The sequence below is a fragment of the Ursus arctos genome, unplaced genomic scaffold (genome assembly GCF_023065955.2).
Source record: "Ursus arctos isolate Adak ecotype North America unplaced genomic scaffold, UrsArc2.0 scaffold_9, whole genome shotgun sequence".
Classification (NCBI taxonomy): Eukaryota; Metazoa; Chordata; class Mammalia; order Carnivora; family Ursidae; genus Ursus; species Ursus arctos.
In genome coordinates, this window is record NW_026623111.1 from 30,750,494 (window position 1) to 30,970,098 (window position 219,605).

A 219,605-nucleotide genomic window follows, 5' to 3' on the forward strand; every position below is an offset into this window, starting at 1 on the left:
TCAGTGGGGTTTTGATTTGCATCGCCCTGATGATGAGCGATGCTGAGCAGGTTGGCTTGGTGAGGTTCTGGATTCCAGCATGGCAGCTTTGGAATGCTGGGATATTGACACCCTGTTTTGGGAAGCCTGGCTTCTCTCCTCACCCCAAGGATAAATGAATTTGGGGTTATTGGGAGAAAACACCTCAGCATGGATATTAGCATCATCAAGGAGGCACCTTCATTCAGCAATGTCAATGGTGCAAGGCTCTTTCAAGGGCTTTGAGAGGCCGCAGGTCTAGCCGCCTGAGTTAGCCAGAGTGGCAGAAGACTACGGTGGCGCCAAATGGTGAGTGTAGCTGAGAGTGTGATGTGCCCGCAGAACTGAGGCTCCTTGGGGTCTCCTAGCACTACTCATGGGGACCTTTGCAGGAGGAGCAGAAGCCCTGCTTCAGTAGGTGGGGGCAAGAACAAGAACTTGGGGGTCCTTGATGTTGATGTGCCCTATTTTAGCCACAGTGAGCCCTGGCAGAATTTGGGTTATACCCTAAATGATGAGAGTCACTCTTAAGCAACAAGACACCTCCATCCAAAAATATGGTCTAGTAGGAACAAGTATTGTCATGGTGAATATAAATATGAATGAAACCAATAGTTAGCAAACTCTTGGGAGGCTGCATAGCATGGGAGATACGAAAGCAGGCTCTGTAATCAGACTGCCTTGGATTTTTTTGATTTATTGGCCTTGAAACCTTAACTTTGGGGCACCTTGGGTACTTTGTTCCATGAGAAGAATGATAAATTTAATTCATAGGTCTATGAGAATTAACAAGGATAACTCACAGCATCCTTAGTATAGTGGCTGGCCCACATAAGCCTCAAGAAGGGTTAGCTATTTGTATTATTACACACAGGACAATCATACTAAAAACAGTATCATGGAGACTGACCCAACTCTTCTCTAGAAATCAAAGAATCAGGAGGAGTTTGAGGGCTGATGGGTCTCTGGATCTCCCCAGGACTAATGAGTCCAGGAATCAAAAGAAGACTTTGGTCCTGATGGACAATTAGAGCTAACCTGATATATATATAGCTTCTTTCTCTGCCCTATTTTTTCCCCTTGGGCCAAAGGTACTGCTGCCAGGAAGTTAAATACTTCAGGTCATTAGGTTTAGAAAGATCCCAGGCACAACTAAAAATCTAACGTCTTCCATAAAGAGAACAGAATTTAATCATGTGGAGCTTTCACCCATCGTGACATAAAAGAAGAAATGCCTCGCTTCCCTTCAATTTTTTATAAAAACCGTAGGAGGAACTTCCAATAACCTTAATACTGTGGTACTAGAATTTGCCTTTACCACTCTGTCAGATCCTTCAGTCTTACCCCTGAATTTCACCACATGACCCATTAGCACTTGAGACAAAAGTCTCCTGCTGTCAATGACTTATGCAAAAACCAGAATAAGTTGAGCAGCTAAGAAATAAGAAGCAAGGTAAGTTCTGGCTGCATAAGTCAGGATATTCTTCTCAGAGCTGCCTCCAGGGTGTGCAGGGCCCTGGGAAAAGATATTTTGCGATGTAGGGCTCCTGTCTATATCAATAATTTGATTCAAAAATGTTTCAAAATATATGGACCCATGAGAGGTATAGTGTCGTATTCATGAAGATAGATAGAGAGGAATTACTTACGTATTGTTTGTTGCCCAGTTGGCACATTGAAAGATTCTTTGTAGGGTCCAAGAAGCATCAATTCCTGTTCAAATCCAGGAACCATCCTTCAGGCATTTTATTGTCCAATGCACTCTCCCCGGTTAATTTTATATGTCCCACCAGGAGAAAACGGTAGCAGTGCTGTAATTAATCACAAGGACATGGGTCCTTCAGAGCCTGTTTACATTAAACCAGGATAGCTCTTCTTGCCTCTGAAGTTCCCCAGTAGTATGTCTGTAATGCTGGTCACATTATTAGCGATGATACTGTATCATCCAGCCACACTGCCTTCCAATGACTTTTTCTCAAAGGTTGCTACTGTGCTTCGTTGGTGCGAGCCTTCCCCAAATATGTAGGTAAATATAAATCAATATTCCTTTTCTGGTCCTGTTTACCATTCGGAATTGTATGGTATAAACACAGAACAAGGTATTTTCCAGTCTTGTCTTCTCTTGGACTCTTGAGGTAGTAATCATTGCATTCCCAGAATGGGAGCTCTTTTGATGTTGACTGAACCCTTGCCTTCCACACAACGACACCAGTTGGGGGTTTGGTGAGAAGCACCATCCTACTCTTATAAGATATGTACTTCCCTCTTTAGCATGGCTTAAGACAGGGAGAACACAATGTCACTACATCAGTAGCAGATAAGAGAGGACATTGATTGGAAGGCCCGCTGGTGTTCGGTCTTGAAAACCATCCTTGCAGGACTACCTAGCACATGACACAGAGCCTGTAGCTATGGTGGTTATCACCCTGGATGCCAGAGGTTAGGGGAAGAGGAGGAGTACAGGGTAAAATACACCTGTCACCATGCTTGCTATCCTAAGGTGACACAGACAAGGGGTGGCACCACAGTCAAAACGCAGATGGACACAAGCCCACACTGGTGGCCTAAGCCCAAGTGTTGGTGGTAGACCATTGATAGCTCTGACCCCTGAAGTCATCTTGTGTTCACTGTGAGAGTCACCCCGCCTCAGTGTGTTAGCACTATTCTGGTGGCCCAATCTAGGGTTGTACCACACTGCTTCAGCCAGCAGGAGTGATCTGCTTGCCAGATTGTCGAACTCAAATCAGGGCCCAACCACCAGACTCTGAGAGGACCCCATAGGCATGAGTTCTGGAGCTCCTCAGAATACTTGGTTGACCTCATGTGCAAGACAGAGGGTCAGAAAGCATCTTGAAGGGGACAAATGAAGACCAGGATCCATGTGGATCTGGGCGTGGGCCGAGGATATCTCACTCAAAGAACACTGCCAGTCTTGGCAGTACCAGACCCTAAGAAGCACTTAGAAATTCAAGGAAGGCTCTCCTAAGAGTTGGGGGCTGGGATGGGGGAAGGGGTGTGAGGCAGTAGGGAGAGACTGCAGAATCCAGGCACAAATAATTATGGACAGTATAAGCAGGATATGCAAGGGGCCCAACCCAGGGCCCTGTTGTCCAGAATAGAAATGAAAGGATCAAGATGATAAAATAAATACAAAAAGTAAGAGACACCTTGTCCTAGATTGGAAAGAAAAGCCTCTTCAGCCAAGAAATTAAAAGACTAATGTTTGACCTCAGGCTTAGGTGAGTCATGTAGAATTCCCAAGCCTCAACTTCCCACTTAAAAGTGAGAGTTATACTTGATAAGCTCTAAACCCTCACTCAGTTTAAATATTCCTAGTCCATGCTTTTCTTGAATGGTTCATTATAATTTATAAAGGAGTTGAACCTCAGGGCACATTTGCCATAACTTACATTTAAAACTCTTCTCCCTCCAAACCACTTGGAATTAGAGGATTATAAACCCATGTTAGTATAGACCTCTTTGCCATATTTGTAGACTATAGAACATCGTCTAGACTATAGAACATCGTCAACACCGGACTGTTGGCATCCTGAAAAGATTGTCATTTACCTGCAGAGATGCACAGTAGTTGTGAAAGCACCCTGAAAGATCCAAGACAGACATGAACAATATTGATAGAGCTCAGTCTCCTTGGGGGAAAAAAAAAACACCAGAAGAAGGTCCAGGTGGACAAATGGCAAGGAAATGCAAAGGAACTTGCAACTTCACAAGACCTGAAATCACTGTGGAAACATGATCAGAGTCCTTACACTGGGTTCCACTACAGCATGAGTCTGTGTAATGCTTACTTCCTCATCAGTGTCATGCTTGAGCAGAGTGGGTCCCTTGTGTGAAATCCAAAATGTCTGGGTAAAAGTATAAGATCGGGTTTGCATGAGCCTAGGTGCTACCTCTATCTCAAGCCCCAACATTAAACTTATGTAAAATTCGTTTTCCAGTATGAGACATAAGAGTCAAAACCAAGCAAAGCAGGCCATTTTTGGTGGCATCTGAGTTTCTGAGAAAGGAATAGTACAATGGTCTGATACGTAAGATTTAAGGGTAGTCCAGCTGCTGAAATAAGAAGTTGCTGACAGCTATGCCTGATGTGTTATTTTTTTATTTGTGATAAAGTACATTTAATCTTTAAGACTGTATTACTAAATTGAGGATTCTACCATGGAATAACTTAATCCTGGTGACTGAGGGCCAATGTCACCTACTTTACATGTTCCCAATTAACTCATCTTTAAAGGTAAGAGTCTCACACTGAGTCATTTATTCAAATTTTACAAAATCCTCCTACAGAGTCTGTCTGACTCCCCCAGAAGCCATGAATCACACTAACAACAGTGGCCCAGATGCTGAAAGCCTGGTTGGAAATGCATTCTCCCCATTCTCTGCTCTCCCTGCACTGTGGTTTCCTTGGATTTCCCCTTCTACCAAACAGACTATGGGCTCACCAAGGGGGGAAGAAGAAAGACACTCAGCCTCAAGGCTACTGAGCTCTAGCTCATCATAATAAACTGATCATGAGCCAAAAGCTAGCACAACCTGGCTTGGAGATTGACCCAACTCTGTCCCTATACTCAGGCTGACCAGCTTGATTACAATTTCTCAGATGACTACTAGCATGAGGAATTCATAAGATGACAACTATGAGGAAATAAAATAGATGCAGAGCTCAGTTTTACCCTGCTTAGGAGATTAGGGTTATTAGATTGAATGAGATAAAATAGATGTTCTTATAGGCCAAGAGCAACCACATACTGACAATTTCACATGATTCAAGCTATACTCAGAAATCCTTCAATTCTGGATTCTCGGTCTTCTCAGCTGACCTTCTATCCTGAAGCCAGTTGGGTCCCTTCTATTTTCCTCTAGCTTACCTAACATAAGTATTCACTGACACCTTCTCTGAACCAGGGACTGAGCAAATGGCTGCTGAAAATAAGGGCATAGAGAAGTCTGTCCTAGCTTTTCAGGAGCTTATAGTATAATAAGAAAGGGAAACTTTAAAAACATATATGGTCAGTTTGGTGATAGAAATATGTCTGAAGTGTTATGGAGCATCAAGGAGCATCATACTTGGAAGTGAGGAAGTTTTCAAAAAAGAGTTGACATTTGGATTGTACCTTGAAGGATATGTAAGATTCCTTCAACAATCAGTCGTGATACCAAAGAGACAGAATGTTCTGGGAAAGGGCAATAACTGGATATGGCTCAATGATAGGATGCATGGAGGTAAGAGGAGATGGGTGTCAGATTTTAAATATGGCCGTTTTCTTCCTTTATATGTGCCATAAATCACAGAAATTTTTCTTAACCAACTGAGCCACCCAGACATCCTGACCCACAGAAATTTTTCTAATCAGGGAAGTAACATATAATTTTGCAAAATTTAGAAAAGCTTGTTTTCGTTCTATGACTGGTGAGACTAGAAAGGAAGAATGAAACGAAATGAATAGGATGTGTAGGCTTTAAAAATTATCTTTATTGTTTTTTTCTACCTACAAAAGAAATACAGATTCACTTAAGCAATTCCAACGTTATAGAAATATACAACACAGAAACCAGAGGTTTTCTGTAATACAGCCTCCCAGACCCAAACCACTGTTACTATACCAGTGCACTGGTATAGTTCATTTAGATTTCTTTTTCAATATATAAACCACCATATTAGAATAATTTTCCCCATACCAGTAAAAATAGAACTACCTCATTCTTTTTAATGGTTGTGTAATATTTTGTTGCATTAGTGAACTATAATTTATTGAATCAATCTTTATTCTATGGAAATGTGAGCTGTTTTCAGTTTTTCATGATTATAAATAATACGGGGATGCACACCTTTTTACATAAGCCTTTGCAAACTTGTGTTTCTATAGTATACATTCTTAGAAATCCTTCCAGGAACTGACATGAAAAAAATAATCATTTTTCATTTTAATGATATTGCCAAATTACCATCATAAAGGGTGTATCAACTTCTATCCCAACAGTGTATGCAGGTCCCAACTTCCCTAGGGCAAGAGGATTTTATAGGCACTCTGTTCTTATTAGAGAGATTGTAGAACCTCGAGACTCTTCATTCAGCTCCACGAATGTCTGTAGTTCACACATCTCTCTGGTTTCTAATAAATTAACATTAATAGCAGCCCGAAGATTTGCCCAAAAGAGCCCACATTTACGCCTATCCTTGGGCCATTCCAAGTATGCTTTCTTTTCCAGAAGAGCTTTCAGCTTAGGATACCTGGTAGGAATGCAGTAGAGTGGAATAGGTTCCAGTAAGATAAAAATTATGTAATCAGAATTTTCATGGAAGAGACTGTGGTGAGCAAAGTAGAATTCATAATGGCCCCACTCACTCTGGACAAAGTTGGGAGACAAAACAAAAATGGACTTATAGCTTTTCTCAGTGCAGTTCATGATATTTTCAGCAATGCTCTTGCCAGGGTCAAAGTTTCCCCCATGAAGGCAAATCAATTTCTCTTCTTTCTGTAGGTTGGGAATTAATTCATGCTTCACCCAGGTAGAATCATGTTCACTGTATGAAATAAACACATGGAACTGAACATTTCTTTTGAGTTGTTCTTGGGTTGTCTTTCTAATCCTCTGCAATGTCTGTGTCCACTGACCCAGCATCCTGAGATACCAGGGCAGATCAAAGTAGAAGCAGCAGAACGCCATAGCCATCCCCAGAACTAGCATGATAGCCACAATGGTGACAATCAACAGAGCTGTGTTGCAAGATAACTCAGGAAGATGAACATCCTTTAACTGAGTGCCCTTTAGGTTCAAAGGGTATTCACAGATGTATGAATCTGACCATCCAGTCATCATGCCCTCAGAATATTTTTCAAGCTGAATGAAATCTCTTAATTCACAAGTACACCGGAATGGATTTCTTCCTGCATTCAGAGTCTTAACTTCCTGACAGCTTTGAAAAAAATCCAGAGATGGGCTGAGAATTAAGTTCATTTCAATGTTCAGAATTGAGAGCTTTCTGAAATGACTGCACCCAGGAAGATCAGTTAGAAAATTAAATGCAAGATTTAGCTCTTGCAAAGACTTCAGATGAATAATCTCTTTAGGGACAGTTTGAATTTTGTTATTATTCAGGTCAAGTATTTGAATACTTCTGGGCAAGCACCTGAAAACAGAATCAGCGAATTTGTTGGATGACAGGTTCATAGTGATCAAGGTTTCTGGCCAAAAGCAATTTTCATCATTTTCATGTTGTAACAGATTCTGGCTCAGATCTAAGTACTTCAAGGATGTGTTGTTGGCAAAGAAACTCACTAAAGAAAGTGTCTCCAATTTATTGCCCTTCAAAATGAGAGTTTTCAAATGAGGCAATTGGATAGGTTGCCTAAACAGGTCATCCGTTAAGATATTATTAGCAAAATTTAAATACTGGAATCTTGTAGGATAAACAGGAAACAGCATGTGTGGCATTTGTGCATCTGATATAGTCAGGTTTTCTATATCCATTTTGGTAAAAAGCAAGTAGACCTTCTCCTGTGGAATATAAAAAATTCTGAACTGTATGTGCTCCAATTTCATAGTTCTCATTACAGTATTTGAGTAATCAAATGAATTGTGGTCAAGATAAACCTTGCCTCCAAAAGTCAGATGTTGGATTTGGAAGGATTCTACTGATGAATGCCAAACAAATTGGAAGATTAAGAGAAGGTCATCCCAGAGTAAATCAACTTTATTAAGTAATAGAATAGAAGTCTTAGAATTCTCTAAAGTAAGATTTTGTTGAGTTTCATAACTTGCAAATTGGCTTTTGCCATCTATATTTGTCATTTCTAGTATTTTTGAGGTCTTGATTCCATCACGCAAAAGAACCCAGAAATTTGTGTTTGTTGGTAAAACAATGTGAAGTTTTGTTGTGTTTAAGATGGGCAGGCTACCTTCTTCATAATGAGAAAGACTTCTCAATCCTAAGAAGACAGTATTTAGATGCAAGTGAGCAATTTTTTGGAAATCTGATTTTTGTATTTTTGCCCCACTTAAACCTAGGATTTCCAAATGTGACATGTTGCCAATTTCCTCACAGATAGGCATGGTGTCAAAGTCATTAAAAGAAAGATCTAGATGTCTGAGACCTGCCAGTGAATACCAAGTTACAATCTTCAATCTGTTGTAAGACAAATCTAAATATCTTAACTCTCTATTGAATTCAAAGGTCTTGATATCCAGCTCTTGGATTCTGTTATGGCATAGAGTCAAAACTTTCAGTCTAGAGACAGAACGAAAATCTGAAGTCTGGAGTTGAGAAAGGAGGTTGTAGGATAAATCCAGTGTGGTTGTGGTTGGGGTCAAGTCTGCAGGAACCTTTCTTAGGGACATGTTGGAGAAATTGGTCGTTAACTCCCTTTCTTCTGGCAGCTTTGAAGCCCAGCCCTGCACTGACAGAGCAATACTACAAAACACATAAATGCTTCTGATATGTTTCATTGTAATTCCAAGGATTCTATCACGGGTTCCCTCATATGAACGATGAAGAGGAGTTCAAAATCCTAGAAAGACATATAATATTAAGCATATGATATTAAGTGGTTATATCATTTGTTAAATCCTGTAGGATAGTTAGTTAGTTAGTTAGTTAGTTAGTTAGTTAGTTAGTTAAAGTAGGCTCCATGCCCAGCACAGAGCCCAATGTGGGACTTGAACTCATAACTCTGAGATCAAGACCTGAGCTGAGATCAAGAGTTGGACACTTAACTGACTAAGCCACCCAGGCGCCTCCGTATAGACTATTTTTAATGCCAAAAATTGGAATAGGGTTCCAACGTGTATATTGAGTCTTGGACCTGATCCGAGAGCTTGGGTTATAGATTTCCAAGTCAGTTACTGTGCCGTACCCCCACCACCGAGGCAAGTCAGGATTCCCAGAAGGGATATATATAACAGTTGGCAGAAGTGCCTTTCTCCCAGTTCAACTTAGGAATTTCATTGCTGGGTCATACTCAACACTCTCCCTTATATGCCATTTTGATAGCCTGAAGGCTTTAAGAAAATTGAAAGTAAACCTTTTTAAGACTTTATTCTTTTAGAGAAGTTTAAGGCTCACAGCAAAATTGAGGGGAAGGTGCAGAGATTTTCCATATTCCCCCGCCTCCACACAATGCACAGCCTCCCCATTAGCGTGGCACATGTGTGACAATTGATGGCCACACTGACACATTGTCATCACTCAACATCCATAATCGACATTACATTTCATACTCTTGGTGTTGGACATTCTCTGAGTTTGGACGAATATATAATGACATGCATTGATCATTATGCATTCATTCACTGCGCTGAAATTCCTCTGTGCTCTTCCTATTCATTTTCCCCTTGCTCCACAACCCCTGGCAACCACTGATCTTTTTATTGTTCCCATAGTTTTGTCTTTTTCAGAGTAGCATATAGCTGGAAACATAAAGTATGTAGCTTTTCCAGATCAGCTTCCTTCACTTACTAACATGCATTTAAAGTTCCTCCATGTCTTCGCATAGTTTGATAGCTCATTTCTTTTTAGTACAGAATATATTCCATTATCTGGGTGTACCGTAGGTTATTTATCCACTCGCCTATTGAAGGACATCTTGGTTGCTTCCAAGTTTGGGCAGTTATGACTGCAACAGCTATAAACATCTATGTGTGTGTTTTAAGTTCTCAATGAAGTAATTTTTTATTACTGAGTATTTTGGGCTCCTGAGTTAATGTCAAGGAATTGTTCTTCAACTTTTATATTTGTAGACATAGAGAGTCCTTTGAGCTAATATCTGATTTTCAACAACACTTACGCATATACATGGAAGGTCCAAAACATAGAAATAAACAGAATGGTTCCTGTCCTTATGGCTCCATATGTCTTCAGGTTGGTGGCAGAAGCAATCTGGATCGCTGTCAAATAATAGCAATAATGATGAAAGCAGTTTCCATTTCTTGGGGGCTTTCTACAGTGCCAACATATATACGCCATGCCTGCACAGGTCCATGGGCACACACGCAGCTTCTCAGAACAAGGGGGCAGTGTGAATAGCCCAGAGAGGTCTCACTACACCGTATCTTCCCATGGAGTATATCTTTTGTTCATCCTGCTTGTCTGTAGGATGACCAGTCTGAGGGAAGTGAAGGTTGGTGTATATTGGACACATGCATGGATAAACAGGAAAACTCACCAAGCTATTTACGTTGCCTTGGTATTTTCCCAGTGCCTGGTGTGGGAGAACATAAAGTTTAAGAGTTTATGAATTAAATATTAGAGTCTAATCACTTCTCCCCACCTCCCCTACTGCCTCCTTTCTTGATAGAGTCCCAGAGGGGCTTTCCTACCAACCTTGTGCCTCCTCAGTCATTTCCTCCCAACAGACAGAGGAATCTTTAAAATGCACACAGGAATCTGCCACTCCTCTACTCCAAATCCTCCACTGGGTTCTTATTTCAACCAGAGGAAAATCCCGAGTCCTTGCAAGATCTGACATCTTTGACCCATCCCTCCCAGCTCTTGTTTGGTCATTCCTTACACTTTCTAAGCATGATCCCACCTCAGATCTTTGAACTTGTACTTGCTGATCTCTTTCCAGAACATGCTTTCCCCAGATGCCAAGTGGCAAGCTCCCCCACTCCTTCACATCTCTGCATGACAGTCACCATATCAGAGAGACTTTTTTTTTTTTACCACCCTCTACAAAATGCCACTTCCGAATCTCTCTCTATTCTTCTTAAAGTTATTTTTCTTTCTAGCCTTCACCACCTAACATACACATTCATTATTTTGTTTATAGTCTTTCTTTTCTTATCCCCTTACTAGAATGTAAGCTATGTAGGAACAGAAGTTTTAGCTGTTCTGTTCACTGTTACAGTCCCAGTGCCCAGAAAGTTCCTGGCAGCATAGGTACTCAATGCATATCATGAATAATGAATATTGTGAAAATCTTAGTTCTTCAATTGTCTCTGTTCTGTGTCCAAACAACTTGAAGTCTGACTCTTCTCTCAAAGTCCTCAGCATCCGGAAGTTTCCTCATCTATAAAATGCAGGTAATAGTACTGCAATAGTACTCTCCTCACAGAGTTTTGGGATAAATAAATGAGATAACAAATACATAAACAAAACGGGACAAAGCAGGGAGGACTCAGACAAAAGGACACCTGGAATATTACCTCACACTCATCTGGATTTTTCTTTCTCTAGAACCTGTCCAAATTTACTATTGTTGTGAAGAAATTCTAGAAAATGTGGATATTTCCCAAAATACTTTAAAAATGAAAATACTTTATAAAACTGTTTTGGAGAATATGGGAAAATGTACGCAGAAATTCTCGACCATCTTACGCCATGACTATAAAGAGAAAACTTTGATTTTGATATTCCTTGTCCATTGTGTGCTCAGTGGAAGGGGGCACAAAAGGCACTGGGTTGGGGGGTGGGATTGAGAAGATGGTAGCCTGGAACTGGCCTGGGTTTTCACCTTTCCACTGAGAATATTCCTCCAATCTATCCCAGGTAGTCTTTTCTTAGTTACCTCCCTTTTATGTAACACTTAATATAGCATCCAATAATGATTTGATTCCTAGGAATCAAATATGAACATAACGAGAGAGCCTCTATGATGCAACTTTATGTTCATGATAATTTTCCAGATTTTAAAAATACAGTAAAATAAATTTGTTACCAGTACCATAATAGTAATCCATTACCCACATTTAAGATGACCTGAGTAACTTGTTCTGGGTGATGAATCTATACATTTACATCTATTCAACAAATTTGATGGCATCTCCATGTTGGTTCTATCATGCAAATGAGGCCATGGCCCCTTGATGTCTTCTTAGGTATTCACTGAGCTCAGTAACACTAACTTCATATAGCTTGATCCTTGCAACAGCTTGCCTTACAGGGTCAGTGCTATCACTGTTCACCTTCTACAGATATGGAAGATGGTACTTAGAGAGGTCAGAGTCTCTAAGTGTCCCAGAGTCACAAAGTTAATACACCAGTTTTAGTGACTCTGCTACCTTGTCTCTCTCCAGTGAGTCAAGGTAGATTTGTTTTCAAATATGTTATAAAACCTTAACACAATGAAATTGTATCTCACTAAGTCATACTGATTCTTTAAAGTTTCCCATTATACAGTCAAAGGAACCTACCAAGTAAGTCTGCAAATGGCCCCCCAGTTTAGGTTTTAAATCAGTTACTTACAGGGACTGACATGGATTGAGCCATTATGTTGAGCCCGATCTTGTTTAAGCCATTGTATTTTGTTACAGCAGCGAGCCTGTCCTATGTACTGTCATGCTTAGAGTAAAACCCAAGCTCCCAATACTGGTTCATAACACCCTCCATGAGCTGCTCTTGCTTCTTTCTGGGATCTCACTTCATACCACACTTGCTCTGTCACCTTAGCACCCTACACTAGCTTGTCCCCGTGCTTGGGATGCTCTTTCCCCCATCCTTTCTTGGCTGGATCTGTCTTGTCATTTAGGTCTTGGCTTAAAGATTATTTCCTCTAAGAGACCTGACTCGACCATCTAATCTAAAGCAGCCAACTTGCAGGGCTCCTAGGTAGCTCAGTCAGTTAAGCATCTGCATTCGGCTCAGGTCATGATCTCAGGGTCCTGGGATCAAGCCCCATGCAGGTTCCCTGTTCAGCGGGGAGTCTGCTTCTCCCTCTCCCTCTGCCCCTTCCTCCCCCCATCATGTTCTCTCTCTCAAATAAATAAATAGAATCTTCCAGAAAATAAATAAAGTGAGAAACTTGCTATTAGTTCACATTACCTTATTTTATGTCTCTTCAAAACATAGTGCTATCTGAAACCTTTGTTCATTGGTTTATTGACTGTCTCTCCCACCTCTTCCACCCGTAAGAAAGGAGCTGATGAGCTTGTTCACTTCTGCATCCCTACCACATAGAATAGTGCACACAGCACATGCTCAGTAAATACTTGTTAAATGCATATATGATCTCAATTTTGTATCTCTTAGTACAAGGTGGCACATAATACGCTCTCAAAACTCTGTGTCAAATGAATGAATTTGTGTTGCGAATTCCTGATACGGTGCAGTGTGTGGTGGTCAGAGAACAAGTTTAGTGTTAGGGATGGATAGATTTGTGTTCCAGTCCAACTTAGCTACTCACTGCCTGTGTTAAATCAGACCATTTATTTAACTGCTGAAGGGTTCCAGTTTTTCATCTGTAAATGTATTTTGGCGGAGGCCTAGAAGAGGTCATGTATACAAATCACTGTTGTCATGTGTAGCTTGTCACAAATGGTAGCGATCATCTAGGCCAAGAGTAGGGTGATTTCAGGCACCAATTTTAAGGAGTGTCAAGAAACTCAATAATCAAGATAAATACCTTTTTAATGAAACATTCTTAAAAATTAATTTTAACATAAAAATCTACAATGAACAAAGTATCAAAGATTTTCATAAAGACAGGATCATTATTCCTCATTTTTCCTTTTGTCTAGGGGTCCAGTGTGGCTTGGCAGGACCCTGGCAGTTAGAGTCATTAAGCTGACAAAAGTGTTTTTGACATTATGATTTCACAGAGTACTTCAATTTGTAGCTCCTAGATTTGGGGACTATGGCCCTTGAAAAATGCAGCAGAATCTAACACAGTTGCTACCTCTGGAATCCTCTGAAATGAGGTGTCATAGCTTTCATATTTTACTGACCTCTTCTCCTTGCCCAATACCACAACCTCATCTGTAACTTATTCTAAAGAAGGGAGAGGAACTCTTTTTAAAATTTCTCTAAATAGAATAAAATAAAAAGGTCCTATCTCTAAATGCACGTGAATCATGGCATTCCATTTCAACATTTTAAAAAGTAGGACGTAATTTTTTTTTACGAAAGATGCATTCAATATGTATTGTATATTGTCATAGTCCTACTGCTATTACTACTATGCTGACAGCAGGTGAAAAACAGAATGACTTTCTTTAATAGCTTATGATTTAAAAGTCCAAATCAGAAGATACTATGAAATGACTGTTGGTGGTTTACCAAAGAATACTTAATCATCTCTTTTTCCCAGTGATGCAAAAAAGTGGAGAAGGGGTTAAAACCTCAGAGCATGTTGAATGATCTTTGCAACATAAGAAAGAGCAAGACTGACATTTTTTGAGTGCTTCCTATGTGGCTGGCATAGAACTAAATGCTTTTATACACTATCTTGTTCAATCCCTCCAACAACTCAACAAAATGGCGACTCTTTTATCCCCTATTTAAAAATGGAGGAGCTAAAACTCAGAGGTTAAGTAACTCACCCAGAGTAACCCAGTGAATAAGGGATAGAGTTTGAATTTGAACCCAGACCCATCTAGTCCCTTCCAGAACCCAAACTGAAGGCATTTCAAAACCCGAAATGAAGTCGTTTGGGACGTGATTACCAACACTGATTCCACCGTCAGGGCTAGCAGTCATGGTGGCTTCTTCCACCCTTCCCACCCCACGTGCCTCTCGGTGGCAAGCAGCTGCTATCGGACACTCCGCTAGCTGTCATAAAGCTCAAGAGACTTTGCCTCCGTGCATTCCAAAGTTATGAATTCATAAGAATGGACATGAAACTTAGAAAGTACACAGAACTCTTAATTCATAACTCAGCATAGGTGTTCTGTGAGAAAGCTCTCCTAGGAATCAAATGTCCAGGTGCTATTAACCACTCTGTTCTCTACAGCAGCCACCTGGCCATCTTTGACCACTTTGGACTTCTGCAGCCATCTGAACAAGATCTGCATTGTACAAAATCCATCAGATGTGCCCCTACTTTTCGACCTACAACACACATGCCCAACTCTTAAACTAGTAAAGGAGCCACAACTATGCTTTAAATAGCCAAGCAGCAGATGTTACTAACATGCACGACAAGAAAAGTAAAAGCTGGAGAAACCTCACCACCATGATGGGAGCATCCATTCTGGGTAGAAGGACTGACCAGGTTTAGTCAGCAACCAGTGAAAGGAAACCCAAACCTCAAGCGCTTGTAAGGTAGTTTCTTAGATCAATAGCCCCAAGGTCACTCATTAATCATTCATCTTGAGATTAATACAGGCAGAATAAGAAATACTAAAAATCTGAGTAAGGCTACTTTCCTCCCAGGTATAGGAGTTCAAATGATCCCTTCTTTAGAAAAGACCCATTCGACCCTTCTTCCTTTCTCGAGAGTGCTAGAGCAGACAAGGCTAGTAGCTCTTACCCCTGTGGCTTGCAGAGGCTCCAGCAGAGCTGCAGGTGTGGATGGTTCGTTGACAGGGCTGGACTGGCAGTAGGGGCACTGCAGTCAAGCTTTTCAGTGAAGTTTGAGTGCCTTTGCCCTCTACCGCAGGCTAGTGGCATTGCATGTTACATAAATTCATTACAATCTTCAAGCACTTTTTTAAAAATGGCAGTAAAATACAACATACATAATATCTACCATCTTTAAGTGTGGTGCCATGAAGCCCATTCACGTGGCTGTGCAACCATCACACTATCCATCTGCAGATCTTTTCATCTTCCTGAATGGAAGCTCTCGACCAATTAAACAACAACTCCCCACCCACCCACCCCTTAGCCCCTGGCGTCTACTCTCTGTCCACTCTCCGTCTCTATAAGTTTGACCACCATAGGCACCTTATAGGAGTTTGGAATCATGTAATGTTTGTCCTTTTGGGACAGGCTTCACTCATTTAGCACACAATGTTTTCAATTCTTCCATGTTGTAGTATGTATCAGAATTTCCTTCCTTTTTTCCCTCTCTCGTAATAATTGAGCCACCTCAAAACTCACTGGCAATGCTAGAAGCTAGAAGATGCTATGCTCATCTTCTCAGACGGCCCGCCTCAAGTGTGACCACAGTTGTGTGACTGCCTGGTGTAACTGTCACAGTCTTTAAAACGTTCCACAGTTGTGTGACTACCTGGTGTAACTGTCACAGTCTTTAAAACGTTCCCCAGTTAAACTTGTTGACTCCTTATCTAACCTTTTAAGAGGGCACTTCTTGGGGCTCAGTCGGTTAAGCATCTGACTGTTGGTGTCGGCTCAGGTCATGATCTCAGGGATGAGAGATTGAATCCCGCCTCTAGCTCCACACTCAGCAGGGAGTCTGCGTAAGATTCTCTCTCTCCTTCTCCCTGTGCCCTCCGCCTGCTCATGCCCTCTCTCTCTCAAATAAATGAATGAATCTTAAAAAAAAAAAAAAAAAAGGACACTTCTCTAAAGCTTCTTGGGACTGCATTCCCTCATTGGGGTGGCAGGGTAAAGACTATTTGGGTCTGTTTTCTGAAATCTCATCTCCTTAGTAAGAGTTCTTTGGGGCCCAGTCACATTTTCTGGTCTAGTAATAACCAAAACAAACAAAAAGGGTTTCTAATACCTTCCTTGAGAGCAGTTAGGTGCACGCATATCTCATTTCACCTTTCATATTGGAATAGTCTGGCCTCCCCGACCAAAACCTGTTTCTCAGGGCACCTGGGTGGCTCAGTCGGTTAAAAGTCCAACTCTTGATTTTGACTCAGGCCACGGAGGCTGCTTAAACAAAAAACAAAACAAAACAAAACAAAAACCTGATTCTCAGGGAAATCCTTCTCTCCGTATGGCAGTGGTGATAAGGCCCAGGGCCATACCCTCCGTTATCGTCCTGTTTCCTTTATTTATCTTTCTTTCTCTAACTGCTCTCATTCAGTCTTCAAGATCAAACTTTGTTAAAGAAAACATTATTGATAATTCTTGTCAGAGAATGGTAAGGGAGGGGGCACCTGGTAGCTCAGTTATGATCTCAGGGTTGTGAGATCGAGCCCCGCATTGGTGTTGGGCTCCACACTCAGCACAGTCTTTGTCCTTACCCCTCCCCTCACTCATGCATGTGCTTGCACACACACAGACACACACACACACTCTCTCTCTCTCAAATAAATAAATAAAAATAAATCTTAAAAAAAAAAAGAATGGCAAGGCAGGACTTTATTCTTCCGTGTCATAGTATATATTAGAATGTCCTTCGTTTTCCAGACTGAATAATAATTTATTGCGTATATGCCATATTTTGTTTATCCATTCATCCATCCATGGATATTTGGGTTGTTTTCACCTTTTGGCTCTTATGAATAATGTTGCTGTGAACATGGGTGTACAAATACCTGTTCAGGTCCCTGCTTTTAATTCTTTTGGGTTTATATCTAGAAGTAGAATTGCTGGATCACATGGCAATTTTATGTTTAGTTTTCTGCAGAACTGCCATATTGTTTCCCAAGGCATTTTAGAGCACTATGATGGTGGCTTGCTTCAAGGTTCAGGTCAGTTATCCCACCCATCAAACTGGGTGGGAGGGCTAAGTAGTGATCAGAAGAATAGGAACAATGACTCCATAATTTCACTAATCTAACTAGAAAGGAGTGGGAAGGGGTTGCTTTTCAAAGCAACAGTTTTTGAGATTTTATTTATATTTAAGGTTCAGGTGACACTGTTCGACATCACTAGTGAAGATTAAAACTTCCAAATGGACTGTCCACAGGAGGAATGGCCAATTCAAAAATGAATGATTATAATAGGCTTATGTAAACGTGAAAGTGGGGAGGGGGTACTTTCTTAAAACAAGAATTTTTTAACAGTAATATTGGGGTTTTTAGTAAAAATGTAATGCATGTATTCCTACACATAATTTAGAGGGGGGAATCACACAATAAGTAACAGTATAAAGTAAAACAACTACAGAAAATGAACAGTCTACTGCACACCTAAACAAACATGTTCATATACACATACACATAAAAACAGGTGCCGGACACACACCCATCATGAGCGTGGAGGAGAATCCTCCTAGCTTGTTGGATGAACTAAGCTCTAAAATCTCTTGCATCTCGGAAGTTCTCAGACCACTATGATCAGCACACTCACATCTGTATTGTCCTCTCAAAGAAAAAAAAAATCACTTGGGTTTTTTTGGTGTCCAAAGACGTATTCTTCCTTTTCCCAGAGCCCAAAATGTCTAAACACTTCACTCCATCTGTGAATGGAGAAGTTTTCTTTACTTTTTTAAAATTTACTTATCAAAAACCAGTTGAGCCCAGTTAAAGAGAAGTATTCTGTGTCACCAGCAGCAGCATCAGAACACCTTGCATTTACTTCCTAAAGTTAAAATACAGGAAGTATTATAGGAAGTATTACATACAAGATGTTGGCTAATCCTCACCAGAAACGCCATCAAATTTATATATAATTCCCATTTGACAGATGACGAAACTAGTTCAGAGAGAAGAAGAAACTTGCCCAAGGTCATCACCCAGTAAGAGATGGAGTCAGGATTCAAAACTGAGCCTGTCTGGCTCCAAAGCCCACAGTGTTTTCACGATTCCAGGTGCCCAAAAGTTCATGTACTACTCTCTCTGCCTTCACCTGGAATTTCTAAATATTTAAATCCTTATTTGCAGTTAGCAATAAGAATAGTAAGCTCAGAACCATACACTGATAATTTGGGGATGTAATTTTCTTTATTTCTTTCAAAAATCTTTCCCCTTTTTCTGTCCCTTTTCCCCGTCTTCCCTTACTCTGTTTCAGAGATATCTGCATTGGTAACTACCCCACACGTACACAAATGCACACACATTCTCTCTCACATACCTTTCCCCTCTTAGAACTTCCCCTAATTTCAGAATTCTGCCTGCCCTATTTCTTCCTTCATATATAAATTGCAATGAACAGAGAACCTGTGTTACCTCAGGAGGACGGAAGTTTATTTTAAAGGCACTCCAAGAAGTAAGGAACCATAGCAGCACACTGCCAGACCTCACAGAGAACTAACAAAATGGCTACCGCAGTAGCCCTGGTGGTTGGACCATCTTACTGTACTCTCCAAAGTGGGAAAGGCTGTTCTCTACTCTAGTAATGAGTCAGCTTCCCTTTGACCCTTCCTCTTTCTTAATCTTCTTCTCTTTCTACTGCCAGCTTCTCTTTATAGCTGCCTTTGCTTCTATTTCTTCCTACAGCCTTTTCTAGGTGTCATAGCTTATGGACAGGACAGAGACATCCTGAGGGTACTTTCTGAAGATAAGAAGTCTAATTGGATCCATACAAGGAGCTCCAAATGGAGCATCTCTGTTGGGCAGAGGACCCAGGGACCGTCTGATAGCCTACTGGCCTATTTTATGTCTTGCCTTTGATACGGCCAAGGTCCGGGGAGGAAAGTCACGTAACTCAAGGCTCCCCACTGGTGGAACGAAGGGACTGTGGCTGTTTTCCCTTAAAGCCACTACACGCTAGCTCATAGTCTAGTATGAAGCAGGCGTTAATTGAGTAAAGTTCCTCTAGTTTAATTATAAATATCAATAAGAGATAAGAGTGGCGGTTTTTTTTTCTAAATTATATTTCTTTTTTTTATAATAACATTTTTTTATTATATTATGTTAGTCACCATACAGTACATCCCTGGTTTTTGATGTAAGGTTTTGATGTAAGGTAGTTGCGTATAACACCCAGTGCACCATGCAATACGTGCCCTCCTTACTAGTAACATCACCAGCCTATCCCATTCCCCCACCCCGCCTCCCCTCCGAAGCCCTCAGTTTGTTTCTCAGAGTCCATAGTCTCTCATGCTTCATTCCCCCTTCTGATTACCCTCTTTTCTTTATCTGAAAAAGGTAACAAAATTCTCACATGGTTAGGAGATTCCAATAATTTATCATTCACTTACTAAACTTGAGTGCTCACTTCGGCAGCACATACACTAAAATTTACTATACTTGACAAGTATATGGAGGGGAGAAAATTTTTGTCTGAACAAATAAATTGAATGGTCCTAAATATGTAATGGAAACCTAAAGGAAGATTTTACAGAGATTTGGTAGATACTCCATTATCAAGGACTAGAGCAGCACTGTCCAATAGAATATAGAAATAATGCAAGTCACACAAGTAATTTTAAGTTACCTAGTAACTATATTTAAAGAAACAAAAGGAAACAGGTTAAGTTAGTTTTAATAATATATTGAATCACTATATCAAAATATTAACATATTCAATATAAAAACTATTAAGATATTTCGTATTTTTTTCATAAAATGTCTTAGAAATCTGGTTTGTGTTTTATACTTAGAGCACATTTCAACACAGACTTGCTGCATTTCAAACACTTGGTAGCCACATATGGCTAGTGGCTGCCATATTGAACAAATAGGGCTAGAGCCTTAACTTAATTAATGACCATCCTACAATTAGCCAAAAAACTGGAACTCCTATTCACCGACAGAATTTTCCCCAGTAATGCCAAATATTGATATTTCTCATTTCCTCACCTTTCCTGACTTCAGCTCTTACACCCCTTCTCAAGTGACCCTGTTCACTCTGCAAATGACCCTCTTGTAGAAACGTCTATCAGGACCTGTGTCCTCAGAAATTACCCACAAAGCCTTTAGGGATAAGAAAGAATATATATAATACATTATATATATAATCAGATTTCTTATCTTCAGAATGTACCCTCAGGATGAGTCTCTGTCCTGCCCATAAGCTATGACACTGAGAAAAGGCTGTCAGAAGAAATAGAAGCAAAGGCAGCTTAAAGAGAAGTTGGCAGTAGAAAGAGAAGGAGATTAAGAAAGAAGAAGATAACGTATATTAGAGGTGGAATGGAGGAGAGAAGAGTGAAGATAAGCAAATACTAAGTAAAGATTAAAGAAGAAAAGAGAGAGAAAATGGATGGTTTTTAGAAAGGACAGCAGATTAAAAGAGAAAGCAAAAACATAGTGGAAAGAAGAGGGGACAAAAAAACAGAGAAAATCAGGATGGAAGGCAAGGGACAGGATAGGAATGGAGACCCCCAAAAAAGGGAGAAAATAAAATTTATAGGCTAAACAAGGGATGACAAAGGGAAAACAGTAGAGAAGGAAAGGAGTGGATTTCTCATCCAGGTACCAGTTATTATTATAGCTTTATTAATAAGTTGCTTCATGTTTGTTTTAGACCGAGTAATAGAGAAATGCCATCACGTAACAAACATCCCATAAGACATGTCAGCGTGAGGAATCTCTCTAGATTTCCTTGTTGGCAACCAAATATGTGCAATGTTTTGACTGAATATGAAAAAAGTACTCACTGAATCACGCTTACTAAGATATCTTCCAATATATCCAGTGGCGTGCTAGAGCTGGGTTATACCAGCTCATAAGGGCCAATTTTTAATTTTTAAGAATTTTGTGAACCAGTTATTAAAAGGAACTACTATTAAAAATTAAATTGCATATGCTTGCAATTAAATAAACTATATTAAAATCAAAAGTAATAGGTAAGCAAAACTCATCGTTTCCTAATTAGTTTACTAGATATTTATGGTTTGTTATGCTCCTGAAGTTACTCACGTCTTTTGCATCGGTATGACAGAAACACTCTAGAGAATGCATAGCATTGTCTTTCCTGGTTTTTATGTCTCTAGTGGAACACATCCTCCAGTTATTTCCTAAGAGTCTTTGAGGGTTAATTTAGAGTGGAATTTTGCATGTCCTGCTTCATATTTGATTGATTGTTTAGCTGTATCTAAATTCCTAAGTTCCAAATAATTTACCCCACACAATTTTATTTTCTAGCTTCTGGTATTGAGAAGTACAATGCCATCTTGGTTTCTGATTGTTACTATGTGCTTTTCTCTTTCTCTCTGGAAACTTTTAGCATCATTGTCTAACATTATTCTAAAATTGCTCTAAAATTTCAAGAGGAGGTGACTTCTACATTTATTTTGCTGGGCATAGTTAAGAGATTCAGGTCTTACAGTGGAATTTTTTTGCTGTATTACTTTGACGATGTCTTCTCCTCCTTTTTCTCTGTCTGGAAACACTAGATGCAGGTGGACCTCCCAGATTTAGGCTCTTATTTCTTATTTTTTCCCTTACATTGGCAACTAATCCCTTTGTTCTAAGTCCTTAAAACTTCCCTTAGCATAATTTCCAATGCTTCCATTTCTTTGGGGGATAGGGCTATCATAGTTAAGTTCCAAGAAGTATCTTCAAGGTGTCTTGGAAGAGAGGTTAACATCCTCGTAGGCCACATCATCAACATGCAACACTCCTTCCCCTGACTCTCAAAAACATGAGTTCCTGGGACCTAGTAGATTAACTTTGATAATGGATGGTCATCCACTTGTGTGGTTGTTAATTTGTGGAATTCAAGAACTGACTGTGTCATAGTAAGGGGATGAGGTCCATTAGAGAGCTCTGAAGCAGTGAAGGAAGGCAGGGATGAGCTGGTCCAAAGTGTTGGGTAGCCACTGGAAGAAATAGTCCAGAAAGAGAGAACATGAGAGGTAGCCAGAAATTCAACACGCCTCTGAAATCCTCAGGAGGGACTGCTGTCCTGTAACTATGCAGATGGGGGACTTGAATGGTTTTACTTGACAATTAAAGGAAAAACTAGAAACTTTGGTGATGTTTGGGTTGCATTAGTGAGGTTGAAGTTTTCTGTGTGTTTGTTCTCTAACTGAATCCTGTTTTGAGCTGTCCATCTCATTGCCAATATACCAACTGGGATTTAGTGCTTTTCTATTTTATTCTACTAGTTCTTTATATAAAAGAAAAAAGTCAATTTTATCTGTAATATTTACTGCCAGTTTACTTCTCAATTTACTCTCTCTCCATTGGCCATGTTTAGCTGTTTGTATTTGTTTGCTTACTCATTTGCTTGTTTTAACAGGGAGCTGTTTCTAGTTTTTATGCAGTCTAATTCCATCTCTTTTCTGATTTTATTTAATCCTAGATGAAGCCTAGGACTATCTAAACTGCACATGATTACCAGCTCAGCTCCAGTGCCACATGGGCTGGCATAAGATAATGAAGATCCCAATAATAACAATAATAATGGCGTTGTCATAAGAGCTAACATTTACAGAGCTTCTGTTCTGCACCAGGCACTATTCTATGCACATTACATGTTTTAACTCATTTGATACTCCTAACAATAGTATGAGGCAAATACGAGTATTCTCATTTATATTCAAGGTAATAAAGCAGAGAGGGAATGCATAACCACTCAGGGTCACTAGAAGGTGGAAAAGGCAGAATTCAGGCTGCGGTGGTCTGTCTCTGGAGTGCTCATCCTACTCACTGTGTCCTGCCAGCTGTAGAGGGAAGAGCCAGACCCTGGCTTTCCACACTTCATACCCCTCGTTTCTTATAACAAACATAGGGAAGCATCATTATTCTCATTTTACAGATGTGAAAAAGGAGGCTGGAAGAGGTTAAGGAATTCATCCCAGGGCACAAAGCTACAGAGAAATGGAGCCAGGACTTAATTCCAGAATGTTTGTGTACAGAAATCAGCTTTATAACCTCTATTCTTTACTACTTCTATCTTTGATGATGTTTTGTGGGGGATTTTTTAGTTTATATTTATATTTTTTGGGTATTTTTTTAAGTTTTAATTTAAATTCCAGTTAGTTAACATACAGTTTAATATTAGTTTCAGGTGTACGATAGAGTGATTCAACACTTCCATACAACACCTGGTGCTCATCACATCACGTGCCCTCCTTAATCCCCATCACCTATTTAATCCATTCCCACCCCCTGCCTCTGGTAACCATGTTTGTTCTCTATAGTTAAGAGTCTGTTTCTTGGCTTGCCTCCTCTTTTTCCCTCCTTTGTTCATTTGTTTTCTTTCTTAAATTCACATATGAGTGAAATCATATTGTATTTGTATTTCTCTGACTCATTTCGCTTAGCATAATGCTCTCCAGCTCCATCCATATCATTGCAAATGGCAAGATATCATTCATTCTTATGACTGAGTCATAGTCCATTGTGTATATACATACCGCTTCTTCTTTATCCATTCATCAGTGGATGGACACTACAGCTCTTTCCATTACTTGGCTATTGTAGATAAGTTCCTGTAAACATCGGGGTGCATTTATTCCTTTGAATTAGTATTTTTCTATTCTTTGGGTAAATACCCAGTAGTGCAATTACTGGATCATAGAGTAGTACTACTTTTTGAGGAACCTCCATATTGTTTTCTGGAGTGGCTGCACCAGTTTGCATTCCCACCAACAGTGCAAGAAGGTTCCCCTTTCTCCACATTGTTTGCATTTCTGTGGTATTGATTGTTATTTCTCCCCTCTAATTTGTGATTTTACTTATTTGGATCCTTTTTCTTCTCTTTTTGATAAGTCTGGCTAAACGTTTATCAATTTTTTAAAAAGATATTATTTATTTATTTGACAGAGAGAGAGACAGCCAGCGAGAGAGGGAACACAAGCAGGGCGAGTGGGACAGGAAGAAGCAGGCTCCCAGCGGAGGAGCCCGATGCGGAGCTTGATCCCAGAACGCCAGGATCACGCCCTGAGCCTAAGGCAGACACTTAACGACTGAGCCACCCAGGCACCCCATAAAGGTTTATCAACTTTATTGATTTTTTTTTTCAAAGAACCAGCTCCTGATTTCATTGATCTGTTCTACTGTTTTTTTAGTTTCCATATCATTTATTTCTGCTCTAATCCTTATTACTCCCTTCCTTCCACTAGCTTTAGGATTTGTTTCTTGTTCTTTTTCTAGCTCCTTAAGTGTAAAGTTAGGTTGTTTATCTCAGATTTTTCTTGCTTCTTGAGGTAGGCCTGTATTATATACTTCCCTTATAGGACCGCTTTTGCTGCATCGTGAAGGTTTTAGACCATTGTGTTTTGATTTTAATTTGTTTCCATGTATTTTTTAATTTCTTCTTTGGTTTCCTGGTTGACCCATTCATTGTTTAGTAGCATGTTGTTTAACCTCCATGTATTTGTAGTCTTTCCAGATTTTTTTCTTTTGGTTGATTTCTAGTTTCATAGTGCTATGGTCAGAAAAGATGCATAGTATGACTTCAATCCTCTTGTATTTGATGAGACCCGTTTTGGGGCCTAATATGTGATCTATTCTGGAGAATGTTCCATGTGCACTTGAAAGAATGTGTATTCTGCTGTTTTAGGATGGAATGTTCTGCATATATCTGTTAGGTCCATGTGGTCCAGTGTGTCGTTCAAAGCCATTGTTTCCTTGTCGATTTTCTGTTTAGATGATCTGTCCATTGATGTAAGTGGGGTGTTAAAATTTCCTACAATTATTGTGTTATTATCAATTAGTTCCTTTATGTTTGTTATTGTTTTATATATTTGAGTGCTCCCATGTTGGGTGCGTAAATATCTACAATTGCTATATTTTCTTATTGGATTGTGATTTTTTTTAAATGATTGTATAATGCCCCTCTTTGTCTCTTATTGCAGTCTTTGTTTTAAAGGCTACTTTGTCCAATATAAGTATTGTTACTCGGGCTTTCTTTTGACACCACTCAAGTGATACATGTTTCTCCCACACCCTCACTTTCAATCTGTAGGTCCTTAGGTCTAAAATGGGTCTCTTGTAGACAGCATATAGATAGGTCTTGTTTGTTTGTTTGTTTGTTTGTTTTATCCATTCTGACACTGTATGTCTTTTCATTGGACCATTTAGTCCATTAGCATTCAAAGTAATTATTGATAGATATGTATTTATTGCCATTTTATTGCTTGTTTTGTGGTTGTTTCTGGAGATTTTCTCTGATCCTTTCTTGTCTTTGTCACTTTTGGTCTCTCCTTTGTACTCAAAGTCCTCTTTAATATTTCTTACAGGGCTGGTTTAATGGTCACAAACTCCTTTAGTTTTTGTTTGGGAAACTGTTTATCTCTCCTTCTACCCCTAGTGATAGCTTTGCTGTATAGAGTATTCTTGGCTGCAGGTTTTTCCCATTCAGCACATTGAATATTTCATGGTCCTCCCTCCTGGCTTGCCAAGTTGCTGTTGAGAAATCTCCAGCTAGCCTTATAGGTTTTCCCTCATAAGTTATGGACTTCTTTTGTCTTATGACTTTTGAAATTGTTTGTCACTATACTTTGCAAATTTTGCAAATTTAATTACAATATGTCTTGGTGTTGGCCTGCTTTTATTGATTTTGATGGGGGTTCTCTGTGCTGCCTGGATCTGAATGTCTGCCTCCTTCCCCAGATTAGGGTTTTCAGCTATTATTTCTTCAAATAAATTTTCTTCCCTCTTTTCTATTTTTCTTCTGCGACTCCTGTAATATGAATATTATTACATTTGATGGAGTCACTGAGTTCTCTAATGTATTCTCATGTTGCACAATTCTTTCTTTTGTTCAGCTTCATTATTTACCATTATGTATTCATTTATTTGTTCTCAAGCCCGGTGAGTATCCTTATGATTATTGCTTTAAATTCTCCATCAGTCATGTTACTTATATCTGTTTCACTTAGATCTCTGGCCATGGCCTTATCGTATTTTTATTTGGGAAAAATTCCTCTGTCTTGGCATTTTATCTAAGTCTCTGCCTTCTTCTCTGTGTTTTAAAAAGCCAGTTATGTCTCCTGCTACTGAACATAATGGCCTTATGAAGAAGAGGTCTCAGTGCTCAGGGCCTGTGCCTCAGGGGGTGTCTCTGGTGTGTGCTGCGTGTGCTCTGCTGTTGTGTTTTGGCTGCTCTGTCCTTCAGGCTATAGTTGTCTGCCGAGGCTCTCCTTGCCTGCTGTGGGCAGTGTTTGGTTCTTGGCCTGAATGTGGCAACTTTTAACTAGATGTGCTCTGGTCTCCTTGTGAAATGAGACCTGTACAGAACTGTCTGGTCAGGAGATGTGGTGTGGGCAGGGGTATGTACTGGTTTTCTGGGGAGGGGCCCACTCTACTGGGACTGAGAAGGGCAGTCCCACCAGAGCACAGAGGGGCGGGGCTTGTCATAAGCAAGTTAGGTAGCCAGTGTCCTCTCTGAGCTGCTTCCTTCAGTGGCTCTGTGTTTATGCTGGGGGGGTGGCAGGGGAGAATGATGCCAGTAAGTTCCTTTGTTCCCAGAGAGGTGCACTGTGAATGAAGACTTAGTTTTGATATCCTTTCCTTTTGTTGGTTGTAAATTTTTCAAGTACAGAAAAGTATAAAAGTAAAAGCAAGCACCAACCACAGGCAAGCAGTGATAATGTTTTTGTATATTTTCATCTAGACCTTTTATTCTGCATATTTTTAACATATGAAACCATCCTGTACATATACTTTTGTATCCTGTGATTTTCATTTATATTGTAATATAAGCATTCTCTTCTGTTAATAAGAAAGACTTCTTATATTATTTTTTTAGATTGTGGTAAAAAAACACATAACTAACACCTTACTATTGGACTTCAAGCCTCCAGAACTGTGAGCCAATACACTTCTGTTGGTTAGGCCACTCAGGTTGTAGTACTTCTGTACATTAGCCCTAGCAAACTAATACACAACTAGTGCTGAGCATTGAAGCTTGATTACAGAATCTTGAAGTTCAGTACAGGAAGTGCAGTCATCCTAGAGAAAACAGGAAAATCCAGTCCTAACAACTATTGCAACTTCCATTACAGAACAAGGCCTGGGGAAAAAAAAAAAAAAAAGATTTTATTTGTTTATTTGGAGTGTGAGCAGGAGCAGGGGTAGAGGGAGAGGGAAAAAGAATCTCAAGCAGATTCCACCCTAAGCCTGATGCAGGGCTCAACCTCAGGACCCTGAGATCATGACCTGAGCTGAAATCAAGAGTCAGATGCTCAACTCACTGAGCTACTTAGGTGCCCCAGAGCAAGAACTTTTACATATTTTTTAGCGTTTATTTCATTGTTTTTTTTTCCTTTCCACTATAACGTGTCATAAAAGTTTAAATGATGATTTTTCTATATCCCTAAATTCTAACTCCATAGCTTAACTTTTCAAGGTCCATGGGGCGCCTGGGTGGCTCAGTCGTTAAGCATCTGCCTTCAGCTCAGGGCGTGATCCCGGAGTTCTGGGATTGAGCCCCACATCAGGCTCCTCCTCTGGGAGCCTGCTTCTTCCTGTCCCAATCCCCCTGCTTGTGTTCCCCCTCTCACTGGCTGTCTCTCTCTCTCAAATGAATAAATAAAAATCTTAAAAAAAAAAAACTTTTCAAGATCCTTGACAATATGATCTTAATCTAACTTTTCACTGTCATTTTTCATAAACTACATGGCTCAAATTGGGACACCATCCCCAAAATATTCTTGTCTTTGTTCCCTTCATCTCTCTATTTAGAATGGTCTTTCTATTCCTCATCATCACACATTGAAAAATCCGAAGTTAAAATCTTCCTTCAGTGCCCAGTAGAAAAACCATCACGTCTAAGACTTTTTTTCATTCGATCTAAATGGTTCTGAATTTCCATTGCGTATTTTTGTTTCAGTGATTTTTATTTTTATTTTTTTAAGATTTTATTTATTTATTTGACAGAGAGAGACAGCCAGCAAGAGAGGGAACAGAAGCAGGGGGAGTGGGAGAGGAAGAAGCAGGCTTCTAGCAGAGAAGCCTGATGTGGGGCTCGATCCCAGAACGCTGGGATCACTCCCTGAGCTGAAGGCAGACGCTTAACGACTGAGCCACCCAGGCGCCCGTTTCAGTGATTTTTATTTTAGTTATCTAGATTCATGTAATATCCTCTGATTGACTTTCAGTTTCTTAGGGCAAGAAACAACAAGTACAGGTCATTATTTGGGTTTCTTCTTCAAAAGTGGAGACTGAGACAAGAGCTTTGTGTACAGGTCATTTGTTTGGAGAAGTAATGTCAGGGATCAAGAGTAAGGAGACTGGGAAGAACGAAACAAGGACGAAGTGAAAAGCCAATCTCAGAGTGAGTAAAACTCAGTCCTACTGGGGACGCACTGAGGAATGGTGTAGAACATAACTCATTTGTTAACCCAAGAATAAAAGAAAACAATATTTATCTAATGGCTCCCTTCCCTTAAGTGGTCAAAGATCTCCTTAGGGGATATCTCTGGCACTTCCAGGTTTGTGCATACACCAGAATGGTTGAACAAGCTTCTATGAACATCATGTGCAGGGGTATTAATGAAGCCACAGGGCATAAAGTGAGAGATACATGGTGCAGTTATGACAAGATGCTATCTGATTACACCTTCCCAGAGCTGGCAGCTAGACTGAAAGGATAGACAGGGAGAAGGATTGATGAGTACAAAATCTGATAAAATGATGTTAGGAAAAAATACCTAATATAGCCCATTCCTTGTACTGTTCCAATCTGCTCATGCCCTGCTCATGTTTAATAGTTCCCAAAGGCAAGAATGCTATGTATAGAAACAGTACACATGGACTATATTCCTCCTTCTGATCAAAAGAGCAAAGTCTCTTGTGCATGCCAGGTCATGCAACTAGAATCTCAGCAAGATCTCCAGCCACAGAAAACCAGACTCAGAATTTCCATTTGGCCTGAGATGTAATTTAAGAACTCTTGGTTTGGGTACCCCCAGGTGCAGACCCTGAGACAACTATTCAACTACAGGTAGTTTATTTCAAAGGTGATCCCAGGAAACACCCTTAGAGGAATGAGGATAGGAGATAGGGATAGAAAGGAAGCCAATAAAAAAATACATTTATCAAGCTGTTTCCACCATGGAGAATTAAAATTCCATTCTACTCGAAATTCAGGGATAATGTAAAGCACAGCCCAGATTTATCTCCAAAATGAGTGAGAAATTTGGGTCATTTATCCACCAGTTCTCTTCCTGATATTCATTGAAAGCTCCTTCCAAGAAAAATCTCTGGCACTTCTTGGGGCGTCTGATGGTGCAGATGGTTAAGAGTCTAACTGTTGGTTTCAGCTCAGGTCGTGATCTCAGGGTCGTGATCCCAGGGTTGTGAGATCGAGCCCCATGTTGGGCTCCATGCTCAGCATAGAGTCTGCTTTAATTTCTCTCTCCCTCTCCCTCTGCCCCTCCTGCTTGTGCTTTCTCTCTCAAATAAATAAATCTTAAAAAAAAAAAAAAATCCCCAGCACTTCTAAATTGCCCATTGTGTGAGCCAAGTAGGTTCTCATGGTCAAGAGAAAACCCCCCTGGTAAAGAGTCTGTAGCATTAGCAATAAGTGACCTTCAATATGCAGGGACAAACGCTGAGTAGAAACAAGAAGGACACCAATATATAGATATCTGCTATAGAAACTAAAGTTATTTAAACAGGTAGTTGTCTTGATTACATGATAAATTCAATGAATTCAGTCCTAGAAAAAAAAAAGATTAATTCCTCATGTGTTCGAAATTAACTACTTAAATCAAAATTATGTCATTGCATTAATTTTTGTTACCATTTATAAATGGTGAACTGGAGAGCCTGAAATTACACATTTTTATCTACATCATATATTCAAAATTGCATTTAGATTTGTATTGATGCAAAATAAGTCACTGCTGGAACTTCCAAAAGCAGCAACATTTTTCCAAAAGCAGCAAAGGAATAGTTTTAGATCTATGTGTGATCTATTTTTTTTGCTTGCTCCATCAGTTTAATATTAATAGAAGCTCTTAGGTTAGCCCAAAAAAGTCCATGTTTGCTCTTCTCCTTGGGCCATTCCAAGTAAGTCCTTTGTGCCATGAGATTTTTGAGCTTGTGATAGCTGCTAGGAATGGAATACTGTGGAATAGGTTCCAGCAAGATTAAGATTAAGTTATCAAAAGCTTCATGAAAGAGATTGTGGTGGGCAAAGTAGAGTTCATAATGGCACCACTCACTCTGGACGAAGTTGGGAGACAAAACAAAGATCGACTTGTAACTTTTCTCAATGCAGTTTATGATATTTTCCACAATGCTCTTGCCAGGAACAAAGTTTCTCTCATGGAGACAAATCCTTATATCTTCTTTTTCTAGGTTTGGTAGTAATTCACTCTTCACCCAGGCAGAATCATGCCCACTATATGAAATAAAAGCATGGAACTGGAGGGTTCTTTGGAGTTCTTCTAAGGGTGTGTTCCTTGCCCTGCGCTGGGTCTGGGTCCACTGATACATCATCCTGAGATACCAGGGCAGATCAAAGTAGATACAGAGGGCAGTCACAATAACTGTCAACCCCAGCACAGTGACCCCAACGGTAACAAGCAGCAGAGTCGTGTTGCAGGATAACTGAGACACGTGGAAGTCCTTCAATGGGGTTCCCTTATAGTTTTCTGGATAGTCACATTTATAAGAATCAGGCCAACCCTCTACCACTTCACTTGATACTTGGCCTAGACTTTGGACAAATTCTCTGAGCTCACATGTACATTGGAATGGATTGTTCCCTGCTCTTATGGACTTAATCTTCTGGCAGCCCTGGAAGAAATCACCTGATGGGTTGGAAATTGAGTTAGAGTCAATGATCAGTACAGAAAGGCTGCTAAAAGTACCACAGTCAGGAAGGTGGGCTAAAGAATTGGAAGCAACATTGAGTTCTTGCAAAGCTTCTAGTTCCATGATTGGTTTAGGAATGTTCCTTATTCTGTTATTGTGAAGATCAAGTACCTTGACCTTGGGAGGTAAACATCTGAAAACAGAGTCAGTAAGTATATTTGAAGACATATTTAAACTTAATAAACTTCTAGTCCAAGCACAATTTCCTTCATTTTCATCATACTTTAGAGAATTCTGGCTAATATCCAGTTGTTGTAGAGACTTCATCTCCTTGGTCATATTAACTATACTTGCAAGATTTTTTAATTGATTCATTCGTAAATTAAGTGTCTCCAGTTTAGCCAAGGTTCCACAATTTTTAAAAACCAGGTCTGTTAAGAGATTATTAGAAAAATCCAAATACAGAAATGGACTAATTTGGGATGGGCAAACCATGTGGACCATGTGTGTACCAGACACTGTGACATTTTGGATATTCATGTTTGAAATGACTTCATAGATATAACTTTGTGACAAACTGAACACATCACTGACAACGTGGTGTATAGATAAGGCCTTCAGTGACGTGTCATAATAATCAAAATATCTTAAGGTAAGGTAACCTTGTAGTTTTACATTTGAAATTGAGAAATACTCTATGCTTGTATGCCAAACCAGTTGGAGGATTGTAATGAAGAAACTCCACGTTGTTTCAATGTTGTTTAAAGTAAGATTTGATAACCTTGAATTCTTTTGAAGTTTTGACAGAACATTTTGGAAATAAGAACATCCATTATCATCTAGGATACATTTGATATTAGATAGTTCCAGACTTACTGCAGTGCTGACTGATACATCCAAAGTAAAACTGAATTCCTTTGTTCTGGGGAAAACAATGTGTAGACTTTCTGTGTTGAGGTTTTGAAGGCTCTTGGGGTCTTCTTTTTCCCCATAAGTGTCTCCTAAGACCAGTAAAACCCTCCTTATATGCAAAGGAGCAATTGGTAGCACACTAGATTTTTGTAAATGTGTGGCACTTAATCCCAGAAATTCTAGTTGAGACATGTTGCCAAACTCCTTGCATATGGGCAGATCATCAAATGCATTAAACGAGAGGTCTAAGTGCTTGAGGTTCACAGTGGGATGGCAAGAAATCTTCCCCAACTCATTGTGGGACAAATCCAAGTATTCCAATTCCTGGTTGAATTTGAAAACACTGGTATCAAGAAATTGAATCCTATTATGAGAAACTATCAAAATCCTCAGCTTTGATAGTGATAGGATGTCAGAAGTCTGAAGCTCAGATATATAGTTTTGTGATATATCTAAGATTGTTGTTTTCAAGGATAGGTCTTTGGGAACATGAAAGAGACCTGCTTTTGATCTGTTAACTAGAAATTCACTTTCATTGGACAACTGGATTCTGATCTCAAATATTAACATGAAGATTATGGCAAAATGGAAGATGCTAGAATTAGTTTTCATCATTTTGTAACACTAGACATTCCTAGGCGTAGTTGCTATTCTTCATAGCATCTCGATACAGGTACAGATCCTTAAAAAACAAAACAAAATAAAACACTTTAAATGACTGTATTAAACCAGGCATGGCTGACATTAAACATTTTTTCCGAGAAACTCATAAAATGGAGCTGCGTTCTTTGGAGTTACATAACTGAAACCAGGGAAATATACGTATCGATAAACAATTATACTACCTCTAACCAAATCACTTTTAATATGGAAGGTGTAATGGGTTGAATGGTGTCTCCACCCAAAAGATATACCCACCTTCTAACCCTGTCCTAATCACCAGAAACTGTGAATATTACCTAATTTGGAAAAAGGGTCTTTGTAGAGATGATTAGGTTAAGGGTCTTTAGATGAGGGGATCATCCTGGATTATCCAGGTGGTCTTTAAATCCAGTGACAAGTGTTCTTATAAGAAAAAGGCTCTTACACCATTCACAAAGATAAACTCTAAATGGATGAAAGACCTCGATGTGAGACAGGAATCCATCAAAATCATAGAGGAGAACATAGGCTGTAACCTCTTTTACATTGGCCACAGCAACCGCTTTCAAGACACGTCTCCAAAGGCGAGGGAAACAAAAGCAAAAATGAACTTTTGGGACTTCATGAAGATAAAAAGCTTCTGCACAGCAAAGGAAACAGTCAACAAAACAGACAACCCACGGAATGGGAGAAGATATTTGGGAATGACACTACAGATAAAGGGCTGGTATCCACGACCTATGAAGAACTTTTCAACTCAACAGCCAAAAAACAAATAATCAAGTAAAAAAATGGGCAGAAGATGTGAACAGACACTTTTCCAAAGAAGACATACGAATGGCTAACAGCCACATGAAAAAATGTTCAACATCATTAGCCATCAGGAAAATTCGTTGAGATACCACCTTATGCCAGTTAGAATGGCAAAAATTGACAAGGCAAGAAACAACAAATGTTGGAGAGGATGTGGAGAAAGGGGCACCCTCTTACACTGTTGGTGGGAACGCAAGTTGGTACAGCCACTTGGGAAAACAGTGTGGATGTTCCTCAAAAAGTTAAAAATAGAGCTACCCTATGACCCAGCAATTGCACTACTGGGTATTTACCCCAAAGATACAGATGTAGTGAAATGAAGGGCCATATGCACCCTGATGTTCATAGCAGCAATGTCCACAATAGCCAAACTGTGGAAGGAGCTGAGATGACCTTCACCAGACAAATGGATAAAGAAGATGTAGTTCATATATACAATGGAATATTACTCAGCCATCAGAAAGGATGAATACCCACCATTTGCATTGACATGGATAGAACTGGAGGAGATTATGCTAAATGAAATGAGTCAAGCAGAGAAAGACAATTATCATATGGTTTCACTTATTTGTGGAACATAAGGAATAGCATGGAGGATATTAGGAGAAGGAAGGGAAAACTGAAGGGGGAGAAATCAGAGGAGGATATGAACCTTGAGAGACTATGGACTCCGGGAAAGAAACTGATGGTTTTAGAGGGGAGGGGGGGAGGGGGATGGGTTAGCCGGTGATGGGTATTAAGAAGGGCACATATTGCATGGAGCACTGGGTGTTATGTGCAAACAATGAATAATGGAACACTACATCAAAAACTAATGATGTACAGTATGGTGACTAACATAACATAATAAAAAAATTTTAAGAAAAAGAAAAAGGCAGAGGGTATTTGATGGAGACAACAGAGACAAAGAGAAGGCCATCTGAAGAAGGAGGCAGAGATTGGAGGGGATACAGCCACAAACCAAGGAATACTAATAGCTACTGGAAACTGGAAGAGGTTTTAGGGAGAATCAACACTGTGATTTTAGACTTCTGGTCTCCAGAACCACAAGAAAATAAATTTCTCTTGTTTTTAGCCACCAAGTTTATGGTAACTTGTTACAGCAGCCACAGGAAACTAATACAGATGGTTTTACATATTTATGGGAAGTCCACTGACCCCAACCCTCCCAAGGTCATATAGAACTCGAGCTATGATTCACAGCTGGTGCATTTTCTACCTTTGACATGTACCACCTCATGGCTTTCTTAAGAGTTCCTTTCCCATGGGGTTGAATTCAGACTCTACTTGCATTACTTTCTATTACCTGCACATGGTTTCATGCCTAACTTTGGTCTTATTCAAAAGGTAATTAGACCATGGCAAAAGGTCTCTCAGAAAATCCATTTATTCATCCATTTATTTATTCAACCACTATTTATTGTTAATCTACTGGCCATGTTTTAGGAACTAGAGATAAAGCAGTGAACAAGATAAAGCCCTAATTCTCAAGGAGCTTATTATCCAGTGGAGAGATGGAAAATAAATAACTAAATGAAATTTCGTTTAGTATTAAATATTATAGAGAAAATTTAAGCAAAGGGGCACCTGGCCACTCCCATCAGTTGAGCATCCAACTCTTGGTTTTAGCTTAGGTTGTGGGATTGAGCCCCACATTGGGCTCTGCACTGAGCATGGAACCTGCTTAAGAGTCTCTCCGTCTCCTCTCCATCTGCCCTCCCCTCACCACAACATGCACATGCTCTCTCAAAAAAAAAAAAAAAAAAAAGAAAAAAAAAAGAAAAGAAAAATTAAGCAGAGTAAATGAATCAAGAATAATGGTAGGTATGTAACAGTGGTTGGTGGATTTTTTAGATTGATTGGTCAGAGAGGACCTTTCTGAGAAGATGCCACTATGGTGTAAACCAGAATGGAGTGAATGAGTAATCTATGGGAAGATCTGGGGGGAAAGCATTTCTGAGAAAGAAAAAGGCAAGTGCAAAGGTCCTGAGGTGGCTTACCTGAGGCATAGTAAGATGGTCAGTGTTAGTATGGAGTGAGTGAGGAGAAAGGAAGTAGAACTAAGATTGTACAAGATGCAGATCATTGCAAGGAGTTGGGATTCTGGTTTGAGAGTCAGGAGGGAATGGTGAGCACTAAAGGGTGTCAAGGATAGGAGTAGTTTCCTCCTCTTTAGAAAAATTTTGTTCATCCATTCATCAAATATGTATTTATTCCCTATGAAGTGCTAGGCATTATTCTAGGTTATGCTTATTGCACTAGCTATCAACCCACTATAGTCCAGAAACTATTTTGTTATCAAGATTCTAATGACACAGGAGACCAGAGGGTGTTGTGTTGGGATGAACCCTAGAGTGTGATCCACATCCCCCTATTCTGCCCCACCCAGACCCTTTCAGCTGGGACTACATAGCTACAAGGATCTTTCAGGGAACTTATCCAATCTCTTGGAGCTGCATCAGACAGGCAAGCCATCAATATTAGCAAAGAGTCAATTTCCTTTTCACATACCCCTCACATCTCTCAGTGGGCACAAAAGGACCTAAATAATTAAAGTCCCAGAAACAACCCTAAGTTGTAAAAATTCCTCAAGGTACACATGCAAACCTATCTAGTATTTGGAGCACTGTTTAGACTTACCCTTTGGAGAGGTATCCAATGATGCCTTGGTTATCCTGATTTCTTCGAATATATGAGAGGGTCCTTTCATCACCATTCATGTAAACTCTGTGCAAGGAAAGGAACCCAGCCATGAAAATGCATGTTCAAAGGAAAGGTAGCATCCAAAAGATGCATGAAAAGATGCTTAACATCACTAATCATCAATGAAATGCAAATCAAAACCACAATGAGATATAACTTTGCACATGTATCAGAATGAGATATCATTTTGCACAAGTGTCTGACATTAGTCAGAATGGCTAACATCTGGCTAACATAAAAGACAAGAAATAAGAAGTGTTGGCGAGGATGTGGAGAAAGAGAACCTTTGTGCACTGTTGGTGGAAATGTACACTGGTGCAGGTACTGTGGAAAACAGTGTGGAGGTTCCCCCCAAAGGATTAAAGATAGAAATACCATATGATCCAGGGGCACCCGGGTGGTTCATTTGGTTAAGTGTCTGCCTTTGGCTCAGGTCACAATCTCAGGGTCTTGGGATCAAGCCCCACAATGGGCTCCATGCTCAGTGGGGAGTCTGCTTGTTCCTCTGCCCCTTCCCCTGCTCATGCTTACTCTCCCCCCCCCCCAGATAAATAAATAAAATCTTTTAAAAAAGAAGAAATACCATATGATCCAGTAATCCCCTACTGGGCATTTACCCAAAGAAAATGAAAACACTATTCTGAAAAGATAAATGCAGCCCTATGTTTATTGCAGCATTATTTACAAGAGCCAAGATATGGAAGCAACTCAAGTGTCTGCTGATAGATGAATGGATAAAGAAGACACACACACACACACACACACACACACACACACACACAGTGGAAAAGTACTCAGCCATTAAAAAGAATGAGATCTTGCCATTTACAACAACATGGATGGACCTAAAGGATATTATGCTAAGTAAAATAAATCAAACAGAAAAAAACAAATACCATATGTTTTCACTTATATGTAAATCTAAAAAACAAAACAAAGAAAAAAACAGAATCATAAATACAGAGAACAAGCTGGTGGTTGCCAAAGGGAACAGGGTTGGGAGGATGGGCAAAATAGCTGAAGAGGTATAAGAGATACCAACTTCCAGTTATAAAATAAATAAGTCACTGGGATGAAAAGTATGGCATTAGAACTATAGTCAATAATATTGCAATAACATTTTATGGTGAGAGATGGTAATTGTACTTATAGTGAGTACAGCTTATTGTATAGAATTGCTGAATCACTAGGTTGTACACCTGAAATTAATATAACATTGTATGTCAACTACACTTAGAGAATGTCTAAATTAAAAAAAAAAAAAGTAAAGGTGGCATTTTTATGACATTGATTATATTTGGCTGAAAGACCCAGAAATTTCCCAATTTTTTCTCTCCAGCTTCCTGAAAGAGCTACTCATACAAGTAAAAATACTTAAGTGAGAATCAAAATTATACTCAATTACTGTCTGGGCCAAGGCCTAATCTATCAAAACAGAACCAGCTAGTAAAAGCTAGGTCGAAGTAAAAGTGGCGTGGGTTTAAGGTTCAAGTGGGATTTCTTGACTTATTCCTTAGCCTGAATCCAAATCTGGGCATCTTTCTAACTTCTGGCCAACTCTAGGATCGAAGGTAGCAGTGATCAGCGTAATCAGGTGTGGTTCAAGAGAGTGACAAGAGAGACAAGAAGCCGAGACAGGGCCCCATGCGTGGATGTGAGTGCTTAGCACACAGTGAACCCACCACAAACGAGATGAAAAAGTGGTCCTTGTGTTCTTAGAAACTGCCTGTCTCAAGCACTTAATGAAAACATGGCTTCAGTTTTCTATCTAGTTAAACGAATTGACTTAAATATCCTCTATTTTCCCAGCCTCTGTTTTGTCCTCCCCTTTATAATCATCAATTTAAAGTACTCGGTTTATGAAACCACTTTTATTTCTGTGATTAAGAAGTCAAAGTATCGGGGCGCCTGGGTGGCACAGCGGTTAAGCATCTGCCTTCGGCTCAGGGCGTGATCTCGGCGTTATGGGATCGAGCCCCACATCAGGCTCCTCCGCTATGAGCCTGCTTCTTCCTCTCCTGCTCCCCCTGCTTGTGTTCCCTCTCTTGCTGGCTGTCTCTATCTCTGTCGAATAAATAAATAAAATCTTAAAAAAAAAAAAAAGTCAAAGTATCGTACACATGAGGAACTGACTTTTAGGTACTTAGAGGATCTTGAAATTTCATATACCAAACTTGCTAAATCAGCAAAAAAAAATTTTTTTAATCAAAGTCCTGATGGCCAGCACTGAATCTCCAAACTATTTTACTACCAAATAAAATGATTATTTGCTAACTTGATTAGTAAAAGCAAGCTTTAATTTAAAAGTATGAAAGTATCTCTAGGTGTGTTTATGTCAATATTAATGATTATGATAGATTTGGCCTCACTTTCTGTGATACAATACATCAGTACATTTGAGTTGTCTTTAGAGAGTTTGGCATAATCAAATCAGGACTTTGCCTTGACTTCATGGATAAAATCCAGACAGTAAACCTGGTCTATTAAGTTCAGTACCACGAATAGTAATTGCAAGTCTTCTCTACACGAGGCCAACTAGCTATTAGGTTGAAAGGATCAGAACCAGTTCAAGAGCATTTTGGCTTTATTTCCTATGTGGTTTTGTAAACTTTCGCTTTTTATTGTAAAGATGTACTTACTTTCAATTCTTTTGATCAAATTGGGTGTAGCCTGGGAAACACTTTCAAAATCTACAGTTGCACCTGACTAGTAGCACCCAGAATATTGAGGAAACGGAAAAGAATATCTAGTGGGAACAGCCCAGAGAAAAAATTAAAATCAACCTGCCCATGAAAACAGAGGGGTTGTTCGACAGCACTGCCTCCAGGAGTAATTTACCTGCACCCCCATCTTCCTACACCCCCATCTTCTTCAGCATTCTTGCTGCAAAGGGAGAAATGGGAGCGATGGGTTGAGGACCAGTGCCACCTGAGACCCACAGCTAGCAGCTCTGTAAGAAAACTATGAGATGTTTGCAATCCAAAAATTCATCTCCCGACTCAAATTCAGCTCCTGAAAGCAAGCCATGCATGAGATGAGGTGGCATCCAAAGAAAAACAAATACACCCAAAGAAAAACAAACAAATACACACCAAAAAACCAAACCAAACAAAGAAAACCCTTCCTCTGAGTTAGGATGAGAAGCTGATAAACAAATGCTAGTTCAAACCACAGTAAGCCCATGTCAGAAATAATATATTTAGAAAAACACCCCAAACCCACAGTATCTCTTAATCATAGAGACTTTTGAGATTTTTGTGTGCAATAACTAGTTAAACCATTATTTTCTTTTATAGAATAAAAAAAAAATGCCACTTACCAACACAACCTGCCCGTCTGTCGCGTTGGCAGTCTGTAGGAAATTTAAGTACTTCCTCAAACATTTATTTCACTAGTAACTACATTTAAATGTCGGGGGGTGGAGAGAAAAGCTCTTTTATGCCATCTGCTGAATCCCACTGAAATTACATAGTAAGTATAAACCTATTTTCTTCTATTCAGAAGAAAATTCTGGAAACCTATTTCTTCTATGTAGAATAGGGTCTGGTAGATTGACTGATGGACCTGTATTTAAATAGAATTTTTGTGGCTCTCTATTTCACTATAGTCAGCTCACTCTTGCCTACTAATGAAGTGAAGGAGGTGGTATTAATAAACCACAGATGATTACTGACTGAATTAAAAATTCATATGGTTGCAGCTGTGCTGATCAAGGTAGTACAAGTCTGGGTGTATCTCACATGCTTTGCTTTTCATCTTGCCTCGTGATCAGTCCATTAAAAGTGACTGAGAGAGGAAAGAGGAAGTGTTCAAGATCAAAGTTCTGCTAAAACTCATAAAGAGGGAAGATCATTCATGTGCTGATATAGAATGGATGCTAATCGTGTCTTTGTCTTTGACAAATTGGTTTTCAAAGAAAATCTGGTGCTCAAATTTTTTCCATTGATGTTTTCAAACTTTCTCCAAAAAGTGATTTTTCAAAACTCTACGTGAGAAACGTTCTATCTAACAATCTCTTTTGTCCGATAAAGTCTAAAACATCTCCTTTGGGTTAGTTATCTGCACACCCCAGGAATCCATTCTGACAGCTCCACTCTTTTAAAATAACAAAGGAAACAATAACAACAGATGTGCAAACAAAGCTAAGAAATGCCCACTGTCTGCAGCAGAACTTGTCCCCAGCCTAGGACTCCATGATGTGCTGTCATAGACTGGATACAATTTTTTGCTGTAATCTGCTTTAGCTTCCACAATGAGCAAGGCCAACTTCCCTCTCTCTGTTACTCTCTCTGTGTTTCCCCCTAACCCCTCACAATATAATAGGGGAAATGTGTCTATAAATATATTTCTGAAACTGAAAGAATGAACCTCCTTCTCCTCCATGTTAACCATTTCTTCCCTCAGACCCCTAACAGGAGATGAGGGTAGTCTTTGACTAAGAATTCAGCTTCTGGCTCCCAAAGGTATTTGACTTTGTGAACCAAGTCTAGGAAGGAGGCACTTGAGTATTCTAGAGTCCTGTGCTTCCCTTCAAACTCCTCCCCACCACTCTGAGTTGCCCACCTGCCTTTCTTTCCTCCCTATCGTCATTGGATGAACACACACTTATAATCATGTCTACTTGTAATCATGCATGGATCCACATGTCCTTAAAAAAAACTTTAATTCTCAGAAAATATGGTTTCTTTGTAAAATTTAAATATTTTATTTGACCTAATGGGTCCAAAATATTACTTCAACATGCAATCAACCTAAAACATTACTAATGAGATATTTTATATGTGCTTTATTTTAAGTCTTCAAAATCCAGTGTGTGTCTTATACCTACAGCACATCTCATTTGGGCTACCTACAGTTCAGGTGCTCAATGGACACATTGGGCTGGTGGCTACCACATGGGAGAGCCCAGGTCTGGATGGAGTCATCACAGCCATGCAAATGAGGACAAGCCTAAGTCTAGTCGATAGGAGCCCAGAGAATGAACTCCAAGTAGAGCTTCCATATCTTAGACTCTGGGCACTCCTCACCTACTGTCAACAGCAGTTTCTGCCCACCCATACCCAGGCGTTTCTTTTTGGATCTAGGGCATTGTAAATATCTTGCCAATAAGATATGACCTGTAGTTGTTTTCTTCTTTTTTTAACAAAAGCTTTATTGAGATATAATTCACATACCATACAAAAAGTTCACCCATTTAAAGTATATAATTCAATGGCTTTAAGTAATTCATAGAATTGTGCAACCATCACCACAATCAATTTAGAACACTTCAACACCCTAAAGAGATACACCATACCCCTTCTCTGTCACTCTCCACTCCTGCATAGGCCCCAGCCTTAGAAAACCATGATACATTGTACCCTGTAGATTTCCCTGTTCTGGACATTTCATGTAAATGGAATCTATATATGTTTCTTTGTAATTGGTTTCTTTCACTTAGCTTGATGTTTTCAAGATTTATCCATGTTAGGCTGGTATCAGTGTTTCATTTTTTTATTGCTAAATAATTTGTATGGATAGCCCACATTTTATTACCTATTTGTCAGTTGATGGACAATTGGGTTGCTTGCACTTAATGGCTTTTATGAATAATGCTGTGAACATTTGTGTACAGGTTTTTCTATAGACATATTTTCTCTTGGGTATATACCTAGGCGGGGAATTGCTGCATCATATAGTAACTATGTTTATCCTTTTGGAAAGTTTTAGGCTGTATCCAAAGCAGCTGCACCATTTTACGTTCCTAGCAGCAGTGTGTAAGTCTTCTAATTTCCCCACATCCTTGCTAACACTTGTTATTACCTGACTTTTATTATAGCCTTCTTAGTGGGAATGAGGTGGTATATCATTATGGTTTTATTTTGCATATCCCTGATGCCTAAGGATATGCAGCATCTTTTCATGTGCAGACTGGCCTCTTGTATATCTCCTCTGCAACCTTCCTGAACTTGTTTATTAGTTCTCATTAGTTTTTTAGTAGATTCCTAAATATTTTCTACAAACAAGATCATGTCATCTGCAAAATATCATCTTTCTTTCCAATATGGATGCCTTTTATAACATTGTCTTGCCTAATTGTCATGGCTAGCATTTCCAGGACAGTGTTGAATAGAAGTGGTGAGACCAGATATCCTCATCTCATTCCTGATGTTAAGGGGAAAGCTTTGAGTATTTCACCATTAAGGATGATGTTAGCTGTGAATGTTTCATTGATGCTTTTTACCAGGCTGAAAAAGTTTCCATCTAGTCCTTGTTTGTTGAGTGCTTTAATCAGAAAGGGGTAGAGAGTATGGTTTCTTAATCAGTAAGGAAGAGGACGATGCTATGACCACAGTGCCTTACTTTGGGGGGGTGCCTCTGTTTCCTTCCTGCCCTCCCTACTTTTCTTACACCACCATTCTTCCTGACCCTAGTGCTCAAATTGTGCCTCATCAGGCTTGCTGGGATTGAAAAATGGTATCACTTGGACATTTGCCTTAAAATTAATTCTGCCTTAATTACTTAAAGTTTTCCAGCCAAAGTTTTGAAACTGCCACCTGAGTAAATTGTAGGCCAAGGCCAGCTTTGTCTCCAGCTATTTACCTGATGGGAAGTTCCCTCTTTCAGTTTCATAAAATGTCAGCAAGCACCTTTGTACACAATTTTGGTTGGAGCTTTTTACTGTTGTCTTAGGATAAACTTTTGAAAGGAATGAATAGGTTAAAGGTTATGGACAACGTTATGTGCTTGATACATAACTGCCAAAGTGCTCTCCATTAAGTTTGAGCCGATTTTCCTGCCCCCAAGGGTGTCAGAATACTCACTCTACATTCTCCACAAAAGTAACATTTTGGAGACAATTTCATACATGAAGAGTGGTATCTTGCTATTGTTTCATTTTTATTTTCTTTTATTATAAATGTCTCAGATGGTGTTTCATGTTTATTGCCAATTTTTTATCTTTTAGTGAATTACCTATTCACATCATTTGCCCATTTCTCTATCAGGGTTATGTTTTTTACTATTTAATTATCCCTTCTCTTTTATGTTACTGACACTAACTCTCTGTCAAACTTTTTGCAAACATCTTCCCCCATTGTTTCCTTTTCACTTCATGATCTTTCGAATCGATAAATACATACATTTTTATATAAACAAGTAAGTTGACTTTTTCTTTGCTATCACTATCATTCAGTTGCGTCCTGGTAAACCAAATTACCGTCACCACCACCCCCCAAAAAAGCCCAATCTGTAGCACTTGCCAATATCTGCCCTGCAAATATTTCCACAGTAGTTGATTTCTAGCTGCCAACTGACTTGCTTGCAAAATTCCTGAATATTTAACAGTTGGCTCTCACAGTCTATACAAACTCCAGCAGACCACTTCTACATTGCTTTTAGGTTTAGAAAATTCTTCTCTATAACAAGGTCAAACAAATATATGTGAATGTGTTCTTCTCAAGCATAATTTTTTAGTTATTTTAATTTTTTATTATCTAAGTAATAAATGTTTACTGAAAAGAAACCAGAATATATAGATCAATAAAAAGAAAAAAATGTAAATCAGCAATAATCTCATCATATAGAGATACACCAGCATCATTTTTGTAGCAACCATGCAGACTTTATGTAAATGAACATGATTTAGTCTCTTGATGCCTGCTCCCAAACTGTTGTCCAGAAAGTTTGTACCACTGTATACACACACACACACACACACACACACACACACACTCAAATGGCATTAGACTGTGTGTGCTGTTTTGTTATCTGCTTTTCTTAATTTATAACACATCATAAATATCTTTTCATGTCAGTAAATATCTATCTACTGATGTGATGTGGGTCAGGAGTAAATGGTCAAGAAAGAATTCTTGAGATGTTTTTGGTGCAAAAGGTGTTTTTATTACAGCACAGGGACAGGATCCTGTGGGCAGGAAGAGCTGCATTGGGATTGTGAGGAAGGATTGATTAGATGCTTTTAAGTTTGGGGGAGTAAAGAAAGAGGAAGTTTCCAAAAGGATTTTCATATGTTAAAGAAGACTTACTAGGATCCTGGAGATCTGGCTATTGTCATGCTTAGGTTGCATTTTGCCTCTAGCAAAGCATTAACATTGAGGCAGCCATGAGTTCCTTGAGGAATGTCATACTCTGCCTGTCTCAGGTATTTATCAATGGGCTGCAAGTTGTAAGGAAATGTAATTTTATCTGTATTTCTTTTGCCTTTGTTCCCCTTAACATCAGACATGCCTGCAATACCTGTATACTTGGGTGAATTCCTCTTCTTGAGGTCCCCCAAATATACTGAAGTTCCTGTACCTGCCAGGAAGTGACACTCTCTTCTCACTTGATAAGGCTGCTGAGACCTCTGTAGGCTGTGTCCAAGGGGCTCTATTGTCTTCATGCTTCATAAAGTCAGTCTTACTTCCTTAAGGCTGTATGGTTATATCTGATCTATGCATGTTTCTCTCAAATATGACATTCCAGTCAAAGCCTTAGTAAATAACCAATGTTTCCAATGTTGTCCTGTTATAAAGAGAACAGATTTTTATTGAACTTAGGCAAATAATTGTAATTGCCATGAAAGAAAAAACACTCACTGAGAAAGAACCCAGGGTTCAGGTAGAGAGAAGAGTTAAATGCTTCAATGTGTTCACAAAGGAATATTTTGTCATATTTCTGTATATCATGGATATCTTAGAGAAAGTGTCCTTAGTCTAGAAGAGCAAACATTAATGAACCAATAATGTTTGAAACAAGAGTCACAAAAACTATAATCCTCTTCCTCAATTTATTTAGTCCCATGTTACTAATTCGTGTTCAGTTTGAATGCAGCTTTTTTTAGTTAGTTTTGGAAATTCTTACCCATCTTAGTTTTATGATTTTAAAGATGTCAAAAACCTAAATTTGTCAAGTCCTTTTTCTGAATCTCCTTGAAGATGAAACACATTTTGAAAGAGAATAAGGACAGTAACTATAAATGACAAGAGCTCAAAAATGGACGTGGTGAAAGATCTGGTAGGATAGTTCATTATAATATAGCTGATAAGGAAATCCAGTTATTTTTGTGACACATAACACTTCAATAATCAGAATAGCAATAATGGCCTTATACCAAAACCTATTAAAACTTCAGGAATTTCATATAGTCTCTAGAATAACTATAGCATTTACCCAAACAACATAACCTAATGTTTATCATTATTTAACCGTGCTTCTGAAATAACTTAATATACCAAATAAAAAGGCCTTATTAGTCAAAAAGATTTCATTTACAATTCAAATCTTGGGGAAGTTTGTTTAAAATCTCAGAAAGTTATAAAGCACATGCCTAAATAGGATTACAGATCTTTACAAAACTTGAAACTTATTTATTTAACTCAGGTGGCAATAAAAGATTCCAAAGGCAAATATATAGAGTTATATAGTTGTTAGCAAAACTTAGCTCTATTAATATTGAGAAGTTTTAGCCATCTTAAGTAATCAAAGACCTGATAAAGACAAAGCATAAAAGTTTTGGTTTTCCAGGCAGACAAAAGAGAAAAAAAAACTTTATTTACATTTTCTTTTTTTTAGGTTTGTTTTTTTTTTTAAGATTTTATCTATTTAAGAGAGAGGGAGAGCACAGAGGGAGAGTGAGAAGGAGAAGCAGGCTCCCTGCCTCCCCACAAGCAGAAAGCCTGATGTGGGACTTGATCCCAGGACCTTGAGATCATGACCTGAGCTGCAGGTAGACATTTAACTGACTGAGCCACCCAGGTGTCCTTATCATGACCTGAGCTGAAGGTAGACATTTAACTGACTGAGCCACCCAGGTGTCCTTATCATGAGCAGACCAACAATCCAAGAAAACTTTGTCTTTTTAACAGAGAGTCAATCTTATACCAGCGTACGTTTTTAAAAAGTTTTTATTTATTTATTTATTTACTTATTTACTTATTTACTTACTTACTTACTTACTTACAGGGAGAGCACGCCTGCAAGCAGGGGTAGGGGCAGAGGGGGAGAGAGAATCTCTAGCAGATTCTGTGCTGAGCGCAGAGCCTGACACAGGGCTCGACCTATTCATTTCAACCTCAGTCCTGACCACACATAAAATTCCTTTCCAAATATTTCCCTTCATAAACCTTCTACAACTTCCTTTTTCATTCAGATTTTGTCCTAAGCCTTTTCTGTGCAAACAACCAGTCTCGTTTTAGGACAAAATTACTTTCATCTGAATAAAATGTATTCCTATTCCTTATATCTTTCTCATATATCTCCTATTTTCCTACATACAGAGTTGCTTTCCTTATTTCCATCAGTCTTAATTATGTTTAGCAGAATTTCAACTCTTAGAAACCTAAGTTTCCAGGGAAAATTAAGTAGTAACCAATTGTGAACTGTCTGTTACACCAGAAGACTTTAGATTTGAAATTCATGAGTAGATTTCATAATTTTTTAAAAACATGTATTTCCATAGTGCAATCTTTTAATAAAGCACAAAGCATGTTGACCAACAGATCCAAGTATCCACAGCTTTTCTGCAATAAGAAGCCAAAAATACAAACGTACATTCTGTAATCAATGCTCTTTAGTGTTTTATCTTATTTGGAAAAGACTTAAATGTCCAACAAATTCAATCCAATTCATCATCCAGGCAAAACTTTAAAGTTTCAGTTACCAATGACTTTGAAAGCTATCTTAACAATTACCCATGAAAACTCTGAGACAAAAATTAAGCGTCGTTTTAAATCATCTTTTTGCTGACAAATTGTAACAGATAATAGGAGCTTACTTGACTTTAGTAAACCTTGGTAGAATAAATTTTTATATTTAATGCTGATAATTCTAAAGATAGATCTATCTTAATTAAACTTAACAAACTTAAATTAATTTAAATACCGAATAAGTCCCACCTTAAAAGTCAATCCACTTAAAAGCCAATCAATTTGTTCCCCATTGTCAATTTTTAGCTGGGGCACGAGTGGGGTTATCTGAAGTGGGTGATATAAGTCCAAGGGGGTGCTCTTCGCTCCTTGATAGCAAGGGGAGGAAGAAGAGCTAATGGTGTTGGAGGCACCCAGGATGGTATAGGAAGCAGTTATGCAAGTCCCACCCAAGCTGGTGCAGAAACAGGAGGGCAGGGGAAGGCAGAAGAGTGAGGTGCCGCCAGCAACGCTGGAGGCAGATAAAAGCTCAGAGGGCAGAGAAAGTGGACTCCTGGTCCTAAAGCTCATCAGCTTGGACAGATGAAAAGACATGTTTTCTTTCCACCAACAAATGAAAATAGGCAGTCCACATCAGGTCAGAGAAGACAGGGGACTTCCCTGAAACAAAAGGAGTTCGGCAGCTGCTTGAGAATATTCCTTAAAGTCCCTGTCCGGAGGTAGACTAGCCAGAGACAGTTGGCTCCAATTATCACAGCATTTTACCCAAGAAATGAATGAGGGAGAAGCCCCCACATACAAGAGTAACCTGGGTCTATTAGGAGGTAGAACAGTGAGACAGTCAGTGTCCCCTTTGTTAGGGATCACCTGTGATTCCTCCAACAACCTGGGTTTATTAGGAAGAGGGAGGCCTATTTAGATGATCATCATCCGATATATTGGGAGGGGACTTATTATCCTGGTTAGTGGCCAAACACATTCTGCAAGAGGCCCTTAGTTCAGGGTCCTGATTTAGGGTCATGCAGGCCTAGACATAGGGTACCTCATTTCATTTGCCCTCTTTCGTGCAGAAGAGATCTAAGGGATAGATCATATTGAAGTTTAATGTCCCATTGATGGACCGTTTTTCCCTATCTCCTAAGAAGTACTAGGGCCATGCAGTGTTAGGGAAGGACCATTACCAAGAAAATCCCCCAAGACTCCCAGGTGGTGTCCTGCACAAGATATGTCAGAGGTTCCCAGTGTAAAAACTACTGGAACACTGCCTTGTCTTGTAGGAAAGATGCTGGCCTTCCCCCCCACTTATCCATTGTATCCTAGGCTACACGTGGGTGCCAGTGAATGGACTGAAGAAAAACCCACCATTTTAACCCATGGAAATCACTAGAAAAACTTTACAAGGAGAAATTACCCAACATTGTGATGTAAATAGTTAGTACGGGACATTGAGGGAAAAAAGATAGAAATCGTCTAAGCAACATTTCAACATACGTAGTTTTTCCAGCTGACTTCCCAAGGAAATGGTCCCTGGCTGGGTTTTAATTCAGTCTGGTACAGATTTTGGCCAGTTCCTAGCAGAGGTCTTGTAGCAGAGTGGCTAGGCCAGAGATGTGGAGGGAATCACATAAGACCAGTGAGGAGGAAACCATACACGGGAGTCTTAAGGTTGGCAGCCATCCTTGTGACTTAGGTGGCTGTCCATGCCCAAGAAAGACAACTTTGTGTAACAGTAAGAATAAAGAGAGGGCATCAAGTTTCTGGGTCTTATTACCATTCTGGCCAGAGTACTAGCTACCAGGTGAAAGGCAGGCTTTTGTTCCTTCCCATGGAATAGCCACAGGCTAGAGGGTTGCAGCCTAAGCAATCAACATGAAAGTGTTCCAATAAGACCATACCCCTTAAAAAGCTGCCCAAATGAAAGTAAAGAAAAAGAAGAGGAACTACTCACCAAGTTTGCACCAAGGCTTGGAGTCCAGATGAGAAGACTCAGGCCCCACGTTGGGCGCCAAAATGATGTGATGTGGGCCAGCAGCAAACAGTCAAGAAAGCATTCTTGAGATGTTCTGGTGCAAAATGTGTTTTTATTAAAGCACAGGGACAGGACCGTGGGCAGGAAGAACTGCACTGGGATTGTGATGAAGGACTGATTATATATTTTTAATGTGGGGGGTTAAACAAAAGAATTCTCTTCCCTTCCTTCTGTCCCTCCCCTCACTTTTGTGTGCATTCACTTGCTCTCTCTCAAATAAATAAGTAAATCTTAAAAAAAAAAAAAAAAAAAAGGATATACTCCATGAAGTGGACTTTCTTCACCAATGGACATAAATCTGTGCCATTATTCTCTGCTTTTTCTTCTGCCACTATGAATGATATATCTTTTTAATGATTATTTAATACAAATTTAGGATGGAATTTTAAGTTGCTCATCTGCTATGTAATTCAGTAGCCCACCAACAATTTCAAGTTCCCTTACAATCTGTTGGTCCTACTGATTACATAAGAGGGTGTTAACTGGAATTTTCCCTATGACTTGGATCCAAAACTGAAGACAAGAAAGTGTTACATACCACATGTTCTTAAGAGAGCTGCCAACAGCTGGGGCCAAGCACCTTCCTCAGGGCATTCTAAAAAGCAGTTGAACCAGACACTAGCCATAACCACCGATTACCTCACCCTCATGGAAAACAGAGCCAACTGGCAAGTTTGAGCTCTTGAATGACTTTCTGGGGTAGACACTGCTACCTGTCCTAGACCTCCTGACTATACTTGACTTACAGTTAAGAAAGAAAGAAATTTCTGTTTTATTTTAGCCCCTGTGTTTGAGGTCTCCTCATTCCGTACCTTAACCAACACAATTACAGAAAAGGACATCTGCCTTCCTACCCCTTACCCCTGGTGCCTACGTCAGGTCTGGAAGAGGGAGTGGCAAGAAGTATGTATCTCAGGTAGACCATGTCTGCCTCTCATTTATATGCCAAGATTGAGCTAGGAGCTCTGTCTATGATATGGAGAAAGGAGAGGAGCTTTAGATGGAGACAGAGATTAAAATTTTAAAACTAGACTGCAATATTAATACCACAAAAGGACTAGAGAGCTATGAAGTCTGCTCATCACTAAGGAATGAGAAGGGGAGAATTTCAGAATCCAGTTGACTGAATGGGGAAAAATAAAAACTACATATTTACATATGGCTCTCTTGAGATTTCTCATAAACTAACTATAATTAAAAACCTGTAGAAAGGTTTCTGGGGATGAGCAGAAAACAAGGGGCGGTTGGTTCTTTTTCTCCCGGAGCTTATATTTTAGTGGACAGAAATAGAAAACAAGTAAACAAGATAATTTAGAGGGTGATGTGTGCTGTAAAGGAAACCAAAGGGAGTAATGCACCAGAGTGACTGGGACGAATGCTTCCTTAGGGTGGGAATTACAGGAGGTCTCGCTGAGGAGGTGACATTTAAGCTGAGATGCGAATGGCCAGAACGAGGTAGGCATATTCTGAGGAAAGAATAATCTCAACAGAGAGAGTAGCAAGTGCCAGGGGCAGAGGGGACAGAGGGGACAAAGGTGGGAATCAATGTGGCGCATGGGGGAAGAGCCAGAGGAAGCTGTAGCTGGACTGTGGTGGGCAAGGGGAGAGAGGAAAAAGATGCACAGGTAAGTTCGGAGTGGGAGGAAGGCAGACCATAATGACAGGTCATGAGGTTTTGTTCTAACTGTAAGGGGAGGTCGTTAGAAGGTTTTAAGCAGGGCAGTAGCTTGATATAACTTACACTTTAAAAACACTCCCTCCGAGGAAAGAGTAAAAGCAAGGAGGCCAGTTAAGAGGCCAGAGGTTGTACAAGTGACAGGTATTGGTGGCTGTCAGGATGGCAGGGGTTGCAGAATGGACTATACACACTCTCCTCTCATAATAGGCGTACACAGGGAGGAAAATGTCAAAGGCTACACCCCTACCTGTGGGGCATTAATGTCTGTATTCACGAGGGTGCAGATGAGGGTGCTGGGTCAAAAGATCCCAAACATATTTGGTTTAAACAAGGTGCAGATTTACTTCTGTCTCACATAACAGAGGTGAGCACTCCAGGACTGGGTGAGAGGCTGGCCTGAAAAGCACAAAAGTGGTACACTGAGGAGCCTGCTCTCCACATGTGGCTTTCATCTTTAGCTTCCGGATGGATCCTCCAGTTTGTATCTCCTATCCAGGAGAAGGGTAAAAGGGTCAAAGGAATCCATACTCATTTTCTTAGAGATATGACCCAGTTTCCAGATACATCCCACAACCAGATTTCAGTCACATGTCCACATCAAGCTGCAAGGGAGGCTGGGAATTGTACTCTCTATCTGGATTGTCAGTGCCCTGAAAAAACTCACACATTAATTAAATAAAGGGTGAGGGGATATTGGTGACAACTAACAATCTCTCTCACAACATTTTTTAATTTATCTGCATAGTCATCTGTTAGGGGCTGAATTGTGTCCCCTCCAAAATTCACATGTTGAAGCCCTCACCCCCAGTACCTTAGAATGTGACTCTGTTCAGAGATAGGGAAGATATTTGAAGAGGTAATTAAGGTTAAATGAGGTCATAAGGGTAGGACCCTAATCCAATATGACTGGTGTCCTTATTATAAGAGGAAGAGACATCAGGGATGTGTGCATACAGTGGAAAGGCCATCTAAAGACACAGCAAGAAGGCAGCCATTTGCTAAAATTCTAAGACAACCAGAAAAGTCCTATTCAGTAACCAGTTATAAATAAATGTGGCTCTGAGTTTCCTTTGCAAGCAAATAAATCCACGCCTTTGCCCTCAACAGCCTGTGACTGTAGGCTATATAGTTGACCCTTGAACAATGTCGGGGTTAGTAGTGCTGACCCCTTGTACAGTCAAAAATCTGTGTATAACTTATAATACCTCCAAAACTTAATTAGTAAAAAATCTGTGTATAACTTTTAACACCCCCAAAACTTAATTACTAATGGCCTCCTGTTGACCAGAAGCCTCATCAATAACTTAAACAATTAACACATTTTATATATGTTATGGGTATCATATATTGTGTTCTCACAATAAAACTGGGGGGAAAAAAGAAAACATTAAGAAAATCACAAGGAAGAGAAAATATATTTACATAGTACCGCACTGTATAAAGTCCACGTACAAGTGGATCCATGCAGTTCAAACCCATGTTGCCCAGGGGTCAACTGTATTTCCCTTTATATATATAAATTATTGTCATGAGTCCCCACTGGTTAACTACATATTTGTGTGGCAGGGTAAAAAATAATATACTCCGATGTGAACAAAAAATCTTTATTTTTCACAACTGGTCTAATTTTTTTCCCAAGCTCCAAAGTTGAACAGGATGACAAAGCTCACCCAGAGGCCAGTGAGGCTCCGTAAGACACTCCAAGGGCCACTGTGTACACTTCTGAGGTTGACCCTTTTCTTGCTGCCATGAAATCCCAAAAATTCCTGTTCACACAGAATCCATTTGGAAAAGGAGAAGGGAGAGTACAGGTCCTTGAATGAGCTTTACTCAAGAGTGTTTCCATTTGAAACAGAATGGTTGAACCAGAAGGGACTGAGGTACCTGTAATAGGCAAGTTTGAGCACCACTTCAGCCTCCAGCCTTGCTCCCTAGCTTAGTTGAAACATAGTTTTCATTAATTCTTCCCCGAATGTGTAGAACTAATAGAGGCACCACCTAGACAGCAACTTAAAACCATCACGTTCACCAGAATCCAAATGAATGACGGTTTCGTAAATAGAATTTCCTGACTTTAAGTTTCTGCAACATTGTTTTCACCAGTTAGTGTTAACTTCATATTAAAAGCAGCTCTAATATTAGCCCAAAAAAGTCCATGTTTGTTCTTCTCCTTGGGCCATTCCAAGTAAGTCCGCTGTGTCATGAGAGCCCTCAGCTTGTGATACTTGCTGGGAATGCAGTTCTGTGGAATGGGTTCCAGCAAGATCAGGATTAAGTTATTAGATCCTTCATGAAATAGACTGTGGTGGGCAAAGTAGAGTTCATAATGGCACCACTCACTTTGGACGAAGTTGGGAGACAAAACAAAGATCGACTTATAACTTTTCTCAATGCAGTTTATGATATTTTCCACAATGCTTTTGCCAGGAACGAAGTTTCTCTCATGGAGACAAATCCTTATATCTTCTTTTTCTAGCCAAGGTACCAGTTCATTCTTCACCCAAGCAGAATCATGTTCACTGTATGAAATAAAAGCATGGAACTGGAGGGTTCTTTGGAGTTCTTCTAAGGGTGTGTTCCTTGCCCTGCGCCGGGTCTGGGTCCACTGATACATCATCCTGAGATACCACGGCAGATCAAAGTAGATACAGAGGGCAGTCACAATAACTGTCAACCCCAGCACAGTGACCCCAACGGTAACAAGCAGCAGAGTCGTGTTGCAGGATAACTGAGACACGTGGAAGTCCTTCAATGGGGTTCCCTTATAGTTTTCTGGATAGTCACATTTATAAGAATCAGGCCAACCTTCTACCACTTCACTTGATACTTGGCCTAGACTTTGGACAAATTCTCTGAGCTCACATGTACATTGGAATGGATTGTTCCCTGCTCTTATGGACTTAATCTTCTGGCAGCTCTGGAAGAAATCAGCTGATGGGTTGGAAATTGAGTTAGAGTCAATGATCAGTACAGAAAGGCTGCTAAAGGTACCACAGTCAGGAAGGTGGGCTAAAGAATTGGAAGCAACATTGAGTTCTTGCAAAGCTTCTAGTTTCATGATTGGTTTAGGAATTTTCCTTATTCTGTTATCGTGAAGATCAAGTACCTTGACCTTGGGAGGTAAACATCTGAAAACAGAGTCAGCAAGGATATTTGAAGACAAATTTAACACCACTATACTCCCAACCCAAGTGCAATCTCCATCATCTCTATCATATTCCAGAGAATTCCCACTAACATCCAGTATTTCCAAAGATGTCATATGCTTAGTCATGAGACCTACTTTGTGAAGGGATTTTAATTTATTCTTTCGTAAGATAAGTGTTTCCAATCTAACTAGTTGGGAACAATTTTGAAAAACACTATCTGTGAAACCATTCTGGGTAAAGTTCAAAAACTTAAATGCATTTGATGGCGGAGGACAAAGCATGTGTATAAAAGGTGTATCTGATATGGTTAACATCATAATGTTCATCTCAGAAAAAACTGTATACAACACTGTCTGTGAAAAAATAAAAACTTCATTTTTAACGTGTTCTATTTTCAATGCTTTCAGTGCTGTTTCAGAATAATGAAAATCTTCTTCATCAATACTTCCAACTATTGTTAAATTATAAATACTGAGATATTCTATAGGTTTGGGCCAAAGAAATTGAAAAATTCTAACCAGGCATTTCCAAGTTGTTTTCATATGTTTGAGAGTAAAATTCAATAAAGTTGGACCTCTAGTGAGTCCTGATAAAAATTTAGTTAAAACTTCACAGTTGTCATTATTCAGTATAATATTAGTCAGTTGTAAGCACCCTAAACTATTAACTGATATGTTCGCTTGGACAGAGAATAACTGATCTGGATGAAAAACAAGGTGAAGTGTTTTCGTATTCAGAATTTGAAGACTTTCTGTTTCTTTTGCGTAATAACCTTCTAAATCCAGAAGGATATAATTTAGATGCAGATGAGCAATTGGGAGCAGATCTAATTGTCGTAACTTTGTAGCACTTAATCCTAGGAAATGTAGTTGTGTCAAGTTGCCAAATTCCTTGCAGATGGGCAGGACATCAAAGTCATTGAAGGAGAGGTCTAAATGCTTGAGACTTGTGATAAGATGGCAGGATATATTCTGTAACTGATTGTAAGATAAATCCAAATATTCCAAATCCTGGTTGAACTTGAAAATGCTAAAATCAAGGTACCAGATTTTATTATGAGAAAGTCTCAAAACTTTTAGCCCTGAGAGGTAGCTCAAGTCAGAGATGTGAAGCTCGGATATGCTGTTCTGAGAAATATCTAAGATTTTGGTTTTTGGTGGCAGGTCTTTTGGGACATGAGTAAGCTTCATATTTGACATGTCTACTGCAAATTCACTTTCATCAGAGAACTGGATTATGGTTCCAACTATTAAGGTGACCGTGTACACAAAGTAAAAGCTCCCAGTGATAGATTCTTTGTCTTTGGTCATGATGTTGAGATGGCTATTCCCCAAAGCGTTGTTGCTGTTCCTCAGAGCATCTTGATATGTGTCCAAATTCTAGAAATATAATAAACATTAAGTTGTATAACTATTGGAGAATTGCTTTCAAACCTTCACTTTCGAAACACAAAATCTTAATGATCTTTTTCATTCACTATCAGAGTCATTTCTGCCCACGTAATTAAGTGTGATATTTTCCCAGTTACGCAGCTTGCTGGTGCCAGGGGAGGCAATACAGACCTTATTACCAAAGAATTATGGTTCTGTGTTTTATCCTGTCTGGGTACTCTCTGAGGGATCCACTCAGGGGCTCAGCTTTGTTTCACCCTCTTCAGAACTTTCTCAGGGCTGGAGCAGCCTCCTGGATACTGTTTACTGAAAATCTTTAAAAGCAAACATATTAGCCACAGGCACCTAGAACAAGGAATACCAAATGTGACAAACACCACACACACCAAAAAGCCAGGGAAGGAAGAGGCTGGGAAAATAGATACAGGGGAGAAAAAAGTCTTTGGAAAACTCCATGTATATCATGAAATCTAGAAAACTACGCATATGTCCAGGGCTGTGTGGAAGCTCAAAAGATCTAAGAAAATCCTAAATTTTCACCTCTGGCTGACCTTTGGCTCTGTGAAAGCAGAAAGTGAAAGCTAGGGCAGAGCTGTAAAGAGCCTGGATAAGCACTGAGAAAATGCCAGAAATCAAGAGCCAATCTACAAAGATCAGAAGTTTTGTTTTATTTTTTCTCTAGATGTTTAAGTAAAATCTCCACCAAGCACAAGCTAGCCACTAAGCTAATGGAGCAGAGAATTCAATGGCCACACATAACAAAAAATACAGTCCTTACACAATAGAGCAGTCACTAAGCAAACAACCAACCACACCCCACGACAAGCAGCAGCAACAAAACATGGGAGAGAGGAGAATCTGAGTTACCACATTGTAATATTTCCAGAGTTACCACATTACAACATTCAAAATGCCTACTTTAAACAATAGAAGGCATGCAAATAAATTAGAAAGTATTATCCATTTATAGGAGAAAAAAAGAAAAGAACAAAGTTAGAGAAGTGACACTACCCAACTTCAAGCTTTCCTATAAAGCTACAGTAAACAAGACAGTATGGTATTGGTGAAAGAATGGACAGAGAGATCAATGGACCAGAATGAAGAAGTCAGAAATAGGCCTACACAAATATAGCCAACTGGTCTTTGACAAAGAAGCAAAGGCAATTCAGTAAAGAAAAGATAGTCTTTCCAACAAATGGTGCTAGAACTATAAGACAGCCACATGCAACAACAACAACAACAACAACAAAACAAAAACAAACAATCAAAAAAAAAGGAGGGGAGGGTCTAATACAGACCTTACACCTTTTACAAAAATAACCCCCAAATGGATCATAAACCTAAATGTAAACTGTAAAACTAGAAAACTTCTAGGGGATAATATAGGAAAAAAATCTAGGTGATCTTCAGTTTGGAGGTGACTTTTTAGATACAACATCAAAAGCACAATCCATGAAAGAAAACATTGTTAAGTTGGACTTCACTAAAATTAAAATCTTCTACTTTGCAAAAGACACCATTAAGACAATGAAAAGACAAGCCCCTGTCTGGAAGAAAATATTTACACAACATATACCTGATAACAAACTTGTGTTTTACACACACACACACACACACACACACACAATGAACTCTTAAATTCAGCAATAAGAAAATAACAATTTAAAAATGGACAAAAGATCTGAGCAGTGACCTCACCAAATAACAAATTAGTATATGAAAAGATACTCAATATCATATGTCATCAGAGAATTGTAAATTAAAATAATGAAATACCATTACATTCCCATTTGGGTGGCCAAAATCCTGAAACAACACCAAATATTGGTGAGGCTATGGAGCAACAGGGACATTCATTCATTGTTGGTGGAAATTCAAAATGGTACGGACACTTTGGAAGATAGTCTGCCAGTTTCTTACAAAGATAAATATACTCTGACCATATGATCCATCAATCACACTCCTGGGTATTTACCCAAATGAACTGAAAATCTAGTTCACTGAAAAAGTTTGCATGTAGATGTTTTAGCAGCTTTATTCACAGCTACCAAAAACTGAAAGCAACAAGATGTCCTTCAGTAGGTAGAAAGATAAACAAACTGTGGTACAGCCATACAATGGAACATTATTCAGTGCTGAAAATAAATGAGTGATCAAACCACAAAAAGTCATGGAGGAACCAAATGCATGTTTCTAAGTAAAAGAAACAAATCTGAAAAGGCTACATGCTGTATAATTCCAACTTTATGGTATTCATAAAAAGGCAGAACCAAAGAGAAAATAAAAAGATCAATGGTTGCTAGTGTTTGGGAGAAGAGAGGGATGAATAACCAGGGCACAGAGGATTTTTAGGACAGTGACACTGTTCCATATGATATTGTAATGGTGGATACAGGACCTTCTGCATTTGTCAAAGCCCAAAGAACTATACAACACAAAGACTGAATCCAAATGTAAATTATGGACCTTAGTTAACAATAATATATCAATTATATAATGTACCACACTAATGCAAAATGTTGTAATAGGAAAAGCTGTACACAGTGAAGAAGGGGTATATGGGAACTCCTGGACTATTTGCTCAATGTTTCTATAAAACTGAAACTTCTTTAAAAAAATAGAGTCCATTAATTTAAAAAGAGGAGAAGTATATAGAAATGCAACAAATTTCTACATATTAATTTTGTATCCTGCAATTTCACTGAGTTCACTTAACAATTCTAGTAGTTTTTTGATGGATTCTTTAGGGTTTTCTACATACAGTATCATGTCATCTGCAAATAATAAAAATGTACTTCTTTGCCAATTTGGACGCCTTTTATTTCTTTTTCTTGTCTGATTGCTGTGACTAGGACTTCTGGTACCATGTTGAATAAGGGTGGTGAGAATGGACATCCTTATCTTGTTCCTGATCTTGGAGGAAAAGCTCTCAGTTTTTCACCATTGAGTATGATGTTAGCTATGGGTTTTTCATATAAGGACATGTTCTCTATAAACCTGTTTTGATTTGAGAGTTTTTATCATGAATGGATGTTATACTTTGTCAAATGCTTTTTCTGCATCTATGGAGAAGATCATATGGTTTTATCCTTTCTTTTGTTGTATGTATCACACTGATTGCTTTGCAAATACTGAACCACGCTTACATTCCCGGAATAAATCGTACTTGATAGTGGTGAGTGCTTTTTTTTTTTTTTTTTTTTACTGTATTATTGGATTCATTTTGCTTGTATTTTGATGAGCATTTTTGCATCTATGTTCATCAGAGATATTGGCTTGTATTTCTTTTTTTGTAGTGTCTTTATCTGGTTTTCGTTTCAGAGTAATGCTGGCCTCTTAGAATGAATTTGGAAGCTTTTCATCCCTTTCTGTGGCGTGTGGTGTTGTTTTTTTGGGTTTTTTGTTGTTGTTGTTGTTGTTGTTGTTGTTTTTTTTTAAGAATAGTTTGAGAAGACCAGCTATTAACTCTTCTTTAAAGTTTGGTAGAATTTGTGAACCCAGCTGCTCCTGGACTTTTTGTTCTTTGGGAGTTTTTTGAATAGTGATCTAATTTTATTAATAGTAATCAGTCTGTTCAAATTTTCTATTTCTTCCTGATTCAGTTTTGGAAGGTTACAAATGGATTTTATCCATTTCTTCTGTTGTCCAATTTGAAATTAAGAGAAACAATCCCATTTACAATTGCATCAAAAATAATAAAATACCTAGGAATAAACTTAACCAAGGAGGTGAAAGGTCTGTACTCCCAAAACTGTAAAACACTGATGAATGAAATTGAAGATGACACAAACAAATTAAAAAATATTCCATGCTCATGGATTGGAAGAATCAATATTATCAAAATGTCCATGCTACCCAAGGCAATCTACAGATTTTAATGCAATCTCTGTCAATATACCAACCTCATTTTTTACAGATACTAAAATTTGTATGGAACAACAAAAGGCCCTGACTAGCCAAAGCAATCTTGAGAAAGAAGAACAAAGCAAAGGTATCACAGCCTCAGATTTCAAGATATACTACAAAGCTGTAGTAATTAAAAAAACTATACTTGCACAAAAATAGACACATAGATCAACAGAACAGAACAGAGAGCCCAGAAGTAAACCCACTTTTATATGGTCCATTCATCTACAATAAAGGAGGTAAGACTATACAATGGGGAAAAGACAGTCTCTTCAAAAAATGGTGTTGGGAAAACTGGACCATACACAAAAATAAAATCAAAATGGATTTTTAAAAATAGGGAAAAAAGGAGAAGAAGAAATTAATAGAAATGGTTTCTGAAGAATCACAGGCATTGATTTTCTAGACAAAGGTTTTAAATCAACTGTCTTAAAAGTTAATGACATAACTATGGCCTCTTTTCATTGGACTTAGAAGATACTATATTTTCTTTTACAAGGCAGTCCTTTATCCCTCCAAAATGTTGTAGCACTCAGTTTGGTAATCTAAAATTGTACACAAGGGCAATCAAGGAGCTATTTCCAGAAATTACAAGACGTTCTCAAGAGTCTACACCAGTATTTAATTTGGCACTAAACTCAGCCATCTGCTGTAACCAGTGACTTCTCATGGGTGAAGGGTTAATAAAACCCATTTATCTCTTTCTCTAGTGACTAATCTTACCTAGGATTAACTTTCTAGCTCTTTTCTGAAAACCTAACACATGTAGAATGTCCCTTGTTACCAGAAAACATTACTTTTTGGTAACAATGACTCTTGAATGGTAAATAGCATCCATATTAAAAGGACTGTGTGTGAACTCTATGTGCAAAGTAAGAAGCCTGTGCTGTATTTCCTCTCCTATATCTTTCCAAGAAAAGTGGACCAGGTGTGGCCTATGAGGGCTTGTGAGTCTGAATGATTAGATGAGCATGAGATAAGCTCCTGGTGGTCATTGTGAAGCCATAGCATGCAGTTGGCCAGACTTTGAGATCCTCAACTCAGTTTGGGCAAGGCAACATGAGATAAAAGGAATGGGGGACACCTGGGTGGCTCAGTGGGCTGAGCATCCAGCTCTTGATTTTGGCTCAGGTCATGATCTCAGTGTCGTGAGATCGAGTCCCACATTGGGCTCCATGCTCAGGGAGTCTACTTGAGGATTCTCTCTCCCTCTCCCACTGTCCCTCCCCCTGCTCATGCTCACATGCTCTGTCTCTCAAGTAAAATCAAATAAGTCTTTTAAAAAAAAGGAATGGGGAGGGAAGTGGGTGACAGGGTGGAAGGTCCATCCACCTGTGGCTTGATGCCTAAATCTCTGTGGTACATGACAGGATAGATCGTTCTGTGAGGTTGAAGATTGGAACAGAGCCAAGTTTGTGTCATAAGGAAGAACCACCTACTCCCTCCACCTCCATGAATTGGACCTCACCAAAACCAGTTGTAGCTGGGCTGGCAGAGATGATACCACTGTTCATGGAGCTATTTGAGAAGATATGATTAATACACACCAAACTAGACATTTTTGACTGGCTGAGGGGTAGAAGCAGGCACAGCAGCCCATGGACCCCATGTTTGTGACTGAGACAAAGCAGTGGGACTATAACTGTGCAAAAGATCAAGCAAGAAGCTAGTCCCAGAAACTAAGACATACATTCATGAGTCTATACCATTCCAGCTTTGATCTGTATGCAAAAGCATTTATGAGCCCCTGCAGGGAACAAAAGCTAGCAGGACAGACAGGGCTCCACAGCTGCCCCCTTCCCATGCAGCATCCTAAAAGCAGCAGTGGCAGCTGTGCTGGCCACAGGGCAGCATCCTCCACCTACAAAGAGTGCCCACAACCACACCTGCCTGGAAGCACCTACAGGTAGACGTTAGAGGTGCTCTCACAGACCGGGAAGAGGCAGATGAGATAACATAGACTCCATCCTTTGTGGGCACAGGAAATTTTTTTTTTTTGTCATAGGATCTCATTCTTTGACATAATTCCCATAAAAATGGATATGTGTTTTTCCAATTCACACTAGATCAAAAGCCACAAATTGAGAGAGACAGAAATGGGCATTTGATAATCTGAAAACATCGAGTTCCTACAGTTGACATGCTGATAAAACAGGAAAAGACAGTGAAATATTAAAAAGTACACTGAAGAAGTCAGAAGGCATGTCTATTAGAAGCTGCTGTATGTGTGGGATAACAGTTTTCCCCAGAGCCCAGAAAGTCTCACCGTACTACAACAGATTACAGGTGTTGATGTTCATGACACTGATGCTGAGTGAATGAGAAAAGATTACCTGTCTGAAGGGTGGAGGCAGGTGCACGAATCCACAGATGCCATACTTGAGACTGGTACAAACGGTTGGAATGTGAGGTCCGCTCTACCCTATTCAAGAGCTGATCTGCACACGTAAACATCTAGAAGCTCCCAGGAGACAAGAACAGACAACATTTCTTAAGTAGGGCCTTGCATAGCAGGAACAATTGAAAGCAGATGTTGACTACTTATTGTTCATCACCTGAAGGTATATTGGAAATAGTAAAACAGTTAAGAGATAAGTAGGGTTTCTATTAACCATTCTTCAGAAGAGTAAAACTCTTCTGGGCTGGAGAATTTCATTACAAAATGGCATATGGTTAAAAGTCTCTAGGGGTGCCTGGGTGGTCCAGTCGGTTAAGTGTCCAACTCTTGGTTTCGACTCAGGTCATGATCTCAGGGTCATAAGATCAACCCCATCTCAGCTCTGCACTCTGCATGGAGTCTGCTTGAGATTCTTTCCCCCTACTTCTCTGCTCCCCACCCCCTACCCCCCCACTCTCTCTCTCTCTCTCTCTCTCTCATAAATAAATAAATAAATAACAAAATTTTTAAAAGTCCCTCACTGCTTCTCTTCTAGAGCCTCTTCCAGTTGCCACCAAAATACCCATGAAAACATAGAAACTTTTAAAAACCCATCCTGCCACCAAAAACAAAGAAGGATAGAAAATTAGTGGTGGGATTGAAAAGCATCTACATCCATGAAAAGGGATCAGGAGCCATATTAAGGGAAATCCATCCTACTCAAGTTTTGTCTCAGGAAAAGACTCCTTCACAAAGGGTGGGAAGGAATTTTCTCTCCCTCTGTTTGCATATCTCTGTTTGCAGATGTATGATCTTATATGTGGAGAGTCTGAATGACTTCATGAAAAAACTGTTAGAACTATTAAGTTCAGTAAGGTTGCAGGATACAAAACCAACATACAAACAGTTACATGTCTATGTATTAACAACAAACTATCTGAAAAAGAAATGAAAAAAAAAAAATCCCACTACAAATGCATCAAAAAGACTAAAATACCTGGGAATAATTTTAACCAAGGAGGTGAAAGACCTGTATACTGAAAACTATAAGACATTGATGAAAGAAGTTGAAGAACACACAAATAAATAGAAAGATATCCTGTATTCATGAATCAGAAGAATTATACTGTTAGAATGTTCACATTACCCAAAGCCATCTATAGATTCAGTGCAATCTCTGTTAAAATTCCAAGGGCTTTTTTCACAGAAGTGGAAAAGAGAATTATAAAATTCATATGAAATTACGAAAGACTCCAACTGTCAAAGCAATCCTAAGGCAGAACTGTGTTAGAGGCATCACACTTCCTGATTTCAAACTATACTACAAAGCTGTAATAATCAAAACAGTATGGTATTGGCATAAAAACAGACATGTAGACCAGTGGAACAGAATCAAGAGCCCAGAAATAAATCCATGCATATACAGTCAACTAACATTTGACAAGGGAGTCAAAAATACTTGATAAGGAAAATGTATTATCTTCAGTGAATGGTGTTGGGAAAACTGGATATGCACATGTAAAAGAACTGGACCCCTATCTTACCCCACTTACAAAAAAACTTACTCCAAATGATTAAAAATTTAACTATAAGACCTGAAATCATAAAGTTCCTGAAGAATATATAGGGGGAAAGCTCCCTGACATCGGTCTTGGCAATAATTTTTTGGATCTGACACGAAAAACATAGGCAACAAAAATAAAAATAAACAAATGAAGCTACATCAAACTAAAAAGCATCTGTACAACAAAAGAAAAAAGCAGCAAAATGCAAACTCAACCTACAAAATTGAAGAAAATATTTATAAATCATATTATCTGATAAGGGATTAAGATCCAAAATATATAAGGAACTCAGACAATTCAATAGGGAATAATAATAACAATATATTTTTAAAAATAATTTGATTTAAAAATGGACAGAAGACCTGAATAGACATTTTTCCAAGGAAGACATACAAATATCCAACTAGTACATCAGAAGATGCTCAACATCACTGATCATCAGGGAAATGCAAATCAAAACCACAATGAGCTATCAGCTCACACTTGTTAGAATGGATATCAAAAAGACAAAAGATAACCTGTGTTGACAAGGATGTAGAGAAAAGGAAACCCTTGTGCACCATTGGTGGGAAGGTAAATTGGTACAGCCATCGTGGAAAACAGTAGTTTCCTCAAAATATTAAAAATAGAATTAGCACATGATCCAGCAATCCCACTTCTGGGCATATATCCAAAGGCAATGAAATCACGGTCTTAAAAAATCATGCATCACCATATTCGTTGCAGCATTATTCACAATAGCCAAGACATGGAAACAACATAGGTGTCCAATGACAGATGAATAGGTAAAGAAAATGTGAGATAGATAGATAGATAAATAGATAGATATAATGGGATATTATTTAGGCATAAAAAGAAGGAAAGCCTGCCATTTGTGACAACATGGATGGAAGTTGAGGGCATTATGCTAAGTGAAATAAAGTCAGACTAAGAAAAAAAAACCCTGTATGATCTCACTTATATGAGAATCTAAAAAAGCCAAACTGATAGAAACAGAGAGTAGAAAGGGGGTTGCCAAGGGCTTAGAGACAGAGAAAATGAGATGTCGGTCAAAGGGTACAAACTTCCAGATAAAAGATGAATGGGTTCTGGGGATCTAATGTGCAGCCTGATGCCTATAATTAACAGTAGTGTATTATATACTTAAGAGTTGCTAAGAGAGCAGATTCTCACAATCAAAAATAAAAGGTCACTATGTGAGGTGACAGATGTGTTAACTAACCTTTTTGTGGTAACCATTTTGCCATATATATATAAAATTATCACGTTGTAGATCTTAAATTTACACAGTGTTATATGTTTATTATATCTCAATAAATCTAGGGGGATAAAAGAACTTAACAAGAGGTAGGGAGGGACTTGAAGGTGAGTGCATATTGTATTCTGAGATGTGTAAGCCATACAACAATACTTGTAAAAGGGCAAAGCTAAGAACACTAGGGGGCTGTATTCATCAGGAATTGCAGTTTGTATATGTAATACTCCATTAGGTCAAAGTATCAGAGAATTGGGCAGTGAGGATAAGAGAGGCTACTACTTCATACTGGTACAGTATGGTATATACTGGTACAAACAGCTCACAATGAAAATATAGAGATAAAGACACACTGAATAACTGCATCAAAATTTACAAAGTAAAAATGCTCAAAACGTAAGGAGATATTGATAGTGAAGACATGTAGTGCATTTCTCTGGGTCACATTAGATCGAGCAGCATAAGATAAGCATATGAGGATCTAAATAAAATAATAAAGGATTTAATAGTCTTTGAACCTATAAAAAAAAAGAATATTGTGTATCTAAGTCCCCAGGTTTCATGGAGCATTTGGTAATATTGATTATTCAGTCAAATACATTTTTAAATAAATATCCCAAAGCAGAAATTTGTAAAGTCATTTTTCAGACTACAAAATGAACTTTTTAAACCACTTTTTAAAATGTTCTAAACATTTTCTGGATCAAGAAAATCACGTTTTCAGTGACAAACATTAAAAACTATGAGAGTCAATAATGTGGTGTGCACATACTCTAGATGCCTCCTCTTGCCCTAAATCCCCTAAATGATAGGGAAAAAAATACACACACACATACACACACACACACACACACACACACACACACACACACACACTTAAAGTCAGGAAGAGAAGTCTTTAGGGGAACTGAAACCAAGAGAAGTCTCTGTAAATCACAAGCAGATTGGACTGCAATAGAGTACTAGCTTCTGAAAGATGTCTACCTCCTAATCTCAGAACTTGTGAATATGCTATTACATGGAAAAAGGGAATTCAAGTTGAAGATGGAATTAAATTTGCTAATTCACAGACCTTAAAATAAGAGGGTTATCCTGGATTATTCAAGTAGAACCAATGTCATTACAAGGGTCCTTAAAAACAGAAGAGGGAGGCAGAAGGGGGGAGGTCAGAGTGATGTGATGTGATGTGATGTGATGTGATGTAAAAAGGACTTGAGTTGCCATGAGGTAGGGGCCATGAGCCAAGAAATGCAGGTAGCCTTCAGAAACTCAAAAAGACAAGTAAATGGATTCTCCCCTAGAGCCTCCAGAAGGAATGCAGCCTTGCCAACACCTTTATATAAGCCCAACAAGACCTATGGTGGAGTACTAACTAACTTACATAACTGTGAGATAATAGATATGTTTTTTGGGGTTTTTTTTTTGTTTTTTAAAGATTTTATTTATTTATTCGACAGAGATAGAGACAGCCAGCGAGAGAGGGAACACAAGCAGAGGGAGTGGGAGAGGAAGAAGCAGGCTCATAGCGGAAGAGCCTGATGTGGGGCTCGATCCCATAACGCCAGGATCACGCCCTGAGCCGAAGGCAGACGCTTAACCGCTGTGCCAGCCAGGCGCCCCAATAGATATGTTTTTTAAGCCACTGAGTTCATGGTAATTTGTCATAGCAGCAATATAAAATTCATATAGACAGTTTCATAGCAGCAATATAAAATTCATACAGACAGTTTCATCCACCCTTCTGACAAATAGGCTGTGAAAACAGATCAATAAGCAGTTTGACATGGAGTTTCAACCATAATTTGGGTTGCACAATCAAAAAGTATGACACTTACAAAACAAACACCACGATAGAAGGGAACCAAACTGAAGATATAAGAGAAGTTAACGCCCAAGGAAACAGAGATAAAAGAGCAGAATAGCCATTGATAATAGATAGATATCCTCAGAGAGAGATAAGAATTCTAAAAAAGAATGGAATAGGATCATGGAAATTAAAAACGTAATAACTGAAATGGAAAACTCATTGTATGAGTTGAATTGCAGAGTGGCAAATGCTGATGTGAGAATTTGTGAGATGGAAGACCAAGAAGAGGAATTTTCCCAAAACACAGCACAAGAGGCCAAAATGATGATATATATGAAAGAAATACTAAAAGACTTGGAAGATAGATCCACCATCTGAATTACCAGAGGACAGACTGTCCTCTGAAAAATAAACTGACTCCCCCACAAAAAAAGGAATGAAGTGGATGCAAGAAGGAATACTTTGCAAAGAAGGTAGGAAAATTTAGTGCTAAATTCCAATAAGTACTGATGACAAAAATTTTAAAAACAATATGAAACTAAAATTGCCAACAATTACAAGGGAGTTAGTAGACAGAGGGGGCGAGGGAGAGAGTGAACTAAAAGCATGCTATGATCCTTGCCTGATTAAGGAGAATCTATAGATAGATACAGTTAATTCAAGATGTTGCTAGAAAACTACAAGTCTAGGTATGTATATTATAAAATTAAGAGTAATTACTAGAAAATACAAATAAAAGAGATAAATTCCAATCATTTGGTGGTGGGCAGAAGCTCTTACTGAAGGAATAGCATGTAACGATTAATTAGGATTAGAATCTAATATTGTAAGAATTGTTTATTATTATTAGCAAACCTATGATGATAATACACCAATAGATAAAAGGAGAGAAACAGATGAGCATCTCTACAGATGTTAACAATTGACTTGTTAAATTCAGCATTCACCTTTGACTAAAAATACAACTTTAATTAAAGTAGATATTGAAAAGATACTTTGACTTGATGAAAAATATATTAAGTATCTAACTTAAAAATATCCCACTCCCAAGGCATTTCTGTTAAATTCAAAGTCAAGAATGCCCACTGTTATTTAACAGTGTTCTAGAAGTTCCAACCATTATAATTAAGGTGAGGGGAGAGGAGGAATGAGAGAGAAATATTGGAATGTAGAAAATAAAATGATCACTATTTTTAGATATATGATTGTTAGTGTGAAAAACCCCAGAGAAGTAATGGAAAAACTGTTAGAACAAGTAAAAGAATATGCTGAAGTGGCCGGTACAAAATAAATTATTTTCTGAAAAGGAAATCTAATCATCTAAAAATAGTGAGTTGTCAAGTAAATTATGGTTATCTCCATATAATTAAATATTACTATGTGGCCTTCAAAAATAATAAAAACCTAATTTCATGGGAAATTGCACACCATCTATAAGTGACAAAAAGTCTATTTTTAAAATGTACAGCAATAAATATGTATAGATACATGTGGGAAAATTAAGATACATATCAAGATACTGAGTAATTATCTCTACATGGTAAGATTATGAGGGAGTTTTATTTTCCTCTTAGCTGTTACCTGTATTCTTCAATTTTTCAACATTCAAATTAAGAAGAGCACATTACTGGAGTGTCTGGGTGGCTCAGTTGGTTAAGTGTCTGACTTGATTTCGGCCAGGTCCTGATCTCAGGGTCATGAGATAGAGCTCCCCAGGAGGCTCTACACTGGGTGTGAAGCCTGCATAAGATTCTCTCTCTCTCTCCCTCTGCCCCCTGCCCCCCCCACACTCACTCTCTCTCTAAATTAATTAATTAATTAAAAATAAGAAAAAATAAAAAAGAAGAGCACATTATTTGCTCAGAAAATATACCAAAAAATTAAAAATCAATAGTTAACAATACAAATTATGTCCAACCTCACAAAAAATAAAAATGCTCCCTAGGTTCACTGCAGCATTATTTACAAAAGCCAGGATATAGAAGCAACTCAAGTGTCCATCCATAGATGAATGGACAAAGAAGATAGTTATACAATATTTATACAATAGAATATTCCTCAACCATAATTATTACTTGTCATTTGCAACAATGTGAATGGACTTATAATGTTAAGTAAAGTAAGTCAGACAGAGAAAGACAAATACCGTATGATTTCACTTACATACGGAACCTAAAAAACAAAACAAACGAATAAACAAAGAGTAGAAAACAGACCCATAAATACAGAGAACAAATTGGTGGTTGCCAGAGGGGAGTGGGGTGGGAAGATGGGCAAAATGGGTGAAGGGGAGTGAGAGGTATGGGCTTCCAGCTATGGAATGAAAACTTCAAGGTGAAAAAGAGTACATCATAGGAAATATAGTAGATGTCATTGTCATAGTATCATATGGTGACAGATGGTAACCACACTTGTGGTAACCATAGCATAACATTTAGACTTGTTGAATCACTATGTTGTGAACTGATACTAATGTATTAAAACCAATGTAACATTGCCTGTCAACCATTTTGAATTTTTTAAAAATGCATATTAAAACAAAACAGGACATAACATCTAGATGAATCATGTTCTAGATCTCAGTTTAGACGGACCCAGGCAAAGAAGTTACTTGAATAACAAAAGGAGGAGGGATTTTAAGATGGACCCAGCATTAGATTCTATTAAAAAATAATAAATGTTAATTTTTGATAATGTGCTTTGGCCATGTAGGAAAATGTACTTCTTTTAGAGATATAGAATGAAGCATTTACAGAGGGAATGTTAGGATGTCTATAATTTAAGATTTTTTAAGCATAAAAAGATAAAGGGAATCAAATGGGAATTTTTGTTTCTTAAAGATAAAAAAAAAAAAGTATGATTATTTTACCTACCAAACTGGAAGAATTAAAAAATATAATAGCCAGGGGCACCTGGGTGGGTCAGTCGGTTGGGCTTCTGCCTTAGACTTGGGTCACAATCCCAGGGTCCTGGGATTGAGTCCCGCAACAGGCTCCCCGCTGAGCAGGAAGCCTGCTTCTCCCACTCCCCCTGCTTGTGCTCTCTCACTTTCTCTCGCACGCACGTGCACTCTCAAATAAATAAAATCTTTAAAAATATATATATATGTATATGTATATACATATGTATATATATTATGTATACATATATATATTAACCAATATTGGCAGGTGTGACTAAAATAAGAACTCTTGTTTACTGCCGGCAGAAATGAAAAATTAGTACATACTTTCTGAAGGGCAATTTGGTCACATACATAAATTCCTTAGAAACATGCTTACCCTTATTTTAGCAATTCCACTTCTCAGATTTTTCTCTTAAAGGAATTATCAGAAATACACATAAAACATTACTATGAAAATGCTTGTGACATGAGGAAAAATTGAAAAAAAAAATGATAATGTCTAGTGTAGAAAACAGTTTAATCAGTTGTTGTATACCTAACACGGAATAGCATGCAGCCTCAAATATTGTACTTTTGAAGTAATATGTTATGTAAATATAATTTAAATGTATATTAAATATAGGCTACAAATAATATAATGAATAAAAGAATACAAAATTGTGTATGTAGTAGGACTCGATTTTTGTAAAATATTAAAACCTGACAAAATACACAAAGCCTCAGGCAAAAGAGAATAGGAAGAAATATACCAAATGCTAATAGTGGTGATCTCTGAATCACAGGTACATTTCATTTTCTTTCTTATGAACTTTTGCATATAGTTGAAAATTTCTAATTTTGAACATTTTTTTAAAACAAAAGATTTGTCTCAAAATAAAGATAACATAAAAATATTTTATATTTAAAGAAACATGCTTATCTTATTTGGAATATTGATGTATCAGAGAACTTCTACACGATAGTAGATCACTGACATTCGTGGATAAGGACCCACGGAGAGGTCCCTCCATGGTGTCTATATTCAGGGGACTGAAATTCAGCCACCATGTAGGAAAGCTGACCAGCTGCCCTGAGAACATCCTTCCCCCTACGCACACAAATATTCCTCCAAGGGCATTTATATCTTCAAGCAGCTTCTAGTGTATACCCTTAACAAGCCAGCCAGGAGCTTTTCTATTTAAGCAAAATAAAGGAGAGGGAAAAGAGGGAGCAGAGGGTCAGAGTGTTTGTAATTTGTTTTAAAAGCAAGTAAAAAGAGACCAAATGTAAAAGTCTTTTTCTTTTTTCTTTAATGCATCCAATAAAAAGAGGGCAAAAAAAAAGATGGAAAAAGCTCTGTTTCGGGGGGGGTGGAAACTCTGGTGGATAAGAATCTATGAAAATTAAAACTATGAAAAAGACAACGATGAGCAAAACATTGAGATACATGTGAGTCCATCGTGAAGTCAAGAAAGAAAGAGAAAGAAAGAAAGAAAGAAAGAGAAAAAGAAAGAAAGAAAAAAGAAAGAAAGGCATTGCTCTATTTGCCAAAGCGTAAGTAAGAGACCTGGAGGAAGGCAGTGCTAGACCCATCCCTGGCACTTCCTCCATTTAATAAATGTTTCTTCAGGGCGCACTATGCCGGAGGGCAGGAGCTGGGGGTAGAAATACCAAGAGCGCTGACAAAATAATCCCTGCTTTCAAAGGGCTCCTACAGGAGTGACAGATACAAAGGAACAAGGACAGCACCAGGTGATGGGGGAGATCAAACGCTCTGTCCACTATAGAAACACAGAACTTGGGCTGTGTGCCGCCCCAGTGGCAGAAACTCCTGTGAACGTTCCTGGAAGCGAGCAGCTAGAGAGAGGTGACAAGTGTAGACGGAAACAGAAGAAATAACATCAGCGTTTTCCCTGCATTATGGCTGCAAGTGCTAGTTACGTCTTTTCAAGACGGCCCGGAAGACACCCTTCTTTCGATCATTCTTGGAAATTGAAAGGACATCCACAACATTTTTCAAAGGACACTTGAAATCATCTGGCAAATTTGTCAAAGCGTTACCTGTCTCCTGTGTCATCGTTGGCATTTTCTCGCACACTTGAGGTATATTTATGCCATAATTTGAACAAGCCACAAAAGCCTGCTTACTTACCAAGGTGTTTCTTTCCCCCAGAAGAGAAAGTAACTTCAAAACGCAGGGGAAAGCAAGCGCTTGACAAAATGCAGGTCCTTGGTATGAGGAAAGCGGTGCCTCAGAAACGATTTTGTGCCATCTGTTGAGTCTTCCTGGAATTACACCGAGGCAGGGATTTCTTTTTCAAAGATCACGTGAAAAGCATGTGGGGCAGCAAGATTTTTCTGGGCTCTGGACTCAAACAGTAATCCAATTTTTAAATTCGTATGAGCACACACTGTAGGACAATTTCAGTGTGAAGGAAAATGGTTTTTTCTAAGGTAAGATTTATGTGTAAGAGTTTGCAGCCAGAATGTTGAATTGTCACCAGAGTAGAGTTATTGAACATGGCCTGTTTTCTATGATCAGTGTACTTAACGTTTCCAAAATGATCGCAGCCACCATTTCCAAGCAATTTTGGAGCATTGCTTTAGTTGGATGAGGTCCTTTAAAGGGGTGCCTGGGTGGCTCAGTCGTTAAGCATCTACCTTCAGCTCAGGGCGTGATCCTGGCGTTGTGGGATCGAGCCCCACATGGGCTCCTCCACTTCGGAGCCTGCTTCTTCCTCTCCCACTCCCTCTGCTTGTGTTCCCTCTCTCGCTGGCTGTCTCTCTCTCTGTCAAATAAATAAATAAAATCTTTTTTTTTTAATTAAATACATAAAGTAAAATAAGCTTAGGTCCAAGATTCGTTTTTTGAAAAATCAGCTTTCAAAGAAAGTTTAGTAGTTGATACATAAGTATATAGCCACACCTGGGGGATATTGCATCCTGTTTCCCCACATTCTGACCAATATTTGGTATTATTAGATGCATTAATTCTTTTTTTTCACTACTAAACACATTTATTGGGCTTTCATGGTGTGCTACATACTGTGTTATTGGCTTTCTATTCCATTATCACATGTGATGTAGTAACGATCCCTCGAGGTAGATATTATGATTGTGCCCATTTTGTAGATGAGGACACTAAGCCTTAAAGGCTGGAGAATTTGCCCAAAGTCACGCAGCTAATAAGGGCCAATAGATGCACTAATTCTTTTTTTTTTTTTTTAAGATTTTATTTATTTATTTGACAGACACAGCCAGAGAGAGAGGGAACACAAGCAGGGGGAGTAGGAGAGGAAGAAGCAGGCTCCCAGTGGAGGAGCCTGATGCGGGGCTCGATCCCATAACGCCGGGATCACGCCCTGAGCCGAAGGCAGACGCCCAATGACTGAGCCACGCAGGTGCCCCGATGCACTAATTCTTAATTCTAGAATAACAAATAACACTGAGATGCTGCAGGACTAAATAAAAATCCATTTTCTAGAGGCCATTTAGAATAATTTTAGAACAATCAACAAAGGCTCATACAAAAAGAAGGTGTCTGGTTAACCAGACGCTTCAGGCAGCCAGGATATCTAATTTCCAAGACTTTCTACTTAATAAAGATCCTGTAAAGAACTGAACATATGAGTTAAATAATTATTCTATAATCGATCCCATTGTCCAGCATTACCTCATCTTTACGAAAAACAAGTTGAGACCCTACAATTCGGCCCATAACAAAGTGAGACGTTTGGGTAAGAGTCACTTCTGCTTTCGGGAGGAAGGGAAAGGCTGGTTTCTTACTATTCATTCTTACTCATCAGCCTTAACAGGAAGTCTTCTCAGGCCCGGGGAGGGCCAGCAAGGAGCGATGGGTCTCTGAGGGGCCAGCAAAAGGAAACAGCTAGGGAGCAGCAGGTATTGCTGACACTGGGAGACCCGCTTTGTGAAACAGGCAGAGGAGAAAGGGGCCATCTGGGGTTTTAAGGGAATTTTAAGCAACACTGGGCTGAAGTCTTTAAGAAAACACACACACGTTTACATACACGACATTCATGCGCACACATAGACCCATCGCTGCAGATTTGGTCACATCGCTCAATGATTGAACAGATGCTCATGAGGACGTTTCACAATGTCGGTTTTCGGGAACAAGGAGACTATTCCTGTTGAGGCTGTTAGAATTCGGAGAAGTGTCTCTAAGGCGACTATAAAGCCACAGAAGTCAGCTTGTATAGAAGACCGGATGGCGGTGGAACAGACAGTATTGGGCTGAACTCCCAATACCAAGTACGTCTTGGGCAAGTTGCTTAACCTCAGAGGGTCTCCATGTATTTACTCCAAATGGGAGTAGTTGCGATTTTTAGGGAAGAAAATGAATATAAAGTGGCTGGAATCGTGCTTGACACAGAAGAGAAGTTCTTCTAGTAAGAAGCTTTGCAATTCTATACAAGCCTTACATTTGTACACGTTGAGATGGAAAGACCAGGATATACTATTAAGTGAAGAAAATCAAGGAGAGCGTTGATATGTGTGTACAATCTGGGCTGTACAGGGCTTGAAACCTATCCCTCCTGTGTGCAGTCATCCACAGAGGTCCATCACTCCCTCACTCACTGAGCATTTCAGATATTCACTTAGATAATCTTCTGGCACTTCACAAATATTAACTCACTTAACCCTCATCAAGGGGCTACGAGATAAGTCCTATCTCTAGCCCCACTTAAACTGGGGGAGAAGCCATCAAGTAACTGTCCCTGGTTGCGCATACTGGGACCGGGGGTCCAAACCCAGATGAAATCCAGCCCCAGTATCTGTATGCTTCAGCACCAAGCCAGGTGCCTTGGAAGATACCACGTGTCCTTACAAGACCCACAGAGGAGAGACAGAGAGGGGAGAAGGTGGGCAGAGACTGGAGCTTTGCAGCCACAAGCCAAGGAATGCCTAGGACCGTCACAAGCCAACAGCCCTGCCCACACCTTGATTTTGGACTTCTGGCCTCCAGAACTGGGAGAGAATGAATCTCTCTGTTGTTTTAAGCCGCGCAGTTTATGGGAATTTGTTATGACAGCCACAGGACACTGACACCGTCTACATACATATGCTGGTACGTGCATAAAAATCTTTTTTTCTGGTATATGCATAAAAATCTTAAGAAACTGTTACCTTTGAGCAGAAGAACCAAAGGAAAGAGAGATTTTTATTCACCATTTTATGCTTTTTTGTCCTTTTTAAATTTTTTTACTAGGTACATGCATTAGCTTTATTTTAAAAAATAGAACAATGTCAGGGTGCCTGGATGGCTCAGTCGGTTAAGCGTCCAACTCTTGATTTCAGCTCAGGTCATGATCTCGGAGTTGTGGGATCAAACCCTGAGTCAGGCTCTATGCTCAGCACAGAGTCTGCTTGTCCCTCTCCCTCTGCTCCTCCCCCTGCTCTCTCTCTCTCTCAAATAGATAAATAAATCTTTTTAAAAAAAAAAAAAACAGTGTCATAGTAAAATGGGTAAAATAACAGTCTAAGAATGGCAAATACACTACCCCAATACAGACAGAGCAAAACATTTTGATGATATTTACTTTTTAAAAAACTGCCTTTCTCTTTTCCTGGAAAATCAATCAATGAAGACTTGCGTCTACCAACAGCTTTAAAACAGCCTATATGAAAATTATATCATAAAATGTACAAACCACTAGAAATAAAATTGGTAACTTAAATATTGATATTAAAATCCAAATCTGCTTAATAAAAAGAAAAAAGGCAAGCCACATGCAGGGAAATGATATTTGCAACACATATAACCACAAAAGGATTAATATCCAAAATATATAACAAGTTCCTACAAACCAATAGGAAAATGACTAACAAACCCAATGGGGGCGAAACTAGCAAAGGATATAAACAGATGGACAACAGGAAAGTAAGTAGATCAAACATGTAAGGAATGCATCCTCATTAGAATATGGGAAAATACAAATTAAGACAACCAGGAGGCACCATTGTATACACCTGGGATGGACAAATATTAAAACATCTGGTAATACTTAATGTTGGTCAGAATGTGAGGAAACAGGAGCTCTCACACGTGTTCAGAGACTTAAATGGTCTCGGATGGCAACAGGCATCTGTATTATTGTAAAAGCTCGATAAAATAAAATAAAATATAATATAAAATAAAATAAAATAAAAATAAAAGCTCTTAGGCGATCTAGTTGCAAAGGACCAGGGCACTCTGAGATCTAAAGGCCATGCTGAACACACCCCCTCTAGTGGTCCATATTGTCCTCAACTGCACCCCTCACACCTCAGGGCCTGGAGGCGATGTAGCCACCCTCTTACCGCCACTTCCAGATCATCTTTCTCCCTCCAACCCTTGAAACCTACCCCTCCTGTGTGCAGTCATCCACAGAGGTCCATCACTCCCTCATTCACTGAGCATTTCAGCACCGCTCAGAGTCCCAGTGCAACACCGCCCCTGCCATAATTCTAGTGATTTCAGTAGCTATGTGGAGATTCTTTCATTCCCCCAGCTTCTTAGTTCTTGGATATTCTCTCCTCTAGTGATCGTATACTGTGACGTACCCCAGCCAGGCATTTCCTCATGATACCCTAGATATTATTATTACCAATGGCCGTTCCCTCTCCGTAATCTCAACCGCCAGCATCCCACTCTCCAGCTACCACCCCCAACTCTTTCCCTCTACTGCCAATAATTCCTTGGCCCCACTGCACTGGACTGAAAGGTCATGATCCAGCCTTTTAATCATCCCTCTGCATTCACCCTCAACTCCCTTCCTCCTCTCTCCTCTACCCAGGTTAAATTCAACTCATCACCGGACTGACCACACGGAGCTTGAACAGCTGGTTGCAATTGGAGAAAATACACATCCATGCTGACTTGTTTTACTCAAAATTCATGACTGGGTCCCAACCTCAAGAGGGAGTAGCAATCCTACTATCCTTTCTACTCCCCTTCCCTAGCCTGTTTGCTCTATTTTATACTTCCTTCCCTCTCTTATGTTTCCAACACCTCCTTTCTTCCTCTCTCAGCTGATGATGCTTCATTTTTCATGCAGAAAATAAATGCAACCAGAAGAGCATTTCCTCATCCTCCCCCCAAAACTCTACTAGCCTCCTTGTACCTGTCTACCTGTACTTTCCTCTGATCTCCTGAATGAACTCTGTCAAGAGCCAACTCCTGCCCGTTGAGCACTGAATTCCATTCCTGCTTGTCTACTCAAGAAAATCACTCTTTCACTCTAGCCATGATCTTTCTTCTACTATATTATCATTTTTTTTTGCTTTACTGTATGATTCTAATTAGCATATAATGCTACAACTTCTCTCATATTTGAACTCCCAATCTCTTCATCTTTGTTCCTCTTTACACCAGAACTCCTTGAAAAAGTCACTTTACTCACTGTCTCTAAATATTCTTCTTCCATTCTCTCAAACCCACTCCAATCAGGTTTCTTTCTCTACCACTCCAGAGAAATGGTTCTTGTTAATAATTCACATTGCCAAATCCAAGGGTCAATTCTCAGTGTTGATCAGAACCCTCAGCAGTATTTAACACAGTTAAAGGATCTTGAAAGGTTTTCTTACTTGGCTTCTGGGACCCCATACTCCCTTCCTCCATTCTCATTTCCACATACCTTCCTCCCAACTTCGTGCTAAATCACTACATTCCTTACCAGTCTCCTTCTGGGTCCTCCTTATCTGACTTGGCACAGCCAAGACTCAGTCTTGACCCTCCTCTCTTCTGTAACTCCATGCATTCTCATCCTGGTTCATGGCTTCAAAACTATCGATTTGCTGCTGATTCCCCAGTTATTATCTCCAGCCCAGACTTCTCCCCTGAACTCCAGACTCTTACATCCAACTGCTTGCTAAACATTTGCTAAACTTTTCTTGTTGAAAATCAAATACATGAATCCTCACGACCTCAGACCCCAAACCTGCCTCTTTTGCATTCTTCCTGATCTCAATAAGTGAGACTTAAAAAAAAAAAAAAAAGATCTATTTATTTATTTATTTTGAGAGAGAGAAAGAGTACAAGTGGGAGGGGCAGAGGGAGAAGGAGAGAGAATCTCCAGTAGACTCCACACTCAGTGCAGAGCCTGCTGTGGGGCTCAATCTCGTGACCCTGAGATCACGACCTGAGCAGAAAGCAAGAGTCAGACGCTTTACTGACTGAGCCACCCAGGTGCCCCGTGATACTTCTATTCTTGCAGTCATTCAGGTCAAAATTCTTGGACTACTGTGTGACTTCTTTCTTTTCCTCAAACCATATCCAATCCTTGACCAAATTCTATTGGGTGTTTCTTTGAAATATCTCCATAAGAAAAACACCTCTCGTGCCCTCCACCACTCCCATGGTGGCCAAATCCACAGTCATCTCTCACGTGGATAACCGCAGTGGCCTCCTAACTGGTCTGTCTGCCTCTGCCCCGCCCTCCACCCACCCACCTTCATCCTCTCCCACCCCAGTTAGAATCAGACACTAGAATCACGGCACACGCCTACTCAAAATCTGTAGGGATTCTCTTCTCGTTCAGAGTCCAAGCCAAAATCCCTACTGTGGTTTGCAAGGCACAGCCTAGTCTGCCTCATCTCTTAGAGTCCGCTACCTTTATGGCCTCATTCCTTCCACTCTGGCCCACCCTCCCTCTACTCCAGCCACACTGGCCACTTTACCGTTCCACGAGTGCACCAGGCATGTTCCCACCCTGGTCTTGCAGTTCTCTCTGCCTGAAATGTCCCCACGTATCACCACTGTTCACTCCCTTCTTTAAAGTCTACACTGAGATGTCACTTCATTGTCATGGCCTTCCCAGATCACAGCGGCTCCCACCCATCATTCTCCAGACCTAAGGACACTGTATCCTGCTTTACGCCACCACCTTATACGTTATCTAGTTAGGGTCTCTCCCTTTCAACAAATGTAAGTTCTTTGAGAGCAGGACTTTGCTTTACTCCTTACTGTATTCCCAGCATCTGAAGCAGATCTAGGTACATAGTAGATACTCAAAAAAGTTTTGTTTAATTGGGCACCTGCCTGGCTCAGTCAGAAGAGCATGTGACTCTTGATCTCAGGGTCGTGAGTTTGAGGCCCATGTTGGGTGTAGAGATTACTTAAATAAACAAATAAAAACTTTAGAAAAAAAAGTTTTGTTTAATGAATGGTTGTGATGCAGGCAGGCTGAGACCAAGAATCCAGAAGGGGTCCCACAGGACCAGCCAAGAGGGTCCTTGGCTATGTGCAGGATAGAAATCACATGTGGGTCGGGAAGGAGTGAGAGCAGAGTTTATTAAGGATAGGGAGAGAGTGCAGATACAGATAGAGCATCTGGGAGACTCAGAAAGGAAAAGGAAAGAGAGACTTTTTTTGGTTCGGGGTCTGGAGTTTTTATTGAGGATTGTGGTCTAGTGTACGTGTCTGCTCAGGCACCCGAGAACTGGTCAGAACAAGGACAAGGGTCCAGGTGTCCTCTATAAGTCCCATGTTGCTTGGAGCCCGGGGGTCTTGCCATTGAGATATATAGAGCTAGTGGTCTACAATACAGTTTGTCTGGTCGTTCTCACCCAGTCCTTTCTGAGATGTTATCTATCGTGCTGAAGACTGAAGAAATCATTAACTCCTTGCCCCCAGCGAGAGGACATGTATTATTTGTACATGAGGCACATGTAAGGTGGGGGTGCAGGTCCTAGCAAGAATAGAAGTGGGAAAAGAAGAAAAAGCAGATTTTTATGGAGTCCCTTCAGCTCCCCCATCTCAGCTGAACCACACAGGAGGACAGACAATTTCAAATATCTAGTAAGATGAGTGGGCTATTCCATTTCTCACCTGAGATACCAGAAAGCATACACAAAGATGGCCATTGCAGCACTTGTGCGACAGTGAAACATGAAATACATCAAATGTCCATCAATTGGGGAATAGATAAGTCATGGATATTCATACAGTGGAATCCTATGAGACCTTGAAATCAAAGTACTAGATCTACATGTATGAACATAAATGATTCTCAAAAATATAAGGTTGGGTAAACAAAGGTATAGGATGTTATTTATACAATTTTAAAACATTGAAAAAAGACTTCTATTTAGTATCTATGTGATGTGGGAAACAAAAGTAGAAGAAAAATTATTAAATTTCCTTACTATCTACAGCCCATTGACAAGTCCTTGAAACAGGCAGAGTGACATTTCTCTAGGGACTCAACTGCCTCAATGTTAATACTTTGCTAAGAGCAAAAGGCAGTTTTACCCAACCCCTGAGGATCCTGTGAGTCCACTTTAACATATAAAAATTCCTTTGGAAATTTCCTTTATCTCTACCCCACAAGATGCATGTTGGCAATCATCCCCCAAGCATATGACCCGCCGATATACATCTGAAGGGTCTCGTGATTCAGGTTTTTATTAGACAGTAATAAATGACCCTTTCCCAACAACAGGTAACCCCTGCAAAGTCCTGGAAACCGTGCTTCCAAAATTCCTTAGAACCGGAACCCCCTCCCAACGTTAAAGTATATAATGGGCCGCTTCTCATGACCCCAGTGCAACTCTTTCTGCCCACGGGCCCTGTGCCTGTTCTTTAATAAAACTACCTTTTTGCACCAAAGACGTCTCCAGAATTCTTTCTTGGACGTCGGCTTCAAACCCTAACATCTTTCCTACATCATATGGATAAAGGTATGTGCAGTAAAGTATGGAAAGATGGGTGGGCAGGATACACAGCAACCTCAGGACAGGGGTCACCTTCAGGGAAGGCGGAGCTGCGAGGGAAAGGATTTCCGACGTATCTTTAACATTTTTTTTTCTTTTAAAAGAAAGTTCTAAAATAAATGTGACACAAAGTTGTTCAATCTACCTATTGTCATAATTTTCTCTACTTTTTTCCTTACACAAATAAGTACTTGAAATATTATTCTCTGATTTTCTATATGATTTAAAGACTCTGGAATTTTTTAAATGAATAAAGAATTTTTAAGTTGCAAAAAGTAACAGTTTTTGAAGTAAAACCTGATGGGCTTGGAAGCAGCCGCAGTTAAGTAAAAGGGCATAATTTGCAGTCAGCCCCGAAACTTGTTGCTAGAGTTGCTTGCTTGATAGTCTTCTATTGGAAAGGTGTGGTTTGGGTCAAAGGAGAAAAGGAAACCAGCCCTTAAAAGGGAACGTCTGATTGAGCTCTGGCCATTCGGCGCAGCAGGGAGGGCAGGTGCGGCAGGCGCAGAAGTTCCATTCAGGGTGCCTGTGTCCATGCTACGCCCAAACACACCTGTCGTACCTTCTTTAACAAAATTTGCTAACGCTCAGAATTGCAGAACTCGGAAAGAATCACTGTTTTTAAAATTGTATTTTCCCTAATATATATAAACACACACACACACACACACACAGATGTATTTACAAGAAAATATTTGCACTCTACATACGCTTTTTGTAAACTTCCTCCGGTATCGACTTAGAATTTGGCGATGGCCTGCCTTCTTTGCCTGTCAACAGATCAAATGGATAGTTAATAATTTTTAATGGCTACAGCATACGCGACTGTTTGAGGCTGCTATAATTTACTTAACCAATCCTTTATTGTGGGTCGGATTATGTCCGGGTTTTTGCGGGCATAAACAACAATAAATACCCTTGTACATACATATTCGCACATTTGACTGTTTACTTAAGACAAATTTGCGGATGAGGAATTCCTGGGCCAAAGCTAATGCTTTTGGATTTTGATTCACATTTCCAAACTGACCTTCTAGAAAGCGTTTTTGTTTAGCTGATCGGTTTTAAATCAGATTGCACTCCCTCGGGCAAGGTAAGGAAAAGCTCTTGAACGCACAATCCGGGCATCGTAAACTCTTGCTGAACTTGAGCGACGCCTTTCAGGGGAACTGCCCGCGGGGTTTTCCGGGCACCCTTAAAGGCAGGAAACGGGTGCGGGGAGCCCCGAGGCCTGCCCCAGGTCGGGGTGGCGCCCTCCGGCTCTCCCCGCGGGCACAGAGCGGGAAAAGCCAAGTTTCCCAGGGAGGATCCCCGCCCCGCCGCTCGGGCTCCAGCGCCGGCCGCACGCGGGGCGGGGCTCCCCCCGGGCCGGCGGCGGGGCGGGGCAGCTCGGCCGGCCTCCCGCGTGTCCCCCTCCCGGCCCGCCCTCCGGCCGCGTCCCCGCCGGCCTTGCCGACGTGGCGGGGCGGGACCCGCCGGGCGCTCCCGCGCGCACTCGGCCGCCGGAGCGGTAAGAGCCCCGGGCACCCTCTCCCCATCCCCTTCCCCTGGGCGGGCGGCGGAGTGCGGGGACAGCCGCAGCGGGGTGGTGGGGAGACCCTGCTGTCGCTCCTTGTCCTGGCCTCCGAATTCTGCCCGCTGCGTTAGTGGGAAGCCATCCGCAGGGACTTGGCACCGGGCGCGGGACCCGGGAGGACCGGACCTTGGGGCGAAGGTCCGGGGAGGCGCCGGCGGCGCGGCCGAGGGCCCTGCGTGGGTGCGGGCGTGTGAGTGTGTGTGTGTGAGTGTGTGTCGCTCCGGGTCCACGCTCATGCACACACCCACACGCCCGCACTCGGGGTCTGCCCCCTCGGCCGGCGTGAACCTCCGCGGAGCCTGCCTTGTGCTCTCCAAGTATCCGGTCCCGGCACCAAGCAAGGCTGAGAAAGTTCTCCCCGTGTCCCAGGTCCGAGTCAGAGGCAGGCTACAGGGCCCCCGCCGCCGGGGGCACAGAGGGAGTGGGTCCCCATAAGGCGAAGGCCTCTATCCCGGGGTTTGCCTGCCGTTGGCCTCAGAAAACCGGAGCTCTGGCCTTGACCTCCCACCCAACTTCATCATCTCTCCTCTTGCAGCCCAGCTTGCTCTTCCACCTCAGCCAACACCCTAAGCTAGTACCACCTGGCTTCACAGCCCCGGCCGAGCCTACCCCCAGCTCCCCAGGCCCCACCCCTCACCCACTGTCTCCTTTTCTGCCCTGGAATCTGGTGAGTGTTTCCAGCCATGTCAGATCAGGCGCCTGAACTTCTCTGCCCTTTCCTGGAGCAGAAAGACATCTCTGTCCGTGCTGAGGGCTGTATATCTGTACCCTCTTAATCCCATCAGTTCCCATCCTGAACGTTAGGGGTAGGAGCAGGTGGCTTCTAAAATCGATGTCTCTTGAACCCCAACCCGAGGTAACCGAGGAGACAGCCTCTCTCCTCAGAGGCCTCTTTCTGTCCTCTTTTCCTCCTAATGCCCTTTCCAACCTCACCCATATTCACCCCCTGCTCCCTCCTTCCTTTCCTCTGTCAGAGCCTGAGCTCGGGAAAGACTTTGATAACTCCTTACATTGTAAGCTTTAAGCAAAGGAATGAAACTTCCAGGGTGGTATTTGAAACACAAGGGAGCCAGTGCAGAAGGAATTTGAGGGTGACAGGGAGCCTTCTAGAATACCAAGGATTCAGCCCATATAAGTAGCCATTTATTTGTAAGTCTGGCTTATGTCAAATATTCTTTCTTTTGGACCAATATCAAACAATATGTTTCAGTTCTGTAAACATCTGAGGGTCAGAACCCAAGCTAAGTGCTTGTTGGTAACAGTCCTGGAGGAGGAGGAAATGACACAGACAGGTACTCCTTATAAATGCTGTAGAAGTCCGTGCAAAGTATCACGCAGACACACACCAGCATCTTCCACAGACAGAGCAATTAATTCTTGGGAAAGGAGTGGGGGAAATTAAGGAAAATTGTAGAGTAAAAAGCGACACTAGACATGGAGAAAGGAATAGGAGTGTGCCAGGCAGTTGAAGGCAGGGCGGCCCAGGCAGAGGAAGCCGATAGGCAAACGCGAGGTGGGAGTGGTTGCAAGCTGTGGGCACTAATGCAAAGTCTGCAGAGGCGAGAGCGTAAGGTGTCAAGAGTTCCAAGAGGCGGATAAAGAGATCGGAGCTGGACCATGAGGGACCACAGATGTCATGCAAAGGTGTTTAAGCTAATGGTTTTTATTTATTTTTTAAGATTTTATTTATTTGCCAGAGAGCACAAGCTGGGGGAGTGGCAGGCAGAGGGAGCAGCAGGCTCCCAGTTGAGCAAGGAGCCCGATGCGGGACTCGATCCTAGGACTCCAGGATCATGACCAGAGCTGAAGGCAGACACTTAACCGACTAAGCCACCCAGGTGTCCCAAACCTAGTTGTTTTTAAACAGGGAAGCAAATAGGTCCCATCTGTGTTTCAGAAAAATACATAGGAGACCGGTGGAGGCTAGATGGGAGGAAGCAGGTTGGGGCTTCATAGGCAGGAGCTCTTAGGAGCTGATTAGCCTCTCATCCAGAGTGTTTGTTCCTGTGCCTCACTGTCCAGCCCTTTTTAAAATTGGGAGCAGTGATTTTACCTAGGGTGTCGTGTTACCAAATTCATATTTTGCCAAATGAGGCCATTTAAAAAATATCCGTCCGCTGCACTATTTCATAAAATGAAAGATTTTAATACCAAGAAAAGCATGGAGGCTAAACCTGCAAGATGAAGTCAGTCCTTTAATAAATTTAGGTTAATGAAAAACTTGAGATCTTGTCCTGATTTTCCTATATCATCATGGACTGGTCCCAGCCCTGCAGTCTTTGGGGTTTGGGAACCAAGTATCCAGATCATTTTGTCCAGTCTTACTCTGCAGAGGCGGAAGTGAGGAAGCCCAACAGGAGTGAGTTGTGCACCCACAAGGAGATGGTGGGACCAGAGCATGCCCTCTCCACCTCACAGTACCGCCCCCCCCCCCCGCCCCCAGCCATCTGCCCTGCCAGTCCTCTGTACTGCCTCCTGGCCGGGCCACGTTCATCCCGGTTTTCTAGAGTTCACCCCTGATGCGGGCCGTTGGCACAGACTCTTATCCCATCATGCCAGAGTATTCCTATCAAAGCCACTGTCAAGGTTCTCCTTCGCACGAGGTCAGTCTAATTCCGGCACGTCTTTCCCTTATTTGGTGTGCCGTTTTATATCCTCACTTAACCATTGCATGTTAGCTTGAAGTGGTTTCCTGGACCTTCATTGACCAGGGATAACATGAAAACAGATCAGTCATTTTCTGAAGGATAGTAGCCATGTCTTCCGTTTGAAACTTATTTTTGGAGCCCATGACGTTGCTGCTCCCAGCATAATTCTGGGAGCATTTTAGGTGATGAATGAATTTACTCATGAAAAACTAACTTATTCCCAGCCCACAAAGGCTCCTTTATATGCTACTCTTCCTCTCCTTGGAGTTTTCTAAAGAAGCCTCCTTGTTTCTGTGGGTTGAGTTTCGCTAGCATCAAAGCCACAAGACAGGCTGCGGTGATGCGTGTTTCCAACCCTACCTCGGGAGAGATTTATGTCTGACTGCTTCTGGGACACCCAGGCCGAGATGGGGACTGTCCCAGGAAACAGCATGTGTCACAGCTGTCGTCCGGGTGGACTCCAAAAGTCACTGTGCCCAAACAGCCGTGTGTCTAGGACAACAGTTTCTAACGGTCTCAGATACAGGGGCACAGTCTTGAAACTGATTTCATCCCTCCTGTCACAACCCCCAGAGGAAAGGAAGGCCTACCAGAACAAACAAAGAAGATTTGGGGGTTTGGTTTTGGTTTAGAGAAAATGGAGACCTGTAACAGGTAAAAGTAAATAGAGATTAAAGATACAGTTAAAGTAGGACTGAATATTCTGGTGAGCACTTTTATTATCAAACTGATGTACAAATACGGTCTCTGAAATGTATAAGTAGTCTGTAAATATTTTTAACAGTATGGGCTCAACACCTTACAGCCGATTTGGGGTATTTCTGAAGGGATGGCTCCCTCTTGCCGGCTGAATGCAGAGCAGTTGCAGGGAAAAGAGGTTTGTGTCACAGCCAAATTTTCTACAGTTAAGGCAAACGGATCTGAGGCAATTTGACCCTCAGCTGGTTCTTAGAAGCTTGATGAAGTCCGTGCTCTCCACCCTTCAGGGCCTCTGGCAAGGACTGCTCTAGAGGCAGGACTCAGCTAGCCCAGTCAGGCTTTGGGGTGCTCCCGCAATCAGAGCATAACTAGAAAATCTCTATCTCAAGGAGCGCTAAGCTGCTGTACTCAGTATCATCTTACGCCCTGGGAGTAGAAGGTCAGATCGCACCTGTACACGACTGCTCGCCAATCCACATATCGTAAGCATTTCCCATTTCACCGGTGAGAAATGGTTTCTAATATCCCTTGTGCTAATTAGCACTGACTAAAGAGGGTGTTAGTGAAACCCTCTCTAGAGGGGGACACCCAGTTACAGATTTTGAATGCTAACTGAATAGGGCACCTCAGATGTGAACCATCCACCCCTCGGCTGCAAATTTCACCTACGCTGCGCGTGTGTCACACAATAGATGCTGGAGTATTTCCGAGCACATTATGAAGGGCATGGCGACACATCTGGGGCAAAGCATAATCAGAAAGTGTCCAAAATGCTTTTTATTTGCCTGTGAATGTTTATTATAACCAGGTTTATTCTCACGTCCCTGCTTGTGGAAAAGTGAAATAGTTTGGAGTGCCTTAGAGTCTTGACAAAGAAATGAAACTAGCAGACAGTGCCTATGACCAGCTACTGATGAATACGATGAATACGAAGTGGGAACGGAGTGATGCCGGAGCATCATTTATTCACGGACCCATTCTCCTTACGCCCCTAGGACCCAGGCGAGGCTAGGATGAAAAAGAAAAATGTTCAGGTCATGGCAACCAAGCAATGTTCTAGACCGTGGGTCAGCAAACATTTTTGTCAAGGGCCAAACTACCTTTTCTGTACAGTGGCCTTGTTTCCTTCTTTACGGTTTCAACTAGGCATTGGCCGTACTCATTGACAGTCCATTTCCCACCTTAAATGTCCTCAACTTTTATGCCAGCTAAAGGGAAGTATGCATTTTTTTGCCTTTCCCACCTGTAGACTTGATTACAGGAGTGATATTACTGAATTCGAGGATTTTTGTATAGAAGGACATATTCTAACTTAGTTCATTGGGAGGTGAAGGAAGAAGGAAAGACAATGTGGATCATTTGGAACCATTTGCTGTAAGGTAGGTCTTGGGTAGTAAACGGGCTAAAGGCATTTTCTGCTTGCTTTCATTTCAAATTACATTTTTAAAAAATTTAACTCCAATATAGTTAACATACAGTGTTATATTAGTTTCAGGTGTACAATATAGTGATTCAGCAATTGTAGACATCACTTTGTGATGATCACAGGTGTCCTCGGTAATCCCCATCTCCTGTTTCCCCCATCCCCCACCTCCTCCCCTCTGGTGACCATCCGTTTGTTCTCTATAGTCAAGAATCTGTTTCTTGGTTTCTCTCTCTCTCTCTCTCTCTCTTTTTTTTGTTTTGTTTTCTAAATTCTACAAATGAGTGAAATCATATGGTATTGTCTTTATCTGACTGACTTATTTTGCTTAGCATGATACTCTAACCCCATCCATGTTGTTGCAAATGACAAGATTTCAGGATTTCCTTCTTTTTTCTGGCTAAGATAGGTAGATCGATCAAATCGATCTTACATCTTCGTTTTCCATTCATCTACTGAGGGACACTTGGGCTGCCTCCATAGTTTAGCTGTTGTAAATAATGCTGCTAGAAACATAGCGGTACAACTACAATCCAGTCATCATACTACTGGGTATTGACAAGAAATACAAAAACACTAATCCAAATTACATTTTAATTTTAAGTCTCCAAAAATATCAATAGAACAACACACATGCTCACTGAGCTTCCCACTATGATCAAGAAGCCGTGTTGAGTGCTATATCAAATACGAAAATAAGATAAGGAAGACCCTTGTCTTCACAGTATTTATAGTGCACTATAATAGGAAAACCCTCAACACCTCTAACCAAGGTGAGACAGACACAAAGCACTCTGGCAGGTCAGAGGAAGAAAAATAATACCCAGTTGGGGAGAACAAACAATGGAGGCAGTGGTTATTTTAACTGGGTCTTAAATGTGTGAAAAACAGCATATTGAACCAACAGCCGTGTGAATGTCAGGCATTGTGTAGATACGACATTGTCTCGTTTTGGAAGGGATCAGTGGGAGTAAGGCTGGTGGGGTCAGAGTGCAGACGTGCTTGGATGCCAGCTAAAGCTGGTGGCCTCATCTCAGTAGGTGGGAAGGCCCTGAGGATGTAGGAACAGGATGGGGAGGGCTGAACCCAGTGTTGAAATCATCAACGTGAACCATGTGAGAACCTGAGCTAGAGGGGTGGCCGTGAGGAGAGAGGTAAAAGATAAGACATGAATTCTGAATCAAGAGCTTCTCGGATTTGGGCAATCGGCGAATGTGAGAGGAGAGGCTGGTGGCACTGCAGATACAGTTCTGATATGGTTCATTTTCAAAGTTAGATGTGGGTTCAAATCTCAAATCTGCTTACTGAAAGTGTGACTTCTCAGCCTCAGTTGTCTCATCTGTAAAATGGAGATTGTAATATCTAACTCACAGGACAGAATACATGTAAGGAGACTGCACTTAATAGGCACTCAGTAAGTGATAACTATTGATGTTATATATTCCTGAGAGAGTGAAGGTTTAGTTAATGACAGCCCTGAGGTTTTAAGCCTGGGTTATTGGGGAAATCTAGGTACCATTAAAAGAAACACAAAAGTCAAGAGGAAGAACGAGTATTCACAGTAAGACAACAGGTTTCCATTTGGATGGGAACAGATGTCCAGTTGGCCATTGGAACTACTTACCCAGAAGTAGAATATTTTTTAATATCAGTGTTATTAACATGTAACCCTATAGATTATATGTATTATGTATACTCTTAATATATTGAGATACAATTCACATACGACAGAATTCACTCTTTGAAAGTGCACAGTTTAGTGGTCTTCGGAATATTCACACAGTTGTACAGCCATTACCACTAATTTTAGAACACTTTCATCACATACCAAAGAAATCCGTACCCATTAGCAGTCCCTACTCATTCCCCTTCCTTTCAGTTTCTGGAAACCACTAATTCATGTTCCATCTCAATGGAACGAGGTAGATATATTTGAAACTCACAACATGAGAGTGGTGTGTGAAACCCTGAGAAAGGAATGTGATCACCAAGGGAGACAGGGTAGCACAAGCAAAGGCAATAGTCAGATAACCTTGGGGACGGCTCTGTGAGGGACCAGAGTACATGTGTGTGTGATTCTAAGCCTGTACTCCATGTAGCCAGTATGTTAAGTGGCTTCTTACATACCGTGGCTTTAGCGGCAACTTGAGGTTTGACCAATTGGTAAATCTCAGGTCAACAAAAATACCCGCTGATTTGACTGAGACTTGCCTTCTGGTATGGTGCGAACACTGTGTTTTCATGCTAGCCTAAGAAAAGTATCGTCTCGAACTAGCCTTGTAGATCTGTGCCATCCAGTAAGGTAGGAGCTGGCTACGCGTGCCTATGTAAAATGCAAACATAAATCATTTAAAATTTAATAAAATTTAAAATGTAGTTGCTGGAGCGCCTGGGTGGCTCAGTTGGTGAAGCACCTGACCCCTTGATCTCAGCTCAGGTCTTGATCTCAGGGTCGTAGTTCAAGCCCCACACTGGTCTCCATACTGGGTGTAGAGCCTACTTTTAAAAAGTTGGGGGGGGGGAGGAGCACCTGGGTGGCTCAGTCAGTTAAGCATCTGACTCTTGATTTTGGCTCAGGTCATGGTATCGAGCCCCACATCAGGCTCCACGCTCAGCAGGGAGTCTGTTTGAGGTTCTCTCCCTCTCCCTTTCCCCTTATCCCCACTCTCTGTCTCAAATAAATAAATCTTAAAAAAAAAAAAAAAGTAGTTGCTCAGCTGCACCAGCCACACCTCGCACGCTCAGTAGGCACACGTGGCTGTTAACTACGGCACTGGACGGTACGGACTTAGAGCATTTTCATCATCACAAAAACTCCTGTTGAGTGGTGCTGTCCTACATGAAACAAAACTTGCAAGCTTCGTAAAGAGTTTCGGCTTTGTAGATAATTTCACAGTGGTGACATTCCGCATTTGACTTAATACCGCACTTCTTTCCCTTCCAGCTCCTCCTGTGTATCCCTGTGTAAACTGTTGTCCAAACAGAGCCCAGGCCTTCACCAGCCGGTGTCCAACAAAGCACACTTACATGTACATGTGTCTCTTTCTCAATGTGAATCTCTGATGACATTGCAAAGCTAAATGTCAAGTCGTTTTTGATAAGCTCTCAGGTATTTTCTATGCTTATTCTTATTATTGCTACAATTATAATTAATAAAGTGATGTTAAATAATTTCACAGATACAAATACTCCTAGTTCCCATATACATATCCCCACATACCAAGTAAGAGATCCATGGAAGTTTAGAGCTAGTGCTGTAGGGCTGTATTAGTTTCCTATGGCTGCTGTCACAAATTACAAGAAACTTAGTGGCTTTACAACACAGATTTACTCTTCTTACAGTTCTGGAGGTCAGACGTGCAAAACCAGTTTCACTGAGCTAAAGTCAAGGTGTTGGTAGGTCTGGTTCCTTCTGGCATCTCTGAGGGGAGCATGGTGTCCTTGACTTTTGCAACTTCTAGTAGCCACCCATATTCCCTGGCTCGTGGCCCCTCCTTCATCTTCATCACCCCAAGATCTGCTCTCATCACCTTCTCTCTGTCATCAAATCTCCTGCCTTTCCCTAAGGGCACTTATGATTTCATTTAGGACCCACCCAGATAACCCAGGATAATCTCCCCATCCCAAGACCCTTAAATCAACCGTATATGCAAAATCCCTTTTTGCCATGCAAGGTAACATTCACAGATTCCAAGGATTAGGCTATGGATATCTTTGGGGGCCATATTTCAGCCTACCTCAAGGGTACATAAAGTTCCTTACTGGTAGATGAAGGTTTTCCCCTACCAGATGTAATTATTGGGGCTTTGGAATTAAAGTTTAACAATGCAGATTAAAGCAGAAAGTGTTTGTAATCGTGTTGACAGATAGTAAAATGTCTGACGATGCCGGTGACACCTCAGCCACTGGAGACAAAGCAGAAATTGCCAAGATGCCCGAGACTGAGTTTTCACCCAAAGACACAGACACACACTGTGAATCAGCTATGATTTCACATGAGCCGACAGCAGCTGACGCCAGGGGAGACGGGCACGAAAATGCCACCGTCCAGGGTGCAGAGACCACTGACACTGGGCACCATGAGCAGCCCCAACGCACCAGTGCCACGGAGCCCCCCCTCAATGGAGAAGTGACTGAGGACGCCCTTGTGGAATGCATTGACTCCGTCAGCCTCGAGGCAGAGCTTGGATCTGAAATATCCCTGAAAGAACAGCCTAACCCGGTAGGTGTGGCTCCTTCGATTCAGTTCAACCTACGTTCTTATTGATTCGTGCCGTGGGCACAGATCGGGGTATTTGCTATGCTTACGGGGATCGGGGGGCATTCAGAATATACTGTGACATCACCTCTGTCTTCAAAAGGCTGTTGTGCAGTGAGAAAAGGTATATATGAGAATAATTGGTCATTCTAATATTTGCGTTTGGATAATTGTGGTAATAATAGTAATAGCCACCGATGACCGGCTATGTCCTATATGCCAGGCACCCCACTAGCCACTTTATAGGTTGTGTAATTCACCCCATCCCACAGTTCGTTGAGGTTCTCAGCTGGATATTAGGAACCATAATCTGTAGACGAGGCAATCCGGCTCAGAGATAGCAAGCAACCTAGTGAGATATTAAGCTACTTGGTAATAAATGGAAGATATTGAGATATTGAACATAATGAGTCCAAGTTATTAATGAGCCTGATTCCACTGTAAACAAATCAGTGTTTCTTTAATATCACTTAAATTTTAACACAGAGTTATAAATCCATGTGGGAATCTTAAACCTTCAGATCACTATTTTATCATCACACCACCTTCCAGAGGACCAGAGGCAGAGCATGTTTCTGGCCCCTTCCCTTGGGTGCCTGCACCTGTCTTTCTGGGGGATAAGATAGACCAGTGTCTCCCAATGGGTACCTTGTACAACAGTATGACCGCCGAGCTGGGTTTTCTTGACATCTTCACCTTCAGTCACGTGGGGGCTGGTGGGAGTGGAGAGGCGTTCGGCGTGAAAGGAAGCGGGCCGCTCCCTTCCAGTCCTGCCTTCCAGAGTGATGGTACGAGATGGGGAATTGGGGTTTCCCCTCAGTCAGGCCCCAGCCCTGCTCCTCGGAAGTGGCCCACCGTGGGTTACCTCCCTGAAGGACTCTACTGCATGCGATGGAGGGAGGAAACAAAACAGGGAACCAGGGGGCCTGGCTTTCCCCCTCATACCTAATATTAACACTGTTAATTTGGGCAAGACACCTAATTTCTCCATGCCTCAGTTTTTCCCTCTATAAGATGAAGAATTTTGCCCATGAATAGCACTAGGTATTCTTCTGACTAATGTTTTGTGATTCTTTTATTCAAAATTAGGCTCCTTGTGCCTCAGTTTCCTCAAGGGGTTTGAGTTTTAGAACCGTTCTGAGGGGAGGTGGACTTCCTCAGAGAGGAGAGTGTTTCCCATGACCAGAGATATTTAAACAAAAGCAAACAGTGGTTTTGCAGGGATGTCAGGGAGGGGATCTGAGAACCAGCTGAGAGTTTGAATGAGATATGGTAAACATACAGGCCCAGTTTCGAAGTCTGTGAGTTCTAAAAGCTCACAGACTCTTCAAAGCCATCCATGGACCCCCTAAGGGATGAAGCACTCCTAGACCGGAGATTCTCAACTGTAGCCAAACATTTCAACCACCGGGAAAGCTTTAGACAACGCTGATGCTGTAGTAGTCGGTTCTCCAGAGAAACAGAGCCAACAGGATATATATTGAAAAATCCTATAGCTATATATACCTGTATACCTGACTCTGGAACCTGTTTTTCCCGCACGCTTTCTATTGTGGGAAGCATTGATTCTCAATTCTTATCATAAGTGCTACGGTTAATAAATATCTGTACATTAAGAAACCCATATCTTGGCCACGGCATTGTGACCTGAGATGACCTAAAGAACTACACAAGTTCCACTAATTCAAAATATATACGCTCCTGATGGATAGATTATCACTCCAATTGCAGACTTCTAATAAGGAACACGAGATTGCTAATAAAGGTAGCACCACAAAAAGTCCATATGGTCCTACATATCTGCCTTCTTAATTTTTTGAGCAAACTGAAATAGTCCTGCTTTTGAAAAGGTCTTTATAAACCTCCTTCATGCTACAGGGTTAGAGCCAATTAGCGGACAGATACTGCCCTCCTCTCCCTGCATGACCTTGATAGTTTCCAAGGACTTGGAAAAGAGTATTTCTTCATCATGAAGCATCCCAAAACTATCTGGATGGAAGTGCAAATATTGGCCATGGTGTTGGTACGGTGGCTGTGGGTGTATGTGTGTGGCATTGCGCCGGGAGCTCCCATGAAACCAAGTTGTGGGGGGAATGCCCGTCAGTATGTTTGTTCTAAGGAGGCAGAAAGCCAATACGGCTGGTGGAAGGGCCTCTCAGGAAGAAGAGAGCTCTTCCAGGTCGTATTTAAACCCTTCTAAGTAGGTGCAAATTTAGTCTCTTTTTAAAGATTACCCAGAGAAGGGGGTTCTACTATTTCTCTTGGTAATTTATCCTTTTACGTCTATACAAGAAGCCGACACCGCACCTTGTCTTCAATCATTGTTCATTTGCTCTAGTTTTTTGCCTTGTTGGATATTTATGAGAAATCCTTTTGCAATGATGAAAACAACTATTTTTCTCTTGATCTAGAAGAGAATTAATTCTAAAGAAAACTTTGAATCAAAAGTCCATTTACAAGTTGACTTTATGGATCTTGAGCACAGGGCCCCTGAGGAATGGCAGGTCCAACAGGAAAACAGCCAAGCTCAAAAGCCTACTTGATCCCAGGCATATCTGAGCCTAAAAGAATCTCAGTATCCCTTTAAACAAGCTTCTGTGGGGAAATGCCTGCTTTGTCAAAACAAAAACAAAACAAAACAAAACAAAACCAAAAAAACAAAAGCAGCAACAACAAAAACAAAAGGAGCTGGCAGAACAGCCTTTGAGAAGGGATAACCCATCATCTTCTAGGACACACTAGATTCTGTGATAATGCGCTTAAATGTGCATATAGTTTTTCTTTAAGTGGCTTGTATCTGCATAGTCACTTTGGGTCTGTGTCCCCTCAAAATCCACCCAGTGGCTGTAACCTGGCGGGTAGGGTGGTATGACTAGGAAGGGGAAGAGGCCAGTGGTTCTGCCAGCTGCTCGGCGGGCACTTCTGCTTTGAAGGATCACACCACTCACAGTTTATGCACTCAGAAGCTATCTCTGTCCCTGGTGCTCCTTCAGCTTCTTGTCCATTATGATGTACAGACTAGAAGCCATTGAGTTGAGACGTCCTGCAGGATCTACTCTACAACATCCATGGAGAAGGCCCCCAAACTCATTTGAACATTGGAGCTTAGACTCTTGAAGGCCTCTGCCAGCCCCATGATACCACACGTTATGCCCAGGAATCTGAGTGGTGCAACTGGCTTCAGGATGCCTACGGTCTAGTTGGAGAAGGGAGTGTTGTATACAAGTAATGATAGCATATCGTATAGTACTAGACAGGGCAGACGCACTTAAATCAATCTTCAGGAGTCAGGGACATCTTCAGCCTCAATTTAGAGATGTTTGTCTGGAGTGCTAGTCAGGAGTGACATTTATTTCCAGAGATTTTCTGGGAACTTAATTATAGACTGGCCTATCAGCCCCTACAAGATCCAGTCTAAATCAAATTTCCCTAAGTTCTTAACACCAAGAAATGTTACCCAGAGTGGAAAAAAAATCATCTCTACTGTTCAACACCAATATATAAGGTCAATTATAAAAGTAAAGAATTCCAATGTTATCACTAAAGGTACTCACAGAGGAAAATAGAGACTACCACTGGTTAGTTCTCTCCCTAGAAAAGGAAAAACAGAATGTATAAGAGCCATAAAATTGCTGCCAAGGGAGACAAAGAAGAGTGAACATAGACCAAGACACACAGATGGCAGGTTCTTGCCTCTTAAATGAGTAAGTCGAGTTCGCTTCTGTTCTTTTTGAGTATTTCCCCCTTTAAGCCTCTTCCCCATGATGGCACTCAGTGTTTGACTTTGGTGGATGCTGGTGCAGTTTGGCCATCTAGGGCACTACTTCCTAAATCTGGTGGTGTATTGGAATAACCTCGGGTTATTGTTAAAAATTCAGATTCCTAGGATCTACACTGAGATTCTTATTCAAAAGATCACGGTGGGAGCTAAGACTGTATTTTTAATAAATTCCCCTAGGTGATACTTTTGTAGTCAGTCTTATGGACCAGTGTTTGGGAACTACTAATACCAGGACACAGAAAGAGCTAGTTGGGGCATCGGGTGAGATTGAGAAGATGGCGAGTTCAGTATTGAACATGCCATGGGACATCCAAAGGAGGGCATTTTGTGGGCAGTTGGTTATAATAGCATGGAGCCCAGGAGAGAGATTTGGAAGCCATTAATACTTGGATGTTATTTAAGGAATGGGACTGGGTGAGATTGCCCCCAGTGTTATATGTAAATAAAGAAGCACAGAGGCCAAGGCCTTGGCCCTGGAAGGTTCCTGTCCCTAAGCCAGTTTGGCTCTTGGATTCTTTTTGATAGGCTGTGGTAGCCAGAAGTTGAGATGGTGAGGGTTACCTCTTTTCTTCACAATCTTTTCATCACATTCTATAAGGGAAATCAAATCACAAATCACATTGTACCACACTGACATTTTAAAATTGAACATTAATTAACCGGAAAACTAAAAACAGTTCACGAGAACTGTTTCTCATGTAGGCTTGAGAATGTCCCGTTGTTCTGTCCTTTTGGGTGCTTCGACCACCACCGTGAATGAGTTTCACTCAAGACAAATGCCTAGAATTCTAGAGGCAGATTTTCTTCCTTTAGAGCTGTAATCAAAAAACTAGAATTCCCCAGAGTTCAGAGCTGGATAGAACCCCATTTAGCACAAGGCAAAAAACCTTTTTATGCCCTGTTCATAAAAAGATAGAAAGAGGCTCTAAAATAAATTTACCCATCTGTAACTCTTGAATACCTTTAATCTCACTGTGTAGACCCCCTTTCAGGTATTCAGAATGCTAGTTAATAGTTCACTATGTCTACTAGTTAAAACCCACTTTTGCAATTCAGTATGCTAGCTAGCAAAGCATCAGGTGTTAATAAAGTGACAGATAATAGAAATGCTCATGATACATGCCTCTGGAGGATGGCTTTCCTGATTAGGATGCCAGCTGACCACCCTGAACTATGCATATTTTATTGGAATGCTGGAAACTCTTGAATTGTAGCTTAATTAAGCACCCCTCATAATATCACAATATGCATTTAGAAACTTCCTAAAGTAAACTGAAATCATCAAAATAAAAGATGGGCCAAGAAAGTAAGAGTCAGAAGATAGGGCATGGAAGCCATGAGAAGAGAGTAGTTTAAGAATGGAGAAGTGGTTAAGCTGCAGATGCTAGTGAAAGGTCACGAAATAAAGTGACTAAAGGAAGCCACTGTGACATTGACGAGAATGGTTCCATGCAGTCGTGGTAGCCTTGGGAGAGTCCTGTGGCAGGTAGAGGAATGAAGGGGGCAGGTGCGGATGGTGGGCACGTCTTGTAAGAGGTGAAGAAGCGGGAAGTAGAGCAGACACCAGATAGATTTGAAAGAAACATTTTGTCATTTTGATTTTCATTTGTTCGTTTTAAGGTGGAGGAATCGTGTCCATGATTGAATGTGGGAAATAGCAGGTGGAGAAAGGTTGAAAAGCCAGGAGAGGAAGGAAGACCAACCTACCCACGTCCAGTGGGGTTCAGGTGGAAGTGATCATTGTAACTAAGAAGATGACATCATTTCCGTAATGCTAGAAGGGAAGGAGGTAATCGTGAGTGGGGGTGCAGTTAAGTTAGATTTGTGTTTCGATGGGTTTTTGGTGTAGGCCAGTGTGTGCTTGTGCATAAAAAGGACTACTCATGGGGTGCCTGCGTGGCTCAGTTGAGTGTCCGACTCTTGATTTCAGCTCAAGTTATGATCTTAGGGTCCTGGGATCGAGCCCTACGTTGGCCTCCGCACTCAGTGGGGAGTCTGCTGGAGATTCTCTCCCTCTCTCCCTTTCCCTCTGCCCCTCCCCCACCTCTCTCTCTCTCTCAAATAAATTTTTTTTAAAAAATAAAAAGGACTACTCAGACTTTTAATTTTGTTTAAACAATTAGTGTTCAATATATTAAGGTTATAAATTCAAAAATGCGACTCTTCTAGGCTTTATAGTCATCTCACAAATCTTACTCTATTTGGAAGTCTAGCAAAATTGAACAGGCACTTTCAAGGGACTTTTGATGAATGGTTGGTCCTTTTTACCAACTTGAGAATGTTCAAATACTTTAAAACTGTGTCTATATGAATGTAATATATTCAGTTTTCTTTTTTAAGCACCTCATTTATCTACTCAAAACCTTGCTGAGTGCATAGGAAGTATTATAAACCTATTAAATTAAATTATAGATATGGACCTAAAGATTTATTAGATATTATAATACCATGCATAAACTTAGGAAGATTTCAACTTAAAATCAGAAGTCTGATCATTTGGGGCACCTTGGTGGCTCAGTCGGTTAAGCGTCTGCCTTTGGCTCAGACCATGAGGCTGGGGTCCAGGATCCTGGGATCAAGTCCTGCATCGGGCTCCCTGCTGTGTTTGGGGGCTGCTTCTCCCTTTCCCTCTGCCTGCCGCTCCCCTGGCTTATGTTCTCTCTCTCTCTCTCTGTCAAATAAATAAATAAAATCTTAAAAAAAAAAAAAGTCTAATCATTCAATTATTCACTTTAAATTGTTTCTTTTTAAGTTTCACTCTAATTTATTAAACAATAGTGCAGAAAAGAACAAATATGCATAAAAATATTAATAGCATGGGGTACCTGGGTGGCACAGCGGTTGAGCGTCTGCCTTCGGCTCAGGGCGTGATCCCGGCGTTATGGGATCGAGCCCTACATCAGGCTCCTCCGCTATGAGCCTGCTTCTTCCTCTCCCACCGCCCCCCCTGCTTGTGTTCCCTCTCTCGCTGGCTGTCTCTATCTCTGTCGAAAAAATAAATAAAATCTTAAAAAAAATAATAGCATGATGTTGATGCTTTAAACCTTTCTATATTTAATTTTAAATATTCACCAAGGAAGAAAATTACTTGGAAATAACCAAGGCCATTTTCAAGCAAATATTTTGACAGCAGTGCAGGCATCCAGAGCAATTTCCATCTCCCCGAACGTCACACTGAGTCCCTTTTTAGAGCAGCTATGTCAAGAGTAGCAAAACTTAAAAAGGATTTGGTCTCGCAGATGCGAGCTGTGGACAGTACCTGATTCTTGATCTACTCAAGGACATAGGACAACCAGGTTGATCTTTGATCTTCTACGACAGGTACCTATGTTTCCATCTAAATGTTAAAGGCCTTCATGGGGCGCCTGGGTGCATCAGTCAATTAAGCATCTGCCTTCGGCTCAGGTCATGATCCTGGGGTCTTGGGATCGAGCCCCTCATTGGACTCCCTGCTCAGCGGGGAGCCTGCTTCTCCCTCTGCCTAGGCTCCCCCTGCTTGTGTTCTCTCTGCCAAACAAATAAATAAAATCTTTAAAAAATAATAATAAAAATAAATGTTAAAGGCCTTAAAATTTAATGGAATTCTAACATTTGTATATTTTTTCTATCTAATGATACATGTAAATTTTATAGCCTAAAATAATGTATTTTCCATTTAATGATAAAGATCTTTGAATGGGACACCAGATGTGTACATATCTTTTCTATTTAAAGAACTTTGAACTTGATGGAATCCTGCATTCTTCATGTTCTTAGGACCACACAGATGTTCAGATGATCTTCAGTTGAGTTTTGGATAGCCCTCTTGATCCAGTCAAGTCTGATTTGCTCTTATGAGATGAGGACATTCTTCTGAGAGTTTATGAGGAGGGGCAGGAAGTTAAGAGAGTTCCCATCTGGTGGCCTCTGTTTTCTCTGCAAATTCGTATGTGAAGCTGTCTATTCAAGAAGGCAGGGGTTCCATGGGATGAGGATGAGAAAAAACATTTTAAAATAGCCATATTTGATAATGAAAGATCTGAGTAGATCCATGCGGCCTACTTTATAGACTCATAAGTGTGTAACATTAAAGCCATTTAAAGCGGAGGCAATACTCAAGAGGAGAATTCATGTTGAACAGTTAGTTTATATGGTTTTTATATTAAATGTGCACATTTAGTCATTTGAGTATTTGCCATTGATAACAAATATTCTTTGTAGCTGATCACGAGGTCACAGCTCAATGTCAAAGGAGCTTTATTAATAAAGCAATTGAAGTAGTCATTTATATTGCAAAAAGTTCTAGACTCATTTAACATTTATTTTCATTTGCTAGTCAATTACCAGCTGTCAGAGCATATTAAGTATTATAAATTTGAGTCGGAAGCTGTCACCCCTAAGTGTATTAACTCTGCCTAATCACATAGGTAGTGATTTGTCCTGTGAAAGAATGATATTAATCACCAACTTACCTGTGTCTTCATGATGGTATAAAATTGCCACTGGCTTCCATTGCAGAGGTGAAGTAAATCAGTGTAGACACCAAAAGTGAAAGCAGACAGTCATGAATCATGAGTATTTCCATTCATGTTAACAAGCTCTTCATTGTTCCCAGACAGAAATAAATGTCAGCCAACTTTCAAAGCTTTTTGCTTCTTAGTGTGAAAAATATAGTTGTTTATTATTATTATTGTTATTCTTATTAATTATTACTAGTTAACATGGGTGGAGTATTATGTGCCCGGCACTATGCTCAAAGCTTTATATGAATTATTTCTTTTAACATTCACAATAACCCTGTGAGGTTATTGGTTCTTATACTGACCGTTCTTATACTACCATACCTCATTTTGTAGTGAGTAAATGATGGCTCCAAAGACTTGAATAACTTGCCCAAAATGGCAGAGCCTGGAGTCCATCCCAAGCACTTTAATTCCATAACCTTTTCTCTTGACCAATATTCTACACTGTTGGATGGCGTTCGATATTTACTAGGTGAATCAGTTAAGAATGCATTTGGGTACAAATAACTAAAATCCAACAGAGAGTATCTGACCAAATAGCAACTTATTTTTTCCCCACTTAACAGAAAGAATGAAGGCAGTCAACTACTCACATTGGTGTAGTAGCTCAACAGTACCAGGACCAGCGACTCTGATTCCCCGGCCTTTCCACCGTGGCCGCAAAAATGGCTGCTTCAGTTTCAAGCATCGTATTCACACTCAGGGCAGACAAAGAGGATGGTGGGAAGCATTGGCACCTGCCCTAAGTGTGTAGTTTATCATGAAAGCAAAAGCCTTCCCATTTGTGTCTCATTGATCCAAACCGTTTGACATGACCACCCCCATCTGCGAAGGTAGACGGCAGCAGGGAGAAGGGAAGGGGGCTGACCGATGCACCAGCCTTGGGTCAAAAGTCATAGAAGCTACAAACTCTGTAGGAATATTTCACTGAACTACTACTTCTTCTTCTTCTTCTTCTTCTTCTTCTTCTTCTTCTTCTTTCTTCTTTCTTCTTTCTTCTTTCTTCTTCTTTTTGGAAGAAAGAGCTGTGATTCTCCAGCACTTAATGTATTACTCCTAATGTATTCTTGCCTCATTTTCTAGAATGTATTCCTAGATAATAAGGAAAAGCTGTAGTTCCACTAACTAAGTCAGGGCTCCTTGGTTGCAAGTAATGGAAACTATTACATTACTTAAGAAAAGAGGTGAATTTCAGTCATTTATTCAACAAATAAATGTGTTAATCTCTTCTTACATGCCATGTACTCTTCTAGGCTCTGGGGATACATCAGTGAACAAAACATTTAAAAAAGGAACAGACTCATTGACTATGCAGGAATCTCATGAAACCCAAGGATGTAATCGGGTCTTGAGGAGGGACAGGAACGAGGGGCTGAGAAGCTTTCAGGATTCGACAGCTTTTCTGAACATATCTCCTTCATTATGCTCACTCTGATTTCTCTTAATCCTTGGTTGGCATGCGGGATGGAACATGGTCACCCTACATTGCCTGAGTTTTCATCTTCTATTCAAGTGGCCAGCTCAAGCTGAACCAGAGTCTCTCAATCTCAATCCAAATACTTAGGCAGAAGAATTTGAATCCATAGAGCCCAGGGACAGTGAAAGATACCTTGAAAGGCTCTGCCTTGGGGCGCTTGGGTGGCTCAGTAGGTTCAGCATCCAACTCCTGATTTCGGCTCGGGTCATGATCTCAGGGTTGTGAGATCGAGCCCAGTGTCGGGCTCCGCACTCAGCATGGAGTCTGTTTAAGATTTTCTATCCCTCTGCTCTTCCCCCACCCCCGCCCCCGTCTTTCTCCCCCTCTCTCAAAATAAATAAATAAGTCGGAAGGAAGGAAGGAAGGAAGGAAGGAAGGAAGGAAGGAAGGAAAGAAGGAAAGAAAGAAAGAAAGAGAAAGAGAGAGAGAGAGAAAGAAAGAAAGAGAAAGAAAGAAAGAGAAAGAAAGAAAAGAAAGAAAGAAAGAAAGAAAGAAAGAAAGAAAGAAAGAAAGAAAGAAAGAAAGAAAGAAAGAAAGAAAGATGTCTACCTCAAAAGGCTACCTGTTGCTGCTACCCATCCCTAGGCTTACTGGTGCTTTTCTAGTCACTTCGCCTGTCATCCATCAGAGCTCCCTATCACCCCAGACATTTGAAAGTTACCTCTACCTAGAAGAGAACATTTGTTTAGCTATGTTAAAGTTGCCGGAGTTTTGAACTTTTTCAAATCACTTTGTGCCCTAATGTATTAAATGTTTTCCCCCCTATAGCCCTTGTCCCTGTCTTCCAGACAAGAGGACATTTGGGTCTTTGTCAACATCAAACTCCCTTCCTCTCACTTCAAGGCTAGCCCGCAGAAGCCAGCATCACTACTAATCAATTTTGTTCCAAAGTACACATTGAAATGTGGGTAGGTGTGTTCTTTTACGGCCCTTATGAGCTTTAAGCCAGGGAGATATGGTTACTGGTGATTGTTTTTTAAAAGCTTTTTGTTTTGTTCAAACCAATGGGTATTTTTTCATTCCTGCATATACTGAATTGCTAACCTTCTGCTAACCTGTTTTTCTACAGGCTGTGGATTCACCTTCACGCGGAGGGAGATGGGCGGGCTGGGGCTCCTGGGGCAAATCTCTGCTCTCATCGGCATCTGCTACAGTAGGTAAGAATTATATGTTGCATTTGAATGGATAAAGTTCAGAAGCCTAATAATAGCATTTGACATTTTGATCATACCAGTACCGATAGAGGTTTCCAGTAGCCTGCAAGATAATAAGAGCAAATCATTTTTCATGCTTGCTGTTCTAAGTGCTTCATGTATATTGATACATTTATTCCTCAAAATAACCCTAGAAAGAGGTGTTTTTGTTTTCTCCATTTTAGAGATAAAGAAGGTGAATCACAGAGAGGCTAAGACCTTGTCCAAAGTAAGAAGTAGCTGGGTTGAGATTTGAACTAAGTAGTATAGGTTTAACCACTATATTATATTGCATCTTAAAATATAAGATTTGGGGTCTTATATTCTTGAAGTTTTGTACTTTTCCTCCCACCTGAACATTTTAAAATATACGACTAACCTACTCCCCGAAAAGATTTGAGGTATTTCAATACAATGTGCAGGTATGAAGGATATAGAATATATATCCCAAGGCTGGTAGAGTTACTGTAATTGAGCATTGACCTTGACTCTGAGCTTCTTGGCTGCCAGTAGATTATCAAATTTTCATGGAATATAAACCAAAACTTAGTTTATCTAGATAAATTTCTTTTCCTGGTGTTAAATTTCTGAAGACATTTCTTGTATTGGCTCTGTATATACAAAGAGAAAATCTAATGGACAATGTCTTCATCGGTACAGGTTTGTCACAATACTCTTTGTGTGACCATTTCTCTTGGGCATTCTTTGTGACAGCTGAAGGTATAACGTCAAGGTGTCTAAGCTGATTTAGCAAAGGCATTTCATCCTGAAGGTGGAGAGCGAAGGGCAGGACAGGGGAAGTAGGTAACATAGCTTTCAGGTCATCTAAGTCAGGAGTCCTCAAGGCGTAGTCCAAGGCTGTTACTCCTAAAAGCAGGAGGGATATGGAGGCTGCAGGTCCTTTGTCCCACTCCAACGGACCATGGTCACAGTTTAAGGGCCAGACATCTAATTAGGTGGAATTTTAACTGCCTGCAAGAATGGGTAGACCGCATTCCTCTGTTTCGTATCTGGAATGTTGGGGCGCTCTGGCAAGAGGGAGATGGTGGTCAGTTAAATTTTGACCTTTGGGGAGATGCTGGACGGCAGATATTTCCTGTTGCTAATTGAAGGGGCCAGGTGTGCTGTGGATACTACCTATGCCGATGGCAAAATCAGCCAAGGTACAGGAGAGGGGCCTGTTTTGTGTTCTGAACAGGACAGAGTGTCTTCAAGAAAGTGAAGACAGGTGCCTTGGGGGCGTCCTGCTTCCTGAGGGAAACACCTGAGCTCTTCGGGGCTCTCCCATGGATCTGAACGCCAACAGCACGTAGGAGTGATATGCTCTCTGACCCTAAAACTGTCGAATCCAAAAGTGTTTGACATTTGATTGAGTCATGGAACGGTAAATAACATGGTTACCAAATTATACAGCTCTCCTCGTGGTTTATGTCATAAAACATGAAGCATTCTGGATGCTTCCAGGAGTAATAAGGGTGTCCAGAAATGCCCTGGCTTATAATGAATTTGGTGCTTTGAAAGGCTCTATTATAGACAAAGGATTTACTTTCTCATTAAAAATTTAAGTGTAAGTTCCTTCCACAGTAAACACTGAACTCACCGGTCCTGGGGGTCGCAGGTCAGGTGTTTTGGGTACACTTACAGGAGCCCCTAGCTGGGCCTGGTCTGCCACCAGCTCATGGTTTGCTGCTCTTTCTCATCAGTCAGCGGCTACACCTAACCATTTGACTTTGAGCTTCACTGGATCCTTACAGAGTTTTCCATCCACCAACTGACAGCTTGCCTGTTAGATTACCCTCCGTTATCTTCTCAGGTGTCCTGTTGTAATCTGACCTTTGCACAGAGAGAGCCTGGTGTGGCCGTGGTCCGTGGACTGCCTTCCACAGCCTCTGGGTTTTGTTACCTGGTTCAAGTGTAACCAGGAGATGATGTTGGCTTTACTGCTTAGAAGCAGGATGTGATTCCAGTGGCAGGTCCTACCGCATACCGGGGGGGGGGGGGGGGCACTCATCTAACTTGATCTGAAGTCGGTGTGTTAATCTATGGCCAGTGCTTGTGTTTGCCGTTACCCCTGAAGTTTCCCTGGGTCTATGGCACCATGAAGATGAGAAATGCTGGATCTTGCTAATGTTGCAAACACTTAAAATGTCTGGTGGTGCTCCCCTGGCTTTGTGCAGTAATTGATCCAGAAAAGCCTAGAAAGAGAACTGTCGTGGACCAGCAGGATCACTGTGCCTGTCACTGGGCCACTTTCCCTATGGTTGGCACACATAGAGTGTTTCTGAGATTGTATGACATTTGCACATCACCCCATAAAATATCAGCAGGAAGTCCGGTACAACCTCCGGGATTCGTTGCTCTCGCTGTGTAACAAATTACCACAAATTTAGAGGCTTACAATGATAGACATTGACTATCTCCGTTTCCATGGGTCAGGAGTTCAGGTAGGGGATAGCTGGGTTCTCTGCTAAGTGACTTACCAGGCTGAAATGAGGGTGTCAGCCGGCTGTGTTCTTGTATGATATCCGGGGTCACCTTCTAAGTTTATTCAAGTTGGCAAAATCCAATTCCTTGAGGTTGTAGGGTTGACACCCCCATTTTCTTGCTGGTTATTGGCCGGGGGTCACTGGCAGCTCCTCCAGGCAGCTTCTTCACAGCTGACAAGATGATCTCAGCCATGCTTCAGCTCTCTCCCTTCAGGAAAGGCCTCATCCCTTTTAAAGGTTGACCTGATAAATCAGCCCCCCCCCCCCCAGGGTGATCTTCTTTGACGAACTCAAATTCAACAGACTAAGGACCTTAATTATAACTGAAAAATCCCTTCACCTTTGCCATATAATGTTCCCTAATCATGGGAGTGAAACCCCATCATTTTCACAGTCCTGCCCATGCTCAGAGGGGAAGGGATTACCCTGGGTGTGTATTCTGGGGGGCATTCTCTCAAAACTACCTGCCACACTTCGTTCTTCTGTTTGAGGTCCTCCTCAGTGACCCCCCCAAGTCCAGAAACATATTCCTTTTTACGGCTCTAGCTACATGCTGGAATTTTTAGAAGCATTTAAATCTTGGCATTTTTCTCTTATTTGCACCCACAGTGTCCAAAGGGCACATGAGGGAGCTCAAAGAAATTTTGAAATGTGGATGCTGATTCTAAGAACCCTATTAGACAGATTGGAGCTATCTTTAGAAAAGTAGAGCCGAAACTTGTTCCTCACCACTGGTCATCACAACCCCAACGAATGCAAAAGCAATAACCCCGAATACCAGCCCTAAGTTGTTCCTGAGGCATTATTTTGGAGATTTCTGGTCAAGACGTGTGACGTTCTGTAGCAATAGTAGCTAAAATAACAGCAATACATGCTTTAAAACTGGGTGAGGGTCTCTCTGTGGACAAGAGAGAGAACTAAAGCTAGAAGCGTAAGGGGAGGCTGCAGTGATGGGTTCCAAGGCTGGAAACCTTGGTGGTGGTTGGGAGTTTGACTCCCAAAAGATAATAGGGATCCCAGGCGTCCCACAAATGGAGAGGTGCCATAGCCAGGCTCAGAACCTGAAACAGAGGGTTGGAATGGGGTTTACAAAGTTCTGGGTGCCATCCTGGGTTGTCGTCCATATCGAGCTGCTACCTAGGGATGGAGAGAAGCAAGCCGGGCACAGCTTCTGATGTACAGCTAGAACATCCGCCCAAGACTTTGCAGCGCTAAGAGGTTATCATCACAGGGCAAAGAAACATAGTGAGAAACAGAGCACTCTACAGCAGTAGATAAGCTCTTGAAGGTTTATCAATTGCCTGTGGAAAGTAAAGAAACAAAGTAACCATGTATTCCATTGCAATTGATTCCTGCTCAGAAACCCCATGTTACCCCCAGGGTAATTCCAGTTGCAGACAGAAGTGCAAAACACCTAGCCGGTAACAAAACACAGAGCTGTCAATTGAGCACTAGAAATAGAAACCAATACTTCTTACACTTGTTGAAAAACTGCAGTCTGAACTGTGCGGAGTTAGCAGGAGAGCGCTTGGAGAACTTAACCATTTGGAAGGTAGTTCTCTCTTGGAAAGAGCACTGGAACAGGAGTCATACAGACCTGAGCCCTGGTCCTCACTGCTACTAACATGCAGTCACAGAGGAGGGTCACTAACTAGCAACACCATGCACCTAACCTCTTGCAGACACAGATTCCTTATTTGGAAAAGTGTGGGTGGGGGAACTTGAGAAATTCCAAGATTCCTTCCAATTTCCATAACATGATGATTCCATAGTCTGTGGCTATATACAGAAGGAGAAAGATATTTATAAGCCCTGTGCTAAAAGGGAAAATACAAAAAACTGATCGATCTTTCGCCACTCTGTATTTTTATATTTTGTCTTTTTGCCTCACTACGTTGACCCCACGGTTAAGGGAAAACGGGAAAAAGTGACCTCCCCACTGCATATATGACATCAAGTCCCCAGCCAACAGCTATTTTTGGAGAGACTGTAACTCTTGCATTAGCTTCCTCCACACCTACACTGTCATCACGTTCTAAGAAAACTTGATCACCTGCTGCCCCTGCCTTTGGGGAAGTTCATAAAATGAAATTGAAATGGTTATTATTTAAGATCAGGCAGAAACCAGAATGGGAAAGGAAAAGTATAAAAAAAATAATTATTTTGATAATCATTTCAAGGTGATGCTGTGAGAACCAGATATGATTTCCCACCAGCATCTTAGAGACCTGACCTTTTCCTAGACTATATTGCTAAGCAAAATGATAAATTGACAATCACGATGAAAGTCGACAGCAAAAGCCGGCATATACAAATATACCAACATACAGATTCTGTAGCAGAATAGAGCAGTTTATTTCTAGATATTACAAAAGCCCTAAATGTTTAGTCTTTTTTTAAAATTCTAGTTTTGACAGTTTTCTAAGTCTAAACACCCTGTACTGGACTACCTGTGTAGGGGAGAGGTGTATCTGATGTGTATATTTACCTTTTCAAAATTACCATTGCTCCCCTTTCCCACCCTCTCCCAAGTCACACAGTTTTTCCCTTCTGCACATGTTAATGAAACCCTTCTACCAGCACTGTCAGAAATAATGACAGCGTTTATTCCAGAGACTGGCAGACTTGTCAAAATCATACTAGAGTGAGAACTCTTAAGTGGGTAAATCACTATCGATATCACATGGGTTCATTTTTGAAGGTGACATCGCTGATGATGTGAAAATTCTCCAGGATCATCCATACACAAGATATAGGGTTATAGGTCGGTGCATGGAGTTCGTTCTCGATCATTTACAATCCAGGAATAAGGCCCAGGAGTTAATGAATCTCTCTGTCTGATGGCCAGGCATACGCTGTCAGTTCAGAGACATTTGTCAGTTTTGAACCTAAAAGGAAGTGAGTATCTGATTACAGAGTGGACACCAACCTTCATGATGGAGAAGGAAGACTTTTCCAGAAGGAAGATTGAATGGCTCCTCTTCTCGCTGCACTAACGAGAAGCAACATCATCTGTGGGTTTTTGTAAACAACTACTCACAACTTTTTATACTCTCTTGAATTCCTTGATAGAAGTCTGAGATGCAGCAAATATGTCTAAACTATTGTATTTCTCAAAACTCACCCAGAGCACAAACCGATGCAGCTTTCAGAAGAGCAGTAGCACTATCTATCAAATGTGAAATGCACGTGCCTTCTAGCCCAGCAGTTCTGTTGATCCTTTGCAAAAAGTCAGTAATATATATAAAGATGTTCAATGTCGAGTTCACTCAGCAAATACTTACTGTGCCAGACGCTATTCTAGGCACTTGAGATAAGGCAGCGAGCAAATGACACAAAGACCCTTGTCCTAGTAGGGCTTACATACAGTAGAAGGAGACAGATAATAAACAATACATACAGTGAAAAAGAAAATGATAAAGAGGGCTAGACAGTGGTAAGTGTCTGAAAATCAAAAGTGGAGTCAGGAGTCCAGGTTAAGATTTTAGAATGGTGGCAAGGGATAGGCCTTGGGGAAGTGACGTTTGAGCGAAGACCTGAAGGAGGGTGAGGGAGTTCACCTTGAAACACCGCAAGTGTCCACGCACAGAGAATGTTAAGATGGGATGGAGCCGTTTGGAAGAATAATTTATGCAACCATTAAAAAGAATGGAGCGGATCAGTGTTCTAGATCGGATGCCCGGGAGAGGCACAGCAGAGATTAGGGTGTGGGAGTCTCTCTCTGTGAAGTGCTCTCAGGAGGAAGCCTTGCAGAGGAGTAAATGACTGGGGAGCAGAACTGGGCCATGGGAGAAGCTGAATACAGTTGTGTCTGAGACTCCGGCAGCCCCCAGGGAGCTGGCGGGGGGTGGGGGAGGGTCAGGATGACTCTTTAGAGTCATTAATGCACAGCCCCCACCACCACCTGCACGTGCTGAGACCTTCACTGTATATTTTGAAGTGGAAGAGGCCAGGTCCAAAACTCTTATACGTATGTATATGCTTTTTAAAAATTCTTTATGAAAGGAAGCACAAGAAACAAATAAGAGCTGTTATCTTTTGAGGGAAGTGGGGGGTGGGGGTGGGGAGGAAGGCAGAGTCACTTAGAGTCTTTTAAGAGCGCCAAGCACTTTTCCCTTTGAAGTCCTTCTTATATCACAGCAAACGTAATGAAACGTAGCCACGTGCCTCATTAAATATGTAATTTACGTATAACTGTGTAAGAGTTGAATTCATTTGGCCAGTTGACCTGATATCACATTTTGAATATATTTAAATATTAATTTCTATTTCCAATTTGCAAATTTTCCTTTTTCTCTTTTAGAAGCAGTATTTTTTTTCAGCCTTAAATATTTCCATAGGGGGTGCCTGGGTGGCTCAGCATGTTGAGTGTTTGACTCTTGATATCAGCTCAGGTCTTGATCTTAGGGTTGTGAGTGCAAGCCCTGCGTTGGGCTCCACAGTGGGTGTGGAGCCTACTAAAAAAAAAAGAAAATTCCATAGATCCTTATAAGTTCATAGACTCTATTGCCTATCGTTAGTAAGTCAGTACGAGCTGACTAGGGAGAAAGAGGCTGGTCCACACTGTTGGCTGTGTTCCTAAACTCTTTGAATTTGGTAATATTATAAATGTTTTTGTTTTAAAAATCAACCAGAGGGGCGCTTGGGTGGCTCAGTCCGTTAAGTGTTGGACTCTTGATTTCGGCTCAGGTCCTGATCTCAGGGTTGTGGGATTGAGCCCCGCTCAGTCTCCATGCTCAGCCTGCAGTCTATTTGGGATTCTCTCTCCCTCTCCCTCTGCCCCTACCACCCCCCGCACTTGCACTGTGTGTGTGTGTGTGTGTGTCTCTCTCTCTCTCTGTCTCTCTGTCAATAAATGGATAAAATCTTTTTTAAAAATAAAATAAAATAAATAAAAATAAAAATGAACCAGATAGGAAAGTGAGATTATGAGATTTTTTTAGTTTCTTTTTTATATATTAATTTTTAAAAGAAAAATAAAGAAACAGAAAAGAAGGAAACATTATATTAAAAATTAAAGCATTTGCCACGATGTGGATGGAACTAGAGGGTATTATGCTAAGTGAAATAAGTCAATCAGAGGAAGACAATTATATGATCTCAGTCATATGTGGAATTTAAGAAACAAAACAGAGGATCACAGGGAAAGAGGAAAAAATAAAACAAGACAAAATTAGAGAGGGAGACAAACCATAAGACTCTTAATCATAGGAAACAAACTGAGGGTTGCTGGAGGGACGTGTGGGGGATGGGATAACTGGGTGATGGACATTAAGGAGGACATGTGATGTAATGAGCACTGGGTATTACATAAGACTGATGAATCGTTGACCTCTACCTCTGAAACCAATAATACATGATATGTTAATTAATTGAATTTAAATTTAAAAATAAAAATTTTTTAAAAATTAAAAAATAAAAATTAAAGTGGCGAGGGAGCCCTGTGAGTGAGTTAGCTGGTGCCCTACTTACCGGTGATTTACTGTATGCGCCCAGTAGAAAGAACTCCTAGCGCTCGCCAGTCATCCGGGGTGATGCAGAGAACTGCTCTTGCTTCCTGAAGTGACCGCTTGGCCAGAGAGACCCTCCCACCACCAATAAATTATTTTTTAATTTGTTTCGATCTTGGGTTTTGATCTTGGTGGAACTCACAAGATAATGGCTTGGTGATATCACAGTGCTTTTTGAGAAAAGAAAAATTAAACTGGGTGTATAAGATAACACCACACAGTGCCTTAGGATCTGTGCACAGCATGGAGATGACCCTAAAAACATCACATTATGCCAACCCAAGACCTGGCTGAAAGGGGCAGGATTAGAGGAAGGTTCCATTCCAGGGGTGACCTTCACCTTGCTGTCTGGTCAAGGTAAGGTAAGTCATTTTAGCCTAAGCCAGTGTTTTAAAAATAAGAAAGCCCTGATAAACGATATGATTTCTAGGCAGTTATAGAAATGGGACTAACGTGACATTTAATCAACTGTAAATGGCATATAAAACTTTCTAAATATAACATTGTGACTAAGTGTGTAAGTTCTAGAGTTAGGACTGGGTTCGAATCCTGCCTCTGCCCCTTATTGGCTTTGGGACGTTGGGCAAATGCTTTCATGTCACCAGGTCTCCGTTTTCTCCATTGTGAAATGGGAATGATAATATCCCTTACCTCATAATGAGAAGACTAAATGAGATAATTTACTAGACTAAAAATATTTAGTCCAGTGCCTGGGACACAGTAAGTGTTCAAAAAACGTTGGCCAGGACCAAGGGTTTCACATATTTCTCCTTAGTGACCTTGTAGAACCCTGGGACATAGATGTTACAATCCTCCTTTCAGAGAAGACACAACAGTAGACACTCGGGTTGAGTAACTCGCGCAGATCACAGCTAATAAGTGATGGAACCCAGATTCCTCCACAAGCCTCCTGACTCCACAGTCTAGGATGTTTCCCACTAGAGTATAGGGGAGAAATTAAACACCAGCCAGTCATTTAGCATTTGCTTTAAAATGATACACTAACACAGCGTTTGTACAACATTCTTATCTTCTTTGCAATGTTCACCTGTTTCCTCTGCAACAAGTCAAGCCATGGAGGAGAGTCCACATTTCGAGCCAAGGAATTTGGAGGAGTTTCATTTCTTTGAGGATACTTAGGGTTCATGATGATGTATAAAGAATCCATGAATTATACACTATAGTATTACTCGTATTTGTTGGGTTGTTTTGTGTTTTTTTTTTTTTTCTGTTATTGGTAAAACCTAATCAGTATCTCGGAGAATGAATCACTCACAGTCAAAAGGCAACAGTGACTCCATATTATTACTTCCTTGGTCTGGCACTAGATGTCACACTAAGTAAAGTTTTAGAAGTTAGTCTTCAAAGGAGGGTGTGGCATTGTCTAAACCATATCTGTGAAGAGCCATAGCTGTCTCTTCTAGTAGGATGCGGAAAAGATGTACTTGCACTAACAGAAGAATTCAGAAGAGAGAATTGTTCGGCAAGAAATAAGTTGGAGCAAACTTAAATGTGTACAATTTTTTTTGTATATCAGTTACACCTCAGTAAAGCTGTGTGTGTGTGTGAGAGAGAGAGAGAGAGAGAGAGAGAGAGGCTGGAGTAGCAGCATAGTATCATATGTACTAAACAGGTACAACCCATTTATATGAACACAAACATGGTTATTTCCTTCCAGAAACAAAGTAACTTTTCTAGAGGCAGTTACTGCAGACATACCCCTAATCATTTGTGTTCTGAGATGGCATGAAGCCATTTTTCCCCAGGAAATGAATCAGGCGTGGCCCTCACATGGAAGGGGTAAAGAAGGTAAAGGAGATGACAGTGAGCTTCACTGAACCCTGCATGAGGGACGTGGAATCATCTTTCTTGTATGGCTCTCACAGAGAAGTTGTAGCAGATGCCTCCCAGCCTTCTCCAGCTCATTTATGTCTTTATGTTAAGCCCTCAGAAATCTCAATGAGAATCATGACTGTGGTTTGGGTGTACATTATTTCCTTTTGGAGAATATATGTTTTTAAAATATGGCAAGGAATATGGACTTGGTATGTAAATAAGTTCAATGATATCCTATAACTTCAGTGTGCTCCTGAAACTCCAATTTTCCACTAAAATGCTTGGAATTTACTGGAGGATAGAGAGAATGAATTTCAGCCTTAATTTTAACAGTTACGGGCATGTTTTCTTCCAAGTAACTCAATAATAAGTTTGAACGATATCTAATGAGCTGCACGTGGATGTAGACATATTTCTGTATGAAATTAATGTTATAAACATTGTAAATGTTTCTTAAGTTTCCCTGTTTTCTAGATCGTGTATAATGACAGGTGATTTCCACTGGATTTAATTAGTCCTCTGGTAAATATCAGTGCCCTGATTGTGTGAAGATCACTCTGATAAATAAAGTTACAACTGATAAAATACTGTTATTTGGGTTTGGGATTCATCTCTGTCTTTCTCTTATTCAGGAGAGGAATAATGGGTCATTCTGACAGTGCTTTCTAAGGGTAGGTGCTTCTCTTTGGTTCTCAAATCCTGCCATGATTTGGGACTTTTTCCGCACATATTAATATTGCTGCTGTCTTGGGTTTTAAAAACCTGACGTTGCTCAGGTTCCTAGTGAAATCTTTCCCTTTCTCCCTGCGGGCTCAGGGGGAGGTGAGTGCTGGAGCAAAGGCATGCCGGGCTATTTCTCCTTCAAGAACTCAAGCAGCCACTTAGGACTCTCAGCAGACTATTCATTTCTGTGTTCAGTTTGGGAACTTGAGAAAAACTATAGCACATCATGGGGGCCTCTGAGGAGAAAATAAATTGCTCCAGAATAAAATGTAGACAAGACTATTTTGCTGCCAGGCCAGGGGGTTGGTTTGTGTGCATGGCAGGGGTGCTGGGATGAGGAGGTCAGCTCTACGCTTACCAGTACTTACCGAATGCGCCCTGTGCTGGGCTGCGGAGAATGTGAAGATGTGGGCCCTGCTCACGTGGGGTAGAGCCAGGGTCCTTCATCCTGGCTGGCTGCCGGTAGAGCTTCTGTCCTGTTACTGCTTAGGACAACTGTCAGAGCCACTGGGTGCCCCTCCTGGTTTCCTCACCGATTTGCCTTTCAGTTTTGACCTGTCAGCTGCAGACCTTGCACTCTCCACACCGAGAGCGTGGCGGACCCTTTGAGAAAGCGTCATGAGCCTCACCGGATTTCAATTCAACAAGTATGAATTGAGTGTCTATGACGGGCTAGGCCTGCAAGGAATCCAAAAGTGGATGATGCATGCCTGTTTTGAGGAGTTTAGAAAAGAGTAAAGAGGATACGTCCACGCTGCGAACCACCGCAGTCTCCTATACCCAGGGTATCCACCTACAGCTTACGAAAGCTCTGGAACGTGCACTGTTGAATTGGCAGACCAGGGGTTTCTGTTGTATTCGTGAACCATGTTTTTATTTCCTGACAGGTCATGGATTGACAGCAGTCAAGGAAAAAGCAGGGGCCACCCTGCGGATTCATAGTGTAAATTCCAGCTCTCCTGAAGGGGCCCAACCTGATGCTGAAAATGGAGCCTCTCACAGTGAGTGATGTATTTACTTGGGAGCTTTTTGGACTTGGGCCGTAGTGCATTATGTGCACAAATGGAAGATTTCCAAGTTTGGATCAGCAGAATGAACTCTAAGAGGATGTTCTTCTCCTTACTAGCAGATGTGGCCACAGATCAGAGCCCCGCAGAAAGCCCATCCACTTCTCCTGCATCTGGGTCTCGGGGCATGCTGTCAACCATCAGCAACGTGGTTCAAAACACAGTGAGTCGTTAGCTGCTTCTCTGTTTCCCCTGCGTCTCCCAGCGCCGCCTTGATATCTGTATTTACTAGTGACCTAGATACATCAGAGAAAAGATGGCCTTGCTCTTAACTTTGGATTATGATTTTGTTATGCTTTCTCCTACAGAGTAGGTGTAACCTTGGCACCAGAATAATAAAGGCAAAAAAGATATATTTTATGTTTAAAAGAAAAGAGCTGCTTAGAAGGAATATTTTCAGTCTAATGTAACAGTGTCCTTTCCAACAGCTGCAAGGACAGCCTCTGGCTGGGGGAGGAGAAAGGGCTCTTTCTTAGAGCTGAGACAGCTGTTTTTCCTAGATGGTCTGTGTTTCTTAAACTTCAGTTTGAAAATGATAAAGCCATTCAAATTAAAAAAAAAAAAAAGGCAAAAAAACCCTGGTAGGGAATTGGGAACAACATCCCGAGATGTTTCTGAAGTGTTTCCAGATAGCTAAGACCAACATTCTTCCCCCATCCCTACCTTCCAATTCCTACTCTCCCCCTTCCTTAAATAACCTTAAGTTTACTCCCCCCGCCCAGACCCCTGCCTGCCTCCTAAACGAGTATGGAATTGGCAACAAAACATCGATGAATAATGAGAAAAGAGGGAGGCCCTCCACTGAGATGACACAAGTAGCTGGTCTTCAGTGACATGAAGAAAAGGTTTATTTTCTACCGTGTGAAACTAGCCAACTAGTTTTCTAGAAATATAGTTGCTATCCAACTTATTCATTCATTCATTAAAAAAAAAAAAAGGTCATCAGCCCTCACTATGTGCCAAGAGTTATGCTAAATGCTGGGCAGATGCTGACAAACAAGAGGGCACAACATTCTGGAAAACAGAGACAGACAACTCCACAGGCAAGTACAATGCAATGTGGGAAGAAGAGAAGGTGACCTAGACCTTGGGGTCCGGGCATGGCAGAATTAGAAAATGCCGGCTCTTCTCTTGGTGACTTGAGGCCCTGTAGACTAAGTAGGGTGAACGGGAAGCAACAAATGTGTTTTTGGAGTCAGATAGCAGTACCAGTATGTCTACAGTGAGGGGTGGCTAGGTCGGGGATGGGGAGGAGGTCCTTCGGTAGCCCTGGTTATGAGACTCGGGTTCCTTGTCTCCCTGAGCGACTATGCAGGGCACTCCGAGTTTGTCTTCAGCACCCTCATTCCCGGTCTGTGTTCGCTTCTACCTTCTGGTACTTTCTTTTCCAGAGCTCCAGGTGCTCCCATCAGATCTGCCCTTAATCGAAGTCCCTATGTCCTTCTTTCTCCCATTTGATGCTTTACCAGAGTAATCCCTCATAGGATGTTAAAAGAAAATAAACCACATTAGGTAAAAATATAAATTGCTGATATCCCGTAGTCCTTCCACAATATGTGTGTGTTAAATTCTGTTTTATAGCGTGACTGTTGATGGGCTCCCAAATCTGAAAACAAGTCTAAATGTCCAAGATGGAAATGACGACTGAAGTATAGTCAGTGAAGTCTAATACTGCTAATGAAGCAATAATTAAGAAGATTAGGAAATGTATATAGGCAATAATATAATACAAAAATATAATGTATATAAATTCATGTGAGGTGGAAAAAACACAGGTGTATGCGTAGTATAACTGAAGTTGTGGCGTGGGAGTGTACAGAACTGGCAAAGACATGTGAGCAGTTCTATTTATATGAACAGTTTATGTGAGTAAAGCTTGGTTGTTTTAATCTTTTTAAAGAAAAGCAATGGTTGACAAGAGGATTTGCAGAAGGGTAACTGTATGATAGAACAGTTTCTAGAGCCAGTGGTCTATGGAAATCAACCTGTCTTATTTCATGAATATACTAATTATAGGCGGTTATTAGTAGTTTGTGAAAGTATGCCAGAGCCATCTGACACAGCCGGAGGGTCCTACACTCCAAGGCCCTAGATTAAAGAATTCACTAAATTGGCCAGAGTATTTGACATTTTAATAGACTGTTCCACGTAATTCTGTTACTTGGGTTAACATTCTTTCAAACAAAAACAGTAATGGGATCACCTATTAATTTTATGTCTTAGATTACATGTCTGTTCATACACACAAAGCCAGCAAAATTCATCCCAAATATGCTTCGGTTTTTGCTAAGCACCCTTTTTAAATAATATCGTTTGTCCTACAAATTATATGACATATGCCCTTCCAAGGAAAAGAAAATAGGATGAAATGGATATTAAATCCCCGATGAGAAAAACTTGTGACTTTATATTGATTTTAATATTTGCAAATGGTGCCATCTAGGAGTTGCTGACCGCTGTGGAGAAGCGAAAGGCAAAAACCAATCTCATGCAATTATCTCATCGGCAGGGTAAAAGCGTCTTAACCGGCGGTCTTGATGCTCTGGAATTCATCGGTAAGAAAACCATGAATGTCCTTGCGGAGAGTGACCCAGGCTTTAAGCGGACCAAGACACTCATGGAGAGAACCGTTTCCTTATCACAGGTGGGATTATGCATATATGCAATGTTTTCTTTCAGTTGGTAAAGTAAATACATTTGTATGTATCTTTTTCAATAGGTATTTTCAAGCATGTGGCTTACATTCAAATGACATAAGATAGTAGAGAAGGAAATTTGAGTCTCTGATACAGCCCTTTCCCCAGCCACTTGGTTTCTCATGGGAGACGAACACAGTTGACAGGTTCTTAGGGATTCTGTCAGAATTATCGCGTAGCTACACACGGGCGCACATACGTACATACATAGAGAGATATGGATATACACATACATATACACATATATACATACACAGTTTTTCAGACAAATGGTAGCATACTAACCACACTCTTTTGTACCTTGCTTTATTCACTTCATAATTTCTCGAAGATGATTATATTCTTGCCATTTGTCTTAGTCCACACAGGATGCTATAACAGAATGGTATAAACTGGGTGTTTTACAAGCAACGAACACTGATTTCTCATACTTCTGGAGGCTGGGAAGCCCAAAATCAAGGTGCTGGCAGATTCGGTGTCTGGTGGTGGCCCTTTCCTTGTTCATAGACAGCTGTCTTCTTGCTGCGTCCTCACATAGTGGAAGAGGGAAGGAACCTGCGGGCTTTCTTTTATAAGAACACTGATCCCACTCGTGAGGGCTCCACCCTCGACCTAATCCCCTCCCAAAGGCCGCACCTCCAAATACCATCACACCGGGGACTAGGTCTCAACATATGAATTTGGGGGGGGACACAAGCATTCAGTTTATAACACTATCATACATATTCTAGATCTGCCACGTTCTAGCTGTATGACCGTGAACAGGTCACTGAACCCCTCTGTGCCCTGGTTTACTCTTCTGTACTGGGGATAACATCAGTACCTACTGAGAGCTTTGATTAAGCATGAAATGAGTTAGCATAGTACCCAGCTCTTAGCAAACACTCAGGAATGTTGGTTATTATTGTCATTATTCTCTGTCCATGTAATAGGTGGAAATACTATTTCATTGGAATTTTAATTTATAGTCCTCTTACTACGCGCAAGGATGGGCTTCTCACACTTCCAGTTTTAAAGCTTCCCAACCCTCCTTGAGAAATATGATATGAAGAACTGAATCTGTGGGCTGCCTGGCTGGCTCAGTAGAGCATGCAACCCATGATCATGGGGCCGTGAGTTTGATCCCCACATTGGGGGTAGAGATTACCTAAAAAAAAAAAAAAGAAAGAAAGAAAAGAAAAAAAGAATTTAATCTGTGTTTTGCTTACTTATAGTAGTCAAGTAAATTAAAAATACTATTTATCTTATTTTCCAAGTATAAAACGCTAATTCTGAACTTGCTCTTTTAGATGGCACATGCCCAGTGCAAGCAGGCCCCTTGTCCCCTTTCCCCCTAACAGTCAGACACACCGGGTCTGTCTTTGCCTTCCTGAAACCAGGAGCAGCTGATACGGCCCCGGGTTTTGTAAATTTCACAGGCAGGACAAACATAGCTTCTCACAGCTCAGTACTAGGAAGCCACTAAGGAGCTATCGCTGACATCATGTTAGTGGCAGTTCCTGAAAAGCTTTTGTTTTAAGCTATTTCCCCTTGTCTCTTCCAGAGTAACCCTCGTATAACCACTCTGGTATTATAGCTCAGGTCAGGACTTGGCAGGATCACCTAAACCACCACCCTACTGATATTTAAAAAGAAAACAGAGGGGCGCCCGAGTGGCTCAGTCAGTGAAGCGTCTGCCACCAGCTCAGGTCATGATCTCAGGGTCCCGAGGTGGAGCCCCGTGTCCTTGTCTCCTTGTCGGGCTCCCTGCTCAGTGGGGAGCCTGCTTCCCCTCTGCTCCTCCCCCCACTAGTGCTCCCTCTCTCTCTCAAATAAATAAATAAAATCTTTTTTGAAAAAGCATTAAAAAAAGAAAATAGATTTATATTACTCAGATAATTAATACTAGATGTTGTAAAACAGAAGCAACACACACACACAAAAAAACCAACCCCCAAGGATCAGTGTGGCTAAGAACAGAAAGAAGTCTATCTTTGCCTCCTACCGTGTGAGTGTTCCTGTTCAGGGACTTTCTAGGTAGCTCTTTTCTGACCCCTATCCCATGGCTCTGCCGTCCTAAAATTCTTTACTTCTAACCTCATAGAGAGGGGAGGGTGAGATGGAGAGGACTAGGTGGGACAATTCAGGACTTTACCCTCATTCCTTTGGCCAACACTTATCACGTAGTTTACCTAATTCAACGCAGGGGGCTGAGAAATATAGTCTAGCCATGTGTCTGGGAGGAAAAGGATATTTGGTGAGCATGTAGGAATATTTTTGCCACAAGATTTCATATGTCTATAAAATTTCTATATACATATATATACAACTATATATTACATATATGTACATGTAAGTATTCATACATATACATATATAAGTATATATGTCAATAAATAAATTTGATTCTAGTTAAAAAACTGATAATGTGGGGAAAATGTAACCAAGTGCAGAAACTGGCTAATTCTACTCTTGTCTGAAATTTACACACCTCTAGAATGGAGAATTGGATCTGCTCAGGTTCCCAGATTACTGTAGGTTTGGGGTCACCGTCACAATTTTTATCAGTCTACTGCTGAAAAGTAAGGAGCAATGCTCACAGAAATATGTCATGTGAAAATCCACACTGGCCATCCACAGTGTTTTATTCTTTTTTTTTTTTTTAAAGATTTTATTTATTTATTCGACAGAGATAGAGACAGCCAGCGAGGGAGGGAACACAAGCAGGGGGAGTGGGAGAGGAAGAAGCAGGCTCATAGTGGAGGAGCCTGATGTGGGGCTCGATCCCATAACGCCGGGATCACGCCCTGAGCCGAAGGCAGACGCTTAACCGCTGTGCCACCCGGGCGCCCCCCACAGTGTTTTATTCTAATTACACGTCGGAAAAGTGCAACGAGTATGGTACCCAACATTCGGGGGCACACTTGAGCATGGCGCCTCTAATTCACATGGATCACCACAACACTACCGACTCTAACCTCCTGCCAAACAGTAATTTTTCCTTCATTCGTTCACTCATTCATTCATTCATTCATGCATTCCACAGATGCATTTTGAATGACCACTATGTGCCAGGCACTCTTCCAAGCACTTGGGATGCATCAGCAGCCAAAATGGATAAAAATCCCTGTCCTTAAGGAGTTTTTGTTACAGTGAGGAGAAACAAACAAGCCATCAACATTGTCTAGTATTTTCAAAGATGATTGAGTGCTGTGGGAAAAAAGAAAAGAAAAAGTAGAGCAGGAAGAAGGCAGTCAGGAATGTGGGAGTGAGGGGCAGGTTAGGTATTAAATTGGATTGTTAGGGGGGCGGCCTCATGGAGATGACAACATTTGAGCAAATAATTGAAGGAGATGAGGGGCTTGACCATGCTGAAATCTGAGTGAAGCACATTCCATGCAGAAAGAGAGCTTGTGCAAAGGCCCTGGGGCAGGAGTGTCTAGTGTGGATGAGGAACAAGGATGCTACATGGTGGGAAAGGAGTGAGCCAGGAGGAGAACTGTTACAGACGAGGCTAGAGTACTAGTGGGGAGCAGGTCATGGCAGATCCGGAGGGCATTTGTAAGGACCTAGGTTGTACTGTTAGTGAAATGGGGGAAACGTTAAAGCACTTTGAAAAGAGGAGTGATAAGATCTGCCTGTAGCAGGAGCGCTGTAGTTACTGTGTTGAAAACAGACTGGGTATGGGGAGGGCTGAGGGCAGGGAGACCAGCTAGAGTGTGTACCAGTGCAGGCTTTCCCAGCAGCAGAGGCCAAGATGGCCTTAATGTGCGGGGATTTTATTAGGGGAAATGCTGAGCGACAAAGTGGAGGTGGGGGGCAAGACGGCTGGGAGGGCCGTCAGACTAAGATACCAGTCTGACCCCAGGGATGGGGAGAGGGAGAGAAGATGGGGTAGAAGTGTCCTAGGCTACTGTGTCCCCTGAGGAAAGCCGAGCAGAGCCCTGGGACAGTCCTTCAGCTGATCTCCTGGAACAGGTCTCCCCAGTGTCCCTGCTGCACCGGTGATCGATCACGGGAGGCATGACGTCGGTGCCAGTGAGTCATGGATTGCAAAGTACAGCAACTGGGGCCCTAGGTCACTGATGCTGCAACTCTCCCAGCCCCCTCAGGGGGCAAGTGCCATTGCCTAAGCAGGAGGACGTGGTGGCTCAGTGTGGAGCCCTGGAAGAGGGGCTGAGTGCTGATTCCAGGGATATTCTGAGGGTCGACCCAGACTTCCCGATGGAGGGAACGTGGGGTGTGACATAGGGAGGCAGCAAGAGCCACGGTTGTTGGCATGCACAGCTCAAAGGGTGAAGCTGCCGTCCCTTGACGTAGAGAAGTCTCTTGGGTTTTTCCTAATCCACACTAAGTAACTGCAGAAGCCCAGTGTTCCTACACTCCCCGAACTTCTCCCGTGTTCTATCCCGGTGGCACAGGGTGGATCCCAGACTCACAGACGCAAGTGTCCAGGGCTGCCCTTCTGTCAGGAAGACTCCCACGCCACAACCACTCGTTGCTGTTTCAAACCATCTCCTTTTCTTTGCCGGACGGAAAAAGGACCAACACCCTATAGAAAGCCAGTTCTTCTTTAAGCAACTTTAATTTCACTCCATCTTTTGACTGAATCCAAGTCATTCCAGAGCGACCTTCCCCACTCCCCCTTCATTTCATCCCTTCCCCTCTGTTCCAAAACATAAATTTAGAAACGGATGTTGCTCGAGGGAAAGGAAGCAATTTCTGTGTCACTGTGTTGTTTTGTTGTACCACTGAGCGAGGAAGATCAGTGGGAAAAGTTGGGTTTTATTTTAAGTGTTAAAAATCCCCAGTGATAATTTCATTTGATGGAGTTGTTTTGAAAACTTTAAAATTCAGAGCTTGTACATACATACTCTTAAAGACGGACAGAGGGGAGAATTCTGTTGGAAGCCCGGTGAGGTTTTGGCTGATGGCCTCAAGAACCCAAAAGGAGAAGGAGCTTGACCGTTTTATTGACACCCAGTAAAAACCACAGTCTGTTCTTCCATGATCTTTCCCTTGTGAATTCGTGGTGGCCACTGTGTTTATGGTGCTCTCCAGAGATACTAAAGAACCCTATAAACATAGTGCCCAGTAAACTTAATGAGGAATCAGATAAAAGATGCTTAGAATCACAGAAAGCAAGTGCAGGAAACTGGGAGTGACTGAGGGACTCGTGTTCATTTTCTTCTCTTTACGTAATCAATGAAAAATAACGGGAGAAAAATGATCAACATGGAGAGGAAATCCACTCTCAGTCATACTTCTCAAGAATCAATAAGCTAATATTCTTATTTATACTCAGTATCTGATGAGGAATACATTATGAGTTTATATTTTATTAATTTTTCATCAAAGACGGTTAGTAACCACACACATACATTTTTAAAACAATGTAACTCCAGTCAAAGCAGACCAGCTTGCGGCTGCTCTGAGGTCTGCCTGGGTGCAGAAGTTGCAGTGAACCCTGTCACAATAGATTACACTTTCCCGGTGTACATCAATTTGCTCATTATAGAAAATTTGGATATTTCAGAAAATAAGAAAATTAATCACACACATGGAAAGCTCTTCTGCAGAAACCACTGTTCGTTCAGCTTCTGTTTTGCTTCTTTCCAATCCCATTGCCAGGCATAGAATTTTTGCTTTTTGTTTTGTTGTGTACATAACAAACATGTAAGATTTGAAGTGGAATATTATGTAAAAACTGTCTGTGGAATCAAGGAAAGAATCATTTTGTTAGAAATTCCCAAGGGACACAAAGAAAGCCAGCCCTCATCTCCCCCTACATCGTACACAGGAAACGAGGCTTTCGAGCCCACATCCAGGGTACAAACACTGTCTATTTCTGCAGATGTTAAGGGAAGCCAAGGAGAAAGAGAAGGAGAGACTGGCCCAGCAGCTGACGGCCGAGAGGACTGCCCACTATGGGATGCTGTTTGATGAGTATCAAGGTTTGTCACACCTGGAAGCTCTGGAAATTCTATCCAACGAAAGCGAAAGCAAGGTATGTCTACTCTGGTCGCTTAAAATACCAAGTCACTAATGTGTTTTCTTACACATGAAAGAAACTGGAAAATCTGCCTTTAAAATATCTCATTTCTAGGGCCTCATTAGTATTGTGCTAAGGTCATAGTTGTTCTACAGCCTGCTGACCCCCTCATGCACCATCTTACTTCCTCTCTGTCCTGTGCTGCTACCGTACCCCAGCCCCAAGAGGGCAGCAAAGTAAGGGTCCTCACTGCCCCCACTTCATGGTACAGAAGGCTGCTCAGAAACTTGGCTGTGAGGCTCCTGGCCCTGTGCATCTCTTTGGTGACGTAGCACCCAGACCAGGGATGCCCTACCAGGCCGGGTCGCCGCTCCCACCCCGTGAAAACAAAGCAGCTGAGGTTTCTACCAGAGAGCAGGTTTTAATATGGTTTTAGGGGCTCTATAGTGGTTTATTCACCCACTTGTTGAAATGCCTGGGCCACCATACTGGGAGTTAAAGTTCTATTTGAGAATGTTCCTGAAGACGAACATTACCTAACAGCCCCGCACATTCGCATTCCCCCACTGGGATCTCAAGAGGCAAAACAGAAATAGCAAACATCAGCAGGATTTGGAGATTTTTTTTTTTAAGGATCTATGTGGGAAGGAGGGTTATTTAGCAAATACTCATATGGGCCTTATATAGTCACTCTTCTAAGCAGTTTAAAACTATTAATTCATTTAATTGTACATACAGCTCTTGTGTGTGAAGGTCAGGCTGACTGTATCCGGGATGTCTTTCCGGGGGAACCCACAGGGCAGCACCCACAGAACCTCCTGGGAGAGGCTCTGGGTCATCTCAGTGACATTCCCTGTGGAGAAGCAGGCCCCCCGACGAGAAGAGGAAGTTGGAAGTGAGCTTTAGAATGGGGAGGTGTCCTCTAAGTACAGGACTCCAAAGGGGTTGAGACATTCTTGATGCCCACCTAGGCAGGGGTAATGGCAGGTAACAGGCAACCAAGAACCAAGCAGGATGAAATCCTCCTCCCTCCAGGGAGGGAGTTACATGTTACTATCTGTGTTTATTTCCTCTTGTTATCCATGAGCCATCAGTGAGAGTCTTCTGGTGAAACTGTTAAAGGGTGATTTTTTAAAAGCAAAATCATGCCTCATATACAGATATAAAATGAACATGAATTAAGGAATTTATTTAGCCTCTTCATTACATGAAGGAACCAAGCAGATGTTCTAACTGGTTCAAGGGGAAAAGCCAACGCACACATTTGTATGGAGTAAAGCAGTTTTGAAATAAATGTGCAAATGGGCATAACCCTCCCACAGGAGGGGAGGTTGCCTGTCTGCTAGACACAATCTATTCACCTGTCTATAGACAAGAATTATTTTGCACTGCTATCAGCGAGCCACAATCTAAAGAGTTGTGAAATTGCTCCCATAGACTCAGAATCAGATAATCTGGTAATGTATGCTCTAGAAAGTGCAGTTTTCCACGGAAGCACAAATTGTTCTTATAAAAGCTGGGTTTCGAGTCAGCCATCATGTGATCAAATACCACTCAGTAGCTGTATGATTTTGGACCCATCTAACTTCAATCCCCTTCTCTGTGAAATGGGAATAATTATATAAACCTACCTCGTAGGAATATTTAAAGAATTAAATGAGAGAATCCATGGAAGCCAGTTGCGGCTTGCTTAATACATAAGTACTCGATAAATGTTAGCTGCCTTGGTATACCATATATGTATACGCATATATGTTGATGGCCTTTTATTTTTACATGCATTCTTATGTTATATATATGTGTGTGTGTGTGTGTTATTATTAAAAACATGACAGGGACACATGGCCCCCTGAGGTTATCATGGTGGTGGAGAGATTCCACTCTGGCGGGTTTCATTCCAGGTCTCAGCTGTGAAAGAGTCCCAGGTCCCTAGAAAAGAGCCCCAAAGGACTGATGTTGCTAGGAAGGGAGTTTGGTCCCTGGTGGGATGCATTTCCCTGTTTGCTCACTGCTCCTACAAGCTCTGCTTTCTCTCCCCTGGCCTAGATGTTTTTATAGTATTCACGGTAAGGAATGCAGTCTGTTTTCTTGGATTAGTAACGACAGTTTCTGGGTGCCGTAATAAAGAAGCCCTAAAAACATATGGGTCAAAATCAGTAGGCTAATATTTTCCTCCTTCCTGTAACAGCCCAAGATGGGAGTGCCTTCCTGGGCATCAGGCAGCTTGCCTGCATTAGGGGTTCAGCGGCCAGACTCTGTTCATCTTATGGCTCCACTAGACCCATCCTGATGTTCACGGGCCTCGGGCAAGAATACACACGGAGACCCCTAATGGTGTTGTCAGCTTTAGCAAATGAAAACACAGGATGATGAGTGAAACTTCAACTTTTGATAAACAATGGATACTTTTTTAGTATAAATATGTCCTGTACAATATTTGGGACATACCCTCCTACTAAGAAAATATTGTTTCTCTAGAATCCATATTTAACTAGACCTCTTATACATAGGGTGTACTTAAAGTTTAAAGGACTTTTGGGGCGCCTGGGTGGCTCAGTTGGTTAAGCATCTGCCTTCAGCTCAGGTCATGATCTCAGGGTCCTGGGATTGAGTCCCATGTGGGGCTCCCTCCTCAGAGGGGATCCTGCTTCTCCCTCTCCCTCTGCCGCTCCCCCTGGTGCTCGCTCTATCTCTCTCTATTTCTCTGTTAAAAATAAATAAATCTTAAAAAAAAATTAAAGGACTTTTGAAACAAGCTGTTAAAGAAAATATACTGTCATCCTACCTTAGCAAACACACTTTCATAATGACTTTAAAAACCAGGTTCCCATTCAGAATTCTCAAACCCCTCACATTTCCATGCCACCCTCCTGCCTGCTCTTGCCCCCTTTATTTCCAGCTGTCTCTCCCTTCAAGGAGCTTTCTGTGCACCTGTGAGGATGCCCTGGTTCAAGCTGCACCTGCAGCCCTCCTAACAGCTACCTCTTAGCCATCCTTCAGACGTAGGTGTGTACCCTACAGTGGGTGGTCCCACCACAAGGAGAGCAGCCTGGGAAGAGATCTATACAGGCTGTGGAAGGGAAACTTTGGTCACTTTAGTACCTGGAGAGTGGTCAGGAAGGAGAAGTGTGGGGGCTCTGCGTGGGCACATCCCTTTGGCCCTGTGGGCTCTCCTGTGTCTGAGTCTAAAGTATTGGCTGTCACCATCCTCTAGGGCCTCCTTGTCATCTTAAACCTACCAGCATAAGGACAGAGAGTGTAGTGGGTACATTCCCATTTTTTTAAAAATATGTATTTATTTTTAGAGAGAAAGAGCATGAGCGGGAGGGGCAGAGGGAGAGGAAGAGAGAATTCCAAGCAGGCTCCCCACCCACGGAGCCCATCATGGGGCTCAATGTCACAACCCTGAGATCATGACCTAAGCCTAGACCAAGAATCAGACGCTCAACCCATGTACCACCCTGGTACCCTGCTCCCATTTTTTAAGAGCTTTGACCCAGAAATGATACACATCACCTCTGTTGACATTTCAATGACTAAAATTTTGACACATTATATGGAAATATTAAGGAATTACTATCATTACTATTCTATTAGATTGATTCTAGGATGGCAACAGACATGGCAATGTGGTATACTATAAATCTTAAGAAAAAACCTGATCATTCTTATTGCTACTATACTCAATAGCTAACAAAAACAGTAAACAAGAATCTTCAAAGCGGCACCCCATATTCCCTTTCAGGGAAAAGATTGACAAGGCAGGCTGTCTACCCTTGTGTTCCCGACACTTAGCACGGTGCCAAACATATAGTCAGCATTCTATGAATATTTATTGAGGAGTGCATGATTATTTATTACTAGATTGAAGTAAAGATTCATTGCTCATCACCTTGGCATAATGGAATGAACTAGGAGGAAGCAGAAGAGATACTGTGGTAGAAAGATGCTGACAAGAGTCCTTTGCCAAAAAGAACCCTTCCCAAAGGATATCCAAAGCATAAAACCCCAGTGCATTCCCTCCCAGGGAATGGCTACCCTGCAGAAGACACGGGGAAACCATAATGTCCCCCATGTGTGTATACATTTTCACTAGTGTTGCACTCAAGCACATGTATTCAATAACTACCTTTTAATTTTACTCTTCGCCAACTGCTATTTAGAAAATATATCTAAAGTGTAGGAATCTGCCGTGGGCCATTCTAGGACCCTGAGGCCTATTCATGAGTGTATGAGCAGAAAGAAGGCTCTGAAAAGGTCAGAGCAGAGAGGCGTGGTGGCAGCCATCATGCAGGGTGCGTTTGCTTCCACAGGCCGAACTCTCTAGCTAATGGGTTTGGTGTTGATGAATTCCTGCCGAGCTTCTCCCCGAGCCTCCTCGCCGATTGCATTATGCCCTGGTGATACGCATTACAGTTTTTAGGACAATGGTGTCCTAGCATCCGTGATGCCCTCCCTGACTCTCTCACTTATCCTGCTGTGTGAATCTACGACGACAATGAATATTAAAACACATTCCAAAGGGAATTGCGGCTCCTCTGCTGGCTGTCCCTCCAGAGCAAGGGTTTGACCTGCAGAATGAAAACCTTTCTACTTTATAGTCCTACTTCATTTTTTTTTTCCAGGAAAGAAACCATTCACTCATTTATTTAACAATATTGATTGAGTAGCTTCCATTATGTTGCACTCTACTTTCGGCCTATATTTTATTATTTTATCTTTTTTAATTCAATTATCCAACATATAGTACATTAGTTTCAGATGTAGTGTTCAATAATCCATCAGTTGTGTATAACACACAGTGCTCCTCACATCACGTGCCCTCCTTAATGCCCATCACCCACTTACCCCATCCCGCCCACCCACTTCCCCCCCCACTTCATTTTTTATATGGTTCTCCGTGCACTTTGGCCACTTTGGAAATTCAAATCAGTCTTCAGATTCACAGAGGATGACTAGCCATGTGTGCAAATAATTTTTAAGTGTTTACAGACAACAATTTCAAAAGAAGGGCTCTGAAGGCCGTGAGCAAGGAGGGTATCAGTTCAAGTATCATCCTCTGTGAACTCTCCCTGCCCACCGTCTTGCCTCCCCAAGGGGGACTGAAGTTCCCTCCCTGGTGCCCAGCTGGCACTCCACTCACATCTGTCATGGCGGTTGGCAGTTAACCTGGGCCTCCCTCCTCTAGAATACAAGATCTCTGAGGAAAAAATGTGTCTCGTGTGTTTTCGTAACCCTGCTTCAATAACCCACATCTAGCAAGTGTGTGTATGTATATGTATATGTATAACATTTCTTTGTATTCTATGTGTATATTAAATATGTATTGTATATACATATTTACTATTCTTATATATCATGTTAATATACATTATATGTATGTAATTTCTTGACCTTCACTACAAGCAGGTTTTTTTTTAAGTTTATTATTTTAGTAATTTCTACGCCCAACGTGGGGCTTGAAATAACGACCTCGAGATCCAGAGTCTCATGCTTTTCCTCCTGAGCCGGCCAGGCGCCCCTACAAGTACTTTTAAGTACATTATTTCATTGAACCCTTGAAATAACCTTACAAGGTAGATGCTATTTGTCCTCATTTTACAGATAAGGAAGGAAAGGTTAAATAAATTACCCAAGGGCACACAATTCGTAAGTGAGGGGCTCATATTTGAAGTCAGAGTTGGCAGCACGGGTGTTTTTGCCCACGAGGCTGGAAGGGCTCTATCACCGCAATGTATTTAGCTTCTGCTCTTTGCACCTGTGCAGTCACTGCACGTTCGCTGTTTCATTTACGTCACCAAGGATCACGATGAAGTGTGGGTCTCACTTGAAAATTTTAAAACCTGAGGCCCAGGGAGTTGATGTAACTCACCCCCAGCGGAACAGAGTAGGCAGTAAATCGAGCATTCAACCCGGCCTTGCCCCCACACCACCGAATCACACCAGTCCGGGGAGAACTCGCGGCAGCGGCACGTAAACGCGAATAACGGGAGAGAAAGATGGCAGTTATGCTGACCCGATTCTTTTTTCAGGTGCAGTCATTTTTAGCATCACTCGATGGAGAGAAGCTGGAACTCCTAAAAAACGACCTAATTTCCATTAAAGACATCTTTGCTGCCAAGGAATTAGAGAGTGAAGAGAACCAAGAAGAACCAGGTAAAGGGAAATCACCACTTAAAGAGCAAAACAAGCGGTTAATTAAAGACAGCCCTGTGAGCAGGGAATTATTTCATTCACGTGCTTTTCCTCGCTTCCAAAACCCTCCGTGCACCTGCTCTGTGGCAGGAGCGGGCCACAGCGCTCTAGAGGCCTCTCCTTCTGCGGGCCGCATTCCTGCCCGAGGCGGCCTGATTGCTCAGGTGGGGGCACAGCGGCTGGCACAGCGCAGGCGCGCAAGAACCCCGGATGTGCGCGTGAGCGAAGAACGCGGTCGCGGCCCCGGTGGGTAGAGTTAATGCTTGATAGCTCGTTGTTTATGTGCAGGCGCCTCTCAAGGGATTTCTTTTCATATTTTTCTTCTTATATTTAATTTATATGCTTAGGAGTTAGGATGTATTTTTAAGTGGCCTGTTCTCCACCTAAAAAGTGCAGTTCTGACAAAGGCACCCAGTGCAGAGTTGGGGGGTGGGGGGGGTCAGGCCGTGGATCACTGAGCTGAGCCAGGTGCACACACTTGATAATCCTCCAGCCAGCCAACGGCAGGACCGCAAGGAGACGAGGACCTGTTCTGTGCGAAGCAAGGCTTCCTTGGGGGGGGGGGGGGGTCTCAAAGTTACACATGCTTAAGAATTACTTTAGGGGCGCCTAGGTGGCTCAGTCGGGTAAGCTTCTGCCTTCAGCTCAGGTCATGGTCCTGAGGTCCTGGGATGGAGCCCTGTGTGGGGTGGCCTGCTCAGCGGGGAGTCTGCTTCTCCCTCTGCCTCCCCCGCTCCCCGCATTTTGTGCCGTCTCTCTCACGCCCGCTCTCTCTCTCAAAGAAAATAATTAAAAAATATATTGAAGGCAATTAAAAAAAAGAACTACTTTAGGTTGACCATTTAGGAGCAGAATATAGCAAAACATTTGCTATTGTACATGGAGAGTGATTTCTTACTGATATCATCACCTAGCCCTGCAACCACGGTTGTTGAGGTTATGCTGACACACAAGGCAGCCACGGACACACAAGGCTGGCTTCTCCTAGCTCAGAGGTCCATTTGAAACATTTTCGCCGCTTACTGGCCGCATGGCCTAGAACAAGTTATATAACCTTTCTGAAACTCATTATCTGCACCTATAGAACGGAGACACTGGTACGTAATCCCAAGGGCTATTGTGAAGCTCAAATTAGATAATGTATGTAAAGGTATATTTTGCAGAGCTTGACTCACAGAACTGCTAAAAAATGCTCGCCGATACTGTTATTTAAAGTGCTAAAACAATGCTGGGGAAATAGTAAAGGTACAATAAACTGAAGCTCTTATTTATGATCATACTTGTTATCACCCACACGCAGAGTAGTGGTCATGCATCCCTGTGGTCATTCATCCCCGTGGAGTAGCTGAAAAAGTTTTGTGCCCAGGTGTGGTGCATACCTTTAATCAAAGCTCAAACAAGTGCTTCAGCCTCAATGCTCAGGGCAAAATTATTCTAAGCATTTGCAAACTTATTTAAATACCATCTCCCGCTTTAGTCTCCCATACTGACCTTATGTGCCTTCAGTTTAATGAGATTTATGCTCATTGCATCAAAATAGAAGCCTCAGTTATACTGAAGAATAGAAAGAGACCAATAGCAAAGAGGCAATTGGAGAATAATGTTTTTGAGCATTTCTGTGTTCCTACAAGAGACACAAAAGATGACCGCGTTGTCTTTGTTTTAATAATGAATTCATACAGGTAGTATTATGGGCCCAAGATAAACCAGTAGAGATGCCAGTTTTCCACATGTACAATCACCCAAAAAGAGCGAGGTTATTTCTCTTTGGTTTCATGCTGCCGAAGGTAGACCTTGATCCTATTGGACGTGTCAGTCAGAAAGGATAAAAAGAAGATCCCAGATTTCTCCTAACATCAAAGCAATACTGTTGCCAGTGCAAGTTAAAGCAGGATGCATCCCCAACTAGCACAATTTCTTAGAGAAGAACCTTGATTCAATACTATTAAATAGAAAATTTAACCCAGTCTTAATATAGAGCTTCAGTAAATTGGGATATTTTTCATATGTTCCCCCTGCCCCCCCAAAAAAATAGAAGTCCTGAACAGCATGCTTAAGAAATGGTAGACTTGTCTCTCCTTAAGTGACAGAACCCTGTTATCTCCCATAATATATCCATTTTCCCACAGGACATCTCCAGATTATCAAAACACTATTAATTTTAATTAACTTAATTTAATAAATAAATGTCAGACACATAAAGAGAAACTGGGAGAAAAGAATAGCAGGGTTGTCATTAAATCAGTCCAATTATGATGGAGCGTGACAACTCCATAGAGGCGGAGGGATTATCTAAACGCTATAAAGAGGAATCTCATCAGTAGGGATGGGCGGAGAAGCCAGGAGGAAAACTCTGGGAGAAACCAGAGCATTTCATCCATTTTTTTTTTCTTGTAAGCATTTACATTGCTAAAAGCCTCTTAACACCTAAATAATTCATTTGCAAGTCTTGGGAAAATGTAACAAACTGTCATTTTTAGATAAACTCAACCTTGGGCTCCTCTGCGTTTGATAGCGTTAGCTAATGATTTTCATGTTTGTCTTTCCAGCAGCGTGTTATTTTATCACACTGCCATGGGTCTCTAATTTGGTTTACCACTGTTGTGAAGAGATTTTAAAGGCTGTTTTCTATTTTTATTGCCTTGGTGAAGATCTGGACCATATGTATGAACCAAGCACTGTAGTAATAGATATTCTTTGTGGTAACATTACTTATCATCTGTTTTTATCCACTTCCATTTTTCTTTGTGACTTTTTTTCCCTAAAATATGTGCTAAAAGTTGTTGGTGTCCTTTTCTGTTTTATAGAACAAATGCACATTTAAAAGCTGGAACTGCACAAAGTCCTTGCATCCTAATTTAGTGTTGATGATTCCTAAATATTTTTAATCTCCTGATGTTTATATCTTTGTAGCACATAATAATATAGTTAGACAAACCTTTAGTGTTTACAAAACACTTTCACATTTGTTATATTATTTGATCCTTACAGCAGTGCTACAGCTGAGATGGATAGGTTTTATTATCGTAAATTTACAGGAGGGTATGGAAGCTAGGAAGACCCATGACTGGCCCCAGACCACAGATTCTCTGAATGTAGGAGCTGGGGTAAAACCCACACCTGCCACAACTAAGTCTGGGGCTCTTTCTGCCCTGCAGCATTGCCTCCCTACAGAATGGGAAGGACCAGGCAGTTTGGGAACGAGACCTTGTCAATGCCACCCAGATGTGTCCCTGCCCTCTCTTACTTTGCCTACCTAGAGAGGATGAGACCAAGACCTCTGCCCAGCAGAAAGAGAATCTCAGCTTTGTCTCTCTGTCTCTGACTCTCTAGCCTCCATCTCCCCTTTTGTGCAAGTAGTTAATGCCTTCTCATTCTTGAAGACTAGGTTCCGGTATCACCTCCTCCAGGAAGCCTTCTTAACTAACACCCCTCTGAGGACAAGATTCGGTACTCCTCAGTCAGCAAGCGCACTCACCTCTTTGGGTTATAATGATTTGCTAGTGTCAACAAAGACAGCCGTCTCTCTCTCTCTCCAAGGCACGCGCCTCCCTGCCCCTGCTGCAGCCATCTTGGCCCCCTTGCTGTCCCTGAGCAAGCTGGGCACACTCCCTCCCACACTTTGTGTTGGTGATGCCTCTGGCTGGACATCTCTTCCCGACCCCATCTGGTGTTGCTCACCCCTCCTCCTCCCTCAGGTCATTACTCAAATGGCACCTTGCCAGTTGCCCTCTTGCTTCCCGACCCCCAGCCGTCCCTGTTCCTCTGCCTCAGTTTGTACTTCTCCATGAAACTTATCACCCAACATATATGTTTTACTTCTGTATTCTGTTTATTCATCTGTCTCTCCCTGGAGAATATGTGGATTCTAGGTGATGATAAAGCGATGAAGCCGCATGTTGTGAACAGAGACCTACAGGTTACCCGGGCTAGCTTCACGGGCTGCAGATCAGCCATTTCGGCTGTAAAACAGAAAAGGGCACATACGCACAAGTGCTAGATACAGTTTTTCTCACATGGCCTAGTGTTCCCTGAAGCTAAGGACCCGCTGACGTAGCCAGAGTATTTTGAGATCGTGTAATCAGGGCAGAGTAATGATGCTTTTATTCCCCCCAAAACTGGTGGTAAACCCATTGTGGAATTAATTATTTAGCACTTAGAAACTTTAAAAATGGCTTCGACTCATAGATATAAATGAGAAAAAGAAATAAGATTGTAACTTAAAAATCTCTCTTTATTGCTCACCAATGATATCAATTTATTTTTATTTGAGGATATATTATGCATAACCTGATATATGTGATCTATGTTATTCTATATGATATAATTTATCAACCAACTATTTAATACTTATTTAATAAATACTTATAATAAATAAATAATATTTGTTAAATAAATACTAAGTATTTATTAAACATTTATGTTCCAGGCAGTGTGTTAGATGCTCTGGATTCAGGAATGAGCAGAAACAAATACCATGTCTGTCCTTAGGCAGCTCCCATTCTGGAGGGAAGAATATTAAGAAATATTATAGGAACATCAGGTGTCCTCGGAAACCTTGGGACGTCTCTCCAGAGATACAGTGTCATTACATCAGACAGTGTGGCCCGTGGAGACTAGTTCTGCTTGCTCAGCACTGTGGCTCTGTGGACATAAAAGGGTGCCCTGGGTATTATTAGGGTTGCAATGCTAAGCACAACAATACCCCACGTCATAAATACGGTGTTGTCCAGGTCTTCTAGACCTGTGATACATCATTCATTTGTTCACTCAGTCATTCCTTCCACAAATTGCTACTGATCACCTATAGCTGTGAACAAATGAATGTTTGTCCTGTCCTCACGTTGCCTTCAGGCCAGCCTGGGGGCACCCCAGCTAGAGCTGCCAGCACCACAAGGCTCGGGCAGCCCCTTGCACAGCAGCAGCTGGCTGCCTGACCGTCATGCTTGTAAGTGGGCAGCTCATAAGCTGCCCTCTGGCAGCCGGGCGGGGGGCAGGCAGCTGCAGCCCCCACTATGACTCTGACTGCAGGCTGTAAGTTCAGGGGAGCCGTCATATTTTGAAGAATGAAAAGTAAATCATGCTTCTTACTTCTGTCATTTTCTGTTTCCAGCCTTAGAAGAAAAGGGAGAAGAATTTGCGAGCATGCTTACAGAACTTCTCTTTGAATTACATGTCGCAGCCACGCCTGACAAACTCAATAAGGTCAGCGCTGCCTACGACGGAGTTTTTATTGTTGTCGTTCTTTTTAAAGGTATTGGTTGTAAAATTCAAGTGATCCACCTGAAATGGAAAAACCCCAAACCCCAAATGGCTCACGAGAGGAGGAGAGTATGAGGTTGGTAATTAAGATCCCAGGAGGCCGTACAATGAGATGTGATGGGAGAACATGCAACAATTCACCAGTAATTACCCTGTGACCTTGAACAAGTCACTTCTCCTCAAGAGAGAATTGTATACTGGAGCAGTGGGTATCTTTCGCACAGGGGAAGGAAGAGGGGTGCAGAATCGCCAAAGGGCCTTTTCAGATTCCATCTCCCCTCCCTGCTGCTGGGGTGACAAGCCGAATCAGGCAGAGAGAAGCTCATCAGCTGCATCGGCCACCCGTCTCCTCCCCTCCCCCACCCCGAATGCTGGTGCCGCATGGTGTCCCAGAACGATCTGGCTTTATCACGCTGGCTTCTTCTAATTGTATGTTTTGCAAGTTAGTATAAGGTCTCGCTGTGGAGTTTCTTCATGAGGACATTCATTATTAATTACTTAAAACTGTGTTATTTTTCCCGTTCGCTCGCTCGCTCGCTCTTTTTTCCCCTCTCTCTAGCAAGCAGCAGGGGACGCAGGCCCTCAGTTATCAAGGTGGGTGAGGAAAGGGCAGGATGAGGCAATGAGGGGGAGACATGAGTAATTTCTTTATCTCGGATAGAGGTCACCGATTCTGGGAGGTCAGTGCCTTGAACACAGCAGGAAATTGCCTCATTCATCTCTGTGCAGCACCTGCCCCTGCTCTGGGAGGGAGGGAGAGAGAGAGAGTGACAGCGTGTGAATGTGGTGCCTCCAAGGTCCCACTGGCTTGTTGACAAAGTCAGGTGAGCTTTAAGGTGAGAAGCAAGTTTAACATAAACTCAGATACAACTTGCACTTCAGCAAACGGCTTTAAGCTATAATGATAAAGGCTGGTGAGGCTGCGCTTCCTAAATTCAGGGAATAACAGACAGGGAAGGTAGGTCATTCTGCTTGGTCAAGTCAGCCGTCATTCTTTCGGCCGCAGGTTGCTCCACCTGCACTCATGTGAAATTGAACTGGTCACAGAGCAGCCCCAGGTCTTCACAACAGCTCCTCTCCTCGCCTGGCATGACTGGGGAAGAGCTGGGCCATCCTTCATCCTCCCTGCGTCAGACATTATTAGGTTCATGAAACATTAAGGGCTTCATGAGACAAATCAAATGAGGAAATTTGCTTTAGCAATGACCCTGGCTAAATCTCTAGCCTATATATATAAAAAAGCACTGTTATTCTTTTATAGTTGGTCATGAAAAGTGAAAAATATACTATCGCTCTTTCAAGGTGACTGTCATTTTTATTCTTATCTGTGTATCATTTTATAGTGCTCCTTAAAAAGGTCCTGCAGTGTTCTCTCCATACTTCTCCTTAAAAAGGTCCTGCAGTGTTCTCTCCATACTTCCTTTCTGTTCTGGCCATTTTCCTCACTTTATATTCACCAGAAAGCGCCAACAAGATGTTTTAAGACTAAGGAATTGCCCCATCATCTTTTGGATGTACAGAGAACCACTCGGGAAGGTAGAGGGCAACGATATTCTAGTCTTGGGATTGGAATGCCTTAGTCTCCAGATTTGCATAACAAATGAGTTGCTTTGGTTGGGGGGCTTCGCAGGCCATGAAGAAAGCCCATGACTGGGTAGAAGAAGACGAGGTTATGGTGTCCGTAGATATGGCAGAAGACTCGGCGGAGAACACTAGAGAGGAAGAAAAGGAAGAGAAACCAGAAAATCCCAAAGAAGACAAAAAGGAAGAAAGGAGAACTAAGACAGTTGAGGTAAATTTATTTGCAACTGGCCACCTGAAGAGCAGTAATATGACTTTAATTTTATTAGCAGCTGAATTTCGAGTGAGGAGAGACCACTTCATTTTCATTTGCAGCCCTGTTTCAACAGTATAGAAATATGATGATTAATGTGGTAAACACTAAAATTTCTCAATACCAAGACAATTCGTGACTTAGCATAGATATTGTCGTTTTTCTCCAGAGCTTTACGAGGATAATTTAAAGGAAAAAATATCTTTAAGAACATCGTTGATTTATCATTAGGATAAAATTCCATCTGATATGCAAATTTGTAACTATAAAATGTCTTTATGCCCCATAAACTAATGAGATAATTGAAGCTTTTTTCCAAAAAAAAATTTCACGGCCACAGTTTTTATTCCGTAGTTTAATAAATTTATGTGTGCATAATTTATAGCCTGCCTGTGTTCAAAAATGAGTTTGCAGTAACTTTGTTTTCACATTGAATTTTCATTTTATAGGAAGTAACTTTTTTTTTTCTTTAAGATTTTATTTATTTGTGAGGGAAAGAGAGTGAGTGGGAGGGAGAGGGAGAGGGAGAGAGAGAATCTGAAGCAGACTCTGCTCTGACTGTAGAGCCTAAGGGGGGGCTCGATCCCACAACTGAGAGATCATGATCTAATCTGAAACCAAGAGTCAGATGCTAAACCGACTGAGCCACCCAGACATGCCAAGAAATAACTTTTTAAATTCAATCACTATAAAAAGAAATGGCCATTGAGGTTTATTTATTCAGTTGCCTTCTACAAGCATTTTGGAGCCCCTACCTGGTGTGTGCCCAGAATCGCTCTGAGAAGTAGGGACACGGCCATAAGGCTTGCCATGTCACTAGGGGCCTGACAATACTTCGTTGTTATGGCGGCATTTCTTCTTAGAAGAGTCTCAGATATGCCCATTAATCTTTGGGTAAACTTTTCAGGCCATTTTTAAAAAGAATTATATAATTTTTTTTTAACATTACAGGGTCGTTGTTGTTAAGTAAACTCTACCCCCAGTGTGGGACTTGAACTCATGACTCCAAGATCAAGAGTCACATGCTGTACGGACTGAGCACACATCACAGGGTTTTTTTTAAAAAGCTTCTGCTCAGGGGCACCTGGGTGGCACAGCGGTTAAGCGTCTGCCTTCGGCTTAGGGCGTGATCCCGGCGATCTGGGATCGAGCCCCACATCAGGCTCCTCCGCTATGAGCCTGCTTCTTCCTCTCCCACTCCCCCTGCTTGTGTTCCCTCTCTCGCTGGCTGTCTCTCTCTCTATCGAATAAATAAATAAAATCTTTAAAAAAAAAAAAAGCTTATGCCCAGTGAATAATTGTCTTACTTGCATTTATCTGTTTCAGGAAGTATATATGCTGTCCATCGAAAGTCTGGCAGAAGTAACAGCACGCTGTATTGAGCAGCTCCATAAAGTAGCAGAATTAATTCTTCATGGGCAAGAAGAGGAGAAACCAGCTCAGGACCAAGCAAGAGTTCTGATAAAGTAAATGTTACTTTCAATTCTTATGTTTCCAGTTTTATGTATATGTGCCATTCAGATGCACACACACGCAGGCGTGCGCATGTGCACACACCCCCTAGGCTACTAAAGATTTAAATTACAAGTCAACTAATCCCATTGTTCTATGGTCGTCTTAAGAAATAGACTCTCTTAGGAATCCTCAGATTCTTAGCTGAATCATGTTAGCAAGAATAATAATAATTAACTAGGAATTATTTATGAAGAGATTTAAGGAAAGACACACTAAATCATTCGAGGGTGTTTATTTTCATAGATCGAAGTCTTAGAAGTACAGACTTTTAAGGGTAATTGCATTTTTACTGCACCACAAGAATAGAGAAAGAACATCTTTATGCGACTTGTCAGCCAGCTTCACAAAGATATTCAAACACACCCCTGCTGTTCCTAGGGACTTACACCAGCTCTGCGTATTCCGAATGCTGGCAGTGATGGGTGGTGATGTAAGCCAGTTCCCTGTGGCTTGCATGGGTGTGCATATGTGCTGTCATATGTTATAGTCTTCAACAAATAGTAGCCACTATTATTAGTTTATCTAGTGAAATAAAATGTGTATCAGTGTAACTTCATATATGTGAAAATAGTCGGTGTGGAGCATATATTAAAATAGATGGTACAGAGCTGAAAAACAAGCCATTAGCTGTACGTGGGGTATAGAAAATTAGCACAGATCCGAACACCTTCTCATTACTACACAGACACAGGAGTCAAAATAGAGCCTCCTAAAAATATATGGGTACACACACACACATCGCAACACATGCGTTCACTTTACTAGCTAACTAGTCTTTGCTTATTACTGCATTTGGCACTGTAGGTTGGGGAGCAGATGTTTCATCAAAGAACCTTCCAAAAAGTCAATATTAGCATCTTTGTACTACTGGTAGCATTTCTCCTCACTTGTAAGGATATGTCGTCTAGTCTAGATTTTCCAACCTAAACATATGAAAATGAAAGATATTATACGAACCACACAATACTGCACTTAATAGACTTAGGAAGAAGATGTACCTACCTCAGTGTATAAAAAGAAGAGGAAAGGGAAAAGTAGGAAAAGTTTAAAATAGTGAGGAAACATCTAAGTGCTCTTTTACATTTGGGGTACTTGTTTGTAAAGGGAGGGTGTTCAGAAGTCCCTAAGTATGCATAGCAGGACCTTACTCTTAGCACCTCTGATTTCCAGTCCAGATTATCCCAGCCTTACCAAGCTGCACCAAGCAAAAGGTAACAAGACCTCCCACTTGTCTGTATAATAAGTGCCTTTCCACCCACCTACCCAAGGACATAGACAAAGTGGCTCTGGGCTATCCCTGGATCTTACTCCTGACCCTTTCTGCAGATAAGTTTTGGTTGGATAGATGGATGGGTGGATGGTTGGATGGATGGATGGATGGACGGTTGGATGGATGGAATGATGGACAGATAGAGCTCAACAAACCTAAATGCATAACTTAGAACCCCTATTTATCAAAACAATGCTTACCTTTAATGATTTCACTAGATCTTTTAACATGTAAGATTCTTGACTTGGAGTTACTGTTTTTCTAATAGCAAATAGCATTTTAACCACTATTCATAAAAGTCACATATATGAATTATAAGAGAGAACAGACAATACATCGTTACATTAACTGGTTGTTTTGGGTTTTTGTCATCAAAGCCATGTTTGTTAAATCTTGCGGCCATCTTGCATTATTTTCTTGGGGTAAAATCTTACAAGTCTAATGGCTAGAATGAACTTGGAGTTTTGATGTAAGTCTTAATAACAGATTTTATAGGACCTTTATTATGAGGAATCTAATGAAAAAAATAATCAAGAAATCGAGAGACAGCTGAGTTTGAATCCCAGCTCTATCCCAGCATGTTCTAAGCATGTTACTTAAGTGTCTTAGGGTGCCTGCTGGCTCAGTCAGTAGAGCATGCGACTGGATCTCAGGGTCATGAGTTCAAGCCCCATGTTGGGCTTGAGGTCTACTTAAAAAAAAAAAGTTACTTAACCTTCTTAAGTGCCAGTTTTATCATCTGTAAAGTGGGGATATTAATGTCATGCATAAGGTCACTATGAGGATTAAATATGACTACTCATATAAAAGTACTTAACGGGGCACCTGGTTGGCTCAGTCAGTTAAGCATCTGCATTCAGCTCAGGTCATGATCCCAGGGTCCTGGGATCGAGCCCTGTGTCCAGCTCCCTCTTCAGCAGAGAGCCTGCTTCTCCCTCTTCCTCTGCTGCTCCCCCTGCTTGTGCACTCTCTCTGTCTCTCTTTCTCTCTGTCAAATAAATTAAATCTTTAAAAAAAAAAAAAAAAGTACCTCAGTGAATGCTCATTATTATTTCAAAATGACCAGAAAGCTAAAGAAAAGCCACTTGGCAAGAGGCTTACACCTCTAAACACATGGAGCTCAAGTCTCAGATTTTCCCGCTTATGCTTTTGATTCTGCAAAGAGGTAGGGTGAATTAGGTGATTATTCATTAGCTACACATGCAGAGAAACCAGGATTCGATTCAATGGTAATTGTCTACAGAGCATCTTCAAACTTGTGTGTGTTCTTTTAAATGGAATATGGTATCAATACCAGTAATTGTCTTGATGGTTAAATTATTGCGTCTGATGGAAAATGCCTAAACCACTTTTTTTTCTTTCAGATTAACTACTGCGATGTGTAAAGAAGTGGCCTCCTTATCAAAGAAGTTTACGAATTCTTTAACCACTGTTGGGGTAAGTTTATAGTATTGATTCGTTTTGCCACCCTTTATGGAAGATGGGTCTGTGAGGAACTGTGGGGAGAAGTGCAGGATGCAGTGCGTTCCCTGATAGCTCCATAAACAAGCTGCGCCATGATGTCTGCTAAAACCAGGCCAGGAGCGCCTTCTGTCAGGACAGGCAGCCCAGGGCTCTCATCTGACTGGGTTCTAGTCCTGACACTGCCACCTCCGACTTACAAGATAATTAGGTGGGTTTTGAAACATCTCTGGGCCTCATTTTCTTTATTTGCTTAAAAAGAAGTCAGGGGCGCCTGGGTGGCTCAGTTGGGTAAGCGTCTGCCTTTGGCTCAGGTCATGATCTCAGGGTCCTGGGATAGAGTCCTATGTCGGGCTCTTTGCTCAGCCGAGAGTCTGCTTCTCCTTCTCCCTCTCCCCTTCCCTGCCCCCCCCAGCTCATGCTCTCTCTCTCTCTCTCAAATAACTAAATAAAATCTCAGATAGATAGATGTCAAATGGAAGTTCCTTTCATTAACAATATCTGTGATATATCATTCAAGAATCTCTATTAAAATAATTTTGAATATTTGCATTCACTGTTGCCGTCAGAACCTGTCTTCTGTATGCCACCCACGATGAGACGTTTCTTTGCCTTATTATTATACTGCAACTTTAACCGAAAGAAAAACATCTTACCCATGAGCAGAAGTGTTTCTGTTCTCAAGGGAACAACTTGGAAAGGTGCGGGGTCCATTCGGCCAGTCACATCACATGACCCCACCTTCGTGGCACCAGGAAGACAAGGGGAAACGATTCCTTTCCAGCCTTCCTGCTGTTTCCTGTAAGGCCCTGAATTCCAGGGCGACGGTTCTTGCCATGAGGGGGCGCCGGCTCTGTCGCCTGCTGCAGTCAGGCGTGTTTGCGCTGCAGGCATAGGGTTTGCCAGGGCTGCCTGAGCAGCTCCCCCAGAGCTGTATGGTCTCCGGGTGCTGGAGGGGCAGCCTGAGGTCGGGGTGTTGGCAGGCACACGCTCTCGCGGCGAGCCTCTTCTAGCTGCTGTGGCTGCAGCCAGTCTTTGGGTGGCTGAACTGTCAGCTCCTTATCGGTCTTCACGTCCTCCTCCCTCCGTGCCTGTCGCGTCCACATTTCTCTCTTCTGAGGACACCTTTTGTATTGGATTAGGGTATGACCAGTGTAATGTCACCTTAACTCATGACATCTGCAGTGACCCCGTCTCCAAGTAAGGTCTCATTCCGAAGTCCTAGAGGTTAGGACTGCACAGGATCCTTCTGAGAGAACTCAGTTCATCCTTTAGCAGGAACAAGCTCTACATAATTGACCCAGAAAAGGGACTTTGTTAAAGGCCGTGGAGGACCGCGAGCAGCTGTGGGGACCCAGCGCCAGAATACATATTCCCATATGTGACTCCGTGGTAGCCCTTCTCGCCCCGTGTCTTTGCATTCGGATTCTGGGTTCCTGGGGGAGAAGGCTGAAAGGCTCCTCAGTGTGGGTCACATGTCCACTTGGTATCCCCTGTAGTGACTTGGGACAGGATCATATCATGCAGACCTACCTGGCTGTTGGGGTGCACTTCCCCCACCCCCCCCCCAAGGCCAAGGGTAGTTCTCAAAAGAAGTCGAAATGATTATAGACGTGACTGGCAGCAGAGAAACGACTCGATTAATTAGGGCTGAACTACCTACCACCTCTTCATTCTGTTGTCAAGGAATCTGGTTTCCTTCTCCTATTTTGCAAAACATGAGCTTTCTTACTTGTATCATTTGGGGGCTTCCTCAGTAAGAGCTTCACTGTATGTAGGCAGAGTGAGGGGGAGAGAGACGTTCATTGATATGATAGGCTTGACGAAACGCATTTCTGGGCTCAGTGTTGTCTGAGTAACCGACACCCATGGGCTGTGGTGTAACTGCCAGGCTGACAGAGACGTGTGAGGTCTTAATCAGGATGAGACGGCCTCGGCCACCCAGCTTCCCAAGACTCTCTGTAGCCTCTTCTCACGCTTTCCCAGGTTCACTAGGTGGGAAACTGAGGCCCGAAGGGGTGACTGATTCCCCCAGGCCTCTTGATCTCTCACCTGCCAGGTGGCTGCCCATCAGACAGATGGCCAACTGCTTGTTTCTCTGTGGCTGTCCGGTGATGAGGAAGTATGTGTCTGTAGGTGTGTGTGTTATATGTTATCTGTGGTTCATGTTGGACGTCCATTTATTTACATTCGTGGGTAATAGTCACGGTATTGCTTCCGTTTCTTTCAACCTATTGTCTTCAGCTCAGTGGCTTCTCGCCCCTGAATGCGAGGGCACATCACCCGGAGAACTTGTTAAAATGCAGGTTTTGAGCCTGTCGGTTCTGCATCTCTAATAAGCTCTCAGCCGATAGCAGTGCTCCCCATCCACAGCGTACATTCTGAGTAGCAACTGGGTGTGCACTTGAACTTACACCTGTGTACACACTTGATGTCTGTTGTACGTGCGTACCAGTGTCTGTGTGCACACAATCCAGAAGGCACAGGTTACCACTTCGGAGAAAGAAAATGCTGAAGCTACACAGAGTTTACTGCAATGCCGTCCCGTCACAATACCCCTGATCTTGTGCTGGGATCAATCATTTACATCGAGTTTCTGTTCTCTGAAACAGCCATTATTCATAACTTGAAGTTAATGAGTGCCTATTGCTCTCCAGACTCGATTTAAATTGCTCGCACATCTCATTGATTCTGAAAACCAATGTTATTTTATTGCCCTGATTTTGATTATATTTTAGAGGTTTATTGATAATCAAATAAACGTGAAAGCAAATACCATAATGGATTTTCTGGTTAGTTACTAAAATGACTGGGTTTTTAAAGAGTTTTTCCCCAAGCCTCCATTGTGGTTTCCCCAGGAAGACATTACTTTGCCCTCCGTAGGGTAATGCCAGTGAAAATGTGCTGCTCTGGAAAGCTGTATTTCATCTATATACTTTTGTTTACCATAAAGTCTTCTGGGTACAGTAAGGAAACCCGCCTATTAAACTTGCCCTCTCTCTCTCCAGTCCCTTTAATTATTTATTGTCTAAGAGTTAAGTGAACACTTAGAGAAGACTGTTGATTGATAGACTAATAGTGGAAATAACAATAATGATACTAACACTAGCTCTCACTTTTTGATCTACTTAATATCAGGCTCTGAATTTCTGTGCTTTTACCTATATTCATGTTTTGCAAACTGAAATCTACAGATCTGTCTGGAAGTGATACTTAAGAATGGGTTAAATGGGGGGCATCTGGGTGGCTCGTTCAGTTAAGTGTCAGACTCTTGATTTCAGCTTAGGTCATGATCTCAGGGTCCTGGGATCCAGTTCTGTGTTGGGCTCTGCACTCAGTGGGGAGTCAGTTTGAGGATTTTCTGTCTTCGGCTCCCTCTGCCCCTTCCTGCTGCTGGCAGTTAAGAGAGCACAGGATCGTGCTCTCTCTCTAAAATAAATAAATAAATCTTTTTATAAAAAAGAATTAAGAAAAGGATCTCAAAAAAAAAAGAAGAATGTGGTTTCTGTGTTTTGTTTTGTTTTTGTTTTTTTTTTTTTGCTACTAATCTGGAAGACATACCCTATTATCAAGTACCCATGTTTGCATTTAAAACAAGAAAGAAAATAAGGATCCTGACCGGGACTGGGACAAGCTTGGGCCAGTAAGATACTTAACTCACCTGCAAAATTTTAAAAAGTACCCTGCTCACAGCCCCCCCCCCCCCCGCCAAAAAACAAAGAAACAACATCAGTCATCTAGATAGATATTTTGATGTAAAATTTAAAAAATGAAAATGAATGCACACAGATCATGATGAACAAAATATCAACATTTTCAGTAAAGACAGGCCCCAACCTTGTCCTTGTACGACTCAGCCGCATTCATCCCCCTGTAATCCCTGACGTGTTGCAGGCTTTCAATAGTTAAAAACATCTGTGTTTAAAATTTCTAGCTATGTGACTTTCAACAAATTACTCAACCTTCCTGATTCCTAGTTTCTCAACTTTAAGGTCATCATGGTACCTACCTACTAGGATTTCTGTCAAAACGAAGTGAGATTCTAGAGAAGAAGCACCAAATGTGAAGCCTGGTCTATGATAAGCATTCCACTTCTCCTCTCCTTCCTCTTTAAGAGATCCCTCAACAGAGCCAGCATGTGACATTTGATGTGGCAAGCCTAGCAGCATGAGCACCTAATCTGTCAAATTTCATCCTTTTGATTCCACAGAGTGACAAGAAGGCTGAGGTCCTTAACCCCATGATCAATAGTGTCTTGTTAGAGGTAAGTGGCACCCAGAGAGAAAGTGCTTCTGAATCAAAGCAAATGTTAGAGCTACTTTTTTTTTTTTTTTTTTTTTTGGTCTTTTTCCCAGGCAGCGAGTGTTATTGCAATGCTAAATCTCACCACCAACAGTCTTTTTTGAGTACGTGTGTAGAGCCCAACCAGCTGTTAAACCCTTGGGTGAACCAACAGTCCCTAATTTTCAAGAATTCCTGATTAAAAAGAGAAACGCTAAGCTTGCACGTTATTTCTGTTGCTGTTTCCTCCGGCAGAAGCTCATTTGTGCTGCCAAGTTTGACACCAGATTTAACACTGTGATTATTGGCTGCAATGAGGGCTTCTTGCTCAGTGGGGATTTGTGTAAAAATGGGCACTTCTCTCCATTCACGAGAACCCTTGTTTAGCTGGGTCTCAGCCTCAGACTAGCAGTGTTGACCAGTTGACAGATCAGCCTCTGCCAGTTCAATGAGCAAAGGCTCTGTCCTCAGCACTCGCTCCCTGGCCTGCCACCTCGCGGGGACTCGGTAACACTGATGTGAAAGTGTCCCGAGCCCGCTGTGGTTTTGCCAGAAGTAGTGGCATAGGAGAGAAGAAAATAGGCCTGGGAGGCCTCATTCTTGCTGTGTTCCACCTGTGGCTAGTGGAGGAAAACCTTCCATTAGGGGCCTAACTCTAAGGAACTGGCACATGTGTGGCCCCAGGGCACCCAGCCGAAGCCGCAGGTGTTAACACGTTACCTTTGAACACGGGCAATGCACGTACGACAGTTTGGCGCGTGCGCTGGAGTAGCTGTCATCGCAGAGTTTGGAAATTACCAAATGCAAGTCGGGGAAGGCTGCTATGTATTTATAGTGCCGTCTGTGGGAATTGCGCTTACTGTTAAGGAAAACTACCAAGGTACAAAAGTAGCAAAGCAGTGGCATCAAGTGTTACCGTTTAGGACACAGTCACGCAGGGGGATGAGGAAGCCAGCAGGGCCAAGGAGCCAGAGGGGCAAGTTCTGGAGGACACAGCTGAGAGGAAAGCCAGGCGGTCAGAGGCAGAATGTGGAATAAGAGAGTGTCTCCCCCGGCCACCCAGAAGGCATCGGGAGATGACTATGTCAGTCATGAAGAGTATGCAGTCAAATGTCGATTCGTTTCCTCAGTGGGAGTTTTCTTACGATTTAGTGACCTGAAACATTCAGTGGCCTCTCCGTCCACTGCTGTGTGTTGGGGTACCACAGAACACGAATGGCAACATCGAAAATCCAAGCCAAGTAGAGGGTACCAGCATGCACAGGAGGAGGACGGCCTTCAAGGACTGGCCGTGACTAATTGCACAATGACATCTCCAGTTAACTCTATGTAGCCCATGCTTGTCTGTTCACGTCTAGGTTAGGACACACTAGAGCTTCCTGCACACTGTGCTTTTGTGTTGTTTCAGAACAGTGGGGTTGGTCTGGGAGAAGGATGGGTAAGACCAGACATACTGGGTCGTGAATGCACACATATCCATGTACCCTCCCAGTCTATGGAAATGACTTGCCTCGTGTTGAGTGAATTCTTCTCTCTGTTGAAGACCTGAATGCATGCCATCCAAAGGAGTGTGTTTACATTTGCTTTAAGCACCAACATTAAGGGGAATATATTTATAAAATATTGTGAGGTTTGAAGAGAGGGACCATTATGAGATTGGAAGAATTGTCAGGCCTGAACCCTAAAGGCAGCCCTTCAAGCACGTGTCTCCCTCCTCCCAGGGCTGCAACAGCACCACGTACATCCAGGACGCCTTCCAGCTGCTGCTGCCCGTGCTGCAGGTGTCACACATCCAGACGGGTTGTTCTGAACCACAGCCGGGACCTGGCCAGACTCCGTCTGGTTAAAGAGGAGGGCAGGCCACATTGCATCGACATATACCATTTCCAGGGATGTTTTCTACACATCTGGCCCCAGATGCCCCTTGGAGGACTCTACAAGCAATTTTGCACGGACAGTATAGAGAATGCAAGTTGAGAGAGAGTATCCCATCTCCTAATGTATATGGTAGTTTTACAAATAATTGTGTTTTATGTTAATTTAAATTTACATGGCTTTATATTGTTAATTGCCTTTCATCTGAACTTCATTCACCAATATTCATTTCCATTTCTCTGGCCAAGCATGCTATATTTAGAAATTCATGGGCAGATCCTAGACTTTTTTTTAATCCTTTGAATTCCCACCTTTAAATTTCCCATTCTTTCTAGTATTACTTTAAATCAGTTCTTATACTGAACTTAGTTTTGTTATATAAATATCATAGGCAAAGATAACACTACTTATAGATATTACCTATTATGGTAAAAGAGAAACATAAGTATCTCTTTGTAATAACTCATTCTGAAAACAAGCTTTCATTGAGCTCCTACTGTGTGCTCACAATAGGGAACATGATCTCAGCCCAGTAAAGACAGGCACTCTAAGTAATCTCTGCACCCAAGGTGGGGCTCGAACTCACAACCCTGAGATCAAGAGTTGCACGCTGTACCGACTGAGCCAGCCAGGCGCCCCTAGACATATATTCTAAAAGACGGTTTATAATAATTCTTAAAATGCTTAAAAATACTAATGAATTTTCTAAACCTTAAAAAATTCGAAGACCAAGGTAAACTAGTGTTTGTTTGGTTTTTTTTAATGTTCTTCCTTTTAATGTGTTATTGTATTTTTCCACACTCCTTGGAGACTTTTTGACCCCAAACTTTATATATAGGGTGAAAATATATATGAAAAATGGGTACAAAAGAGTATTCAGTTTAAACTTGACTCGTTATGACCATAAGTGTATGATAGCATAATTACAAAGCTTGGAAACATTCAAATAGAAAATTAAAGGGATTTCAACCCAGCAGACCCCCAGACTGCGTTTTTCAATCTGAGGCCAGATAGTCTATAAATACACAGGTCACACTCACCAATGGTCAATACCATCATTGTTTCTAAAGGGCAGAAAATACTGACGTGTGGGTTGACTGGTATCTTGATCCCTGAGAGACTGCCCAGGAGACTCTGCAGCCAGGAGAGGCCCTTCTCCTGAGCTCTCTAAGTTCATTCGTTCATTCCGGATTTCGGAGCTCCGTCAGCATCCCTGCAGACATCATCACAAGATGTGTTGTCCCATGGCTCTCTCCAAGGCAGATGAAGCTTGTGCTTTTGTAAGGGTCAAAATCCTTCCCTGACATTTGCTTTTAGTCCCCTAATGGAGTAGACTGCCTTTGTCCCATACAGGCAAAGTGGGACTCTTTTAATATTTTCCTATGTCTTATTAGCATTTTCTTCACCTGCATCCTAGATTTCATCTGTGTAGCTCCCAAAACAACCAAACAGAAGATATAAGAACAATGATTTACAGTCTGGAAAATAACTCTCTGAGGAATCAATTAAAGATGCTTTTTTTTTTTCCTCTTCTCGATTGCCTGAAATGTTTCTGATCTTAAGTCTAGAGAACAATTAACTGATGAAAATGTGGCATTTACCTCTTCGTAAATTTTGGACGTATTATGTCTAGAGCAGAGGAAAGGACTTGGATTTACAATTTCTTCACATTGGATTTTTTAGCATCGATGGATTTATAGGTATTAACTGGAAATGTAATAGGAACGAGTAGTTTCAAAGGAGCTGGATTCCCAGAAATAGACTTTAAGCCCAACTGCACCCATTTTGTTTATAGCAACATTTTTAATCAAAAAATGAAATGGGAATCTGTAGAAGAATAAGAGAGAATTATCCTTTAAAAATGTAGTTGACATTATTTGCATTACATTTACATATGTTCTACTGATAGAATATGAAAGGTTGTCAGGTAGAAACATAGGCTGAGAGATGATTCCTGGGGCCTAGCTCAATGGTCTGTGAATTACATTATTTAAGAGAGAATAATCACTTAAAATATATCCACCCTCCAGGATTGCTCTCTTTCAATGCTGGTTTTCATGTTCACTTTTAAATAATTGCTTCTTTGCTTTGCTTTTAAAACCTAGCAAAGCCCACAATCCCGATCTGGGCAAATGTCAATCACGTACTGAATGAATGATTTAGCAGGCTTACTTTGGAAGTTTTGTATTCCTTCAATAAGCCTTTACATAAATTGGGTTCATTTCACTCTATGCAATTACCCTGAACAAGTGTACCAGCTTTTTTTTCTTACATCAAGTACAAAATAAGTTCTAGTCTAAATAATGAATGTAGTCCTGTGCCTGTGCCTTATTAAATAAAAAAACATCAAAAGCATATTTCCAATTCAAAGCAAAATGCGTCCCAGAAAAATAGCTCTGGGGTACTGACACATCTAGCTCTAAAGGGTAAAATTGAGTCCCAAATCTTAAAGCAGAGGCCTAAGCTTAAATATTCTATCCCATTGAGAACAGAATTCTGTCTTCTCTCCGAGTCTCACACTGGGCTGCACGTCAAGCTCTTGATTAAACAAGTAGTGTGCCGAGGCTGTGGCAGGCATGAGCAGGGGTGTCCGTGGGAACCCCAGCAACACCAGCTAAGGAACCATGGACCTCTGCAGCACAGCTCGAAGGGGGTGGAGAAGCCTCAGCCTTGGGTGGGCTAAAGGAAAGTGCTCAATATAGGATACAAGTCTTTACACAGAAAGGAGAGCATTTTGGTGCTTTGTAGAAGTCAGCTGACCCAGGAGCTCACCTATCGGGGAAGTCACCTGTGTACACAGGCTGGCCGTGCTGCACTTAAGTTGGAAACAAAAGCGGGTGGATTTCGATCAAAGCTTTCCCAGAGGTCTGGAAATAAGGTCTTTGGGAAGTAATTTAGCAAAAATATAAAACATATTTCTCTTCTTTCCTAAAAAAAATAGAGAAAGATGATAGATGATAGATGGATAGATAGATAGATAGGTAGATAGATGATAAAGTGTATGCTGAACAGATGGGGTGGATCATAATACATGATTTCAATCCGTGTTTAATTTTATAAGAGCAATTACTCTTCCGTATCAAGCTAATTTGTGTAATGTAAAAATTGCCCTTTGATCTTCCTCTTAAGCATGCCCTACATTCTGATAACTCAAATCTAGGCTTCAACTTGGTGTCTTAAATGATTGTGTTTGTGAAGGCACATCAGAAGAGATCATACTGAAAATCTGTTTTAGAACTGCAATTTTGCCTTGTTTTTATAGTTGATTAGAATTCAAAAAGTCATAGGAGTGGATCTAGACCAGCCACCCTTCATTCACATAAAAGAAAAAAAATCATGTGGTTCACCATGCATTTTATTCTCCTAGATATCTCATAACTTATTCAGGTTTGTGCTCATTTTCGGTATGTTCCCCCAGAATAGACGCTGTGCTACAATATCCACTATTAAACAAATCGAGGAAGGACATCATTCTGTTCTTTTTTTTTTCCTTAGATCTGAAAATAATCTGAGTTATCCTACCCTTTGAGCATCTTACCTTTAGCAACGCCTAAATTATTACGACCCAACAGTAAGAAATGTATTGATGGTGTTCCTGATACTTCTGGCATCTGGGGTCATCATCGAGTGGGGATAGAAGATGATTACAGTTAGAATTTTGTGTTGGGATTTAAGCCACATTTACCTTTTTGTGGATCAGAGAATATTTTCCTCTGCATGAGTTGTCAGCCAAAAAGCAATGGGATTATGTCTGCCTGTGGTCACTGCTCACTCACTTGACAGGCCTGTCTCTTCTATTAGTCTCTGGGGAATTCCATACTGCAAAAGAATAATATGTACATTTTTTATATGCCTTCCCTGAGTGCAGAATTTAGGCTGATTCAGAGATGATCTATCTCCCTGCCCTGGGTTTCACCACTGGGCTTCTGGAGCTGCCATTTGGAGGAAAAAGCCGGTGTAGAAGCCAAGGCCAGATGGATGGAACCTTGGCATAAAGCAAAGCTAAGCCTTTGCCTTTGAGTCCCTGCCATGTTATCCTTTTTCTCTCTCAGGATTTTTTTTTTTTTTTTTTTTTTTTTTTGACAGCCAGTAAGTTCCTCTCTTCCAGGATCAGCCTCTACAGTCCTGCTTCTCTTTTCCACAGCTTTTCTTCCCTTCCCCTTTCTTTATAATTATACTACCCTTTCCCCATTGATCTCAGAAAACAATCCATCCAAAAGATTTCAATAATAATAATTAATATGTATTTACCATGTGCTGGACACTGTGCACACAGTATTTCATAAGCGTTGTTCCATTTCATCTCCGCAATTACCCTATTGGGTAGATATTATTACAATCTCCACCGCCCAAATGAGAACACTGAGACCCAGAGAAATTATAGAATTCGTCCAGCATTACACACCTAGTAAAACAGAGTCCGGATTCAAACCCAGGGCAGTTTGACCTGACTAGGCAGCGTATTTTAAACTACTATACACAGTCTCCAAACAAAAAGAAACGTCATGTGTTGTTTTTAGAGACATCTGAACACTTACATGTTTAGCTCTCTACGCCCGTGCGGTGGGTTTGCAGCTGAAAGATTTGGTTGTCAGCTTTGGTTGTTTCCATGCAACTGAGAACAAACTGGAACTTAAGAGACACCGAATGAAGCCATGCAAGGTCACCTCGGGATTATTCTCACCCCAGGCTGGCCACATCACCACTTCACAGACATTTACATCAAGCAGCTTCCTGGCCGTCAACCCAGCATCCTGTCTCACAGGTGCTTTGATATGCCTAAAATGGCTCCATTTCCTCCTCCTCCACAGCCCCCTCTGGTGCCTGGGAAACCCATTTGTAAATCACCACCCTTCCTGAAAATCCTTAACCCTCTACTACTACCTGCCCGGAGCCTAGGGATTTTTTTTTTTTTAATGTTTTCCCTGTATTGAAGATTACTGACTTATCTAGGCAGCCGTGTAGCTGAATCTTCAGTACCAGGTGCTGTGAGATACTAATAGATATCTTAAAGATGTGCTAAATAATACCTTCTTGTCTCTGACCTTGGTGCTCTTCCCTATGAAGCCCAAGAAATGACGACAGTGGTGGTGGCATTCTTATTTACTGAGTCCTTACTATGTTCAGACACTTTACCTCCGTGATCTCATTTAATCCCCAATGTCAATTTTATGAGATAACTACCGTTGTTATACCCATTTTGCAGGTGAAAAAATGAAGTTCAGAGAGATTAAATAATCTCTGTGTTTATCCAACGAATAATTGGAAAAGCTAGGATTTATGTCCAGGCAGTATATAAAATACTAGACAGAGCTCACAGGCAAGCACATACCTGGTCATAAAAAGGACATTTTCCCTTGGGTTGAGTCCTCCTCCAGCTAATACCTGGGCTCTCCTTTTCCTATCCTGTGGCTTCAGGCAGAGATAAATTGTTCCGCAAATCTCCCTGTCAGAGGCCTAACCACATTTTTCCTGCTGATGCGTCTGATCCCAAGAGAAGGCGGGTAACCTGTACATCCCATTCTCCCTCCTGTTATAAACCTCATGTTGAATGATCCATTTCTCACTGAAAACAATGATTGCCTTTTTTGACACTTTTGCAGGAAAGCTCTAGTTTGCTATTTTTGCAAAAAAAAAAAAATCCCACAGCTAGAAAATGTGATAAAGGATAAGAAACCAAATGATGAACAGCCGGGCAGAAAGACTTTGGCCATTTCTGTCAGAAAGAATTATTTGGTCCTAGAGGGCATCTCCGTCATGGATGTGTGGGATGTCTTTGTTTCCGGCAGACTCACAGCTCCCTCCCCGACTTCTCCCAGGTCTTTATTCAAAAGCCACCTTCTTGGTGAGATCTCTCCAGGTTAAATTGCCATCTTCCCAATATTTCATATTCCCTTTCCCTGCTGTTTTTTTTTTTACATCCTTAAGATGTATCACTAGCTAACACCCTTTGTATCTTACTTGTCTATTATCTGTCTCTTGTACTAGAATGTAAATTCCACAAGACAGAGATATTTTTTGTCCGTTACCATATTCTGAGGACCCAGTGCTGTTGCTTGGCACATAGTAGGTGCTCAGTAATTATTTAATTATTTGTTGAATGAACAAATAAAGTCTTAATGTACAATCTGTGAATACTGAATGAGAGGATGGAAACAGCCATATTATAGGGCAATTAATGAGAAAATGTCTGGTTGAGTTATATTATGAATGTTAACTATAGAAGTAATTGTGTCCATTTTAATGGTATTTGATGTTGTAGGACAAATGGATGTGATTTGGAGGCTTAGAAATATATAAACATTTTTTCCATTAAAGTGAATGGAATTTACATTTTTTGTTTGGAGGAATTCACTCTATGAGAGATTTTTCAAGACTTTTCATCACACAGGGGTAAACTATGGTGAAAAATTAAAACCACCTAAATAAGTAACTATAGGTATACTGATACTGTGGAATAGTATGCAACCACTGAAAAGAATACAAAGAATGTGTCTTAGTCATTTTGGGTTGGTGTAACAAATACAGCATTAGACTGGGTGGCTTAAAGAACAAACATTTGTTTCTGCAGTTCTGGAGGCTAGGAAGTTCAAGGTCAAGGTGAAGGCAGATCCAGTGTCTGATGAGAGCTGGTATCCTGGTTCACAGATGACTGTCTTCTCACTGTATCCTCACACGGCAGAGAGCAGAGAGAGACAGGAAGCAAGCTCTCTTGTGTCCCATTCATGAGGGTTATGACCCAATTACCTCCCTCATCACACTGGAGTTTAGGTTGAATTTTGGGGACACAAACATTCAGTCCATAGCAGGATAGAATCTCCACAATGTATTATTGAGTGAAAAAAGAAATTCACACTATGGTATTGGAGAATATTTATCTAAAATAACACACACACACACACACAAAGATACACACACACACACACACACACACACACACACACACACACACACACCTAGAAGAAGATTTAGAAAGATACACATACAGCTACCAGCAATGCTGTGACCAGGGGTGGAAAGTGTTGTGATAAGGTAGAGGAGAACCTGAGAATTTGGCATAGTAATCAAAGGAAACTCCAGTGTTATTTGTAATAATTAAATATTTTTATAATGAAATTGTATTAATGGATGACTTGTGTAACAAAATTTTTAAAAATCCAAACAAGACGTGAGGTGCCAGGGTGGTTTAGTTGGTTAAGCATCTGACTCTTGATTTCGGCTCAGGCCATGATCTTAAGGTTGTGAGATCAAGCCCTGCATAGGGCTCTATGCTGAGCATGGAGCATGCTTGAGATTCTCTCTCTCCCTCTTCCTCTGCCCCTCCCCCCCAAAAAATAATCAAAACAAGAAACAAAAGAAAATTGATTCTAATCAGGGAGATAAGAGGATAGGGCCCTACCAGTGACTTAAAGTATAAAACACACAAATTATTTTTCAATAGAAGAGTCAAAAGTATCAGTGAGGACCTCTTCATGATTTGGATTTTTTCATCATCAATATTCCTATAAGGTTCTGAGACAAGTTTGATGACTATACAAATCTCTTTTCGCTTTCCTCAGAGAAGCCCAAGCCAAGCATTCCAAATGCATAGTTTGTAAAGACTGTGATGATGTAAACAGAAAAATTTGTCATTTCCATCTCATTGGAGGTGGACTCCAACTTTTTTAGCCAGATAGTCTCTGTAATCTTCCTACTAAACCCAAACAGCTCTGAGATACGAAATGGCAACAGAAGCAATTTCAGAAACTTCTGGAGGGAAACACCACACGAATAAATGAGTCTGTGGTTTAGAGTTATTAGTTTGACGCCCGAATGCATATCATATTTGCGAGAAGCAGTTAACAATCTGCTCTTCTTGACAAATGTAGCACAAGGGGATTTAAATCCCTGCATTTGCAATTTCTGTCTCTCCTCCAAATTTATGGCTGAATTGTAGACATGAATAATGTGTCAGGGTTGAGTGAATTGAGGTCTCTGCTCTCCTCCTACAGCTCCATTTCACTCAAAGGAGACTAATAAATGGAAAGCAAAGGAAAGTCTCAGTAGATAACGAATCTGAGTCCTAATGACCTTCCTGAACTACAAAATGGATTTGTAATTTATTTGGCATTGCCCAAACTACTTGGTGCCTGCAGTGAGGTGTGAAAACATTTTGGCCCCTTTGGGGCCACAACTGTACATTTTAAGCATTTCTTCAACAATACATGATGGGTCAGAACTATCTTTCCCTGGCAAAGTAAAAATTATCCATCCATGGTCATGAAAGACTTGTTTCCATTCTGCCCTGGACATTCATTGCCTTGACGCGGTTGTGATTGATTATTGAGTCTTGATTGTCCTGCACCCCCTGGGGCCATAGTATGACCATTTATGTAAGATATGGGTGTTACAAACCAATGCCTGATATCCCACATATTTCTTTTGAAACCACTTGGTCTTTGGCAAGGAATGGGCACCGAGTTAATAACTTTGAACCACAGACTCACATTTACTCAAGCGAAGTCATGTGCAAAATGGCGTGTTTGCTGGCTGAACAGTGCCCAGTCTGTCACTTGGCTGGTCATTTCCATCTGGATTTGCTGCAAAGGCAGCAGTTGGTCAGTCATTGCTAGGCCGTTGATACCTAATGAGAATAATATATATACATCAAGTGATCTGAAATTAGCTTAAAAAATGAAAGGCTTGTTGATTTTTAAAGGCAGGAATAAAGTCCTCCATGTTTTGCATCCAAATGTTGCCCTTTTGCCTCTTTGAGGTAGTCATTTTTTTTTCTTAACCAGGGCTAAAACAGAAACAAATCATGAGATAAAGAGAACATCTATTGGTTTTCATGAGACTATACCTTTCGTTCATTCAATCATCCATCTTTTCATCTATCTATCCAGTAGGTCCACAACATTTATTGTGTGGACCAAATACAATAAAATTGGGTTCAATTTGAAATTCAGTCCTTCTCCCATCCAAAATTAGGTAAATCAGTTTGAGCCAAGAATCCAGTAGGTATATCCATGGTTTCTGCAAACACCCACCTGTATGCTAATGCCACCCAATTTTCTACCCGGAACCCTGACATCACTCCTAAATTCTAACCAGAGTTGCCTTCCTGCCAGACATCTGTATGTCAGTATTTGAATATCCCACTAAATATAATCTGAACATATCCAGATTGAATTCATTATCTTTCCTTTTCCTCCTACATTCTCTGTTTGATGTACAGTGTTTCTTCTGCCAGAAACCTAGCTGTCACCCTAGCTGGTGCTTCTCTTCACCCTCAACACCTGGTCAGTTGCCAAGTGCTATTACTTAATTCTTTGTGTATCTTCCTCCATCTCATTGCCTCAGTCTTGTTTCACTTTCTTCTTATCCCTTCTATGAACTGTGTAACAGATATTGAAGGGTAGCAGAATATGGCGCCCCAGTATATGACTGTAGGAGCTCAGGATGTGCCACCCAAAATATGCTGCTTTGGTATGTTGATTATTTTGAGCTGTAGGCACTTGGAAAACAGCAAATGCAGAGAAAGGCTTTCTCTGCACTCCCATTATCTGCCTAAAGACCAAACCCTAAAAAGGAGCTCACTTGTCATAAATCCCTTCCCCTGGAGATTCATCAACCAGAGAAAATTGATTCTTATTATAGGAGAGGAGACTAGAAGTGACACCACACCCAGGCAGACTTCATCACAACCTGTCATACCTTCCATCTGTTCTTCTCAGGACCCACTCATCTTTCCTAAAAATCATTTACTTTCCCCTAGGAGGCCTATATCTCCTTCCCCTTTCCCCATTGAGATAGTGTATAAGCCTGAACTCTAAGCCACCTCTTTGAGTTACTCATTTTCCCCTGGGTAGCTCTAATGTTACATGAGGTTACAAGTTAATAAACTTCCATTTGTTTTTCTCTTGTTATTCTGACTTTTATTACAAAGATCTCAGCTAAGAACTCAGAAAGGTAGAGAGGAAATTATTTCTCCTCCTCCATAACACCAACCTGATGTCAGCACAGGTCCCAGTCCTCCTCCATAAAGTGGTATCAGCATGGACTCTCTCTGAGAGCGCAAATCTGGTTATTCCCCTGATTAAAACCTTCACTGGCTGGCTTCAGCATTCTGGAAAATACCCAAACAAAAACAGTCTGATTCTACATTTTCCAGCACTTTCATCAATTCCTCACCAGCTCAAGGGTCAAACTCCAGAGATTCTTGCGGGCTACTCCTGGCACCATGCCCCCTCTCACCTCTATGTAGTGTCAATTGAACATATGCAACTGCTACCATGCATTGACTGGAGCCCATGAAGGACCCTCATAGATTGAAGTATTGAACAATATTTATGACATAGAACAATGAATTCCAAAATCAGCATAGCATCACTAGCACAAATGAAAGTGTGCTTTAATGGAAGTGATTTTTTAATTTCTCTAATTTGGCTGTAGTATAACCCCAAAAATGGGATAAAATTCCATAAGTCCTCCAGTGTCTCAGTCTTCTCTTACCCCAATGATTCAAAAACTGGTATTTAGGGATAACTGGGAAAGGGAAAAAATAAAAAAGATTTTCCTGAGAAGTGTGTTCAACCATTAATAAGGCCCCCACAGACTCACACACCTTTTTTAGCTATAGGGACTTCCCAAACCTTTTAGTTAGTTATTGAGCACTGGAACTCTCTAAAAGTGGATTTATGGTGCAGCTTTTCTCCAGGTTGAGCAGGGAAGCCTCGTTCCAGAGCCCCAGTTAACAGCACCCTGCAGTGGTGCTCCTCTGATTGCAGTCTGCCTTCCTTCTATTCCAATATCCTTTACTGTAATAAATCATTCTTTCAGTTGTGCAGTAGCATTTAAGACCTGCCTGCTTAATCTTTAATTGGTTAAGCAGTTACAAGCTCAAATTATATTGTGTGAAAAATATCACAATAGATCGCAGTATTGTCAGTTTCTCCTGCAGAGCTCTGACATTCTCAAGCTTAACAAAGCCCATCTCTGTCACACATTAATTACTGCAATGTCCTTGAAATAGAGAATAACATAGTTATTGCTATTTGCAAAGAGAGCATACTTCTGTCTCCTGCATGTCAGCCCGTGTGTGTGTGTGTGTGTGTGTGTGTGTGTGTGTGTTGAAGGACACATAGATCTTGAAGTAGGGCCCCCTTTTCTGTACATCATTGTCCAAGTGCCTTTATATGTGTTCCTTCCACCCTAGCCAACTTATCCTTTAAGACTCAGATAGTGTCCCCTCCTCCAGGAAGTCTTCCCTAACTTCTGTCTTCCTCCTTCATTTAGGTTCCCCTTGTCTGGGTTCCCATAACACTCCATTCATTAAGTCCACAAACACTTATTGGGTAATTTCCATATCAGGCATCTGGCTTGGTACTGGATTTTCAAAGATGGATGAAACCAGTTCCTGAACGAGGTATTCCCCAGCCCAGCCCTTTCCAGGCTGCATTATAACTGTCTGGGTTACCTGTCTCTGCTATGGGACTATGTCTGGAATAAGGTAGCTATTATATTAACAAATGGATGAATAACTAAAAGACCTCCACGTCAGCAATATGTTAATAATCAAAGGGGAGACCATCCAAAGCTTTCATGTGTAATGTACCCCAATTAAATTTCATTGTAAAAACTAAAAAAAGTTAAGTCTGGGTGCTGAGATGGTGGGGGAGGTTCCACACTGCTCAAATATTGTGGTGGTATTAATTAAACAGGAAGGAAAGATGGAGTCTCAAACACTGGCTTGTTTAGGGCACCGGTAGGCCAACCTGGGCCCCAGGGCTCATACAGCTGGTTCCCAAGAGAGGCAGGATACTGTCCTCTCTCCTCCTTGTCTGACCTCCCTGTTGCTCCTCCACCACTATCCATCCTATCCACATGAGCACATTGTCTAGAATATGTGATTTCTCTCTCTGATGGAATTTCTGGCACTAAAACATGCCATTGAAAAAGAAACTTTTTGTTCACATTAATCTAATTGTTCTGTAAAAAAAGCAACAATTACTGAATAATGGAGAACTTTTCTTCTAGTATTAGTCTGTTATTTAGATAGCTAGAATAAAATAAAAAGTTTATAAAATACCTTTTTTTCCTACTAAATTTTTCACTCTGAATAAAGAATAAAATAAGGAAAAAAACCTTGCTATGATGTAATTATTAAGCACTGTTGGTTTGTTTTGACATGGTGGAACTTTGTTATGATACACTGTTTAAAAATAAAACCTATATTGTCCATTTGCCAAAATAGGGAGGGGAATAGAGATGATTTCCTGTCTCTGGGTAGCAAATTTCAAGTCGAAAAATATGTTTTGAACCCAGTAAGCAGAAAGGGACATTCCAGGTACTTGATTCACAGCCTTTCTTCATCAATATTTGGGTGTTTTTTGCATTGTCATTGCTATCTCTCACCATAGGGGATGGTGAGATGAGTGAAACGATTTTAACTCTTTTAAGTAATCGATGAAACAATTATTTGTTGAGCCTATTTTATGAACATCTAGAGCCAAAAGCTTCTTTCTGTGCAAATCTTCTCACAGCTACAAAAAAATTCAGTTCCGCGGAGGTACTTAGATACATGGGTAGACACAAGAGAAGCATTTGCGCCATAGCAGTTCTTGTGGGAGAGTATTATTTGTGGTGTACCCTCCAAGCATTGTTGAAACACAGGGATTCATGATACAGAACCCCCTGTTAGAAGTGTTTATGAAAGGCATTTGTCTGTATTGGACAATTTTTTTCCTAAGAGAAAGAAACTACTCCCTACATAAAGAGATATTCCATGACTAAGATGCAACAGAGTAGAGGGTTAAGAGCATGGAGTTTGAAACCTAGACTACCTGGGTTCGAATCTCAACTCTGCCACTTTTTAAAAGAGATTTATTAATTTATTTGAGAGAGACTCTCAAGCAGATTCCACTCTGAGTGTGGAGCCCGAGGCAGGGCTTGATCCCAGAACCCTGAGATCACCACCTGAGCCTAAACCAAGAGTCGGAGGCTTAACCCACGGCACCACCCAGGCTCCCCTCGACTCTGCCACTTAATAGCTGTTTGACCTTGAGTAAGTTACTTAACCTCTCTTTGCCTTAATTTTTTTACCTGTAAATCAGGGTAATTGATAATAGTCCTTACCTTCTGATTCAGTACTGGCATTTAGGGATAATTGTGAAGGAAAAAGAAAAAGATTTTCCTGAGAACTGTGTTTAACCATTAGTAAACCTTTTTCTTTACATTTTTTAAAGATTTTTTTTTTTTATGTATTTAAAAGAGAGAGAGAATGAGTGAGCACACAGAGAGAGAGTGAGAGGGAGAAGCAGATCCCCTCCCCTGCTAAATAGAGAGCCCAGTGCAGGGCTCAGTCTCAGGACCCTGCAATAATGACCTGAGCCGAAGGCAGATGCTTAACCGGCTGAGCCACCCAGACACCCTTACATTTTTTTAACTATAGGGACATGGCACATGTTTTAGTTTGTTACTGTGCGTTGGAACTCTCCTAAAGGGAGGTAGAAGGTACAGCTATGAGTGTTATGAGACAAAACCGATTAACTAATCCCTGCTAGGTGCTTACAGTAGCGGCTGGCACCTAATTAGTGCTATAGTCGTTCCCCCTTATCCAGGGTTTCACTTTCCTTGGGATCAGTTACCAGTGGTCTGGAGGCAGACGATCCTCCCGATGAATGGGCAGAAGGTCAAAAGGAACCTAACGCTACATCACAAGGCCTAGGTCATTCACGTCACTTCATCTCATCAAGGAGGCGTTTTAGCATCTCACACCATTACAAGAAGAAAGGTGAGTGCAGTGAGTACAGGATGGTATGTTATTTCGAGACAGACCGCATTCTCATACCTTTTATTATAGTAATTGGTATAAGTGTTCTCAGTGATTAGTTATTGTTGTTAAACTCTTACTGTGCCTAGTTTATAAATTAAACTTGAAGTATATATGTGCAGGGAAGAACATAGTATACGTAGGATTTAGTACTATCCATGGTTTCAGGCAGCCACTGAGCGGCTTGGAACAGACCCCCCACAGATAAGGGGAGACAACTGGATCATTATTAATCCCCTCCCCAACTCCTACCCCAACATTCGGCCCTTTGGGCATGACTGTATGCACTATGACTGCCCTAAAGCAACTGAAAAAGAAATAGATCAGAGATGTATTTTTTAATGTTCGTGAAGGAAGACTCTCCCCGGGTGGACACAGCTAGAAATCAGACTTGGAAGTGGTAAATAATCACTTTGAGAACCCCAGCCCATACACTTTCCTAGAGCATACCACTTCCTTTCCCAACATTATTTTCATGTAAGGGGAAAATAAACATTTAAAGATAGCTGGGAAGAATCAAGGCTCCATATAAGGATATAAACTGAAGCCTGTCATTACCAGATGCCAAATCCCAGAAAGGGCTATCTCTGAAACAAGTTTTTAAACTATACAAAGCAAGTTGTCAGTTGGGGGAGGGGGGAATAAAGATTTTTAGGCCACTATTTTCTATTAAGCATTGCAGAGAGAAAGAGAAGAGACAGAGGAGGCTGTGGTTTGTACTAAAAAGGAATTAAAATAAAAAGTGGACTCCAGGATCCTGGGTAAAGGAGACCTTGTCTTAATCTCAGTTCTGTCACAGACAGTCTGTGAAATGAACTTGGCTGAAACCCTCAACCTCCCAGGCTTTGGTTTCCTCAGCTGTGAAATGAGGGCGTTAACCAGATGATCTCTAAGATTTCCTACAGCGCAGACATCCTGACTTTACGAAATAAAATAGATGTTAGATGTATTATATTCAGCAGGCAACAGAAGCCATGTCTGGAAAGTTAAGCAGGAAAATGATCTTTTTGCAAGGATATTATTGGTAGCTCACAGACTCAGAGGGAAGGTTGGAGAACCAGGCTCAGAACCACGGCAGTTTGGTGGGAGTTCCAGGTGTACGGGGGCGTCTGAAAGCAGGAATGACTCAAATCTGCTGCCGGAATGAATAAGCCCAAGTCAGTTTTTTTCCACCAGTACATCATCGTAACTATAAATCAAAGTCCTGACATGGAGGGTCAAATCGGTTTTGCTCTGGCCACATGTCACCCCTTGGCTGATTGGCAGGGAGCTTTCATTTGCAGTCCCATCAAGACATCATTCCATGGGTGAGAGGTAATTCCCTAAGAGGAAAGTGGCATAGGTTATGAAAGAAAGCTTATGCCTACTATGTGACTCTTTGCTACGGATGTTGTGCCTGCTTTTGTAAATATCACACATGGATATCACTCTTCCGTGTGAGAACAGATGGGCTATTTTTACAGCCCATCTGAAAATAAACATGACTTTGCAGGGAGATTACAACACCATGACAACTTTGTGTACACCCATCATGAAAGTTTGGGCAACAACACATATTTGAAGAATAGCCTTAGCTCATTTCAAGAGATTGTTCTGGGGGAGAAACCAAGCCAGGGTTTTATTTTTCATCGGTTTCTCTCTGCACATCTCCTTGGAATCAAGGAGGCACATGCATAGAGGCAACTGCCAGTCTTTCCTCTTCTTCCATATTTGCAGAGCCCTGTTTTGATTCTGATGGTCTGTTCATCACCCCTCCTCAAGAACCAGGCAATTCTTGATCCTTCTAAATTTGTCACAATGGTCCCATCTCTCCATCGTTGGTTGGTTTAAGAGCACATCCATGATCCAACTCTAGATGCTCTGACGTGAGGAGAAATCTGGGGAAGCCTCTTATGAAGGTTTCTTTACTCTTAAAAAGGACATTGTGGGATAAGGATGTGATGACCGCTGGGCGGGAGCTGTGGCACCGCCATTTCCTCTCTTCTTGGAACCGAACGAGGGAGCACCTGAAGACAAAGGCCAGCAAGTTGCTGACGGCAGAAAGGAAAGTGGCGAGGGGGAAACCTGGGTGCATTATGGTGGGAGTTCTTGAGTTCACCAATTCTGGAAGCATTCTCTTCAGAATTCCTGTTAGGTAAGACAATACATCTTATCATTTAAGGCATTTTGACTTGGGCCTGTTACTATTTACAGATGAAAGTACCTCAACTGATAGCTCGCAAAATGATTTTCTTCCAGTAAGCAGCCATGTTACATCCATATTCCGCTCTGGGAACAGCCTTAACTCTCAGGAAAGAAAATAACTCATCCAGAGGATTTTGTGAAGTGTATTTTTACCAAAATGTTCTGATTGCCCCCTTCCCATGCACGTATACTTCATTTTGTCCTTCAAATCACAGAAATGTCTAGACTACTTTGTCTTTACTAAAGTACATGATTTCCAGTTCACAGAGGGGTTTTTAATGCATCTTTGGTAGACATACCTCTAGGTTAATTGATAACATATCTTATTTAGATTTTAAAAACGTGAGACCTTCCTTCCACTCATTGTCCTAAGATCACCACCCATCAGAATAGGACCAATAGTTAGGGATGGTTATGAAAGATGTAGACAGAAAAGAGAAGTAAAATAAAAAAGAAACAGAGAAGGAAGCAATCAAAGTCAAATTATGAGAATAAATTGTCAGAAAATTGAGTACGTGGGGCGCCTGGGTGGTGCAGTCGTTAACCGTGTGCCTTTGGCTCAGGTCGTGATCCCAGCGCTCTGGGATCGAGCCCCACGTCAGACTCCTTCGCTGAGAGCCTGCTTCTTCCTCTCCCACTCCCCCTGCTTGTGTTCCCTCTCTCCCTGGCTGTCTCTCTCTCTGTCAAATAAATAAATAAAATCTTTTAAAAAAAGAAAAAAAGAAAGAAAAAGAGGGGCGCCTGGGTGGCACAGCAGTTAAGCGTCTGCCTTCGGCTCAGGGCGTGATCCTGGCGTTATGGGATCGAGCCCCACATCAGGCTCCTCCACTGTGAGCCTGCTTCTTCCTCTCCCACTCCCCCTGCTTGTGTTCCCTCTCTCACTGGCTGTCTCTATCTCTGTCGAATACATAAATAAAATCTTTAAAAAAAAAAAAGAAAGAAAGAAAGAAGAAGAAAATTGAGTCCAAGTCTTTATTCTACCATGTTTTCCATGAAAGGAAAGAAATGGAGTTGGGAGAGCAAAAGAGAGAAGGACAGATAGACAGAGAGAAGCTCTCTACTGATAGAGGGAGAAAGGAAAATGCAATTCATATGATACTTGTCTTTGTAAATTTTGGTTTTATTAAATACAGAGTAGGTACAAAAGTATATTCTATATACTTCAACCTAGGACCGAATCCACATGTTACTCCTGAGACCATCAGCAAATTGATGAGCTTCTTAGGCCTCAGTTCTTAGGGGCAATGACAACTGTCTCCATGTTTCTTATCCAACAGATACATAGTAAGAACCTCTGTGAACCAAGCATCGTACCAGCTTCCAGGAATATTATGGTGAGCAGAATCCGTCTAGAAAGGGCAACAGAATTCATTAATAACCATGAAAATAAGGGTAAATAACAGATATGAAAAGGGCTACGGGGGCTAAGAAAGTTTATACTTGGGAAGTTTGACCCCTTCTGAAAGATCAAGAAAAACCATCTTCAACGCTGCTTACACCCACTTTCTTGAAAAGCCTACCCTGCTTACCCCCAACTGGAAATGACTCACTGGCCTGTGAATTCTCAGAAAGAAGTGTGGAGCCTGTAAATGACATTTATCTCACCCTTGTGTCTAGCATTATAACTAGTAGTATGCATGCCCTGTCTCCTCTACCAGATTATAGACTCTTTGTAGGCAGACAGCAGGCCATCTACATGTTCGAACGCTTCACACTATCTCTTGAAGTCTATTATTTCAATAAATAAGCGAAATTAGCTTCCGGAGAGCTGCCACAATTTAACAGAATTTGAAGCTTAATTTATGCCTTTTGTAAGCCAAGTTCCCATTGATTTTCAAGTCATTTGTCTGAACATAATAGGCAATGTGCAAGGAAACAATAATTTGGCCTCTCAGAAATTGTATATTATCTGTCCCTCATGGAGTGAGCTACCCCTAAACTCCTGCTGAATAATCCCAGACCTGAGCCTAACTCCCCTATTAATCAAGTTTACAGAGACAATAAAGAGTGAGACTACTAGAATTCCATTTGCCAAATCTTCAATCCCTAAATATTATGATTAGAATCTCAGTTTGTGATCTAGCAAAAAGAAAGAGAAGAAAAAGAGTATCAGGAAAAAACCTCTGTGTGCTGAATCATTCATTCCTATTAGGTTGCTTAAAATTAAATCTGACCCTGCAGTTAAACTTTAGAAATCTGCTCAGATAAGCAATTGTAACCATAAAATGATGCCAGGAGATTAAATTCCACCTTAACTCTGGAAAGATATTTTTTATATTTTTCAATGTTAAGAGATGCCCTCTTGTCTATATGTGTTTTTGTTATAATTAATAACTATAATTGTTCTTGACATCAGTGATAGCTATGAAAATACGAACACCAAGAAGAATTAGAAGAACCATTTTGCTATTAGATATAAATATTCAAGTTTCACTTAGTATTTCATTTAAATTCATTTTATTTTGGTATCTTTGAAATTTTTTAAAACATCCTCAGTGCCAAAAGGAGACAAAATTTGCAAAATTTATAAATCCAAACAAATGTATAAACGAACAACCCAGGCCCTCTTAAGTAATTTCCAAAGAGAAACAATCCGTCTATATAGGAAAACCCATCAAATCAGAATTTGCAATATGGGTGAATGAGAGAAAGATTTTCATCCTTGACCCTGGTTTTGGTTCCTTTCAAAATCAAAATCTTAGGGCCACTGTAAGCTGTATAATGATGGATAAGCAAGGACAGTGAGCGTTCCCTTGTTGTTTCCATGGGTTTCATCAGCTTGTTTTCCATGACTTATGATGGCTTCCTGAAAAAACTCGTTTCTTTGATCTCATGGGTCAAATGAAAGTTCTTGAGCCAGTTTTCACCAACCAGTCAGCATTCCTACTGTTTCCTACTGTGAATCCTCAGTTGTACCCATATATTTACTAGTTAACTCATTCCCGAAATGAAATTATGAGTATTCTTCAAAAGGGTTCAGTCCAAATGGTCCAGGGGAATTCAGAAGGATATTCTGAAGATTGAAGGAAAAAAAGACAAATATTACCATAAAAATGTTAGGTATTACCTGAAAAGAATTAGTGGAGAATAATTTTTAAATCATTTATTAAACTGTATGTTATAAGAATACCAAAAAACTTCCCAGTATCATTTTTTTAAGATTGTATTTTTTTATTTGAGAGAGAAAGAGAGAGAGAGAGAGAGAGCATGAATGGGGGGAGGGGCAGAGGAAGAAGCAGACTTCCCACTCAACAGGGAGCCCAATGCAGGGCTAGATCCCAGGACCCCAGGATCATGACCTGAGCCAAAGGCAGATGCTTAACCAACTGAGCCACCCAGGTGCTCCCCGATATCACTGATCAAGAGCTCTTTCCAAACCTGTGTTAGGCAATGAAGCCTTCATTATAAACCTAGGCAGGCTGTGTGGTTAGTGTTAACAAACTTCTCAGCCTAGGACCCAGGAAAGCTAGGGTCTCCTCAAGCTTCTGTCACTACAGTATGTTTGGGTTAATTTCCTCTTCCATAAAATGAAAGCATAAGTGTTCACACAAATTTCTTTTAAAGAAACATAGAAGTTGGGACTTAATCATTCAGCATATACTTATTGAACACCTCCTAAATGCTAGGCGGCATTTCCTCTGAATGAGGGGTCTCCCTGTTGTGCCTCCTGAGTCCCCTGTGAATACCTCTATCATGTTACTGGCACTCTATTGGAATTAGGATTCATCGATCTGATTTCCCCACTGACTGTATGTTATTTTGCCAATGAGTAGCAGAATTCTGGACATACAGCAAGTCCTCAAAAAGCACCAGGTGAATGAACAAAGGAGATCTCTTCATATGCAACGTCAAGCATCCCAGAATGAAGACCAGAATGAGAGGTATCAAGCATAAGATTTCATTAAAACAGCTCTATGATTACATTATTCTACTAGCAGTTTCTGAGCCAATAGCAGACTCTGATTCCACTAAGACCCAAACACTAAGACCTGCTTCTCTCTAGTCCTGAACACAAATATATCCCTAGCACTTAGTTTCCAGTTTGACACATTGAGCCACCTACGCTTGATCCCTTTGGTTGCTTCTAGATCTGCACCCCGTTTTTCCCACCCTGTTTGGTACCCAGGGAGGCCAATCTCTATGAACTGCCTCCATCTAGCTACAGCTCCTCTGGCTCTCCTTGGGTTTGACCCAAGGTGAGTATCAGCACATCGGGGAAAGAGAACAGTCAAAGCGAAGTACTCTCTCTTCAGGGCAATCACAGGCTGTTGTGTCATTGACTAAAAGTCACAGTCCCTATCAGGTAGCCCTCCCCACATATTCTATCAGTGTGTGTGTGTGTGTGTGTGTGTGTGTGTCTGCATGTGTCTGCCTCTGTCTCGGTCTCTCTGGGTTCCTCGCCCCTTTAGTCTTAGTGACAGAAGCAGGGCTCCACTGTGACAAGTTTGAGGGTGCTGCACTCTGCTTTTGGATTTTTTCAGAACCTGACTTAATAATCCCTTTATTAAACTCGCCTCAAATGATTCCATTTGAGTATACTATTAGTTTCCTGCTAGAATCTTGACTGATAATTACCCAGGTATCATGAAGAGTAAATAGTGGTGTGTGTACACACACACACACACACACACACACACACACACACACACACTGGAATATTACTCAGCCATAAAAAAGAGTTAAAATTTGCCATTTGCAACACAGTGGATGGAGTTAGAGAGTATTATGTTAAGTGAAAAAAGTCAAAGTCTTATTTTGTCTTTTAGGGAAAGACAAATAAATACCATATGATTTCACTCATATGTGGAATTTAAGAAACAGAACAAACAAATATGGGGGGAAGAAAAGAGAGGAAAACCAAGAAAGGGACTCTTAACTCTAGAGAACAAACATGGTTACCAGAGGGGAGGCGGGTGGGGGATGGGGAAATCGATGACGGGGATCAAGGAGGGCGCTCGTTGTGATGAGCACCAGGTATTGCACGTAAGTTCTGAATCACTAAATTCTACACCTGCAACTGAAAAACGCAAAGACGAGTAAATGATCTAGCCTATCACCACGGAACAATAAAAGGTGCTGCTAAATGCTAGTGTCTCCCCTCTTCCCTGTGAGAACTGGTACCCCCCCGGCAGTAGCTTTCTATAGTGCCTCAGCATAATAGCTCCTTAGTAAATATGTGTTGAATGAATCAAAAATATTTCTAAGACACTTCTGACCACAGTTTGGGATTTAAGTACATGAAAACCCATGCACATTAATTAGATCATCACATGTTACATTGAGGGAACTTTTTAATTTCAGAAATTGAGGGTCAGTGGTTGTTCTGCTTATAAATTCACATTCTCTCTTTTCTCATGTCCCGACTGAAGCAACAATGGACCTGCTGGAATTATGTATGACCCAACCCCAGGAAGCAGCCGAAGGATGAGCTGACATCTCAGGGGCACATGCTGTTTAACAGACTAAGAGATTAGTTTATTGGCCCTTCCTAGACCTTGGAAGAAATAGTGATTTTATTTCATGTCGTCTAAAATAATTCATATGAACTGCTTTTTCAAGTTCATCACTTTTCGTCTCCTACACCGGATAGAAATGAAAGTTGGGGTAAACTGTACCTCCCTGGATCTGTCACGTTTATAATGAACCAAGGCAAATCATCAGTAAAGCGGAATCATCACTCACCGTGTATACGGATCTTGCAAATGCACCGTGGAAGTGACTTCTAGTTCAGGTATTGGCGGAAGCACTGTCTTGACCTGAGTCAATGGCAGCCTCTGCTTGGTCTCTATTTTTTAAGAAGGAGAGCTGTTCTAGTCTGTGTTTAGTCAATAGCAATGCAAAAACAGATACAACATTTTCCAACGTACTAAGAGAACCATGCCCTCCATCCATCAAGGATATTGGCAGTTTCCATCACTCACTAAATTTCCTGCCTACAACATGTGACACCATTAACCCATTTCTCTTAATTCTGTTTCTTTCGTTTCTCCTCTCCCCCCACTTTCTGAGCCCTAGACCTGATGCATAGTTAGAGGAGCAAAGTAGAGAAAAACATTTTTTACATATGATGCCAAGTAAACAGAAAAGAACTTCGGTATGGAAACTGACTGCAAACATTTCCTTCTTTGCACTTTGTTAAAATGGGTCCCTAAGAATTTTCATTAATACCATCTTTTATTTCAGGGACAATTTTACCAAGAAGCCAAGTTCCAAATCAGATGAATTCCAGTCTGTCCTCCTTTTCTAGGACTATGTGACATCAAATCCTTCTAATATTATCTGCAGCTGACTTCAAGGTAGATGAAATTTCAGGCCCATGGCATATGGTATCTCTTTCATTCCACTGGGATCTGGGGCCTTGCTTTTCTAGTTTTTATATTGAAACTTGAGTTTTACATAATACATGTGGTTTTTGCTTCACAGATGTCTCTCCTTTTTATACAAAGACCTGGACATGAATGGAAATGAGGTGGCCTATAACTTAAAGAGAAGTTTGAGTAGTTGCTTCTTAAGAAGACAAATCAAAAAGGAAGATTTAAGTGTAATCAAGAATATGATGCTTATCCAAAAAATTTTTTAAATTTTTTAAATTTCTCACATGCATAAAAAAAAAGAATATCATGCTTCTTATTCATGAAGATGATTAAACACTGGTGTAGATTACCAAAATAGAAATACGGTCAAACCATCTCTCGGAGTTATGTTCTTTTAATTAGAAAAAAATTTAATAAGAAAGACTTATTTTTTGGACTTAATTTTCTGAGTAAGAGATACATTCACATGATAAAATTTTATAAACTATGAAGGCATATCCAGCAAAATGTCTCCCTCTTTTCCCATTTCCTGCAGACAACTGCTTTCTACCACATCACATAATTCTTTCCCTTCTCTCCTTTCTCCTAAAAACCAAGGTTTTTAGATTTTTGTAGATAGATAGATAGATGATAGATAGATTTATACACTTATATGTGCATATATGTTATTTTTGTTTTTCTTTACATAATACCATACTATACATATATATGTATATTTAATGATCTCGCTAAGAGATCTTTCCTCGTAAATGTTTCCTCATTCTTTTTTATAATTTCCTGGTATTCCATAGTATGGATGTATCACCCTGTCTTCAAACACCCTTTTATTAGATTGTGTCTAATCTCATATTGTAAACACACTAGCAATAAACATTGCACGTATGTCATTTCTCTCCTATGCAAGTAATTCCATAGGAGAAATTCCTAGAAATAGAATTGCTGGTTCAAAGGGCTTTGCATGTGTAACTTTGATAGTTATTGCTAAATTACATATCACAGAAGTTGTCCCACTTTTTTTTTTTTAAGTTGTACCACTTCAGCCTCTCGGTTTACCTTAGCAAAGTATGAGAGTGCAGAGTGCCTATCGCCCCTTGCTACAGAGTGTGATGTCAAACTTGTGGATTTTTACTAGTCTGGTAGATGAAAATGGCATTTCAGTGTAGCTTTAATTTGCATTTCCACCTGAATGTGAGCTCAGTGAGAACAGAGAGCTCTGTTTGGCTCATTGCTGTGTCTCCTGTATCCAAAGGGCCAATATTATTGGCACACAGTAGACATCAAAAGAAAAATTTCTTTTGAGAAAATTTATTGTGAATGAGACTGAACAAGCTTTCATATGCTTAAGACCAGTTTGTATTTCCATTTCTATAAACAGTCCATTTATATCCTATAACCATTTGTCTACTGGGTTATGGTCTTCTCTCCATCAATTATTAGAACTTCCTTATTTACTAGGGGAGGTTGCTTATCATATGTGATGAATTGCAAACAACTTTTCCCTAATGGTTTTTACTGTGTACATTCTTTTTTACATAGTCAAATTTATCAGCCTTTTAACTGAATTTTGTGTCATGGATAGAAAGCCCTACTTTGCGTTCATAAATTAATTCTACCATTGCTTCTTCTATTAATTTTATGGTTTCATGTTTACATTAAAATTATTGCTCCATTTGAAATTTACCCTAGTATTAGTGTGAACTCTGGATTAAGGAAATCTTTCCTAGATGGTTATTCAGTTGTCCCAATACCATTCATTCAGTAATCCTTCTCTTTCCTACTGATTAGATATGCCATTCTCATCATTTATTCCAGTCCTAAACTTTCTAATTTTTCATTAGATATCTCTTTTTTAAGATTTAGTTATGTATTGAGAGAGAGAGAGAGCACAAGCAGGAGGGGCAGAGGGAGAGAGACTCTTAAGCAGACTCCATGCTGAGCAGGGGAGCTGGAGCAAGGCTTGGTCCCACAACCTTGAGCTCACCATCTGACCTTGAGCTCACCATCTGAGCCGAAGTCAAGAGTTGGACACTTAACTGACTGCACCACCCAGGCGCTCCTCATGAGATCTTTTTATCTACTTAAGTACCAGTACGAGGGTGGAACAGATATTTCTCCTCTTTATTCTTCTATGTCAATTTTTTCCTGGCTATTACTGACAGCTTATTTTTCGTCGGGATATTAAAATGACCTTGTTTATGATTTAGGAAGAACTGGTAACTTGATATATTCATCTTTCTATTCCAGAACATGATATACCATTTTGTTGTTATTCAAGTCATTTTTTTATGTCTCTCAGGAGCATTTTTCAGAAGTTTTCTTCAGAAAGATTTTGTACAATACTTTATATTAATTTTATTCCTAGTTATTTTATCTTTTTATGGTTGTTTTAAATGCAGCATATCTTCTAACTGGTTGTTGTTCAAATATATGAATGCTCTTGATTTTTTTATATTAATTTCATACCTTGTCCTTACTGACTTTTATTTTTAAAGAACTTTTTTAGAGAATTCTCTTAAATTTTCCAGGTACACAAAGTGATCATTTTACCTTTACAATTTGTTAACCACATATCTCTGTCTCTTACCTAATTGTGTTGACCAGTACTTGCAGGATGATGGTAGGTAAAGTGGCAACAGCGGACATCCTTGAAAATTCCCGGCTTTATAGACATGCTTTCAGTGTTTCCCTAGTAAGTATGATTCTGGGTTTTTGTCTGAGACAGATATATTTTATCATGTTAAGGAAATACCTATTTATCTGATTTTTATTAGGATTTTTATGAAGGATGGGCATTATAATTTGTCAAATGCATTTTTAGGATGTATAGAGATAACCAAACAAATTTTCCCTTAGATCTATTAATATAAGTGGCATTAATAGATACCTCCTTTAAAAAAAACAAAAACATTTTATTTATTTATTTGACAGATAGAGAGCAAGAGAGGAAACACAAGCAGGGCTCGGAGTGGGAGAGAGAGAAGCAGGCTTTCCACTGAGAAGGGAGCCCAACGTGGGGCTCGATCCCAGGACCCCGGGATCATGACCTAAGCCGAAGGCAGACACTTAACAACTGAGCCACCCAGGCTCCCCTAATAGACATCTCCTAATGGTGAACTGTTGCTGTATTCTTGGAATAAGCTCCTCTTGATCATAGTAGGAGTGTGTATATGTATGTATATATACATGTATTTTTTAAACTGTGCTACTACTGGATTCTTTTGCTAATATTTGTTCAGAATTTTTGCATAGATACACATAAGTAAGATTTCTCAATGCTTTCATTTTAGACACAATCTAAGTTTTAAATGTTATTGTTTATTTCACAATAGAATTAGGAAACATCCTTCTTTCCTTCTTTTCTATGGTCAATAATAGTTTAAATACCACTGGAAATATCAACATTTTAGAGATTGGTAAAATTTCCCCCATGAACTGCTCTTTCTGTTACTTTTTGAGGGGTAACTGACAAATTTTCTATTTCTTCTATGATAATGGTTTTGTTTAGATTTTCTATTTCTTCTGGTACCAGGTTTTGTAAATTTTTCCAGAAAATTATCACTCTTAGAGATGTTAAAAAGTAGCAACTACTCTTTAAGGGTCAGGCATAGATGCTTTTGGGGACCATTTCCACATTGAGGAGCCCTTCATTCCTATGGAAATGCTAAAATAACCACCAAAGCTAGAATTCCTTCTTACAGAGTATTTAGCCTTCTAAACGGTAAGTAACAAAGCTTGCCTGACTGGTTAGGACAAAGGTAAGAAAATGAGACCAGTCTTTCCCTGGACAAAAGCTCTCATCTCCCTGCTTTCCTCCTCATAGACCCATTGCACTGGATCCCTCAGCATCGTTTATTTTTACCTTATTGTCAGTAAATACAAACCACATCTACAGGGCTAGTGCTATCATCCCTGCTTGTCTCACACGGAAAGATCCTAGGAACCTGTGACTTTTGTCTTTCACAGTCTGCGCTTCCCAGAGAGTGGGTGTGGTAGGCAGAACTCTGAAGACAGCCCCCGAGCTTCCCACCCTCTGGCGGAATGCCCCTTGTAATCCCCATGCCTTGAGCGTGGGTGGGACCATGAATGGGATTTCCCTCCTGTGATTAGGTTACATTGTAGGGCAAAGACGAGATTTTTGCAGGTGCCTTAACACTCCAAATCAGTGCCTGTTGAGTTATTCCCAAAGGGAGACCGTGCTGGGTGCGCCTGACCTAAGGAGGTAAAAGCCTTTACAAAAAAGACTGGGCCCTCCGGGAAGTTAGAGAGGATCTCTTGTGGGGCTTCAAGAAGCAAAGTGCCAAGCTGTGAACTGTCTCTGGAAGGCCAGGTAGCGGGAGTCTGCTGGTGGCCTCTGGGTCCTGAGGCAGCTTTTGGCAGACAGCTGGTAAGAAGCCAGAGCCCTCAGTCTACAACCTCAAAGAAATGGATTCTGCCAGCAACCTAGAAGGGCTTAGGAGTAGAGCCTCCAGATGAGAACACAGGCCAGCTCACATCTTGATTTTAGGCTTGTGAGACCCTGAGATCCAGCAAAACTATGCCCAGATTTCTGACCTACAGAAACTGAAATAACAAAGGTGTGTTGTTTTAAGCCACGAAATGTGTGGTAATTTGTCACACAACAATAGAAAACAAATAAAGTGATCAACGGACCCTTGGCCTGCAAACCACAAGAAAGTGAATTTAAAATGCAGGTTCTAGAACACTGTCCGCAATCTACTGAATTATAATCTCCCTTCAAAATTGGTTCGGGAGCCTGAAATTTTACAGATATCCAAGTTGATTCTGAGGCACATGAAGCCTTCAGAATGAACTCACCATGCAGATAACCACTTAGACAGGTTTTGACAAAGTATCGTATCCTGTCCAGAATTTGAGATTTGGAGACAGTTCTTTTTAAAGTTAAAATATCAAGAGAATCTATTCATGAAATTAAATAATTACCAAAGAAAATTAACAGAGCTCTTTCGGTTGGAAAGCTAAGTTGCTCATCATTTGCTTATTCGTTTGGTTTGCTGATGTCGTATAACCTGATATAACCATAATTACTACAGAAAGCTATTATCTGTCAAAATGATGGCTAGTCCAAAATAACTCTCTAGTGGTGCGTTATATTCTGTTTCTCCTGGCATCCAAGGACATGTAACTTATATGCTAATAGGAAAACTTCTGAAAAATTGATAAAAAGGCAGGATATATGTCATTTTAATGCCTTCTTCAGAATAGCTAAGATGGGTGGGATGTTCCTCTAGTTCTACACTGGGAAATAGAATTTCTTTCCAATAATAGTAATTCACCAACACTAGTTAAGGCAGCAGAAGCAGTCAGGAATATTTTAAAACTTCACAGAAGTCTATTCATGAATTTGTCAAAGGTCTGAACCAAACATTGCTTTGACTTTTTTTTTCAGGAACCTCAGAAGAGCCTAAAAAATTAAAAAGAACCTCAGGATGAGTTTTGACGTGGCTGAATCTAGTGAAGAAAATGAATTTCGAGCAGTAGAAACTTTGATTAAAAATAAAACTCCATGCCTTATATTCTTGAATAAAGTCCTGTCACAATGCCCATGACATTGTCCTGGTTGCCCTCTGATATTTCTTTTTCTTTTTCTTCTTCTTCTTCTTCTTTTTTTTTTTTTAGATCTCTATCACTTTTCAAAGGTGTTTCATATCTATGACATCTGGCATCTAACCGCAATTCATCCTTCTAAAGTAATTCTTGATTCCCACTGAGTCACGGAAACTTGCAAGGTGTTTTCTTCGCTTTGTTCCCGATGATTTTCATGTCAAAGACAAGGTGCATCTCCCACAGTGAAGGCACTTCTAAAACCTCCTCATCCTAGCCAGGATCTCTTAGCTGCTTAGAGAATTTGCCCCATCAATTTTTTATATTTGTATTTCCAAAACTACTTGCTCAGCTCTACTTGGTTATGAAATTGGAAAGTCAAAATAGCTAGAAACGAAGAGTAGGAAACAGGGCTAGCTATCCATACTATATATAATCCTTTGTGACCTCTATTTCCCCAATAGTGAATTTACCCAATTTTGTTGTACTTGCTTATTTGTCTGCTTCCTCATGTACAAAGACTGTATTTTATGCACACTATATTCCCCAGAACCAACCTTGGAACGTGACACATAATGGGTAAAAATATGTGTTGAATGACTGAAAGAATGCCATCTAACTTCTTTGTGCCTCATTTTTCTTAATAAAAGTGTGTGTGAGTACAAGTAGGGCAAGAAGTCAACTCTGGGGTGCCGACACCTAGGCATTTGGGGATAAGAAAAATAAGATTGCCCTCTGAGACTTGGTCTATAAAACCAACTCATAATCACAACAGAAACGTACAAAGTGGTCTTCAGAAATCACTCCCAGGCCAAAGTCTATTAAAGTGTGAAAAGTGCTGTGTTAAATGAGCCAATCAGGATACCCCTAAAATGGGGAAGAAGGCCTTTCAAGCTGTGTTAGCAAAGGACTCTTCCTTTAAGAGCTCCCAAACAGGCGTTGGTGGTGATTTGACTTCACACACGGTTCTAAGGAAAGAGGGCACACGTGTTAGCTGTCAGAAGTGTTTTGGCCCATATTTTCTCTCAATTACATTGCTCACTGTGAATTAATACATTGGCTTTCTGCTCTTATAAACCTGTTTTGTGAGCTGGATCAGACAATGGCTCTTTTTCGGTGGGCTACCGTTGCAGGAGGCTGAGCCCGCACGCCTGAAGGAAGGCGGTGGACCAGGTCTATTCACCGATGGGTCGCACCTGCGTTGCCTTGTGGGCGGAGCAACCGGGCAGCCGCCCCTGGCAGGGCCCTGGCCCCGCCCCGCACGTTCTCTTTAAAGGCTCAGCCTCTGTGCTGACACCGGAACTTCCTCGTGACTTCCCGCAAAGCCCGCGTGGCTGCCTTGAAGCTACAAGGAAGAAGCTAAAGGTAAGGGTAAATGAGGTAGTTAAGGTGTGTTTTGACGGACTTTGAAAAACAGAAAGCCTACCAAGTGCAAAACAGAGTGTTTTTCCAAGCGCCTTTGTAAGCTGACTTGAGGGGTCCCCTTGAAATTGGGTAGGACCCAAATATGAGCTCAGCAGGGGTGGGCTGGGGATGGCTGGCCTCGAAAATGGGGCCGTCAGCGCTTCCTTCCTCTCCCTGCGCTTTGGGTGATTAAGCCATGACTCCGTGGTGACAAAGGCCATAATGTCTACTCTGTTGCCCACAAGGTACTTGCTTTCCTTATAAGAACTTCTCCAGAAATGAAGGAATTCACGTTAATCACCACAGATTACCGCGGTCAAGATGGACGAGGACGTTTTCAGATGGTTTGATGATTCTTATTCAGTTCTCTAATCTGGCTCCAAAAAACCTTCCGGTCTTATTTCTTATTGCCCTCGGAATGCAGAACTTCCACGTTGCTAGGCATCATTCTGACCTTTTCGTCACATAAAAACCTGGGCCCTTTTGTGTAAGCCCAAGATAGCTAGTTGCTTTTTAGGGCTAATAGAACCAATTATGGCAGCTTAAAATAGATTTCCATTATTCGAGGAGCCAACTTTCTACGTTCAAAGCTCCATCTGTTATTGTTAACAGTGATCCTAAAACCACTCAGCTGTTCCAAATCTGGCCAGTGTGAAAATCAAATGAGGATGGGAAAGTACATGACTGCAAAATTACCTAGAATTAACAACTAACGAGAACAGACAGCTGCCAATATTCTGAGCCATTGTCTCAGCTCCCAGTGCATCCACACTGTGGATATCCTTAGCACTCCAAGGAATAAAGCTGATGAAGTATTTAAAAATTTAGGGGGGGGGGGGAAGATGTTTTGAAGGGTCTTTGTAAGACAGCAGCCGCCATTCTGTCCGCATAGTCAATGTAGAATTGTATTTACGTCTCTATATTTATTGGGTACCTATCTATGCCCTCATATGCACTGTGCTATGAGCTGGGGAAGCAGCAATGAGTATAATCAGGTAAAGCCCCCGATCACAAGGAGCTAAGTGGCTTATGGGAGCCACGTCAATCAAATAAACACACATATAAAATAACAGTAATGATAATTGGCACAGAGAGAGATGTGTGGTGTTATAAGGATGTGTGAGAAGGGGAATTGACCTAGTCCAGGAGGTCCAATACGACTTCCCTGAGGAAGGGTCGGTCAAGCTAAGGTTAGAAGCAAACCTTGGAGTGAACTAGACAAAGGCAGGGTAGGAGAAAGGGAGGTCTGCAGGGAGGGGTAAGGGAGGCGGGATGGTCCAGGTGGGGAGAAGATGTTGATCCGTATGTTTTATCATCAGGTCTTCCAGACCTGGCGGAGAAGGTTATCACGTAAAGGCATTCAATGGACAAGTTAGAGTAAATCATCCTATTCTGCCCATAGATTCTTCACACTTAAGAAATTCTTCCTGCAACGAGAGTCACCCTCTGCATTCTGCTCTGTTCTGTAATCAAGCAGATGGCTCCAACCTTTACGGTTTTATGAACCCAAATCCGTACTCTAAGAGTCATAAATATTATAGTTAAGCAAGTAAAAATTAAATTTCCATGTTATTTTGTTTGGTTGTTGGACATCTGGCACGAGTAATTTATCTTCTCTCCTGCTGGAAATCGAAACCAGCTTAGTCTTTATTATGCTGGCCGTAACCATGTTGCAAATTATAATTTTACATTGTCATTAGTTATATTTTGGGGTCATACAAATTACTGGGCCATTCACTTCCTTTTGGCATTTAGTAATTCTCTTTCACAATAAAAATCCATTTTCTTTGCTTCACGGTCCCTAAGAACCTACCCACATTAACTACAAAAAACATTTCACTTTTGCTACATGTACTCTGAGGGTGACTCACACTGTCACGACACAAGCTCCTACAACCTTCTCCAGTGTAGAGAAAGTGTTTCATCTCAGTTTCTAGTGTTAACTGTAAAAGAACAAGGTGAGTTTTGATCTGTGGCTTGAACCAGCATGAGTAAACTCCCTAGTTCACCACAGCCCCTAAGCGGTGTGCCAGAAAACCTGCTGGCCAAAACTGAGTTTGAACCCCGACTCTGCCAGGAACTGGCTGTGGGTCAGTTACTTAAACTCTCTTCGTTCCAGTTTTTCGCATCAGGAAAAAAGCACGATTCTTGTAAAATAAAAGAAAATGTTATCTGTGAAAGTTGCTTAATGAATGTGTGTAGTTTAATTAGGCTTCTCTTCTCCTAAGGCAAGGGAGGATGGTTAGAATCTCCCTGGGACATCAGCTCTGTGAAAGCAGAGACTGTGCTAGTCCAGGCCACTGTCTCATCAATGCTTAGCATGATGCCTGGCCCTGAGTCGGGGTTCAACAGATTTTGGTTGAATAGTTGAAGGTGAAGAATGTCAACTTTTAACGATTTCACCATGTTTGATGGACGGAGAGGGGAGAGATGAAAGGAGCCCCTTCATTGACCTATTAAGCAGGAGTCAGTGGAAGCTCTCATCCTAGGAACCTGGTGTTAGAGATATTTAGTTATTGGCTGTCCAACACGTGGACATCTCTGGGGTGCTCTCAAAAATGCAGGAAGCCAAAGGGGCAGATATCCCCTTTCCCGCTTCCTGGCACCCAGAGTACCAATCCATGGCCTGCCCTTGGGCAGTCAGATAGCCCTCCTTGGACCTCGCCATCCTGGACAGTGATGCAGAGCAGAATGGTCAAAGGGTCTTGAAGCTCAGAGGAGTGTTCAGTGGTGGTGACAGCAGCAGAAGCAGTCTCACCAGATCATTCCCATGGTGACCTTGGCTATACTCTTGGCTGCCTGGCCTCCCTTAACTCCTGTTCCTTTTCCAGCCACTGAATGCTTAACATTCCTGGTGTTTCTACGGGTTACCTACTGGTTTTCCAATAGGTTTCCTTTTGGTCAAGCCAGCCAAGTTGATTGCTATTGTTTGGAACCAGTGATTGGGGTCCTTGTCCCCTGCTCCTGCCCCTGACTTTGGTCTCCCAACGTGACCAGCCCTTTAAACACTGTTTCCAGGGATACATTTCAAATTGACTTCTGCATAGTTCTCCAAATCTCTTCTTCAAAATAGTCAATGTATTCCATGATTCTTTGACATCCTTGGCAATTCTGTAGAGTTATATATTCTTTAATGAAGTCGAATTATGTTCCCTCTGATCACTCTCTGGCTCTTTGTTTTCATCTTTCCCAAACCCCAAGATGAATTTCTTGCTCGTCTGCTCTATCCTCTCCATCCCCTCTATGACACTCTCCTCATTTCCTCTTAGGCTTTGTGTGATTTAATAAGCTTTTACTGTGCACAAACTACGTGCCAGATATTATGCAGGGGCCAAGGATCCAAAGCTGAAGAAGACAGTCATCACCTGTGTGAAGATAACAGTCGACTGAATACAATATAAAGAGGATTCATGCCAAGACAGGCCACAGAAGCCATCACGCTTCTCAAAGCAAGGGAGAAAATATTAGAGACCTATTAAAGCTTGGGATGTGATGCTTTGAGACACGGCTCTCTGCGGCCAGGAGAGGCCTTCCTCTGCCCGTGTTCACTGTGCTCCAGGACATGGGGCCAGGTTCTTGGTAAACTCGCTTTATTTCTCTCGTCCTTTTGAGGGTGTGAGCCTATCTAGCTCCGTGTGTACGTGTGTAACAACACTTCCTTTGTAATACATGAGCAACCGGAGAGACATTCTGGAACATACAGCTTGAGACGACAGCAGGCTGCTCTGCTGAGTGTGACTGTAGTCACTGCTCCCTTTGAACCGTTTTTTGTACTCGTGTTACTGCTCCGCCAGAGAACCGTGCTCGCATGTTTGTGCCCTATATTCTCACCACTGCCTGTAATCCATCATGACAAAGGCCTTAAAAATGGTACTCGAGGGAGACATTATTTCCTCCCCATTTCTCTCTCAGAAAGAGCAACTTATAATAGGAGGGGGGAAATTCCATATAGGTTAAAGGATTATAAATAATAAGAAAGAATCTGCTTCTTCCCACCCCACCCCACCCCCCCTTAAGATGCTAAGCCTCAGAAGGACTCTTGATTTTAAAAAAGGGCCAGCACCCGTTGGCTAGCTCTAAACATTAATATCATGCGCCTGGTAATAAAGCTAGGGTTTTTAGTGAGAGCTATTAAAGGGAGCGGATGGCCGAGACAGTTTCCTCTGGTGAATGAAAATCAAAGGCTCATAAATACATCTTGTGATGTTAGGCTTGTGGTTAGCTAGTACTTTAAATTTGTGATTCCCCTGATTATATGAGTTGACAGGGGGGCTATTGACTTTTTCTCAGACAAAGCTGCAGTGCTTAAAATTATGACTTGAAAAGAGCAAGGACCAGGATTCCTGAGGCCACTGAAAAAGCTCAGCAGAGCTAGGTTAAAACATTCCTGGTGTATGAATGTCAGGCCTGGGTCCCGCCTAAGAGGGGAGAACAAGGGAAATGCCATTTTCTCCCCATAAAGATGAATTTTGGCATTGGAAACCAACTTCTGATTTTAATGTCATTAATCAAAACCGTCACAGACCACAAAACTTCCATCGACGTTCCACGCATTTAGCTGGTATCAAATGATCACTTAGCTACTGCTTAGAATTAGCCATAGGTGAATACTGCTAACGCAGAGAATAGAAAGTGTGAATTTTTTTAAAAATTGAGTTCTTTCGATGCACTCAATCCAGTTTTTCCTCAAGCTAGAGATCTGAGTCTCTGCTAATCTGCATAGATAAGAAAAGCCTCCGGAGCAGAGTTCCCAGTGAAATGGGGTGTGGATCTGCACTCGGTTACAAGGCAGCTGAGGTGGGCGCCTCGGGCTTGGTTCACTGTCCCTGCATTTTTGAAAACCATTAAACACCAGACCTGAAGCCCCCTTATCTGACGTTTCACAAAGTCTGAAGGAGCCCGATCACCGGCTGGACACAAGGAGCCGTAGAAATATCACTCATCATGCCTCGGTTTGCAAAGAGTCGAGGAGATCGTTCCACAGATGAAGAGCACTTTGCCCGTGTCCCGTTCTCCCTCTCTTCCTTTCTAATAAGATTTGACAGATTGAATTCAGAAGGAAGCTTCACAATTAGGAGATCGAACCACAGCGTCTGTGCTAACAGCTCCTTGAGCTGCTCTAATTAGGGTTCCCTGATTCCATTTCTGTTTCTTGGGAGAGGACAGGGGACTTTTTAATTGGGGCTATTAGAAGTTCTCTTTACACAATGACACCCTTTGCTAAGTAAAAGCTCCAGCAGAAGCCATGCCCACTCTGCAATTACTTCTTGCAATTCTGAGGAATAATGGTATCTTGTCTCATTTAAAAATAATCTGAGGCTTCTTCCTTATTGCTTTCTCTCCTCTGCCTACTCACATGAATTTCTTCTTGCCAATTAGGCATGCTTTCCATTATTTAAGGAGCTGGTTTTGATAATAACTGTCCCCTGATAATAAGACATATTAAACTAGATTTCATTTGCCCACAGCTCCTTTCTTCCAGATACAAGGCTAATTTAAATGAGCTCAGATCATTCGATCTTGGGTCTATAGTGAAATGGTGAAGGACTGGGGTTCTCAAAGCCGGGCTTTGTCAGTACGTCACAAAACTCACCTGAAATAACCCGCACGTTCAGTGTTCGCAGTTTCTCGGAATCCTGTCCTCTTAAGAGAGCAGAAGTGGGTTTGTATTTATGACCTATTCCAAGAAAAGAAATTAAATATTTAAATGATAAACAAGCACATTCTTAATATATATTCCCCGTGTTGATTCAAAGGATTACCAAGGAAAGTGGGCCATTCACAACAGGGCCAGGAGTAACAAGACATTAAGGGCTTTCCTCGTTATTTTCCATGAGCAAACAGAGGATCTTTCTAAAACAAGTGGTTTCTCCACTAGCATAAATGCCATCATGCCATCTCCTCTAATGAAAAGCACCAGCTCTTTTGTACAGAATATTATATTGCTCACATTAATATACATAGATATGTACAGAATATTTAATGCATATTTAATAATATTTAATGCCCTAAATGGTGTGACATGTTTCATTACTTTATATGCTTGGATTTGTAAGGCAAGCCTTCAAAAACCACCAAGCCTATCATTAGGGTGGATGTTCATAAAATGTTCACTCTCCGCTATTGTTGCTTTCTAGACTTTTTCTCTATCTGGCTTCTGTCTTTCCTAATAGGCAATTATATGGAAAAATAGATCAAGAAACTTAAAACTATTTGCAAATAACATATGTTTATTTAAAATAATGTTATTTTTAAAACTAGAAAGACCCTAGGTCTTAATTCTGACCTTTTGTTAGCTGTGTAACTTTGGAAAAACGACTTCATCTTTCTAAGGCTCAGGGGGTTTTTTCATCTATAAGTGAAAATAGTCATACACACCTTGTTTAAGTACTTGGAAAATCTAGTTTAAAAAAAAAAACTTCTGAAAGCGTTATTCTACAAATACACAATATCGGTGATGTTATTATATGTTAGCTTTATATACTAAGGTATCAGTGGCAAGACTTGATATGAAACTGCTTTCCAGAAATACCTGCAACAGGGACGTTTGGTGGCTCAGTCGATTAAGTGTCTGATTCTTGATTTTGGCTCAGGTCATGATCTCAGGGTCATGGGTCGGAACCCCACATGGGGCTCTGTGTTGAGCATGGAGGCTGCGTAAGATTCCTTCTCTCCCTCTACTCCTCCCCCCTATCCCTCAGGCCTGATATTCAGCCAGTATATGCATGGGTCACACACCAGAAGGGTTGGTATATGCGTGGGTACACACCACTGGGGCCATAAGTCAATGTCCATCCTGATAGGTGGATGCCTAGGTCATACTAGTTAAATATTTTTAATATCACCCCCATTGCCTGATTTCTAATTACACATTATAGCTCTGCCTTGCCAAAAATCTACTGACACCCTTACACCTATTAAAAATTGACTCCCATTCCCACTTTTCACTTAGAGCCACTCTGCTCAAGATCTCCAGCTCCAAAATTCTTGATCGCCAGCCTATTCTTCTGCCTCTTTTCTTCCTTCACTTCCACTAAGCCTCTGGTCAACCTCCAGCCTCCTTCAGCTCCTGCCCAGCCTCCCCTCCTATTCGCTTGTTTAAGTAGACAAAGACGCATGAAACTCTTCAAATGCTAACACTGTGTCTTACTTATGTTCATATTCCCTGGGTTACCTAGAACTGCCACTTACACACAGTAGATGCTCAATAAATTATAAATTAAAAAGAACATACATCTATAGAGAAGACCCTAACTGGATTGTCCCAAACAATGGATTTATTCCTAAATACTTACTCCGCCATTTCCACATTCTTCTGTGGCTTTCAAGTATTTTGTGGAGAGTGAGGATGAGAAAAAATATAAAAACGACTAGAACTAAAACATACCAGGTGATCTTCATGGAACAAGTGAAATCTGCAAAGAAAAGAATACTATAAGGATACAATAAAATGACGCAACAGAGAGAGGCCACATGGTGATGTGGTTGTGCTCCAGTACACATTCTAGCCTTAACTGAAAAGCTGAATATATAACCATCCCTGTTATAGGGTCGTTTGCCCTCCTGATTTCTTCCCTGATATGTTAACGAAGAAATTTGACCGGGGAGCTTCCAGGGATCTCTTTGATTCCAAGATTCTAGGATTAATTTCACTTACAGGTCATGTTGGTGTTAGTTTTCTTTGGTTGCTATCATTAGCTAAGTCTACAACAAGATGAGTCCCCCAGTCAGGGCCATTTGTAATTAACAACTGTGGCCCTGGGCCACACAGTCAAAAATTATGCCCTTAAATTGACAAAGAGATAGTGTGAGGAAGATGGAGAGGCAAGAAAAAGACAGAAAGGGCTGGACTGAGGCATATAAAAGGCCAAAGCAGATGAATAATCAGAACCCCCTTTCTTCACAGATTCTTGCTGCAAGGTTCAGATCAGGTGCACACATTAATTAAACATACGGTTACCCTAGGTAAAACCTTGTCCATACAAATGACAGTGAGGCACATGAGAAAGATAGTCCCCATCCAGCAATAGTTTAGCACCATCTCCTTTGGTCCCATGAAGATACAGTGGTCAGCAGACCTAGGAATCAGTGACATAACAGAAGGTGATCTCATCACATCCAAGGCATAACTGTCTACTGTTTTCCCAAGCCACCCTCTGTACCTCTTCCTTGCACACAAAACACAGCACTCTCTCAAAGTTAGCAGGATACATAACTCGTTTATACCCTTGGATGATTGCCCTTGTGAGGTTCATGATCCGGGTATCCCTTTCACAGGACCTACCCCTATGGGCCGATGTACATTATATAGCCATCCAACATTTATTTAGAAAAGAGGCAGAATCCACAAAAGGTAAAAGTTGACTGGGATGGTAGCACTCAGCCTTCCCCAAATCATCCCATGCTATTCAGCTACAAACTTGCATTCCCTGCTCAGCGAATTAAAAGTATGCAGTTAGTTAACTGGAATAGAAGACTTGGAGTGCCAGCAAGAGCCACAGTAGGCCCGATGACCAAGGGGTCATTGGGCACTGATGATCAAGCTATGAGAAGAGAACCGTGCATTCACCGACTTTATATAGCAATAGCGGAATGTGCACAACTGGGGTCAGGCCAGCCCGAACAGCCACCAAAGCATCAGTGCAAATGCAGAAGAGTATGTCTCCCCACACCCCAGGCTGTCCACCTACCCCCCATCCCGGCAGTCATCTTGGAGAGGAGCAAGGGAGAACAAATGGGAATTTGGAAAAAAAAAATCTGAAAAGACAATTTAAATTATTGTTTCAGAGTAAATTTACCAGATTTACTTTCACCCCCTGGTGGATAGGGCTTTTAAGGGAGATCAAGTTCGTCTCTGCACAGCAGAGTAAAATATAAATAAATTTAAACCTTCTACACGTGGCAAATAGATATGCTTTTTCTAAAATACAAGACTACGTATTTGTGTACCACTGTTATCTTTCTGAATTATGGACCCAAGAAAGCTGGTAACATTATTTCACTTTGACTATCATGTATGGATTTTTTTCATGACACAAAAAATTCTCTGCAAATTATTGTTATGGAAATGCCTCTTTTTCCTTTATGTTTTAGAAAACATAAAAAGCAATTAGATGGATGCGTGGAAATAAGCATGATTTTAATATTTATAATCCAGACCACTTTATCTTTCAAACTTCATCACTGTCACCTTCTCTATGCCCCCCCCCCATCTCTCCAAAGCTTACCTTCCAACCTCACTCCTAACCCCAAGGGAATTGCTCTCTCTGTTCAGATCTTCTCAGATCCTCTCCCATACCTGACACACATACACACGCCCTGAAATAACCCCTAATTGCAGAGGCCATAGCGCCCTGAAGACTGACTCACAAGAGAAATTCCTTTGAAGCCTTCTCTTTTACTGTAAAAATGCATACATATTATGTAGTTGTATTTGCTTTAAAATATAATATTTTTAAAATAATTACCTCTAAAAAATTAAAGGTTTTTAAAAAGCATTCTAAGGCGACCAGAAAGGCTTCCATTATGTCTGGAAGCTCACAAAGCCCAGGAACTGGCTCTACCGTCGCACCTGTTACCCCGGAAGCACTTGCCCAATTGTTTTACATTCATCTCTTTTTGTGGCCCTAATGCTAGCGCATTGCTTGGCATATAGTAGGCACATATTAAGTGCTTATATCATAAAATACTCTTCCAAAATAGATTTGATAGTAAAGTGAGGCACACTGCTTAGTAGAAAGGATCAATTGTGGTAATTCGGAGAGGGTGCCGAGGAAGCTAATAAGCCTTAGAAGTAAGATAGGTGTGATTTTGATCTTTTGGACTCCTACCTTTCCCTCAGAGCTATCTGGTGACCCAAAGTGCCTCATCTGCACCCTGCCTATCTCCATGGCTTTATATCAGAAATCCTGTTTTATTCAGTCCTGGTTCTTGACTCTAGCAGAAGACATAAGTCAACTCGAAATAAGATTTTAATAGCCCATCACAATGTACGTGGATATTTGCATTTAAAAATAAATTTTACCCTTTAATACCCAGGTGTGGTAGGTTTACTTCAAGCACAGCTAATAGGCATGTCCAAAGTTACTCTGAGGTCTTCTAGTGCCCCTCAAATCACAACCCACAGATGCCTTCTCTGCTTCTGAGTACAGCTAGACCTCAGGAAGAGCAAATTTTGAAAGAAAAAATAGATGATAGGACTAGCATTCCTTCCAGGCATATTATTGCATCAACAAAATTCTTCAACTATTTAACTCTTGATGACGTTAATGTGTTAGCCTTTATTTAATTTCGTATTCAATTCTCTTTTTCCTCTAACTTCCTTAAACACTTACTCTTGACATCCATTTCTAGGTGCAAAGAAATGTGTGTACAATTCTTCAGGTATTCCATAGTCCTACAAGTATGGTTCATAGACTTTTCCGTGGGTGGATCTTCCTCCATGATTGCTGGCCTTCTCGCGTGGGTTTTTAGATTACAAGTAATGTTATAGTCTTCCAAGGGACCAACTATAGGAGCTGCAGTGAAGTTGAAATGTTGACAAGGTGAACGAAAATCATTTGCCTTCACTTCCGTTGATCCTTTCATGATAAGAACTAGAAAGAGATTAAGAAAATGTTATTTGCAAAATAGTAATACATAGTAAGAAAACACACACCGCTCAACACTAAATACCGTTCTTCCTCTACAAAAAAGGTAGAAATAAGTTCCTTGCACTAAAAATAATGATTAAAGTGCTTATGTTTTTTTTTAAGATTGTGAAAACCAGGTGATAGTAGGGTTGAAATGGAATTGGAGCATCTCAAAGAAAATACAGACATTTCCTTGATGACTTGTGGGACAGATTATAATGCTCCATGCCAGAAATGCCCCATTATGCCCATTCCGAATCCCTGGCCAACCAGAGAAGAAGAAGAAGGAGGAGGAGGAGGAGGAGGAGGAGGAGGAGGAGGAGGAGGAGGAGGAGGCGGCGGCGGCGGCGGCGGCGGCGTGGGGAGAAAGAAAGGGAAAGAAAAGAAAGAACACAAGGAAAGGAAGAAAAAATAAAATGATTGCCATTGCTTTAAGCCACTGAGTTTCGAGGTAGTACGTTACACAGGCATAGCAATGGGCATATCAATGCACTGTCCTACATTTCAAGGAGGCAGAGAGGGCGCATCTGGGAGTTAGCAAGCCGCAAAACACTTCCTAGTTCTCTATCACCATAAAGGTATTTCCCCAGCTTGCTTTCTGGTGAACTTGACTCAGAACCCTGCGATAGTTGAGTAAGAACCCAGAAAAAGATCTTTTAGACTTCATTCCAAGTCAATGCCAGGAAATCTCATTCCTGTTCTGAAAGAATGGGGAAAAATGCCAATATGGAGTGATACAGGAAGCAATCTCACTGAATAGGTATAAATAATAAATTCGATGCTTGGGCCTGAGGCCACTAGTATATTTTATGACTACAAATGAGTTACTTAATTTTTCAATAATGCAAGTTGATTTGATTTAATTAAGTAATATATATTGATCTCAAAATAGATGCAAGATTCAGTTAGACATTACACATAATATGTAGTTATTCTTTCATTTATTATTCATTAAAAATATTTATTGAGTGCCTAATGTCAGACATTAGGCCAAGATCTGAAATATAGTGAACAAAGACAAAGTGCCCAACATTAAGTGGACAGTTAGACAAGTAAAAAGACAATTCATACACAGTGGATAAATGTTGGGCCGGAGAAGGTACAAATGTATCGAGGATTCAATGACTTCTTAGAAAATCCAAGTTTGATTTTACTTTTTTAATTTTTAAAAATTCAAGACCTTTGAAGAGAGCATGCTAAATACTCTTTAAATCATCAAATGTACATAAATCATGGGGCATTTTGATGTATTTTAAAAGTAGAAATTTTTAAAAAATTTTTAATAATTTTTATTTTGTTATATTAGTCCCCATACGGTACATCCCCAGAAAAGTAGAAATTTTGTTTTTGATAAAGTAAATCAAGAATAAGTAATATCCCAAAGCCCTACAAGTCACTCATTAAAAGCCACACTTGCTGAATGTTCTGGTACTACTGGATTTTAAATTGGAATATATTATTACTTTTTTTAACAGACTAAGGTAATTTATTCTTGATAAACTTTATTATCACTTTACATTTACCTTTTGATGTTTGTTCCTGAGAAATAAAATTCATGCTTTTTTTGGACTCACAAGCCAAACATGAGGAGCACGTTTTCAGTTCACTTGTGATGCCTTGGCAAATCCTGGTGAAGTTTTGAAAGTTGGAGTGATTTAGAAAGATGCCCATAATAGTCTGAGTTTCTCTTACTGGTTTCAGAAAAGTCACAAAAGAAAAATTTAAAGAGCAGAGTGAATAGTTGAAATTAGGTTGCAAACACACTTCCAGACATGATAGCTCCAATATATTTCCTATAAAGGAAAAAAAAATTGTTTACTATGATATTCTGAGGTTTTGTCATTCGAATCAATACACAATAAGCTTCCAGTTTTTCTTAGGTGGATACAGTATATTTCAGCTTGTCAGTGACAAGTCTGTTTTTATATGAATTAACATCTACTTCATTTAAATATTTCTTTTAAAGATTCGTAAACATTCCTTATTAATTTTCAGAGAAGAGAACTAGAGATGTTCTTGGAAGCCCTAACATTTTAACCATTCTCTCCTGGGAAAGCTCTAGAGGCCAGAAGTTTAACACCAATTTAATTAGTCTGAAATCTAGATGTTTGCATGACCACCATCCCTTTGAAGGCTCCAGGGAAGACTCTGTTCCTTGTCCCTCTTCCAACATTTGCTGGCTGTTGGCATTCCTTGGCATGTGGCCACATCACTCCAATCTCTGACTTTCTGGTTACATTGCCTTCTCTATGTCTCTGTCTTCTACTCTTCGGTCTGTGTCATCTCCCTCTGCCTCTCTCTTATAAGCATCTCATATAGGAGATTTGTAATTGGGGGCACCTGGGTGGCTCAGTTATTAAGCGTCTGCCTTTGGCTCAGGGCGTGATCTCAGGTTCCTGGGATCGAGCCCCACATCAGGCTCCTCCGCTGGGACCCTGCTTCTTCCTCTTCCACTCCCCCTGCCTGTGTTCCCTCTCTCACTGGCTGTCTCTCTCTGTCAAATAAATAAATAAAATCTTTAAAAAAAAAAAAAGATTTGTAATTGGATCTAGGTTCCACCTGGGTAATGCAAAAGCATAAAGTTAATCCCATCTGTAGAGACCTTTTATTCCGTGTGTGGTAACATGTACACGTCCCAGGCTTTAGCACAGAATCTCTTTGGGTAGCCCTCATTCAACCTACCTGAACCTCCAAAGATGAAATTTAACAGGGTGACATCATAATTTTAATTTTTGCCTGAAGACAAACGTCAGATACGGAAATGATGATACAAAAGAAAGAATACTGCATTTGAAATAAAAGACAAGGACTCTAGTGCTATATCTGTCATTAGGCAAGACACTTGGACAAGTGACATAATCTCTGTAATCTTATTTTCTCATCAGCAAAATGGAGATGGTAGCCCTAGATCCTGCTAACCTCATAGGGTTATAGTAGGATTAAGTGGTATAGTGCATATGAAAACACTTTTGAAATTTGTACAAATGTATATTATTTAAATTTCAAACCCATAGGGATGCCTGGGTGGCTCAGTCAGTTAAGCGACTGACCCTTGGTTTCGGCTCAGGTCATGATCTCATGGGTCATGGGATCGAGCCCTGTGTTAGGCTCCACACTCAGTGCAGAGTCTGCTTGAAGATTCTCTCCTTTTGCCCCTCCCCCCCCCCCCCCCCCCGCTCACGCGCAAGCTCTCTCTCAAATAAATAAATAAACCTTTTTTAAAAAATTCAACCTACATTCCAAAGTGAAAATTAAAAATTCAAACTTCATTTAGGGTAGGAGTATCTGTGATTCAATTCACACAAGTAATTAAAGCTCATTCTATAAAAATCGAGAATCCCTATTTAACAGTCATGATCAAGGAATAGGTATCCCTAGTCTGACAGCCATTTGCTAGTGTGAGAAAACAATTCATATGCTCAGTTGTACCTTTATGTGGCTTTCTTTACCATTTCTTGTGCAATCATATAGGGCAAAATAAATTTTTATTTTTCTAAATAACGTGGAGCACAATGAAAGAATCACTTCAGTTCTTAAAATGATTACTCCTAGTCATAGAACTTAGTTCAATCTTAAGAGAAAACCAGGCTGTTGACTGATACTAAAGAATTTCTTATTTGTGGAATTTGTACTTTAATAATGATTCCATAAGTGTTTCATTGTTGATGATTATATTTTTATTTAATAAAATTAGAGGCTTATTACCAGCCTTTTACATTTGAAGTTGTTTTTGTAATAATTCACATGTGATTTCCAGAGATAAACACATTTCATACTTGAGTTGCTATAAAGGTTTTTTGGGGGGAAAAGATGGTATTTTACTCAAATCCACAATTTTATGTCTTAATATATTTATAAGCGAAGTTGTGATCAAATGTAACTAATTTTTTTTTTAAAGATTTTATTTATTTATTTGACAGAGAGACAGTCAGCGAGAGAGGGAACACAAGCAGGGGGAGTGGGAGAGGAAGAAGCAGGCTCCCAGCCGAGGAGTCCGATGTGGGACTCGATCCCGGAACGCCGGGATCATGCCCTGAGCCGGAGGCAGACGCTTAACGACTGCGCTACCCAGGCGCCCCAAATGTAACTAATTTTTAAAACTGTCTTCAGTAATAATGTCCCAGGAAGGAGATAGAAATGTAACATCTGATGGAACTCTATAACCTATGTTTTTTTTATACTACCAAAACACACAAAAACATTTCATGCCATGTTTCCATTTTACTCACTGGCATTTTTCATCTTAGAAAATTTTCCATTTCTTGAACTTGTAATCCTATGATACAACCAAGATAGGGAAATAGAAAATTTTATTGTCTATATTACAGTCTTCTTACCCAATAAGTGACCAGCCAGGCTTTCTAGAATCAATGATATTTGACTGTGAGGTCATTTTATGATGGTTTTTAAACCTTAGTTTTATTTTTTATTTTTTTTAAGATTTTATTTATTTATTTGACAGAGAGACAGCCAGCAAGAGAGGGAACACAAGCAGGGGAAGTGGGAGAGGAAGAAGCAGGCTCCCAGCGGAGCAGGGAGCCGGATGCAGGGCTTGATCCCAGGAACCAAGCTTAACGACTGAGCCACCCAGGTGCCCCTAAACCTTAGTTTTAAATAATTCAATTGGAAAGGAAATAAATAGAAGATATATCCTTCCCCAGTATAATTTTAAGAAATAATGAATTCTATTCAATCATTTTTGTTATTAGGTGGGCTATGTTCTCATTTCCATAAACAAGGATATATGAATTTAATTACTGCCATTAATATTGCTGGGAGTCAGACATCTAAATTCTTACTCCCATAGATAGAAATGCATTCCAGAATAATTCTCAGCATAAGTATAGAGAATACTAAATAGGATTAGTAAAATATATTGCAGTATAGGACAAATGCTCAAGTCAATCTTTTTTTTTTTTAAAGAAAACCAGAGAGTAAGGCTAAAGAAACATCAACTATCTTTCTTTTCTTTTTTAACGTCTGCTATAAAACTTTATCATATATAAGCATATGTAAAATGTTGGTGCCAGTTAAAGAATAATAAAGATAAACACCATGTATCTATCGTGTCGATTAAGGATATCAATATTACCAATACCGATATTACCAATATCACCAATATCTCTAAACACCCTATCTCTCCCCATCCCTACATAACCCCTTCCCAGAGGTTAACCACTATCATGAATTTTGTGTTTAGCACTCCTTTGCTTTATCTTAGTCTTTCCAAAATGTATATATTCCTAAATAACATTGTTGCATTTAGCATATTTTAGACATGTATATATATATATATATATATATGGACTATACTTTATGTATTCATCTATGATTAGCCTTTTTTAATATGTTTGAGTCTTGTTGCTGCATATAGCTATGGTTAATTTAATTGTCTGTGATATTCTTTGAATGAGTATACCACAACTTGTTCATTCTTCTGACAGTAAACATTTGGGTTGTTTCTATTTTTGCTGTTATGAATAATGCTGCTATGAACCATAGCCCTCATACACTGCTGGTGGAAACATAAAATAGTGCAACCACTTTGGAAAACAGATTTACATCTCTTATGTATATGACCCAATAATTGTACTCCTAGGAATTTACACGAGAAAAATCAAAATACCTATACATGAATTTTCACGGCAGTGTTTTTATTTGTAATAGCTAAGAACTGGAAACAATCTAAAAGCCCCAAACTAGTGAATATTGAAGCAATTCCTGACATACCTATATTACAGAATACTGCTCAGCAACAAAAAGCAAGAAAATACTGGGCCAAACAACATGTACAAAAAGAATCTCAAGTGCGTTATGCCAAGGGAAAGAAGCCAGATACAAGTGATTACATAGTGTAGTATTCCATTTATATGAAATCCTAGAAATGGAAAAATATCTTGACAGAGGGAGAAGGGTTCTTCTGCAGAGGAGAAAGAGGGACCTTTGGGGGTGTTGGAAAATTTTATATCTTGATTGTGGTGCTAATTACATTGGTGTAAACATTTGCCAAACTTTGAACTATATACTTAAAAGGAGAGCATTTTATGAGAGACTATGGACTCTGAGAAACAAACTGAGGGCTTCAGAGGGGAGGGGGGTGGGGGAATGGGATAGGCTGGTGATGGGTAGTGAGGAAGGCACGTATTGCGTGGTGCACTGGGTGTTATATGCAACTAATGAATCATCGAACTTTACATCAGAAACCAGGGATGTACTGTATGGTGACTAACATAATATAATAAAAAAACATTAAAATAAAAAAAGGAGAGCATTTTCTTATATGTAAATTTTATCCCAATAAATTATATTATGAATATTCATAAATGTATCTGCTGGTACAAAAATACAGAAATTTCTCTAGTATACATACTGAGTAAAATTGCTGGGTATTCAGTATGTACATCTTTGATTTTTCTAGAAAATGTCAAATCATTATATGAAGTGATTGTACCAATTAATACTCGTACGTGTGATGTATAAAATTTCCCACTGACATACATCTTGGCCAAGGCTTTTCAAGTTTTGCCAGTTCAGTGCATGTTAAATAGAGTCTTATCATAGTTTAAAAGTGTATTTTCTTATTTTTTTCTACTTTTCCATTTATTCTCTTGGGTTTTGTGTTTTTTTGTGTTCTTTTTTCTTTTAGTATTTTATTTATTTGAGAGAGAGCAAGAGAGGGAAAGAGAGCACAGAATGAGAGAGGAGGGGGAGAAGCGGACTCCCCTCTGAGCAGAGAGCCAGATGCAGGGCTCCATCCCAGGACCCCGAGATCATGACCCCAGCCAAAGGCAGATGCTTAACCGACTGAGTGAGCCAGGCACCCGTTTGTCTTTTTCTTACTACTTCTTAGGAGTTCTCTAATTTTTCTGTTTAAAATTTTAAGAAGTACTTTATTTTTTAAAATATTTTTTAAAACATTTTATTTATTTATTAGAGAGAGAGTACGTACATGCATGCAGGTGAGGGAGGGGCAGAGGGGGAAGAAAATGGGAAAGGAGAGAATCTCAAGCATTCTCCACACTGAGCACAGAGGATGACGCATGAGATCATGACCTGAGCCGAAACCAAGAGTCAGACGCTTAACTGACTGAGCCACACAGGCACCCCAAGAAGTTCTTTAATTATTTTATCAAGATATCTTCTCACAGATTATACCTTATCAACTCATTTTCTTTATGATCTCTTAGTTAAAAGAAGCTCTTAATTTGAATGCAGTAAAGCTATCAATCATTTCTTTACAATTTGTGCTTTGTGCCTTATTTAAGAAATCTGGCTCCCTTAAAATTAAAAAGATCTTCTAGAAGTTTTAAAGTTTTGCCTTTTACATTTATTTTTTTTTATTTTTATTTTTATTTTTTTGAGAGAGAGAGGGAACGTGGGTGGGGAGGGACAGAGGGAGAGGGAGCGAGAAAATCTTAAGCAGGCTCCACACCCAGCCCAGACCCTGAGATCATGACCTAAGCCAAAATCAAGAGTCAGAAGCTTAACTGACCGGGCCACCCAGACGCCCCATGTATGTTCTTCAGCTGTCTGGGATCGGGTACAGTGTGGGGTAGGGGCCACATGAATGTTTCCACATGCGATGATCAACTGCATTAGCATTTATTGAGTAGTCCGTCTTTCCCTCACTACTCAGAAAGATGCCTCTGCCATGTATCAAGTATCCATAGATAATGAGTGTGTTTCTGGGATCTCAGTTTCCTTCTATCAGCCCATTTTTGTATCTTTGCAAAGATATTAAAATGACTTAATTACTTTTGCTTTGTAAAATCTTTTATATCTGATAGGTTATCATCTAGGAGTGTCTTAGCTATTCTTGGCCCTTTGCCCTTTCCAATAAATTTTAGAATCAGCTTGTTAAGTTCAGCAAAGAACCTAGTTGTGATTCTGACTTGAATCTTGAAATCCCCTGGAGAAGAAAGATAAAATACTGAGTTCCTCCTATCACTTTTTCTTCCTTTCTTTCTCTATTTATATGGGCTTTCTTTGATATCTTTCAATAAAATTTCCAAATTCTCTCCATGACTATCTCATATATCCTTCGTTAGAGTTCCTCTTAGGTACCTTATTTTTTGTTGCTAGTGCCAACAGTATCTTTTAAGGAATATGTTTTCAGTTTGTTAGTGGTATATGGAAATACAATTAACTTTTGAATATCAATTTTATTTTCTTGCCGCTTTATAAATTTCCTCGTTAACTTTTATTTCCTATAAATCTTGTGGGCTGTCTATGCAGATATGCATAGCAACTGTAAATAATAACAACTTTATTTCTTCATTTCCAATCCTTATACGTTTATTTCTTATACTTTTTTAAAAAGATTTTATTTATTTATTTGAGAGACAGAAAGAGCACACATGTGTGCAAGCAGAGGGAGGAACAGAGGAGGAGGGAGGGGGAAGGGAAAGAATCTCAAGCAGACTTCCTGCTGAGTACAGAGCCTGAGGTGGGGTTTGATCTCACAACCCCGAGATCATGACCTAAGCCGAAACCAAGAGTCAGACACCTGACTGAGTCACCCAGGTGTCCCATTTTTTTTAACTTTTCTCATTGCACTGCCAGGATCCTCAGGACCACAGTGAATAGACATATTGAGAAAGGTCATCCTTGCTTATTCTCAATCTTAAGAATACTTATAATGTCTCATTGCTGAGAATAATATTTCATATAATGATTTTTGGAGGACCTGTATCACTTTAAGGAAGTTTTCTTCTATTCCTACTTTGCTAAGAATTTTTCATTATAAGGGTTGCTGGATATAACTGAATGCTCATTCAACAACTTTGAGGTGATTATGTGGTCTTTCTTCTTTAATCTGTTAATACAGTGAATTACACTATTAGATTTTCTAGTGCTAATTCATCTTGCATTCCAGGTATAAATCTCAGCTGGTCATTTTATATATATATATATTTATCCAATTAGGTTCTTAATATTTTGTTTAAAATTTTTTTGTTTGTTTATGTAGGCTCCATGCAGGGCTTGAAGGCTTGAATTCATGACCCTGAGATCAAGAACTGAGCTGAAATCAAGAGTCGGACACTTAACTAACTGAGCCACCCAGGTACACCCCAATTTTTTTATCTGTTTATAAATGAGTTTGGCCTGTAAGTTTTTCTTTTTTGTTCTATCTTTGTTAGGTTTGGATACCAAGATGAACTAGCCTTAAAAAATAAATTGGAATATATTCCTGTTTCTTTTTTTTTTTTTTTAAGAATTTTATTTATGTATTTGAGAGAGAGACAGAGATAGCAACAGAGATAATAAGAGAGAGCATGAGTGGGAAGAAAGAGAGAAGTAGGCTCCCTGCTCCCTGACAAAGGGCTTGATCTCGGGACCCTGGGATCCTGGGATCATGCCCTGAGCCAAAGGCAGACACTCAACGGCTGAGCCACCCAGGTGCCCCCATCTCTGATTATTTTTAAGAGCTCTTTAGTTTTCATGTTCTACGGAATTTTGCATTTATTCTGTTTGGGACTTGTTGGGTTTCCTGAATCTGAGGATTTATGTCTTTCATCGCTTTTGTAAAGTTCTCAGCCACATCTCTTTAAACACTGTCTTTTCCCCATTCTGTCTCTTCTCTCCTTTGGTAGCTTCAGTTAGAGATCTCTCCCTCTGTTTCATATTTTCTCTTTTTCTGGCTCTCTCTGCTGTGTTCTCATTCAGATCTATGTTCTCATTCATTAATTCACTATTCAGTTGTGTCTGATCCATTTATTCCATTCCTTATGTTTCTACTTCATGTTATTATATTTTCATAATTAGAATTTCGAGTTGATCCTTTTTCAAATTGACCTGATTATATATTTTTTTAAAGATTTTATTTATTTGTTAGGGAGAGAGTGTGCCTGTACAAGCAGGGGGAGCAGCAGGCAGAAGGAGAGGGAGAAGCAGGCTCCCTGCTGAGTAGGGAGCTCGATGCAGGACTCAATCCCACCAGCCTGAGATCATGACCTGAGCTGAAGGCAGACACTTAACTGACTGATCCACCCTGGTGTCCCTACTCGATTATATTTTTTAAATTTAATTTAATTTGATTTTAAATTCCAGTAAAGTTAACATACAGTGTTATATTGGTTTCAGATGTATAGTATAGTGATTCATAAACCTGCCTGATTATTTTTAATAGTCTTGTTTCTTACTCATACTTTTTGGTATACTCATACCATTTTTATTGAAACAAACTAAATACTTACTTTATATTATAGATCTCATAACCCCAATCTGAATTCTTTAAAGATCTGATTCTGCTTTTTTGTCTCTATTGACTCTTATCTGTTAAGTCTTTGTGTTTTATGATTGTTTGGGAAATTATTTGAGATATGATTTGAAGATGTGTTCCTCCAGAGAGGATTGGATTGGTGTTTACCTCTGCTTGGTGTCTGATAGCACATTATTGCAAAACCACTTTAAATTTCTTGGTGTGGTAAGGAAAAAAAAAAGAGCCCTTATATACTGTTGATATGTAAATTAGTCCATCCACTGAGGAACACAATATGGAGGATCCTCAAAAAATTAAAAATAGATCATATCATTCAACAATTCTACTTCTGGGTAGATACCCAAAGGAAATGAAAACTGAAACTCACATAGATATCTGCACTCCCATGTTTATCACAGTATTATTTATAATAGCCAAAATATGAAAACAACCCAAGTGTCCGTCAATGGGTGAATGAATAAAGAAGATGTGTTACATATACACAATGGAATATTATTCACTTATGAGAAAGGAGAATATCCTGCTATTTGTAACAACACGGATGCACTTGAGCACATTATACTATGTGAGATAAGATAGAGAAAGACAATTACTGTATGATATCATTTATATGTGAAATCTAAAAAAGCCAAATGGGAGAGAGGAAAGATGACAACAGAGTAGGAGGACTCTAGGCTCGTCTCATCCCATGAACACAACTAGATAACTATCAAATCATCCTATTGCCCCAGAAATCAACCTGAAGACTGACAGAACAAACTCTACAACTAAAGGGAGAGAAGAGACAGAGACATGACTTAGGAGAGAAATGGATCATGGGTGCTGTGGAGGGGAGGAAGCCATGGTCATAGAGAAGGGCAGGAGAGAGAGAGGAGCACACAGGGGAATGAACAAGGAGGATGATTTCCCAAAGCGATGGGCTTGGAAAACAAGAGGGGCTGGATTTTGTGAGTTCTTGCAACCAGGAGGTCTTAAAGCCTGGAGTTTGAAAGGTCAGTAGGCTTGGCTGAGATAGAACCTGGAGCACACTGCCCTGTTCCTGGAAAGAAGGCAGGCAAACCACCTGTGTGGGGGGAGGGGTGGGGAGATGGCATGGAAACAGCAGTCTGAAAAGCACCAGGAGCACACAGTGGGGAGATTACTTGCTCTTCTCAGAGCATGTCCCTGACAGGCAGTGCTCACGGAGACTCCTCTCAAGGAACAAAGGAGCTGGTGGGTACCATTTCCCTTCCCTGCCCCTCAGCATAGATACAGAGCCACCAGCAGGAGGCAGTGCAGCACTGACACTAGCTGCCTAACTTGCTTACACCAAGCCCCACACAGCTGCTCTCTGGCTGGACTGCCGTTCTCAGTCAAGCTTGCCTCAGTCCCAGCTCAGTGAGCCCCTCACTGGGAAGACCAGCACAAACTCCTACTCATACCACATCTCCTGACCTGAGAGTTCTTCAGGGTCTCAGTTCTGGTGGAGGTGATATCAGGTCTCATTTCACAAGCAGATCAGAGCACACCTAGTTAAAATTTGCCACATTCAGGCCAGGGACAAAACACTACCCACAGCAGGCAAGGAGAGCCTCTGCAGATGACTAACCTAAAGAATAGAGCAGCCAAAACACAACAACAGAGCACACGCAGCACACACCAGAGACAGTCCCTGAAGGACCAGGCCCTGGCACTACATGACCTCTTCTTCATATAGCCATTACTTCCAGGAGCAGTAAGCATACTGGCTTTTAAAACACACAGAGGAAGGCAGAGATTTAGACAAAATGCCTAGATGAAGGAATTTATCCCAAATCAAAGAACAAGATAAGGCCACAGCCAGAGAACTAAGTGAAACAGATATAAGTAAGATGCCTGATGGAGAATTTAAAGCAACAATCATGAGTATACTCACTGGGCTTGAGAAAAAATAGAAGACATCAACGAGACCCTTTCCACAGAGATAAAAGAGTTAAGAAAGAAACAATCGAGATGAAGAATGCAATAAACAAGATTGGAAACAAGCTTGATGCAATGAACAGCAGGCTGGAGGAAGCAGAGGAACAAATTAGTGACCTAGAAGACAAAATAATGGAAAGTAATGGAGCTAAACAAAAGAGAAAAAGAAGAATTGTGCAACACAAGAATAGACTTAGGGAACTCAGTGACTCCATCAAACATAATAACATTCATATTATAGGAGTTGCAAAAGAAGAAAAGTGAGAAAGGAGGGCAGAAAAATTATTGGAGGAACTAATAGCTGAAAACTTCCTTAATCTGAGGAAGGAAACAGACAAACAGATCCAAGGGACAGAGAACTCCCATCAAAATCAACAAGAGGGGTACCTGGGTGGCTCAGTCGATTAAGCATCTCCCTTTGCCTCAGGTCATGATTTCAGGATCCTGGGACTGAGACCTGTGAGTCTGCTTTTCCCTCTCCGTCTGCTCCTCCCCCGCCTCGTGCATGCACTCTCTCTCTCTCAAATAAAATCTTTTTATAAAAAAAAAGACAAACCCAAAAAACAAAACAGGCCAACACCAAGACATATAATTAAATTTGCAAAATATAGTGATAAAGAAATAATCTTTTAAAAGCAGCAAGACAGAAGGAGTCTTTAATTTACAAGAGAAGACCCATAAGGCTAGCTGGAGATTTCTCAACAGAAACTTGGCAAGCCAGAAGGGAGTGGCGTGATATACTCAAAGTGCTGAATGGGAAAAACTGCAGCCAAGAATACTCTATCCAGCAAAGCTATCATTCAGAATAAAAAGGAGAGATAGTTTCCCAGAAAGAAAAAACTAAAGGAGTCTGTGACCACTAAACCAGCCCTGCAAGGGATATTAAAGAGGACTCTTTGAGTGCAAAGGAGAGACCAAAAGTGACAAGAAAGGATCCGAGAAAATCTCCAGAATCAACCACAAAACAAGTAATAAAATGGCAATAAATACACATCTATCAAAAATTACTTTAAATGCAAGTGGACTAAATGTTCCAATCAAAAGACATAGGGTGTCAGAATGGATTAGGGGAAAAAAAAAAAAAAACAAGACCCATTTATATGCTGCCTACAAGAGACTCATTTTAGACTTAAAGACACCTGCAGATTGAAAGTGAGGGGGATGGAGAAACATTTATCATACAAATAGATGTCAAATGCTCCAATCAAAAGACATAGGATGTCTGAATGGATTTAAAAAAAAAAGACTCACCTATATGCTGCTTACAAGAGACTCATTTTAGACCTAAAGACACCTGCAGATTGAAAGTAAGGGGAATGGGGATACATTTATCATGCAAATGGCTGTCAAAAGAAAGCTGGAGTAACAATACTTATATTGGACAAACTAAACTTTAAAACAAAGACTTCAAACAAGAGTAAAGAAGGGCCCTATATTGCAGTGAAGGAGACAATCCAACAAAAAGATCTAACAATTGTAAATATGCACGCAACGTGGGAGCATCCAGATACATAAAACAGTTAATAACAAATATAAAGGAATAATCAATAATAATACAATAATAGAAGGGGACTTTAACACCCCACTTACATCAATGGACAGATCATCTAAAAAGAAAATGAACAAGGAAACAATGGCATTAAATGATACACTGTATCAGATGGATTTAACAGATATATTCAGAACATTCCATCCTAAAACAGCAGAATACACATTCTTTTCAAGGGCACATGGAACATTCTCCAGAATAGATCATATATCAGGTCACAAAACAGGCCTCAACAAATACAAAAGGATTGAAATCATACCATGCAGCTTTTCTGACCACAACACTTTGAAACTAGAAGTCAACCAAAAGAAAAAATTGGGGAAGTCCACAAATATACATGGAGGTTAAACAACATGCTACTAAACAATGAATGGATCAACCAGGAAATCAAAGAAGAAATTAATGATGAGCACTGGGTGTTGTATGTAAGTGATGAAACACTGAATTCTACTCCAGAAACTAATATTGCACTATATGTTAATTAAGCAAAATTTAAATAAAATAAAAAATGAAGAAATTTTTAAAATACATGAAAACAAAAATGAAAATACAACAGTCCAAAACCTTTGAGATGCAGCGTAAGTAGTCCTAACAGAGAAGTATGTAGCAATACAGGCCTACTTCAGGAAGCAAGAAAAATCTGAAATAAACAACTTAACCTTACACCTAAAGGAGTTAGAGCAACAAACAAAGCCTAAAACCAGAAGAAGGAGGGACATTCTAAAGATTAGGGCAGAAATAAATGATATAGAAACTAAAAAAAAAAAAAAAAAAAAAAAAAAAAGAACAGATTGTTGCTCTGTTCTTATCAAAGCCAGACTTATCAAAAAGAAAGACTTCTAGACTTATCAAAAAGAAAAGAGAAAGGACTCAAATAAAAAAAATCACAACTAAGAGAGGAGAAGTAACAACCAACACACAGAAATACAAACAATTATAAGAGAATATTATGAGAATATTATATGCCAACACATTGGACAACCTGGAAGAAATTGATAAATTCCTAGAAACATACAAATTACCAAAACTGAAACAGGAAGAAATAGAAAACTTGAACAGATTAATAGCCTGCAAAGACATTGAATCGATAATCAAAAAATTCCCAACAAACAAAAGTCCAGGGCCAGATGGCTTCATGGGCGAATTCTACCAACCATTTAAAGAAGAGTTAATACCTATTCTTCTCAAACTATCCCAAAAAATAGAAAAAGAAGGGAAACTTCTAAACTCATTCTATGGGACCAGCATTACCCTGATACCAAAACAAGATTAAGACTCCTCTAAGAGATCTACAAGCCAATATTCCTGATGAAGGTGGATGCAAAAATTCTCAATAAAACACTAGCAAACCAAATCCAACAGTACATTTTAAAAAATCAGCATGATCAAGTGGGTTTATTCCTGGGTTTCAAGGGTGGTTCAATATTCTCAAATCAATAAGTGTGATATATCACATCAATAAGAGAAAGCATAAGAACCCTATCTCATTTCAATAGATGCAGAAAAAGCATCTGACAAAGTACAATATCCATTCATGATAAAAAACCCTCAACAAAGTAGGTTTAGAGGGAACATACCTCAAGAAAATAAAGGCATATACAAAAGAACCCACAGCCAACATCATCCTTTATGGAGAAAAACTGAGAGGATTTCCCTTAAGTTCAGGAACAAGAGAAGGATGTCCACTCTCACCACTTTTATTCAACATACTACTGAAAGTCCTAGCCCCAGCAATCAGACAACAAGAAGAAATAAAAGACATCCAAATCAGTAAAGAAAAAATAAAAGTTCCATTATTTGCAGATGACGCAATAATATACATAAAAAACCTGAAAGACTCCAAAAAACTGCTAGAAGAGATCAACAAATTCAGTAAAGTCACAGGATATAAAGTCAACATATAGGGGCACCTGGGTGGCTCAGTAGTTAGGCATCTGCCTTCGGCTCAGGGCGTGACTCCCAGAGTCCGGGGATCGAGCCCCGCATCAGGCTCCCTGCTCCACTGGGAAGCCTGCTTCTTCCTCTCCCACTCCCCCTGCTTGTGTTCCTCTCTCGCTGGCTGTCTCTCTCTCTGTCAAATAAATAAATAAACTCTTTAAAAATAAAATAAAATCAACATATAGAAATCTGTTGATTTCTATACACCAATAATGAAGCAGCAGAAAGAGAAATTAAGGAATCAGTCCCACTTACAATTGCACCAAAAACAGCAAGATACTAGGAATAAACCTAACCCAAGAGGTGAAAGACCTGTACTCTGAAAACTATAAGACACTGATGAAAGAAGTTGAAGATGACACAAAGAAATGACACACAAGACATTGCATGATCATGGATTGGAAGAACAAATATTGTTAAAATGTCTTTCCTACCCAAAGTAATCTACACATGTAATGCAATCCCTATCAAAATACCAACATCATTTTTCACAGAACTAGAACAAACAATCCTAAAATTTGTATGGAACCATGAAAGACCCCAAATAGCCAAAGTAACCTTGAAAAAGAAAAGTCGAGCTGAAAGCATCACAATTCCAGACTTCAAGTTATGTTACCAAACTGTAGTGATCAAAACAGTATGGTACTGGCATAAAAATAGACACATAGATCAGTAGAACAGAATAAAAAACCCAGAAATGAACCCACAACTATACGGTCAGTTTATCTTCGATGAAGCAGGCTAGAATATCCAGCGGGAAAAAGACAGGCTCTTCAACAAATTGTGTTGGAAAAACTGGACAGCAAAATGCAGAAGAGTGAAATTGGACCACATTTTATACCAGACACAAAATGGATTAAAGACCTAAATGACTTAAGACCATAAAAGTTCTGGAGGCAGTAACCTGTTTGACATCTGCTACAGCAATTTCCTTCTAGATTGTCTCCTGAGGCAAGGGAAACAAAAAGCAAAAAGAAATTATTGGGACTTCATCTAAATAAAAAGCTTCTGCAGAGTGAAGGAAACATTTAATAAAATTAAAAATCAACACCCAAAAAATGAATAATCCAATTAAAAAGTGGGCAGAAGGCATGAATAGACATTTTTCCAAAGAAGACACACAGATGGCCAACAGACACACGAAAAGATGCTCAGTATCACTGACCATCAGGGAAATGCAAATCAAAACTACAATGAGATATCGTCTCACACTTGTCAGAATGACTAAAATCAACACAAGAAATGACAGGCGTTGGCGAGGATGTGGAGAAAGGGAAACCCTCTTGCACTGTTGGTGGGAATGCAAACTGGTGCAGCTACTCTGGAAAACAGTATAGAGTTTCCTCAAAAAGTTAAAAATTGCATCGAACTTTACATCGGAAACCAGGGATGTACTGTATGGTGACTAACATAATATAATAAAAAAACATTAAAAAAAAAAAAAGTTAAAAATTGAACTACCCTACAATCCAGAAGTTGCACTACCGAGTATTTACCAAAAGAACACAAAAGCACTAATTCAAAGGGATACTTGCACCCTGATGTTTATAGCAGCATTATCTACAGAAGCCAAATTATGGAAACAGCCCAAATTATGGAAACATCGACTGATGAATGGATAAAGAAACACAACGGACTATTACTCAGCCATAAAAAAGAATGAAATCTTGCCGTTTGCAACAATATGGATGAAGCTACAGAATATTATGCTAAGTGAAGTCAGTCAGTCATAGGAAGACAAATACCATATGATTTCACTCATATGTCGAATTTAAGAAACAAAACAAATGGGGGAGCCTGGGTGGCTCAGTCAGTTAAGGGTCCAAATCTGGATTTGGGCTCAGGTAAGAATCTAGGGTCCTGAGATGGAGCCTGGCATGGGAGGCTGCTTGAGATTCTCTTTCACTCTGCCCCTTCCCACCATGCATGCTCTCTCTCTTTCTCTCTCTCTCTCTCTCTCAAAAAAATAAATAAATCTTAAAAAAAAAAAAAACAAATGAACATAATGGAGAAAAGGAAGAAAGAGAGGCAAACTAAGAAACAGACTCTTAGCTATGGAGAACAAACTGATGGAAGGGGAGGTGGGTGGGGGAGTGTGTTAAATAGGTGATAGGATGAGGAGGGCACTTGTGATGAGCATAGGTGTTCAATGGAAGGGTTGAACCACTATATTGTACACCTGAAACTAACATTACACTGTATTTTAACTGGAATTTAAATAAAAACTTAAAAATTAAAAAATTAAAAATCAAATGTATAAAAAAAGAGAGAGTAAAATAGCTGTTACCGGGGGATGAGGATGGGGGGACAAGTTTCATCGTGTTTAAAGGTACAAATTTGTAATGAATTAAGTACTAAATAAGCCAGAGATATCTAATGTATAGTATATCGATTATAGATAGTCATATTTTACCATAAGTATATGATGTGATAAGTATTGTTATAATGGCAACCATATTACTAATAAATGTATCAAAGTAACACACTGTACACCTTAAATTTACACAGTATCATATGTCAAATTTATCCAAGAACAAAAAACAAAAAAAAAATAATTCTTGGATTGGGCTTATCACACCTCATAGGCAATGAGCATTAATATCCAAGTTATGGCCCGTTCATGTTCACAAACTCTCAGGAAATTTTTTCCTTGCTCTCTCCAGGGCCTAGATGGAGACAGACAAATTTCCTCACAGCCAGGCAAGTTTCTTCCGAGATTTCTCCTCATTCCTTTGCAGAGCATGTCACGTTTTGTCTCCCAGTCTTAAGCTTCAGCTTCTGTCCCCCCATGTGTGACCCATGGAACCGAGACTCTAGGCCACCAGGAATTGGTAGATGTTCTTCAGGTCACCAGCCTGTTCACTCTTGCTTACCCATCTGGATTCGTAATTTCTTTTTTTTTTTTTTTTAAAGATTTTATTTATTTATTTGACAGAGATAGAGACAGCCAGCGAGAGAGGGAACACAAGCAGGGGGAGTGGGAGAGGAAGAAGCAGGCTCATAGCGGAGGAGCCTGATGTGGGGCTTGATCCCATAACGCCGGGATCACGCCCCGAGCCGAAGGCAGACGCTTAACCGCTGTGCCACCCAGGCGCCCCTGGATTCGTAATTTTTTTTTTTTTTTTAAGATTTTACTTATTTATTCGACAGAGATAGAGACAGCCAGCGAGAGAGGGAACACAAGCTAGGGGGAGTGGGAGAGGAAGAAGCAGGCTCATAGCGGAGGAGCCTGATGTGGGGCTTGATCCCATAATGCCGGGATCACACCCTGAGCTGAAGGCAGACGCTTAACCGCTGTGCCACCCAGGCGCCCCTGGATTCGTAATTTCTAATCATTTTCCACCTTCAAGGAGTTTTCTTATTTTCTTAGTACTTCAACTATGTATTTTGTTGTTGTTGTCCTTAATGTTTTATCTCATATTTTTAGATATTTTGTGCCAAAAGTGTTTTTCAAGGTATGACTGCAAGAACAGAAGTCTCAACTCTCTGTTCACCTTCAAAAATAAGATTTACAGAAACACCTTCATTGTTTGACAGGCAATAGGAACTCCAGAAACTACTATATGTCAAGTCATATTTTCCCAATACCTAAGCTCTTTCTCTGTTAATGAGTTGTCAAGGAACTTCGGGAAGAAGTGTGGATTATTTCAGACAATACATATTCTAAGTGCTATTGCTTTAGTATATGAAATGGAAACTGAAGAGAAAAAGAAATTTTACCTCTAGAAACGACCACTTGGGTGATGCATTTGGTGGTTTCTTATAAAATGAAGCTACTTTACTACAAGATAGTTACCTGATAGAAATGAAAACATATTTTCACACAAGGAGTTGTACCAGAATGTTCATGGCAGCATATTTATAGTGGCCAAAAGCTGGAAACAACCTAGTGGCCAAAGGGACAAATGTGAGGTATTTGTATAATGGACCATGTAGCAGTAAATAGAAAGGAGCTACTGAGACACTTCATAACATGGATGAATCTCAAAAACATTATGCTGAGCTAAAAAGCTGGACCAAAAATAGACGCTGTGTGATGATTCCATCTATATAAAATATAAAAAGGGATAAAACTAAGTTATGGTGACATAGGTCAAAAAGTTGCCGTGGGGAATAGGAAAAGATTTGACAGAAGAGAGCAAAAGGAATCTTTCTGGGAGTGATGAAAATCTGTATTTTGTATGGCGTTATCATTACAGAGGCACAGACAATTGTCAAAATGTATAAAACCAAACACTTAAGATCTTTGTATTTTATTGTAAGGTGTGCCTTTAAAAAAAATAGCCAAGCTAAACAAAACGCAGCCAATGGTTTGTCAGTATCTTTCATCATTATTGGATAGTCTGTATCATAATCCAGCAATTTAAAAGTATTAGCCGCCAGGAGAGAAAAAAGCTCACGGCTTAGCTGCCTAATTTACAGAGACACTTGTTAACGTACATTGTTTTCCTTCGATCACACGTCTGCCTCTTTAACAAATGGCATAGACTCACAGAGTATCAATTTCAATAGCAAAAACTCAAATAATGTAATTCTATTTTGGGTTCCGTAATTGAAGCTTCTCTAGTAATATTGAGTGGGAAAGGGTAAAAATATATCATGTTGCAAATGAACGATATATCTATGGTGTCAACCAGATAAGGAACAGGGGAGTCTGGACAGGATATGGATTTATTCATAGAACATTTGGGAAAGACAACTTATTTTTTTTTTTTAAGATTTTATTTATTTATTTGAGAGGGAGAGAAAGAGAGAAAGAGCATGAGTGGGGGAGGGGCAGAGAGATAAGTAGACTCCTCATTGAGCAAGGAGCTAGAGGCAGGGCTCAATCCTAGGACCCTAAAAATTCTAGGTGTGCAGTAAAATTTTGTTTCAAAAATGTAAAATGAGGATTACAATGCCTGGGAAGCCTAAATCAGAAGGTGGTTGTGAGGATTAGCTAAGAAGTGCTTTCTTTAAGAATGTTTCCCTTTTATTTCCTTTATAATATGACGCAGAAAATTCACTCAATCAACAAATATTCAGTGAGTGCCTCCTAATATGACAAGTTCTGTCCTAAGTGCTTAAAATATGACCAAAATAAACAAAAGCCTCATTTTCATCCAGCTTACATTCTATTTGGAGAAATCAGACAACAAAAAGTATACACAATAAGTAAGTAAGTTATATAGGGTATAAAGGCTATGGAAAAAGAAACAGAGCAGTATAGGGGTAAGATATAGTACCACATCACTGTTTTAAAGACAGTTGTTTTTTCTATAAAAACAAAAAAGATATACGGAGAGAGCATTTATCTACCAATGCAATGAGACAAGCTGATAGCAAGCTTCCCAAGCAAGCGTTGGTGGTATAGAACCTGATAGAGGAGCGAAGAAAACCACTTCTGCCAAAGCAGTGGAAAACATTATAGTCAGCAGTATCTTTTTTTTTTTTTTGCCAACACCTAGTGCATGAAATATACGTGTAAACATATTATGCCGATTAGTAGCCATTTTCATGCTACAAAGATTCAGAAAATTCCATAAGAAATGTTACAACAAGATAAATCTCTCCATCTAGTTTTATTCCTTCTCTCTCAATATTTTCAGAAAAGTCTCTCTTGAGAATGATTCTTCAGAATGAAGGAGTTGAAATATTTAATGCATCAAAATGAGTTATATGTAAAAATACTTGGTATAGTATCTGGGACATGTGTAAGTATTTATTACATTTTTTTAAAAATTTTAGTGGTGGCTGGGTGGCTCAGTGGGTTAAGCACCCAACTCTTGGTTTTGGCTCAGGTCATGATCTCAGGGTCAAGAGATCAAGCCCCGCAGCAGGCTCCACACTAGGCAGGCAGTCTGCTTAAGATTCTCTCTCCCTCTCTCTGCCCCTCCCCCCACTAGTGCTTGCTCTCCTCTCAAATAAATAAATAAATCTTTAAAAAAAAATTAATACCTATTAGTCTCTTTCCTGGACCTTATTGGAGATTTCTACTTAACTTTTTTCCCCCCATTGGAATCGTTTTTAATACTTAAACACAAAAAGTGAGCACTTACTTTTTTTCTCTTTTAGACAGACACGCAGGTCTCTCATAGCCAAAATGGACAGAGGAAATGAACTCCTGCTCTGTCCTCCACAGTCCCGATCCTGTGGTTGAAACTGCTGCCCGGCCCTCCCTCCTTCCCAACACAGAGATTCACAGTGGCTGCTTTACACTAGGCTACATTACTGCATTTCGTATTTCTTATTGTGTGCATGTCCCTTCCCAACATCTCCATGCTTAAAAACAAAAAACAGTCAGGGGCTCATCCTTCCCAGGGGCATCAGTTCCTGTGCCACAATGGGAGAGTGAGATCTTCCAGTCATGAGTGATTTAGTGAAAGGGGTGGGATGGCCAGAGCTGGAGGAACTGGCTGCCTTGCTGCTCTCTGGTATCAGAGCGAGGACAGAAGAAATGGGACAGCATGGAGGGCACAGGTGCAAGTTGGGAGTCTCCATGAGACACTGGGGAGAATTCTCCCCACCAGGTTTAGATAGATCAATGTGCCAAAGTTACCCAAACACTATTGAAATTTCAAACTTGTCCCTCCAAGACAAGTCATAGAGCAGTAGCAATCTAGATCTTTCCAGCAAGTGAAGGCAAGAGCCCCTGGCATTCCCCCTGAGAGCCCAAGGTTTGGCCCTAGAAGCATCTGCCACTGTGCAGTTTCTGTGGCTCCATTTGCAACTTCTCAGTCTCAAAGACAACAGGAGGAACCAGGATCAGGAAGGAAGTGGTCCCAATCCACAAGGCTGCCCTGGAAAACCTGTACATTTTCTGAGCCACAAAGAGGGAGAGATCAAAAGTGGCTCCAGCTGTGGATAGGACCCTCTCTGGGAACATCTCTGTCAGCCCCCACAGTCTCTCCGATAAGGTCTCATCTAGCTCCTCGTGGTCTTCCTCCTCCAGTTCCTCCTCAGTCTTCTCAGAATCACCTTTTGGAAGCAATTGGTCTGGGGACGGGCGCCCCAGGGGCCAAGAGCGGAGGCGACCGCCATCACTGATTAACTTTCTAATGAGCCAGTCAATAAGAGGGAAATAAAGTGTCCATTTTTAAGAATGAAGATAACACTTTCAGGCAAATTAGTTGCAGTGACCCTTGATAACACTGTGCTTTATCATACAGACGTAGTAAGGTGTACAAAGGCTCATATTCTTCAGGGTTTATCCTGTAGTTCATAAGTTCCTTCATCTATTGTTTTCTTAAAGTTCGCTGCCCATTATAATACCATTTCCCTCAGAAAGTGTGAAATGCAGGAGGGAAATGAAAGCTGGTAAACACGGTTTATGTCAGTTTGGTTCTTAAACGTAAGTGAGGAAGTCGAACAGCTAGATAAAATTAGGTTTCAGGTGTTTTCACGTCTGCTATTTCTGTCTCGCATTGCCATGAATGATCAGTAAGACGTGTATAACTCACTACAGTTTCTGGTTTCAAGAATTTCTGAGATATTTAAATGAGTACATTTTATTTGAAAATCAATAATAATTGCTTCTCTTAGAAAGTGCTTCTGCAAGCAAGTAAGGAGAAATATTCTCTGATCATTAGAACTCTGACAGTGAATTCTCTTTGCCACAAAAATGGAAGGAACATCCTCCCAAGACAGGCCTGGCAGCAACTTTTATGTTCCCATCGCACCTTTTTACATTGCTATTTTAGTAATTACAGTATTGTCGTTAATTATTTACTAGTCAGGAATCCCCTGACTGAAAACTCCTTGAAGGAAGAATTGCCTTTCGTTTTTGTAGCCCCAGGTTCCTGGTCCAGGTAGGGGCTATTCATTCCAATTTCAGTACACGTGCCGAAGCGAGCACAGGTACGCGCGGTTCGTAAGTATAAATAAATAACTAAACGATCGCTGAGATTTATATGCAATAACCAGCTCTCTCTTAAACACTGCAAGTCTGAGAAAAGGTTGGTGAAGTCTCTTGTTTGGGGGCAACCCAGGCTCCCTTAATTGCAGGCAGCTCTGAATAAAAATATATCCATTCGCTTTTCTATCTCCATTATCTATGTGCAATAGAAACGTATCGAATCATTGTATTAATTATTGGATCTCAGTATAAGCTGCCTTTCAAATAAACCGAAAGTATTAGGATAGTGTCTCTTGCCAGTGCATATGCCCAGTGCAAACTCATTAAAAGTCCAAAACACCATTGAAGAAGTTTCTCTTCTTTGGTGAAGTTAGACTAGATAGTTTATACTGTGTAATTAGGGTAATTGAATATTCTGAGTAATGATTATTCAGAGACTCAGATACATTCTTGATGAAAAAGGATCAAACACAGTTCTCTATTTTTAACTTAGGCCTTCAGAGGGTTTATTATTTTGAAATCAAATCTATTAAACTTCGTGAATACATTATTCCTCATTAAGATTCTTTCTGAATTCATTTGATGTCTTAACGACATGGTATCAGTGAATAATTTATAAGTAAAAATCATTTTATAATATTTATCTTAGAAATTAAAGTGAATAGAATATAACAAAAAATGAAAAAAATACAAGTAACTGATAGGGAGAGTAAGACTGTACAGGAGAGTCTCAAGGTTAATTTTAACACTTCTTGAACACTCTCAGCTTATCATCTAAATAATTTATCAGGTATTTTATTTTATGAAATACACTAGTTGACAAGTCAATACATTTTATGAGGTAACTATTGTGATTAAAAAATTACTGAAAAAGTGAAATGATTATGTGCCTTTAATTGAATCTATATTAGACTATATAAAATCAGGCTATATGAATTTGTTCCTGGTGATCCATAAGCCATTATACAACATAAAGCATTATTATTGCACTATTGCATGTGTAAAATATTTTGCCCAGTAATCAACCTTTCATTAATGGTGACTCTGTGCAAAATTCCTTCTACCACAAAATGACATCGGGATTAAGATGATGGTTTTCAAACATTTGTTTGTTGGCCCCAAGGAGGGTCCCTTTGAAACAAAATTCCCTAATAAATCCATTCCCCCGAAGAGTCCAAGGAACTATCTATGCTGTTCTTGGACCAGGAAAAGACAAATGGCTATTTTCAGTTTGGGGAGGCAATATAGGGAGTATTAAGGGCTGATGTAATCAGGTATGAAAGTAAGAAAATGAAAATCGCTGATGGTTGATTACTATCAAGGCACTTGCCCAAAAAGAAAAACTTTTAACATGCTCTAGCAATCACCAGTTCTCATAAAACACCAACCAATAGTTAGCAAACAGTTTATGAAATCTTTTTTAGGCTGATTACCTGGTTTTCATGAGATGAACCTAATTTTTTGGAGGTGCAAGATCCATCTTTATGGCCTACCTTAGATAACTATTAAATGAGCATACTCTCCACCACAAAAAGCTTAAAAATTAAAATATGTTATCTCCATTCCAATTCTAACTATTCTCTGTATATTTTCACTAGGTGGAATCAAGAATTAAAAATATGTTATGGTTGTTTAACCTAAGCAACAGAATGCCAGAAAATCAAGAAAAATTTGAAAAATTCAATCAGTCACAAAATTGCACATAGAGTTTATTTAGCAAAATATTGTTATCTGGCCACTTAGTGTCATGTATATGCAACAAAAATCATCGCAGAAAGTCATCAAATACAAGCTTTTCCCTGATTTTAAGCAAATTCATATAACTTTAATGATAGAATACAGCATTTTCTTTTTACCTTTTCTTATTAAATGCTGGAAAGCACATTTATCATCTAAACAGTTACATTACTATATCTTCAAATCTTTCACTGACATATAAAAACAGTTTAAATTTACATTTATTTATTTTCCTATCCTAGGTTTCAACAATCATATCACAAGTCCCTGAATTATCCACAGAGTTCATTTTGTTCCGTTTTACTCTAGTTACAAATCTACATACACACCTGCTGAAATTTGCACCCATCTTATTTTAATTATATTTTGAAAACTCTTATTTTTCAAAAGGCAACAGTGAGTTATTTGTGTGAAATGGCTGTGATGGAGGGAAATCAAGCATTTTTAACATAATAAATACTTGCTTTATAAAATACGTCCAGAACCTAAAAACATACTTAAAACTGTTTTGAAGGAAACTACTTCAAAGAGCAAAATCATGTGATAAGATTAATGTAAACTGGATGTTTTAAAATCTAGGCTACAGATTTTAAATATTCCTCTTCATTTTTCATCTCACGATTGTGTGCCACAATAATTAAGTACTGAGAATAAGGTTACTGTGCTCTGTAAGAGTCAATTAAAATTACAATCTCATTTTCTTAATTTTTTCGACGTAGACTTTCAGCCCATGCGGCTTGTATGGACAAAGACCTTTCCTGCAACCATTAGCTATCGTGGTTTTTAAAGATTAGAAAAAGATAAATTATAATGGTATACTCACCTTTTGGTGTCTTAAAATATTCAGGCAAAAGTAAAATGAATGCAATCACTATTGCCAAAAGTAATTTAAAGAGGGCTGTTTTTGTCATGTCTCTTCACATGACACTGTGTGTTCCTGTCCAGAGCATTGGTGGCATGTTTCTTCCTGCTTTGGGCTTCATCTCTGCAGTACTTTAAGTTTATGCAATTTACTTCGTACTCACTTCCTTTTGGGTAAGACTTAAAAAAAAAAAAAAAAAAGAGGGCTTGAACAGAGACGTCTTCATTTTGAGTCACTTTCCATTATGAAAACTACCGTCTAAGAAGTAAGACACTTTCAAACTATCTTCTAAACAAGAAAGATTTGAAAAAAAAAATGATCTCAAGAAAAGAATGAGGTCTTGTCCTACTCTAGATTGGAATCTATTTTCCCACATATATTGATCTGTAGGAGTAAATATGAACCCATAATATATACACCAAAAACAAAACGATGAAGGTCAGTCGTGTCCAGTTACTCATGTACTGGTTAAATGATTGTTGACCCCTTTTAAGTGCCAGGCTGAACTGGATTCTGGTGTTCAGAAAAGACCGTGTCTATAAGACAGTAAACAGTACAAATGTAAGGATAAATGTAACGATAAACCAAAATTTTATTTCTACTTTACTACCTTGTGTAAAGCGGTGGAATGAGACTCTTTATCATTATGCCTATAAACAGTGTGATAATTGTTACCAAATCCACACTGTTCATTCCCGTTTCAAGAAATGATCTTTCATTATGATATCCCAGTGAAGTAAAAGACTTTGTCTTAGAATATAAATGAAGAGTAGGGGACGTTCACGGTGAAGAAAGAACATGTGCCAACAAATACTTTTATTCCATTGTTCTTGTTTTCTGTCTTAAAAAAAATGGTAGGGAATATCTCCATTTTCTGCCTGCTCATTCCCTCTGGTACCTCCATCACCCCATCTGTTTCCATTCATCCTATCTGTTCTTACCCACCCATCCCTGGGTTTTATGAAACAATGGGTGAGTGGGTAGTAGGAGGCAGGGAACAAAAGTCATGCTACGAATGTATTGTGAGTACACATTAACTGTCTCATCTTCTGATTGGGTGTGGGGATTTGATGGACAGATGGGAATCGTGGGTTAAGAGACTTTAGCAACTGAATCTAAGAACAATCAAAATGGCCCTAGAACTTCAAACATTAGACTTATTTTACGAACAGCATCGAGGATCATTCTAAGGAAGAGAGGAATTGAAGAGAGTCATTGCCTGCACCTCGTGTTGGACTGAGACATGTTATATGTCCAGCAGCATCTTCAGTAAAGATGCTGGTGGAAAGGGGTAAGAGACCCTGTCCTTTAATTCTTTCCCATTTTACAGGTGTCACTAAGTGACAGCGGACTTTCTACTCCCCATGTGACTCTGTTTTGAACCCCTAATTTTTATGTATGAATACAAACATTCCAACCATAATTTTACTAATAGAGAAGAAATTGATCAAGAAAATACTAACTTGATGTTACACCATTCAGTTAAAGTCCTCAATCGATTTTTTTTTTAAAAGGGCAGCTGGACCACTTCTTTATTTTTCCACTTTAATTTGATTTTACTGAAATTAGTTTTGTTAGTGTCTATTCTTTTTTATGAACAATGCTTTGGTCCATCGATTAACTCTCTTGTCCATCTCAAATTTTATTGATTTGTGAGTTTTAATTTTTGGTAGTATTCCTGCAGACCTCCTTTTTCCTTCCCAACCTCTACCCCCTAATATGACCTCAGACTGAGTATTTGATTCTTGAGCACCTGGAAGACAAACTTCCCTAGTAAGCTCCATGGGTTCTTTGTCCATATGTGCTGACCCATGTTCTCTGCAGCTGGCTTCTCTGGAGCTTTATAGATGGTAGATGTCAAGAGACCAACCAGGGTTCTTAAATCCAGGGCCACTGCCTCACTACTCTGAGGATACGGGGGAGTCAGTATCTCACACCTGGCCTATAATCCACTTGCTGGACACCAGTGTGTCATCTCTGATTTAGCAAATTATGAGAAATATGATACACCCTAAGATATTTCAGGAATATCCTCCCCCTTACATCAGTATTCTCTTTCCTTTCATTCTTCTTTTAACTGTACCATCACCTTTCCATCAACCAAACATGAAAACTCTGCAGAATAACTTATTTCTAAAGACTTCATTAGATTTTTAATGGCCTTTAGATAATTCATTTAATGGTACTCTAATTATGTCATTTAAAAATATTAGTTTATATAGCACTACAATGTGAATATTCGTATATATGAATCTTTGTGTAAGTCTGATTATGGAGCAGAATTACTAAGACAAACAGTGTAAAGATTTTTGAAGTTCTCGATTCATGTAGACAACTATCTCCCAGAAAAAGTGAGTCAATATATACTCAGCCAAGAGTGAATGAGAGTGCCCATGTCACCAAACTTCAATATTGGCCATTTTATTCTCTTAACTTTTGTCAATTTGAAAAGGAAGAAAAAAAAAAACTTGTTCTAATATTTGTTTCTTTGATTGCCAGTAAGTCTAAACATTTTTCGTATTTGCTGGCAATTTGAATTTCTTATGAATTGCCTGTTCGTGTCTTTTACTGGAGCATTCGTATCCTCGTTGTTGCTTTATAGGTCTTTTTCTCTACTGGGAATATGAAACCCTAGCCATATATGTTGCAGACATTTTCCTCAGGTTGTCATGTTCCATTTCCTTCTGTATAGGGTGGGGTTTTCTCCCCTATTTATGACAGAATATAAAATATGGTAGATCATGGACTTTAAAGTTTTATGCTAAGAAACACAATTCTTCCTCGTTGTACTTATAATATTAAACCAAATATTTTATAGCTTATCAAGTAGTTCACTCTTAGATACAAAATTTGCTTGCAGCCTGATTTTGGCTGCCTGGAATGCGTAATAACAAGCTAAGAAGGCTGGTCATCTTTTAAACAACGGAAACATCCGAGGCTCTACTAAATGGTTAGAGAGTTAATGATAATGGTAATGGACCCCAGCTCCATAGTTTGTTTACAATTTCCGAAGCGCCTGCACAGATATTAGATTATGAAGGGAGAATCTGAGAACATGAGTGTGTGCTATTATCCATCCATTGTGGGCTTCTCTCTCCTACCTCAATGAAGGAGTGAGAAATTGATAAATCTAAAACACAAGAGGGTGTTGCTATGTTAGTGTTTAGCTTTCCTAAGTCTTATACTTCATATCATAGACTCAGGTTCTCAAAGTACTTTAATGTGTTTACGCTCCTAATCAAAACTGAAAGCCTTAATTAATAATTGTACGTTGTGGCTGGATACAATTTTTTTTTAAGATTTATTTATTTATTTGAGAGCAAGAGGGAGGGGGAGGGAGGAGGGACTCAACCTCACAATCCTGGGATAAAGACCTGAGCTGAAACCAAGAGTCAGATACAACCCACTGCGCCACCTGGGCACCCCTAGACACAAATTTTTTAAATGACAGAATTCTTTATTTCCAGGAGCTGCTCTACCCAAGGAAGCAAAAGCAACGTGCTTTTAAAAAATGATAACAGTCTTAAAGAGGATGGTTTGGATTAACTTCTATGTAGTCATCTATCATGTGAAATATATACTTGTATATACTTCATATGAGCAGTACATTTCCATTTCTTTTCTCATTGAAATTATCCTTAATCCCTTCCCTGTATTGTGTCAAGATGTCATTTGGGGTCCACAAAAACAAGAGCAATGATCAATGATGTTTATTGAACATTTATCATGTGCACCTGCACAGTATTGAATGTTTCATGTGGATTCTTTTATTCAGCACCCCCGCAAATCTCTGAGGTAGTTACTCCTGTTATTCTAATTTTACAAGCAAAGAATATTAGGTATTGAAAAATCAAGAAAGTGCTCAAAATCACATTGTTAACATAAAGTAAAGCTTTGGCTTCAAACCCAGAGAGTCTCAGTGCAGACTTAATGCTTTCAACCACTGTGCTGTCCTCACACTGTGTGAGATCGTTTGTCAAGAAGGGTCACTTATACAATACTAATGATAATAACAGACACAAATACAGCCCTTACTGTGTGCCAGATACTGCTCTGTCCCAGGATTTCTCACGGCGAGCACTACTGGCATTTTGGGCTGGATAATTCTGTTTGTAGGGGGCTGTCCTGTTCTTTGTAGGACGGTTAGCAGCAGATGCTAGTAGCAACCCCCTAGCCCCTTGACAACAACAACAAAAATCTCTCCAGACATTACCAGCTGTTTCTGGGGGGTGGGGCAAAATAGCTTCCGCTTGAGAACCATTGCCCCTATCACTTCATTTACATTAAGTCATTTAATCCTCCTTACAACCCTATGAAATGGTTACTGTCATTATTTCCATTTTACTCACGTCAGACAAATTCTATTCCAGGTAATCTAATCATCCAGCATGTGAATTTAAAAGACAATTCATAATCTGGATCAGCCAAATGACTTCTAATTGTGCTTATTGCAGACAAACTACTTTGGCGATACAGCAATGCCTGGATTCACACATTTTGTGGGAGGAGATAATCTCTTATTAACGAAGTCGGCCTGAGTCTGGAGAGGGTTTTGGGAAGTTCCAACGTTTTGCAGTTCATTCTGCAAGTATGTCCTGAACGCCTACACAAGGTCAGGCAGCGTCCTGAACCCTGGAGATGAAGTAGCAAATGAAGCGAAGTCTTTACGCTCCCATTCTGGTGGGAGTATATTCCAGAGACAGACAGTGACCAAATAATGACAACGGTTTATTTTCAGATAATGTTAACTGTTCTGAGAAAAAACAAGGAAAATATGATGTGCTCACAGAGAGTTGGGCAGGGCACATGCCGCTTTAAATAATAATGTTAAAGAAAGTCTTGTACAATCCATTTATGTGCCGCTAGGGAAAGGGCAAAACTACAGGGACACAAAATACATCGTCGGTTGCCACAAGAGGCTGGAGGTAGAGGGAGGGTTGACTACAAAGTGCCTGAGGGAATTTTTAGGGTGATGGAAATGTTCTATATATGGATTATATCTCGATGATCTGGTGGTTTACAGCTGTTTGTTAGTCAAAACTCTAGAACTGTACATTCACAGGGGTGGATTTTACTATATGTAAATTATAACCCAATAAATATTTTCTCTCTCTTTCTCTCCTGATGGGGGTCAAGGTGGGCCATCCCCAAGTATGCCTCTTTGGTATATTGATTATTTTCAGTTAAAATCACTTAAGAAACCATCAGTGCAAGAAGGACATTCTGACCCTCCTTTGCCCCTCTGAAAGCACGAAATAAATTCCCCATGTGGAAAGCAGGTTCTTTGCACCTGGAGGGGAGGAAGGCATCCTTATTGCCAGAGATGAGGAATGCAAGGCCAAGAAGGCTGTTTAAACAAACCTTGTTATTTATTTGTCAATTTGCTACCCCAAACCCAAATCCCTTATCAAATCTTCACAAATAACTGTTTCTTTGTCTAAAAGATATAAAAGCTGCCAGCTTGGGTTCCTTCTTTGAGCCTTATATTTCTATGAGCTCCGGTATGTATAAAATTCAATTTCTTTGTCTCTTGTTCATCTGTCTTATGTCAATTTAATTATTAGGCCAGCCAAAGAATCAAGAAGGGAAGAAAGGAAACGTTCCCCCCCCTCACTCCCCACTGGATTTTGCTGTTTTAAAAATGTAGAAGATTGAGAAAGGGGCTGGGAGCCAGGGCCAGAGCTGGAACTTCGTGGCATAGAAATTCAGACTGAGCCTCTGTTCAGGCCAGAAGAGACCCCCATCCCATCCCTGTGGTGCTTTCAGTGGCTGTGGTGAGGCTGTGGCAAAGAACCCCAGGCCATGAGGGCACCCAGGAGGTCACCCCTTCAGCAGCAGGTGGGCCAGGCCACCCTGGGAAGTGCAGCCAGCCCCTCAGAGAAGCAGAAAAGGCGCTCAGCTTTGCTAAGACTACAGGCTGCGGTTCACTGCGCTGCCTTCTCCTTGTTCCCCTCCCCTCGAGGGAGTATCTGGTTTGATCAGCCACCACTGTGTTTAGAACTTGGGAGACGGGGCAGAGTTTACCTGAGGCTTCACCAGCAGACCTCCTCAGAGGTGTGTGGCCTTCTCGCGACGGCCCATACATGGCTGCTTAGCCTACACTGTCCCCACCGCCAATCACCTGTGGCAGGGGAAATAGAGTCTGTGTTTACTAACAAAACCCACTGCACTGAGATATCAATCAGCATATGCAGGACAGAACCTGGTGGGGCCACTTTCCTTAAAAGGAAAATGAGGTAGGCTGGTCTGCCCAGCCAGTATACTCAGAAAGGGGAAGCAAGAAAGAAAAACCAGGGGCATCTAGGGGGCTCAGTCACTTAAGCAGCCGACTCTTGATTTAGCCTCAGGTCATATCTCAGGGTCCTGATCTCAGGTGGTGAGATTGAGCCCCAAGACTGGCTCTGTGCTCAGCAGGGCGTTTGCTTGAGGCTCTCTTCCTCTTCCTCTGCCCCTCCCCCCCATTCACATGCACTCTCTCTCTCTCTCTCTCTCAAATAAATAAATCTTAAGAAAAAAAAAAAAAAGGGAAACCAGCCTGGAATGGATCCCTAGAACTGCTGCAGTGTTTCAGCCTCTGGGAACAAAGTTTCTGGCAACTAGTTTGACACTGAAATACACTCTCTTGTTAATTACATGTATAAAGACACAGAAAAGCACAAATTGAAACATTCTTCATGATGCTAGAATATAACAATCTTTGATTCTCCAATGATGCCTGAATATAATAATCTTTGTCCAGGAAATAGAATAAAATCAGTTGTTAAGAGTCTGAAAGTATCAAGTCCAATAAGTCCAGTCAGAGGTAAAAAGATCTGACTGTAAAAAGAGGGCATTTCAATGTCAAATTATGAATGCATGTCATTCTCTCCTCTCCAGCCACCAAGAAAATCAAGAAATAGTATTACTTAGATTCAGAAGAGCCCTCTTGTTGCTGCCAGTTCTTTTTATCTCAGACTGGACCGATTAGACCTAATACTAATAGAGCAATTGCCAGGACTCTATTTTGTATAGAGTCAAGGCTGTTTTATTCTAGCATCATGAAGAATATTTCGATTGTGCTCTTCTATCTCTTTTTTTATGGGGACTCTGTATGTAATACTATTTCTTGATTTTCTTAGGAGAGGAGAATGAAATGCTTATTTCCTCCCCTCTTTGTATTGCTTAGACCATTGACGCCGAGTGTCTTCGAATGTGTAGAGTGCGTGCCACCTTCTTTTCACCTACTCTTTTCCCGTCTCAGGTCAGCTGCTTGTTACTCAGCCAGAATCTTTCCCCGAGAATTCTGTGCTAAGTATAGTCACTGAATATAGAATGTAAGTGTGAACACAGAGGCATGTGTGCTTTTAAAAAGATGAACAAAATGGAGGAGGAAGGGGAAGCATAATAATTGATAAGGACTTTTCATATCTGATTCATACATATCTGATTCATCTTTATTCGTTCTCTCCCCCAAGCAACACAGCGTCTCCTATACCGTGGGCCTCTTCATCAAAACTGGTGAGTGTTGATGAATAAATGTTCTATAAGTAAGCCATCAGCACAGTGACAAACCTTGTCTAGTGGTTATGAACTTGTGCTCTGAGAACATTGCAATGGAAGCCAGATTGAGTGGTTCCTGTCTGTTGGTGAATCAGGAAGTCATATATCAAATATGAAGATACACCCTGGAACATTTTTTTAACTCATAAGAAATCGACATCAAGTAGCCTTGCAACTGTTATTTTTAGAAGTAAAAGCAGTAAAACTGTTATTTTCTAAAAGTAAAGTATATTGAAATGCTGAATTTGTTTTAATGCATAAAAATAAATATAAGTACTTTGTGTTCATTCCCTTGCCTTTGAAGTTTATGGAATCCTAAATTAAGGACCTTCTAAAGTTTCATGAAACTAGTAGTCTAAGGCTATAAATTAGAGGAAAGGTCCTGCTTGTACACGTTATAATGTTCAGAAGAAAAAATGGCCATCTCTAATAGTTATTTTTCAAAGCTTCGTAGGCAAGGGGTATTTTTTCTTTCATTCATTCATTCATTCAACAAATCTTTATGAGTACCTGTGGTCATAGACCTCTGTACTAGTCAGGGAGACAAACAAGTTAGCCAATGTTCACAGCCCACCAGGTAACTGCTACAGTAGAGGGGCACACAGGGTTTTGAAGAGGAGCAAAATATACCCCAAAATGATGGGGTGATATATATCCCTTTGGCATAAGGATTAATTTAGGCTGAGTATTTTTTTAAAGATTTTTATTTATTGATTTGAAGAGAGAGGGAGATAGTGACAGAGATAGCCAGAGAGGGGAGGAGAGGGAGAAGCAGGCTCCCTGCGGAGTACGGAACCTGATGACATGGGGCTCAATCCCAGGACCCTGCAGTCGTGACCCCAGCCGAAGGCAGGCGCTTAACTGACTGAGCCACTCAGGTGCCCCTAGGCTGATTTTTTTTTTTTTTAAGATTTTATTTATTTATTTGACAG

General features: G+C 40.6%; 5 protein-coding genes across 26 annotated transcripts; 1 reads left to right on the forward strand and 4 right to left on the reverse strand.

The window, feature by feature from the left end:
* Window positions 1-5,492: 5,492 nt before the first annotated feature.
* TLR10 (toll like receptor 10) lies at window positions 5,493-15,292 on the reverse strand. Of its 3 annotated transcripts, none has more exons than XM_044387662.3 (3): window positions 15,225-15,292; window positions 9,825-10,238; window positions 5,493-8,549 (listed from the first exon to the last, which is right to left on the reverse strand). In XM_044387662.3, the coding sequence occupies exon 3, from the start codon at window positions 8,485-8,487 to the stop codon at window positions 6,058-6,060; it is 2,430 nt and encodes an 809-aa protein (XP_044243597.2). In that variant the 5' UTR covers window positions 8,488-8,549; window positions 9,825-10,238; window positions 15,225-15,292; the 3' UTR covers window positions 5,493-6,057. The 3 variants fall into 3 exon arrangements, with proteins under 3 accessions (XP_044243597.2, XP_026364514.2, XP_048067726.1); XM_026508729.4 differs by having other exon boundaries at window positions 9,825-9,924; window positions 15,225-15,279; XM_048211769.2 differs by having other exon boundaries at window positions 5,493-10,238.
* Window positions 15,293-26,978: 11,686 nt separating this feature from the next.
* Window positions 26,979-61,428, reverse strand: TLR1 (toll like receptor 1). Of its 2 annotated transcripts, none has more exons than XM_048211774.2 (3): window positions 61,340-61,428; window positions 36,163-36,249; window positions 26,979-32,749 (listed from the first exon to the last, which is right to left on the reverse strand). In XM_048211774.2, the coding sequence occupies exon 3, from the start codon at window positions 32,680-32,682 to the stop codon at window positions 30,298-30,300; it is 2,385 nt and encodes a 794-aa protein (XP_048067731.1). In that variant the 5' UTR covers window positions 32,683-32,749; window positions 36,163-36,249; window positions 61,340-61,428; the 3' UTR covers window positions 26,979-30,297. The 2 variants fall into 2 exon arrangements, with proteins under 2 accessions (XP_048067731.1, XP_026364518.2); XM_026508733.4 differs by lacking the exon at window positions 61,340-61,428 and adding an exon at window positions 39,545-39,644.
* TLR6 (toll like receptor 6) lies at window positions 52,151-80,960 on the reverse strand. 5 transcript variants are annotated; one of them, XM_044387666.3, is made up of 3 exons: window positions 80,638-80,960; window positions 80,318-80,377; window positions 52,151-55,088 (listed from the first exon to the last, which is right to left on the reverse strand). In XM_044387666.3, exon 3 carries the CDS (start codon window positions 55,017-55,019, stop codon window positions 52,635-52,637), a length of 2,385 nt encoding a protein of 794 aa, XP_044243601.2. In that variant the 5' UTR covers window positions 55,020-55,088; window positions 80,318-80,377; window positions 80,638-80,960; the 3' UTR covers window positions 52,151-52,634. The 5 variants fall into 5 exon arrangements, with proteins under 5 accessions (XP_044243601.2, XP_048067729.1, XP_057165904.1 ...); XM_048211772.2 differs by lacking the exons at window positions 80,318-80,377; window positions 80,638-80,960 and adding exons at window positions 55,272-55,414; window positions 71,047-71,127; XM_057309921.1 differs by lacking the exons at window positions 80,318-80,377; window positions 80,638-80,960 and adding exons at window positions 55,272-55,414; window positions 61,340-61,442.
* Window positions 80,961-81,036: 76 nt separating this feature from the next.
* FAM114A1 (family with sequence similarity 114 member A1) lies at window positions 81,037-173,019 on the forward strand. Of its 15 annotated transcripts, XR_008958509.1 has the most exons (21): window positions 81,062-81,117; window positions 88,898-89,062; window positions 89,820-90,175; window positions 101,041-101,128; window positions 112,607-112,720; window positions 112,846-112,949; window positions 115,296-115,430; window positions 121,316-121,468; window positions 127,486-127,609; window positions 132,762-132,853; window positions 134,541-134,702; window positions 136,071-136,210; window positions 138,894-138,966; window positions 160,878-161,093; window positions 162,421-162,477; window positions 164,917-165,024; window positions 166,513-166,874; window positions 167,327-167,439; window positions 167,567-170,146; window positions 170,386-170,626; window positions 172,865-173,019. XR_008958509.1 is itself a non-coding variant. In XM_044387668.3 (15 exons), the coding sequence occupies exons 3-15, from the start codon at window positions 89,828-89,830 to the stop codon at window positions 145,116-145,118; spliced, it is 1,710 nt and encodes a 569-aa protein (XP_044243603.2). In that variant the 5' UTR covers window positions 81,047-81,117; window positions 88,898-89,062; window positions 89,820-89,827; the 3' UTR covers window positions 145,119-146,678. The 15 variants fall into 15 exon arrangements, 7 of the variants coding, with proteins under 7 accessions (XP_026364519.2, XP_048067732.1, XP_044243603.2 ...); XR_006410578.3 differs by having other exon boundaries at window positions 167,567-170,626; XR_008958508.1 differs by having other exon boundaries at window positions 170,386-173,019.
* TMEM156 (transmembrane protein 156) lies at window positions 163,619-211,230 on the reverse strand. Its single transcript, XM_057309925.1, has 7 exons — window positions 211,096-211,230; window positions 186,578-186,847; window positions 184,758-185,018; window positions 181,719-181,838; window positions 180,017-180,100; window positions 166,826-166,928; window positions 163,619-164,156 (listed from the first exon to the last, which is right to left on the reverse strand). The coding sequence occupies exons 1-7, from the start codon at window positions 211,181-211,183 to the stop codon at window positions 164,144-164,146; spliced, it is 939 nt and encodes a 312-aa protein (XP_057165908.1). The 5' UTR covers window positions 211,184-211,230; the 3' UTR covers window positions 163,619-164,143.
* Window positions 211,231-219,605: the final 8,375 nt, after the last annotated feature.

Coding starts and splice junctions, on each gene's coding strand:
- TMEM156 (XM_057309925.1), bottom strand. CDS start 211,183: ATGACAAAAACAGCCCTCTTTAAATTACTTTTGGCAATAGTGATTGCA. Junction 180,101..181,718: donor AAGAATGTGGAAATGGCGGA/GTAAGTATTTAG, acceptor TTCTTGGAATAG/GTCATAAATACAAACCCACT. Junction 166,929..180,016: donor GAACGTGCGGGTTATTTCAG/GTGAGTTTTGTG, acceptor CTTAAAAAATAG/AGACCAAGCAGAGGCTGCCA.
- TLR6 (XM_044387666.3), bottom strand. CDS start 55,019: ATGACCAAAGACAAAGAATCTATCACTGGGAGCTTTTACTTTGTGTAC.
- TLR1 (XM_048211774.2), bottom strand. CDS start 32,682: ATGATGAAAACTAATTCTAGCATCTTCCATTTTGCCATAATCTTCATG.
- FAM114A1 (XM_026508734.4), top strand. CDS start 89,828: ATGTCTGACGATGCCGGTGACACCTCAGCCACTGGAGACAAAGCAGAA. Junction 90,176..101,040: donor TGAAAGAACAGCCTAACCCG/GTAGGTGTGGCT, acceptor GTTTTTCTACAG/GCTGTGGATTCACCTTCACG. Junction 112,950..115,295: donor GCAACGTGGTTCAAAACACA/GTGAGTCGTTAG, acceptor TCTCATCGGCAG/GGTAAAAGCGTCTTAACCGG.
- TLR10 (XM_044387662.3), bottom strand. CDS start 8,487: ATGAAACATATCAGAAGCATTTATGTGTTTTGTAGTATTGCTCTGTCA.